Source organism: Pempheris klunzingeri, chromosome 9 (genome assembly GCF_042242105.1).
Source record: "Pempheris klunzingeri isolate RE-2024b chromosome 9, fPemKlu1.hap1, whole genome shotgun sequence".
Lineage (NCBI taxonomy): Eukaryota > Metazoa > Chordata > Actinopteri > Acropomatiformes > Pempheridae > Pempheris > Pempheris klunzingeri.
In genome coordinates, this window is record NC_092020.1 from 6,024,719 (window position 1) to 6,268,706 (window position 243,988).

General features: G+C 42.3%; 15 protein-coding genes across 17 annotated transcripts; 8 read left to right on the top strand and 7 right to left on the bottom strand.

Moving 5' to 3' along the window:
• Window positions 1–248: 248 nt before the first annotated feature.
• Window positions 249–28,372, bottom strand: LOC139206848 (gamma-aminobutyric acid receptor subunit alpha-2). The gene is made up of 9 exons (XM_070836442.1): window positions 28,302–28,372; window positions 25,732–25,847; window positions 17,427–17,494; window positions 13,594–13,814; window positions 12,510–12,592; window positions 11,432–11,575; window positions 2,211–2,363; window positions 1,481–1,683; window positions 249–557 (listed from the first exon to the last, which is right to left on the bottom strand). The coding sequence occupies exons 1-9, from the start codon at window positions 28,370–28,372 to the stop codon at window positions 249–251; spliced, it is 1,368 nt and encodes a 455-aa protein (XP_070692543.1).
• A 15,461-nt stretch (window positions 28,373–43,833) lies between these two features.
• Window positions 43,834–60,122, bottom strand: gabra4 (gamma-aminobutyric acid type A receptor subunit alpha4). Its single transcript, XM_070836376.1, has 10 exons — window positions 60,034–60,122; window positions 59,770–59,888; window positions 58,768–58,835; window positions 58,301–58,521; window positions 57,756–57,838; window positions 54,238–54,381; window positions 53,633–53,785; window positions 46,780–47,036; window positions 45,414–45,416; window positions 43,834–44,367 (listed from the first exon to the last, which is right to left on the bottom strand). Exons 1-10 carry the CDS (start codon window positions 60,120–60,122, stop codon window positions 43,834–43,836), a joined length of 1,671 nt encoding a protein of 556 aa, XP_070692477.1.
• Window positions 60,123–80,954: 20,832 nt separating this feature from the next.
• LOC139207510 (cilia- and flagella-associated protein 100-like) lies at window positions 80,955–85,354 on the top strand. Its single transcript, XM_070837246.1, has 13 exons — window positions 80,955–81,053; window positions 81,180–81,405; window positions 81,549–81,613; window positions 82,613–82,776; window positions 82,865–82,945; window positions 83,047–83,231; window positions 83,415–83,499; window positions 83,823–83,865; window positions 84,000–84,154; window positions 84,298–84,427; window positions 84,556–84,758; window positions 84,851–84,944; window positions 85,127–85,354. Exons 1-13 carry the CDS (start codon window positions 80,955–80,957, stop codon window positions 85,250–85,252), a joined length of 1,656 nt encoding a protein of 551 aa, XP_070693347.1. The 3' UTR covers window positions 85,253–85,354.
• A 377-nt stretch (window positions 85,355–85,731) lies between these two features.
• ap1ar (adaptor related protein complex 1 associated regulatory protein) lies at window positions 85,732–92,467 on the top strand. Its single transcript, XM_070836858.1, has 10 exons — window positions 85,732–85,930; window positions 87,663–87,711; window positions 87,810–87,836; window positions 88,215–88,240; window positions 88,346–88,442; window positions 88,607–88,705; window positions 89,604–89,665; window positions 90,088–90,161; window positions 90,270–90,392; window positions 91,020–92,467. Exons 1-10 carry the CDS (start codon window positions 85,860–85,862, stop codon window positions 91,289–91,291), a joined length of 900 nt encoding a protein of 299 aa, XP_070692959.1. The 5' UTR covers window positions 85,732–85,859; the 3' UTR covers window positions 91,292–92,467.
• Window positions 92,468–96,999: 4,532 nt separating this feature from the next.
• Window positions 97,000–107,687, top strand: smad5 (SMAD family member 5). Of its 2 annotated transcripts, none has more exons than XM_070836593.1 (7): window positions 97,000–97,244; window positions 100,661–101,592; window positions 103,028–103,318; window positions 104,481–104,588; window positions 105,913–106,134; window positions 106,241–106,497; window positions 106,615–107,687. In XM_070836593.1, the coding sequence occupies exons 2-7, from the start codon at window positions 101,190–101,192 to the stop codon at window positions 106,756–106,758; spliced, it is 1,425 nt and encodes a 474-aa protein (XP_070692694.1). In that variant the 5' UTR covers window positions 97,000–97,244; window positions 100,661–101,189; the 3' UTR covers window positions 106,759–107,687. The 2 variants fall into 2 exon arrangements, with proteins under 2 accessions (XP_070692694.1, XP_070692693.1); XM_070836592.1 differs by lacking the exon at window positions 97,000–97,244 and adding an exon at window positions 97,635–97,762.
• Window positions 107,688–109,269: 1,582 nt separating this feature from the next.
• Window positions 109,270–119,184, top strand: syvn1 (synovial apoptosis inhibitor 1, synoviolin). The gene is made up of 16 exons (XM_070837229.1): window positions 109,270–109,441; window positions 111,367–111,518; window positions 111,683–111,775; window positions 111,920–112,072; window positions 112,466–112,514; window positions 112,960–113,063; window positions 113,408–113,534; window positions 113,655–113,754; window positions 113,958–114,023; window positions 114,484–114,600; window positions 114,831–114,988; window positions 115,413–115,559; window positions 115,799–115,945; window positions 116,736–116,919; window positions 117,848–117,954; window positions 118,045–119,184. Exons 2-16 carry the CDS (start codon window positions 111,387–111,389, stop codon window positions 118,254–118,256), a joined length of 1,896 nt encoding a protein of 631 aa, XP_070693330.1. The 5' UTR covers window positions 109,270–109,441; window positions 111,367–111,386; the 3' UTR covers window positions 118,257–119,184.
• Window positions 119,185–119,904: 720 nt separating this feature from the next.
• On the bottom strand, window positions 119,905–124,943 carry gpr137 (G protein-coupled receptor 137). Its single transcript, XM_070837172.1, has 8 exons — window positions 124,852–124,943; window positions 123,361–123,831; window positions 123,075–123,124; window positions 122,746–122,986; window positions 122,133–122,282; window positions 121,901–122,026; window positions 121,692–121,807; window positions 119,905–120,912 (listed from the first exon to the last, which is right to left on the bottom strand). Exons 2-8 carry the CDS (start codon window positions 123,739–123,741, stop codon window positions 120,816–120,818), a joined length of 1,161 nt encoding a protein of 386 aa, XP_070693273.1. The 5' UTR covers window positions 123,742–123,831; window positions 124,852–124,943; the 3' UTR covers window positions 119,905–120,815.
• Window positions 124,944–125,195: 252 nt separating this feature from the next.
• pld7 (phospholipase D family, member 7) lies at window positions 125,196–133,832 on the top strand. The gene is made up of 12 exons (XM_070837171.1): window positions 125,196–125,385; window positions 125,897–126,001; window positions 128,244–129,218; window positions 129,398–129,585; window positions 129,871–130,051; window positions 130,159–130,273; window positions 130,529–130,656; window positions 131,323–131,526; window positions 131,729–131,868; window positions 131,952–132,117; window positions 132,221–132,320; window positions 132,412–133,832. The coding sequence occupies exons 1-12, from the start codon at window positions 125,266–125,268 to the stop codon at window positions 132,612–132,614; spliced, it is 2,625 nt and encodes an 874-aa protein (XP_070693272.1). The 5' UTR covers window positions 125,196–125,265; the 3' UTR covers window positions 132,615–133,832.
• A 14-nt stretch (window positions 133,833–133,846) lies between these two features.
• Window positions 133,847–136,114, bottom strand: smim19 (small integral membrane protein 19). Its single transcript, XM_070837173.1, has 3 exons — window positions 135,866–136,114; window positions 135,374–135,498; window positions 133,847–135,077 (listed from the first exon to the last, which is right to left on the bottom strand). The coding sequence occupies exons 1-3, from the start codon at window positions 135,982–135,984 to the stop codon at window positions 135,022–135,024; spliced, it is 300 nt and encodes a 99-aa protein (XP_070693274.1). The 5' UTR covers window positions 135,985–136,114; the 3' UTR covers window positions 133,847–135,021.
• Window positions 136,115–137,086: 972 nt separating this feature from the next.
• fam199x (family with sequence similarity 199, X-linked) lies at window positions 137,087–144,468 on the bottom strand. Its single transcript, XM_070836586.1, has 8 exons — window positions 144,401–144,468; window positions 142,610–142,788; window positions 141,730–141,949; window positions 141,365–141,523; window positions 140,652–140,813; window positions 140,197–140,380; window positions 139,928–140,031; window positions 137,087–139,618 (listed from the first exon to the last, which is right to left on the bottom strand). The coding sequence occupies exons 2-8, from the start codon at window positions 142,774–142,776 to the stop codon at window positions 139,445–139,447; spliced, it is 1,170 nt and encodes a 389-aa protein (XP_070692687.1). The 5' UTR covers window positions 142,777–142,788; window positions 144,401–144,468; the 3' UTR covers window positions 137,087–139,444.
• Window positions 144,469–144,559: 91 nt separating this feature from the next.
• Window positions 144,560–148,619, top strand: commd5 (COMM domain containing 5). The gene is made up of 7 exons (XM_070836897.1): window positions 144,560–144,761; window positions 144,884–145,044; window positions 145,710–145,738; window positions 145,851–145,901; window positions 146,194–146,289; window positions 146,487–146,562; window positions 147,841–148,619. Exons 1-7 carry the CDS (start codon window positions 144,641–144,643, stop codon window positions 147,940–147,942), a joined length of 636 nt encoding a protein of 211 aa, XP_070692998.1. The 5' UTR covers window positions 144,560–144,640; the 3' UTR covers window positions 147,943–148,619.
• Window positions 148,620–152,203: 3,584 nt separating this feature from the next.
• LOC139206966 (LON peptidase N-terminal domain and RING finger protein 3-like) lies at window positions 152,204–160,537 on the top strand. Its single transcript, XM_070836587.1, has 12 exons — window positions 152,204–153,064; window positions 155,834–155,952; window positions 156,080–156,202; window positions 156,640–156,756; window positions 156,851–157,049; window positions 157,201–157,285; window positions 157,667–157,781; window positions 158,327–158,448; window positions 158,898–159,056; window positions 159,147–159,309; window positions 159,441–159,590; window positions 159,898–160,537. Exons 1-12 carry the CDS (start codon window positions 152,344–152,346, stop codon window positions 160,054–160,056), a joined length of 2,232 nt encoding a protein of 743 aa, XP_070692688.1. The 5' UTR covers window positions 152,204–152,343; the 3' UTR covers window positions 160,057–160,537.
• A 10,914-nt stretch (window positions 160,538–171,451) lies between these two features.
• LOC139207451 (capping protein-inhibiting regulator of actin dynamics) lies at window positions 171,452–213,349 on the bottom strand. Its single transcript, XM_070837175.1, has 16 exons — window positions 213,229–213,349; window positions 190,413–190,495; window positions 186,538–186,712; window positions 185,416–185,542; window positions 183,371–183,511; window positions 183,227–183,286; window positions 180,399–180,554; window positions 180,114–180,213; window positions 179,084–179,360; window positions 178,389–178,923; window positions 176,410–177,787; window positions 176,233–176,315; window positions 175,618–175,780; window positions 175,324–175,445; window positions 174,739–174,811; window positions 171,452–173,184 (listed from the first exon to the last, which is right to left on the bottom strand). The coding sequence occupies exons 1-16, from the start codon at window positions 213,291–213,293 to the stop codon at window positions 172,700–172,702; spliced, it is 4,023 nt and encodes a 1,340-aa protein (XP_070693276.1). The 5' UTR covers window positions 213,294–213,349; the 3' UTR covers window positions 171,452–172,699.
• A 1,495-nt stretch (window positions 213,350–214,844) lies between these two features.
• Window positions 214,845–217,198, bottom strand: dcps (decapping enzyme, scavenger). Its single transcript, XM_070837006.1, has 6 exons — window positions 216,988–217,198; window positions 216,487–216,637; window positions 216,254–216,399; window positions 216,052–216,165; window positions 215,621–215,731; window positions 214,845–215,464 (listed from the first exon to the last, which is right to left on the bottom strand). Exons 1-6 carry the CDS (start codon window positions 217,186–217,188, stop codon window positions 215,198–215,200), a joined length of 990 nt encoding a protein of 329 aa, XP_070693107.1. The 5' UTR covers window positions 217,189–217,198; the 3' UTR covers window positions 214,845–215,197.
• Window positions 217,199–218,837: 1,639 nt separating this feature from the next.
• On the top strand, window positions 218,838–229,769 carry ids (iduronate 2-sulfatase). Of its 2 annotated transcripts, XR_011585044.1 has the most exons (14): window positions 218,838–218,971; window positions 219,569–219,705; window positions 219,784–219,961; window positions 220,227–220,315; window positions 221,367–221,567; window positions 224,163–224,333; window positions 224,441–224,567; window positions 225,134–225,304; window positions 225,686–225,792; window positions 226,663–226,779; window positions 227,205–227,315; window positions 227,498–227,623; window positions 227,732–228,338; window positions 228,389–229,769. XR_011585044.1 is itself a non-coding variant. In XM_070837456.1 (13 exons), exons 1-13 carry the CDS (start codon window positions 218,902–218,904, stop codon window positions 227,813–227,815), a joined length of 1,689 nt encoding a protein of 562 aa, XP_070693557.1. In that variant the 5' UTR covers window positions 218,838–218,901; the 3' UTR covers window positions 227,816–229,769. The 2 variants fall into 2 exon arrangements, 1 of the variants encoding a protein (XP_070693557.1); XM_070837456.1 differs by having other exon boundaries at window positions 227,732–229,769.
• The last annotated feature ends 14,219 nt before the right edge of the window (window positions 229,770–243,988 follow it).

A 243,988-nucleotide genomic window follows, 5' to 3' on the forward strand; every position in this document is an offset into this window, starting at 1 on the left:
TCAAGGAAATATCACTCTAATCGAAGTAATCACACAAAATGTCACCATGAAACCATGAATAGAAATATACATACACATTTACAAAAGCCAGGCTTTTCAAAAGTGCTGCAGACGGTGTAGAAAACAGGCTGAGATAGAGGATCACACTGCAATCCAGGACTTCACTCTGCAAAGGTATGTGTACACAGTTGCTGGAGGTATTTGGTTCGTCTCTTTGTCCCCAGTCCAGAACCCATTAAAAGTGGCCTCTAATTAGACGGGACCATGTCCTTTATGATGGGTTCTCTGTTTAAGTAGGTGGCCCAGTAGACCAGGTTGAAGGAGCCAAAGAGAACTGGAAACAAAATCCTTGACATCCTGTCAATTTTGCTGACGCTGTTGAACGTCTTCTTGCTGTCTGGGACTTTGCCGTCGGCTTTGGGCTTGTTAGGATCCGAAGCTCCACCTTTGGCGATAGTTGGAAGTGTGCTGGAGTCCTTGGTGATATTCGGCGCGTAGTTGGCCACTGCTACAGCGTAAGCGTTGTTCTTCTTGACCACAGATGCCCTCTCTTTTTTCTGTTGATTAGAAAGGATTAGAAAGCTAAAGAAGGGAGAGGCAACCCTGACACATCTGTGCATGGCTTTTAGATACATTACAGTGTATGTGACGGAGTGATTTGGCAATGATATGTGGTGGTAATGGATCAGCACAGACTTTGTTATTTCATGATGAAGGCCGGCAGGCATAAATATGTCAACCATTGACATGGATGCACTTTAATCTTTGACAGTTGTGTCCATTTTGTCAGCCTTCACACACTTTCAAGGATGCTTGAAACTCACGGCAGGGGTGGACTGATACTCTACAGCGAGCAGCAGGAGGAAATATAGAAGGCAGACAGGATGTAATATTTGTCAGGACATTTTATAAGACACCATATTGGTTCCATTTCTCTTGGAGGGGAGACACAGTGTGAGATGTGGGCCCCAGTTCCAGCAGGTCATAATGAATAATGATTTCACAGGCCTGTCATAGAGTTCAGCGATTCTCAGACTTAGAATAATGGCGGTGAATGATCAATTATTTCTTTCATGACATTTTAATGACTTTCTCTTTGATCCGAGGCTTCATTTTTTTGCTCTTTGTTAATAAATCCATCTGTGTGTGCCTGAAGCGACATTTTCTACAAGGATAGATGTTTGTAGCTTATTTTTGCCTTCTGACACCTGCGTTATCACAGTCACACAGTTTACCATTTTAAGTTAGACAGTTAGATGGACCTGTCAGCTAATTGGCTCTCAAAATGAGTTACAGCACTCTGGCACCCCTTGTGGAGGGTTAAAACTGCCTTTATCGCTGCCTCCCTCTGCCTCCTCCAAGAAATGCTTTTATAGCTCCAATCTGCAAGCACTGCCTTCTTCGGCATGCAGTTACAATGCTAATGAATTCTCTTTGAAAATGGAACCTGTCGAAAAAGACATGTTTTTCTCCTCATTACCTTGTCAGTCACAACGCTCTTTCCATCCCAAGCCCAGCCACGCTTGGTGAAGTAATTGACGGTGGCAAACTCAATCAAAGCGGAGAAGACGAAGGCGTAGCAGACGGCGATGAACCAGTCCATGGCAGTGGCGTAGGCGACCTTGGGAAGGGAGTTCCTTGCACTGATGCTCAGTGTTGTCATAGTGAGAACAGTGGTCACACCTGGAAACACACACAGAGAAAAGCAGCTAGTCAGGTCTTATTATTTAGGAAAGGGTTGCTTCATTAAACACACGTGTACAAAACACACAGTACTGCTGCCTCCATGTTCTCCTCAGTGAATGGGCTCAACTGGTAAACCCTTTTCAGAATAAGAGTCGGCCATTACTGTCCTCTATCTATACAGCGTGAGTTTACTCCGCCCAAATAGCCACTGACTTGGGTGGTTTGGCCAAAAGAGAGTTTATTCTTGACTTCTGTACCAGTTTTAGGTCACTGGTATTAGTTCCAGTTGGCTTAAAAACAAGCCCAACAGTAGCTTGTCCAACTGGACTGAAAAACAAAGCAAAACACTGAAGCCACTAAGAAATATTTTCTCTTCTCTCTTTACCTCGTTTTCTCCCGTACCCACCATCTTCAGCTTTCAGTCACTGTTTGACAAAACTAGAGTGAATTCCTTACGCCATCATGTGTGTGAAATCCAAACCTAGCTCAATGCCATTGGATCCCGCTGTAGGGCAGATACTTACCAAACACAGTCCGAGCTGGCACAGATTCTCTGTTCAACCAGAAGGACACTTGGGAGAGAATGACTGTCATGATACACGGGAGGTACGTCTGGATGACAAAGTAGCCAATCTTCCTCTTCAGATGGAAATGAGCCGTCATCACCGTGTATTCGCCTGTGGAGACAAGAATCGGGGTCACCTTAAAGCCCCACCTCTGCCACCTCTTCTGCCATTTATGATTTGACAGTTTACATTTATTCACCTGCATTTTCTTTTTTGCATGAATGCACTACTTAATGTCCCTGTTAATGTACTGTGCTGTATGCAGGCATCAGGTGACTTAAACTCCTGCTTGCTTGCAATCTTCCCCTCTGCATGAAAGTAACTGATGTTCACTGAGATTTTGAAGAAAGTCAAACAATTCGTGTGCAGCATTACAATTGCATGTCATTACATTATCACACATTTTTACAGCAAATCTGCTTTTATCTTTTCAACTTAAAAGGCTGTGACAATGGCTTAATTTAATTGAAAATGTACAATTATTATGAAAATACTACTAAACATAAGTTCTTTTCATTTTCATTTTATTTCCCCCCACGTTGGTGAGGCCAGCTCCCCTGTGATATGGTCCTTTCCACTGCTAACGATACTATTAAATGAAAAAGAATAGGACAAGGTACACACACACACACACACACACACACACACACACACATTTACTGCTCCACTGCTGTAACTAATAATATTTTAGTACAAGAAGAGTAAAAATGTACTGTGCTGGTCTTGTATTTATAAAATTAATGAGATGTTGCACATCTCTGATGAACCTTCCTGTTGTTCAATAAGCCTGTACCAGACTGATTTATCAAAATTAAAGCAGAGTTAAGCAGAATTAAAGCAAAACTCCTCTCTTCATACCAAAATTCTTGAATGCTGAATTGTTCTTAGACATAGCTTAGGCGTCCTACTTCAGCTGTTAGCAGCACATATTTGATCAAATAATCCGTCCGTACATAGAAAAGCAGGCAGCATGATTTCCTAGCCACCGAGCAAAGCCTAATAGCTGACAAGGCCGGGAAACAGTGCCAATGCTGCAGCAGCAGGCAGGCCTTCCAAATGGAAGATATCTCAAAGAGAAGCCAAGATTAGACATGAGAAGAAAAAGATGTGTTACCCATGGCAACAGAACAGAGAAACATAGCTCATTTGCTGCGATTCTGAAACGAAGGCCTTGATACACACTGCCATTTGGCAAGAGGGAAGTCCTTTTCAGCAGTGGGAAGGGGGGAGGGGGTGTCAATTCCAAGGACTAATCCCAAAAGATTTTTTATTCCCTCTTTTTTTATAGCACTGTAGTTGTATTGCCTGCGTTTCTTGCTGTTATATGAGGACTAAACACACACACACGCACAAACACTCACTCAGACAGTGGAATTTGGAGGAATTCAGTGCATTCTCAGTACCCTATGGAGCACTGTATCTTCTGTAATTTAATTTGCATGCCAACCCCGATGCCTGTGTTGTAGAGGGGGGAGGAGGATGTACAAGCAAGGAATTCACTGGATGTAGCTGAATTTTCTCTAGAGAAGCCTGTGATCGCTTCACTGAGAGGGAAGACAGTAATTAAAGCATGAAGATGATAATCGCGTCATGTTTCCAACAGATGTAGGATACAAGGCTCCTTTCTGACACCACAGGAATACCTCACTCGCTCAGGACACGCAGTACAGTTCCAGCCGTCCAGCAGGAGGCACCGACTCTCACAAAGGAGACAACAAACAGACTTCTTGAGGGTTTATCGCAAAGACATACCTGCTCATGCTTTAAGAAACCTGATGATAGATAAAGCATGATAAAAAACCTGACCCTCGTTTTTTATCATGCGAACACCACCATGTGAACTGAATGGGAAAATCCAGGCCTTTTCTGAGAGGTCAGATTAAAGGGACAGTCTGTGGATTTAGTATTCCATAAAGTTGGGGATTAATAAGACACATTTTTTTTTTAAGTGATCAAAATCTGAAGCTGAGGTACCCTGGCTTGGATTGGTGGAGTGGATCCTACACTTCCCATAATGCAACTCGATAGCATCTTACTCCCTGGCTGGTAAAAATACATGTTTTCACTCCTGCACTCAGTGTTTGTAACTTTCAGTGCAACGTGTGTAGTCTCCAAAGCCATGATGTGATTACTTAAATGGCATCTTCAGGGTCATTTTCTCAGAATCTAAAGCGCTGACCCCAGAGCCTCAGGCAACATTATACAACTGTTTTCACAGGCGGAGTAGTGCTCCCCATGATGAGTGAACTGACCTCAGTGTGGGAAATTGGTGGAATGCCCCTTAGACCGAATAGAGTTAAAGCTGCATTGCAATTTTTGGCCACTAATTGTTAGACACTAGAGGGCAAAGAAATATAAAAATAAGCTCACAGACAGGCCACCAACATTTAGCTGGCTTATAAAGGGTAATAATAGAGAGCAACACTTCCATCCCACCAAATTACAAGCAGACAAAGTTAGCAGGTGGAGACTTTAGCAGCTAAAGATGTTTTTCCCAGGAGCAAAAACAGGCGAGTGAATACTACACTTACAGTTAGTAGGTTGTCACAACATGACACAAAATAAATGCTAATGTTTCTTGTTAATACAAGGTCACCACATCAATTTTTGCAGGTTTTAAAATCAGATTTACATGTTGTATACTCAGTGTGTTAATGCTATAGAAAAAGCTACAACGGCATTACTGCTGGAACATCATATATTATACACTATGTGAAGTAAAACAATACTACAGTCAGTCGTGTGCAGTCATGGCTCTTTTGTGTAATGTGTGCATTTAAACAAAATGTTTTTAACAGCAAACAGAACAATTGAGATTAGTGGAATCTGCTACAATATTTGTAAGTGCTGTTAAGTAGCAAGTCGAACACGACTGTATGACAAATAAATGTATGGCTGAATAGTGGGATTTTTCTAACACTGTGTCGGTATGTTCAGAGGCTTATGCAAGATGTCCGTCCCTGTGAAGCCCGAGAGCACATTCATTCGTGCCAAATGACCTAGTTTGCAAGTACGCTACACCAAACACTGACACACTAGTAATGAATGATTAATTTAAAGTCAGCCAATCAGATAATGTGGAGTGACTCGTTAAACAAGAGAAACAGTCACTGGCAGGCATTCTGCCTCCTACCAAGGCATCACACACCACTTAACCTAGATAGGAGCATTTAGTGCATGAAAGGATATTCTTACTCAATGAAATTGAAGCAGGGATTCCCTTGATAGTGGAATGCAGTCACTGGGGAAATGCTCCATACTGGTAACTGACACCTATAGGGAGTAGTGGTGGAACACTTGGCATAGGGACACACTTATTCAGTCTGACGAAATACAAGAAGCCTCTTTACATTGTCTGCACTTGAATTCAAAAACGATTGAAGATCTGATGGTAATCTTTGGTTAAATTACCCTATTATCAGGATAAAGGTCCTATTAATGCTGCAGGAAGATCACGTGTCATTTCAATAAACGTCGTATTTGGTTATGATATAAAAAAAGCAGGTCAAGTTTTGACACTTTTTTCTGATGCTTTCACCAAAACCCTGAAATATCTAAAAACTTCAGCATAAAAAAGTTCCAAGAATGAAAATTGGAGCAGCTTGTGAGGAAGAACAGCACTCACTGTACACGCTCAGGCATATAAAGAAGACATCTAACTCCCCGGTGATGCTTTGCAAACCACCCACTCCTCCCTCAACTTTACAGCGAAAGGCTGGTAGCGATAACCCCAAGGTCAATATCCTCCACCAGGAACAAACTTGTCAAATTCTTTCACGATCTTAAAATATAACTCATTCTTTATATTCTCCTAAACCATAATTCACCTTCCCAACACAGAGCCAACTCCTTCCACTCTTATTAACCCTAGAACACTAACCTAACAGTCAGTAACACCATCACTAACGTCAGGTATATTTTACCTGATGTAATATACCCGATAAAACAATACTTCTCATCAAAATATATTAAAGTACAACAATACATGGCAAATTGAAGTTCTCTTCTTTTATTTCCCCCTATACAACGTCTCATGAAACCAAAAAAATCATGGGGGGGACCCTATAAAAAGGCTCTAAAATTAGTGAAAAATTAGGGAATCGTTAACAAAAAATTCCTTAAAAAAAAAAAAGACACAATGAAAATCCACAATCGCGTGGGTGAAAATCACCAGACGTTAGTGTTCTAGGGTTAAAGGTCCATACCTCTGGTTTCACATGTACAAATTATATATTCTTTGCATTTACCAAAGCAAATTTCAAGTTTCCACTAGCTAGTTTTCAGCCACTGCTGACACAAGCCGACAAAACTCTGCATTCAAAGCAGCAAAAACACACTAACTTGCAGATATGTTATACACACACCATTTAGACAAAATTGACTGATTCTGAAGAAAAACACACCTACACATTTCCCATCATCACTATGATCACTGCTGTCATCGTCCTGCAAGGACTGTATTCAAAAGCTTCTTCCATCATGTTTCTTCAACTAAGTAGTATCGCTAAAATTAGATCAGTGCTGTTGCGCGGTGAAACAGAGAGTAATAAATGCTTTAACATCTTCTCATCTACCACAACATTTAATGGTGCCATTGTTCTAGGCTGTGTAAAACACATTAATGTCATTATCTTTGGGGTATTAGTACCCAGGCATCTCAAGACCAAGCTTCCAGTCAGTTTTAGAAATTACTTCTTCGTACAAATTGTTTAAGGCTCATCAAGGCCTTCAGACTTTTTTACCCTTTATCAATTAAGCCACATGACACAGGACCCTAAAGACTAAGACTAAGATTCGAGAAAAGACTTGAAATTTGTGTGACAGAACCATATTTTCTCTTCCCACCCGTTCCTTTAATCATCTTGGGACCACTCAGATTCATCCTGTGACCTGCCCCCTGCTTTCACTTCTGACGCTCCTGCATTTCCCACATTTCTTTTTAAAGCTTGCTTGGTGACTTCTGTGTCTGAGAAATGCTATACAAGTACTCTATGATTAGTTTATGCTTATGTTACCAGGGAAACATGCATTGTTACCATGGCAACATGCAATGTGATAAATTGTGTCTGTTGAATTTGGCTCATCTGTCAGGTGTATTTTAACATGCTTTGGGGTTCAGTCTTACTCCTTACACTAACAACATTATTATTATCAATATTATTATCATTGTTGTCATCATTATTATTTACATGATGCAGTAACAATGATGACATTCCCTTTGCTTTGGCAAAGCAGTTATCTACATATCACATGATATTGCCAGGCATCACTCACTGCTGTGTCCACTGACTGTTAACTAACTCTAACCACAGAAATCACATCTCACTGCACTGATGTGGCGGCCTATTTAAAGACATTCACAGTCACTTTGTATGCTGACGTGTGCTCGCTGCTGTTACTGCTGCTCCACTCCACCCAGCCTCCACCTGCTTTTGTTCTGCTCTGTTTGTGCGCACCCTGGGGGGCGTTTATTTCTAAGTTAATAACCACTGGGGGATTATTTGCAATGGTCCCTGCATGCTATTTATCACTGTGCTAAGTATTTCACTCTGCTACAACGTATTGCCACAGCAGGGAGCGTTACTGAGACGAGAACCATGGTGCAGAGCCAATTTGTGTTTTCATTTTCATTTGATATGTGACAAGATAGTTCCCTATAGAATTAAACTCAAAACATGAGGAACTGGAAAAGTGCCCTCAGTAGAGTGTAAATCTCTGCCACACCAGCCATAACCAACCCTTAACCTAAACCCAACTACAGACGGCATTGGTGCGGCCAACGCTATCTGATGGGGAACAGACTTCGACACAACAGCTGTGAACACCGGCCCACTTACAGTCAAGATGGCGGCAAAAGAAACAGAACAGAAACTGAGATTTATTCATCTCGTAGCCTGCCTTACTTTAATGGATCGTGCACATATTGGGTACGGAATTAATCTGCAGATGGCAACGGTTCAAAATGAGACCACACTTTTCAGTTTTTGAGCTACAACAACAAAGGCCACAACGTGGAATACAACAGAGTAGGTAAGGCTTGTTCTGCCTTTGATTATTTTAAATGTTGTAGTCACCTCAAATGGTGCTGTCAAATGTTAATACATATCTTGTTATCTTGTTTTCCAACCCCTTCAACAATTACCCACACAGAAAACCAGTACATATCACGCTGCAGTCTGACCTTATGCTCTCTCTCTCTAGTGGCTCCCAGTAAACGCATGTGTTCATTACAAACTCTGATTATTTCCACAGCTTCACATCATCAGCCCTCATCAGTGATTTGCTTATTGCCATCATATAATCTCCAGTCAGTGGATGTAACATTCCTTGTACCTCCCAGCATGCAAACCAAAACATCTTCTAACCTTCATCTGTATTCATTTACCCGTATCCATTTTTTTTTTTTTTTTACCACAACTTATATCCGATTTTAAATCTCATCTTTCAAGCTATTTTTCCATAGCCTCTTCTTCCTGTCCCTTTCATCTCCTCACACACAGAAACACATACAGGCTTGTGTATACACCCTCTTTCTTGGCCTCTGCGTTAGTGTGTTTGCATGAAATGTGCTAGATCTATTTTTAGTCCTCATTATCTCTTTCTTTTATACTATAGCCTATTTTCTATGTATTTGCATTCTTTGTTTTCTGTATTCACTTTGTGAGCAATATGCTTGTCAGAAGTGTTTTATAAATAAATTAAACATGACAACTGATTGTCTTGGATACAACATATTTCTATTTCTGTACAGGCCCCTGACAGAGCGAGCAAGGCTTCAAGAAAAACAAGCTTGCGGATTTGGTTACTGACACAGTTCTCAGTGCATTAAAAACTAGCCTGAACATCGTTACTTTTACATGATTTCTAACAATAAAGAAGATTTAAAAAAAGAGATTTAAAAGAGGAAGAATTGACTGTTTGTGGGGTGAATTTGTTACATCATTTGTAGCTAGCTGGCTAATTAAGTTAATGTTAGCAGGAATGAGCAGGAGGAAAATTACGTTTTTAATGTTTCCTGCTGACTTGTTTAAAAACTAGAAGATTGCATCCTCACCAGCATTCTCACCAGCTGAATATTTTTTTAAAGAAAAAGCCATTATTCTCATTAGGCACAGTGCTACAATTATGATAAATGAAAATATAAGATCTGGCTGTTATTTTCTACGAACAAAACCCTTTTTAGCTGTTCAGCTTCCATACAAGAAAGAGAGATTAATGAATGTTTTACTTTTATCTACGAAGATAAGATAAAAGGTTTAAAGCAGTTTGTTTAGGGAACATAATGCTATCTGAGATAACAGCATCCAGAACCAGCTTCCACATGAGGGAATTGTGCTATTGTGAACATCAATGTATGTCTTTGGCCTTGGAAATTTTGCTGGGTTATTCAGGTTACTACTGTGAGAAGTCAAAGCAAGCTAGTTAGCCAGGCATGCAAACTTTTACGGCTCACACCAAAGCAGGAAGACTCACTGTTTTCATCAATTCCTTAAGGTCGATACATACTCCGCAAGAACAGAGAAATTTGTTCGTTTTCGAACAAGGTGACGCGAACACGAACAAAGTTCGTTCTGGCCAGGACATTTCATACTTCACGAGAAACTCAAGTGCAGAACTCCTGGGAAGTCCTCATAGGGAATGACAATATTTCCGCTTTTCCGCATTAACCACGCCCACTTCAGATTTCTGACCAATCACACAATAGATCTCGGACACCACACGAGAAAAAAGTTCTGCCCAGATGATGTGTCGACAACAAGCTGCAAGAACTCCCAAACCAGGGCTGCGAGAAAAGAATGAGCAGCTCTGGGAGAGAGAACAAATTTCTCTGTTCTTGCGGAGTATGCACAGGCCTTTACACTTTGGCTCTAGCTGTCAAACTCGTTTCTCCACAGCATGTTGTTCAATCCAAAGTTATGACGAGAGAGTCAGTGGTTCATAATAGCCCATTAAAAAAAAGAGGAAGAAGAAGTAAGTCAGCATCTTCAGCTCCCTTTAAACTTTTTTCTCCCCTGCTTTTTGCCACAAGTCCATATTTTCAAACTCTAGACTCAGCCAGAGTTAATTATCCTGTCCACTAATGAGCTTGTCACTGTTGGATTCACTTGCTAATGTCTCCTGCAGGTCCATTTGAATGAAATGCCACATTTTCAATGCACACCAAGTTATTATTCACCTTCTGGGCCCTGAACATAGATTTTCTTTGTCATTTCATGCATCAGTGCACTTTTGAGAGACATTGCTGTGTCTTTGGGCACCAACATAAGACACTTAAATCACTGAGCTCCTCTGTTAGTGTCTCTGACAGCTACAGCAGACAGATGTGCTCCCTTATGTCTAATTCTGCACCAGCATCTCTCATCTGTTGTTATTGACATCCATTTAATAGCCATCCAGAAAATCCCGAGAAAAAAAAAACACTCCATTGCATTTGAATGTTTGCTCATCTTTGTTCTCTGGTTTATAAAGTGGAAAAGCTTGTCGCAGCAGCAGCTCACCTGTCATGCTGCTTTTGGGTCTCCAGGCCATGCTAAATACAGATGAACAAAATACAGAACAAAGTAGCGAATTCAAGTTGCATGACTGCCAAATCCCTGTTTTGTCGAATCTTTGTCATGCACAGGAAGCCAGAACAAATGCTTCTCTGGGTTTTTGAAGCCAAATAAAGTGAGTAACAAAAAAAAAAAAAACTTAGCAAGCGTTTCACAGCAAGCTACGACCGCCTCCTGCAACATGTAGGAGGTGGACAAGTTCATCATCCACCCAAACAAGCACAAAATCTTCACAGTGTGATTTTCACACCGAAACAGTTTGGAGCTGAGATAATAAAGACGCAGGTCCCTGATTCTAACAAATAAACAAATAAAGCAGGTTAGTGCTGTGGTTTGCGCTGTTTGCACAGGTTGTGCAGCTGAAGGGTGTGTTAGAAGCACCTCTTAAACATCCACATTTTGCTGCACGCCAGCTGGTAACTGTCTCGCAAAAACCCATGCTATTTTAGGAGTGTGGCCTCCTAAGTATTCGAAAACACCAAATCCAAGGTTTCTTTTCTATTTCTGAGACATTTTCTGAGCTTGAGGAACATTTACTGCAGAGGAAGGAGGTCAGTAGGAGGCGGACGAGTCATGAGGTGGATTAAATTCCCTCTAGACTTCTACTAGACCTCCACAAAAGCGTACCTGTACTCGATTTGATGGTTTCCTGTCCGACCGTTTGTCCAAGCAGGTCATACTGGTTCAGGCGGGAGCTTTCTCCCTCCACCACCACAGAGTCGGAGGCATTCCGAGTCCAAGCATAAGTCACTTCTGAGATTGTGTAGGCATCTAAAAAAGAGAGAAGAGGATAAACCCATAGGGGATAAATCTGGGGCAGCCGCAGCTATTGATGATTTTTCTTTTTTTCTGAGAAATTATTTCAGTGACCCAAATGAAAAGCCCCTACTACATTGTGTTTGAAGTTGGGTTTCTAGAAAGAGAATGCTGCAGAGAGAAAGAGATCTCTCAGTGGTTGAAGATATAATTCATAAAATGCCAAGAAGCAATTGATGCAGAGTGACATTTGCCCTTTTCAATCAGTCACAGGATACACTGAAAATGAAATTTTAATGCTTGTTTGCTAACCTAAGAATCTCTGATGAAACAGAAAAATAGATTTTCCTTCCTCAATACAGTTACTGAAATATTCTATCAATCACGTTATGTTAAAGATTGTTGTATTGTTGCAACAGAGATTAACATGAAGTACTGAAGGTCACCACATAAATGCATTGAAAGCAAATGGAACGTTAAATTTATGTGAAAAGTCACAGCATTTCAGACATGACCCACCATGTGCTGATGCTCTGATACTTAATAATTCCCTGTTCTTGAACCGATATCTTAAAAGCAGCTTAAAGCAAAAAATCTTCATCCAAATGTAAAAAAAAAAACACATGGCAATATAACAGAGATAAAACAGATTGAAATTCACAAAATAAAATATTTGGATGAGTTTAGAGTCCTTTTCCCCATATCTCCCTGTGACATTTCCACTCCTTATCTCATGTATTTTATCTCAGTTAATCTCTATGTATCTGTTTAACTGCTGCATATTTGGTTAACTTGTTGGGCTACTGCCAGAAAACTCAGCCATGCATTCCAGCTTCACTCGGTTCTTAGGCTGCTCTCCTGCCAAAGAACCAGTGAGGAGAAAAAAATAAAGTAAAACAGCATTTTACTTAAAGGTCCCTCAGGCGCTATCATCATCAGAGTTACTCACAGCTGCCAAATTTTAGTGGACAGGAATGAAAGTCCATGGGGAAATCCTCCAGATGCATTGGGCACTCTGCATGCACAGTTAACCTGCATCCAATTCACAGAAAATTAAGGAGACTTTGCAAATGCATGAAAAGTAAACAGCACAGATTAGGCACGTCTCAAAAAAAAGAAAAAAAAGAAACAAACAAAAAAAAAAACTCACAAGCCTCATGCACTATTCAAGACGCTTCCCATCTGTAATGCCTTGAAACAAAAATAATTCATCCTAACTGTAATCAGCAGAGCAAAGTAAACAAGGTGCTGCAGAGACCAGCAGAAATCAAAAGACGAGTGTGTGTCTGTGCTGAGACTGTAGGTTAGCTCTTTGATAAGAAACTGCATCGTGTGCAACTCTACTATTATGAAACACTATTCAACCACTGTGAAAAGACCTTGTGAGGTTTGTCATTTAAATTGATTTCCTTGAAATGCATGTTGACAAAAGGATGCTAAGTAAAAAAAATTGGATGCGTGGAGAATACATTTGAACAAATGGGATTCTGTGTCGCTCCTGGACGTCCCTCTGTGAGGTTATCACATGCTGCTTAAGCAAGTGTTCTGTCCAAGTCATTCGTCTTCAAGGAGTAGTTCAACGTTCTGGGGTTATTGGGGGTTATATAAGTTATTTGCTTTTCTTGCAGAGTTAGCTAAGATTGATGTGACTCTCATGTTTGTACACTAAATGTGAAGCTACACCCTGTAGCAGCAGCCTGTCAGCTTAGCGTAGCACCAAAAACAGGAGCAAACAGCTGTCCCGGCCATAAAGTCCAAAAGTAACTAAATCAACCTACCAGCACCTCTAAAGCTCAATAATAGCTTTAAAGCCTTAATTATTTTAAGGCATTGTTTCTTGTTTAGTCTGTAAAAAAAAAAAAACTGTTAAAACATACAAACATCTCAGTCTCCTCATCTAAGTAACTGCAAAAAAAGCAAATAAGTGTGTTGCCCACAGTGTCGAACTATTCTCTTAAATCCATCTCAGCACTTTGAACACAAAAACAGCTTTGTGGCTTTTTCTTCAGACATGCTTCTGGGACTTGAATTACCTCATGGTGTACAGCAGCGTCCCGTCATCTTTGATCCTCAACAGTTTATTAGGCATGGTCATGTTATGAGCCACAGACTTTTTCCCATTGTGGAAGAAGGTGTCCGGAGTCCAGATTTTACTTGCCATCAGGTTGTTGAGGGGTAAAATATTCATTGGTCCATGAAATTTCAACCTCTCGTCCTTCCAGCTTTGGCGGAAGAAAACGTCTATGGTGTACTCCTGTGGGCAGAGGGAATGAGGGAAATAAATGAGGAAATTATTCAAAGTGTATTATTACATTTTAGACCTCAAATTTCCACTATATGGAAATGGTTCCCACTTCTGCTGAAAAATATGTAAAAATAAAACACAGGGCACTTTCCACTGCCATGTTTTATCAGGGCCAACAAGCAGCAGTTCTTCACGACTGACTTAACCTCGCCTTTAACACCTGGACGCTGTGTGGCTTTCTCTATTTGTCAAAGCTCCATCAAGGTGAGGACGGCGCTCTCCGTGTTCCTCTCAGCTCTCTGAGCCGGTGTTTTCCTAAGCTGGCTCTGAGGCCAAGACAAGCCCTTGACCTACAATCCTCCCTTGTCAAAAGAAACCACACACAAGGAGGGATTTAGGGCAGAAAGCACAGTGCTGTGAGATGTGTGTGCATGTGAGAGTGTGTGTGTGTGTGTGTGTGTGCTTGTGTGATTCACACACAGCGAGTGAGAGTGAGAGGAAGATAAAAGATAAAGGCCACTGACATTTAGATCTGGGGACACTGAAACAGTCTATTGTAGCCAAAACAACAGATTTTCTTTTAGTATAGCATCATTTGGGTTTATTACAATTAAAATGTGGGTCTTGTTTCCGTATTTGGGGTATACGGTTTTATAACATTTTACCCGTTACAGTCTTTTTTTTTTTTAACAAATAAAGGACAAATTGTGAATTGTGACAAATTCAAGTGAAAGTTAATGCACCTGAAATGTCAGTAATAATTCCTTTTTAAACAGTGAGGCAGGTCCAGGGCTAACAGGACGTTTGGGTATAATTTTTAAATTTCCTTTGTTTTCCCTTCCAAATGGTTCTGGATAACCTGAGGCTTATTTTGGTGATATTTCATATTTTTCTTATTGTCAACAAATCCGGGGAAAGGCCAACAATTAATTTATGCTTGTGTGGCTACAACCCGACAGTGATTATTAGTCGGCGCCACAGAGCTGTAACTTGGTCCAGAAATGGTTAAAAATGCATTAATCAGCCACACTGTTGCACTGGATGACACATTCCTTCCTTATGGTGATCTTGGGTGCTGTTGTTTATTTCGACATAAACCTAACCACTGCTTTTTGTTGCTTTTGTTTCAGCCACACTGCCAGCGCTACGAGGACAGCAGCGTCACCTCCGTTCCTCTTCTTAATGTTCAGATGATCCTTATATTCGTTTGCTTTTGTAAAATAAATACCTTCAGACCATCGATATGGTGCGTCTCCCACATTTTTCATGACCCAAGAGCCACGCTGGGATAAGAGACGCACACATCTCTGTTTTGTTGGCAATAAGAACAAATATATAACATTTCCAGATTTACTGTAGCCCGGATCATCTGACTGCTGGTGATTTTTGGCCCATCTGAGTTGTTTTTGGTGATATTGCAGCATCATGACTTACTGTATACTGCAATGACTGTAAGTATGATGTTATTATTACCAGTGGGAACAAAGGCTACAGCTATGAAACTAAAGGCCAAGTTGTAATAAAATGGAAAGATCCATTAAAGTATGACACTTGGTATGTTCCAATGGACAAAACTGCAGCTAAAGACCATCAGGTTTTATGCCGCTAATTTTAAAGATACCTTTGACCACATTCTTTGCTTAATGCTCTTTTGAAGCCACATACAGTATTTTTTCTTTCTTCTTCTGATTATTTTTCTTTCATTTTCCAGCTGTGGCTGTCAGCAGACCAATAAATCCTATTAAGCAGCCACTGAAGCAATCAGCTGAATTTCTCCACAGTATCTAAACAGATCAGTCAGGTCAGAGGAGATTATTTCAGGCTGTGTTGGACTAGGACCTAAAATAAATCATACATCTTCAGCCTTGCGCTCCATTTAGCGATACCATAATGCTCATTTTATTTATGGATAAGTAATATCATCATCATTTTTCAAGTTGGTATTATCTGCATTTTTTCTATCTGAATTTTATAAAATATTTTTTGCTCATTTTATATTCTATTTTATTGCTAGTATTCTTATAATGTGTAGCTATGATCATTTACATTATAGGTATTATTCTAACTGTGTCATAGATCGTACCTCAAAAAGCTACACACCCTACACACACCTTTCCCTGGGGCATTGGTTTTCTTCCAAAAAGTTGCAGGATGATATTGTGTTGCAACAGCACGCACACAGCACTCGGCAGCGCTTCAGTGCTGGAGGAGATGTCGGCTATCAGTGTCTTTTTCAAGCGTGTGAGAATGAAATAGATAAACACACTTAATTGCATTTGAGTAATACGGGCAGAGTTTGCTTTGCAAGGCAAGCATGAAAATCCTACGTTTGGCTTATATTGCTTCCTCTCTCTCTCTCTCTCTCTCTCTCTAGTTCTATCTGTGTGTGTGTAGGTGTGGTTACAGGTTATATGTGCTTAGGCTAGATGGATCTCTCAGGGGCTGAGCAGTTTGGATTACTTTGGTTATCAGCACAGCCTCACCTGTACTCATGCTGGCTTCTATACATTTGATTTGAAAAAACAGCTCCTACCATGTTGGCAGGTTCTTTACACCTGCGGCTTTATTAGCTATGTTCTCTGAATGAATTTGCATTATGGATATAGTCTTTTCATGGGAAGTTATGCTTCTTACATTTTTTGTAGTGAAGCTGACGAGAATTTGCCATCCTTCAAGAACAGTGGCAGCAGCGTATGATTATTTTCAGTAATCATAACAGCACAAATGATTGATATAAAAAATCTCTAAATGAAAATACAGTATCTACTCTAATCTAAAGTGGGAGATAACTGAGCTATAAAAATAGATTTTTTTCATAATTCTGACATATTAGGGGCGTACTTCTTGGGTCATACGCTCCAGTGCCAAGTGATGACCTCTGCCAGTGAAGTTGAAGGTGAAGATTTTTTCAGCCCTGTCAGCTGTTTGTCTGTCCGTCCATCTGTTTGTTTCAAAAGAGGCATCAGGAGTGATTTGGCTGGAATTTAGTGGACAGATCAGATGTGGGCGGTGATCTGGATCTGGGATTTCCGCCATGAGATCCTTTTCATTTTTCAGTCTTAACGATATATTATTCTGTGTCAGAGACCTGCTCCGCATAAGTGGTGGTTTCTGTTAAGCTGAGTGCCTTCTAGTTAACATATCTGTCAGAGGCCACTGCATTGAACTCCAACATCATAACTGCTAAATCAATAGATCAATCACTTGAAAAATGGGTCTTCAACAATAGAGGGGGACGCTGATGATATGATGTGAAGGTGGGCGCATGCTTCAGAATGATAAACAGGAAAGCCCTGGATAAACAAAGGAGTGACTTGCATAACAAGAGGACTTTCAATAATTTATAAGATGAAAATTGTCAGATGAATAGACATCGTGCTGTAGTGTGGAAAACTCGTCCCACTTCAGTATTGTGAGAGAGAGAGAGAGGGAGGGAGATGATGCAATTATGAAAGGAGTGAAAGCCACAATGACACTAAAAATAAAGCAAAGGAAGCGTCTTTTCATCCTTAAAGTTCATCCGTCATCTGGAGTGGCGTTTTTCTCCGACTGTTTATACAAAAGCAAAGATGTGGGTGAGTAATCAAACACAATAAATAAATGTCCGATATCTGCTCTCACCATGTCTGTGTCTGAAACTGGTCCAAAGCTGGTGACGTAGATGTTTGTCTTCACCTCAGTTATCCTGTCTGGATAAGAGACAACAAGTAGAGGCATTAAAACACCAACGGGGCGAAAAACAAAGAGCTCAAAGGCACTGAATGCAGGATTGTTCCTTCATAGTGTTCTTAGTTTCCCAGCTTTATGCACTGGCATGAACTCTGACTCGACTGACTAAAGTTAACGCTCTATTTCTAATAGTTTTAAGGAAGAAAAAAAGTTTTGATACTACATATGGTCACCATTGATTTCCACACTGTATTGTAATGAATAATGTCTTATTTAAGTCAATTTCAAGTATCCGGGTGCTTCTTTTAGTTTTAGCATTCATTTTATTATATTTTACTGGGATAAAATACATCATTTTCAAGAGTTTCACTTGAATGATTCTATATCGGATGCATTTTGATGTTATTGAGGTGTTCCATATTTTGGACAACAAAGATATATTCTGTTCTTTATTCTATTCTGTTCTATCATCTAGGTTACACTGTTCCTTTAGATCTCCGTATGAAACTATTTTCCTATCACTGACTATACTCCTACACTTCAGCTCTGCCACCTGGCACTGACTGATTGTTTGCCTCCTGTTAGAAATAAAGGATTGTGCCAAAAACGGCAAGGTGGAAAAGGGGTTCCCTTAATTTAAAGCCTTTTATGGACTAAATTAGCAATTCTGCAAGAGAAATCACAAATTGGATTATCAAGTTCTCCAGAAGGATTTGGATAAAACCACAAAGAAGCCAAAGGTACTTTGTCGTTAAGACCAGCAATATACACTATATATATAATATACACTGTCTGCTTGCTCTGCAGTCGACTCCTTTAGGTCAGGGGTCACAAATGAACTCACAGAGATGCTCCAGGTTGATTTTCCTAAATGTCCTATACTGTGTATATTAGGAGACAACATCGAGGGGTTATCTGTGAGGAAAATGAGATTTGTAACACTGGGGTGGCTCACTGCTAAAATTGTTATGAACAGGAAGATAAGAACTCCAAACAGTTTCAGCCTGATCAGTTGGCTGGAGGAGTTTATAGACTTATGAGGGATGGAAAGAGCTGTTGCCACATTATTGGACCTTGATCCAGGCCTACAAGGATTGTGGAATACAGTAAGTAATCATATCTACTCTTTACTAGACTACGTGTAATGCACAATTAAGTTAATATTGTAGCCAGTATTAAGTACTGTTAGTATTAAGTTAATTGTATGCTGTTTGTGTACGTATAGTGTATGCTATTGATTGATTGATTGTGATTGATCTGATTGGCTAAACACAGTGTGCTGACATGTTAGCTAGCTGCTCATTTAAGCTCAGCCACCTCCACGGCTGCATGTGACGTCACAGGTGAGAGCTGTGTCGAGGCCATGCCAGCCTGGACTCGTAACAGTGTCTGAGGCAGCACAGATGACGAGCTGTTTCCAGGCAAACTGGCCCACAGTCCACTGGGGTGAGCGCTTCCTGATTAAGTACAGACCCCCCGAATTCCACATTGACCACCAATTCTTGTCTCATTGGCTGGCTGTTCATCACTGTTTCTCACAGCATAAGCTTAAGCTACTGGAAACCACCACCATGTTGGGTGTGCACTGACTAGTGAAAATCACCACCATGTTGGCCTTAATATCAGATCAGAGATGGGACTTGGCTGCAAGCAACACCAGCCTTGTGGCTTTAAAGGAAGATGGCTACCAAATTACTTCAGCAGTGGGATGGCTTTCCAGACAAATCACCCCACAGATGGGCGTTTTTACATTAGCAGGTGTGCACAGCGACCTAAGCAAACTTTGCATCTGGGAGAACTAGAGGGTTGACAGTAGTGAGCGATTTCACATTTTCACAGCTTTTATTTTACACCCCCAAGTTTATAACGAATACAAAACACAATCTAAACACTTTTTCACAGTGTGAGTAAATACATCACATTCTGGATATGCACCAACAGTTCAGCACATCTAAACATGGGCTTTTTCTTAAAATTATACACTCTCCAACAATACAGATGTAACTGTTAGTGATGTTCTTCATAAATCAGCCTTCTTTCTTTCTTTCGAATAGCTTTTTTATGCCAGTCAGATGAAATCTGTACGAACTGCGTTCACCTGGACGTGACCTGTACTCTTGTAAGATTAAATTTGGCGAGCCGCAGCGACATGTAAGCTATGATTTTAAGCGTATATAATTTGTCCTAAATGTTCACACCAATGTGACAGATAGGAAGAGCAACGCCTTACATGTTTCCTATTCAAGCAATAATGCACTCCTGCATCAGTGCTGCTGCATCAGGTCCATTTGCTTTCTCTACACTCTGTCTTTCAATAATTACTGAGGCTCGACCTCTCATGTTCGGCCAATTCAAAAAGCTTTCACGTTTTACTCTACACTCTGTACTACACAGCAAACAGCATCTCACATACAATCTAAAGACATCATTATTCCTCAGTAAAGTGCTCTCATGCATGGCAAGGCGAGCTCCATTCACATCCCTCTAACAAGACATATTATGAAAATGCTTTCTTATTCATAAGGTAATGTAAATCAAGAGGAAGTGGCAGGTTGGCTGTAATAGGAGCAATCCATTTAGCAAGATATACAGTGGGATGCACTTATTTATGTAAACCAGGCCTTTGTATGTGAATCAGGCTGATTTACAATGATTAGGTTTTTACTGCGGCTCACAGAGGCCTCCTTTAGTTTGATTTATTTAAAGGGAAATGTTGTCTGTGGGGGCACACATGGACCACCATCTCAGTAAAAACCAAGCTTGATACTAAATGCAGTCATCCTATACCGCTTCTTCTTGAAGAAAGACACTATATTGCATTTTATCGCTGAGGTATCATGTACCTTAACGTGGTGAACTTGTCTGTGGCTGTGTTCACTATCATACTCATTAATAATGTGTGGTGGCCATTTTGTTGTGTTGTCTGGATGTCATAGTCATATATACTGGAGCCACGTTGTCCCACAATGCAATGAAAAAACTAGATATACTGACAATATCCAAGAGCTGACTGTTATAATATATTGTGAAGGTAGAAAAACACAGTACATTTAGATCACTACCACATTTCTTCCATCTGACACACTATTTAGTCATCTATATAGACTTCCATGTACTGTATAGTGAGTAGTGGCTAAGTGAGCAATTTCAGTGGCAGCTCGTACTTAATGTCATGAAACGTGAATGAAGAGATCAGCTATTGTTTCTACAGAGGCTCAGACGCCTATTTATTTTTTGTGCTAGCATTTGATAGGAATGTGCTTATTATCCAACCCAGAGCAAGTTTTCTCTTATTGTATTGTGGATGTTCACTAAATGATTGACCAACTTCGTCAGGAGAAGTGATGTTTTCTTTAAAAAATGTGTTTGCATTGTTTTACTATCTTGTTGATTGTTGATGTATTCTTGTATATTTGTGCTGTTTTCTACTTGTTCTGCATATTCCAATAAAAATTGACCTCTTTTACTTTTCTGAAGAGTCATTTGCTGTTTATGGATATTTATTGTTAATTGACGTCACACAGATAATTATACTCACACTTTCACTGTGTGTGTTGGAGAGAATTCACTTGAATTGCTCCTGGAAATATTTTCTGGCTTCCCTCGCCCCTTGCTTGCCCCCATGGATCAGTTGGTGTTCTTTTTAAGTATGTATATATACAGTATATCTATATGCATGCTTGTTGTGACTTGTTATGTGAAATGCATGACAAAGGTTGACGGACTGAGTCTACTCAGTCAATTTAGCATGACTGTTTTTGAAATTTGAAATATATATTTTTTTTATGTCACAGCTTTAAAAAGACACTCACACACAATGAACAGAAGTCTGTAGAAAATCCAATCCGCCACCACGTGACGGCTCCAGTCCATTTGCATTGCATGAGTGGAGCAAATTCACAAGCAAAACTAACCATATTTGTACAAATGATGCATCCTCACAGTAGCAAACCTAGAAAAGCACAGCCCTTGGGAAAAATACGTCTTTACTATTTAAAAACATCCAGAGTGCATTTAATGCCCGAAGACATTAGGACACTTATTTATAGGGACAATGACAATACCTAAAGTTCATTTATTCAGCTAGAGCAGTCATAAACATGTGCCTTTCATATAATCTGAATCATATGGTACAGATGGCCCAGCTGAACCATGTTTAATTGGTCAGACAAAACCTGCCTGTGTTCGGGGACAGTGCATCCCGCTGTGCGACTACCCAAATGTCAACTTAACTCTTGCCAGTTTGGACAGAGAAGAAGAGCATCAGCAAAAACCCGCATGAAGGGTCAGGAGGAGCGAACGACATCAGTCCAGAGAGCTGAAACCTTTATAACCCAATCCTGCTTTGATTATGTCGATCACACTCTCAGAAATTTTAATAGTATACTTAAATTAACAACCTGTAAAACTCCTCCTCCATCCTCTCCTACTGCTGATTACTGCAACACAGCAGTGATTAAAGACAGCTCATTACAGCTTTTCAATTTCGTATCTTTACACCTGATGTGACAGCAGATCCAACCGAGAGAAGTCATCATCATCATCCATTTAAACTGAGGAAATGTGTCCTTTCAGCCAGAACTCAGAAAACTAAACTAGATGTGTAACTATGATATCAAACTTTATGCAATGACAAAACTTTGCATCAGTTTAATGCTAAAGTGTTGTGGTTTTATTTTAATACTCCCAGGAGCACGGTATAGCTTTAAAACTGAATTAAAAGAATCAGCTTCATTTGCCAGGCAGGTGTACACATACAGGGATGCACGGATGGATGCTCTACATACCAACAACATGTAAGATCCTTAACTGTGTTTGAGAGTTTGTGTTTTCCTCCTAAATTTACATTTGTCACCTCATTTTGGAGCAGTAGCCAACAACTTATCCTTTTTATTTTGACAGCATCGGTTGGATTTGGACGTAATTATCTTGCTTTGAGCAGCTGTAAAGCTGGGACATAATGTATAGCTCTGAGCACGAAGTCGTACTTAGATGACAAATTTTTGGGGTGGAAAACAAATTAGTAGCAGAAGTGTGAATATGAACAGAAGTGAGCTGCCTCGCAGTCACAGTAATGATGATGATGTGGGAGCAACTGTGCTTTCTGCATTCACTCTCTGCAGCCGGGCTTGATTTCAGTGAAAGCGACAGAAAGAAATTGCTGCATTTTAAAGGAGCTTGGTATTGCTTCAACACTTGAAACGGGAACAAATATGAAAAATAAATGTGGGATTAAACCTGTTAGGGTTACAATTTAGTCCACAGTCGTTGCATTAGAGGATCTATATTAGAGAAAAAAATAGCTGTTTGTTTCTGAAAGCAATAGGCCTGTTGAGCCAACAAATGGCTGTGGTTATAATGTATTGCCTATAAATAAATAGAAAAGAAACGTGCAGCTTAAACCCACACAGTAATTCATTCATTGTTGAAACGATTACACTTGTTTTGTTTTGTTTTTCTCTCCCCCGAAACCCTCTAGTAGCCCCAAGGGGACACGTGGGTTCATCTTGAAAACCTCTGCCCTAGATTCATCTTTTCCATCTTTATCATTTGATTATCAGCGGAAGCTGTAAAATGTTTCAACTCGCATCTCTCGTTCACTGCAGTACGACACAGCAGAGTGCTCGTCTGGACAGATTTAAATCTCGCACAGTTTAAATGTCGGAAAAAACATCTTAACAGTAACTCAGCGCTCAACCTCGATGTAGGATCATATAGGAACGTTTCGTGTGCAATCTAATGCAATCTTCGGTAATCTTTAGTGTTATTTTTCTTTTTGGCTTATTTTTCTGGCTGTAGTTTGTGGTCTTGTTATAGTGGATTCATTGCATTACATTTACACAGGATTCTCCAAGGAGGGAACTGAATAAATATTTTTGGTGAGTAAAATGCTGAGACATGGGACAAGAAAGCCACTAAACTATGGAGCAGACTTTTGTTCTGTAATACACTCTGTATGCGTAATGATGCTGTAAATAATACACTGAATATTTAAGGATTCATACAGAGAGAGATGACGTACAGTAAATATATTAGATGCATTTGGATTCGGGTTCTTTCTTTTTTTTTGGTGGCACTCTACTTGAACCATGAAAACTGTCATAGAGACTCTGTATCCCTAAATATACTGTATGTATGAGTGAACACAGTCCTGCAGCTGTGATGAGGCTCTTTTTCAGCCATTATGAATGTGTTATAAACCAAGGCCCAGTGAAGCGTGAACACGTTTCTCCCACAGATGTGACATACAGATCTAATGTGTCTACAACACGGAAAATTCCATCTGATGTTGTTTTTCTGCCTTTAGAGTGAATTCAGCACCGCGATGTTGTTCCCTTGTACATTAATGGGTACAGTGTGCTACTACATCTTCAGTGTTGGGGGTTCGAATCCCACCGGGGCCACATCTGATAAAAATGTATGTGCTCATGGTACTGTAAGACACTTCAAATGAAAGTGCCTAATTTATGTTTTATTCAAGCATTTTATTTCAGATCGCTGATCTCCCCAACGTCTGTTGTTAACATGGCCGCCTCTTCAGGGCTGTCTGCTGGTGGAGAACCATTGGTGAATGTCATTTTGTCAGTCAAAATCAATGTAGCTTGATTGATTTAACCGTATGAATCTCAAATGGATGACAAAAGGGCCAAATCAAATTAAATGAAGTATACATTTTGGTGCATAAGCCATATTTGACAGAAACAAGACATGAAATATATTTATATCATTAAAGTTCTTAAAATATGATATGTACCTGAGCTACAGTGTAGCAATGGCCAAACATTTATGCTTTTCCTACACAGTAAATAAGCTAGCAGCACTATATATCTGTAGGTCCAGTTGTAAGGGCTGAGAGCTGCCAAGCTAAAGGAGGTCTGCTCCCCATATGGCAGCTCCTGGGCTGGGCTGATGGCCTCAGGAATTTGAATTTCAAATGGCACAAAATCCTGAGGGAGGAGCTCAGCTTTGGGGTGAGGGGCCAGCTGGAAATGAGATGCCAAACATGGCGGATGACGGGAGAGGTGAGGATGGAGAGGGAGGCACTATAGCATACTGAGGCCACAGGAGCAGGGTGGGATGTGAGAAATACTGTAGCCTGTCATGCTTATGTTGCTTCATTTATCAAACCTCTCAGAAGCCCGTTACATTTCACCCAAACATAAAAAAACATATGCTATATTTTATATTACGCACCATACATTACAATTATACACTCTATTATTAAATATTTTACTCTTAAATCCTCTTGTTGAACATTTCAAAGATTTACTCAGATCACAACACACTATACTTCAACTTCCATTGAGCAACCACACAAAAACCCAAGCAGGGTTCCAGGGAACATATGCTTCATGTTTTAATGCAAATTTTCATTTGAAGTAGGAGGTCATCGGACTTTAAAACATCTCCTAGATGACCTTTGGAGGGGTATTTAAGTTTTTCACTGTTGAGATATGCCATAACATTCTGTTACCATTTAGAGTGTAGTGCTGGCAAGGCAGAATTCCAGTGAATCAACGCTAACCATTGACAGACAGGTTTTCAGGCTGCGCACCCGAGAATGCAACCCTCTCCAAGATCTACTCCAAATACTGCACTTTATGGGTCTGCTCACAATTAAATCAATCATTTAATTCACATCACTGACTGCTCCTTTAAAATATGTGTACCTAATGCAAAACGGACCAGAGTGATGGAAAGAACCTGTGCATAAAATATAGAAATTCTAGGACCAATTTTACTTTATTATCACTTAAACTGCATCCCTACAGTCAAACTAGCATTACAACCATGCAGCATAAAACAACATCACTCATTTGCAGTGTAGTTCTGCACCTGCAGATTATTTCCTCCAATATGCGACAGATTCAGGGGCCAGTTTCCAGAAAAACTCAAGCGAGAGGGAATCTAGCCCTCTGCGGGGTTAAATGTGGCCATTTTGCCCGCTGTTACTTTCCAGGAAGTGGAGTGAGTGTTATATAACCTAAATGTTTTGTGCACAGAGTGTGTTTGTCAGTTTATTCTTGAGGGGATTGCTGCCAAAGGTTATCTGTCCCACAAAAGCTGATGTTAAATGAAGTGTTCTCACTCCAAATGAAGCATCAAGCGTTTAAAAATGGGACACGTGCGGTTTCATAATAAAAAGGAGTACAAAACAAACAAATGAGTGAGCTAGATAAGTGTAGTCTAAAAAAAAAAATGCACATATGAAATGATGAAGATCTGTACATCCTGTGATAAGAGATCATATCCTTACCTCCAAGACCAGGCCGCAGACGGTTGTCATATCCATCCAGCAGGCTGTCCAGGATCCGTGTGAACAGGGTGATGTTGGTTTTAAAGGCATCAGATGTGGCGTCGGCACTCACTGACCTAGTCGACAGATACACAATAATAATACCATGACCAGGTATGGGACACTTTGACTAACAGCAATCTGAGTACATTTCAAATGTATTTACACTCATAACTGTTTTCCTCAGAGGCCTATTTTTTCTGGGGAAAAGGGGTTATTATTATCTGGCAGACTTCATACATGACACACACACATATACACATTGTTTCTCAGCCACATGGATGACCCAGTTCAAGGCAGAACATTTGTGAGCCATCTGATCTTGGAGCCAAAACACAACTGAATATGCAAATGTAATCAGAGCCAGAGATTCATGGTAAATAAATTCAGATAAGGTCCTACATTAAAGCTCAAAATAATCACCACCGTCGACAGCTCTGGTGTAACAGCCTCAGGTTATGGGCATATTTTTCGTTTAAGCAGGGAAAGCGAATGTATATACAATATTAATCATGTTTCACATCTGGGTACTTTCTGTTTGGACCACATTCATCTAATTAGCAAAGTGCTGGATTAATGTAGCCTACTTACTGGTGTTATAACCTCATAGACCAGGAATACTTATTTCTTATTACTTATTTCTTATTTTCCAATATGTTTCCATGTATAGCAAGAGTACTTTTCCCCACACCTCCATATCAGAGCAGCCAACATGTTTAGTCTCTGTTAGCATGTTAGCATGTTGCATCAGGAAGACAACTGTCATCCAACCCGAGTTCGCATGTCTAGGAAAACCTTCAGAAGAGGAAAAAATTCAAACATTATCACTTTAACGTCGATAAATCGATACATATATCGATAAATCTATATTTTTACTATGTCATATTAAAAGTAGCCTGCTCATGCTAGCTGTCTAACTAGCTAGCTAGTCTTCTAGGCCTGCTTAGCCAGCGTTAGCTTAAAACAAGTGAGTTGCACTACTATAATTTTATGAGGCCTTTTTTCCTAACTGAATCAGCTCTTTCCTAACCATTACAGATACTAACATTTATTTTTGTAAGTGTAAATTACGTTGTGCTCATGATGTAGCCTGTTGTACAAACCTTTAGCCTCCCGGTTTTGAATTTGAAAATATAAGGAATTTCTGGTAGGTATAAAACAGTGTCTCACATTTGGTGAAAAGAACTACAGAAGTAGAAATATACACTTTTAACACCAATTTAATGAACAAAGCTAATTTGGGAACAGCAACATACGTGTTTTTTCATGTTAGCTGGAGATTTTCCTGTTCCTCTCATTCTGCTGACATGGTTTAAAAGGTCTCTCAGTCATGTTGATTTGTTATAGCAGTAAAGTGTTGCTGCTAACATTAACAAAGGCCCTATGCTATACATGAGTCCCTGTAAGACAATTAGCCAATATGTACAATATCAGGACCCTAAAACTGAGGCAGCTAAATGGAATTCAGCCACCTGTAATTTATTTATCTATTTATTTAATTTTACGTGGGTGTTTTTCCATCAGTGACATGTCAAACTGTCATTGAAAAGTCTTCTAGTCTACAGCAGGAGACAGAACGGCCGCCCCAGACAAGTTCTCAGAATCTGTGCGTTGGTGGGGATATAATGGGGGGAGGAGGGGGGAGGCGATTCAGTGGCCCCATTTAAATTGCCTCTCATGCTTCTGACTTTGGCTGCTTCTTTGGTCAGCTGCCCTCTAGTGTGAACAGCTGAGCGACCCGTCACTCTGGCCAATATCATAAGACACCTTTACACCTGATGTGATAATGTGAGATGTCCTCTGATAAAACAGCGTCTCGCTGGGCGCCTGGCCTGGCATGTCAGACACAGCTCCAGACATACCAATATTCATTTTGGTGTTTTATTTTATACTACATTTACATTATTTTCAATTCATATTTTTAAAAGACTATTTCTCAAATTTTATTTTATTGTAAATTATATATCTATGAGTTTAATTTTGCTTTTTTTAGGGCTTGTTTTTTCTTTTCTAATTACTATATTTTCCTACTGTTATGTACCAAAGAAGAAATCCCTAGTATTGGAAAACCTATTTGGCAAGAACCCCAACTCTGATTTAATGACATTCTCCTTGCAAGAAAGGTCACTTGGTCACAAAAATTGCATTTCAAGCTTGACACTGGCTGTAGCTATTAGAGTAAATTAGAACTGGCTGCTCAAACAGCAATTAATATCCTGTTACAGAGGCCTTCTTTTGTAGACGGAATAATAAAACCGGTCTGTGGTAAGTCAGACCACAGGGTGAATTGTTTAGGCCTATAGTAGAAATTGCATGAGGCTACATTTTCAGTGCTTCCTGGCTCCATAATTACCCACATGCCCTCCGGGTTATTCCTATGGTCAGACTGAGGATACTAAAGGCGGTTAAACGCCTCTCCTCCTGCGCGTCGTGCGTAATGAGTCCAGCGTAATAAAAAAAAAACGTGATAAACAGCCCCCGGAGACACGGCCAGTGTCTTCAAGGCGTCTCCCCCCATCCAGAGGACTCACCTGGTCTTCCAGAGAGCTATGAGCGCCAGCAGGCAGATGACGAGTAGAGGTGCGCTCTCTCTGCTCCACATGGCTGCTTCAACACCTACACACAGCAGGACAGATGAGGACAGGACAGGACAGCCGCTCTAATGAACGCCTGTGGATTTATATGTGACTCCACAGTCATTGTATCAAACCACTTATTTCTGGGGATTCCCTTTAACGCGCCATAAATAAAAATAGACCCAGAAGAAGAAGCAACTGACAGCAATTAGTATTCACTGGCACGTCCCACGCCTCCACTCATACTGAACGTTACTGATAGCAAAGAAATATTATATCAAGCCAGAACACCGAGGATCACCAATTTAGACGATTGGGGAGGGGAGAAAAAAAAAATCCTTAAGATGCAGAAAATGACCAGTGATATGAGGAGAATGTGTGGAGCAGAGACCAAGCTCCTCTCCCGCGATTTGCAGCATTTCCTCACATATCAAATAACAAAATAAACGTTTTTTTCTTTGTGTCTGAGGGGGCCGAAAAAACTGGAGAAAAAAAAAAAAAAAAACCCAAACAGACTCACCTCAAGTGCAGAAAGTACCTGCTGCAGCTGGAATCGTCGAAGATGCAAGAAAGTTAAAGACAAATCACCGCTCTCTCCTGTTTTGATGAGGCTGAATGAGTGCAAGTCTGTCATGAGAACAAAGCTGAAAAATCATAGTCCCAGTCAGCAGCAGGAATGCACCCGGAATGCATTGGCTTTCATGCTGTCCCAAATTAAATATGATAGTGATAATATAAATGATGACAATGAAATGGAAAGAAATAAAGGCTGTTTTTAAAAAAAAAAAAAAAAAAAATCAAAAACAAGCAGTTGTGGAAGGTGATCCTGGCTTCAAATTGATCTGTTCAGCAGCCCTCCTCAGCTGGTTAAAAAAAAAAAATCTCGATGTGAATCGTGATAAGCAAGAAGCACATCTCAGTCTCCCTCAGCTCCACACAAAAACTACAAAGGCTGAGGAGGAGACACTCTGGGTCCTAAAGATAGTGTGGTACAGTGTGCAGGGAGCCTCCTGCCTGCAGCCTGCAGCTCAGACCTCTGTGTGCGAGGATGCTAATGAATGTTGCTTCCACTCACAGTTAATACACTGATATTGATGTGATTGAAATGACATGTTTGGAAATGAAATGGTGTGGATGTGTTCAACCATTTTGGGTGAGATGGATTTGCTATGATATGTGCGTTAATACTCACCACAGGCTTCATTTCATTTTAAAGCTGATACACTATGGATGGAGTATTCAATGTGGACCTGTATAGTTGCTGGACTGGAAAAGCCTTTAGCACAGCTGTCAGACCATGGGACACTAACAATGTCCACTCAAATACTGATTAATGACTTTGTTTACTAAGCAGCACCGCAACTTTAATGGAAGATTAAACTCTGGAATACACGACTTGAAATCAAGGACTGATTAACTGATTAATTAAAAAAAAGTTTATGTTATTGGAACTTATTTTGTATATCTATGATCACTCTGCACACTGCTGTGAAGAAATGTCCAATGTGTATTATAATAAATTTAAATATCAGTCTAAACATAGGCATAGGATTGGATGTAATAAAAGGGGTTTTCTCTGTGTGTGTGTGTGTGTGTGTGTGTGTGTGTGTGTGTGTGTGTGTGTGTGTGTGTGCATGGGAGACAGAGAGAACGAATGGCCCTCTTGACGCTCTGCCGTTATGAGGACTGTGCATTGTCGTAAAAACTGCTAACCTTCTCAAACACTGGCTTTTTTTCTCTGGACCTCTTCAAATCAAATCAAACTAAAAATCATCATTATATTTCCAAATGATTTCCACAACACTGCTTCGCTTTTGACCGGCGCCACATCTTCTGCGCGGAGCTTTTTGGGAGCTGTTCTTTCAGCACCACATACTGTATGTACACAGATGGGCAAATGCAACTCATCAAATGTGTAACCACTTGTTCTTTTTTGTGCAACAAACACCTCTGAGTGCAACACTTAAAAAAAACAATGTGCAAATCATTGTAAGTGCACTGAAACCATGTGTCTAATTGTTTTATTTCCAATTAAAATGACCTAAACACAGCAAACCAGTGAAAAGAGGAAAAGAATAGGCACAAAAATGCTATGGTGGCAGATGTTATTCTGTGGTGTTTGGTTTATCTGAATTACTGTGATAAAGAGCTCAGTTTTGTGCAGTTTTGCCGTGTTTCATCAGATTATCTCTTATCCATTAATTTGACAAAAAGAAGCTGATGCTGAATTTTTTCACGACTGCACTATCAACCGGGCAAAATAACAGCTTCAGGGCCCCAGACTCACAGGGATCCCAAAAGCCCACATGTTCACTGCACGTCACTTGGTCTCAGGTAATTTGCTTTTTTGTAATCTGTAGAGGGGTCTTGTGTGAAAACATGGTTGTAAGACATCCATTATTTTGGTTCACATTGTGCTCAGACGGTGGGTATTTCTAAATGCTCTGTGTCAGGGGGATCAGCAGGGACCCATCAACAACCTAACAGGTAAACCTGATCAGGAATCCCTTGAATAGACATTTCAGTTTGTGTTTGAAGTGCTAATAAGCCACATATGAATGACATAGAAATGGAATGTTTGTGATCGTGCTGCATCGACACACGGCCTGTGTGCATCAGGTAACTGTGGCAAACACTCAGGTGACGGATAAAACGGATAAAAGAGAACTGGTGACTGATTAGCGAGCACATTCCCTAATTTAAGAAGCAGCAGTGAATGAGTGAGTGTGTGTGAGTGAGTACTCTCACTCACTCGCTCACTCACTCACACACACATAGAGATCAAAACAGACCACTGGACCTCAGGGTCGGACCATTATCAAGCAGTTGCTTTCTCCCTCTGCTATACTTCAGACTAGCAGGCTGTCCCATTGATCTCCACTCTAATCCATACCTGTGACGGGTGATTGATGAGGCAGGTCATCTCAATAACGGTGACCCTCGGGCCGTCATCATGTCCAACAAAGCAGGCGGGTAGGACACAGCCAGCTGAGGTAAACCAAGGGCATCGAGGACAAAGGACAGTCTTTCACCTTTTGGTCTATCAAGCTGTGTTTACACGTGTGCACGCGTTCGGTTTTTCACTAAACTTGGGTTTTCCTTGCGCTGCTAGCCTCTGTGTTACACACTCTTACAGCACATTGTTTATTGCAAGATGTTGCATCATACTCAGCCTACTGCCAGGCCTGAATGTGTCCCAGTTGGGCACAATGAGTGACAATGCATATTGATCAGGTCCACGTAGAGGAAGGTAAGCAAATCATTTCAGCTTGAAAGGTGGCTGTAAATATTTAATTAAAACAAAAATGCATCCCTTTTACATCACTGACGCCGCTGGCCTTATGTCATATTGGATCACGGCGTCAGAAAATGATGCGTTGAAGGAAAAGATCTTACAATCCTCCTGAATTGACACGATAAACGGTGTGTTTAAAACAGATACTCGTGCCAACAATACTGTGATTTATGTCACTTTGATTAAAGTCAGATACTAAATATGTATAGAGCAATCCAAATATGCAAAGTAATTCATCATTAGTGTGATTAATGTAGGGATGAGTAACTCCAATCTGTCCTTTCGTTGGAAACAGACTTACATTAACCTGTTGTTTGTTTTTTTACTGCCACTAGTTTCCAGTAGACAGATTACCTGTTAACAGCAACAACACCAAGGGTGCAATACAAATGCAGATTCAGACAGGCTGGAATTGACTGATGTGCTTTCAGTCAGTGGGGGAGCAGCTCAATAATGACCTGAAAAGTGTGCTGCTGCATTTAAACAAGCTGATAGAATTATTTTGCTCAACATATAACTATGAAATGAATGGGCGCATCTAAATATAGTCGATAACTCATAGCTGTTGTACTGAGAAACTATTTCTTTGTTGTAGAATTGAATCAAACACAATAGAATAAAATGCTTAACAGCCATGTGGGGTGATATGACTCACAAATATCCCTTGAAACACACATCTACCCATAGACACACATAGTCACACACACAGTGTCCTCTGCTGGAGGAACACGGTAACTCGCTCCACATAGATTCAGTAGGAGATGGAGTGGAAAGCGCCTGAATCAGCATACATGGATATTTCCATCACCAGGTGTGATTATTGCCATGCAGCTCAAAGCAGTATCATCACACACGTCTCAGCTTGCTGGAATTTGTCATCACGCCAAGCAGCTAAACATAATATCAAGTGTGGTGCCCTCGCTGTGATCCTGGTATAGGAGTATAGGGACAAGGCGTTGTTGACTCGGCTGACATTTTGGGGAGAAAATACCTGAGCCAGTCATGCAGCATGTTGTTGTCAGTTGCATGTCAGCATGAGTTGATTCACCAGGCAGCGCTGGAAATGCTAAACCATTCTCAGGCCTGTTACCTCGGCAACAAGCCATGCATGGCAGAAGAAAGATGTTGTGAGAGAAAAAGGATGAGGAGCCCATCGAGGGGCTCTGACACTCTTAAAGTGATAGGTCGCCCTCAAAAATCCTGTCAAATTGCATCGTCTCTACTCACAGCACACACTCAGACTTACATGGTAATATTAATCCAGCTGCCACACAGCGGCCCCCCTGCAGAGCAAACATTAACCATTATGTTCACCCTCATTTATCATTCTGCATACTAAAGGCTCTGTTGACTTATAGTACTGTCCCCCTGGGGTGCTGCTGTGCTCCTTCTAAGGTGACCTCAATTCAACATGTCAAATAAAATATTCATATTTTGAGTCCATCTGCTTAACCAACTCAATTAATACATCTAGAGAGGAGCAAACTAACAGCTAAATATCCCATCATAGCGGGAAAACACAGCTGGAGCCAATGACGCTCCTGTGCTTTTGAACTCAAACAACTAAAATAAATGCAGCAGTTAAAGGATAGGTTTACTATCCCTTCACTGCTGCTCAACAAGGAGCAGCGTCCAGAGAAACACCAAGAGGGAATTTTTTGCTAAAAAAGACTGAAACTCAGTGAAAATCAGATGGCTGAAACTTCATGTCAGCGTAAGTTAAACTTTTGAGTATGTTTTCATAGGGCTGTGGTTTTTGTCCTCCATCACTTACATTGAAAGTGCACCATGAAAGGATCTTTCATTGTCAAAAAATTCCCTATTCTCAGATTCTCTGTAACTTTGTTTCTAGTGGGTCATATAAAGCAAAGTGATTTCTTTTGGAATACTTCTCTTATGGAAACGTCTAGCTGTTCTTGTCCAATAATGACAAAGCTAAGGCTTTCTCGAAAAGCACTTTGGAGAATATATTGCAGATGTGTGTGTGCATGTCAGTACATTTGAGTCCATGAGTCGCTCTCTGAGCTAACCTGTAGCACAGTTAAATTAAGCTTAAAAGTCTGAGTCAGAGCTGCTGCCCAGCGACAGACTCAGCGACACTCACAATGGTCTGAGATGCTGAAATCCTGTTTAGAGAACCTGGAGTTAAGTACATACAGCAGTAAAAGGGTCAATCAAACAAGGTGCTTGCAAGTCTGTTGTTTGTTTTATTCTTATATGTTCATTCCCCCCAAAACAAATTCAGGAAAAAGGCGTTCAAATGCTTATACATGTTACCAAATGTGGTGTATTTTTTGTGCTGTGGATCAACAGACTACATAAAGACACCACATACAGGAACTTTAAATCCATCATGCTGAACATACACTTAGGTTTGATTGATAGGCGTAGTGCAGAAACACGTCAGCTGTGAGCTGTGAGCACCACAGATGGAGACAAATAAAAGTTCATGTGGAGTTCATGTTCACGGCTGCCAGGTGATCTCACTGTTACAAAACGCTAAAGCTGTTTCCTATTTTTTGCCTCTTCTTGGATCTTATATAACTCAATAGATGAATCACAGACACATTTAGCTTAGAAAAATTAAAAGGTCACTTTCATGACCTTGCCAACGCTATTTATGTGGCAGGGGTTTTCTCCACTCGCTGTGGTTAATTTCCCTCAGGTTACCACGGAAACTAAACACAGCGCAGTTCAGCAGTCCTCCGTGTTTTGCTGGTCATATGGCATCGGCCATCTTAAGCTCCAGAGTTTGTACAATAATTCCCTTTTTATCCACAGCTAAATTTAACTGCAGAGCCAGTGTACAAACATCAGAGAGCTAAACCGTGGGCTCTCACACCTGGTGTCTAAAGCACGCTGACACACGCTGGGAAACATCTCAATAATTGGCAGAACACTGAAAGATCTTTGCAGATTTGGGAGCTGTGAACAGTTTTATATTGTGTCATTAAAATAGTGCAAAGCTGCTAAAGCAGTAGCCTTTGGCGTGAACGCTCAAAACTGTTTATTGTACTTTTCTCTATGAATAGTACGAAAAGATGAGCGCCAGCACGTCTATCAGTGGCCCAAAGTGATTATGCACATACAAGTACAAGTTTGCCAATTACCAAATAAAATATATTGAGGAAAAGTAACCTTGGAGATAGTATTCTACAATTAAAAAGCCTTTTCCATTGTATTTAGATTTACCCAATATCTCACAAATATCCATAAAATTGACTTCTTTAGGCCAACAAAAAATAAATTAATAAAGAACTAGGCCCTTTGCACCAATATATGATGTTTGCTTATGTGGTCCTTATACTTTTGTGCATGTTTTGACCTCATTCTGATCAAAGAGGATCCAAATAATTATTGCACTGGGGGATCTGGACAAATCACAACCTTAGTGTCTCTAAAGCACCGGTGATCCTGAATTCTTCAGCATCTGCTGTTTATTCAGCGCTGAAACACTTCTATGTGGCAATGATGATGAATGAAGACGATGATTAGTAGTAGTGTTGCATATCTCTACTGTACTCTGTGTGTTTCTAGCTGCTGCTAGTTGCTACCAAACTGCCACTAGATGGCACAGACAGTTTAACCTGTTATCTTCTCTGATCATAAATCAGTGGGCAGAGCACATTTTCTGCACGAGTGTATCATGAACAACACGTTACAAATGTTTTCTCTTACTTTGTTCAGTTCATGAGTCATTCAACAGCCAATTGAACATTACTTTTACAGATATAGAGCCGTGATTAGGGTCTATATAACATATAACTCTGTATTTCAGATCTTTTTTTTTTTATCAGATGCTGCTTAAAGTTCTCTTGACTACCAAACACATTTTTAACTGCATGACGACATTCCATTGTAGTTTATTAAACATTATCAAAGTCGATCAGTCAGTCAAGGGCACTTAAGTTTCTACCTGTTTAGTTTCTAAACCTACAAGGCAACTGGAAGAGAAGCCAGCTGCATCTGCATCTCATTATGTATATGAGCCCCTGTGAAAATCGTGTGACTTTATTATTTTAAAATACTGCATGATTCATACTCAGTAGTAACCACAAACAAAAGCAAGCCAGTCAATTAAGCTCAAAGTTCTCTGTCTGCTTTTCTCATTAAGATAACTTCTAAAACTGCATCAATTTTAGACAAATTTAGTAAAGGTGTAAAGGTGAAATGAGTAACATTTTCATATATTTTTGACTGGATCTTATCGTCCATGTTGTGAAAAGGTCACTTACAGCAGCTTGGATGGTTATTTGGTCTCTCTCATACAGCAGAACAAGCTGTAAACACCTACATAGTTGTTGCTCTGGCTGATGTGTGAGCAAACAGTTGCCCCATTACCCGTTCAGCAGACAGAGAACAACATATCACTCATTCATTTGGAGCTGTGTTTCTGTCCTCCTACTGAATGTAAGCTCACTCTTCTTTTAGTTCCATTTTTTTCTCCATCAACTCCTGAAGCAGAAATATCTTACTCTTTATTTGCTAATTGTAATTGGAGTGATTGAAGAGAATCCAAACTGTGAAGCTGTGCGCCAAAACAAAGAGCTGAAAGACGCTAAAAGCTCTGTGGAGCTGAACTGATAACACTCAGCAACTTGTTCACATTAGACCTACATGTCGTAAGTAATAGAAATATATTGGTTAGTAGCACACAGCTGTAATTGTCTGTAACAAACAGAACTGTATCTACTTGTTGAGTCCATTTGCTGCCCATTTAAGGATTTATAATAAACATTAGACCAAACATAGATCACTTGTAAGGAAAAAGATACTTAAGTTTGGTACAGTTCTCATTATACAGGTTATTTTCCACTCTTCAGGGGCAGGGTACCAACAGTCGTCAGCAGCTTTACATACTGTATGATGAGCTTTGGCACAAAACCGGCGAGCCAACTTACAAGCTGTTGTTTTCCACGGACACAGGGAAGGGAAGGTGGAAGAGGAGTCTTTCAGCTTTGTCTTGTCTACTGGTCTTTGCTATCCACATTTTTCTCCACATTTTTATCTCTGTTTTGAATTTTGCTCTTTATCTTGACGTTTTCATACATAAAGAAAACTCTGACCACTATTGATTAGTTGAAGAAGAGGCAAAAGGCCCTATAAATTGTGAGTGGCCGCGTTAGCTGTGTGCACATACATGTAGCCCCTTTAATGTCCAACCGCCGAACGTTTGAATATGTCTTGCTCACAGGGTCAGGACTCGTGCCCTAACACAAACACCACCTGAGTCAGGCAATCTGTTTATTAAAATGTATTTCCTATTAAATGAGTCAACATCTGCACATGTTCTTCCCTACTCGAGCTCATCAGATTAGCCCTCTATCTAGCCTGCATGCTTTTAGCTAAATGCAGCAAACAGCTTATCTGACGGTTGTTCATGGTCAGCAGATACTTTAAAGCAATCACTAAATCATTCCAGCTGTCTCAGTAACGTCGCTGGTACATTTACAGATGGCATGGCTAGTTTTCTGCTGAGACACTTTTGCATGCAAGCCTGACATTCATATGGTGGATACTGTATTTCTGTCAGACCAGTTCATTTCTGGAGTTTTCCATGATGATGTGATATGACACAAACTCAAGTGTCACCTTTAAAGCTGAACTAATCAATGAATGTCTATAAACAAAAAGTCAAGCAACTATGACCACAACGCTGCAGTTTTCCTCAGCTACATGAACGATTTTGGCATCTTTCACTCGTAGTTTTGGTTTTACTGCCCACAACATCACTGTTTTGGTTCACTCTTACAGCTCTAATCAAACTTGTTTCATTGAACTTCATTCATTACACACATTCTAAATCACTGAACAAACCAGAGGGATGTTTGCAGTGATTTAGTGGTCAGAAACCAAGCTAAGTGTATGCTGCCAGCCCTGCACCAAAAAAGGTTGCATCGAGATGATAGCCATAGATTTGCGACTCTCGCAGGAGTTATTGTTTCTTCACGTCTGTCGCGTATTGTCACGTCATGTGACCTAACCTTAACCACAAACCCAAATCTTGTGAGAGTTTTGCAAATCTAGGGTTACAATCTAGACGTAAACCACCAAACAGAGGACAGTTAGCGACTTGCTTGCAAACTTAGTGACTAATTTAGCAGCCAAACAGCCAAAATTTTTCCCTCAGTAGTTGGTAGAGACCAAAACAGAGAAAAAAGTAGAGATACTGAACTAAAGTTAAACCGTGTCTGCTGGATGTGTAAATTAAGAGTTTGCTGTAGTGCTGGCCGGATCAGCTTAATAAAGTGATAATATAGTATACAGAACTATGTTTAATATTGTAGTGACACGCTGCTCTGCCGCCCCCAAGTAGCCAAAAACCAAATGGACACTGCTTTAAGAGCAAACACACAAGAGAACAACCTTCACGTACACAAAATTGATCTGTGTCTCCCGCGTGTGTCTTAGTGTGTTTAGCACAGTATTTCCTTACAGTTTACCAAATGAAGTTACAACATGAAGCAGGGATTTGTCTAACATGTTTAATTGTGTTTCTTCAAAACAGTGCATTGGATAAGGACTAATAAATGAAACATTAGTTCAAAAATATTTGTATCAGCGTATCGACCGTAACAACTTGAGAGGATGACAAACAGTTCAAGTTGGAATATTGCACAGTTAGTACCATGGTTTGTTGTCGCCTTTTAGATAAATTCAACGTGGCATCAACACTAAGTACACAATACACAATTGTCATTTTCACAAGTCAATTTCATCAAGCAAACGCTGCAGAAAAACACCTGCAAACCAGTGCATTCAAAGTTCTGCACTTGTGTTAAAATATTAGTACAAGTCGAGGGTCTGTTAGTGTTTGATTATGATTTGAATTAATTAAAGTGTTTATCTTAAATTCTTACATAATGGAAAAGCAAAGTAATGAGTCCTTTGGTGCAGCTTTAGTTTATGTAAGGAAGCAATTTAAGATTGTGTACATACTGTAAGTCATGTTCTATGCTTTTGTTTACATTATTGCTGTCTGTGTGGCTTATCTAATACTCTAAATACTGCTGTAATAGGTGCTCCTTCTATTGAGTATTATTACTGAGCATTTCATCCAGAAATCACTGTTCCACATCACCAGAGCAAACACACACCAGCAGAAAAGAGGTGTGTGTAATCTTTGAGATACAGGAATCACGCTGTCCTTCTGAACAGTAACCCCCCCGAAATGACTTGCATTTGTGCTAGAAAGTATAATACAAATTTGAGTGTATTATCTTATTACCTACCAAGGGCCTTCATTAATTATCTTGGCCTATGGCATTCTAAAACTGGGCCAAGTGAGGTCTTATTACACACGAAACCATTTAGATACACAAGCTGCATGAAAAGTATGCCAAACATATATTTAATCGGATCATGATGAAGTGAAACAAACGCCTCCAACTCTTTGTACATGTGACACCAAACATGGGTCCTTCATCGGTGAGCAAAATCTCTGATCAAAATATGCCCCTACGTGGATAAAGGCTCTGCTCATGGGAGGTCGGGTTCACTGGAAGCGTCTTTGAGTTTTCAGCAATCATATTTTCTGCTTCCATGTTTACATCAAGAAAATCCAAATACTCGCCTTAAATGACTGACCCCTCCTCCTAACTGGCTAACAAGATTAACCCTGATGAGAATAATGATATAGAACATAGACCTACATCGTTATTGCTAATCTCTTGAGAGTGGCACATGAAATTAAACCATTCCTCATTTTGCTGTTGACCCTGAATCCCCCATTGTGAGAGCATGAGTACACTTTAACAAAATAAAACACTATCCATAGATCTTAGATAGACACTCAAATAAGTGCAAATCGCCTTCTTTTGTTGCAGAGAAACCCGTCTGATCCTGATCATCTGAAGCCTCAGCATGTTGCTCCCTCTAGTGGTTCGTCCTCCTCAAGATTTAAGAAATCAAATTCTTTCTGTCAGACTGAAAGTGTGACTCTGTACATCATGTTTCAGGTTCACATATTCTTCTGTGATCAAACCTGACTGTGATGTAGATTTAAAAAGATTAACTACAAAGCAGAACTACTCTTGAGGCTTCAAACCATAACATATGATGTCTTTGCAGTTAATTAAGTTCAGTTCCTCTGACATTACAGGATTAGTACAGCACTGACTGGACAAAAAAGTGCATATATAGCCTTTAGCTATATACTAAATGAATGTCTTATCGTCACAGGCAATGTATTTAAAATGCTTTCTTGCCTCTGTATATAAAAATACGCAGGTTCCAAAGTCACTCTGTTATGAGGATGAGGAGTTTACTGTATATTTCCTAAAAACAAGGTGAGTCCAGTACATCCAGTGCATTTTGTGTCCTTAAATCCCTCATGGTGGTAATATAAGCCAGGCTTTGCTTTGTCAGCAGGACACAAAGAATTTAAACAACTCTAAAGTGAGACAAACTTTTGAGGCTCTAGTAAAAAAAAAACAACAGGAAAAACTGAAAATATTATCACACCCGTCTAATATTAAATTTTGAACATACTTTAGCCAGTGTGATTATTTCATTCAAATGAAAGAAGGAAACAGGGTCAGTGGTTAATGACAGTTGGAAGCCTCCCATTCTCTGCCTCATTTTTCTTCCACTGCTATAATCCGGTGGCTTTTCAACAGACTCAATCATGTGCAATGCAATGCAAAATGGAAAAAAGGGTCCTGAGCCCGTAGACTTCTTTTTTTTTAGTACCTCTGAGCCTGTTGAGAATCCACACTTCTGGTAGCCAGTCAGCTATACAAGAAAAGCCCATCCCGAATTAAACTCTCACCGCCGTGTTAATTAATATACCTGAATGGCAACAAACAGGATGGCTTTGTCCACTGTGGGGTGTCACTGCTGCCTGTTCAGAATTAACAGCACATCCTCATTATGTTCAAAATAAATAAAAAAAAAGGGGGTCAGTCGGGCCACTAGAGGGAGCGTGATGCCATGATTTACTTCAAAAGTGCTCTAAAACTGCAATGAATGCCCCATTTTACCCAGCCATCTGCACTCTGTCGTTTTGGGAAAAAAATGCTGTTTTGATGCTGCTGAACTATTTAACAGCTGAAGGGACCATGATTAATTGAGAGTTTGATCACTGGACGTGGTTGAACTTTCCACAAACCTGCAGCGTGTCAGCTTCCAAATGGCAGCGTGAGCGTGTGGAACATCTCTAACTAGCTGTCTATCATCTAGAGCAGCATGTTTGTTTAAAAAAAAAAAAAAAAGCCCCAAAAAAACCACAGAAAGCCCACAACCTGGCGTTGGCAGCTCCATCAATCATGCACACATTCAGAGCAAGAGAATCACAACACATCAACACTGAGCATCAATCTGTTGTTGACAGGATCCTCATTAGTGCACGCGTGTTCTGTGTTTTTATGATGAGATGTATTTTGTACACTGTTGTGAGAGACAGAGAGAGAGCGAGGAACAGCGAGGGCAACAGGGAGGTAATAACAGCAAAATCAATTTCACGCATGACTGCGTTTAGGAGAGGTGAGTGGCGGCGGGCATCTTGATCTGTCCATCAGACTGCGTGTTGCTCGCCGCTGTGGCAGCATCATAACTCCTGTTAGGCTAACCGATGGACGAGGGCCAACAGCCGTGGCTACATGGATGATACGGCTATCAGAGCAAGAAACGAGGCACCCACTACATGATGACTCCCTGCTCGCACCGTTTCCATGTGACATCTCTGTCTGCAGAGGTGTGCAGGAGGGCTGAGCTCATCCACTGAATGTTTAACCTTCTACGCCAACGATAAATACAGAAGAAAACTAGGCCGTGAGGAAATATAATCGATTAGTCAAGCATGATATTTGTCATTCCTGTGTCAGAATATACTAAGGATGTCCCAATCGCCCAGATTAGTCACCCAGATTGTAATATTGGGATGGTTCCTAGTCAGATGTCTTCCTTGCACCTTCAGCATATAGAGCAAGTGATCAATGTCACTTTGTCCAGAGAAAGGACTTAATGACAGCACACCCCCCACCTCACCTCTACCAGTTAGTATCCGAGCGGTTAACAGGGAGGACAACTTTCTGACGTCATGTGTGATATTTAGGTAATGACGTCCTTCACACACTCAAAGATTCAATTATCAGCAGCCTCCTTTAATACCTCTGAGGGTCGTCACACTGCAAACCTGCTCAAGGTCCTGATCACACAGGAGGCTATTTTCAGTGACTTTTCAGTTGTTTTCGATATGGTCGATGGTTTTCTGGGCTATTCTTTTTTACATTACTAGGTGGGGGCGGTACTGAGCTGGAAAAAACTTTGACTCACAGCAGAGATGAACAGGATTTTTAAGAATGAGTTAAACAAACAGTTTGGCATGTTGGGAAATATGCTTATTCACTTTCTTGCTAAAAGATAAAGATTTTTTTTAAAAAAACATAAAAAGATACCACTCTTATGTCTGTATGCCAAATATGAACTTACAGCCAGTTAGCTTAGCTTAGCATAATGCCAGAAAACAACTAGAAACAGTTAGCTGTTTCTTTTTAAGTGACCTCAGTCTGTTTCCAGTCTTTACGCTCAGCCAAGCATGGTATCTATTTTCTCCTCTAACTCTTAGCAAGAAAGCAAAAAACACTCATTTGCCAAAAGCTTAAAGGTTCATTTCTTAAACGGAAAGAGCGGGTTTAGAGGCAGTGCTGCGCTCAGACATTTATTCCATTTTTTTCTTGCTGGTAATACACTGTGGCTACAGTAAATCCCATTACCCTAACTGTGGCACAATTAAGAGAGGCTGACGCGAATGACTGACAGCTGCACATGAGCTCATCTGGGTGCCGCCTGAAAAGTAAAACTCAGCGAGCTCTTCTACTTTAGGCTTTTTAAAAGAAGGTGCCATTTCCTTTGTTCAACCTTCACAATGTGTCCGGTGTGATTGGGCTTCACTGCAGCTCTAATAACAGCGCTCCTTGGGCTCTGATCCATAGACTTAATCCAGTAGTTAAACACCATGAAATGCAGTGACATAATGTAATATGTGTTAGAAATGAAAGGCTATGAAAACACCTAAAGGTTGACTGTCAGTCACATCTGTTAGACATGATTTAAGGAGGTGGATGACAGCTCTTGTCCCCTGGAGAGGCTGTGGATCAATTCAGTCCCATTTCTTTATCATACATGGCAAAACTGTCCCTACACAATCCAACCCACTATGTTATTGCTGCAGTGATCTGCTGACAAATGGCTTCACTTTCTGTTCCCTCTATTTCTTCATGCTATGAATGTATTTTAATCACTTGCCCGCAATCTTCAACTACTATTTGGTAACCCACGATGGCAGGAAAGAAGCTTAAATCCTACTGTTACATGAATTAATAACTTGTCTTTACTACTTTCTGCCTGATCCCTAAATTTCATCTTCAGTATTTCCAGATTAGTTAATCCATCTCGCATAAGAAAGATGCTTTGCAAGTAGGTACTGTACAAGAGAGGCTTTTCAGAGCTGATCTGGTCCCGGCCAAAGCTGCATTCAGCCTGGTTTGAGGGCTTTCATCCTGACCAAAACCTATTTCATTGTAGTTTGACCATTATTTGGCCAGCATTCAGGAAGTGAAAGTCCCTGGAAACCACTACCTGAGTCCCTTTGTTCACTCGAACGGTTCAACTTTGCTCTATCTAACCTGCTGGCACCAAAGCAACAAGTCTTCATATTCGAATGGAAGTACAGTGTAATCATTAATTATAAATCGATTTATCCTAATAAATTCATATATTTACATAGCGTTGATGCAGTTCATTTCAGGACGGCGCACACATCCAAACATCTTGCCAGGTGCAGGGTACAAAAATAGGAAAATGAAAAAAATCCCATGCTTTATCTTGACTGCAGGCCAAAAGGGATCATGAGGCAGTTGAAGCCAGTGAAAACCTTCACAGTCAGACGTCGCACGATATAAAGAGGACAGTAGCATATTCCAGTTTGCAGGTGTTCTTTCTTGTGTTGACTCAGACATTTCTAATTTGGTTGATTTGTTCCCATGCTTGCTGTTCGAGGACCTTAAGAAGAAAAAAATAAATGTATTCTGAGTGTGTTCTCCAGTATATGAAAGTGCTTGGTGAGCACATTTCACCTGTGTCTGTTTGGCAAGAACAATAGTTTCCTCTTATTGTTTGCAAACTTCCATAATCCTGACTTGCTTCCCCGTTAAAAGAAATGCATCTCCCCTCTTGTTGCCAGAGCAAAGTCTAGCCACCTTTAGCCACCATCGTGTCCTTTGATAAGTACACCACCCAGTAGACCATATTAAAAGCCCCGAAGGACACTGGGAACAGGATCCGTGCATACTTGTCAATTTTGCTCGTTCCGCCCATACCAGCAGTGGTGGGCTGGGAGCACGGCGTCTGCTTTAGCTCCAGTTTGTTCCCCATCATCTGGATGCGCTCCAGCTTGGGCCCCAGCAGCTGCTGCAGGGACGAGGTGCCGGTGTTCTGCCTGCACGGCGTCCCCGCCATCACGTCTGGCGTGGAGGCCGCTGCCTGGGGCGTACTCTTCACCAGCTGGGCGGAGGAGGAGGCCACGCTGAGCAGGCTCTCAGATTTGGGGCTGCAGCGGGAGAGGGTGGAGGAGCTGCCGTTGGGTCCGCCGGCTAACGGTCGCAGAGGCCTCGATCTTCCCACTCCCGAAATGTTGGTGGTGGACTGGGCTTTCTGGTGACAACTGGGCTCTTGGTGGGAAATATAATTCATCCGCTTCCTCAGGTTACCGTTGGTGTCAGGATTCTGAAAAAACAAAGCAGACCAATGCATAAGAGTTTACCAATATTGGTATTTTCTCACTTAATGGAAGCTCCTTGTGCTTAAGTTCATTAATATCTGTTAGGTGTGAATGTTCTACAGTAGAGCCTGACCAATGAATGCACCGGCCAGTAATATCTGCCAATACATTGTTGATTTTTGTCACGTGTTTATGTGTTCATGTGTAAATGAATATTAGTCAATATATAATTATCAGACCTTTAAAGTCAAGTATCAATATTAGTATCATTCTTTCTGCTCTGTTTTATAATCCACCCATCTGATCCTCTCTGAAGGGGGTCTCAGACAATTTTATACCCTGCGAAAATATTTGCCCAAAGTATTTAACAACCCTGATACATATTCCTGTTTACTAAGTGATCATATTAATCGCATCAAGTTCTGGTCTAAATCATAAAATAAGCTGGTTCAGTAAAATGTGGGTCCACATTTGAGAGAAAACAACGTGGGGATTTGGAAGGTGAATAATGTTCCCGTTCCTCCTGTCTGCTTCACATTTGAAGGCGTTCGCAGGCAAGGTAAAGCTCACTTGCTTTCCCATTCGGAAAAGCGGGCCGGGCAACATAAACCTTGTCATATTGATCTGATTACAGTCCCCCTGACACAGATGGCCTTCATCTGGAAGCAAACGATAGAGTGTGTGCAATACAGATGTCACTTACCAGGGATTTCACTCATTTCACACAAGCTTAAGACAGAAAGTAGGTAGCACTTCATCGGGGCGGTAATGCAGTGTAGCGTCAAAAGAGCTTATCCTTTGAGAGTTGATGTTTTCAAGCAGGGAGAGTGTGATGCTGGTACTAAGGCATTTGCAGGAATAATCCACCCCCCCGAAACTGAAAGGATCCAGTGTTATTGTGTCCCATGTGCAGCAGAGGAAGTGTGTGTGTGTGTGTGTGTGTGTGGATAGCAGGCTTTTGCTTTTTCATCCTGGGTGAGTTTAAAGGAGCTTGAACCATCAAAACACCCTGACCCCCATGCCAAGTCCCCCTTGGTAGCGCCAACAGGACCTGCTCTCGAGGAAAAGAGTATTAATTTTTCCCCTCAGCGCCAGAGCCTCTCTGAAACCTATACAGATGTACCCGGGCTGCGTTGCCGTGGCAACCTACTAATCCACTGAAGTGCCGTTGTCACTATACTGCATTCAGGCATGATTACGCCACACTGGGATTTCGACAAGGAGGGGGCAACTTAAAGTAGTTAGTGTAAAACTGGCATATGCATTGCTGGGTTGTGTCAGCTTCAATGATCAGTTAACAGTAGACGAAATATTGAACATTATCTCTTTTAGTAACAAAAAGTCTAAGAAATGTGCACTTCTTCCTTCTTTTCCCAGGCCTCCCATCAGTAACAGTGTTTATACAGCACCATAAGTACATTACTGCAGTTACATGAAAGGTAACACATTTATCATATCTGACAAAGAGCTCTAAAATAGCTTCATGGCATATTCATGAATTCTCATCCAATCCATATGTCAGCTGTCATGGTGTCAATGTAATTTGTCTCTACTGCCGATACAGAAATAGGAGATTATGTCAATTTATTCTTGTAGAATTTCAAAATAAAGGTTCCACAGCAAACACAGCGTGATTAGCTCTCAAACATCTGTGCTGCGAAGCTGTTTTCAGACCCTGTTTTTTTCTCACTTTTTTTTCTGTCTTCTTTAAACCAGAGTCAACAAATCAGGAGCTAAATTTATGGCTGAACAAAAGCTAAATGTATCCAAGCTGATTTGGGGCTCGCAGGTGTGAAATATTTTAAGTGTGTAATTTTATTGTCCGCCTCATTTACCACATTTAACAAGCAGTTGTTGCAACATGTCGAGGTTGACAGAGCATTTATCTGCGTAATCGGGTGAAAGAAACAGGTAGAATCAATGTTTTGACCTTTCTCAGGAACAGTGACAGTCCGCAGGAACTTTTTCCACACAATCAAACATCATTTGTAGGTGACATAAGAAAAGTAAAATACTGTGAATGACCATAAAATAGTGGTTGAGAGTGTCACCGCCAAGTCCAGTGCCCTGTTTGTGGTTTTAAGTATAGTATATTCACATTTGTGGTGCTAAAACGTAGACAACTTTCATAATATTTCTTTTCAATTCAACAGCCAGATAGAAGCACTTTCTGGTGGTATAAGGAAAAATAACCTCATATCCTGGGATTAGATATATCCTATTTTCCCTACATTTTGGATCCTCTTAGGTCTTATGAGCAGGAGCACAGCTGATGGTCCTCTGGCAGGCCCACTCCTGGCCATTCAAAAGTCTAGGCTAAAGGCCAGATACAGTAAGCACATAATAAGGGACATGCTGTGTAAGTACTCCTTGAAGTTAAATGCTATCAGACGTTTTGCCACAGCCACAAAAATCACCTGCAGCACTTCCTCCGTGTCCTTGACCTTGACAGGCGTGGTTTGGGGCACCGGGGGACATTTGGCTGGCTTCTTCTTGGCCCGCTCGATCTGTGCGTTGGTGAAGTAGTTTACAGCGGCAAACTCAATGAGGGCAGAGAAGACAAAGGCGAAGCAGACAGCGATGAACCAGTCCATCGCAGTGGCGTATGAGACCTTTGGAAGGGAGTGGCGGGCGCTGATACTGAGCGTCGTCATGGTCAGTACGGTGGTGATGCCTTCAATGGTATCAAAAAGAGAACAACATCAAACATATGAGCCTGTACTGTGAGTGGAAACATGGTTTTTCATATTTATGCTGAAGGTCACTGCAGTTTCACTTGAGTAAAAAAATCAAACATATCTGATTTGTTATAAAATGATTTACAATTAAGACTAAATGTTTATCTGTCTGTGAAACTGCTGTTCCTCCCACAGTTAAGCATGTATCAAACACCATCTCATTGTAGATCAGAGTGAAACACCCTGATTTTCATGTAATTGCCAGATGCATGGTGATAAAGATCATTTGCACAGTGTTCAATAACCCATGTACATTAGGTTGTTCTCCATCAGCATATTTCATTAACTGAATGCAGGGGGATAATGAAGCAAATATATTTGGCTCTCTGAAATGGTAGACATGGACAAAAAGAACCACGGTATTTACACCTGCATTAACTGTTTCTTCAGCCACTTGTGGGCAGCACAACAAGCTGCAACACTGACATACTGTCACCTTATATAACACCTTTTTAGCTCTGGTTTTCATCTCCACCGACTCACAAGGAAAATCTTTAGCCCTTCTGCTACTAAATGCTCCCCTTTGTTCACTAGCTTATCTCTGACTTATTCTGACTGTTGTTTACGATGGCTAAGAGTTGCCGAACAAACTGCACATTCAAAATACTTTGCAAACTAGAAAAACACAAGCTTATTAACAAAAAACACAAATGCAACAATCATTGCAAAAAGAAGAGAAGAGGAAATTTCTTGCAAGTAAGTGAAATGTGGCGCGCTAGCTGACTATGATTATTATCAGTGTGTTGTTGTCACGAACCGGCAATGTTGTTCACTGTCGTAATATTTTCATAATTATGCACGGACAGCATTTGGTCAAGTCAAGTCAAGTCTGTGTTTTTCTGTAAGAGCTTTAAGCCGTATTTTCTTTTGTACTTTGTGTTTTTTGGATCTTTGCTCTGATTTTTTTATGTGTTTTCTCCTCCCAAGACTGATTTTCTGTTATATTTTTCTAACAAGACCTAGCTGAAGCTGCACGCTTGTATGGAGACAGAGCGAGTGGTGGTGGTGGGTCGTGGAGGATGTGCACCCATTTCTAAATCCCTCACGATTACATTGTCTCAGGGAATTATAGCGTTAGGTAACTGCATATATATGGACAAAAGTAGAGTAACAGAGAGAGAGAGTAAACCAAAACAGTTGCGCCATGACAGGAAGGGCAGCGTCAGATCATAGTTTCTGTGGGTTCATCACTACAAGCGAGTCTATCATATATAATAATTATATATAATAATTCATATATAACAATTCAATCCATTCTTAATCCAAAAAGCATTGATCAGCACAGCTTTAAATAACTTCTACATGGCTGAAAAAAGCTAATTAGGCTAACTAGCCAACCTATACAGCTTTCCTTCAATGTAAGGGTTGTTTTCACATATTCTTCACTGAGAAAATAGCTAACTCAAGTTAAGTTGAGGTTTAACTCAACCAACAGGATCATTTCTGCCTGCAAACAAAAGCTCTGCCTCCAAATAATGTTTAATAGTCTGATGTATATCAAAAGATGTAGTAGAGTCCATCTCTAGGCTGAATGTCACATGTTCTTCCTTCAATCTTCGCTGGACCAAGAGAGATACCATAAAAATAGAACAAGACAGCGATCTGGCCAGCACGCTAGGTCACATGTGGCTCCTACAATAACAGACGGTTACCATATAAGCCCGTAGCTCATCACTCGTCCTTGGTATTATTAACCAATAGCAATAATGTGATTTGGAGAAAATCCCCTTTACATTGGAGACCTGGGACAATCTGTGCTGCAGAGTCCTTGCCCAACATAAATTCATCCCCTGTGCCCGGACGTGACCGCTATATAATTACCTGTCAATCAACAGCAGCTGGATGACATTGATAGGTGAACTTGAGGCTTGAGGCCACAGTTTGAGGATATTAACCTCTAATATAAAGCTGTTCTCAACATAAGCAAAAAATGAGATGGTTGACAGATATACTGAACCTGCATCTGAAGCTGAAAGCTTCCATGTGTTTTTTTCTTGTTCCCAGTCATCTAAATAAAATTCCACTTACTGTGGAACTTCTGGTATATACATGTAAACAGCGCTGTGCTGTGCTGTGCTGTGCTGTGCTGTGCTGTGCTGTGCTGTGCTGTGCTGTGCTGTGCTGTGCTGTACGCATTGATTAAACAGAGAGTTTAAACGGACTTCAAAGTGATTCATTTCACTTTCATTTCACCCTTCCCTCAATTATATCTTTTTTACTTCTCACAAACAACAGGAATACAGCCTGCAGGGGATATTTTGGTCCTATAGTTACTCCTGCAAATAGAAAAACAGATGCTGCATACTCGTGCCAGTTTAAAGGATACACACAAATCAGATTTCTCCAAAGTCCTAAAATAAATAGTTCCGTATTTTGCTCCTGGTCTGTGTCTATAACACACAGCCTTGAGAATGGTATCAGTCTTCTCACCTAAGTTTCACAAGGAAAGCAAAAGTTATTGTAAAGTAAAATGTTAAATTCCTATTCCTATTCCTATAAAGTGCCGTGAGCTCACACGTTTCCAACATGGCAGAGCAGGAATTACTTTGTGACCTCCTCACCTTCACGCTCTCATTCCACACAAACATTGCAGTGAACAACAATCACATTGTGTCAAAGGCATAAAAACCAATCACTTAAGGCTTTGAATGAGCTTGTCGAAAATCTGCTTTTTACTCTGACCCCTATACTGTATCCGAAGCCAAGACGCTCCAGCGCTAATCCTCCCTCCACTCCTGTTTGTCTTCCTGACAAACTGCCTCTTCCTTCTCATAGCAGGACACCGTGGTTGAGTCACCGAGGCAGGATGTCAAAACAGAGCGGGGCTGCGGGGGAGAAAGAGGAGACATCCAAACACCGACCACCCTCCTCCCTTCCCATCCACACACACACACACACAGTTAAACACAGCGGATAACAGCAGAAATCCACTGCCAAGAAGCTCAACAATAGTTGTGCTGCTGTGATGCCTGGGTTATGCTGGACAGCTTGGGGTGGGGGGGGGCAGGGGAATGCGCAGCTGGATTGTCATATACATCGGTCACTGCGGGAGAGCCGCATTGATCCCCCAGTGCTTTGTTACACTGCAAAACACAGTACTACAGGAAACAGCAGAAACACTGCACACTGGATGGGTACAGGTGACGCTGCAGTGTGTGTGTGTGTGTGTGTATGTGTGTGTGTGTGTCACCAGCATCAGTTTATTAGGGAGGTTTGTTGTTTGGCTTCAGTCTGCTGTCACAGTTTGACTGAATGCAGCTGCCAGCCAACAACAGGCCTGTTATTATGATTAAAGGGGAAGTCCTCCAATTTTAACCACCAAAGTCTGTTTATAGGTGTTTGTGAAAAACATACAACGCCTTTGTGTGGAGCTGGATGAAGTCTAATGAACTGGTTTATGGGGCTGAAAACTGTTTTAAGAGTTTTAAGCACCACATTGGAAATCAACTTATTTTGATATCCATGATAGGGGATTAATATCAAAGCACAATTTATAAATGGTTTATGAATTGTAACTAACATTTAGCAACTTATTTGTTTATGCTTTACAAGTGAGTTGTAAACCATTAATAAGAACACATCTTGGGTTGTTGTGTTGTGAAAAATCCCTTAGATTGTTTTCAATGTTGTTTTGTCAAAGAGATTTTTCACAACCTAGAAACCCAAACGCTGTCCATTACTAATTGCTTATGATCTCTGAAGCTAATGATTTGCAGTATGAACCATTAACTAAGCCATTATAATGATCAAATCCCTTCATAAAGGGTGTCTTATTGATAAATTCAAAAACTCACTTTGTAGCTCCACACACTTTGCAGGCAACATGTCACATAGCTGTTCTGAGAATGATCGATTGTCACTGACTATCATTTTTCTTTCTCACTCATCTCTCATGGTGACAAGTTAAAATTACCTCTTGAAAATGATGCTCCAGAACATAATCTATCAGAACGACTCTCAAAATGGAGGACAAGTGTCAGTGCCATTGTCACTGAATGATTTTCTATCACCGTAAATGGAGGATTGTGGTTGACAAACCAGCAGAGTGAGCTGCGCCTTACCCATGAAACAACAAGAACCCGCAACACTGGTCTAGTTTTAGCGGCTCTATCTGTCTCTCTATCGAAACACACTAGTCAGTCTGATGTAGGACAGGGACCCAAACACTGTACCAGGGGAGCCAGGGGGAGCGCAAGTAGGTCACAGGCCAAAAACTGAACGCAACAGACAAAGCAGAAGTGATGGATAATACAACGACGCTGGAAAATGTGATAAAATGCCAGATAATGTAATGAGATCACACTCTTCATAAGCAATGTAACACTGCAACAACCATAAAGAATATAAGGAGTTCAATGCCTCAAGTTAGATTATTATTATATCGTCAATTGGAAACTTGTTTTGAGGAAAAGTGTAACTAATGAAAATGGGGGTAAGATGCCTACACCTTCATCTAACTTAACTTGTACCTGACAAACGCAAGCAAAGATAATGCCTACGAGTTGCCTACAGGCAGGCTATCATTAGTCTTTGTTTTGTTGTGTACAACAGATTTTGAGGTAACTTGATCAAAGTCTACAGCCCCTAAAATATAATTTTGGTCATCCAGCGAGGAAATATGTGCAAGGAATAATTCATTAGTTTGGAGCAATATATAGAATAGTATTGTGAAAGATCTGGGGCAAGACAGCCCCTAGTGGTTTGGAGTAAAACTCTCTTGGGGCACTTTCCATCTTCTTTATATTTTTTTCTTTCTGAGTCCTCGTTTGATGGCTTTTTTCTTTAATAAAAATGAATAACAAGACACATACCATGGTCTCCGAAAGAAATAAGACGTTATATTTGTCCACGAAAGTAAAGAAATCAACTCATAGTCTGAAAATGCTGCTAGCTTGTTTGCTTGTAGCAAATTCCAACTGCAAACCAGTGTCGGGCAAATAGTTACATTACTTTATTAGCTTAATTTTGTAGAATGAAGTTATGACGTGTTTTTGACATTTCCTGGAACAAAGAGCACCATGGAAGTTAATTATTGTGTAATTGTATTTGTATGGAGTTCTTCTTGGTATTTTGTCTAAGGAAAATGTTGATATTCCCAACAGCCTCACATTTTGTGTGTTAACGTGAAGTTACATATTGCCAAGTTATATCAGACTCTCTGGTTAAATTGTTAGCCTCGGTGGCGTCTATACACCGACAGCGACGCGTCTTTTGCCGTCCATGTTGCCGAGCAGCATTGCCTAGCAACTGTGTTCTCACAATGTAACCACTTGAACGCCAAACATACATGTCACAACTATGGCACCACGAGGCAGCAAGGCAGCAATAGAAAACAAGACGCTGACTTAACAAGCAGACATCCCAAGCTAACATTATCTTAGCTTAGCTTAGCTTAGTTTAGCCTCGGTTACTGTGCACAAGTTCCGACCTCTACTCCCCCTAAACTCTGAGCAAACCTCCTAATTAGCTAACCGTAGCAAGCTAGCTAAGAACACACAACATGTGAATAACACAACTACAAAATGACCAGTGGTCACATTTCTCCTTGTTTGGCAGAGGCTAACCATGCTAAGCTAACACGTCCAGTATCTTCACTGAACACACTGAAGCGAGAAACTAAGCTGATATCAACCCTCCTTCAAACTCAAATAATATCTCTGTCATTCCTAACTGTAATTAAATTACGGACTTTCAAATTGTAATCCTTAACACCTCATTTAATATTCATATGAAAAAGCATTAGAGAATAAACCAGGGGTGTCAAACATACGGCCCGCGGGCCAAAACCGGCCAGCCAGAGGCCCTAATCCGGCCTGCTGGATGACTTTGAAAAGTATGAAAATTACAGGTCTTTCATAATATTTTGTAAAAAGATAGTTCATTAAATGTGAACATTTTCAGAATGTACTTGTACTTTTTTGCACTAAAACAAAGGGAAAACTTTGGAGTTGTTGTTATCTTATTGTGCTGTGATTTTACTGCCAACTTGAGATCAAATTGGGCTGTTTGTGGCCCCTGAACTAAAATGAGTTTGACACCCCTGGAATCATAGACTTCATAGACTTCAGTTTAAAATGAAGAAATAGTGACAGGATTGAGATATTGTTCCGTTTAAGCCTCATTAAAGTAGTACAGGCATTTTTTAACTTAGTTTGATCTTATTATAATCTGCGTAAATGAGAAGTCGGTTAAAAACTGCTCTTGATTAGATTTGATTTGATTTGAAGCCTGTAGATACCTAAAATCAAAATTACCTCCTGGGGCTTCTTGTCAGTAACGAGTTTTCAGATTATTTTCCCTGCTGATTTTGAAAAGTAATGCTGGTGAGCTTGTATTTCACGTATCAATCTTAAGATAAAAACAGCAGCTCTTTACATGTCCCATAATCACCTCACAGTGTAACATAACGTCATTGTTGTGCCGAGCGGAGAGTCACTCCAGCTCTGAATGCTCTGTTGGCGTGCAGGCATCACATAAATAAACAGAGAGCAGAGAGGCTGTGCAGGATGAGGGATGTGCGAGGTCTACATACCAAAGACTGTGCGTGCCGGGACCGATTCTTTATTTATCCAGAAGGACACTTGGGAGAGGATTACTGTCATTATGCAGGGGATATACGTCTGAATCATGAAATAGCCCATTTTACGTTTCAAGTGGAAGTAGACCGTCATCACCACATATTCACCTGAAGGATCAACAGAAATGAATTAGTTTGATTAACAAAGAATTTAAAGGTGCAGGCTGACAGATTTCAATTAATGCAGCTTTAGACAGACGTCACATTTGATTCCTTTTTATGGTTTTTCCACTCTCTGTTTTTTAGTGATACCATCCATTTTTACCCAAATGGACAAATGCCACCTGTGGCAACTTTATGGCAGTACAGTATTTACATGAAGAAAAAGCCATCTGAAGTGCCTCAACGCATAATATTCAGTGTTTGATTTCGAGGCAAACACAAACATCTTTTCTTTCAGTAAAAGAGAGCACATTTTATAATATATATAATACATTTTTTAACAATTATTTTGTAAAAGCAGCCAGGTTAATCAAAACAAGCCCTGCAGCCATTTTGCTTGTAAGCCTCCGGTGTAATCCCGTTGAAAACCCAAACTGATGAAAGGATAATAGTCTCACCTGTGATGGACTTAATTGTTTCAGTGGAGACCGTCTGGCCGATGAGATCATACTGAACGAGGCTGGAGGACTCGGGAGGGACCTCCACTGAATGCTGGGGCCCTTTGGTCCAAGTATAGATCATCTCTGTTTTCGGATAGGCATCTGTGGGCAGACAGCAAAGCCCCCCCTTATGAGTCACTGACTGTGAGTTGTGAACAGGATATAAAATAAGACAAAAAATTCTTTGTGTGACGTGTTTGTCAGAACTTTAAACTGTTCCATATGTACATATTGATACCTTTTCACATGTATGTGGCTATTTTTTGCAAGTGTGTGTATACATATACATGTTATTCATATTCACATACATTTGTAAGCCCTCCTGACAACACACACCTAGTTGATGAGCTCTGCCTCTTACCACCTTTCTCACTGATAGTTCAAAAGCCTTTCTTTTCGAATCTCTTGAATTACCTTCTGTATGAGTTGTGCTGATGATGACTAAAACTTTTTTTCACCTTTAGTCTGCATGTTTTCTCACTTTTTGTATATGAATCTGCATACATTGATTCTTTGGATACTTTGAGCTGCACAACGAGCTGCAAAGTTGAGATTTTACAAACTTTTAAATTGCTTGTGATTGTTGCATATTTAGACACGGTGTAGCCATGGAGCAATATTAGCATTCATCAGGAGTTTTACTTGCGGCAATCTCCTGAACATAAGCCCAGTATTCGTTCTCTTTTAGCTCCGTTTTGATCTGCACAAATCACTGATGAAAATGTCTGGCTCTTTAGCTGCTGAACAGATTGTCTAAAGCTTTTTCACCGAAGACAGCTGCCTGCTGCTGCTGGATTTGAGGTTGATGAGAGCTGCTAGGGCAAATCAGAAAATTAGAACTGCGAGCGAAACAATGAGCTGAAAGGCGTTAAAATGCTCTGTAAAGCTGCGGGCAGCTGCAGAGTCCGGTGGTTATTATCTGTGGGTTCATCACCACGAGTGACATTTTTGACAACAGACATTCAGTCATTTTATCAATTGTTATATGAATATTGATTAGTGCTGCTTTAAATGTAATTAAATGAGGTCATGTATTCAAATGCTGACACAGTATTATGTATTCATGGCTAGAAGCCTCTGAAGCAGCATCACAGGATACTAAAACTCTCCACTAACTAATTAATTTTTTAGGGCTACGAGCCCTGAGAGGCAGATTGACCCCTCGCTTCTGTTCAAAGCTAGAAAACTAAGTAATTCATCCACTGGAAAGATAAAAAATAAGGAGGGTCTTTCGTCATATGGAAATGAATTGGCACTGATTTGCTTATAGGTGATGTTTGCTAATAAGAATACATGACAGCATCCAGTCCACTCTGTCAGATCCACAGAAGCCTATGCAATGTGGTCAGGGTCAAAGTACGCAGAGGTCCCATCTGTCATAGTTCACAAACTAAGCAAAAGTTGCAAAGTTCCCTTTGACTTAGAGATACTTTAAATCACAAGAGGTCCATTTGCCTCCCAGTACTGCGTCCTCGGAGTGTTTTGTTGCATGTATCCTGGTGAGGTTGGTCAGTCTGTGGATGCACAACAAAATGCCAGTTGTCTGTGCCTGCCACTCCCTATGGGACTCCACATCGGCAGGATACCAACTGTGCTGCCAAAATGAAATGACTCTGGTGTGTCATGGAGTGGAACGCAATGCCTGTGCACACAAGTCCAGATGGAGGAACAGAAAAGGAGACGAGGAGAGAGGGATAGAGAAAAAGAGATGGAGAAAAAAATGAAGGCACAGCAGACAGAGTGAAAATTAGCACACACACACACACACACACACACACACACACCAGCTATGGAAAATAGCTGCATAGGTCTGTGCTATCCTGAGGCAGAGGAAGGGATTCTGACCTTTCCTTCGCTTCAGGCCACATCAGATCCATGGTCGCTTCCTCCTGACTGGAGGCTAGCAGCAGCAGAGCAGGATGGTGAGAGGAGGGGGGGGGGGACGACAATAACTGAAAAATGGGAATTTGTCCTCTGCAATGTCACCACACTGGGTAATTGACGGCAGATTGGGCGAGTGTAAAGGCGAACTCGTTCTCTGTTCCCTCTCCTTTCTCTTGCAGATGTAATCTTCAAATTGCTGCTTTTCTCCGATAAGACGGAGCTGCTCTATTTGAGAATCTCCTTTATTTGAGATAAGTCATTTCTGCTGACCAGTAGGCTCAGTATAAACACTGATGCTGAGCTAGGGCTTCATTGTTCACCATGAAGAATGAAATACTTCATTATTGTGTCTCTCAAAGTGCTCGGCTCCTCAGCACAGAATCCAGCTCCAAGCAGAGAACAATCATGTGACCGAGTTTCTGTAAAAAACGCTTTTTTAAAAAAAAACTTTCCAGACCATGCCAGGATAAAATTTGGATTTGTGACACCATGACTGAATAATCATTGTCAGCTGTGTTAAAGGGATAGTTCCACAATCGCTTTATAATCGAGAATTCGATGAGAAGCTGGATGCAACTCTTATGACCATCCGTTAAATATGAAGCTAACTAGCAGCTGTTTAGACTGGGAAACAGCTTTTTACACTTCAGCCTGTGTCCAAATCAAACAAACAAGACTTAACGCGCTAATTAGTGAGTTTTACAGGTGCTTGGATGCAGATTCTGCCACCTTCGGACAGAGCAGGTTTGGTGGTGTCGATCTTCTCATCGAAACTCTCAGCAACAAAGCAAATAAGTTGACTAATTTAAGAATCCTGCTTTTTCGTCCTTGCTACCTCTCACTGAAGACGCTTCATTTGCAATGAGATGGATAGAAGATGATAACAGCAGAGAACAACAATAAAAGAAAAACCTGAGTACGCTAAAATAAAGTCAAAACTCTGCTGAAAATACCTGCCTTGTGCTACTTGCAAATTGCCTCCTGTTTAGCGATGTAAAGTCATCCATTGGGTCTCCAGTGAAATGACACTGGAGGGCACAAAATGTAAAATGCAGTGTGGAGGCCAGTCGAGGCAGCCAGTATGCTCAGCAATGGCTTTGTTTGTTTGCAGCTACTATAATAATGACTCAGTGGAAAAGGGGAAAGGGGAAACTACAGTACTGATTTGCTGATAAAAAATATTACACGTAACACTAATTGGATCCAAAATCATGTTACACTCTGTGAATGACAACTTTTGCTTGTCTCCTCTATATTCGTGGGATTCTGCAGAGGAACACTTTGTCCTCTTGGGCCTATCTGGGCTTTACTTCCCTGCAGCAGTATTTAAGGCAGCAGACTGCTGATGTGTTACTGACCACCAGTTAGTGCACAGCTGGTTTGTTTTAGAGTGTTTGAGCACATCAGCAAACATCTGGTTGTTGGTTGCTTCTTCACCTGCCGTGCAGAGAGCCAGTTACTCTCTGCAGTGGTCTAAAACTGTGTGCAGACCACAGCACCCTCCATGTCTGTTTCCACCTCCTTATCTGTCTATGTCACCTACACTCCCTCACTTTCTCACTCTTACACACACACACACACACAGGACTTACAGCTTCCAAACTTGAGGGGGCAAGCATGTCCATCCATGGGGAAGTCCACGAGCTTCATGGGACACTCAGCACTAATAGTCAACCTGTTGCAGCACAGAGAGATGTAGCTCAATACAGGATCGCTTGGACACACTCACACATCAAGAACTTGACCACGGTGTGCTCCCTGTCAGCATTGGCATGCAGTGTTGTGAACTAGCACAGTGGAGGAATCGCAGAGATACGGTTGATTCTTGTGATATAAACACATATCGGTGAAGTGATAGCAGTAGGCCGACACATGAGAAGGTCAGTGATTTACTTGTACCAAACTCTCCCTGCTGAAAAGGCAGCCTCTGCACTGCCTCCACACAGCTCAGCTCTGTTCACACACTGTGAGCCTCCAGCTTTGATTTCACAGGAAATCTGCTTGATTGCTTTAAATCTTAGTCCAACTTCTTTTTCTCAATTAGCACAGACACCAAAATATAGAATTATGTGAGTAGGAAGCAGATGCACCGAAGGTTAATAGAGATGTTTAGTAAATAGACGGCATGCTAGAGTACCTCATAGTGTACAGAATGGTGCCATTCTTCATGATGCGGAAAAGCTTGTTGGGGGCCGTCATGTTGTGAGCGACTGACTTCTTGCCGTTCCTGAAGAAGGTGTCTGGTGTCCACACTTTAGTCACCATCAGGTTGTTCAGCCTCAAAATCTCTATCGGGCCCTCGTACATCAACCTCCGGTCCACCCACGTCTGTCGAAAGAACACGTCCATGGTGTACTCCTAGGACAGGGAAAATGGACAAAAGACAGAAAAACATATGAGTTTAGTGTGTGGGTTGGTGATCTGCATTCATCTGGAGGTAGAACACCTTGTTTTCCACACGAATAAAAAGTAGCAAGGGTCATTGAATTCAAATTCTTGTTCTGTATCTTCTGCAATGACCAGACTTGGAGCAAAGTTATGTGCAACAGCACGAATAGGACAAATCAACACGCGTTAAACTGCATTTGAAGCGTGGGTACATACCATTTCAACATCTGAGACAGGCCCAAAACTTGTCACGTAAATGTCTGTCTTGACCTCAGTCACAGGACCTATTGAGCCAATGAAACAGACAACAAGTGTCACATTTAATGACGGTTCCCTGGTTCTAAATGCCTCCATGTCACAGAGCAGCCCCCAGTCTTATTCACACTTGTGTGCAACAGTCTTTAAAGGCCTGAGACCTCAGTAGCTGATCTCACCCATAGAATTCACTTAATGGAAGTGAAACAAAGATACTTTAAAAGACCTAAAAAGACAATCCTGTTTGTTCTCTGTGAATGAACGTGGAGGCTGCTGGTGCACAGCAAAGCCATCTCTTACAGAAACACGTCGTGGACTCAGACACGATGCACAGAAAACCAAATCCCTACTTTTACCACTTGGACTGTGCATTAAGCGTCTGTCCAGCAACGCACACGCGGTTATATAAGTGATTTCGCTTAAACGTGCGAGCTTACAGGATCAAGTCTGAAACAGCAGCTCACATCGCGTGTGCTGGGTGACAACACTTGACCATGAGGCAACACCGTCCAATGCAGAGCACGTCTCCAGCACAGGGGGAGGTGTGTGTGCATTGTGATTTGTGATTTTGGGGCCATGCAAAGAAACCTGACTGGTGCTATAGGATGCATGTGGCGCTCATTAGTGAGTTTGCAGTCATTTTCAAGCTCTTTTGTAGTCCCTTGTGGTGTGAAAGAAAAGTGAAATTAAAAATAAAGTTCCCACTTTCCCTTTTATTTGGTGTTTCAGAGGGTGATATATAATCACTGACTTGACTTGCATGGTGTGTTTGGTGCTTGATGATGTGTTTACAGCTACCTTATTATTGCACTTAATGGTGTGTTTAATCTCTTATGATAAAAAAAAAAAAAGAAGTAAAATAACAGATCAAATGTGTCAGGGCTGTCGTGTGATTATAATCGGTAGTTTTCATATAGAAAAGACTTATTTTATTCTAAATACTTGTATTTTTTCCCTACATACCCCCGAATCCAGGTCGCAGCCTGTTGTCATAGCCGTCCAGAAGTCGGTCTAAAATGCGAGTAAAATTCTCCGGATAGATCCTTTCATCCTTCTTTGTCTGTGCAGAGGTTTTCTTTACACTAAAAAGAAGAAGAAGAAGAAAAAAAAGAATCAGGACACTATAAGTTAAAGTGAGAGAGGGGCTTCATTAGAGTCGGGGAGGGGGGTGGGGGGATGCGAGCAGGAGGTTTTCAGCACCGCGGACAGAGACACTGAAGGACTCACCAAGTGGCCAAACAGAAAAAGTAGAAGAGGGTCCGAATAAAAGCGGGGCGCATCGCTGTCACCGTCTCCTTCTTCTTGGCAGAAACCATGTTTGCATGCCATACTTCAAGCCTCTTCACATGTCACCACGCCAGATGTCTGTGTCCCGGGGAAAAGGGGGGGAGAGGGACGCGGCGACACAGCAGAGGGCAGAGCGGCGCAGAGAGGGAGCAAGTTGAGCCTCCTGCGGTCTCTCCGCCAGACGCGCAACACTCACACACACACATATACACACACACACACACAAACACACACACACACACACACATTCACACACACACACTCACACATACACCTTCACCCCCAGCCCCGGTCACCTCTCGTCCAGATCCGAGCTGCTGCTGCTGATGGTGGTGCTGCTGCTGGTGGTGCTGCTGGTGGTGCTGCTGGTGGCATCCAGAGAAAGAAACAATCCTCCCTCTCTCTCCCTCTCTCTCTCTCTCCTCCGCTCTCTCTGTTTGCTTCTCTGTCTCACCCTCTTTCTCTCCCTCCCCTCTCCCGCCCTGTCCCTCCTCTCTTCTCTCTCTCTCTCTGTTTGCTTTCTCCTTCTCCCCTCTCTCCACACACACACACACACACACACACACACACACACACACACACACACACCTGCTTTGGTCAGGACACAGATTAGACGTGCACTGGTTTGAAATGACTTCACCAGAGTCACACACTCTGACTTCCCCCCCCTCTGTCAAAACCTGGGATAGGGGAAAGCAGGATGTGCAGGCCTGTTCATCTCCTCAACACCCGTCTGGGCATGTGGTGATTCCTGACAGCGTGACCTCCCCCCCGCCTTTCAAACTCAACCATAAAACACCATTTCCCCCCCCCCCTATTTAACCCTTTGCTTTAAAGACTTTTATCTCCTAGACCTGATCCCTGCGTGCCCTTTGACCCCGAGCATCAGTCGGCGTCCATCGCTCCCTCTGCTCTGTGACCACGTTACACGCAGCCTAGCCTACATGTTGAACTAGTTTCAGGAATGCATTGGTGAGCGCCTGTGTTAAGATTCAAATGGGTCAGTCTTGTCGCAATACGCAAGTACACACTCTTATACGCACACGCACGCACAAAAGCGCACAGGTACTGTAGAGGAACTGGGACAAGCCACATGCTGCTTCACAGATTTCTCTGCACCTGGGACAAGCACAAGACCTTCACAGTGTGAGTGTGTAAAGTGAGTGTGTGTGTATGTGTGTGTGTGTGTGTGTGGCTCTGAAGGTGAAGTGCGGGTAAATCTCGCCGGATAAACAAGATGTCTGGGTTCCACCACACTGGCTTTCCTGATTAGTTTTGAAGTGCATACAGTATACACACACACACACACACACACACACAAACACTGAAACAGAAGCCACTTAGTGTGAAGGGAAGGTGAGGAAACATTACGCTGATACGTAACATGCTAACTGAAGTCCTGTAGTGTGTAGTCTTAGAACGCAGCTCCCAATCCCCAGCACAGCCGCCCACCCCGGTCCTCCCACAATACACTAGAGCAAGGCGGCTCTGTGGGGGATGAGTAATATGCATGCTCTTTGTGGGGGCAGGCTTTAGTCGAAGTGATTTTTTTTTTCTTTTCTTTTTTAGACATTTGATTACAATTTGCTCTTTAAATGGAAGCACTTTGGGCATACTGTACAACAAGGTTGGAATGATATTCATTCAGCAGCAGTCAAATGCCTGGAAAAGTCAGATGTACAGTTCTAGGGAAAGTCACGTTGGCCTTATTATGCCACGCTGACCTTTCCCTGTAAGTCTGTCCTGGGTTTAAATTACAGTACGTAATGTATTACTGTGTTAACATTTGTGGCCTACAGACACTCACTGTGCATGGAGCACTAAAGATTGTTAGAGCTTTCTAATTAAGTGTCTGTTATTTTACTCTTTTATGGCTTTAGCATCTGTGTGTGTGTGTGTGTGTGTGTGTGTGTGTGTGTGTGTGTGTGTGTGTTTGTCCTGAGATGCCTTGAAACAGGTTCTACTGCTTTGTAAGCTATATGCCCTGCAGCAGAAATAACTGCTATGATAACCTAGTTTTTTATCAGTGTGAGCACATGAGTGTCCGTGTGTGTGTGTGTGTGTGAAGGAGGAAGGTAGAGGTGAGGCATAGCTCTGTGACGGCTGGTGTGAGTGTTGTGAGGGGTTGAGGGCCATGGCAGCGGAGGGTCATTACATTACCTCCTGTAAGATCCACGCGGGGCCTGATGACAGCATTCAGACAGTCCTAACCTGATGACACACACACCTACAGCTGCTGCAGCGCAGCTTGTTAGCTTGAGCTCAGCACACATGAAAGACTGCTGTCTTTCCTGTGTGGCAGTCACAGCCAGATCCCATTAACTTTGCAGAGGCTGATTTAGAGAGCGGAAGTCAAATAAGCCTCGTTATCACTCTTTTGTTGACAGAAAACAGTGAAAAATACCATTTAGTCAAGTGCAATTGTAAGGCACTCATACTGTTACAAGATAGTAACATCTTTTTTTACCTCACAACAATGTGACTGTAATGCAAATTAATCAAAGATTTGGCATGTCAAATCTGTAATGACTTCAATTGTGATCCATGTATGCAGAAGGTACATCAACTGTGCCATCTACAGCAGTTCAATACCATTCACATATTAATGCATCAATGACAAAATGTTTAACTGTTAATGCTGTTTTTTCAGGGTTTACTTCTTTTACTAAAGTAAGTAGTATTTGAAATATTTTTACCAGTGTTATTTAAATTAAGTTATTTTAGAATACTTTATGTAATATTGGTTGAAATTCAAAAACACAAAATAAAATCATAGGACTTTCGTAAAACTAGTCCAGCCATTTCATTCGGACCTAAAGAAATGATCGGACTGCCAACCTGCCTGTCTAGCTGTGTACCTGCACATGCTGCAAGTGCACTCATGGAACATGACTGGAGTTTTCCATGAAGCTAAAGCTCGCAAGCTGGTGGCAAGAAAGTGTGGCCAAAATCTGAATTACAGCTCAGCAACAGACTGCCATGAGTTACCAGCACGAAGCACACACACCCACTGAGCCGAAGAATGAGACAGAAGAGCTGTTGGCCACGACAGAGGTAATACTACATTTGTGACGGCTGTTTGGCTCGTGTTTATATGACTGTGGCGTTTTAGCAGACTGACAGCTGAGAGAGGCTGTCAGTCAGCGGTTGTGTACAGAACAAAGTAGGGACAGCCAGTCTTTTCATTACTGTCGTGAACTGGTCTTCCAGTCAGGCAGTGAGTTCATGTGTTATGGGGAAGTGACTTCAAGTGAAAGCCTGAGGGGAAGGGGTGGGATACTTTTGGTTAGATACTTTCAAAATCTGGCTACTCTTGCTAGTTTCTCCAACGTTGCAGACCCTGCCTTTAAGTTAAGCTCTGCAGACTAATGTTTGCATTAACAGTTATTTTGGTAACCAGGGGTGGGGGAACAAGCTGTAAAGACAATAATGACATATTCTCACATTATAAAGTTGATGTTGTTGGAAAGTAGTTGCCTATTTACACAGTTAGCAGACACAGCAAGAAGGCATCAGTATACGATTGGTCGACTGAGCAGAGGTTAGAAAAATGCCAGGTCATTCTTGACCCAACTATTCACTCTCAATTTGCCTGTTTTCCATCACGTTGTGCTAACGAGTACACTGTGTGTACACTAAGCCACACATGTGCAGCTTCCACAGTCATTTCGTGATGCACACTGGCCCAAAAAGTTTTTTCCCCACACACAAACACTGGAAAAGGAGCAGCTGTAAAACGCTGTATGCAGCTCTCCTTAATGCGTTTCTGTTATTGTGGTCTGCACAGCCTGTGTAGCTCGAGCAGCATCAGTCCTCCATCTGTGTCCACACAGGGTGCAGGGTCAGGCACAGTATTTCGTGTTGGTCATCTGCATTTTGGCAGTGCTCACAGCCCAACATACGATCGCTGTAGATACAAGAAGAAAACAGACTTATAGTGAGTGAAGGGAGAGTGAATTAGAAGCTGTTATATGGCCCGAGCTCTTTTGATTAAAATAGAAGCTTCTCTGTTTCAACAGACGAAATATATATATTTAGATTTATATATTTATATATTTAGAATCAGGGTTGATAGGGTTTGTATTCCCATACAATTAGGTGTTAGAACATGTAGTCATTAACCTAATCCAAGCATCACAGTATTAAAGTAATGCAACCTGACTACTCTCCGTTAGTTCTGGATTACCTCAATACTAAAAATGCAAATAAAGACAAGAGAAAAGATCATGTAACTGCCAGGCCCTCAGAGCGGGCCACGAGGCCCGTAGCACAGCTGGAGGGAGGAGGTGAGGACAGAGGATTCTGGTCTGGACCAGACTAAGGGGACTCCACCATCTCCTGATGAAGTTTTTAGTTCTTCAGCAGCTAAATGCTCCACTAAGATCACCAGTGAGTTGTTAACTGTGTTATCATACAGTTGGCAAATCAAACCTTTCTGTTGGGAAAAAGGATGAGATGTTGGTCCAATAGATCGCTTTACACAGCTGCTGTGTATTGTGATCTGGACTAACCCTTAAAACAACAGTGGCAGAACAGTAAATTCTGTGTTCTGCAAGAAAAAATCTTTGTTTTTGTCAATAGAGCCTGGTGCCTATGAGGAAAATGATGTAACAGCTGCTTCTGGTTAAACAAAAAGGATCTTAGAACAACTATCTGAGCCTGTCAGTTGCAAAAGCAGGCACTTTTATGGACAAACTTTGACCATCTGAGTTGCCCTGAAGGATTTCATTACAGCCATTTCAGCCTGTTTTGTGGCTGCCAGTTGATGCAATCTTCTACACCATTTCCAAAACCTTTTTGTGCCTACAAGTTATTTCAAATCCAAAATATGCAAAAAAAAAAGTGGGCCCATGTTTAGAAATACTGAAAATACCCTTTAAGTTCTGGCAAAGGGGGAAGAGGCTTTTCGAAGTTTCGATATTTCAGCCAATTAAAAGTAAGTCTTGTTGGTGCAGGGAAGTCAAACTCTAAGGTGAGCACTGTCCCATTTCCTATGTACTCAGTACCACAATAAAAGCCTCTGGCCACTGATCAGCAGGTCACTGCAACTCTCGTCTTCATGTGTTGGATCTTAGTAAAACCACCAAATCTGCAGCCCACGCTGTTTGTGCAACATGTGCCTACATGAGGCACCAGAGTTTGATATAGCCTGAATAGCATGAATGAGTGAATCGCTGTCAAAATACACTCACATTTGACAGCAATTGTAGAGATGTTTGTGTTATTTATTTCCCAGCAAAAAGCGCAGCAGCACTGTTTCCAGGCTGTGTTATTGAGCAAAGAGAGCCATAATGGTCAGGTAGGGAGAAGGCAGCTCTTTTGCGCTGGGGGTTACGATTGATGAGGCTCATTGTAGCAGTGCAGAAAGCTAATGAGTCAGAACCACGAGTCAAGCTGTCGGGAAATCACACCACCCAAAAAAAGCCCAATGTGACATCTTCATCACCAAACAAAGGGGGAGGGAGAGACACACAGATTGAATATAAGAGCGGAGCTTATGCCGCTGGTTTATTTTAACAGTAATTTATTTCTTTAACATGCATTTCAGCTTAACCACGCACAAATTACAAACTAAAAGTGAATGTCAGCACATATACACGTAGACAATAGGAATGTGTAGCTTTTAAAATAGAACAGTTGCACCAGGAAAGAACACCTGATGGCAAAAGATGCAGACAAAAGCACAAAAAGAGTAAAACGTCTCTCTTTTTTAATTTGCTTCAACAGTTGAGGCAGAAAGAATCCACATCCTCTTCAAACTTCCTCCTTTCTACTTCAAATGGCCAAAAGTTCTTAACACATCAGGGACCAGACTAATGGACTTCCCTTTTCAGTGCCACATTAGACCACCTTTGGTCACCTACTACTAAACATGCTATTAAGTCAAAATGTAGACCTGTAGCAGCCCCAGGGGCATAGCATTGGTTTTGAAAAGCAGGGAAGAGCATTTCTGCATGCTTTTATGATCTCCCCAGCTCCACAAAGCAACACATTATGATTAAAATGGCCACCATGCTTGACTTAATCATTAAAAAGACACCAGCAACTCCCATTTTTGTGAGGTAAAATTATAGTTTTTCTGAGTGGAGTCTGGTTGCTTTGAAGCTAGCAAAGAAAAAGAGGGAACGGCTTCCTCATCATGCCCCTCCTGTCACTAGTGAATATTCCAGTGGTTATTACATGGTTAAAGCTGAGGATATAATAGATATTTGATTGGTATATGTTCCAGGTTTGAAGTAGCAGTAATTGTTTTGAGGCCACTTGGGGCAGTGGAACAGTTCTAAACATGCTTTTGACTCATTTTCACATTCAAAGTTATTTATGGTGAATTTGCCAATTAACACGTATTTTGGTCTCCAGCGACTAGTTCACCAGCTAGTTGCTAACCTTGTCTATCTGCTGTTTGGTGCTGCGTGGGTAGTGTACGGTGGGTTAATCAGAGCGTTTCTACGAACAGCAGCTGGTTAGAAGTAAAGTTGATGACAGTAGCGTCAGTCACCAGAAACTGTAAGGCTGTGGGCCGTAAAACCAAAACACTGAGCTGAAAGACGTGAGAACACAGCATGAGGGAAACTGCAGGGTCGGATGGTAATTTCCTGCCGGGTTGTTACTATGAGTAACACCTTTCACACTACACACCATTTGATCTATTTTTAACAGAAAGTTTAGAATAACCATGTGCATCAAGGCCTGTTTTAGTAAGAGCTTTGTTCCTTTATCCAAACCAGCCTCAAATAAGGGACCTCTTTTCAAGTTACAAGAAATCCAGTGCATCCACGGTGCGTTTGAGGGTTTGAGTGTCAATCCATGTTGGTGTGTGTGTGTGTGTGTGTGACTCCCGTGTGTGTGTCCCTGTTAATCCCACATTGTGTATAATTTGTTGTCTCATTTATATGTATGCACCTACTGTGGAAAGGAGGGCAAATAAACTATCTATAGGGCAACTTCTGTTGTGTAACGTCGTCTTAATGTTCCTTGAATAATTATCTCTTTGGAAGAGGCTCAAGTACAACCTCACCGAGATGCTAGCATGGCTGCAGATTCTCGTTCAGTCATCAACAGCTTCATGCTCACATGTTTAGCCCACTGAAAAGTCCTTCAACAGTCTACAATGAAGAGAGGTACCCTGTGTGGTCATCTGCTGCTCTGTCCCATGCAGATGGAGTCTGGTGTATTGTGTGTTGTGTGTTTTAAAGGTGGTTGTTGTATTCAACATGACCTTTTCCATCGTTTGAGGGCCAAATGGAAACATTTTAATGAAGTGTCTTGCTTCCTTTGAGAATGCCACGCTGGTGCATTCATCTCTTAATTTACCCATATATACTGTATTTAGCTATAAGGCATCCATGTATGCAAATAAAGGATGGTATTCTTCTTCAGAGGCATGGTTTCTATTTTTCTGCAATTAGTCACAACTTGCCCTTCATACTCAGACTGGGTTTGAATAATCCTAATGCTGTTGTGAGGAATGAAATATAATTTCTTACTGTACCTACTGCAGTTTTACTCATCCAATTAGATCATTTCTGCCTTTAGTGCAGTTCTGCCTCTGAAAAGTGTTTGTCAAACCAAGCCTCCAAATTGCTAGTTAATCCATTTGCCCCATGTTAGACTTTGGCTCACATTCATCAAGGGTGCATTTATCCACCGAGGCAGCACTTTCGTGCCTCACTCAGCCGTTGGAGAACCCAGCTTGATATTATACGTGCTCAGGCAAATATGAGCAGGAAGACCGTCCTTCAGCTGGAAGACAGGCATGTTGTTTTGTAGCCGACCATGACTTCTGACCTTCCTGTAGAGGCGTAGGTGGAGCCAAAAGCAGAATCTCCCCTCAGGGTTCAAACGGCATAAGAAAATACACCTTCACTGACATGCTAGTCTATAAAAATAACACCAAATTCCACTCATCCATGCTCAGAAGAAAAAATATTGACATAAATCCTTTCCTTCAGGGTTCTAGTTACCACCTCACAGCCCACATCACAGTTGGCCAGTTCCTACCTTTATTAAGACTTTGTGGCAACAGTGATGAAAGTCTTGACACCAAGGCTATGACCAGAATATGGTATGAACACTTGACTTGGGTCCTATTCTAAATTTGTCCATGGTCTGATGGCTCTCCATTTGCCAAAATGATTACAAGTGCGACGTTAAGGCACTGATGAGCCCACCAGGAACATGGAATTTTCAGAGAGGCATTCAGAAAATAGTGGTGTAAGACCTTAAATCTTATAAAATACCTTTTCTTCAGTGCTATTGCTGCTCACAATCATGGAAAATGAAGTCATTCCATCAAAAGGTAAAAGGGGCATCATCTTGCACCATTATCCACTTGTGAATCTGATTGGGAGTCATTTATGCTCTGCAGTGCCCTTGTGGTCTCTCATCCACTCCGGTGAGCCTGCCCACCCATTACATGCAAGTGCTTGAAAACACTTGAGTGCCCTATAATGTACAGATGGTAAATTTCCCTCTTTCTAGACAATTCTGTCACTCTTATATGATGTTAAGGTCTACTGAGCAACTGGAAACCAGCCGCAGAGGTGGGCAGTGAGCTCATCTTCATTTTGAAGTGCATCGCATCAATCGCTTCAAAATTGCCTCATGAAAGGTAGAAATTCATCTTTGTTTTATTTCGTTTTCCTTTCTGTCTTCAGGTAAAATCAATAAAGCATCCATAATAAGAGATGTCCACTAGATTACCCTAATGTCCCACAGCCCTGTTTTGTCTGACGTCCCAGCTTCTAAGTATAGGCACTTGCCCTAATTTAAAGGGACAGTTTGGTTTTTGGGGGAACTGTGCTATTTTTTCCATCTGGGGTGAAGCTCATGCATGTCTCTTTTATGTGTCTGTGTGAAGGTACAGTATGCTGAGCAGTAAGATCAGTCTGTTTCAGCTGAATTATTGGATGAATGTGAATACACATTCTCTCAAAGCATAGGGTTTAATGGGGTTTTTCTCAAATAGAGGGTGACAGTATGTAAACACAACATTTTATATAATCAGATTTCTTTGTTAGTTGTGGGACTTTTAAACCAACAACACTACCTGTGTATTCAGAGAGAACCCAAGGCAAAGATGTAATGAGATGTGAATTTGCCCAGGGCAGCACTACCTGAGACATCCAGTCAAGCTCAAAATGAACCTTTGAACTAACATTAACAAATAATTTGCACTCATTCTGTTATGTTAAGAGTCTGTTTCATAGACATGCAAAGATGAGAAGGAAAAAGAGAGACTGGAGGGAAATAACAGAAAGAAGTGGAGGTTCTGGGATCAGTCAGAGGCTGAGCCGTCAAACACATGTACACAGACTTACTCCCATATACACGGTGCGTCCATTCCTAGCTAGCTTACATCTATACCATACACTGTATATAAGAAGTGGGTGTAGTCACCATGATGTCACCATGAAGTCTTGAGTGTGGCGTTTTGGCTGTTGCCATGTTGGTTTTGGAGCCAGTGACGCTCATTCTGGGAAGACTCCGCCTCTGACTGGTTAGGTTTGTGCATGACCTGCCTCTAATTGGTTAGTCACAAGGAAGTCCCGCCCAAAAGTATACCCTGCTTCATCATCTATTTTACTCTAAACGGGACATATTGGACATATGGGACGTAATTTACAAAATGAACATCATGCTGTGTTGAAGAAGATTTAACACTAGCAATTGAGACCATAAACTCATTTGGAAAATGTTTACTGAGGTAGATTAGAAGCAGGGCCATGGTCAGTTTTGGGTTTGGTCCTGCACAGGCACAAAGCTTCTGGCAAGTCACTGCACCTGGCTGGCTGTTGTTCAGCAACAGTTACTGCACGTAACTCTCCCCAAAACCACGACTAGACTATGTGAGTGTATGTGGATTACATGAACCAGATCCAACTTGTCAATTGGTGAGATTCATACACACTGGGAAGCATATTCTTTCCACATAGGGCAGATCCTGGCAAGCTATTTCACCTGACCTCCAGTTTTTATGCTAAGCTAGGCTAATTAGTTCCTGGCTAGAGCCAAACCAAACAAATGTCCAATCATTCAAACTACAAAATAATATCAGAATCTGAACTGAAAGGTTGATGGTTACGTTTGAGCAAAGATAAGCAAGTGTTTCATACAGCTCCTTATCTGAGCAGGTGTACGTATCTCAACACTCTCTCCTTTTCGGCTACAGCTGTGTCTGTATGTTTTAATGTTCCCGTATGTTTTGTCCAAGTATCTGTTTGACTGAGTGACTAACAAAACTGTTTGTCAGCGTGAGAGATTCTTCAGATCTAAATATAAACCTGAAAGGGATCTAATTTCTTTGAACGTCATACATTTGGATTTAGGTAGAGTAAAAGGGCTCCAAATTTTTTATGTGAAATATGTTTAATCATTCTTTTCTGAAATTTAGTCAATCTTAGCACCAAAACAGACACGTTAACATACACTATCCTGCGTGCAGAGGAGCACAGCTGTTGTAGGCGGCGTTTTTTTTTTTTCTTTTCTTTTTTTCTTAAACACAGGAGGAAATGAGGCATTCACACATTTATAGATCATTTCTGGTGATGGTTTTGAATCCGTCTTTAGGGGACAAGGCCGGTGGGAGATGCAAGAAGAGGCGGAAGTGTTGGTGGGAGAATGTTTGCCCTGCAGCAAATGGCGTGTGAGTACATGTGTTGCTGTATATAATTGTATATGTAAGTGGGGTTGTCGTGAATAAATGAATGCATTGGAAACAGTCTTTGCATCAAGTTTTTAAGGAAGGAAACACATCTTTTTTTTGTTGTTAATGTTTGCTGAAAATCAAATGCTTCTTGTTTAAATCCCTTTAATGACTCAGTGCAGCCAAAAATGAGCAAATCCTGCCCTTAGGATGAGGCTCACAGCGTTCCCTGGTGGAGGACATGTTGGAAACCCGGTCCCAGTTTGCTCCTGCTCCACTGCTTCTTCAGTCTTCTCCACAGCAGCCAGGCCCCCCACCAGCAGCAGCAGATGCAACCATAACACTTTACTAAGCCATTTTGCTGAGCCATGACAATTGAGACAGAAACAGGATGACACCAGATAACCTTGGAATCACTGACACACAACACGCACGCACACTCGCACAAGGACAAACTTGGCATGTCACAAATGTATCATCCTTTTAATCTCTGCAGGCAACATGAAGTGCTGTTGCCGAGTTCGGATGCCAATTTTGGGGTGTGTTTCGTTAGCTTCATAGTACCTTTATGGGCCCTTCCAAGTGTAAGAGGAAATACGAGCAAGTGAGAGACCAGAGAGAAGTGCTATTATGTGCAAATGGTGTCAATAGCATTGTTAAAGCCTTCATATTCCGACTATATTAGACCATTACATAATGTGCCGTGTCCTTGCAGAAAGTCCCTTTGAAAGGACATTTATACCTGAGCAGATCTTGTGATAAGCAACACAAAGCAGACTGTTCCAGTGCCCGCCAGGCATTGTAGCAGCAGTAGCCTGGAGCAGTCATATCACCCAGCTGTGTGAGACTTCAACAGGAGGAAAAACAGAGTGCTCCCAACCCAGCTCATTAGGCTAATATTTTCAGTCGCTGTGACGGCATCATCACACTAATGTGCACGTTTCAACTTTAAGCCAGCACCTTTTTGAATGATGTGGCAGAAGTCAACGTGATTCAGTATCTTCGTAAAACCCTTCTGTATGAGAGATTTTAACAGCCACATATTCCCCTTTGATTGTGAAAAAATCAGCTGGGGTTCCTGGGGTTTACTCCATCTGTCTAGACATGAATGGTAAATCATTGATAAGAAAATGATGTCATTTAATGCTTCTGTTGTTAATGGCCTTTAAAGCTGCACAAGTCAATATTTCTATCTTAACAGTCTATCAAATGACAACGTGTTATGTAAAAGGAGCCACTCATGCTGACAAACCCACAGAGAATTAACGGCCATCTCAATGCCCGTCAGCTCAACTGAGCATTTTAGCATCTTTCAGCTCATTGTTTTGGTCTATGACCTGCAGTTTACTTTAAGTTTACAGGAGCAGAATAAAAGTTCAGATACACTCTCTGTATGCTACTTGCACCAAACAGGTCAACACAGAGGGCCATTAAGCAGCTAAAGAGTCAAGTATTTCCCTCGGGAGTCGGTGGAGACAAAAACAGAGCTAAAAGGAAGGTGAGTGTTGGCCTGGCATTCATCAGGTTGCGAGAAACACAACTCAGATGCTGATGTTACTCTGTGTGTCTCCTAAATGTGAAAATAGATCTGCTGTCAGCTAACACTTTAGCCATAGCAACTTTGTAAGGCGATAATATGTCGGTGTTGTGTTAAGACCTTGTTGCACAGCCCCAAATGACTAAGAAGTGCGTTTATTCTCTAACAAACACCATTTCCACCATTTCAGGTTTAATGTCACCAGATTGGCTGACTGTGGCCACTCTAGTAGTAAACAACGTGAATGAGATTTATAAACTTGTCATTCTCCCTACAGACATGGCTGTAACAATAGCAGGCTAGGATGTTTTCAGACAGCAGAAAAGTATATTGGATATGGGAGAGACAATACAATATTATTTAATATTGCCCACAATACTGTACACTACTCGAGCACAGGAGCTGCAGTTTGTTTCAGTTCGAACAAATGAATCATTTCACTTTGACAAATGATTCAATTTTGCTTGTTTGACTTATCCATCTTGAATAGTTAACCCCGGGAATGGGTTTCACCTGTCAGAGAGACACAAACCCCCAGTAGGAGATTTAATTACTGAAGCCTGAAGTCTGCAATTGTATGGGACACGTCTATACTTTATTGTTGCCCTAACTGGTCTCTTATGCTTCCCAGATGTTCTGGCAAAACATTCACATTCAGTCTGTGCATGCCGCTGTCACCGAGACTGTTCTCATGGCACACCTCCTATATAGCATAAAATATTCAGGATGTAGTTTTCACATGATACATGTTATGATTTATCATAGTGTCTGTATATTCTGGTCACGATGAAGAAGCTTTAAAATGAAAGACCTGAGGACTCCTACTATTAGGTGTTCATGTTAACAAGCAGAGTCACTGCTGAATACATCAATAATACCATTTACAGTCTGGTGCCAAGCCAGAGGGTTTGATTGTTACACAGTATTTTACCCACCACATGCTTCCATACCCAAGATGTGATGTTACATTGATTGTATTGATTTTGAAAAGTGTTGCAATGATGGGAAACGTTTACGCCTTACAGTGAAAATGGGATTGTGATCCATCGAAGCCCTCGGTTTCCTGGCCTGATTGCTGGGAAGATCTTGCTTCATTTCGCCTCTCTATTGAGGCAGGCACTGTATAAATAGGCACACTGGAAATAGACCTTCACTCTCAGAGGAGCCTCTCAGGAGAGGGCCTGGACCAATAGCCAGATTTCCAACACTAAGATATAGGCCAGAGCGTTACAGACATCTGGACTGTAATGATGTTTTGTGGAATCCCTTTGCATTTCAAGAAGAAAAAGCTGTAAACAGAAGTTGGATAATGTCGATATAACTGTAGTCTTTCATATTGGAAACTTCGATTGCACTGAAGTTCTTTCAAAAGTAATTTTACCTCCTGCAGCAAAAACATTTATTCATTTACTATCCATTTACTCCTCTATGCCTCATTTACTGTGTGCCATGATGTCCAAAGCAGTTTTCTCAGCAGTGTGTGCAGGTCTCTCTACTTCTTCTCCATCCCTGTTCTGAATAATATTGTCGCAATTATGTTGTACATGAATAGACACGTTCTCCCCGAAGGCTTCCGTGTTCCTCACTAGGCGCTAATGAATGATGATCTCACAATATCTTTCCATGTCTGTCAGATATCTGATGACTATGCAACTCCTGGGAATAACTTGTGAAAAATGAAACTCGTCCCTTGCTGTTGGTCTGATTTTTTCATTTTTTGATTCAGCCAGAGAAACTTCACTTTCAGAGTGATGTGAAGTGAAGACTTAACCTATTTACATCATAGTCAGTGATTCATTAAGAAATGTTCACCAAATCATAAATCTAAAATTGAAACAGACAGATAGTGTTAAGTACACTGTTTGAAACAATTCCGATTTCTAGCAAAATTTATTTTTTTTTGCCGCTTGGGGGCAGTGGAACAAGCTGTAAACACGACATATTATGATTTCATAAAGTGAATGGAGAGAAAAGACAGGATTTAGCTTCAATTTGGAGTCACGTAGTTGAATTTGCACTCCTGTTTTTACTCTATTTTTGTTCTCCACTAACTCTTAGGGTAATTATTCTGCTAATAAATACTCTAAATAAATACTAAATACTATGTTCACTGGTTCACTAGTTGCTTCGTTGCTGGGGGTATCATGCATGAGAGCATGAAAAGAGCTGAGTCCTGCTGCTGGAAAAGTGCTAATGAGAGCGGTGAGGGGCAGCCAAAGTAGTAAAGTTGTAGGTCGTCAAAAAATACAAGACAGAAAGCTAAAAGATGCTAAAACACTCTGTAGAGCTGAGGGGAACTGCAGAGTCGGATGATAATTCTCTGCAAATAAGTCGTTTCATATTACACTTTGATCCATTTTGGCAGCATCAGACTTTTTATGGATCAAGGAGAAAAAAAATCTAGTAATCAGTAACAGATTTTCACAACGAGATATTTCATTTATTGCCAGATTGTCAATCATTTTGATTCATCATGTTCCTCCCAGATGTATGGGTATTTAAAATGCATTGGCAGATGTATTTAGAAGTTCAGGTATCCAAACCATGATGAAACACTGACAGGGTGACCATGTCTGCCATGAATGTCACTATGTCATTATTAGCCCCAGTACTTTTGCCACGTTTAGATGACGACATGGGAACTGACCATCAGGGTTAGGGTGCTGAAAAAAAGATACAGGTAGAGAGCCTTTCCATTAGATTCAATTCAATTTGATTATATGTGATTTAAAATGGTTGTTTTACGCAGCATTTGCCAAATGACAAGATTGTTTTTAATAATGAATGGTGTAGGTTTCACGGGCAGAAAGAGTGTGTGAGAGAGGGAGAAACACAGGAAAGTCTCACAGGAGTAAAATGGCTGCCGAAAGGAATCTAACCCAAATCTCCTTCATTTTCTGTCCCTTGAGTGGCACAGCACTTCAAGGGAAACTGATTTGCATGCAATTGTCTTCTGATTAAATCCTAATCTATTTTTACACCTCTGTGATGAGACAGTCTTTGTTGTAAGTCCTCTTTTAAAGTGAGCACCGGTCCATACATCCGGACGTCACCATAGATGCTCGCCAACCGTTCAGCCATTACAACCTGGAGGTCAGCACACGTGCTTTGATTGTGAGATTGGGGGTGGCCTTAGCTCAGGTGGGAGACTGGGCTGGTTATTAGTTCTACGGTTGGTGGTTTGATCCTCAACTCCACACGTCAAAGTGTCCTTGAGCAAGACGTTGAACCCCAAATTTCTTCCCAAATTTCCATCAGAGCACCTGCTTTTTACTGTCCTGCTGTGACAGAACTTAACTCCAGACACATGAGCAATGGACACAGTGGGTGGTAAATGAAATTAGATGTCCAGAGGACTGCTATTTACAACACCACATCATCAACGTCAATCACATTGTCTCTTTAATCCCACTGGAAGAAAAACAAATATCAAAGTGTTGAGGAAAGCAATAAAGACTATTAATATCCTCCCAGAGTAAACGATTCCAGATTTGGGACGATTACTGGGTTTAAATGAAGTAAAATTGTGGGCCAAGGTGAAAGAGCTCATTATCCTTCGTCATTAGTGGTTTAGTCCAAGAGGTGGATCCCATAATTCTCAGCAGTCTCAATGGCAATTAACTTTCCCGGGGTACAATCCATGTACTCATGCGAAAGGTTTGTATTTAAAGTTTTTCCTACCATGTCAAACTCAAGAAGCTCTCAGAGAGGAACTGTTCATCAGCCAACAGTACAGACTGCAGGAATCCTGTAGGTCAGAGAATGAAAGATCTTTACATATGCCTCAAACAGAGTAGTTTACACAATACTGCCAGATGGAGGACAAAAAAACTTCCATTTCACCCGTTAAATCTTTTTTCCCTTAAGATGTCCTTTTTCCTGCCAAATTGTCACCCGAGTATCCAAACACAGACTATATTTTCTCCAGACAAGGCCAGGCGTCTGTCTTCTAACAAGTTTTTAATTATATGAGGATTAAGTCTGCTGGGATCAAAGCCGACAGGCATGGACGTATCCCTCAAATATTCAGTTGTACGTTCCCACAGCCGGAGAACACTTCTTCCACAAGAAACTAACTTTGCAAAAGCAAATGTAAACAGGAAAGTATCAATTAATTTGTTAGGGTTTACAAGACTAACAAGGCATGAAATATTCATAGATGGATTAAAACAGGTTGAAGGTGTCCTGATTGCAGACCTGCAGATTAAGGTGACACTCACTTGATTGATTTTGATATAGAGAAAACCTTGATTGATAGAAGAGGAGGATGATGATGAACATACAGTGACCGTATGTGGTTTAAGAACAGAATCCATACACAGACACCAAAATGAACGTGATTACTTCTCTGTTCACTTTGTGTCAGACTCGTCTGAGGGAATTTGTCTGTGTTAACTGTGTTGTTCTTTGCTCAGCTGGATTCTTCTCTGCTTTTTTCATTCCTGCCTCCACCAATCACCAGTACAGCACCCAACAAAGTGGTTTGATTTATAATGCCACATAGTGGCCTGGAGAGAATCTGTTGTGTTGGCAAGTTTTCAATTTAATTTCCCCATCCAGGTTTAGTGCAATGAGCATGTGTCTTTAAACAGGGCATAGTCCTAATTTAAACTAATATGAACAACATTCATCTTAGTTTAAATTTAGACTATGCCCTGTTTAAAGACTCCTCATCAAATAGAGTACAGGAAAATTAAAATGTTAATACTCTTAGACCTTTCACGGGACCTTCTTTGCATGAAAAACAAGTATAAACTGAGCTGGCTCTGCAGATAGACAGACATTTAGAGGATTTGAATAATGTCTCAATTTCTGTGCTTTATGTCAGGCTGAAGATTCACTCATTTCCCGGTAAATAATTATTCAGTGTAAACTGGCATTAGACATGCTGCTGAGTGTCCTATATTTAGAAAATGTCTTTCCAAATTCCCAATTCACAGTACAATAATTCATTCAATTAAACAGATTGTCTTTTTGAGCAGGAGCGGATCATCATTATACCAAATATAATCAATTGAGCGTATTCATTAAATTCTGAGGCTTTGCCAATCACAGCCCTCCAATGTTTTTAAAATATTTATTTAACTGACATGATTATTATTTGAAATACGTGACAAAAATACACGAAAGAGTCTAAAGGTGAAGACAAAGACTTTTCCTCTTTTCATTGATAATGATGATACTGGATGTGCCTCTGCTGGCTGTGTGGAGAAATGGCAGGTTGTCACGGGTCACACAGCTTTAAAAGCAGAGGATGATTCAGTTTACACAGTATTCTATTCTGAATGAAGTGCTATTGGTTTGCTGACCTGTTGGCATTCAATAGGACTGTGACAGCACGACAGCAGCTCATATTTACATTTTAATTAGTCTTCCTCTCCCCCAGACACTTGTTTAACTTAAAATAATACAACCAGAACCTTAACTAATCAGCATATCAGACCACATCATTTCCTCCTCACCACCTCTGTCACCAAAACAATCCCCTCAGCTGCTGCCCGCCATCAAAAAGATAATAGCCTGCAGCTTTCACTCCAATGCGCTTCCCTGTCACTTCCTGCAACAATTTATGGCAAAGATCAGCAAGTCAAACTGATGAAAAAGGCAAAAACAAAAGGAAAAAGTACAGGACAGGAGAGACTGACCACTTATATGTTTAATCCCGAAGGAAGGGAAGAGCTTGTCTGTCATGGGCATAGATGTGTCTACTGTTTGTGGAATGTCTTCATGCCTGCTTAGTTTCAGTGATTACTATTCATTACATTTGAGCTGATTACATGTAACAGCCCTTGGTGTCCACAAAGATGACCTTTGTGAAGACTAAGGTTAGAACTAACATAATAATACATGCTTTGTTAGCACCATCAACAAATTCTTGACAATATGTGATAAATTCTCATACAAATCTCAGCTGTTACCTACTAGGTTCACTGTGGTCCATGGCCTTCCTCAGCAAATGGTGTCATCATGTGAGTGTGGAACATCAATCACATGAATGATTACAAGCAAAGCACTTTTCCATACTTAGGCCACTCAATATCCTAACTACCACTGTCAATTATTAATGTACCCTCAATTAATATATTTACATTTACAGCACCCCATAATGGAATGTCTTGTCTTGAATTCACTAAGTCAGTAAGATCACTTGTAATAAAAAAAAACGATCAATTTAATTTGGATTTTTCTTTTCTTGCCGTATCCACTTTACAAATAAACTTTAGTTCATAATCTGTGGCTGCGTTTGTTACTTTTCAAGGTGCTGTAATTAATGCCTTTTGATTCTGGGAAGAGAGTAATGTAGTTATGTGAGCAAAGTTCCAGCATACGTGTAATGTTTGCGTTCCTTGAAGGTGGCGGCGTTAATTAAGAAAAGCTGATCTCGTTATGCATAGAAGGCTGAATGTTCACCTCTTATATAAGACCAAATATCCACTGTCTTTGGGCTACAAAGTGGAGGAGGCGGAGGCAATCTGTAATGCTCAAATAATCCATGCAACGCTGCAAGAAACCAGCTGCCTTTACAACATCTCACTACTGCTACCAGTGTTATCTACACTGTAAGACAGTGCTGCTGAGTGCGGAACAACTTTGTAGGAAAGTGTACTCAAAGATGGCTGCACAATGTTTCTATCTATCTTTCTATCTGGAAACATGGTTTTAATCAAACTTAAGAGCAGTCATATCACAAATTTTGTGAAAAAGTGACAAAGATTTATGGAAAGCTGGAAATGTCTCTGTGATTGTGCGCCCTCCTCTCCAAGCATCAAGCCTGTTCCTTCAAATCCGAATAAAACACCATTCCTCTTTCCCGACACCAACGTGCCCTTTTCTGTAGCGGGAGCCAACACTCCCCCATGTGTTTGCATTGCTTTAACCTGACAATCTGACACTGGGATTTCCTACAAGCAAGTGTAGTGTGTGGGCTGCTTTGTGGAGCTGAGATGTGCAGGGTCACCAGTGGATGAGTGGGAGGAAATGCACAGTATCAGGTTCTAAGTATATTCACTGGTACACACAATGAACTAAAAGAAGAGTTGGCAGCCAAGTCAGCTTAAGTTGGGAAGAAATGACCACTGACACAGATGCACTATTCACTCATACAAACCATGCACTGGATATGATGCAAAGGTGACTTTCAACAGGATCTCTTATAGTCTTGAACACAGTTGGGAAATATTGACCTCTGCTATTAACAGATTGTGTGATCTGTCTATGCCATCTAGTGGAGAATCAATGGACTCTCCCACTGAACTGATGATGAAATTTCTACTCAGAAAAACTATGGAGACACCATCCCATGGTGAGAATAGTGACAGCAGGGCCAGCTGTCATGAAACATATAAATGATAATGCAAAGACTCAATAGTTACAGTTAGTTTTAGGGTGTACAAGCTATGACATTCACAGCATTACAAGGAGACCGTGAAGGCAACAGTTACCATGTTACCATGACAACAGTACACATGCGGCGGGGCCGAGCCGGAGGAGTGAAAACATGTAGCTGTGGCTAACTAACTACTGTTGTGGGAATGAACAGCATTCAGACGGTAGGCTGAGCTCATTATTAACATCAAACTGTGTCAAACACTTAGCTCTATGCTAACCTGTGCAGTAGCTCCAGCCAGTTTGTTTTTAATGAGACACACACCAAAAGGGCTAACCTGTAGCTAGTGATGCTAACAGTTCAGTGTAGTTCTGCCAGGATTAAAATGTCTGTGATTCCAGTCTTCGTGTGTTGCTAAAACGCACAGAAATGAATGTGAAGGAGTTAAAAGAGAATATTAAGTAAAATATTTCTTTCTAAACTGATGTTGCAGCTCATCAAACACAGCTACATTTTGTCAATCACTTGAAACTGGCTTTCAAAACGGAATTTGCGTAGAAAACAGCTACTTTAGAGGAAGAAATCCAGCTAAACTATCCAAATCTACAGTGTACCTCATCAACATGGCAAGATTCAAAGTGTCAACCTCCATTTTTTCCTCTCTCTGTACATTAAGTGTGTAACATGTTGCCTTCATGGACCCACCACCATACACCCACAGCAAATGAGATGTGGCAGCTTCATTATATTTTGTCTAAAAGCCCAAACAAACAATATAAAATGTTCTCTGTAGAAATATGTCTTGAAGTTGATGCTGAAGCAAAAGGAGTCCCAAAGTTGAGGAACCTTGACATGAGAGAGCCCCGAGGTGGGAACAGCCAGGATCCTTCTGGAGTTTCAAAAAGGTTTAAAAGTGTAGCAGTGTAGTTCTAAGCTAGACACAGTTTTACCTTGACCGACTTCTATAAAATCGATCATCTGTCTTAACGCTGTTTGTCATCCACATGAAGGCTTCTTTCTCTAACCTGCAGCTGCATTAAACGCTGAGCCAGATGCCAGACGTAACCGCGGAGATGCCTCCACCACAGCCCAGTAAATTTTAGCTACTTTGCCGTGCTTCACACACAGGACACCATATAAATACAGCCAGTGACTGAGGATGAATTTGTATCATCATTAACAATATGTTTTCAACAGAAGGACCAGAGACTTCCTCAGGCACCACTGTTGTTTCAGATGCCAAATCACATAAACCAGGTACAGTGGACACAGTGACAGATCCGTGAATTAGAAAAACTATATGGACTGTTGTTTTTTTTAAACATATTTCTTTGATTACAATGTGTGTAGACATGAGGAGGAGGAGGGAGACTGGACAGAGCCCATTCAAAGTACCAGACAGTCGGAGCATTTTTCTACTGAGTGCAAATGAAAGAGGGGACAGAAAAGAGGTTGGTGTGTGTGTTTGACTACAACTGTGCTTGTACAAGTCCTTTTGCACACACTGCATGATAATTGTGCCTGCAAATAGAGAAAAATCGACCGCCATGTTCAAGTCCAGCTGCTGTTCTGCACAGGAGATGCGCAAGTTCCTGGCTTTGCCAATTGATGAGAAGACAACCTACGCCGCACGAATGACAGCCAAGATGAAGAAAGAGCTGGTGGAGCAAGAAGAGGAGGAGGAGGAAAAGGAGGAAGAAGAGAAGGAGAAGAAGATGATTCAAAAACAAATCAAGAGCAGGACAGCTTTCCCGAAACAAACACCCAGCAGACATGAGCTGAAGATGGCCATGATGAAACGAGGTGAGTGGAGGGAGAGTAGAGAGTCAAAGCATGTCAGAATTAGTGATGGTAATGTTTGAAGCTTTTCAAACACCTTGTGTGTGTCGCACACGACCAACTTGTGTTATTTTAAATGTTGTGTGTTGTGCATGGTCTGCCCCCAGAAAATGTCACGAAAGACAGCAAGCATGACTTAATCTACATGGAGCGGCAGAAGGCGGTGTTGGAGGTAAATGATTTCAGGAGTTACTCAGATCCTAATGAAGGCAGAGTCTGGATTCCTCTCAGTTTCTCAGTCTAATGTGATTGACGCTCTTCTGAATGTTTACTTTCCGTCGACCATTTTGAGAGAAAAAAAAAACTTTTTGTCTTAATTGTGTTTTGAATGAGTGCAAGAAGCCTCTTTCTTTAAGAGCACATGCTATGCAGTACTGATGTCATTCAGATATTGGTGATATTTTTCTACTTCCTGTAGAGAAACAGGTGTGACCTTACCAGATCTGCACCCTGTCTACCGGCTAAATTAAAGTAGTATTCCACATATTTTGGATTGCACTTCCACAAAGTTGGGGGCTGAAATTAGACTTCTTATGAAATCTTACTTTTTTTCAACATTCACTGATTTGTAATAAATTGAAACTCCACTGGTTTTACACATTAAAGTGTGTTTACAGGTCTTGGGGAGTATCACATACTGCATGTATGAAAAGTTGTATAAAGCATTGTGTGGCTCCAGAGCGAGCTGTGTGAAGTCTGATAAACTGCGTCTTTTGAGTCAGAAGACTAGTTTAAAAATGAAAAACTGAGGCTAAATCAGCCCCTGCTAGCACAACTCATGTATCTTTGACCAAACTGTCGACAGTGGTGGTCTACCATGTTGCTTTAATTTGTCCACTTGGGGTTTAATCCAGCAAAAAGGACTTCAAGCTCACATTCACACTTAGGATTTGCACCAGTTATACTGAGTGCTGTCAGTAAATTAGAATAGATGAATACTGGTGAAAGAAATGATCCAGCTCTGTGAAGTAAAAAGCTACAAGAAGTGAGGATCAGGCATGATCCTGACATGTTATGACCCAAAACAGAAAACGAAAGAGGGATTTGTATGTTTTAAACATTAGACAGGAACTGCATTGTGGTTGTTTTGCTCAATCAGTATCTTTCCACTGCAAAAACCTGCCTGGCTTTGCCCTCATGGCATCATTTACCCTCATCCTCCCCTCCTCAGTTGTCTCTGATGACGAAGAGGTCTGAGATCTTGAGGATGGACAGGGCCATTGCGAAGGAGGAGGCGCAGCTGAAACGGCTCGAAAACATCATTGAGAGAGACAACCTCAACTTTGAGGAGTTCCTCAGGGAGAACGAGAAGAAGTCTGTGGAGGCCAGAACATTGTAAGAGATATCAAGGCGCTACATGTTGGCTGCACGCTGGACGTTTAAAAAGTCACGCTGCAAACACTTGTCCTGTCTCTATTGTCAGTTTTGAGCGCGAGGCCAAATCCAAACAGGAGAAGAACGCTGAGATCAAGAAACTGACTGCTGAAATAGGGACCATAAAAAGGTACTGTTAGTAGGAGTGAACATTGTCAAAGTGTTAACCCAAAGGAATTATAAATGAGGGGAACATCCTGTGGATTTTAATCTAGTTTTTCGTTTTCACAGTGAACTCATCAAGTTTGAAGAGATTCTGATAGACTACAAGAGGTACAAGGATCTCCTGTTTGATTTGTCTCCTCCAGAGTGGCAGGAGGCCCAGAAGACCAAGACTCTGACGGCTAAAGTCCTGTCAGACGGAGACGCTCGGGACAAGCAGAGCAGTGAGCCTGAGCAGTCAGCTGTCAGGAACGGCAAGTACTCAAGTTTAAAACCAATCCAATGAGCATCAAGTAGACCATGGGGACCAGGTTAACACTGGTAAATGGTCTGATGCTGCTGTTTGTTATTCAAACTCAAACGTGGTCCAAGAAGCGCTTTGCTACATCGAGCATGGAGAGTGCCTGTAGTGTGATTTGAATGATGATGGTGTGCAGGTTTGGAGGGCGAGGTTTCCAGTCCGGGTAGAGAGCTGCCGTCCATCAGAGAGAGCAGGCTGTCCTCAGGCCACAGCGATACACTGTAAGGAAACACCAGCACTTACACTTCACATTTATACACACACATGTGGTGGTAAACACAAACTTACATTAAGACTTCCATCAGGTGTTGGGTATCATTTATAATGACTAAGCTGCAAAAATTACTTTGACCTATTTACCACCTGCATTTTGTCCTTACACACAGTGAATCATTTGTTCATGTGGACGCTCCTCACATTTATATGGTCACTTTCTCTGCATGCTTGTATCACTTTGACCATCTTGCAGTTGATTCATTTGAAGCCCTGTTTACTTGTGCTGCAAACACTTTCCCCTGACTCCAGCTTTTTTTTGGCCTTTCAGGGTCACACATCCTAAACTGGACAGTGACAGCTCAGAGTATGAGGTCAGTTTTGCCAAACTGAAACTCTAGTTTTATGATTAAACACCCCTTGTCATGTTGAATACATGTATATGTGTGCATACACTGCAGTACTTACTGTGCTACGATCTTGCCCACCTTGCTTGGCGCCTCCGCAGGACGAGCCAGAGCTGTACTTCACAGATCCCCAGCAGCTGCTGGATCTAATAACAGAGCTGACAGAGCAGAACTTGTCCCTGATTCAGAACTCCACAAGGGTGGAGGAGACGCTGGAGGAGCTCCGACAGTCCATGGAGACAACCAGGAAGAAGATGTAAGCATCACAGGTTAAGGGTCGAGGCTCTCTCAGGCACCTCACTGAAAATATGCTCCTTCCATCAGCTTTTTCCGTCTATACTATTTACTGCCTAATCCCTTCTTCTTTCCCATACATTTTCAAATCCTTTCTGCCTGAAGTGAAAAGGATGAAGAGCAGCTAACACTGCAGATAGACGACATGAACCAGAGAATCAACATGGAGAAGGCAAGAGGTGCCAAGCTCAATCAGAAGGTTCAGCTCCACGTCTCACTGAACACAGAAGACCAGGTAAGGAAGCAAGAATGTGATCTGAGGGTTAACAAGACCGAGGCATCACGTAAAGTGGCGTCAGGAGTTTCAAGCAGCAGATATCTGGTGCCATCATCTCATGACTGACTTCCTCCTCTGACTGGCAGGATGTCATGTTGGACGTTCTGGGCGAGAAGGTGGCGGAGGTCCATCGCTGCTGCGTGGACAACAGGATGACCAACCTGAACACGTTGGAGAAGCTGGCCAGCATTGAGAACCGTATGTCTTTACTGCTGCAGGGTCTTGAGAGCATCCCCGAAGAGAGCTTAGAGATGATGAAGAAGATCAAGGACAGTGAGAGGAGGAGCAGGTACAGCTCAGCGAACACACAATATACTCTTTCCAAACGCGATGAAAATACAGCAGCAGGTTGTTGAAAAACCGTCCTACTTCATGTCGCAGGCAGCGTGAAGAAAAGCTGAGGGAGCAGAGAGAGAAACAGAAGGAGAGGATGAGGAGGTACTTGGAGAGATCGCTGGCTGACTCCAAGAAAATAGTAAGTCATCAGAAAATAATATGCTACAATAACTTTTATACATTATCTCTTATGCATTCACCTGGACATCACAGAAGCTCACAGTGTGTCCTGAGTCAATATCACACTTTGAAATGAATCCAAAAGTTAAAAACAAGCAAACCTGGGAGGAATGCTTAAGCTCTCCGAACACTTTCTTTCAGAGTGGGAGAAAGCTCATGCCCAGGTGCATGCCTGCCGCCCAGAAAGTCAGAGTCACCAAAGTGGACAGCACCCCTGCTGAGGATGAGATCCACGCCTACCTCTTCACCTCTGAGGACATGGAGTGAATCATCATGTAAAGAAAGAGTGCTGTCATGCCTTCAACACAACAGATGAGGAGGGAAAATGTGTTATATTTTGATATTTTCATGACAAAAATCATTCAAATCAAATCAATGATCAGCTGAAATGTTAACACAAGAAAAACATTTTGTATGTATTCTGTAAGAGAACTATGTAAAGTTAAATAAAGCTCTGAATAACTGAGTCCAGTAAATAATAGTTGAGTATTAGCACTCAGAAACATTAGGATTATTAAGGTCACGTGGTTATTCCTTTATCAAACACATGTTCCTGCTACAGCTCTGTTGATATCTCTGTCGCTGTCTGTGCAGGTGTCATTTCTTCCACTGAATATGCTGACATGTGCCTCCATCCGTGCGGTGCATGAAGTAAATGATCCCAAAACGCTCTCTTGTGACAGTAACATGACAAGAAAGCGACAGTAGGTGGTGCTGTTGAGCCTCAGTGGGTGCTGTCAGAGGAAGGAGGATGAGGAAGTGGTCGGAGCAGGACTGGACTTGGAGATGTAGCTAGCTACCTCCCCCAGAGCGGAGCAGCTGTCAGGAGGGCGACTAGCTAGGCGGCTAGATAAAGGGACTATTTGACAATGCGATGGGTAACTGCTGGGCATATTGTGTCGGGCTGTTCAGGAGAGAGGCCAGCAGGATCCACAGAGGAGGCGGGTAAGTCAAGACATGGCACTGGCTAACCAGCTGAGCTAACTAGCTTAACAGCATCATCGGAGGCAGCGTATCCGGTTGCTGCTAATGTTAGCGAAAAGTTGGTTAGCCGATAGCTGATACCACTGTGTGTGTGTGTGTGTATGTGAGAGAGAGCGAGAGAGTGTGTGTGTGAGAGAGAGAGAGAGAGAGAGAGAGTGTGTGTGTGTGTGTCTGTGTGTGTGTGAGTGAAAGAGAGAGAGAGGGGGGGGGAGAGGGAGAGCTCTGTTAGTTAGCCCGTCAGTGATGTTTAAACCCACAGATGCAGGCCGGTCAATTAGCTGCTAGTTATGCTATGACATGGTCTCTGGGGGGTCTAACCTGGACCCCACCCCTATTGTCCACAGCCCGGACATGCAGTTCAGTGAGGACTCATTAAATGACAGCACGAGCATAAAAGACAGGCTTGTCTACGGCTCGTAGACAACAGTGGAGACTCATTTTGGGCACCTGTAGTTCAGCCTGTTTTAAATCTCATTCCTGGTCCTTGAACGCGGTCTCTTCTTCTCCTGTCTGTTTGCAGCCTTATTTGCAGGCCGCGTCACCAAATCTGATGTTAATAATTGATGTTTTTTAGTCTGACTTGAGCCTTCAAGCTGCTTCACACTCATTCATGCCTTCCTCATGGTTCCACGTGACAGCAAACAGATATAGTATTAGTCTGAGACTGGCTATTTGGAAACCTTATTATTCATTTGTAAATGTCAAGTTCGCCTGCTCCAATTAACTCGTGACAGTCACCTTCCCTGGAGAAGTGCAGCCTAAGAAACCGTAGCCATTGTTGTGCCACCCCAGTGGAAAGAAGAGAAGATTATACAGGTACATTTGCTGTAGGAAAATACTCATCTTGGGATCACGATTATGGCGTGAACATTTTAAAACTTAAAATCAAATTGAACTTAATCAGGGACATCATGAGTAAAGGAGTTAATATGTTATTTATGCCATAAAAGCTGCCCCATCACACGTCTAAAGCAAAACAGCAGCTGTGAAGTCACTGTGAGGTCAGCACACCCCAAGGATCCAGCTACACACTACCGATGAACCCATTTCACTGCAGGTGTTATGTCATCGCATGCAGCCACCGGTGTAATCAATAACGTTCATTATGTCCACAGTTAATTGGGTGCTGGTATTGTGCATGTTGGCATCGCCCAGTGGGACATTTGCATTGAATTGAACCACTGCTAATATTCGTGGTCACGTCTGTGTTTTTCTTGATTTCACAAGTCAGACTATCTGTCCTGAAAATGCTCTTTTGGAGCAGCCCTATAAGATTCAGTGTACATTCATACATTGTTTCATAACGTGGGTCTTCAGAGATTCAGTGCTTATTTATCACAACCTGAATTACACAAAAAAAAACACTTTGCATGTAAATTTATTATAACATAATCTAAACAATAAGAAACCCTTTAAACACATTTTTGTCCTTTTCTCCCCAAACCTCTTTAGATTCCAGACTCTGTGATGACTTTCTGTATGATGTGCATATACATGTGTTGCACAGACTGTGTTACAGTAACTGCTCAGTGACTGGTACTTACCAAACAGGATTAGTCAGAGCACTGTGTCTACAACAGATCACTGGCATTTGGCATTTGGGTTTGATTGCCTAGGTTTTAGCAATATGTGACCCTGTGTGCCAGAACCACTGATTAATCAGTAATTATTATCATTATTATTATTCACACAGGTCAAAATACTTCCGAAGCAGCACCGCAGGGGAACATTATACAATAGAGGTATGAGTCCTACATTTACTGCTGTTGTTTTCTTTTCTTTTTAATGATGAGTATTCAGTATCATGTTACATGTCTAATCGTAACTTTTCATTTTGCAGTTTGAAAATCTGGTAGAGAGCGATGAGGTAAGTCTGAGAGCTTCCAGTACCTGAATAACATTGTTAGCGAGGGGGTCTGTCAACTCATATTGCTCTACTGCTTCAGCATTTACATTGTGAGTGAGCGTTTCATAAGACGTGTAGTCTAATTAAAAGTTGCATTATGCTCGTAGTCCCAGGATACGTTTTACTTTCAGAGTCCCATCAGACTTATTTCAGACTCTCCTCTATCAGCCTCCCTCCCAGTGATGGATAGAAAAGGATGGGTGCACCCACAGTGCAGTCAGGGAGTAACTCGATTACTGTCTGCAGGGTCCCAGACTAGTAGCACTTGAGTCAAACGGTGCAGCAGGAAAGATGCATTTCACATTGCTGTATGGTAAAATGTTGTTTGTTGCATTGCAGGCCGAGAGCCCACAGCCGTGCCCGAGGTAAGAGATCTGCTGTGGATCTAAAACGAATAATCATGAGTACCGATGGGAAAAAAAAATGTAAAAGAACAGTTTACATCCTGGTATGTTTTGTTCTGTCATCAGGCCCATCAGTGATGATGAGATCAAGCACCTCAAAGACCACCGCTACACTGCGATCTCAGACAAGCAGATCCTCATTGACCAGAAGCTGCAAGTGGAGGTGAGACACTGATATCTGCCGTTATGACATGAACAGCCCCGTTATTTCATTTTATTGTTTGAGATCTGTTTTGGATTATTTTTGATTTGCTGCATTGTTTTTTCTGTTTTGTAATTTTCTGTTCTGTGTTTTGTGTTTGTTTCATTTCGTTATTTCTGCTTCAGTTAGAGGCACAAGAGGAGAAGTTAAGGCTAGAAGAGGAGGCTAGAAATGCCGCCCAGCGTGAGGCCGCCAGGCTGGCACGTGAACGCAAAATGAAGGAGGTGAGGCGGCACTGAGCGCTCCCTTCTGCCAGTTTGACTTACTACTTGGCTAAAACAACTTCTCCTCTGACCTGCTGGCCGTGTGCAGAGGCTCGCCAGCATTTTGAGTCCTCAGCCTTCTGCGTTTTAAAGGGACATTTTCTCTGTTCAGTGTGTTTGTCCTCATTAACCTGTCCTAGTTATCCAGTCAGGGACACTGTTGTCGCTTTAAGTGTCTTATTCACCTGACAAACAACTGTTAGCGTTCTTAATCATCCTTCAGACAAAATAATCAAAAAGTAGCTGCAGTGGTACTTTATTGCACAGAGGCAAAAAGATGGCACCTTTATCTCAGTTGGGCAGCTCAGGATAGAATAACAGCCAGTAAATGATGTATAATATACAACATGAACTCAAGTGCCAATAGACATTAAACTGGAAATGAACCTCATTCATAAGTGCAAGCAGTGAAATGAGGAAAAAGACAAATCCCATGCTGCAAATAATACCAATTATTTTTCCCTGACTTTTACAGCCTCCACATCCTGAAGAGAGAAATGTGGATCATTGGAATATGATAGTCTCCGGTCATATCGTAGCTTTGTATTTCCACTACTGTTCTCAGGGAAAGGCCTGCCGCAGGACAATGGCTTCTCATAGTATGTGATATGATGAGGCGGGGACTGTTTTTCAAAAACAATTAAAAAATCAGTTGGGTTTAAGGTTTCTTTGCTTTTCATGCCACATTCCTCTGCTTCTCCGCCGTTGCTTTGTTTTGTTGAAGTTACTTGCTGACATTTCCCTGATAGCACCGAAACTGTTTTAAAATGACTGATTAACACAGTCTGTATTTTATCCATGGGAAGACATGACTTCTTACTTGGTCTGTGGGGTTTTTTTTTTTTTTTTTTGTCTGCAGCTGTCTGCCCAGAGGAAACGGGGGAAGGTAGATGGCTCCAGCAGTGAAACCCAGCAAAGAAAGTGAGTCACTTCATTCATTAGACAGTAGGATTGTTGTGTAGCTGAGGACGAACTGCAGTCATGAGGTGTCACCGGATGTATTTAAAGAGATGTTGCATATTTTTTTAAGCTCTCAACAAAAACATTGATTTAATGATGTGAGCACACGGTTCGCTCCGGCAGTTTGTAGCCGACAAAGCTGATATTAAAGCATTCCAAGGTATCCAGAGTCAGAATTGAATGCTGAAGTCGTTTGCACTGTGTCTGAGGGGAGCTACGAGCGAACAGAGCTGAGCGCCATATCAGCTCTCGTCTCATCCACATGTAAAGAAGGTATCATGAAAAACCTTAGCAGGAGGTGTGATTCAGGCCGGCTGACTTTAGTGCCAGAGCTGTGAGTGTTCTGTTTCAGCTTTGTTGATTGTTATCATGTCATGTTCCAGACAAAACTCTGGGGAGGATTTTGACGCCTACCTCCAGAATATAAAAGCCCAGTCGGAGGCTTTCAGGAGCAACAGTGAGTGAACCATCTAGTCTCCATTCTATGGGCTCTAATGATATATAGGGATTCGTCAGTTCAGAGTAAACTGCTGCCTGTTTGTAGTAATTGACTCTTTGCATCCAGGACTTCCTTCTGACACGAATGTGGTGACTCCCAACACCGAGTACAGCTGGGACTTCACCACCAAGACCCGCTCCACCAACGATGACGGGACCTCACTGGATCTGGAGTGGGAAGACGAGGAAGGTGAGGGCCAAAATGTTAGCTCAAGTTGGAAAGCTTTACTGCAAAGATGAAACAACGTTTGGTCTGTCACAGGTCGCTGATCCATTAAAGAACCTTGGAACATCCCAACGTTTAACGTTTAATAACACGGGAGACCAAGTCTGAGCTTTCTCTGCCTCCAGACCAGAGATCCGCTTTTTCTCAGCCAAGATTGATTCTGTTTTTCAGTGACACTGCAGCAAAGAGGAGACGGAGGAGTCAGAGCAGGCTGTTTGTACACTGTGCATACATTACATCACATCCTCTTCAAACGTCTCATAATAATATATAAATAACAAGTATGAAACAAGTCAGTATGTAAGGACTCTTAGCAGAAACACACTTCTAATTGTGGGCACATTCAGAACTGTAGTTATTGGCTAATATAGACACATAAAGTCAGTTCAGCTCTGACCTTAAACGATCCTATATATACATATTTAGAATCTAAGTTCCATAAAAGACATAAAAATACAATTAACGACTGTATGTTAAGCTCAGAAAGTCTGAAGAACAGGCTGCTGTGAGTCTCCAGATTACTGCCGGCAGCTCTTTTTGACTTCACTGACTTCTGCTGTCAGAATAAAAGCTCGTGTCCTTGCATCACAGGAATCAATCGTGCACTTCCAGCCTGGGAGAGGTCTCGGACGGAGGAGGACATCCTGCGTGCAGCCCTGAGGCCCGGCAGCAAGCCCGTGACCAGCGGCCCGACCTCGGCCTCCGAGGACTCCAACGCACTGGAGTGGGAGAATGATTTTGTGAGTACCCTTCCAGAGGACACTGCAGACACTGAGTTTGAAGGGTTTGTCAATCCCGTCCTAGACACTCCCTCTGAGGACGCCTCGGACTGTGGCCTCAGGTTGGACAACCAGGACAGATAGTGTCCAGCACCAAAGGAGACGTTCGCTGTGTCCTCGTCACGTCAAAGCTCACCAGCTTCTCGCCTCTTGAAATGGAAATGTACTTACGTGCTCTTCATATTGTCTGATATGAGATGCTGCGGGGACATATTGTGTACATGCTGCGTATCTCTACACTACAGTACGGTGTAGTGGTGTTTTTATCAAACACTCATTTTTTTCAGTGCCTTCATTTGCCAAATTCGCCGACCATTTTATGCATTGTAACTTAAACAGATCAGTTACCATCCATTACCATTTGGCACAATGTTAAGTAAGTGCTTGTGTTCACTGCACAGTGCCCAGGTGATCATACTGAGGCTCCTCAGGAACCTTTACTGTCTATCAGACAGCTGCTGTAGGAGCTCTGTGTTCTACTCACTGGTGAAAGTGGACATATTTCACTGGTTGTGGAGAGAGTGGTGGGTCATGGAGTCTAACTTGTGACGTTTTCTTGTGCTTTTTAAATTTCAGTAGGGAAATTCGTCCTCTTTGACCTATTCTAAGTATTTAGCAGCAGCAGGCAGCCACAGTGAAGTGCCTGGGGACCAACTGCAGTTCAAAGCCAAGATGATTCCTGCATGTCTGGAAAAAAAAAAAAACACACAATCACAGAAAAAAACCCTCCAAACTACAGAAAAAGTCCTCACTCAGGCCTCAGTCTGTTTCCTTAGTTCGAGCAGTGCCCTTTGGCTTTATAAAGTTGTTGCATGACGGCAAAAAAAAAAGGTGAAACATTAGACTGAACCATGTTGATGAATTGGTATAATAGCAAGGTTTCCTCATTCGAGCCGGGAATCTTGGATTAATTGCACAACATTGAGCTGCGGTCATTGCAGTGGGATGTATTTTTTTTTTTTTTTTTTTTCTACTGGAAGGCCCAACATGACGATTCTGTGTGACTGCAATGTTACTGCAATGTTTTCCTCATATTTTAATAGATCAACAAATGTTTATTTAATTAAATTAATTTAAACCCATCCAAACTCAAAACAGCCTTCACATGTGATTAAATGGGTCCACGTCTCAGGGCTTATTATATAAGAATAATAATAAAGAAGCCCGAGCATGAAAGCATTGTCATTGTCCTTTTGGAGTGATATGCTCAGTAATACCATGTTTCTAAATTTAAATATGTCAATTAGTGAACATCTGACAACAAGATATATTTAAAAAAATAAATAAATAAATAAAAACATAATTAAGCTCATAGTACGTTGCATACAGTACGCAGGACATCTGTCTTTTTGACGGTCCTTTTTCATTCTTGACTTTTAAATTTTATCATTAAGATCAGTCGAAAAAACAAAAGCACAGAACAGCAACATCAGTGCCAGGAACCATGACAACCACAACATCCACATCACAAACATCATTATTATTATAATTATTACTATACAGGTATCCATTATTAGTAAAGCATGGAGCAGCTGTTTTCATTATTCCATCAAATATATGGTCTAAACGGACCTTTTTCAAGGATCGTCTTCATTTTCAGTTCTGGTTCATTGAAAGTACGGAGCGATGTGGAGATAGTGGAGGTACTACTAATTCTGGCCTTTACAAATACATGTTATATGCCACAAATCTAAACCGCTGGGGTAAATCAAAATGAGTAAGCCATTGTGATTCAAAGGTGCAGTGTGTAGGATTTAGGGGGATCTGTTAGCAAAAATGGAAAATAACAATCATACGTTTTCGGTATCTTATAACTACCCCTTAACTAGAAATCATGTTTTTGTTAGCTTAGAATGAGCTCTTTGTGTCTACATACAGAGCGGGTCCTCCTTCAAGGAGTCCACCATATTTCTACAGCAGCCCAGAACGGACAAATGGGGCCTTTTTACGGTTTTATGTTGAAGCTGCAGATAGAATTGAAGGCAAAGAAGAAGAAAGGAGAGGGAAATCATTTTGTGCCGTGATAAATGAGGATCATACTTGTTATTTGGCACAAGAAAAAGCAAAAGCAGGGAGTGTGAATTCAGATTCAGATGGCCGCCTGCGGCCTCACCCAGAGATGCCACTATATTCTACACACTGGGCCTTCCAATGTCAATAACTGTAGAATATACAAGACAGGTAGAATATAAGAGGAGAAACAAAAATCACTCCATTTACCAGCCACAAAAAAAGACGGTACTGATTTCTGATTGGTTGCTGGCCCTCAGGAGACAAATCATGTTAAGACTTCTTGTCTAATCAAATGAAAAACAAGTTCACGAATCATAATGTGGTTGTTGTTCACTGCTAATAATGAAAGCAATATATTGTGCAGATTGTTTGAATCTGGATGAAAAAAAGGAAAGGTACCACACATGCAAGCAGGCGTACACTTCTATGATTGATCTGTACGCATTATTCTACACATTATCATGCATTACATTTCTATATGCTGATGTTTTGACCTATTACTTTCAGTCAAGTATGAGTTGAGACATTATTACACTTTAATTATTGAATCTGTCGAAATCAAACGTAGTTTACTGACTGCGCTCCAGCGTGTGGATTTTTAATGTGGTGTTATCAGCTCTTAGACGACATTCACTGAAGTTATTCACTTGTGTGAAGAGGAAAATGTGCACTACTGTAGAGGCGTGTAGACGAGACGGGGGGTTGATTTGCGGAGATTTTACTTGTTAATATTTGAGTGTGTGATTTTGCAAATAGTTTTGAGCACATGTCAATATTCTGTTTTGCTGTGATTACATGATCTCTGATTAATCACTGTAATTTTCTGTAAAGAAAACTGTAACTTTACATTCCTTGTCACACTGAGCCTAAGAGAAGAAATAAAAAAAAAACAGAGAAATGGGCATCACATACACTCACTGTGATGACCAAGTGTACAGAGGGTATCAAGAGCACCGTCACCGTCTCCTTAATCAGTCTTGTTCGCTGTTGCTGGGAGTAAATATGTGTTTTCTAGACGCTATTTCACAACTGGCAGGATGTTTGAATTTTTCTACAGACTCAAGGTCGACAAACCAAAGTAACCGGTGACGTCAGAGAACCACAGGCGGCGCCGGAACCGAGTCACAGTCGTACTTGCATCTCAAAGCAAATTCAATCTAAAGATCTAAGCTCTCTGTTAAGAGCTCGGGGCGTTCTGTGAAGGCGAAATACCCCTTTAACTGGGGGGGACCGTGCAGATGTGTCACAAGACAAGAGATGGGGCTACCTCTGAGCTTTACGCTGCACTGTGTGCTTCTTTTAGATTTGTTACAGCGCAGTGTAACACTGTGGTGCAGGGGTCCCTTTTTAGGAGCTGTTGATAAATATTGTCCACTAAAGCCTATTTACACTGTACAGCTAATCATTTTTATACAAGTTGATACTCATTCATGATGTTTGCTCATTTCTGACTCTCAAAATCAACCAGAAAACCTCTTCGGTTTATGTTGAATGTATTTATCTCCTCCACACTGCGCAGTTGAACCTTAGCTCCGGGGAAATGATGCAAAGAGCAGATGGAAGAAACTACTGAGAAGTAACAAGCCTTCTCAGCTCACAAGACACAGTGGACATGTAGCGTATAAAGAGTTGGTTGAAGAGTCTTATGAGGGTCGTCACAGCACCCAGGTCACTGTTCATGCAGCACGGACTCATTCTAAAAGCTTTTTTGCTGTTAACAGCGACACACAACCAGCAGCGGGCAGTGTTTTCCACTCCGGGTGGACGACTGAGTAGTTCATCCACAGTGGTCCTCCATCTGACTCGGTTTTTGGAGCGTCACTTTCTCTGATTGCTTCAACATATAGAAATAGGCTGTTTATAATCTGTAATATTTCACACAACTAAATGTCCTTTTTCCTGCTCTGTGTTTAAAATGCTACGGTGATTGGAAGTGTTACTCAGCTGCTGTTGTGCTGCCACTCTGTGCCGGGTGTAGCTCTGCTGCGAACAGGAAGTTATGCATTCCATATTTCTGGTGTTTGTGAGTAAATAAGTAGAGGATATAACTTGTGTAGTTAACGGGCCGTGACGGAGACCGCAGCTGAAGGAAATCGTGCTTTTTTTCGCAGGAAGCCTTTTTGTTGAAAATGTGTCCCAGTCACCCACTGACACTGAAAATGAGCGTCCATCAAAGCAGGCGATCTCTGGGAGAAAATACCACACTGATAACAGACAACAAAAATGACCCAAAACCTACCAAATATGTTTGAGTGTTTATTACTTTTGCAAAATGTGTAACAACACTGACTGTAATAATGTAACAGCTTAGTAATGTGCCAACTCAAGTTGTTAGATTAATCAGTATGTTCGATACAACAGTCAAAGAAGCAGTAAGTGAGGCCCGTTAATGCAACAGTGTGATGTAGTTTAGTACTGTACCATTTAATGGCAGCAAGATGTTTGGCAGTTGGTTGACAGTTACAGTTTCTTTGCATTACACAAAAATATTTCCACTGTAATCACTCATCTGTCCCTCTGTGGTGGTGACTAGAAAAAGGGGTTTACCACAGAACTAGACCAGACTGTGCACACGTGTGACATGACACGTAAGGTGGTGGGTTTTAACAGGAACATGAACTCTGTTGAGGTAGATTTATTTTTATTTTTATTTCTTTGCACCTTTAGAGACTGAAGAGCTTTACAAGATGACGTGTGCTTGATTTGCAGCCTGGACTTCTCTGTAAATAAAAAGTTGTCTTTGCATATTTGTGTTGTCGTGGCGTATTTTTCTATTACAACAGAAGAGCTGGCGACTTGATTTGTGCGCATAAATGAGTAAAATATTTGAATACTTAAGAGCTGTGAGTATACATGAGTGCATTTTGTTACCAGAATGGGCTCACGGTCACGTCACTGTTGTGAATATTTAATTAGATCAGTGTAAACTGTGAGCTGCATTGCGGCAACACTGTGGCACCGGGGATGTCACAACCTCTTCTGTCATGTTATAAAAATAGCATCTAATCAATTTTTCTACTGGTAATATTTGAGCATCTCATACTTTCAGGGGATACTTTAATGGGGATTGGTTGTGGGAAGAGTTTCTGAGGATGTAATGTTTCTTGAAGCGTGAGGCCACTTTGGGGTTTTTCTTTCTTGATTTCAATGAGTCAAGTTTCAAAATAAAATGATCCCCGAGTCATCTGGCGATGTCTTTTACTGGAATAATTGATATCATAGGTATGACACACTAGTGCTGACCTCGGCCTGTGTCATCCACGCTCACCCACTAAAGTTCACAGATGCTCAGAGTTTATAATTATGAACAGATGCATAAACCGAAGCACCGGCTCTTTCCATTAAAATTCAGCCAGACACAGAAAACAGTAAAACTACCTCAGTTTGTGCAGACGCCTTTATATCGGCAGCATAGAGTGCATCCACCTATAAACAATAATATATCTTTATAAGGACAATTTTACTGGGCTGGACTCCTACACAGGTTTTGAGAGCATGGGAATAAAACTGTGAATTCCAGGTCTTGAAAAAGTTTTTAAATTTCATAAATATACAGATTGTAGACCCAGATTGTTCACTGTCACTTAAGAGTTGATTTTATTGGCGATCAATCAATAAATGGGGGTCTGTTTTAGCCACATTACCGCTAGATCAGGAGAATAAAGTTTTATTAACTGTACATTTGTATGCTGGAAACGTCCTGTAGCAGCCCCAAGCTGTGTGCAAGGGTGCCCGCTAGTGGCTGAACATGGACACTGCGCTTCATTCGGACTGGGAAGCATGAGTGAAGAATCCGCACTCCCCGCGTTATCCTGCCTGAGAGTGGCGGCTCGTCTGCGGAAATGGGAGTGAAATAGCGATATTCAGTGTGTTTAATTAAGGTAAAGGGGATTAAAGAGCGCCGGGACTGCTGAAGGCTCGACCAGCGGACTACAAAAGACAACAATACACATCAGACCGCAGCGCTCCAGACTGAGTGGAGCCAGCAACTTGCGAGACGTCCCAGAGCCGCAGCACGACCACCGTAAGAATTCCTACTATATACACCGAAACATCAAATGCTGACTGGAAAAGGCCAAGAGTCGTGTTTGTTTTGTTACCGTTCAGCCGCGGGTGTTATATTTGACATGTGTGAGCGTGATAATCTCGCTACAACTATCAAAGGTGGGAAAAGTTTGTTCACTCGGACCATTATCATGTATATGCGCAAGGAAAGCTAGTTAACGTTTTTAATAGTTAGCTATTTAATGCGTCGCTATTAAAACAAAATATAAATCAGTTGCTATAGTAGCATGTTTCTGGCTAGAAATCTCTAAATTGTCCTCCGCTGTAGTACCGAAGCGAGCACTAGTTTGTTCGGAGAGCGGAGTGATATGCACCCCGCCTCTCCAGCCTACTTGTGTCCAGGGTCTGGAGGACATGGCACGGGGAGACGGAGCGGAGAAGCGGTGGAAAAACGGGAGAAAGCTCTAAGAAAGTTGGAGCCACCGTTTAAGCGTCACAAGGAAACTCGTTGTCATGGCTTGTGCGCGTTGGTAGAAGGTATGTGACTTTTAATTGTTCAAGCAAAAAAAGAAAGTCGAGCTCAACTCCAGCGAGCTACATCAGCAGGGTGCGCTGGGCAGAGGCTCGCCACTTTCCCTCGGAGGGCTGGGCTAACGGCTAACGGCTAGCTTAGCTTAGCCTCAGTGGTGAGGAGTTCAAAAAGTTTCTGGAATGGAGGAAGAAGAGGAAGAGTGAAGTAACTCAGGCTAGTCGCGAAGAGATAGAAAACTATGGCTACGGTAAAGTTCATTTTTAAAGGGGAAACTGTGTCCAGAATCGGTACACTCTTCGACTACACAGTGATGGTTGTTTTCAAGTGTGTGACTGTAAGTTAAAGCTAAACACTTTGATCTGTTAGCTAAGCTAGTTAGCGAATTGTCGAGGTTACTTACATTAGCTTGCTGCATACCAGGATTAGCCAGTGCCACTGAATACATTATGACTGTGCCAGTTTTTGTGCTAAAGTTGCTTTAGAGCAGCATTAAACGCTGTTTTTCCCACTGTTTTGGGGTTTGTGTGCCGCTAGATGCGTCTATTTGATTCCCTTTTCTCTCTCCCTCTCTGGGTGGGGGGTGCTCACTCCTCACCGACTCGTTCTTCCATATTGTCTGTTCCCTGTACTTCATACTTGTCAAGTCATTTCAGACAGGTTTCACACTGTATACACAGAATATTATTCTTGAGTTTTTACATCTTTTGATCCTGTTAAAGGGAGAATAACGGCACTATCGTTGGCCTCACTGAGGGGACACCTAGCTGTGATAAACAGTTACTTGTGAGGGCCTGAATAACAGTGATTTCAGATGATTTGTGTCGCTTAGCACTTCCACTTTGACTCTTTCCCTATATATATGGAGTGGTTTGGGCTTTTGGAAAGAACTTCAGATCAGTGTTATCATGAATTATATCTCATGGTTTCCAAAACGTTTCCTGGCATGTTATCGTAGGTTGAAGGTATCCTGTGACTCTTAACTGTAAATTGTGCATGGAAAACCAAAGGAAATTTCCTCTCTTTTGGACAGCAGTCATACATCATTAGTACGGTAGTGACTCTTCAATGTCTCACTTTGGAGAGTTCTTAGGATTTATTACTCAACACAGAAAATATGTAGATCACACTCTTAGTTGTAGATTTATATCAACCATGTGCTCAAGAATGCTGAGGTGGAACCACTAATGATTTTTGTAAGACTGACCACAAACCATCTTTAATCATGATTACAGTTAATTAAGGCAATGGTCAGTAAATCAACCCCCCCCCCCAACTCCCGTTCCAAATGTTGAGTTGTAAAAAGCATGGTTGGTCAAGATTGATTTGACTTTCGGTGTCAGCTTTGATGGTGAAAACAAAGAGTTAACAGTGTTAGCTGTAGAGTTCATCACCTTTTTATGAGAAGGGGTTAGTCATTCAGATGCAAATCAGGTTTTTTTTTTTCAGTTGTCCATTCAGGAAAGTTATATCCACCACATGTCATCCAACAATATGTTTCTACTTGTTTCAGGAAGATTGGACATGTCCTGTTGTTGGACTCTGTCACTTGCCGTTGCTCACCCTCGACAATGAAGTGATGAATCACTGCTGATCCAGTCTAAAAGAGGCTTAGCTGCATCCAGATCTCTGACTGATCAGGCAGTGTGGAAACAGCTGCTGGAGCACAGTCTGGTGCATGTCAGAAAAACTCACTATATTTACAGGCTAATGAGTTTTGTGTATGCCTACATGTTCTACTTGAGGAGGTTTCCCTCCGCTTTCATGTGCATGTAGAACAATGAGCAGTGGAAGTGGGTGCAGTGCTGTTGGACAGCTGTGTGCTGGAAGGGAGGGATCGGGGCAGAGATGGGATGAGGGAGGAAGCAGCTCTTTGTGGTCACATCCTTTTAGACTAAGGCCGGTTTCACAAGCCCCCAAACAGCTGCTCCTGCTGCAGGCTACATGTGTTTGACTGTCTGGGGCTACATGAGATGAGAAGTGTTACATATCAACATATGATTTGTTTCATAAGTGTTGTAAGTAAGATGGTTGGAGACTTGGAGGCAAATTTTCAAGATGATGATTCACTACCGTGCTTTTTTTGTTATTCGTGGTTGTGCAATCAGAAATGGCTACTTACTACAAATGACCATAAATTGTCAATAATGCATAAATCACTTATCAAAGTATAGTTAATAGGAGGAGCAAATATTCTTGAAACATTGTCTTTAAATGTTTTTTTTGTTTTGTAATTTGATTTTAAATGTTATTTAAGGTCATATTAGTAATTTTATTTTCCTGTGTGGTGGCAGACAAACCAGGCAATAGGTTGCCTGCTTTGCCTGAGCAGCATTTACAAACAGCTGTACATCTTTTCTTCATTTTCTGCCCGTGTACATACTCAAACAAAAGAAGGGAATATGTTATTCCAGCATGCACTTTAAAATTCAGCATTTTTGAATATAAGTTAAAAATAACTAGTTGATACCCTAAATATGCTGATCAAAAATATGGATTGTGGTCATGATGGCATCATTAGTATGTTAGAGCATGCTTTTGGGGCCATTTGTTTGGCGGAAAGAGTGTTTCTCCCTGTGTTTCTTTTCATATGCATGATTGTCTGAGATTTCCACATACAGCACCTATCAGATAATTGCGTCATCCAAGTTTCAGCAAGACTGAGTCTCTTTATGGAAATGATGTGTCCGATCAAAAAAGGGACAAAGGGCTTTTTGATCATTTAGTCGAGGGAGAAGTCGTGCGTCACATGATGTGCTGATGTTCAGACTTAAATTATGATTTGAGTTTAAAGAATACTTTATTATTTACAAATGTTAAGAATGCCTTTGTTTATCTTTTTGTGTAATGCTAAACAAATGGGTATGGGTGTAATGGGTGTATCTGTTCTCTTTTCTGTTTTGCAGAATGCCGGTGGAGTAGAGCAGTGACCGTGCATTGGTTGGAGACATTGTCCAGAGAGGAGCTGGGAGTTGTTTTTGTTGTTGAAGTAGTCTCTTCTTTAGTTGTCAGCCTGTCAAGCTGCACCGGTGAGACCTGCTGCAGTGTGTCAGTTCGACAGAGGTCCTGCACCCCCCCCCCCCCCCCCCTCTCCATCAGTGGTGACCCAAGTCCGGACAGCTTGCTGCAGGGCCCTTCCTGAGCAGCAGCAGCTGCGTCCTGCTTGCTGACTCCCCTCCCTCCCCTGCTTCCTGTCCTTGGTCAGACAAGGCTAAAGCCTCCTCTCCCCTACCCCACCCCTCATCTCTGTTGGCCTCTCATACGCTCACACATTCTCACATTCACACACTCAAGTGGTTTTCCTTGTTGACCACACGTTCGCACAGCATTTTAGGCTACTAACGCTAGTTGGAGATCATCAGCAAGGGACTCGCAGACCTTGTTGGTTCCCCCCTGGAGTGAGTCCTCCCTTGTACCTACACTACAGCCTTCAGCATGACCTCCATGTCTAGTCTCTTCTCCTTCACAAGCCCAGCAGTCAAGCGCCTGCTCGGCTGGAAGCAGGGAGACGAGGAGGAGAAATGGGCCGAAAAGGCAGTGGATGCACTTGTAAAAAAGTTGAAGAAGAAAAAGGGCGCCATGGAGGACCTGGAGAAAGCATTGAGCTGCCCCGGGCAGCCCAGCAAGTGTGTTACCATTCCAAGATCACTGGACGGCCGGCTACAGGTTTCCCACAGGAAAGGTCTGCCTCACGTAATCTACTGCCGAGTGTGGCGCTGGCCAGACCTTCAGTCCCACCATGAGCTCAAGCCCCTGGAGGTGTGCGAGTACCCATTTGGATCCAAACAGAAGGAGGTCTGCATCAACCCATATCACTACAAGCGAGTGGAGAGTCCTGGTAGGTACTCATACCGTCCCTTGATAGAGTAGTCAAAGGGTATTGACTTGAGTTTTTTTTTTTTTTTTTTTTTTTTTTTTTTCTCATACTGGAAGGTTAATGTTTGACACACACTCTTAACTACATTGTCTGTCCTATCTCAACTAAGCATCTCTAGATATGTAATTTTAATGGCATAATGTTTTGGTTTTTCAAATTTGCTTCTTCACACTTCACAAAATGATTAGTAAAGGTTTTGTGCCAGGCGTAGTCAGCACCCTATATGAAATGTCTGCAATGCATACAACTGAAAAACGGCATAGGATACAGATCAGACCAGTGTGGAGTTGTGTGCATCCCTTAGCTAGAGCTCTCAGTAAACTGGAGCTGGTAAACAAATCCACAAAGGTCAGGAGGCTGTCATCACACGGGCCGGTTCTGCCCACCCCCTCCATTTCACAGAAAATCAATATCACTAGCTCTTTTGGAGTCTTATTAGATTATATGCCTCAGGCACTCCAGATGGGGTGTGGCATCACAGAGTAGCTTACTAAATGCATAAACCACTCAGACTAAACTCCCAGCACTTTCTCATCCCTCTCTCGCTCACTTACACACCACATCACATGCACTCATGGATGACCCTGAGGGGTCAGTCTTTCCGACACTACGCTAGTTTGGGATTGCGTTTTCTGTATTGACCAGTTAAAGGATATGGCTCACATGTCAGGCAGGAGAGACGGCGCGTCATATCATGTAAAGCCAAGCTCTCTGTAGTAGTTTGGAGGGACGGCCTTGGGTCCATGACGCTTAAACTCAGTCAGGAATGAAAATCAAGGCTGGGGAAATGCACTCTTGACAAAGTTGAAAATGAAAATAAATATGGATGACCTCAGTTTGTATATCTTTACCAAGGTCTAAAGTGGCTTTTGAGGAATGCAGGATTGTTGAGCAGTGTTTTGTACTTTGTTTTAAGATGTTGACTGTGTATAAAATGCCTTGGTATTGGATGAAAATAGAACTGTCTCTGCTATCATAAATAAGACCACCACATCAAAAAAGGCCTTACAATGATTTGTGTATATAGGAGCTGAAACAACTGACCATCAGTAGAACGACTAATTAGAACTTAGTTTGATGATTTATTTCCACTAGTTTCGTACATTTCACAGGTCAAATAATGGACAATTTAACAGGTAGCTGCCCTAGGCTTACACATCTACGTACACACTACTAAGCTACTTTTTTCAAGAGCATGCCCATCAAGGGCTTTCTTTCCAACACTGGTTGCATTATTAACAATGAAAGCCAAACTTCAAACATGTTTTCTGGTGGTAGATATGGACTTCTAACGTATAGTATAGTCATCAAGAAGGAATCTAACTTCCCCCTAACTGTATCTTTCATTAACTCCCAACTCGACTTCCTCCTCTGCCTTCTTTGTCCCACCATCCAGTGCTCCCTCCTGTCCTGGTACCACGGCACAGTGAATTCAACCCACAGCACAGCTTGCTGGTACAGTTCCGCAATCTGACCCACAATGAGCCACACATGCCCCTGAACGCCACCTTTCCAGAGTCCTTCCAGCAGCCTCACAGCGGGGGCGGCAGCAGCAGCGGCGGAGGAGGTGGAAGTGGTTCTTTTCCCATCTCTCCCAACTCTCCGTACCCTCCTTCTCCAGCCAGCAGTGGTACTTATCCAAATTCTCCTGCCAGCTCGGGGCCCTCCAGTCCATTCCAGCTCCCAGGTACGCCAAATATACTCATGCCCTGGCCAACTATTGTTTTTTCTGGATTGTTGCTGTCATGTAGCCCAAAGGCTAACTGTTGCTAAACACTAATCTATGGTGATTTTGGTTTAGTTTTGTAATGTAAGGGAAATGGTTTTATAATGTTTATAAAATCTAGTCACAACAGACATTTACCAAAGGAAAATAAATAATATAAGTAATATCTATTTCATTTACAACTCCCATCTTGGACATTTTGGTTGCGACATGTTGAAGCACTGATTTGTGAATTGAATTTGTTCATGAAAATATGCAATTCCATCTTTATACTCCCTAATAGTTAAAACCCATGCATGATACACTTGATTACTATTCAGTGGAAAAGTTTCTTCTTAACAATACTCTAACCAGGCTAAGTTATTATATTCATCCAAATCAAGCTACACCCCTAAATGAGAACAAAGGAAATGCCAACTAAGCAGTGTCCTCCAGAGCCAGAGCTGCTGGCTGCTGTCAAGGCACTAACCCAGTGGACCAGCCTTTCTGTCTCATTACTACTGACTGGATACAAAACAGATACGTCTGACATGAAGAAATATCACTCAGCTGAGACATTCCTGTCTGTCCTGTTCAGTAGTCTGGGTTTACTGGAGAAATAACTTTGACTATTCAGATTATGCTTTTATTGGAGTGTGTATGTGCATGTGACTGCTACTGTGTGTGTGTGTGTGTGTGTATGTGTTGTCCTCTATTCTCATCCAGTCCAGATCTGCTGACACATCCGGTGGATGCAGGCAGTCAGGCAGAAAAAGTTTTTAATGGCAATTTAGGATTTGAGCTTATTAGTGCTGAAAAGCCCCGGTCATCATTGTCTACACTCACAAGCATGACAATCGGCCAGATGTCACTGCAATCTAAGTGGAGGTTTTTCTGCATTGTTTTTCCTATGTGCCTCAAGCTGGGCTAGGAAAGCTCAAATTGCATCTCTGTCGGGAATGGGTTAGCATGTGGCTTAGCAAGTGAGGGATATGTGAAATCTGACACCATTTCCGGGATACAGATCCTGTCATGATTGTTCGAGTTAGGGAGGTGTGTTTGTGAGAGAGAGAGCGAGACTATTTGCCAGCAGCAGCAGCAGCAACTGGTCCCATCCTCACTAACTGCTCTCTAAATGTCTCAGCTGACACCCCACCCCCAGCGTACATGCCCCCTGATGAGCAGCTGGGCCAGGAGAGCCAGTCCATGGAAACAAGCAGCAGCCTGGTGCCACCAAACATGGCCAGAGGAGGTGAGGAGAGCACACGTTTAATATGACAATGGCACTACACTAAACAAGTACCTAACAATGAGAGAGGGTGGAATGCCAACCAGGAAGTCCAGTTCGAACACTTCTGAAAAGCCACAATTTGACCACTGTGGAGAATAGCAGAAAGAAGCTGCATGAACTAAGGCCTGGACCAGCATATTTGTTGGACTGCCCTGTCTTGGGTTTTCTTGTACTACATTTGCCTTTTTAGGTGGAACAAAAATCCATTTCCATGTCTAAAAGTTTGTCGGCACAAGAATGACTATAATAATAATAATAATTTGCCAAGTCTGATCCAATATTGATTGTATTTTTAGTCGTTACGCCAACACTGGCAGAGCAGGTTAAATGGGTTTGATGAAAATAATAATCAAGAAGAGTGGTGGAGTTGATGTTCTGTGCACTTCCTGTGATTCAATTAAGTTACTACAAAAGTCAAAATAAAAGAACTACAAATTGCAAATCCTGTACAACATTTTTTAAGGGTTTGATTGTCTTTAATTACATTATCTTTGCGCTGAATGAAATGCTTTCCATAACAATGAGTGCAATTAACGAACCGCTTCACTCTTGTGGCTCACACATGGGCCGTATAAAAGAAGTGGAAGTTGCTTCCAGGTTTGAGAAGTGAAGCCAGCACAGAGGTGTTTTAAACCTGCATTCTCTCTAACAGCCTGCGAGGGGGCGACTGCTGGCTCCAAAAAGATGTCTGATTGTATGGAAGTCTGAAAAATGGCCCTACTTCTCACTTAATTTATTACCTTAGTAAACGCTTTTGTAATGAGTTTATGGTCTCGATCGCTAGTTTCAAATCTTCAACACACCACGATGTTCGTTTTGTAAACTATGGTTCCATTTAGAGCAAATTAGACCGTAAAGCAGAGTATATTTAAAGCCAGGACTACCTCGGAATTAACCAATCAGAGGCGGTCTTGGGGAATGAACGTCACTTCTTGCTGCCAAAACCAAGATGGCAACGTCCATAAAGCCAGACTCGAGGCTTCAAAACAGCAATCCACGTCGCAGTGGCTTTGTCCACTTCTTATGTTCAGTCTGTGTGCTCATGTGAACTGCACTCTTTCACTTTAACCCTGTTAACTATTGAATTATTGAATCCTAATGGTATTAACAAGGCTTTCGGTGTGCTAATATACTGGCATACTCTGATTTAATGTTTTAAATGTTTTCACACTGCCAAGTTTGTGAGATGCATCTTACCCAAGGTCTTATGCCTTCTAGAAGATTTCTGTGTGTGGGAAGATGTTGTCTGAGTTTAGGACTCACTTGTTTGTATGTTATTTTCCAGACGTGCAGCCAGTGGAGTACGAGGAGCCGAGTCACTGGTGCTCCATTGTCTACTATGAACTCAACAATCGTGTAGGTGAGGCTTACCACGCCTCGTCAACCAGTGTGCTGGTGGATGGCTTCACCGACCCTTCAAACAACAAGAACCGCTTCTGCCTCGGACTGCTGTCCAACGTCAACCGCAACTCAACAATCGAAAACACCCGCAGGCACATCGGCAAAGGTACGGCAAAGGGTCGCACACAGCACAAGTGTGAGGTGCACAATTTGTCCTTGCAGAGCTGTGTGTTGAGTGTCCTGACAGTTGGTTGTCTGTCTCTGTTGACCAGGAGTGCACCTGTACTATGTGGGAGGGGAGGTGTACGCAGAGTGCCTCAGTGACACCAGCATTTTTGTCCAGAGTCGTAACTGTAATTACCACCACGGCTTCCACCCCACCACCGTCTGCAAGATCCCCAGTGGATGTAGCCTCAAGATTTTCAACAACCAGGAGTTTGCTCAGCTTCTGGCCCAGTCAGTCAACCACGGCTTTGAGGCCGTCTATGAGCTAACCAAGATGTGTACCATTAGGATGAGCTTCGTCAAGGTGAGGCCTTCATGAGCTAAACCGAAGACGGGAGAACAGATTAGGCAGGAACAGTTCTACACATATTTTTACTTAACAACAGCTTTATCATCGTTTATTTGTTCTGCCTCCTCACAGGGCTGGGGAGCGGAGTATCACCGACAGGACGTCACCAGCACCCCCTGCTGGATCGAGGTGCACCTGCATGGGCCCCTCCAGTGGCTGGACAAGGTGCTGACACAGATGGGTTCACCTCTCAATCCAATCTCCTCTGTGTCCTAATGATGGACTTATGGGAGCTCCTGAGATCCTGTCTACTTTTTTTTTTTTTTTTTTTTTTTTTACTTTTCTTTTCTCCCCCTTGGTGATTTATAATTTAAGGTGGTCTTAATGGCTAAACTGTTTACACTTAACTTTGGGAAGGGATATTGAACTCTGGCTGGGAATTCGGCAGCAGCAGCAGCCGGAATCAGTTGTTGAAACAGAGTAATACTACAAATACCTGAAGAGAGAGGGAGGATAAAGGAATGCCCAAGTAGCAGTAACGACACGGACACACTACTGCTTGACAACGCTACAACACCTGCAAGGGCTCCATTGTCAAGCTTGAATCTGTCAGTTGTTAATTTTTGCATCAAGTTTTATTGTTTTCCCAAATGTTTTTATTTCTCTGTGTAGTTTTTAATGAAGCAGAACCCTTTTCACTACTCTGCCTTATGTCCGACAGACAAATTGGAATTTTATTGAACACTTTTCTTACATTGTTGTCTCAATGCCAGATATTTTACAATTAAGATATAGACACGATTACGTTTACCATTAGGCTCAGACATAACAAATGCTTTCTTTTTATAGTCTCTACTGCTAGAAATGAACACTGAGCTACTGCCTCTGAGAGAAGGTTATGTATGCCAACCTGATAGTTTTTGATATGGGAGATCAATCACTGAACAAGTTTAACATGCCATAAGCTAACAACATTGTGAATGTTACATCTATTGCAATAGAAGTAGTCAATTATGATATAATCAGACAGTGGACATTGATTCTTGTTTGTACTCTCCAGTTCACGTGAGAGCGACTGTATTTTCCATACTCACTGTATTAACAATATTGTGCACTCATGGATTTTGTGGAGGCATATTAAATTTTGGCGTGGGTACCAAGGCATTATGTTGATAGATAATTGACTTCATTAGCTCAATGAAATAAACAGGTTATTTGGTAACAATGGTTGTTTATTTTGTCTATCTGTCAGTTTTTCAAGGAGTTTGTGACATTTGGCCAAATATTTGGCAGAAAATGCATCAGACACTGTTGAACTGTGCTAAATCAGGATGGATCAACAGTAACAGGCGTGCGACTCATCCTGTTAATCACAGACTGCTGATGGACTTCTAACACATCACCACCCAATGCCCTCCAAGCTGACCTGCCTGTGATTATCTCTGTTTGAATAGCTGGTATTCGATGTAGTTACATTTACAATCAAACAACACTGTTGACAGTTTTAAAATGTCTTAAGGCAAATCCATAAAAGCAGCACGGCAAACACCGACATCCATAGAGGATCAATAAATCTATCAAGGCTCACAATTACACTGTAGTGTTCTTTATGATTTTTAATTAAAAACTTATTGGTTGCAATGGAAAACTCACATGAGTTATAATACTGCTTGTCAGCACTGACTTTAGTTGCAGCCCCTCTTTGATTTTACTGTGTGGACAACTTAAAATTCTGTAATAAACCAGATTGCCCTTTAAGTAATGAGAAACGGATCCAATGTTTGATATTATTCTGCAAACAAAGGGCAGATGTGCATCATACAGTAGATCAGAATAACTGCATGATGCCTTCATTTTGTGTTCTGATGTTTAAACTCTAAAAGTGTGGCTGTCATATTGTCCTTTGACTAGTCAGCGTCGGGCTGATTACCACCTGATGCTTATTTTTTTTTATTTAACAGAGGGTGTGTGTTTGTTGTCGCAATCTGAAACTAACTCTTTTTTCACATATTTTTCTATTATTTCACGCCACATTTGGAGCTTGGGTTGCAAGAATAACCGAAGAACAGAAGAAGCTTGTGGACGAGAGGTAAAACATCTTTTAGAGCCCAGACATGTCACTTCTGAATATGCTATTATTGCTGGTTTAATAAATAGCCTCACCCTTTATTTACAGTGTGGATGACCAACGCTCTCTGGTGGAAAGACCAGACCTTAATCCAGTAGATATAAATAAATTAATTCTAATATTCTTATTTCTTATTTTTGGATAAAAGAGGAAGGACTGATATCAGACTTAAAACAGTATTCTCTTCAGACACTTTTCAAGACTGATTAGCACCCATAATCAATGTAGCACTATATATTATACAGTATTTATTATATTTAAACTTCTACATGTTGCATGTCAGTAAAACATGCAGTTCCATGTGTCTGTCTGTCTGTCTGTCTGTCTGTCTGTGAGTCCAGCTGCTCTCAGGCTCTGCAGTGCTGCCACTCTCTCTCAGTGCAACGTTGCTGTGACAACTTCCCATTGGACCACGTTGGTATTTACCGTAAATCTCCCAAAAGACGCATCACCTAACAACATTTACCTTTACATTCACAAATACAGGGTAGAAAATCGGCGATTGAACGCAAATATCAAGTATTCGCTGAATGTTGAAGAGTAAGTGGTATTTAAACCAAGTATTAGACAGAAAAAAGGTAAGACGGCAGTGATTCGTGAAAATGCTCGTGCGTGAAATTACCACAGTAGCCGGAAGTGAGGTGGCTCCCGAAGAGCAAGCCAAAGATAAACACGTAGCCAGACGAGTAGGGGCGAGGATAATAAATATAACAGAGAGGCTGTTGTGAAAACATCGAAATGGAGTAGCTGGTAAGAAAGCAGGGATTTTAGCAGGCAAGGAGACGTCCGTCAAAGTAACCAAGGAGCAAGTCTTCTGCAGACAACGAGTCGGTAAGTCCCGCAGTGCACTGACAGCTGTAACGTTGCTAGCTTGCTAGCTAACGTTAGCTAACACTAGCTAACTAACCTAATTATGTTACCTGTCTTTGGCAGTAGTCTCTGGAGTACAATAACGTTACTAATACAAAGCAATATACTCCTCTTTTTGAGAAGTATGTAACCAGCTTAGTAGACTAAGTTTCTCCTTGTCTTGGAAAGCTCTAACTAGGTTAACAACGCTAGTCGGAGACTTAATTTTACCATATTTGCTAGCTTTAATGTTAGCGAGCTGATTTCGCTAAAAGAGTCGCCTATTCTTCAGGAAAGTACATGCCGGTGTTCACTTTAGTGCAAGCGGTAATATAGATCAGCTAGTTTATTGTGTTGCTTTTATTGTGAGAAATGTAGCATGATGGTGATGCAGGAGCTGCAGTGGTGGGAGTGTACAAAGTGCTAACAAAGTGCACTAGGATGCAAAGCATCTATGTTAGCGAAAGAAACAGGCTTTCTTTAGTTTGGTTATGAAAATTTTACCTGCATTCATACATGATCTGTTGTCTTGATAAAGCACATCCACCTCATAATCCATCTATGATTTCCTTTACATTCATCAGTGCATTGTATTATAATAGTTGTAACCTTTTGAAAATCAGTTATTTTAGCAAAAGTGGAAACAGAATAATGTGCAAAGTTCAGTTTTTCCTGGAAGTCCTGCTACTGGATCATTAATTTAAAGGCTTATTAGTTGTAAGGAGTTAGGATCCAGTCACAAACTCAGCACTTTTGTTCACCTGGGTGGTTCACAGTCCTTAAGGTTTTCTGTTAGCTGTCCACATGAAGTTAACAATGAAGACCAACTGTGGATGAATGTAAATCCCTTACGCTGTGTGTGACAAACATGTAAACGTGTTGACCTCCACAAATATGCTTCCTCAGTCCATAAGTATTATATCACCTTTTTTGACCCCCATGGGAGCTAATCATCTGTTAGCTCTGAAAACACCACATGTCATTAGTGAAAGTTCTACATGTTCAGTCAAAATGACATCAGCGCTGTCTGAGATGTGGAACACATGGACTAAGAAAGGCAGCTCTGGTCATGGGCTGAAAAGTGCGATTTTTGAAAATGCCAATTTGTTTCAGTGAGTTGCACAATTTCTCCAGGCTTTGTCAAAGTGTGGCCATTAGTGTCAGAGACATTCACTAATGATGAAAATATGACGAGACCAATCTATTATCTTTACCTGCAATTCATTATCCGATCATTTTGACCATTTTGCTACATACTAAGTTGCACTGATCAACAAAATGACCAGTAATTGGTACAGTAATGACCTTATTGATTTAAAAATTATATATATATATATACATATATATATATATATATATAAGACTGGCATCTGTACATTGAGAAAGATGTGGTGCATATATTTGACTAATTGTCTGGAAGTTACCTGAAGGATGTGTCACCATTGATTGTGCAAGTTGCTGCTGGTTGTCATGGATAGTAATTTGAATGCCTTTAACACTGTTAATGCGTAACCTTCTATTCAGAAAGCAGCAACTTGACTGTTAAAAAGAAGAAACTTGAGCCTTTAACCAGTTGTATTTTAAATTGATGATAACCCTGAAATTGATTTGTCAGTTAAAGTGTCAGCCCGTTTGACACAAATTGTTCATTGTGAGCCCCGTTACAGCAAACAGACACTCCTCTTAAAACAGTAATTACAAGCTAACGCTGAACAAGAGACACAGAGGTTTTCTTGCTTTACATGTCTGCATGAGCGAAATGGACGTAGCGGAGAGATGCCCACAATGATCAACTTCCAGCAAAGGGCTTCTATTTATTTGCATGTTGTTCCGCTACACCAGTCAACTTTCACATGCAGCAACCCCCTCCTTCTTCTTTTCTCCATTCGTCTGTTTCCACTCCACAGTATCTGTAGCGGAGTCCAAAATGGTGCGAGCAGCCTTGGTGACTGCCACCAGTCTGGCGTTGACTGGGGCTGTGGTGGCACATGCTTACCTCCTCAAACATCAGTTCTACCCGACTGTGGTCTACCTCACCAAGAGCAGCCCCAGCATGGCGGTAAGAGCAGTGCTGGAGTGAAGTCAAATCTTGAGTTTGGTCAAAATAATTTGAATATTATACCCGTGGCGATATCTTTTAATTTTGACATTATTTCTTCAGAGGCCATAACAGTGACAGTGCGACAAATGAGTGTTTGGTTTCTGTTTTGTTTCTGCTTTCAGGTGTTGTACATTCAGGCCTTTGTGTTGGTGTTTCTGCTGGGCAAGTTCATGAGGAAGGTCTTTTTTGGACAACTAAGGGCTGCAGAAATGGAGGTAGAATCCTGTTTAGATTTGTGATTCCCCTGACTTACCATAACCTACTTTCAGTTTTAGAATTAACACACGGTCTCTGTTGTATTTGACAACAAAGCGTCTAAGCAGCCTCTTGTTTCACATGTCCCTCCTCTCCACCCTCAGCATCTCATTGAGCGCTCCTGGTACGCAGTGACCGAGACGTGCCTGGCATTCACTGTGTTCAGGGACGACTTCTCCCCTCGCTTTGTTGCCCTCTTCACCCTCTTGCTCTTCCTTAAGTGCTTCCACTGGCTGGCTGAGGACCGGGTGGACTTTGTGAGTGATGAGAGACAAACAACTTCCTCATCTTACACAGCACACAGTACAGTTTACCCGCTAGATCCCCATACAGTACATTGTTTAAAGGTAGTAAGGAAACGTTTGACAGATGGTGTGTGGCTAAGGCTGCAGACCAGAGTTGAACAAATAGTGTTATTTGACAATCTGATAACTAACAATTAGAATTAAAGCAGTCACAGATTTCATGTAAAGAGCTCTTACCATGAAATACTGCGAGTTACAGTTAAAAGTATGATGGTGTTAGCAATCATCTATACAATGATCATTCAGATTGAATAGATAAATGTTTTACGTAACATGTCAATAATAATAATATAACAATACTAATACAATAATTTATTTCTGTGTTTTGAATCTTTTTTCTGTCAGATGGAACGGAGTCCAAACATATCCTGGGTTTTTCACATGAGAGTATTATGTAAGTACGTGGCGTCAGACACGTCAGAGACCATTCTTCCCGCCCTTTTTTCTAATCTTTGACTTCTGTCTCTTTCATTTTCCGTTCTATTGCCTCTGCTTATGATACAAGTATTTAGGCTAAATGAAACTGTATGCAAATCCTTCTGTTTGCACATGAGGCCAGGTGCACCCCAGCTTAATGGAGCACCACATGAGGACACCAGAATGGCTGACATTTACAGACAAACTACAAGTTTCTAAACACAACTACAAAAGCCATTCCTTCAATTATCTTGCCATATTAGCTGCAACCTAAGTGGCCCACCAGGTAGCTCTATCAGGACACCAGGGTCATTTATTTTCAAGTTATATGTATTGTTCTCTGCGTTTCTATGGAGCGTCTACATGTAGGTACTACATCTCCTCCCGGGCGTGTTATTCAACGTAGTCCTTTTTTCCTGCAGCTCTCATGGGACTGCTGGCTGTCCTGGACTTCCTGTTTGTCAACCATGCCTGTCACAGCATCATCACCCGAGGAGCCTCAGTCCAGCTTGTGTTTGGATTTGAGGTTTGTCTTGCATTAGTTGAAGCTGAATTGGAGCTCTCCACTTTAACTGTAAAAAAGGGCTATTTAACCCATATTCCATTATTTACTGGAGGTCATTTTTATAAAACTATGGACGTATCAGTTTGATATACATGACGTACGTTGATTTGTCCATAAAATGTAGAGAAAAACAATAATTTCCGCATATTATATTTTTCCTTTTTGTGGTTTAAGTTTCTTTTATGTACAAATTAATGAAAATACTTTTTTCTGTCAAAGTTCCAGAAATAACAGATTGCCCTTTAATCTCTATTCGCTACACAAACAGTTGGATTTCAGTAGGATTTCCTCTCTGTGCTCCTCAGTATGCCATCCTGCTGACCATGGTGCTGACCACCTTCATCAAGTACGTTCTGCACACTATTGACCTGCAGAGCGAGAATCCCTGGGACAACAAGGCCGTCTACATGCTCTACACCGAGCTCTTCACAGGTACTGGGCTCAGCTGTGGTTCAACATGTGTAATACAATATTTCTGTTCTCTGCTGTTTTCCGCGTGTGTGGTCCAAGATGAAATGATGTCAGCCAAACTCAAATTATGTTTTATTCCAGGTTTCATCAAAGTGCTCCTGTACATCGCCTTCATGACCATCATGATAAAGGTCCACACCTTCCCCCTGTTTGCCATCCGCCCCATGTATCTGGCTATGAGGTGAGCTGTTCAGTCAGGCTGTCACTCAGGTCTAAATATTGTTAAAATGAAAACAGTTTGGTCCAAATCTAGATGATGTCAACTCATATTACATTCTCACACTTTGAGTTTTACTCAAAGACTGAACGTCATTTGTGGATATTTTGACTTCATATTTAAGGGCATGTTCTGACTTTGGTGTTGTTCTTCATTTCTTCTCTCAGGCAGTTCAAGAAAGCTGTAACAGATGCCATCATGTCTCGGAGAGCCATCCGCAACATGAATACACTGTGAGTAATTCTGAGCCTCTCTTCATCGCACCGTTCTGCATTTGTAAAAATCTTTATTTTCCAGAGCATTTTTCTTAAATAATTTAATTATCATTTAGTTAGTAGACAAAATGTGGTCATGTGGGATTTGAATTCTCTGACACAGACTGTGGCCGGTCTGCAAATGAATGTTGATTCTCTGTTCAGTGTGAATGTCATTGAGAAGGTGCAGGAAAACATGCACACTGGCAGATCCATATAATTGACCTGATACACCAGTATATTCGAGGAGTTGGGCTGTATGTACGTGTTTTGTTTGGTTAGTTTTTGTTGTCTGTAAGCACCTCCTCCAGGATAATCTTTAGCTGGGATATGTGCAGGCAAGCAATACATATAAGACGAGCCTGAATAATATCTTGGCTAGTAAATTCTCTGGCAAGAATGGCTGTTCATTGCTCTACTTGTCTTTACCTATGTTCAGATACCCCGATGCTACTCCTGAAGATCTGCAGGCCTCCGACAATGTCTGCATCATCTGTCGAGAGGAAATGGTCACTGGAGCCAAGAAACTACCCTGTAATCACATTTTCCACTCCAGGTAAGTCCTGCTGTAAACGGCCTGACTCAGCAGGCGTTTGTAGACAAATAAGACAAGGCGCATGTAAGATGTGGGCAGCATCTACTGATGTTACACACAGTCCCTGCATTTAAACAGTGACCAGTTCAGGGTGGCAAATTAAACGTGATTTTAAAACAAGAACAGCTGGTACTGCATCATTTTTTGCTCTTGTACTTCAAATAATGCATTCCCCTCTTTTGTCCCCACAGCTGCCTGCGCTCCTGGTTCCAGAGGCAGCAGACCTGCCCTACCTGCCGCATGGACGTCCTCCGTGCGTCTAATAACAATCAGACTCCAGCTCCAGCCCAGGCCCCACCCCCTGCTCCTGCAGCCCCAGCCAACGCCCCCGCAGCCCCGCCAGCCAACGGTGAGGGTCCAACCTAGCACACAACCCCGTCCTCCTGCGTCCATCGGCGCCACGTGAAGCTTTCCCGCACCCAAATCATTTTCAGTCCAGCATGCGTGTTTCAGCAGTGAAACAGCCACTGAGCAAGAGGAAACCAGAGCGGAAAAATGTGTCTGAAACAACTTGTGTAATCCCACACATTCCAAAACCTGAGAGTAATATTTCACATGGTTACATTAACCTGTTTCACAGACCTGCGTACTGCTGTCAGGACTGTCTCACCGAAAAGACGGGGCTAAAAGCAACTCCGTGTAGAAAGTGGAATGGAATTAACTTTTCCTGCTTAATGAACAAGTGATCTTGCTGGTCCTGTCTCACTTTGTGGAGCATCCTCTGGTAAATACTTTTCCAGGGTTGGTAAGGATCTCCCTTGTTTCCTTTCCAGTGGCCCCAGGCATGTTGCCAGGCTTCCCCCCTGGCGTTTTCCCCTTCTGGGGTCCCTTCCCTGCAGTGCCTCCCCCTGCTGCAGCAGCTGCAGCTCCTGGTGCCACGGATGCTCCACAAGCCAGCACAGAGGCTACACAGGCAGCTGGTAAGGATACTTCATGCTCTCCTGCAACAAATTAGCATCCCTAGTTTTCCACGCCAGAAATGAGGAAAATAAATCAAACCCAAAGTATCTTAAAACAGTTTGTCAATACATGTTAAATCTACTGTCTCTTCACTTGCACCAGTGTTTCAGATCAGTATCGGTGCACCTCAGTGTTTCATTTCATTTTCCACTCTCTAATAGCCTTACAGCCATCTAAAATGTTGTCTTTGTTTCATCAGGTACCAGCCAGCCCACCTCGTCGACTGCAGACAGTGCTGCTGCAGCAGCTGCTCCAGGATCAGCCATCCCTGGCTTTCCCTTCTCCTTCCCCCCTCCCCCCTTCCCCACAGCACCATGGCTGCCCATGCCACCACCTCCTCCCTTTGGTAAGCACAAACACAGCTTACTCTCCTGCAGACTGCAATGACTTTACACTTTGGGCGTTGACACTCACTGTTGTCCAAAGATGACAGCTTCTGGGAAGGGGGGGGGACCACACGGTCAACCCCTTCCACCAAGCTGGTTTGGGCTAGACGAGCTGTCGCATCACTGTTCTGTAAGAATAGAAATAATAATAAATGTTTACATGTATGTGGATGACTCATTTAAGGGGATGATATTGTCTTACTTCCTCTACCAGCCTCTGTTTAAGGAAGTGCTGGGCATTGCCATAGCAACATACTATCCGGTCACACTGTGTGGCATTTTCTGTCAGAACCCACCATTGTCAAACAAACAATGAGTAAACCTTAAACCTTGAGTTTAGGTCACCTGATGTGATCTTTAATACCGTACCTCAGCCCTCATGGTTTACTCATGGTTTGTTCACTGTGGCCACACTTGCATAGTGTGCAGTGATTCTGGCTACTGGCAGTTTAGTTTAAGATTAAATAAACACAATTAAATATAATGACCACATTCGGCTGCAGCAGCTCCACTCAGATTAATGATGATAAAGATGAACTGAGTGTTTTTTAAAGATCAGGGTACAAAATGCTTCACACAAGGCAACACACACACACTAGTGACATTTTAAGTTCCACTGGCTATACTCTCTATAAACATGAGTGCACCGTAGTCAGTTATAAAGAGTTGCTCAGGCCCATGTCGGTGGTGTTGCAGCTGAGTTGAAGTTTGTTTCACCTGGGCCGCTTTGTGTCTATGGCTCTCCTCCAGTGTCGTCAATGCCTCCCCCTCCTCCGTCTCTGTCCCGGCTGTCAGAGGAAGAGCTGCGGGAGCTGGAGGCGGAGGGCCGACGGGGCCTCGAGGCCAGGCTCCAGTGTCTCCAGAACATCCACACTCTGCTGGATGCCGCCATGCTGAACATCCACCACTACCTCAGCACCGTCGCCACACTCACGTAACTGAGCTCTTCCTAGCTGAACAAATTCAGCTTGAGTTTTCATGCTAATTATTAAAGCACATCTCAGATATTTTTAACCTGGGCCCTATTTTTTTTTAAACATATTTTGAGTTTGAAATGACTGGTAGGTACTGAAACCTTTAGTCCAGTAGATCACTTCTGCCAGCAGCCAAGAACAGACAGCAAATGAGCCATAATATCTGCAATACAATCCTGTAGGGCAAGAGCACACTGTCAGTGTACATCCCTTTTTTTGCCCATCAAATTGTTATTATTGTTAAGTGTTTGACAACATTACAGAAAGAATCCCTACAGAGATGAACCTGTGAAACCCCTTTTGTTTAGCCAGAAACAGCTGTTACATTATGCTGATGAATCCCACCAGACTCCATTGGAAAAAAACAGTAATTTTACGTGGCAGAACACGGGCATATTTGTCTACTGCTGCCTTGATTGGTTAGTTTGTTTATGTTATTATGTGTTAGATGGATATTGTGTTGGATCCAAACTAATCCTTTAAAACAACAAACTTTCATAATACACAAATAAACTAACAGACTGACAGTGGAAGATCAGCAGCAAAATTACCCTTCTTCACAGTGGAATGTGGTGGCTTTTAACTGAGTGATCTAACGACTGTTTCTGGTCAAACAAAAAGGACAAGCACTTTTAGTGGATGCACATTTGGTCTGGCCCTGAATGATTACATTGCAGCTTTAGGTGGAGGCGATCCACTTTTTTGCCCACCACTCATTTTCAACCCAAGATATGTAAAAATAGGTCAAAGGTAATACTAAATTTACTAAACTAAACTAAAAATACTAAAGTTATCCTTTAAGCTACTTTTCCAGACTTTTTAAAATCTTGGAGTTGACCTATTTTGTTTTTAAAATGCTTCATTGTGCTGCTGCTGTGTTCTCCACAGTCCTCCGCGGGCTGAGGGCAGCACTGGAGAGGCCAGTGGGACAAACGGTGCTGCTGCAGCTGGCAGTAGCACAGAGCGTCCCAGCCAGGAGAAGGACCCTCTCAGCTGTAAGTAAAGTGGCAGTTCACAGCGACTCTGAATCACAAAGATAAAGACGTTGGACCCTGATTCAGTGGGGTTTTTTTGTCCGTTACCAGCTGAGCAGGTGGACGGAGCCACAGTCGCCTCTCAGCCAGCCGACTCTACTTCTGCCGCCTCTGACGCGGAAAGAAAAGAAAACACGGAGGATGGAGAGGGAGGGGAGGAGGACGGAGAGCCCAACGCTGCTGAGCTGAGGCGCCGCCGCCTTCGTAAGCTAGAGACGGCGACATCATCATCATCTTCCTCGCCACCCCCTCCAGAGAACTGATCCGCGTGTTGTGACTCAGGCGTGCCGCTGCGGACCGACAGGGACTCTGAGCCGGTTGGTCGTTGCTTTGGTTCTTCATTGCTTCTCTTCCTCGTGGCTCTCACCTTTCACAGGCTCCGGTTTCTAGCTGTGTCGAGTTGGACTCAGGCCACTGAGGGACGCAATGATCTTTACTGCTTATCTGGACTGTTTCCATGTCAGAAAGCAATAGCACGACTTTTTTTTTTTTTTTTTTTTTGTTCCCTTCCCAGAATGACTACTGCAATAAGAGTACTGCAGGTGTTTGTATGTTTAATCAGGTGGAAGAGGAATTCTCACTTCCAGCCCAGTTATTTGGTCAGTGTGAGAGAGACGGTGTTTGGATTTGTGTTTGGTAGCTTTACTGTCGCCGAGGTCTTTGCCTGCACTCTGATTTCTGTTTGATTTGGCTTTCTTCAGTATAAACGCGGTCCCTTTCACCACATCAACATGTTACACTGCATCCGCATCCGCATCAGATCAGGTCAGATCCAGTGAATTCGAATCAAGGGAAGTTGATCAGCTCCTCTGGCTTTGGCTCTTTTTCTTTAACATCCATCACTCTTCTGTTGCCACTGCTGACGTTGTAACTTACTGATTTATTTGACTGTACATACTGTATAAAGAGTTTTAATAGGATGATCTGTACATAATGCAGAATAAACTGTTCAGCTGAGATGGCAGTGGCACAACGTGCTTATTGGTTTATATGTGCATAAACTGATGACATGGAGGTGTGTGAGGAGAAGTTACATCTTAGTAACAATTGTTTTTTAAAATTATCATTATATTTTTAACTATTTTTATTTAGGTTTTTTCCTCGTTAGGCCTCTTAACACCATTCTAATGATGAGCAGTATGTGATAGAAAAATTGGTTAATTTAAAGCATTAATGTGTGTTTAAGATTCAGCCTCTGGTTTCCACTAATTTCACAACATCTTGCATCTTGTTTTGCACATACATGACAGACTATCAGTCTCAGTACTAAGTCTAATTTTACTGTTGGAATTGGAAGCGTTGTTGAATAATGCAGCAATGCTTTATCTTACAGGTCTGATTACAGAGTAATTTTCCAGCACGTTTTCTGGAGAGAAGTCTGTGTTTTGGTACTAATTGCAAGGAAAATAGGAATTTCCCTGAAAGAAAAACTCTATTTAGATCCAAATAAATTTTCATTCAATATTAATTTATGGATTTATTGATTTTAGGATTATATTTTCTTTTCTTTTCTACATTTTCAAATGTAGTTTGTTTTATGTCCAGCTGACCTGTGTCTACCAATCCAATATGTTTTCCATATAATTGGCACCAAATTACATCATTCTCATCGAGACACCTCCTTGGAAATGATGTGAAACTCACAGACCTCGAAAATAAGCCATCCAGTAGTGCAGCTGAAAGAGTCCTTTAAATTGTGTTTAATCATTCAATTATAACAAAGACAAAAGCAGACTTGATGTTTACCAATGGATCGAACATTTAAAAATCTAAAACACTGGTGTGCCTTGGAAAATGGTTGGCATTAACTATGTACACATTCTTCATAGTGAATGGTTTAATAACTCCACATAAAACACATGGATCTCTTTTCCTCACATAGCTTTTGCACATAGCAACAGGCTGAACAAGCTCATTACAAGGTTTTTTTTTATTGGCTGGTTGTTTACGTTGTAAATATCAGTGATGTGGTGAAGTCAGAGTCGCTATGAGGAAGCCTCATTGCAGCGAAGACATGCGGGAGATTTTGTAGTTGCAATTAAAGGTGGAACCGTGGTTATAAAATAAGTTAAACTTCAATCAAATTACAATTATACAGGAAGGGAATGAGAATAAAAATCAACTTCAGATTGTAAAATGATAAAAACTCAAAAAGTGACATAAAAACCAAAAGACCAGGAGACACTGGCGCTAAAGGAAACATTCAAAAACAGAGAAGAAGAACTCAGCAATGTGAATACCTGCAGCCAGCCTGCTGATTACGATGGAATTATTTCTTAAAAAGGTGTCAAAAGACATGTCTGGTCTAAAAGAAACAGTGCACCAAACGTCTACGTTTGCTTTTTGGTCAGTTTCCTACGCTCCAGAAGTGGTGTGAGAGTTACCTTCTTCACTAACTGTGCACAGGTATCATCAGAGGCTGTTACCAGGGGGTTATCACATGCTGTCAGCTTATGAGCTACATTACATCACGAGTATTCATGTATTCAGGAATGCTAACGAAGCTAAATGTGCCATTTTTAGGGCTTGCCATGTTTAATCAACAATGGGAGAATGACTCATTTATCACTATGCGACTGCATCTCAGCTTAACCTTTACAAGGAGGTCGCAGAGCACAATGTTTGGCCCTTCACATCTGTCAGGGCTTTCCCCAAGTTTGTTCCCTTTGAGCTAAGAAACATTTAAATAGATTCTATGTTATAAAAACTACAAGGTGCATTTTCACTGTTTGGTGGTGATGTCCTGAGGTGTTCAGTGCAAAAACTGCTGGCTGGTGACTGTGTGGTTTGTCTTTGACATGAAAGCCAGCGAGCAGTCGAGCTCAGTTCTGGGGGGTGGAGTAGAACGAGTGGTGCTGGTGGCTTTGGTCTGGAGGATTGCTGGCAAACAGGAGAGGAGCCGTCTCTGATCCGTACCAGCTGAAACGGAGCGAGAAGAAGAGCAACAGATGACAGCCGTGCCTGCTGTGCAGCGTTTGAGGATTCTGACACGGTTTCACCTCACAAAACGGCAACAGTGCACCACAAAGTACTTTTATATACTACAAAATTATTTTTGCCACTGACAGGCTCAGATTGTCAAGAGTGTGTGATAATATTATGGAACGGATCCCTACAGAGATAAACCTGGAAGACCCTTTTTCTTACTAACAACTAACAGACATTATATCGCTCTACTCAAACCCTCCACAGACAAAACCTTTACATTTTCCTCACAGAACATAGGAGTGACCGATCTACCTCCACATCGCTCGGTTTGTGTGCTTGTTCTGGATCTGAACTGCTTCTTTAAAACACCAAAGTCACACAATAACACACACAAACTAACTGATCAGCAACTACCTTGTAAAATTACTGTTTTTTTCAATGGAATTTGGTAGATTTAAACCAAGCGATGTAACGGCTGATTCTGGTTAAACAAACGGGATCCTTTCCATAAAGACACTAAAAATCTGAGCCTGTCAGTGGCAAAAACAAGTACTTTTAGTGGACGTGCTTTGATTTGGAACAATTGTCTTAAAAGATTACATTACCACCCGTTCTCAGCTGCTGGCACAGGCCAGCTCATTTAAACATGCCAGTTTCAGCTCTAAGAGACAGTCTTTTGACAAAATGGTATTTAGAAATAAAGAAAAGCAGCCTCTTAAAACTGATTCAACTGACTGATCATGGTTTGATCGTGGTTTTAATGACGGTACCTGTGCCGATTTGAACTCCGTGCCCACGGAATGGGTGCATCCTCATCGCTGCCCTGAGGGTCATCAAAGAAGTATGGACGAGGTAGGACCCTATTGTGAACAGCCATGCTGCTGCTCTGTGAGAATCCAGACAAAACACGGCTTGAAATGACTTCCGAGCTTCAGCAATACAGATCGTGTGCCGGGTTTCTGTCAGGTGTACTATCTACCTCTTGTGCAGGCCGGCGAACTCTGAAGATGAGGATGAGCAGACCGGTTGGAAGCAGCTCCCAAATGAAGAGGATTGTGCCAAAGGCCAAGTAGCCCCTGTCGCCCAGTTCATTTCGCAGGTCAGCCTACACACACACACAGACAGACAGACATCTAAATATTGACAGCTGTTCCTCACAGGCTGAGCAGTACGTCACACTGGCTCCCACTCAGACACTGGTTAATGATTACCTGGTCAGAGACGTTGTACCAGTCAAAGTTGAACGACTCCACGCGGTGGCTCTGAGAAAGGATGAGGACAGCCAGGTTGTAGCAGCCTCGACTGGCAAACAAGAAGATCACTGCTGCTCCCAGTGCTGCTGTGCGGCACACTGTGGTCCCCTGTCAGGGAGAAAAGGCATAGTCAGTACCAACTACAGTAGTCAGTACCAACTACAGTAGAGTAGTACTCCACTGATTTGTATTCAACTTCTCTAAATCTGAGTGGCTCACATGAGTTGCATTAATACAAGAATGGTAAAATAGATGAAGCAGATGCTGAGATACTCTGACTTTTAGCCTCAAGTATGGGTGAAAAAATGATGGATCTCCGAGCTCAGGCTCAGATAACCCTGACGATGTCATAGTGATGTCATTGGGTTAATTTTCTGAGACTTGACAAAGCTCCTTCAAAGCCACAGAGGACATCATACAACTGTTTTCACAGGACTAATCGTGTGGAGAGAGCTAATCTTGACGTGTCAAACTGCTGGAGTGCCCCTTTAACTTCATATTTTACTCAAAGTAAAATCACTGCTACGTCAGGTCATTGGACTGGGACTCCCATGAATGATGCTTAGCACACCTTGCTCATCAGGTAGGGGCTGGTGGAGCGCGAGTATCTGGTCAGGAGCAAGAGCAAGGCGGCCAGTAACACCGCATCCAGGATGAAGAGCGAGTCATTGACTAGAACTCGCACTAGGACCAGATTCCAGGTCCGCTCCTCTGACCCACTTCCAGCACCTCTGTCTGCAAGGGCGGCACAAACCACGTTGACGGAGAGGAAGACGGCACTCAGTGCACCATACGTGCACCGCGCCAGCCACCTGAAGAAGAAGAAGAAGAAGTGTTTCAGGGACTTAATCCGGACATATACGGCTTTTTTCTTAGTCTTTACTGAAAAGTGGAACTTACAGTCCTCTGTCCACGTCTGAGCTATAAGTCTCTCTCACTTTGAGAAGCACCTATGGTACAAGAGAGGAATAAGCAACAGGGTAAACACAAACATCAGGCATTAAGAATGAAACTGAAAGTAAAAGAAAGGTCTCTAATGCTATCACTAACTTTAGTAGCCGTTTGGCAGACAAAGGAATTCCCCTGCTCAAAGATTACATAAAGACCTTGATACTCTAAAACCTTTCAAGCAGCAGGTGTACCCTAACCTAGAGAATAACCCCTGTCCCGTTCCCCCCAGTCTTACCTGAGTGAAATACAGGTTAATAAGGCTGAGAGTGAAGAACTGCAGACAGACAGGGAAGCAGTACAGCAGCCAGTAGACTGCAACAGGTAGGTGGTTGGCCTCCACAGCGTTCCGAAAGTAAAAGGAGAACAGGGTGGTGCGGAGGGCAGCCCAGAGCAGGCAGAGGAACAGAAAGACACTCTGGTAGCTCCATCTTTTGTGTCTGTAGAGGTAGAGAAGCCAGAGCTGGACGTACACCACCAGGAACAGTCCGGCGTACAGAGCCGTGTACAGGATAGTGAAGCCAAGCTGGACCGAGGGAGCGACGGCCGGGAGCAGGGGCACCGGGGGAGGCAGGGTGGAGGAGTTGGAGGGAGGGGCAGCCGTGACCGGAGCTTCCATTGGAGCACTAGCCGGACTGACTAACTGTCCATCATCACAGAGAAACTGCCAGACCTTCTCCTCTCAGCCTGAGGGGTTTACATGGAACGCCTGAGGGCAGAAATACAATAAAAAATGATAGCACTAGTATGGTTGGACAGTATATATGCACCACAGGACCATATTAATCTGCAAACAATTTTTTTTTTTTTAATTTTTGCATCATCATGATTAAATATTGGCTGTGAAATCTGCTCATAGTGTGGCTTTGGATCTGGATCTGGATCTGGATCATCCCGTGTGGAGCCGTCTGGCTGCTCGTCTTCACACAACACTAACTTCCACTTACAGGAGCATTCTTCAGTACTTCAGAGCCAATTCAAGGAGAAATCTCCATGATATAAGTATTATGTTATACATGCATTCCTCATCTGTGTCAACCTTTACATTGATTAAAACTACAGACAGGGTGACCTAATTATATAACAATACATCAGTCACATTATGGTGGCTGGCTGTCCCACCACAGTTTATTGATCAGTGAATGTTAAATAAACTCTTATTTAAAAAAAACACACGTGTATTGTGGCTGATTGATCCAAGTACATATCTATGTTGCACTTTCTGCTTATTCGCACAGATCCATGTCATTCACATATTTTTATTATAGTATTTAGTATTTATTATCCTCCTGTTCACACTGACTGAAGGTGCTGCGGGCCCTGCTGCTCTCTACTGTCTACTTTACTGTATGTGGATGAAATACCCATAAAGCTGTGCGAGCTACTGGATTCGGTTTCGACAGAAGCATCAACATTTCAAACGTCAGCTGTGTCACATTGATAGAAGTATGTGACTGTAACATATTGTAGATTGTTCGTGTGTCTGCTGGGTATTCCTCAGTGACCTTTGAGCCTCGGTGACCCCGCTAGCTGCATGTCTGTACTCAGTCTTTGGAACATAAACAACCAGAGGCGTTCAGGAACGGCTAAGCTAACTGAAACTAGCCTCAGCTCTCTTGGCTACACTGAATGTCAGCTAACACGCTCCGTCGCTCACTTTCGCGTTGCCTTGCTCACAAAACCATGACATGTTTACGCTGTCGGTGATAACTGGACGGTAATAACAGACCTTATTTGAAGTGAACGCCGGGTTTCGGGGTATCTGACGCAGCAGCCGACTGTAATCCTTGTTGTGTCCGTGTGGCGTGACCTACGTAACGTCTGGGGGCGGAGCCAGCGTTTTGATTCCAACCGCCAATCAGAGATGACAGGAAATCGCGGTTTCTTCAATTTATTGTTTACTTGTCTTATCGCGGAAGGCGCATCGATCCAGAATACACGTTCAGGTTGTTTACAGGCCACGTAGGATGCTGTTTTCAGATATCTAGCAGCTGTTCGATGCGAGTCTTGTTTACCATTAGCCGTCTGCTAACAGATGCAGCCAGCGGTCTCTCACCGCTGAACCAAAGTGACCGCTCTTTACGCTCCGTCCCGTCCGTTAATCTCGTGTGAGGAAGGTGCTGCATTATTAAAGTGCTCCAAGATGCCGATGGTCCTGCGGTCCCGGAAATCCATCCACCACAGCCAGGCGAGCGAGGACGAGTTAGGTGACCCGGCACCAAGGAGGAGGTCGGCCCGCCTGCACGGGAGGACCGTGAACGAGGTGGGTTTTTCTATTACTCAGCTTTTCCGCCTCCTCTTCCTCCGCTGCTGAATACTTCACTGGCGGCCACGTAGCTGGCTCGTTAGCGTCGACGGCGACGACGTTAGCTGGCTAACCGGAGAGAAAGACTCACAGAAGGGTTGTAAAGACACCAGCCTGCCTCAAACGGCCGTACATTTACTGCCAGGACAACTTTAGAAGGTGATATTCGCTTAGCCGGCTAGCATAACTGTGAGGAGCTAAGCTGCCCAGCTAAAACTTGACTACTACCTGGCAAGTTAACGTCACAGCATCATGGTGAGTTTTTCTGTGTTAATGAGCCGATAAAACGGTTATCTTGACATTATATTGTCTTGACTTTTACCATTAGCACGGTGGAGAATATGGTAGAGCTGGTATTTCTGTCTGTAAGGCGTGCGTTGTGTCGGTAAAAGAGGCTTTATAACGGTGCTGTTTCCTCCATACAATCTGTGAGTGAGTGAAAACGTTCTGTGCTGTGTTGCCCTGCCAGGAGTCAGATGAGTCAGACTCTGAGTCCGTCCAGAGTGCAGTGATGGAGACCCACGAGAGCCCCCCGGAGCTGGAGGAGGAAGCTGCTGAGGAGGCTGACGTAACGGTATCATCCGCACACACACACACACACACACAGAGAGACACACACCTCTGGGTGTATGATAGTTTGTATTGGCCTGAACTAGATCACTGCTGTCTGGGATGTCTGGGTGTGGCACAAGCGTGTTTTTTTTACACAGTCATGTGGTGAGAGAAATAATACTGTGTGCAGCAGCCAGTAATCATCACCAGGAAATGCTCTCAGGCTGCTGCGGAAGTGTCTTAATCTCCTTTAGCCTGCTTGAAGAGAAGTAAAGCTGCTTTATAAATTAAGGCTATGAGCTACTTATTTACACATAAGCAGGAGAGTGTTGCGTGTTCGTTTTTTTCGATGAAGGACAGGCAACTTCTCTCATTTAAGGTGTTTTATTTTCTGTGTGAATAAGTATTGAGCTTGGCCAAGGACTCAGTCTGAGCTCTGAAAACCACAGTCAGCAAGCTGTTAGTCTGTAGCCAACAGGTCCCAGAGTGAGCCCCGAAGCACATATGCAGTAACAGTATATACATTCCACCAAGAATCCAATTATTTTTGATTGGTCGGCTAGTTGGGGAGTAACCGCGATTTAGACTTGGCCCTCCCTTCGTTGGTGCACAGGCTGGTCCCAGCCTCTTGGCATCACGACCTTCCATCCAGCAGCCGCACCTGTAAACAAAGTATCCTCCCTGGTGACCTTTCCCTATCCTGTGTGTGCATCTTAAAATGGAGTCTTTCTGAGAGCATCCCTCCCCTGCAGTTATCTCATCCTGCTGTTACAATGACGGCCTCCCACCAACCTCATCCTTGGAGCTCCCAGTACTGGGTGTGAAATGTAGTTTATGAGGTGTGTAGTAGTGCATGTAAGCGTGCTTGTGCTTTCTTGCCATAAACATCCCACTTAATCATCATGTGTCTGCCCCTTCAGAACCTGGGGCCAGTGCTTGTTCCCCTCTTTATCAACTTTGGGGTATGGCTCTTCCCTGTGGCGGTGCATTGCATTAATATGTCTCTCCCTGCAGATTAAAAACAGTGCATACAGTTTATTATTAATATAATGTTAGTCATACAGTTATTATTGCTAATTCAAATCCAGTGCTCTGTAATTAGTTTTACATATAGTGTTGTTAGTACAAATTTAAGGCACACAGTATTGTATATTTGGCCTTTTTATAAGTAGTATTAAAATTCCCCACAAGAGCTAGAGCTAAAAGTCAATCATTTATCATTGTCACACGATGGAAACCTCAAGAATCGCTTACGTTTGGTTATTATTTACATATCATGTTTCAGCTGGACAATAAACCTTTGTTACCAAATATGACTGTAAGAGAGAAAACGGCTGTTTGATCAAATGTAGTTTTTCACAGCCAGATTGACATCAGCTGATCGTAGCTCATTGCTGATGTATCGGGATCAGTAGGAAAAGCACAGGAGTTACTAATAGCATTAACGATGACTCTTTTCTATTCAAGTGTGCCAGTAAGTCGAGACAGTGTGACAGTGAGCCAGCATGCAAAATACCAATACCCTGAAACCAGTCAGCAATTAATGATGGCTCGATTCCCAGCCACTTTAATTTTATTTATTTTTTGACACCCTGGGGTTTTCCTACTGTACCATAACAACAATGTTGTCTGTGAAAAAAGCCTATGTCATTAGACAGTTAAATACAAAACAGCTACTAATATTGGAGAAAAAAGGGAACGAATTGCTTATTGAAACTAGTGATAGACATTTAGCTGCATTCATATACAATATAAATATATTGCACACTGTTTGGACATGTTCATTCATTGTTTATGAGAGGACGACACTACGTCCTGTTGTAAAAGCAATGCAGCATCCCCAGATATGTGACCAGTAGACTGGCCACTCCCTGGTGGTTGCCATGGAATATCAGTGTATTTATGAAAATTAGTATTTTGGAATGACACTGTAGCCATGGTAACGGTCATGTCATGGTAATAAACAAATACTGACACATTTTAAACAGCCTGTGGCGGGCATGCTGACAGACAGGAGAGCCACTTTGAAAAGGTGTGGCTATTCTAGCCATTGCATTGCTGCAGAGGCCTCTCAAGGTAAAGATGACACAGTGTCATAGTATCAAGACAAGGAACAAATGATTGCAGGATATTGACTTTAAAATTGTTTGTTGATGTTTAACTTTTAGCTTTTTAAAGGTGTTTCAGGTGTAATGTGCAACCGAAGGTGTTGTCGTGTAGCTTTTCAGAGTCACTGGGTTTAAAAAAAGCTGTGTCTTCCTCAGGAACTGAAGCATTGTAGCGTTGTGCTGGACCGCCTCCAGCCCGACGACAAGGCTGCAACAAAAGAGCTTGAGGAGAAAGACGACATGAACCGCAAAGGTGGGAAAGCCGTCTCCCGAATCCCTACCTTCCAAAAACGGCCTACAGCGGTCAGCCAGAGCACGGAGCTTCCCAAAAAAGACACCCCTGTGCACGTGGTTGAGCCTCCTGAGAAAGCAGGAAGTGGAAGTGTTGGGGTTTTGAAGTCCAAGCCGCCCGATGTCAGAGAAACAGCGCTGCCCCTGCCATCGATCCGCACCCCCAAAATCGGCTTTGACGCCCCACCTCCGTTCATCGGCACAGAGCAAACTACTGCAACAGCCCATAGTTTCCTAATTACTGCACCCAAGAGCTGGGGACTGTCTGAGTCAGTGCAGTGCCCTCCTATGACTGTAAGCCCCAGGCCCGCCCTCAGACCAGAACAAGCATCAGCGCGACATTTTCCCGAGCAAGACAAGAGCAAAAGGTTTGAAATGGAAGCGGACACCCTCCCGGACGGCCCCATGTCTCACCTTCCACATGAGGGATCCATCGTGCAAAAGCCTCAGGAACACACAGAGGAGAAGAGCAACGTTGAGGCTAAAAGCAGAATCCCCCTCACCGCCTCTGGAGATACTGAAAAGTCAGAGTCCGCAGAGATCCTCCACATAACCGAGGTCAGCCAAGAGGAGGCCATTATGGACGAAGAGCCACCGTGGGAGACGGCGCCAATGAACGCGCTTGAAATAAAGGACAGCAGATCTTCGTCAGACGTCGACGGTGAGGATGACTTGGCAGGTGAAATGTCCGAGAGCTATGAATCAGAGGAGCACCATGAACCACCTGTCGGCCAGTTGGATTCTTCAAAACTTGCAAAGCAAAGAGCCGATGTTGACGAGTCAGCCTCTACTGTAGTACCGGAGAAGATTCCTACAGCGACATCAACCAAGTCAGCTGAGGTGAGTTCTGTTCTGCTTGCCTGACAGATTCCTCTTATACCCGTCATACTGTTTTCTTGGCGGTCACAACAGAGTCATATAAAGGAATTGCACTAACAGTTCTGGTATGCAACACAATCTTGTCAAAGCCACAATCGCATTTGTTCATAAGTTAAAACTGTACCTCTCTCCCTTTCTAGAGCTCCAGATACTCCAGTTTTACCCTCTTCTGCCTCCTGCCCACCATCTTGCTGCTTCTCGGGGGGTTTGGCCAGCATGTTTGGCACTACGGGCTTCCTGTGTCTGTGGCTCAGCTCACAGCTCATCTGGAACTGCACTTCCTGGAGGGCTTCGGCTTGGTGCACGAGCCGTGCAGCACTGATTGTCGGTAAGAACTTGTCAACCAAGTGTTGATCCCTGCGTTCAGTTTTTGCTTCTTTGAGCGGTTCTTTTTTCACATTTATTTACAGAGTTAGCTGAGCATGAGTGCACTAAACTTTATGCCGACTTTGCTTTTTTTGAAGCCGACATATGAGCAGCTAAAGAAATGTCATGCAAGCTCTGCTAAATCATTATAATGCAGTCGAATTTTAGCCCCTCTAATCTGAGACGATGGCTGGAGCTTGTTTGGTGTCTAAGTGGCTGTGGCTTTAGTTCTCCTCTCCCTTTTCAGAGTGCATCTGGTGGAGAGCATCCCAGAGGGTCTCTACCAGTCCTCTCCCTCGTCCAGACGGAGCATCTCAGACAGCTGGTTACACCTGCTGGATGAGGCCAACAGCTCGGTCCACATCGCGGCTTTCTACTTCACTCTACGAGCCAGCGATGTGGAGTCGGCAGGCTCCTCTGACGCTCAGGTCAGTTCAGCAGCACGCCCTGGGCTCATGATGCAGCATGTCAAGTCATGAGACCTGAATCCTCTGAACCTCTACCGTCTGTGATATTGTCTCCACATGTTTTGCAGGGAAGAATGGTCTTTGAGCAGCTTAAACGGCTTGAATCCAAAGGTGTTAAACTCCAGATTGCCGTCAACGCCCCCCAGACCTCAATTCGGGATACAGGAGAATTGGCTGCAGTAGGTACGTCAACACCTGTCAGCGTGGAGCGCATCTGTTGTGTGCGCTGTAAATTAAAGCCGGACTAGGCAGGACCAGCATCGGCATCGTTCCACATTAATTTTGGTATTTCCCTGGTTGAATTTTGCCATGAAGCATTAACCAATTAGTCGGTTTTTCAAACTAAGTGGAAAAACATTCTTTTGAGATTCTTTGGTGGAATCTTATAACTCGGCAGTGATTTCTCATCCTGTGTGATTTTGTGTTGTTGATTTTCAGGTGCAGAAGTCCGAGAGGTGGACCTCAAGGCCGTGACTGGAGGCATCGTCCACACCAAGCTGTGGGTGGTGGATCAGAAGCACTTCTACCTGGGTAGTGCTAACATGGACTGGCGCTCTCTAAGTCAGGTAAAACAGAGAGATGTGTCTGCCCCCCACATCGCCCTTCGCATGAGCCAGAAGGACACTCATTGCTGTCCGCTCAGAGATTACATTACTGCGCAGCAGGTTTTAGGAGTGATGTCTCAGCCTGTTTGAAGACATAAGTGAAACTAAGTGGGCTACAGTGACACAGCAGTGTTTAGATTAGCCTCAGACTGATGGTGAAACCACTCAGTGTAGCAGACTTTTGAAGTAAACAAACTCCAGGGAGTGATTTTAATGTCTAGACGTCAGAGTCCCCAGCTGTTACTGATGTGTACAATAGAAGCAAAGCAAAGATTTATACTGTAGACTAGTTTCACCTTAAAGTAGCTTATTATCAGTGGTTGAAAATTTGCCTTCACTTTTACTCAATAAAAACAATGTTCAAATGCATTCAAGCAATGTTGGATAAATCGACACGATGCATTGTCCCGATCTGCTGTATATAGTAAGTAAAATAATCAGGGCCTTAATAGTGCAACACATTGGTGCTGCTCCCAGATCAGACAGGGGTCCAGGTTATACTCAGGAAATTCACTCAGATGAGTCATTAAATCTGCTGCAACAGGCCCCAAACGATCCCACCGCCACAGTCGTTGCCGTCGTGGCTGTGACAGGATTAATGCGTCCCGTGTCCTCCGTTGAATCAAGGTGAAGGAGGTCGGCCTGTCAGTGGAGGACTGCAGCTGCCTGGCTCAGGACGCCTTTCGGATCTTCGGGACCTACTGGACCATCGGCGGCGCGAATAACGGCTCCCTTCCACTGTACTGGCCCGCTCGCCTCTCGGCCCTGTCCAGCTCCCAGAATCCCATGCGCCTGAAGTTCAATGGCGTGCCCGCTCAAGTCTACCTGTCTGTGAGTTCAAAGCTACTTCCTGTAAGCTTCCTTTTAAGAGGAGTGCTCCAAAAATGTGGCTTTTAAAATTGTGTGTATTTAAAGGGTCATACCAGTGTTTTTATACAAGATGTATCAAAACCACTAGACAGAGACGGAGAGTCCACTTCCTCTCTTCCTCTCCCATGATTCCTACCTCCTGTGTTACATCTGTTTCCTGCAGAGCGCCCCCCCTCAGATCTCAGCCCGCGGCCGCTCTGACGACCTCGCCACCATCCTGTCCGTCATTGACGACGCCCACAAATTCATTTACATCTCCGTCATGGACTACCTTCCTCTGTCTGAGTTCACAGAGCCACTCAGGTGATGACCACTCAGCTCGCACACCGTCACAGTCCTTAATAAACTCCTCTGAAGTGCTCAAACTGAGTGTCGGTCTCCCTCAGGTTCTGGCCCGCCATCGACTCGGCCCTGCGTGCCGCAGCATGCACCAGAGAGGTCCAGGTTAGACTCCTGGTCAGCTGCTGGAAGCACTCGCGCGCCTCCATGTTCACCTTCCTGCAGTCCCTGCTGGTGCTCAACAGGCCCCCACTGGACTGTGACATTAGCATAGTACGTCAAGAGATTCTAATTCCTGCACAGTGACTAAGACACAGTAACCTTATCAGACTGCTGATACATCCTAAACTCCTGTTGTTCTTTTGTTTCTGTGCAGAAAATCTTTAGAGTGCCTTCAACAGCGCAGCAGATGAAGATCCCCTTTGCACGAGTCAATCATGCCAAGTACATGGTTACAGACAGAGTGGTCTATATAGGTACGGTATCACCTCTTATTACCACGTGAAATCTCACCAACATAGTTTAGATGTGAGTCTTATTAGGTTCTATGACTGTCTGCGCTCACAGGGACGTCCAACTGGTCGGAGAACTACTTCACCCAGACAGCTGGGGTGGGCTTGGTGGTGAACCAGACCGGCTCGGAGGTTAAAAAAGGCCAAGAGACTCTGCAGAGCCAAGCAAAGGAGCTCTTCCTCAGAGACTGGACGTCTGAGTACGCCGGCGCTCTCCCTCTGGACGCCGTGGATGTCTGCCCTCGTGGCCCACACTGAGGGTTAGTCGCTCAATAAAGCCGATTGCATTGTAGATGAGCATTTTGCTTGCTCCTGCCACTTGAACCTTATTTCATGCGGAATCCGCTTGCTGAACTCGGTGAATTAATTTTATTGCCGACTGGCTGCCTTTTCTTTTGTACATAATTGCGTTTTTATATTTGGTTTCAAAACGTGTTATTTTTTATACTCTTGGTTGCTCTGACAGTCGTCTTACATGAGTTGAGGCGTAAGGGAACTCGCTTTGTACAATTTGTTTTATGCCTGGAGCGTTTTGTATATTTTCTTGGTGCTCAGCTTTACTAGTGTTATGCAGGAAGTCAAATATTTCCAAAGATTGCGCCTCCACCGCTGCCTTGTTTACACGCCAGACGCTGTCAGCTGTTAACGTCTGTCCAACAGTACAAGATTCTACTAAATGCTACCACTTTTCCACTCATAACTGACCGCTGGCTCACAGAGAAATCCAGTTTGAATGTGCATCACTACAGAAAATAACTCGCTAAAGTAAGAGAGTTCTTGTTTGTCCTGCATTCGGGGGGGAAAAAACATTTTACTGTATTAAATACTGGAAATGCCTGTGCTGTTTCCCATCAGGTTATCTGTTGTGTTTGAGATCCTTTCTATTACCAGTGGACACTCTTCACACTGTTCACCCTCCCAGCTTTGGGTGAAGCAGGGATCACTTCTGTCAGTCCCTGACTACTAGAGCAGGTTACTGGATGTTGTACTGTAATAATAAAACCTGCTCCCTGGGGTGTGATCTTACTATGAAGGGAGGGAGACACTGCTCCACTCATGAAGTATTGATAATTGTTTTAAGCTTTGTCGGCTCAACCTAATTACCAAACCTTTTCTTTCTCACCTCTCCTGGTATCTGGCCACGCAGTTTTGATGTAATTGTGCAGGTTTTAAGATCTCTGTCTCTGAAGTGGCACAAGTACAATGGTGAGCAGGATTTTGTTTATGGTACTCAAAAAAAAAGCCACGGCAGCAGCTCTGTGAGCCTGTTCTTGGACACATTGGTGCTTTGAGCCACATGCTGACATGCTAATGTTTAGCAGGTATACTATTTACCATGTTCACCATCTCAGTTTAGCTTGTTAGCATGCAGCACTAGCACTACATAAAGTACAGCTGAGGCTGATGGCAATGTCATAAACCAAACTGTCCGGACATGTTTTAAGACAAATAAAAATACTCTGCTTGGAATAATCATTTTGTGTGCGACATGATTTTTTTATTTGAACACAAGTTACTTAGAAACTTTCAAAATTACAGCTATTCTGTCATCAAAAAAAATCCATAATCTATGAATATACAAATACATTTATTACTAAAGTTTAACAGCTGGACACACACTGTCTCTTACTTCACTGAGATCTAACGTGAACACAGAAAAACGTTTCCCATGCCAGCAGACGAAGGTGAAATGTGAAAACCTTTTTTTTTAGGTCAAACTGCACAAACAACATTCTGTACAGATACACTTGAACATTTCAGTGAAGTAACCGTAAGCAAAACTCACTTTTGAGCGAGGAAAGACTTTTTGACCAGTTGGTGGTGAAGATTTTTTACAGATCATCTCAACCGGATAGAAGTGTCTGAGCAAAACATGACGGCCATTCAGCAGTTTAATTACTTCAGTCTTTCAGATAGATATTACCATATCTGCAGCCATGCTGCTAGTGTGGCAGGTTCAACAGCATCGTGTGTTTTACAGAAACTACGTCCCCATTTAGAACTAGAACTACAATATGAAGTGAGATTACATTTTTTGTGCCACAAAGTCAAATAAAGATGAAGCATAATTATACTTTTAAGTTAACCCAGATATGATAATCAAGACATTTGCTAACTCAGTTACTTTAGGTTCACGTGCCTTTATTTTCACATTTAAGAATTTTAATTTAATGCCCAGCTGACACAAAACACTGAACAAACAATTAAAAAAAACTAATGGAAACCAACTAACAGCTTCTATTAAATTTTAAGGATCGTGTCGTATGTGCAAGAAATTCTTCATTTTTTAAATCTCACTCCATACTGACAGTATCTCAGTGACATCTGCTGCAGTTACAGGTGTATCATTGCTCAAACCAAGTTAGAGTCACTGCTGGAAGCCACACAGCAGCCCTGCAAGACGCCACCCTCCCCCGAGCTGTCGGCCTCGCCGCCCCTCCAGCCGGATCTACTCCATGCATAACAGACGAAGAAGAGATGACAGAAGGTGAAAGAAGATGATTCTCACTTTGAGCCAAAAAAAGAAACAACCAGGATAGGAGTAGCGTCTTCTGAACGATCTCTCATCGTAGCAGCCGTCCGAGTCCCTCTCTACCCACGTACAGACAGCTAGAGGACGCAGGAGTGTGGGATCTGACAGAAGAGGACGAGTCCCTTCCTGCTCTCATTCCATGGAGAGCTGCACGCTCTCTGTCTGGCCCTGCTGCTCAAACTTCCTGGCTGAAAGACAAGACAGAAGAGACACACCCATAATGTCCACATGAAACACAGCTGCCTCTTTAGCCCGGTCAAGGTCTAGGCCATCCGATCAAAAACATGGAAAGCACTTGTCAGTTATGAGGTGTTTACATGAGCTATTATATCCCTTTTCTCAAGAGGATGAAGGACAGATTTTTAAAGTCTCTGAATTGGGGAAGCTATACAATGACCATATCACCATACGTGTGTGAACCAAAACATTGTGAGTGTCTGTGTATTGTGAAGCAGCCCAGATCCAGAGCTCCACTGAGGCTCACCCAGGGAGTACATCTCCAGCTGCTGCCGCAGGCGGACCTTCTGCAGGCTGTCATAGAAGTTGGGCTCCGGGCTGCTGCCGACGGTGGGGGGCAGAGTGAAGATACGCATGATCTTCCTCTTATTTCTAAGTTATACGTAAACAGAGAGAGATTTAAAAGGGAGACAACCAGAGCACATTTATCTGAAGTTTACACTAAGAATTAAAAATTGTCATCATGTTGAAATACATTACATTTGAAGGATTATATGAATGCCGAATCTACCAGATGACCCTAAAAACAGTTTTACTAATAGAATAATGCCACATAGGGTGCGCCCATTTCTCTGTAACAAATGAAACATTAACATACACGATTTACCAATGGAGTTCGGCGTGAATTTGAATTTAGTGAATTTAATTCGACTGAGCCACACGCCCGTGCTGTACCTCTATCTATTCTCAAGCTAAGTGATGGAGTGAAGAGTTGACTGCCAGTGTAAACTGTCCTTACTTTCTGGCGTACATCAGCAGGCCGAAGCTGACCAGGATAACCAGCAGGTAGACATTGGTGGCCTCATTCCAGGCTTCGTGCACCGAGTAGTCGATGGACTCGGGCTCGTGAGCACCCATTGAAATAGGACCACTGCGCTCAAACTCTGCGGCTAAACATGTGAATGCGAAGACAGTTGCTGCTAAAAAACCAATTTCTTAGCTTAGTGTCTGCAGCGACAAACCTGGCCGTTGTAAACACAAGACTACATCCGCCTTTTTCTTCTTCGTCGTCTCCTTTTCTGTTTCCGGTGAGCCGACACGCTCAGAGGCGCGTTGCTGCCCCCTACAGGCCTGAATTTGAGCTTCTGCAAAGCTCCTGAACAGTCTTCCTTTACTCTGCTAAAGCAGAGGAAGCATTCTGTTGTCAAATATCAGCAAATCCAAGAACGATGGAGGCAGGAACAGCCTTGTTTGCAGCTATTTTTAATGCTGATTATCTCAAGTTATCACGATTTAATTAGGCCTCACACAAGTCTGCTGCTTCTGACTCACTACATTCTGATGATCCCAACTCCTTAATGGAGTATTTTTACATTGTAGCACTGCCACTTAAAAAGGCTGCGTGTGAGGTGTTAGGACACACCATCCAAGGAGGAAGAGATCTAGAGACTTAAAAAGTCCCTCCAGAGGCTCTGTTGAAGGCCGGGGCAGACTGGGGGAGCAGTCTGCCCCGGTAGCACTGCGATAATAACGTGAAAATACAACAAACACGCACAGAAACACTACACATACAACATGTCTGGATGTAACATTTGCTTCTTTCATGTTACACTTAGTACATCATTTGAGCATTAAATGGCTGCTATGCAAAATCTTATAATGTAGCATTTATTTGTCAGTTATTTTCATAGTTTTATGCTATTAATTTATAATACATATTTAATACTAGGCTACACAGTAACCAAGGTAATACCAGTGTGTGTGTGTGTGTGTGTGTGACTGTTAAATGAAGGCCTGTAAACACTAGTTAGGCCCATCTGAGAGAGGCAGTGACTACAGTGATGAGCAGTGTGTACTGATCCATGTGGCCTGTGATTTCTAACAGGAGTCTTCAGCCCTGGTCAGCCCTTTGACTTGTCTGTTACTGGTTGCTGAGCAACAGACCCCCAAAGGCTCTGGGCTCACTGTGTTATGTTCTTGTAAATGAGACAGAATAACACACCATCACAGACAGGAGCGATAGGATGCAACAATGTGAGTTTATTTGTCAAGTTAACGGTGAATCCGAACCACACAGCCCAGCCTGAAGCAGCCACACGGCATCTGTGGAGTTCAGTCCACTTCAGCCAGAGATAACAGAGTGTCTGCAGGGAACGCTGCTCCACGGTGGTCTGTGAGGACCGAATACATGTAAAAACACTGTAGCTGAGGGTTCCAACGTCCTGTTAATCCTAACAATGACACTGACGGCCTATTCCCACACAAAAAGTTCAGTTTACACCAAAACCTTTTAATCCATATTTAATCAGTTCAGTCATTTTCAGCAATTACATGATACCTTATATACACAAATAAATTTGTTGCATCACACTGGATTATTTTTAATTTTTTTTCTCAAAATTCTCTTATTTTTCAAAATAGAGTTTTACTAATTCAGAACTACAGAATACATAAAGCTGCATTTAACATAATTGCTGTAATTAATAACTTTATACATGAGACAGAGACAGAGCCGAGGCTCGGTACACACACAGTATTAGAAATGACAGCCGGCTTTAACGCCGATAACTGCAGTGGTTTGTAACGTTACATCTGAGGAGCAGTGGGAAAAGGGTTTCTTATACAAGGTAGACGGGAAAATAAAAAGACAAAACAAACGATATCTCAGGTTGCTACTTCTAGCAAACATGACGACGTGGTAGCTTCACATCCACAAAAAGCCGTTTCTGAGGTGTCAGATTGTAAATACTGTAAGAGAGCGGAGTGGACACACTTCTGAGGGCTGAGTTAATGGCTCCACGTCAGATGCGTGTGCTTAAGAAGCCAGCCGTACAGTACATGGACAGACACGACGTGATCTGTTAAAACTTCTAGTGACACTTCACCAGCGCTCAATGGCTTCAAACTTATCATGGAGGTCAAGTCATTGAAAAGTGTAAATGATGGAGAATCTGATTCTTTAGGTCCGTCTCAGACAAAATACACAGTAGGAGTGCTGCAGAGAAACAAAGAGTCCAACAGACGTCTGAGACAACGACCAAACTCAAGTACTTGTGACAGAACTGCCGTACGCTTGAAAAGAAGACTTAAAATATAGCAGAGAACCGGTGGCAATTTACAGCATTGAAGCTATGATAACCAAGGAGTTCACTACCTTGTCATAGTATACACACACAGAGGGAAAAAAACTTAATATCAAACCTTCATCACCAAGGAAAACCTGAAAACAAGCAGTAAATATGCTGTTATTTCTCATATATTTACAACACATAGGCTATTTTTTAAACAGGTGTACGCAAATAATGACGCGAGTTGTTAGTTGTTGGACCACACGGGGACTCGGTGTGGGTGCGATTTAAACATGCACGGTTTCAGTGCTCCCTCTAAGCCTTGGGGGTGAAATGGGTCCACGACACTCAGCAGATAGAAAGACAGACCAGCGCACGTCCTCTCCACATCAGGACCCTCGGACCCCTTCTGATGTATCGGTTAGTTTTGGAGGATGAACTTCGCAGTTATTTTCCCCTGTAATTTATCTTCGGCTCTGAATTTGGCTTCTGACGTTCACCGTTTAGAGAAACTGTTCATTGATGTGACGTTTCAATCTGAAGATTTTGTGTCGTTTTCCCCAGATGTGTCTCTATGACTGCAAATCGACGGTCACGCTGAAACTGACAGTGATACAGTCATGCTGTAACATTACCTGCAGCAGTTTAAACTAGAGCTGCAGATGAACAGAGTTTGGCCTGTGCAGGTACAGCCCTGTAGAGTATGGATGGATGTGTAGATAGATGAAGGAAAACTAGACTAACTAAACTCAAACTGCCCTAAATACTGCCAACTTCCATGTAGTTCCTCTTGTATGTTATAAGAAATTAACTTGTTTCCATCACCTGGCTTGTCACGGGGCAGCGTCTGTATAATGAGGCCAAACTCTGCTCTTCTAGCCTGATCTGTCCTTCTGCCGGAGGTGGCTGTGTTAGTAGCAGTGGGTATACGCCGTTACAGCATCTATAAGCGATCCTCTTGTTTACTGCGTTATTAGTAGTGTTTATGCATGTGAGCCTCTAGAAGCCAGAAGCAGGCTGGACTGGGGTCAGTATCGAATCAAAGCGTTAGCAGTATTTTAGCATTATTGCTGTAGCTAGCTTAGTGGTAATTCAGTTTTAACACTAGCGGCACTACACTAGTATGAACAAGCAATATGACAAGATTTGTTGGAGGCTACTAGAAGCGATCGCTGCCTATCAGATATCATGTTTGCCTACTCAAAGCTGATGCATGCAGTGATCTGGATAGGCGTGGTCTATGAGCTCTATGGTAGTGGCTGGGTGGTGGCAGAGCAGGCGTAGAGGGAGCACTGATTGAATCACTGGTGTCACATCAGTATGTCCAGGTCGTCGCCGTGGTCGTCCTCCTCCGTCACCCGCAGCGACAGCACCTCCTCGTTCAGAAACAGTCCGCTCAGGCGCTCCTTGCGGGCCTGACGCTGCTCTTTGAGCTGCCGCTTCCGGAGGGCTTTCTGCTGAAGCTTCCGCTGCTTGGAGCGTTTCTGAAAGACAGCGTGGCAAAAAGGAGAGAGGTGAGAGAGATGATAGCTAGAGGAGGACCAAGGTAAAAGAAGGGCTCAGGTATTGTAACATAATGCATATTAATATGAAGTAGAATGGATTAGTCACAGTGAAGACAACATACCCGTATGTACCCTAAAGAGGTTAAAAGGTTAAAGGTCAGCCTGCTAAAAATACCTGTCGCCCATTCGAGAGTCTTTCCTGTGTGTGATGAAAATTGAATGGTGTATGTCTAGAGCCATAATAACATCCTCTGTTGTCACACATACATACACATTCATGGTTCTTACTTTAGAGTCTCGTATGCGTTCTGCAGCACTGGAAAGGTTGCCGTCGCTGTGAGCTCTGCTAATGTTGGCAACACTGCTTCCACTACAGGCTGATGCTGTCCCACCTGGAACACAATAAAGTTTGAACAGTGTTACAACCAGGAAGACAGAAAAATGATTGAAACTGAGCTGAAAATTGAACTTCAAGTTACAATGTCTCCACTGCAGCCTCCTTTGGCGGTGGCATCATTACTGCAACTGAACTGCTCACCAGCCAGGTCGCCTCTTACCTGCTACGGAGTTGGAGGCTGTGGAGCCGGTGGAGGAGCTGGCGGAGCTGACCATGCTGGCGTTACTGCTGCTGGCTCCACTGACGCCGCCGGTGCTGGCGCTGCTGTGGCTGCTCCTCTTCCAGCCCTCTCTGGTGCTGCTGGCCCGCTGCCTGGGGCTGTGCTCTCTGATGTAGTTACGCACCTGATGACGTCACAAAGGTCAAAAAATGTACTTTTCACAGACTGCATGACTCTGGGTTACCGTCTTTCTGGTCCCAGTTTACTGATGTGTTAGCTATGAGTGATTCTCTACAATACACAACAACCAACTAACAACTGAATCACAAAGGCAACTCAGTATGTCCTTCAAACTCCATGCTCCACGATAATGGACATGCAGGTGGAACAGCTGATGTTATATCACATACAGTTTCACACAAATTGGAAGTTTAGAAAACCGGCTTGTTGCCCACCTGTTTGAGTTTCTCGTCAGTCAGACAGTTGAGCTCTATGATGAACTCGCTGTCGGTGGGAGAGATCTGAGCACAGGGGTCGATGATCTTGATGATGTCCAGCTGCTCTCTCAGGCCCATCTCTGTGCTGACCTTGCGACTCAGGTACTCAATGTACTCCACCTGGAAGTCCAAGCACAGAAACGTACGTTTGTTTCTCCTGTCCAGGCCTCTCTGCCTATGCTGAGGACTTAAAGTGGATACGAAGTTTTACACTGTGCGTAATGGGGTATTTTGACTGCTGGGGTCATTGAGACAAACATGCAGTGGACTGGACATGGCTGCTGCTTTACATTGCTGATACAGGCTCAAGCCTCTAGGTGAGCTCAGGACATTACTACCTACAATACAGTTTAATGTAAATGATGCAACTTGCTAATAATCCCGACTGGTAGAAAGTTTCCAGAAATTATTCACAATGTTTCTGTTTCTCAGAGTTTATGTGCAGGTGTACAGATAGGAAAAATGACTTCCCTAGTAAGATGTTAGCTTGTAAGCACGATGCCATTATACTGCTGGACACAAAAACCATTAACTAGTAGCTGAGTCAGCAAGCTTGTCAGTGGTACTGTTGCTATTCTAATTAACTCTATATAATAATTCTAACACTCTGACAGCACAGAGAGGTTGCTAATTTAAAATATTAATCAGAGCGGTGTGGTGGCTTTGTTTACTTGCTCATCGTTGGTCATGGCGCTCCATGGCAACTCATCCAAGTTGCGATGAGGGTGGGGCTTAGGCTTCCTCTTGGAAAACAGACAGGGTGAACTTGGCACACTCGGGATGATGTCAGAGAGGACATCGCTGCCACTGGCAATGTCGCTTCCTGGCAACTGTGAGGACAGCAGTAAGACAGACAAACAATGAGGAGCAGAGAAAAACAACAAAGGAGACAGATCGTTTGGAATGGGCAAACTAGCTTGTTAATCACTACAACACCACATCCTCCAGTTCTCACAGCTTCTGTCCTTCAGCTCCTCAATTACAATCGGCAGGTATTTATCTGATTAGTAACATAACAGGCCAGCTAACAACCAACCTGCCACTCAAACTCGCTGTCGGACCAGTCCCAGTAGGTGCTGATGGATGAGGAGACGTCACTGCAAACACTGCCCTCTGGAAACAGGTCCAGAGATGTTAGTTCCTGGTCGTCCAGAAGGGAGTAGCAGTCATCCTGGTCCCCCACAGACACGGAGGAGAAGAGCTCCTCGCTGCACTCTGAGCTGGCAACACTGGTCCCACAGGAAGTAAGGTTCCACCTGCGGAGAAAAATGAGTGGACGTCAAAGTACATTTTATGAGTAACTTCTGGAAATTGTTTGGATCGTTTTCCTAAGAAAACGCTGTGTGCATACATGGATGTACATTTCAACTGTGTAAATACAAATATCAGCTGAGTTCAACAAGGAATATAGAAAAATATAGAGGCAAGAGCTGAGAACAACATGTAGACAAACAGTCTTCAGTGCCATCGCCTTGTAACAATACAAACATTATGCACAGTTATAGGTTATAATCTGTTCGCTACCATTTTTAAACTGGCCAAAAGTATGGAGGAGGTTTTGGACATCTGTGTTTCTTTTGCAAAACATGAACATTTCTAGCCTTGTGTTATAGATTTGGATTTGAGACAATTCAAACATACCAACGTGGTGTGTCTGTTGTTAACAGACTGCAACATTTGTCATTAGTGACTGTCATTAGCGATGGCACATCCAGCAACAGTAGGTGGTCGGTGCAGCCTTTGTGCCCTAAGACGCTCTGCCACGATGGTGGATATGTTAAATCAATTTCCAAAACAATCATGCCCTTTTTTCACAAATGAATTTAAATTACATTCTGAAAGTCAGTTTCCCTCACAGGCAGCTAACTTGCACGTGTGAAAACACACACACAAACCCACTGTCCCTCCCTACTTGCCTGTTACTGTGGAAGCGGTGCAGAGGATCTGTTCTGTGACAAGATGAGAGTTGACAGCCAAAGTCACTGACGTCCAGGGTTCCCACATCACTGAGATTGGCTCTTTGGGAGAGGAGAGGGAACGGCTCCTCCGGCGCCAAAAACTTCTCATAGAGAGATTCAGACATGGCCAAATGAACCTGGCACAGAAACAGAGGAAAGCATAAGGCAAACATCACAGGGAACCAATACAGCCACAGTCTAAAAAACTACCACCAGACTGAATGAACACATCTGACACACACACATCTTTACAAAGGTAGTATACATTAACTGCTCTGGGTTGTGAAGGTTTTCATTTTATTGTTATTTAATTTTGGTAAAGGAAATGTTGGAAATATTCAGACAAATTATAGACAGTGCTCGCAATTTTTGTAAATAAGAGAATTTTCTTTTTACTGCTTACATCTGTTTGGTTCCTGCTAAATTATACATTTTTAATTTCTACCCAAATGATTTTGTCACTTCAAACAATGTAAGGTCCCTGCTCAGTGTTTGTTTTTGGAAGCTGAATGGTGCGTCGCCTGCTCGTGGAAGAAACAAACAATTAATCTGTGGAGCTTCCCAGTAGACTGACTTCTCACTTTGCTCTTGAAAAGATGAGCTATTTCACAAAAAACAAACCTACTAGGCTACTAGGAGCACAATGACACACAAAACGATGGAAGGAATGATGAACTGATCTGACGTCTGGGCTGTGTTTTATTTATTTTTTCCCTTTCTTTCTCTCTCTAGCATGTAATATGTATAGTGTAAGTATATGTGTTTACATGTTGGGTGCCATGCTTTGTGTTTGGCTGTTCGATTGCATTTGTTTGCCGTTGTTGTTGCCTTTGTCTCCCTGTCTGTTTGTTGTAAAAGAAAACACAATAAAGATGTTTATTCTTCTGTTCTTGATTTGGTTACATTTGCTGAGATTTATTATAATTCAGAAAATGGTAGTTCTGTGCAGACTAGATGTATTCAATGTGACATTGTACCTTGTGTTCGTGTGGTGGCTGTGAATATTTCCTGCATAACTCAGTTGATGATCATTTTGGGTTACTTACAAATGTTTTTTGTTTAATTTACAGATATTATGAAGTGGAATTTAGTTAAATCTAAACATAAAAGGACTTCAATGGACTCATCTTGATAGTACAAAGCTGTCACCATCTTTTGGTCTTTGCTGTAAATAAAAACCAGCTGGAGAAAAGATGAGACAAAAATCGTTCACATAGCAAAGCTTATTTCCAACTAATTCACAGCAGGTAGGAACATTAAGTCACTCGGGCTTACATTTGACTCATGCTGTCCTTGGGTCTTTTTGGTAACATAAGAGACGGAATATCCAAAGTTGGTTAAGCTAGCTACTCATAATATTTTCTTTTACCAACTAAAGTCTGTTCGGCTAATGTTAACTGTTGACACTAGATGTCATCCACGTTTGGCATCCAGCTCCAATGTTGTTTTTATTGACAACTAACTGAGAAGCTTCACTGTAAACATACCGAAAATGCACGGCAGGAGGAGAGTTCAGCATTCCCCACTTTATATTAAACGTTATCGTCTTTGGTAGACGCGAACATCCTGTGACTGGACCACAACACAAGCTAACATCGTTAGCTGGTTGCTAATGCTCTAAATGTACACGTAGCGTTTTCTACGCCAAAAACGACACCAAACAAACCCTTCCCCCACAGAAACAAGCCCGAGCGGCTTATACACATGTCAAAGTTGTAATTAAGATGCTGTCTACATTAAAACACCAACCTTTTGTCGTTCAAATAATGACCATTTCTGCCACCTCCATTTGCAAATCCTTTCTTTTCCAAAGATGATCTAAGTCGACGTCGCGAGACTCTCGGGAGCGCGGCGAGCGTCATGTGACCCGAAGGCGGAAGCTGTCACGTAAACAGAAAACTAGCTTACAAGAAAGCACAGGCGGCGGTGCTTAAATCTATCTAAGCTATCTTTTATCCGTGCATTCAGCATATTAGTGCACGGTGAGTCATGTCTCTAAGCCATACAAAGGACTCCAGCTTCTTGGGAGGCAGGATACCGCCAGAAATCGAGTCACTGTCGAAAAACCTGAAGGATGTGGACCAAGAGTTGTTCAGAAAAATACTGAAAGGTAATGTCAGTCTCTCTAAAAACAGCTGTTTTGAGATTTAAATATTGGTAACTTCACTAAATGCAGACCAACTGAGCACTGGCACTTGAGTCAAATGTGTGTGTGAATCACTGTGTGTCCAGCTGTGGTCGGCGCCCTGGAGGGGAAGGACTGCACAGAGGTGATGAAGTCGATAGCAGAGAGCAGTCCCATCCCCCAGGAGAGGCTCAGTCACATCGTAGCTGGGATGTACAGGCTGCTGTCTGAGGCCATCCGCATCCCCACGTCGTCACTTAAACAGGAGGTACGCTGCTCTTAAACACTGGGAATGAAATGTTGGCTCGTGTGTCAGTGACTCTGCTGCCTACTGGTGGAGCTCTTCCGCAGCAGACATTGCACAGGTGTTACTAAAAGTATTAACAGTTGCTGCATCTGATTCAGGTGGACCCTGGGACCGTGCTCGCTCCCCTGCTGTCATTTCTCACCAACACACCTAAATAGAACAGAGCAAACATTAATGTTGCTCACTTGACGCGTCATTTCCTTGCCATTACAACATTAGGTGTGGATGTGGCTGAATTCCATTTTATATTTTAATTCTAAGCAGACACTGGAAAAGTGATGAAATGTAATGTACTGGAAAACATTATTATGCCTGCTTTAAAAAAAACACTTGATTTTTAAGCATTTTCTTGATGGACATCATATCCCTTTTTCACAGAAGACATTATGAAGTGTCACAGTAGGAAAAGCACAGGTGTAAATTATACAGCGAACGATGGCTGAATTCCATTTAGCTGCTTCAGTTTCAGGGTCCTGGTATCACATCTAATATCCTATTAAATAATATCTAATGTAAACAATTAGTATGCAGTATGGAATGCTGTAAAAAAGGTTTATTATGGTTCGTATGATTCACTGCATTTTTAATCTCATAGAAAAATACTTTTTGTTTGTGTCCCCGTTTAGGTCTTCAAAGAAGATCTTCGAGAACTGAGGCAAGGGTCATCGTTTAATTACATCCTTGTTGGGTTGTTGTTATGCATTATCACAAAATTATAATTTAAAAAATATCTGAATTTGTTGTTTTTGTTGTGTTTTGTCAATTAGGGTACCTGATGACTTTATCACAGATTTCTCCAGCGTGGTTTTCGGCAATCGGTATGTTGAATTTACAGCCTCCAAATTTTACCGTTCAGTCTCTGTTTTTGTGTTGTTTCATGAGGGCGCAGAGCTTCCTTTACCATGACGAAACACAGTGAAGAAAACTAGCCTTTTTTATATCGTCACCTAAACTGGGGTCAAAATTCAGTACCATTTTACCTCAAGAGGATAGTTGGCGTCTGATTCAAGACTCTCTCTGAGATTTGTCTGTGAATTTCAGGACAGTGCTGCTGCTGCTGTGGATGGAGACGTTATCATTGCTGTGTCACACCTTTCTCTGTATTTGCAGGCGCGCAGCTCTGGAGGCAGCGACCTCCCAGAATGATCCTCACCTCCCCACAGTGGAAGACTTTAAATGGAGGGTGGATGTTGCCATTTCCACAAGGTAATGCTCTGAGGGAGAGAAGATGAGCTTTTTGTCTTCAGCCAGGAGGTGTTTTACGTTTCTACCAGACAAAGCAGACACCTACTAAAGAAAAGTCCATCAAACGTAGAAAGATGTGACAATGTTTGACACATTTCTTAAAGAAATGGAATTGCTAATTCAGCCCACATCATTGTGTGTCTCCTCTGACTCCACAGCTCTTTAGCCAGGGCCCTGCAGCCTTCTGTTCTGATGCAGATGAAACTGTCAGACGGGACCTCTCAGCGCTTTGAGGTACTTAAACAACTGACTTGTTCCTGATTGTGCAGGCTGCTTTCTTTCTGAGTATATGTGCCTAAGTCTAATCCTTCCATTGTGAAACCAGTACTAAGGCACACAGACGAATGTGCCTAAATGCTGTATTTGAAAATCATAGAGAGGACAGCATTTGTAGTTGGCATTAGCCCCTCAGCATTTTCACTGCTGCAGTGTTGGGAGTTATCTTCTTGGAGTAAAGCGACTTACTGAGAAGAACAATAACTCTACTTGGTGTTAAATGAGAGGAGAGTGATTTCACTCCCTGTTCTCACCCAGATACAGCTGTTGGGCAACGCTTAAAAGTTGCACAATATATCTAAATATCAGCTACAGAACATTCAGGTTTTGCAAACTTTTGCATTTAATTTAGTGTTAAAAAAGAATTCAGATTAAATTCTAAAGGTCTTGGTTTGATGTGAAAGGTTTTCCTGTCAGACGTTTCAGAGATGTCCTATGGACGATCATTGTGTCCTCTGTCTGTTCATACAAGCCTATTAGTTCAAACTACAGTAGAAAACACCCGACCCTTAGTTCACAAAGTAGCAAAAGTTTTACTGTGGCAGCAATAGCAACCTGCATAACCCAGAAACAACCGTTATGTTATTATTAATTCAAGTTGTAGTAGAAGGTTATGACTGCATTTATAGGAAACAATTGTAATTTGTGCTACATGGTTCAGAAAGCTCTTAATTTAAAAAAAAATTGTGAACAGACAAAGTTTATCAGCAAACTGAATCAGATTCTCAACAAGTCAGTAAGATGCTCCGGTCAACAGGGGGCGCCACACTCCATACCTGCCTTATAGCTGCAGAGACAGACAGCACTCTCAAAGTAGGCTACTAATGTGGACAGAGGCGGGAGGAGGGACGGCCACCGCGGCTGTCGTTGTACCTCATGCTGCAGTTACGTACCCAGATTACAGCAGAATTAGAAGATTAGTAGCATCAACATCCGGTGTGCAGATTCTATTGATGGAGATGGATGTACCTTATCTCCGCCTGATGTGGGGGTAAGGGACATCTGTTCCAGCCCAGGCATGGTATGTGGCTTTGTTTGCACTTTTAAAAATGTATTCACCCATCATTTGCAGATATCTCAGTGGCCATGCTTCTATCACTATAGTATGCTGTACGTCCTGATGGCAACATTGTGCCTTGTCAACATTTTAATTCCCCTGTAGCTATAAAGTAGTTTTCATACTGGACACTTTGCCTGTGACACACTGACTGAATTAATTGTTGTTTTCTGTTCCAGGTGCCTGTGTCTAAGTTCCAGGAGCTCCGTTACAACGTGGCTCTGATTCTCAAAGAGATGAACGATCTGGAGAAGAGGAGCATTCTTCAAATCCAAGACTGATGCACTTAAACTGTCCCGTCTGATTTAGTGGAAGTTTGGAAAATTGCACAAAATGCCGGTAGTTTTAATAATTCCAAATATCAGCTTATGGAAGGTGATGATAATCTGCCTGTCATCATGTTGTGACGTTGGTGCTGGCATCCAACAGACCTGACTGTTGACAGAATACAAAATGATAAGAATAGTTACCCAGCCGGCTGCACCACTGGAAAACTCAGTGGCCACACTGAGACAAAAGGACAAGGACTCCAGGAAGTTTCCTGTGCCACAGTCTACGTTCAAAAACAAACCTATACAATTGGACCGTATCACTCGTACTCTTGCCCTGTAAACGGTAGACATTAGCATTACCCGGTTCAGCGGCTGTTGGGAGATTTGAGACGGCTGCAAAGCCTTCATTGTGCCAAAATACAAATGGAGTCAAGTGAGCACTCAGACGCTCTCTGAATAAGTGGCCACTTAAACAGGTGTCATGTGATCTGCTCTGTTGTTTCTGATAGAACGTTCTGTTCACATGCCTCTGAAACATGAGGATGTGCAAGTTAAGGGATGTTTCAGTGACAGAACAGAAGATTTACTTGTGTTGTAATGTTTTTTTTATGGGGTTTTTTCCATCACAACATGAGGAATTTTGACCTCTTGAACCATATTTCTCCAATAAAATCTGTCCATTCCTGTATTTGCAAATATTTGTTTTTAGATTATAACACTATCTAGAGAGGTGATAATTCATATGACATTTTTTTAAAGTTGTTGAAACACACTGTGGCAATGAGTCAACGCATAAACAACTGAAGTAGCAGCTTCAACAGATGTGAAGAATAGCTGATCCATCATATTATGCTGTTGTTTCTAAAGCTCTTAATCAACACAGCGTTCACTCGTGCTGTGAACAAAAAGAGAGTGTCTCTAAGCGCCCACATCTAAGGATTAATTTAACACCATCATAAAAGTTTGGAACAGCTGCTCCAGATCACTTTTATGATTGAACCAACGACGCCTTAATCTAAAATTCTCTTAAATCTCAGTTAATAAAGTCTGAACATATGGTTCGTCAACTTCTGCAACCACCTTTAAAGTAGAGCTTGAAAAAGTTTAGGCAGCTTTGGCGCTAAGCCGTGCCACCAGAATGACTCGGGGGGCAGCAGCTATGATGGCCTGTAGGTCAGTTAGCACATCACTTCAGTCCAGGCTGAAATATCTAATAAATTTTTGGATGGATAGTCATGACTTTTTGTTCAGACATTCGTGGTGCCCAGAGGATGAATAATAAAAAAAAATATGCAAAATATTGGATTTCCCACATTCATGTCCCCTTCGGGATTGGCTGTAATAACGTTGATGATCACTGGACTTTTAACCCAGCGCCATCATCAGGCCAAATTCTGAATGTATCCGATACTTTGGTTTATGAAGTTGATCAGACATTCCCAACAGCCTCAGCTGAGCTTTGTGTTTACCACCAATTAGCAAATGTTAGCATGCTAAGACGCTAAACTAAGACAGTGATCACGATTAAGATTACATGTTAGAGTCATGGCTGTGGTTAGCACACTTTAGTCTTAAGTTGAACTCTCAGTTGATCCTGTCAAGTTTCAAGATAAGATAAATAAACAAATGCTTTCTTAGAGGCTCGAGTCCAGGAGAAAACTCTCTAAAACAAAAATTCAGTACTGTGTTAATGACAACAATTCACATTTAATTGTCTAGAAATTGCAGTAACATTCACAATCTGTTACATGTTAAGTACATGTAAAAAGACCAAGAAAGGAAAAGGAGAAAATGTAAGGCTCAAAAACTATTTCATCAGTATTTTAGTGGTGTAATTGATTTGGTTGAAATTAAAGATAAGAATTGTCTTTGCACAGAAGTTTGATGTGAAAGCTAGAAGAACTTTGATCTTTAATGATAATGTCATTCAACTACAGTCATGCAGTGACTATTATCCTTCACCGGCCATAATCAGACCAACTGATGCCACATTTTACACAAAACATCTGTTTGATATTATTTTAAATAACCGAGCGTATCCTGGCTTGTTTCACCAATCAGGGACCAACAGAAATCTGATTCTGTCTTGACTGAAGCAATAAAAAAAATTATTCTGTTCCACGAAGTGATAAAACTATATTCTGAGCTAAGACACTTGTCACTCATTTGTAACCTTGATTTATTCATTCCAACATGTTTATGCTGTCTTTCCTCAGTGAATGCCCTGAAAAATACCTCTGGTGTTCCAGACAAGCACAAGTGCATCCATCACATGGATATTCATCTTTATTTGCAGCCGAATGAGACCTTGTATAACAGTTTGTGAGGTGACTCTGAGGATAACTGAGTCTCAACCCAGTATACAATGTTCAGACAGTTTGTGCTGGGAACTGGCTGGATTGCCTCGTTGGCCTATTTAGAAATACACATAAATAAATCTCAAGGTGTAAAGGGACACAAGGATTTCTGACTATTGTGTGTGTGTGTGTGTGTGTGTGTGTGTGTGTCTGACTGGATGCGTATATGGTCAGCGTGCTTGCATAATGCTCTGTCAGTGTCCTCATTTGCATAAATGTCAGTCTGTCTCTTTCCACATGTGTGTCAGTCTGTCTCTGTCTGCTGCGGTGTATATGCCAGTCAGCGTTTGTGTCTGTGTGTGGGATTGAGTTCACAGGCTAGACTGGCCGACCTATATTACCAGCACCACTACTACAGACATGGACACTGATCAACTGACCAGCCTGTAATCCCCGCTCACACACACTCACAGCAAGCCCCTGCAGCAAACAGGTTTTATTCGGAGGACTGCGGGACATACTAATTCAGGTAATGCTAATAACACCGTGCAGTGCAAGAACTGTGTGATCCAGTCCTTTACTGGAGTCATTAAACTGTGACCTCTGCCTACTTCCACTGATGCTGGACACCAGCCTGTGTGCCCACAAGTCACAATTACAGGATAATGGCAAATGTTAAAGTGGAGTAGAAAGTAGCACATGTACAGAGGAGAAAAGACACCAAAGTCTGAGTCAGTCACCAAGTCAGTGTCTGTTTAATCTGTTGAAGTGAGAAAGGCGGTGATTTATTGCTTGTTATCTACGATAATAATATATATGCTCATCATCCTCAAATAATTACATGCTGGCTTGTGTAAAAGCTGAACAGGTTTACCTGTGCTGCACCCAGCCTGTCAGTTAATAAGGAGGGGTGAGCGAGAGGTAAGACGGTGGTTTACTAACCTGTATGGACAGCGAGGACTTATCCTAACTCTGTGCCAGCTGTCAGTTTGAGAATGAACTTATGTAAAGCGGTTCTGTGACAGTCACATAACTGCATTCCCTGTCAAATAACAAGTGACTCTGGCCACATATTAACAGGTCACATATTTGCTATTATTCTCATAGGATTATATGACCAGAAACAGGAGGGGAGAGCCCACACATATGGGTTAATTATTGTGCTATATAATTATTGACCAGTTGCCCTAGATCAGTTTTCCCACTAATAAATTCCAAATGACAAACAAAGAGAAGTAACTTAGTACATCTTGGTGGATTTACTCTGATCTCTGGGTGATAGCTTTGTGCATTGCCTCAAAATATTTTGCCTAATGACAACTTTTGTAGCTCAAAATGTTCAATGCACACATTTTTTGGCAGCTTGCAAAGTCCAGTATGTGGACAGCCATGTTCATTTCCTCTATAGACACCTAAAAACATTCGTATCTTACTTGATGGTGCTGAGGGGTCCATCACTGTGTCAGTGGTCCTGAAATACAGATTGGTGACAGACCACACCCCAGAACATCTAATGTGAGATTTTCTGGACTGTAAGTGAGACTTTATTGTATGGGTGTGTCCCTGTTGTTGATGGGGTGTGTGCCAGTATACAAAGGCAAAATGTAAAGTCATGAAATAAAATTAAAAAATCAGTATTAAACATGAAATGCATGGAATAACATCTTGAAATGTGATACTTAGGAGATTCATTAGTTGTTGGGGAACCCTCCAGCTCTGCCTTCAGTGACCCCCCCCCCCCTCCCACCTGGGCTCCCACAGTGACCCGCCACTGTTAACTAATGTCCCGCATGCATGCAGGTCAGACTGGCTCCTGTCCCCTGCCCCGACACTGAAACTGTTACATGGCAGATTGTTTTGTAACAGTTTCTTCAACTCGTCCAATGAGAACAGCTGGCCGGCATCACGTGACACAACTTTTACATAAGAGTTTTTTTTTTTCTCTCAGCTGCTCCATTGAGAATAATATCGGAGCTTCCTGGAGTGGACCATGAACGCGCAGTGTGGTCACTTCTCCTCGGCAGCAGCAGACGCACGCATGAATGGCAGCGGGGGTCTGGACCCGGTTTGCCTCACATAGGTGAGGGGCGACGCTTGACGCCGGGTGCTGAGCATGGGGACAGAGAGTGAGAGCATGCTGCAGCTCGCAGCGGAGGCTTTCCGCTCGAAAAACTTCGACCTGGCAGCAGATATCTACGAGTGCCAGCTAGCGGGGCTCGGAGACCCGGGGAGCCGGCAGGAGCTGATGGTGAAGCGGGCCGACGCGCTCGCCTTCGGGGGCAAATTCACCGAAGCTTTCGATGTGTACCGACAAGCCTCGGAGATAGAGAGGCTGAGACCCGTTCACCTGGCCAACCTCGTGGAGTACCTGTCCGCCAGCATCAGGAGGCAGGACGCCGGGGACGGTCAAAGCAGGAGCCCGCGGAGAGGAGAGGAGGCGGCCGTGGCGGCGGCGACGGCGGCGGCGACAGCGGCGGCCGGATGCCCGGGAGCTGCTGCCACAGGTCGCGGGTACGAAGACTTCTCCTGCGGGATCTGCCTGAGCTTCCTCTTCGAGCCCGTGACTCTGCCGTGCGGACACTGCTTCTGCAAGAAGTGTCTGGAGAGGGAGAGGAAGGAGAGGGAGCGGCCGGTCATGTGCAGGGAGTGCAGGGACAGCTCCAGGGTGGCCGACGTCCAGAGTTACAGGGTCAATGTGGTCCTGAGCAACCTGCTGGCCAAGTGGTTCCCCTCCGTGTACCGGGCCGGCCGGCTGAGGCGGGAGGGCAACGGACTGTACGCCGAGAAGAAGATGGAAGCAGCGCTGGAGAAATACGACCAAGCCGTACTGATAGGTAGGACATTTATTTCAGTTAGTCTGATGAGAAACTTGAGTCATTTCTCACAGACTTTACAGAACATGTGTGTGTGTGTGTGTGTGTGTGTGTGTGTGTGTGTGTGTGTGTGTGTGTGTGTGATGTGTGTGAGGGCTTCATTCTCCTGCTGCTGTAACTTCACGTCCTGTGTTGAACTCTTCTGTGTGTTAAGGTTGTGGCTGCAGGATAACAAGTGTCATGGAGGCATAAGGAAAGGATGGCACACTGATAATATGATCCATGACTTAGTTTCATAAGTGTGCCGGGCAGAGACACAGTGTGCCGCTGCCATCACAGCTCCGTATGACCATGTGTTGGATAACAGCGTTATGTAGGCTGGGCTAGTGGACCAAACATTGCGTAAACACGTAACCCGCCCTCCTCAGCACCCTCATTGTGTAACGTCAAACAATGATTCAGGCAAATGTGGGTCAAGGGTATTATTGCAGGTCACCGCTAGGGACACCGATGCTTGTTGCAGTGCTACAGGTTATGCATGCAGAGGTGGTGTGGTGGAGGCCAGTTGTTGATTAGGACCCATAGTTTTTGGGTTTTTTTTGGATTAAAGTGAAGTTTTCCCGTTATCTCTGCCCAGCATACATGCATTGCGCTCTGCTGTCTGTGACTGATGTTAAAACAGAAATGCATTCTGCAGACAGGCTGGGTCCATTTATGTGAGTCAGTGGCGCTCTGTTAGTTAAGTGGCGTACTGAAATGGAGAATCTCCTCCAAAACCCATGCACAAGTCCTTCACGACAGAGACGCTTGACCTGACCTCGTTTGACTCGCCGCAGCTCAGTCACTTTACAGGCCGGCTGCGTGAGTTTTAAAGTGACTAGTTTCACAGATAGTTTGTAGAAGCACCAGCTTGAACTGTGTACGGGCTTTCTCAGCTACACCAACATCTCTGTAGACGTTCCCTCCCAGCAGCTGCAGTGGGGCTGCTCAGACACCAACAAATGACTGCTGCTGAGCTGCACAGCTCCTGCAGTGGCAGAGTGGGACTGCCCTGCCACTTCCAGGTCTTAATGTGCACCAGGATGTTATTCAGACTAGTCTGCATGGTTGGCAAAGATGTTTTGATAAAGAATGATTGACAAAGAATGGCACAAGTGTCTAAATTTGGAAGGAACTCAAACTGCAGTGACTTGCAGAACTGGCTTGTAGCAGATATTGATCTTTGTTCTGGGTGGATGGATGACCGCCCCAATAACTGTATAATTCAGAGTTATTTTTGGTCATTAATTAAAGGTCCAACATTCCTAATGGGACACTTGCTTAACTAAATCATTTGTGCAAATTAGTCTGTGAGCTGACTCTCAGCAAGGCAGAAAAGGGAGAGCACTTGTTGTACTTGCAGAATCAGTTGTATACATGAATCAATATATTTTTAGGAAATGTATTCTATGCCCCATTGCTTGCATAGTGTTTGTGCAGAGCTGTGTGTGTGTGTGTGTGTGTGTGTGTGTGTGTGTGTGTGTGTGTGTGTGTGTGTGTGTGTGTGTGTGTGTGTGTGTGTGTGTGTGTGTGTGTGTGTGTGTGTGTGTGTGTGTGTGTGTGTGTGTGTGTGTGTGTGTGTGTGTGTGTGTGTGTGTGTGTGTGTGTGTGCTGTGCATTCATCATATCGTGGAAAACAAAACTCTGCTGTAGCCTTCAGATGTGGGGATTCACCTCTGGACTGGTGCTGCAGGGTCGCCCTCCTATTTTAGGGTTAGGAAACAGTTTTAGAGTTAAATTTAGAGCTGGATCTAGGTTAAGATTAGGCTAAGGGTTGTGTTTAGGCATGCGGCAGTTATGGTTTAGGTCCAGGGAATTCAAGCAAGCCAGTACAATGTCCCCAGAGTTATATTTAGCTCAGGGGTGTGTGTGTGTGTGTGCATGCATGTTCGTGTGTAACAAAGGAGCTTTGCAGAAAAAGTCCTGTGCAGTTAGTACTGTAAAATTAGCTGTTAGTAACATAATACCTTTTGCTTGGGTTACTGCTCTGCCTCCATTGGTGTTTTTATTGATTCATCAGTTCACCAGCTGTGCATGCACTAAAGCCAAGGAAATCCTTCCGATTCCCACTGGGCTAACTGCGACATTTGCATACGTTTTTATAGTTATGAAACCTGGTATGTGGGTGACCTTGATAGTGGTGCATGGTTTTGTAAGGCAGTCCTTTTTTTTTTTTTTTTTTTTTTTTTTTTTTTCATAACACGTTTTGTAATATGGAAATTGTTCCACTTTAATCATTCAGTCCTTCATGTAACATGAAACTTTATATCACAGAGTAAATGCAGCTTTTTAAGACATAAACAAGTGGTGACCGTGTGTATATATATATATATTTTTTTTTTAAATTCCTGCAGCATGTTGTGTAACAGTTGCCTCATAGGGGTCATGAAGCTTACTGAGTATGTAAAGGTTTGACACTGAATAACAGAGGGATAAAACAATTCCAATCATTTATTAGTTAATCGACAGGTTGCTTATTTACAACTATTTTGGTTATAGATTAATTGCTAAAGTGAAATGAATTCAACAATTGAGAAAAAATATTTTACAGCTGCTAAGATGTTTAACATCACTGTAAATTCATCATCTTTTGGTCATATCTTTAGGTTTAGACCCTGGAGTCTTGTTTTTCCGGACACATTCTATTGTAACACCAACAATTTAACTATGGCTGTTAGCAACAACTACCAAACTGCCTTACTAAGTGTCTCTCCTCTCCTCTCCTCTCCTCCTCTCTCCTCTCCTCCTCAGCACCCTTGGACCACATACTGTTCAGTAATCGCTCCCAGATCCACTCCAGTCTGAAACACTATGAAAAGTCTCTGAGTGATGCTGAGATGGCCTGCAGACTCATGCCTCTCTGGTCCAAGGTACGGCAGACAGCCTGTGGTCTTCCTCAGCATCATAAAATATATTTGATAATCACTTTATTTTAGCAAAATGCAAACAGCTCCCATGTGGATGTCGGATAAGTGATGCATCTTCCCCGGTCTGCAGGGTCATGTTCGTAAGGCCCAGGCCCTGGTGTTGCTGGGCAGGACGGAGGAGGCTCTGAGGGAGTACCTGGTCTCTCTGTCCATAGAGCCAGACTGTAGACTGGCCAAGACTGAGGTACATAAGGTAAATTAGTTTTGCAGTGGGCACCCACAGATTTATTTTGAAATAAGTTTATTCACCACTCAAAAGCTCTTCATACAAACCTTTCACTTCTTATTTGTTATTTACATTCTAAAGCCTTAAGTGTAGCACCTTTATGCATATTTCAATGGTGGCAGCCTGCACATTAGACATGCATTATACACACTGTATATTATAAAAGCAATAAGCTTTTATAGTAAGCAAGAGAGCATTTTTTACAGGAATAGTAGGTTTAATAGTGGTTAAATATATCAATGGGGTATTAATCAGTTTGTCATTTCTTTGTTTTGCCCAGTCGTGTGTAGCCTATTGTAGAGATGAGACACCCTGCATTAGCACCAGGAATTGTTATATCATCATCATAAATGCATTATAATAAAAACTGAATAATCGCATCTCTGTGTGTCGTCCTCTTGCAGCTCCTCAGTGATCTCCTGGCTCCATTTACAGATCAGGTCCCTGAACACATCTCGGACTCCTTCAATGTCCTGTCTTTCAGAGCACACATCAAAAACAGCATTAACACGGCTTCCCAGGTAAGAGCTGCTCAGCACTTTAAAACAAAAGCATGACGTGGAGGAGACGTAAGGTTTTCATGATAGTCTCCCTCCGTCCTTTTCCTTGTCTCAGGCTTTCAGTCCCGGCTCGTTGTCTCCTCCTGCGCCTGAGAGGGCGGAGGGCGGTGAGGTCAAAGGTCAGGAAAAGCCGAAAGTCAGGAGGGTGGACCACTGCTTCCTCCTCAAACGGAAACGGAGGAGCGCGGAGGAGGAGGAGGAGGTGGAGGAAGGAGGACAGGAGAGGAGCGACAATCCCAAGAGATCCAAGTCTGGTGAGGTTCTGCACAAACATGCTCGTGGCCAAACAACACACACACACACACACACACACACCATCTCTATTTACATTACATTACATATTTACATTTTCTCTATTTTCTACTTTATTTGATCATTGACATCATTTGACATATTTTGATTCAGAGCCGGCAGAGGTGACTGACTCATTGGGTTTTGGGGTCGTCGAGGTCTTGGACGCTGCAGATCTGGAGTGTTCTCTCTGTATGAGGTGAGATGATGTGCTTGTACCAGCTGTGTAGCATCTGGCAAATTGCCGCTGACAGTTATAGAGCCTCTAATGTAATTATGTGACATGCAATAGCTTTTAGGGCATGAAGGGACAGAAATACAGCCTGAAAGAAGGGAATAAAAACAAGTGTTTGTCTTGACTAGTAGCCTGTGTGGGACCAGACTGCACAGACACATTAATAGACAACCTCAACTTTGCATTTGCAATCATGTCCGTTAATCAGTTAATCTTTCCAGTAAATTCTCAGGGATTAATAGTAAAACAAAATGCTAAACAGTTGATTTCTCACATGTGAGGATCTTCTCTGTCACATATTGTAACCTGAGTGTGTGTGTGTGTGTGTGTGTGTCTCCCACCCAGGCTGTTCTATGAGCCCGTGACGCCGCCATGCGGTCACACTTTCTGTCTTCAGTGTTTGGAGAGGTGTCTGGACCACAACCCAAAGTGTCCGCTCTGTAAAGAGGAGCTGTCTGAGGTACGATGTGCAACTCTCCCCCACAGTGTTCTGACATTCATCAACACATGGGGCACAGCTCCAAACTGAATTCAGTAGGGATGCACCGCAACTTTTTCTCTCCCTGCATCACAACTCTATCTGATGAGTATCTGATGCAGAGTACCCATCCAGTACCAGTGCTTAAAATCGAAAATCTGTATGCCTCATTTGGGTCATCTTTATGTAAGGTAACATGACTCTAGGGACTGCTTTGAAACTAAAAACAGATTTGGTGGCCTGCCATGACTGAATGAATGTAACTGATAGTGGAAATGCACAATTGTATAACGACATTGACACAGAAAGTGTGTTTAAATTGGATCGGTTATGTTATGGCTGATACCCGATCGCTCAGGAAGGTCACTATCGCGGCCGGATCGTATCAGTTTGGTGCATCCCCAGTATCCAGAGTCTAGCACAGAATAAGATGGTGTTAGAAAATGTCCATTAAAACCTCTCTGTCTACTTGCTTTTGCCGCTGTGAACATGTTTCTAATGTAATCTCTGTCTGTATCTCTCTCCAGTACCTGGTCCAGAGGCAATACTGTAAGACAGTGTTAATGGAGAACCTGATATCTAAGTATCTTCCTTCTGAGCTCATAGAAAGACAGAAAATCCACCTGGAAGAGATGGCTGAGCTCTCAAAGTAAGTGTGTGTCCTCCACTGTCTCATTATCAGCCTTTATTTTCTCTTGCCGACTGTTATCTGCTGGAGTATCAGTGACGGACACACGGCGTTCTCTGTGACTGTGACTCTGTGAATATCCCCTCTGTTCTTTGACCCACTGACCTGCAATAGATAACGCACATGTGGCCCACTGACCTCCTAACGTACGTCACGCCAGTCATCAAGTATCAGATTACCAGGAGGCTGGAACATAGTAGTCTTTCAGATAAAATAACCTCCCTTAGCCTTATTCCTCTCTCCACACAACACTAAGCTTTTTAAGGACTTTCTGTTCACGTTGACGTTGAAGGTTCATTCTTGATGTTGAAATGAGACGTGAGAAAACAGATGTTATATATTTCTTTGTAAGATGACTCTGCTGCTCACCATCATTAAGCACACTCTCCTTTATTCTTATCTCCCTTCAGTCTTAACAAGAATGTGCCTATATTTGTGTGCACCATGGCCTTCCCCACTGTGCCGTGTCCTCTCCATATCTTCGAGCCGTGCTACAGGCTGATGATTCGCCGATGCATGGAGACGGGAACCAACTGCTTCGGCATGTGTCTGGGAGACGACCTCAAAGGGTGAGTGCCAGGATCGCTCGTGTATGTGTTCGATAGACAAATGTCGGAGGACATATCAGGAAGTGTAACCTTCCCCCTCCTGTCCTGTAGGTTCGCAGACTACGGGTGCTTGTTGGAGATCCGCGACATGAAATTCTTCTCCGACGGACGATCGGTTGTGGACACCATCGGCAGACGGAGGTTTAAAGTCATTCAGCACAGCGAGAGAGATGGATACAACACAGCGGATATAGAGTACCTGGAGGATGTTAAGGTATGAGGGGGTGCGTGGTGGGAGAGACACTGACGTAGAGTCGGCCAGAGAGGGATAGCCTGATGGAGAATTAACCAGAAGATGTCATAACTAAAAGGTGTGTGTTATTGTGCTTGTGTATGTGTGTATAGGTGGAGGGTGTGGCAGAGCGTGAGCTGCAGTCTCTGCATGACACTGTGTACGACCAGGCACTGGTGTGGGTCAACTCCCTGAAGGCTGAGCAGAAGGAACGCATCGAAGGTCACTTTGGGCCCATGCCTGGGAAAGACTCTGTGCTTCAGGTACACATACACACACACACACACACATGCATTTTACAAGTCACAGTTTTTCTTTTGAAATAGCATTTTCTTATTATGGTAATATGGGGCAACTTTCAGAAATTAAAGATTTTACTAGTTCAACTGCAGGAGGGGCAGACTGATTAAAATAAAAGACGACCGAGGCGACTCGTGTGGTGTTGCATATAAATGCACGAGGACTGAAAAAATATGTAATCTTAAAGGAAGATGTAGGTATTTTTCCACTTGACAGTCACGATTACGGCCACTTCTCACCTTGTCTCCCCCTTTTGTCTCCCCCCTCCAGGCCAGTCCTAACGGCCCCTCATGGTGCTGGTGGTTATTAGCTGTTCTTCCGTTGGACGGCCGAGCCCAGCTGCCCTTCTTGGCCCTCACCTCTCTGAAAGATCGCCTCAGCGGTATCCGCAAGGTGCTACTCTTCATGGCCCACAGCAGGCACCGGTGACATGCTCTCGACAGGAATGCTCCCACCCAGAAAATGCAGTAAACCACCCGCCCCGCACACGCCCTCCTCCTCCAAAGCAGCAGTTGACCTGCTGTTCTTCCTTTTGATGCACAAAGAACTTAAAAGACGTTGATGTTGTTGCACCTTCCCTGTCGTAGCGCCGTCCCAATCAGAAAGCAGCGTCGGACTCCAGCTCCACATCAACAGCAAACCTTAACTCAAAGAAAGAAAAAATAGATTTGAAGAAATCTTCCGTGCATAATATCCTCTGCACCCCATACAGAAAACTAAGCTACATCCAGGCAGGAGGGAAATCTGATTTAAGAGGGATCACAATTTGGGTTTAAACACAATCCGCAGCTTCATGTAACATCCAATGTCACTGCAACAAAGCTAGTGTCCACGCGCTTTGCACGTGTTTATGTCTAACATCTCCATCACCTGCCCAGGCCCCACTGTTGTCCCTCTTCCGTTTTTGTAATTCCAATTCTTGCATACATGTATGCATGTTGCGTGTGGAGTAGCACACCACAAAAAAAAACAAAAAACAAAAAAAAAAGAACATTGCAGTCTGATCTGAGTGATATCTCCAAAGAACTGCCTGTCTGAACATAGCTTTAAAGGAAAGACAAAGCAAATTCCCCAGTTCTGAATCATACAATCTGTCCTCTGCAAGTGGCGACCGCCATTAATGCAACCAATCAGAGTCCAATCATTTTACGTCTTTAAATGTGCATATAAATTATGCATGAGACCAAACAATGAACTTTTTGTGTAAGTGCACTCAGTACAGCTGAGCGAATAATGATAATACTGATTAGATATGATTAAAGTACGCCCATTACTGTGTGTAGACATTTACAGATAAACCTCTGTTAATAGTTTGACTGCTCTCCCATAACTTTAACACTACACAGCTACTCTGTCTTCCTTCCTTCCTTGCTTCCTTTCATTTCTGCCTCTGTGTAACTCCACATCCTGCAGCTGAATTATGACGGACTAAACCTTTACATTGGCGTGCTTTAAGTCGTTCTTGTATTTTTATTCATTCTTTTTTTTTTTTTGAACGTTTTTTTTCTCCATTATTTATTTTGTCATTATTTATGCATGCAGTGACATTGTTTACATTTCACAGAAAGAGATGCTGAGCTGCTCACTTTCCAAAGGCTGTTTTTTTTTTTTTCTTCTTTTTTTTTAACTTAATATTTGACCCCAAACATCAGCAATAATGAATCCGTTCAGATCACACATGAAGAAAAAAGAAACGTTTACACAACGAACAGAGGGTAACAACATGGCTGCCCTTGAAAACACCACACAACACCTATTTTCAGGTCCCCGGTGACCCAAATGTATGCAGTATTTTTATTGGCCGCCATGTTGACTTAAATTTATTTGGATTCCCTCGCCGTCAGCAGCCTCCGAATCGCTGATGCTTCCAGACATAAACAGAGTCTGTCAGTAATGCAGAGAGCAACATCTGGGTTTGTGATACCATTATGTCCTAAGTGTATTTATTCAATATTTATTCTGACTTATTTTGCACTTCCACTTTAAGTAAGGGAAAGAATGGGCGCAGACAGGCCTCAGGATATGAATTTCTTCTACTGAAAGTCAGAATAAGTTTGACCACAGAAAAAATGAAAATCTTCTGGTGGTTTAATTGATAAACGCTCCCTAAGTGTGTCCATCCGTATGAGTTTGATTGATGTGTGCTATGAGTAAAGGCCAGTGCCTTCTATCCACAGAATAACATGGTGTGGAACAACTTTTACATGTGAACTAGTTCATTGCAGGTTGACTTTTAAGGCTCTTTTTTTTTTCCCCTTTAGGGAAACGTGTCCATTCAAAGCATGATTCTCACAGAAAGGAGAGAAGCAATAATGGGAATAAAACAAGAGAAACTCATTTTGAAAAGAGCCACAAACGCAGTTCTGAGAAAATCTGAAAAATCTAGAGGCCTTGCTGATCTGTCTGTGACATGACTGTTTTTACATGGCAAAAGCAAATCTCTGGAAAATACAAGAGATTGTTTGGCTTTGCCTTCAGAATCTTTTATTTTATATACATGTGTTTTGATTTTACATGTTTTAATGTCAATCGGGTTCTCTGTATTTTATAATTTTCTTCACTTGCTGGTGTGTTTGTCTCTCCTAATTTCATGTGTAATAGTGCAGAGTGTCATGTCAAATCATCTACATTTATTATTTTGTATTGAAAGGGCCAAAGCCATGCGACGCTGACAAATGGAGAAATGGATAAAGTGTAATACCTCAGTATTGTAGTCGCTCTCCCAGAATAATGTTGTATTGATGCAGTTATTTGAGTTTTTGTTAAAATTCACTTTGAAGAAGTTCGTCTGAAGAGGCATTTGTACAAAAATAACTGGTTTCAGCTTCGTCCCTGCCGTCTTTAGATTAACGGTGATGTTTGAGACGCTATGACGAGTGAGCTCCGACTGGGCAGGAAAGGGAAAAGCCACGAGTCAAACAAAGTCACACGTCCAGTGTAGAAGCATATCACACAGATCTTTCAGATTCAAACACAAATGTGTTTCCTCATGGACAAGAAGACGAAGTAGCAGTAAAGGGAAAATCCACCTAAAATGAAACCACATATGCTACTCGGTTTAAAAAAAAAGTCCTGTTTCATGAGTTCATCACTGACAGAAACGCCTCTTCATGTTTTGTCTGTAGATGCCGTCACATTTCTAATTTAGAATTCTGGCTGATATCTGTGAATTATTGTTCATGTGTGACAGCAGTTATAGTGCCTTAAATTGGACTTCTTCTATTTTCACTTCCATGTATAAACTATGTTCATGTTTTGTGGGATAACCTGGAGTTCCCTAAATAACACCTGTAGAAAATCCTGTTTTTTTTTTTGGTCCCATTTATTTATTTGAAACAGCTCCCACCCCGACCACTGAAGTAATATCCTCCAAAACTGCTTTCGTATCCGATGCTCAGCTCTGCCAGCAGCAGTCATCAGATCCATCCAGTGTTACTGACAGTGTTTGATTTAAGGAGTTTAGTGTTGGCTACTCCGCCCAAAAGCCCCTTTTGATTGTCACTTTAATTTATGGTGTTTAATTGTAAAAATCTGTGATCTCAAATTATTCTGCATATTTGACTTTTGTTGGTCAAAGCCCCCAAAAAACGATCTAAAATCTCTCTCTCTCTCTCTCTCTCTCTCTCTGTCTAAGGGATGGTTAAAATGCACTGGTATCACGTTTCTAATAATGCTTATCACTTATCTTGGCAACAACACCTCCACCATAGGCTGCGCTATTAACTCTCTCGCGCCTCATCCCCTGCCATCCTGGGCCACTCTTATTAATAACCGTAACTGCAGCAACTGCAATCACTTATATTGTTTAGTGCGTTATATGGAAATGGAAGAATAACGGCTTCACCGATGAGACTCCACGTGTTTGAATTATCACAGAGATGCTTGCAGGAAGCACGGCTGTTAATTAGGAAACATCAGGTTATAAGATGCGACCCAGTTGGGATGTGAACACATTTTGTCATGTACTGAATTCTGAAAGTTCATGACGGGCCCGAGTGATGGTATCGTTTTGACATTTTGCAGCACTCGAAACTCACGATAACTTCAACCATGCTGACAAACTGGCAGTGACACCAGTCTTTCCTCTGGGCTCTGTAGTGTCCGTTCCAGGCACGCTTCCTGTGAGCTGTTGGCTTGTGTTGGGAAATGGTTTGTGATTCCGACACCTCCGGTTTGTTCAGTGGCCGCAGCAGAGTAACGACAGCACACGTGTGGGAGAAGTTGGATCTTTTTGAACTTTGGTTATCCAGCTATGCAAAAACAGCAGGATGGTGGATCGCTGCCAGTTTATATCTTGACCTTTCAGAATTCACCCGCTGACCTTTTACTGAAGTGCAACTATCTCTGGCATCCTCCTAGAGCGCTTCCACAAAGAGAGAGGGAAAAAATATGCTTCCTGAGTCTGTTGTTTTCCTGTCATTGTTGTCCAGTCTGTGTTGAAAGTGTAATTTGAGAGTCTAAACAAATAACGTGTATCATCCCTGTCCCATCAGTGCTCCCAAATGTACTTTTTTTTTTTTTTTTTCTCAGATGTGCGCCCATGCACCACCTCCATCTACCCTACGGAGGGATTATGTCACTTGTCATCTAAAAGTGCAAAGCTCTAAAGGTTTATGTGTAATGTATTTGATACTGATCCCAAATATTTGAACTATTTGAAGGAGCACTTGATTTATCCTTTCTGGCAAACTGAACAGCTTCTTTTTGGACAAAGTGTGCGACGTCTGTTTAAGTGAATCAACTAAAAACACGTCCGGTTGTCACAACGACTGAAACGGGCAAATGTCACATAACATCCTTGCTTTGCTGCCTCTAAAAAATCTTCATGTCTTAAAACAAGCTACGCCAAGCGCTCCTCATATTTTCAAATATTTGCACTGACTCCAGTGGCGACATTGCCTGCTTCTCTCTGAGGCTGTTAATCTCCTGTAGAACTCCATGGCCTCTAAACGTGTCCGGGTGAATTCGCACAAGATGAATGTATGTGTGTCTCGACATCTCTCTGATGTTTTCTGTACATGCCTGTTTTTTGATAGTAAAACCTTTAGTATGCGTTGCATTTGCAGAAGTACAGTCTGAAGCTACAGCTTGTGAATAAACCAAAAGGTTTGTGTTCTGGATCCTGCAGCGGATTGTGAACACACTGGACTGGACCAGAGTCTGATGTCTCCTTTGTTTGTGTTCTTCAGGGCTGGCTGGGTTTCTTAGAGAGTAACGGGTCAGGTTGCTGGTTACATCACAGAGTTTGTCTTTAATAATTCATAAGATGAATCGCACACTTCAGGGTAATCTGAATCCTTATCAAAGCACAATAGTCTATAGAGGTGAGAGACGAGGGACGTACTCAGCAATTCCATCAGCATTCTGTTTTTAAAACCTTCTAACTCTTTGTGTCTTTTAGGAGATTTAAAAAAAAGTAACATGAATGAAGTCAAATAGATTTTTCAAAAAAGTCTTAACAATCGATTGATACCACTCTCATGATTATATGATGAATATGAAGCCGAAGCCAATTAGCCTAGCTTAGCATAATGACTGGAAACAGAGGATAACAGTTAGCTTGGCCTTGTCCAAATAAGAATAAGAATATAATAAATATAAATAATATAATAAGAATGATCTTATTCTTATTCTTATTTGGACAAATGTAAGAAAATCCAGCTAGCATTGTCTCTAAATCTAATTAACATGTCATATCTTGTTCAAAAACCAGCTGTTGTTCTAAGCTGAGCTAACTGTTCAACCCTTTGTATCTAATGACTCAACTAACGCTTAGCAAGAAAGCAAATAATCTTATTTGCAGGACTATTTCTTTGAAACAGTGTTAGTATTTTTCTGCATCTGCACACTGGTAAATTTTTACTATCTAAAAGTATTCCTTACTCTTAATTCCACTTAAATTGCTTTAAATTTTAAAAAAATTACACTAATTGCACTTAATCTGACACTATTTTCATGTATGGTATTTACACTGGCTCCATGTTTTTATGGTTGCACCATTTCATCAGATGGAAATGTGCATCATTGTGCATATGCCTGACATATTTGGTGTCTCTGGAATCTCTGCTATCATCTCAGACGAAGCTCTGTGGGTTTGGACAATGTTAAGCTGCACAGTGTTTGCTACTGTTGACTGTGCTGCCAGTTTATAATGGGATTAGAGAGGTTAAAAAATGTAGTTGCAGAACGGAGGCGGACAGGAAAGTAGGATAACATTTCCAGTCAAGCAAGATTAAGTTAGATAAATGCAACCGTGGATCTTGTAGGGAATGTGACCACAGTTACTGCATTGCGTAAGTTCTGTTACATACCAAGTCAGTAAGAACTATATGAAGTGTTTCAGAGTGCAGTTACATCTCAACTTATAGTATTAGCTAAGCAGTCAGCAGAAAGTAGGTTGAATAAAACGCTCTCGGTTTAGAGGTTACAACCACAACCTACAGTTGATACAGAAAACTACCACTACTACTCTTAAAATCAATTTGGGTCAAGAAAACATTCCTCTGAAGAAGAGGGTCTCTGGAGAAAAGTCTGCAAACCACTGATGGACACAGATTGAAGCAGAATAGCTTGTAGGAGGAGGGTGGTGGTGGTTTGTGTGTGTGTGTGTGTGTGTGTGTGTGTGCGCGTGCACGAGTGTGGTGGGATAAACACAGCAGAATAAACAAGTGTGCGACGCCAAGAAACGACTATTGAACAGAGCAAAACTGACACTTTGAGAGAGAAAACAAGCAAGAGAGAGACGGTGTGAAAGAAATCTTACATGTGGATGTGGAGACAGAGAGAGACACGTTCAAACTTTTGCATTTTGGGTACAAAACTGGGGAGAGTAACAGCTTTTTTTTCCCACACTTCGATATGTTTGAGGTGCAGCCTCGCAGAAAAGCACACACGGGCCACTAATGTGCAGCTGAATGACAGAGACATACAAGGAGAGAGAGGGGGGAGAGGGAGCTGGACAGACAGGAAGACAGTTTATGCAAGCAATGCAAATGTAGGTCACTCAGTCAGAGTTAGAAGGAAGAGACAGAAAAGGAGACAAGTAGCAAATGTAACGACACGCACAGGAAAGAACGGTGGCTCCTGCCCCTCCAGGCTCTCTCTTTATTTGTTGCTCTTCAGTATAATTACACTGCAGATTAGTAAATTTAGCTCACTGCCGTCTCATAAGGACTCTTAGAGGTTTGAAGGCCTACTTATGCCAATCCGAGGGCATCCAAATATAGAACCATAGAAGCTTTAATGAGACCAGCATATGTACACTGTAGATGTCGGCCATCAAAACCTCTACTTGGTGTCGAGGATCTATCCTGTTTATCCAAATCAGCGCTCACCATGAACCGGACTCACACAAGTGCACTGCTCCATCCTCATGGATTTTGCTGGATCCATGGATTCTCAGCCACAAACCTGTATAAACATGAGACATCCAGCCAAATGTTCATTATGTGTTGTTAAGCATCACAGTGAAGAACAGCAACAAGTTGTTTCTCCATGACCACACAAGAGCTTAAACAGCTCTTTTAATACTGGCAATATGGCCTCATAATAACAGTCAAGATTCAAGATTCAAGACGCACCTTTAGTCATCCCCCAAAGGGGAAATTAGCATGCTAACACACAAAACCGAAATGGTAAATGTGATAAACATTACCTGCTAAGCATTAGGATGTTAGCACTGGGGTTAGCATTTAGCCCAAAGCACCACTGTATTCAAGTGCATCTTACATCATAAAGGGACTGATATACACAGGTTTGTGGCAAAAGGCCACACCCAAAACTTAATTTCAGTGTGTTTTATTAATTTCATACTAGGTAAGTATCAAACCTATTTTATGAATAAGTGCCTTTACCATCAATTATTCATGATGAATGTGAATTAATGTATGCATTGTGTCTACAATAAGGTATAAAGGTAATTTTACACCACAGGGTCACAATCAAATGAAAATTGTAGTCCCCTCGTGCTACTTGTAGAGCATACATATAAATATTTAAATTCAGAATAGAATAACATAAAATGAAAAATAAACATAATAAAACAATATGCTGTAAAGAGTTATTTATATATATACATCATATCTGTCCACAGTGCCACCCATCAGCTTTAGCGAGGAACAAGAGCAATGTTCTCACTTTCTCACAGATGAGGATGTGCATCACCCCAACATGCCAGCCGTCCTGTCATATCTCAATACAGTAAAGCAGTTTGTACAAAAAGCAGGGATTAGGAATAAATGACAGCTACTACAGTTGTATGTGTGATGAAATGAGCAGGAAAGACTTCATTATCATATGTGCAGCCTTCAGCTGTAAATATGATAATGCCCTCGTGGACTGCACCGGCCAGGTCAGTTTTCCCTGCAGATTTAAACCAGCCAGTGGTGTCGTTGCTGCATTAACTGAAGTTCAGTGTCACAGCAGTGATTAAGTGGTAAACTATAATTTCCCCGGACAAAATTACAGTTCCAGAATCCGACCTCACCCAGTTTGTACACAGAGGTCAGTCTGACCAAACCCTGAAGCATGTGGAGAGTGTGTCTGTTCTGCTGCTGCGTTTCCTGTGGACGTCCAGATCGTCCTCTGCTGTCACAGAGATGTTGTGTTGTCTCATGTCACAAGAAAAAACACTATCAACACAGTGAAGCTTTAAAAAAACTGACAGCAAATGCACCTTGTGTCTACTTCAGAACAGCCAGTACTTTCAACTATTTTGCTGTTTGTATGAGACTCACAAAGCTGCACTAATCAATATTTTTATATAAGCAATGGATCACGTGACTCATTGTAAGTGCTAGTAGTGACTCTGCAGTACCCTTCAGTTCTATGGAGCTTTTATTGAAAGCTACAGAGAGTTTCAGCACCTTTCAGCTGATTGTTTTGGTTTTACAGCCAGCAACTGTAGACTACTCTTTTGGGTTCAGTCTCTCCGTTCTCAGCGTCATTTCCAGCAGCAGTGAGCGTCTGTTTTCATTGAACTAAAGCCCTGAAGAAAAACCCCTATGCTACCTATTCAGCACGAAACAGCAGACAGTCATAGGTAGTGATAAGCTGGTGGACGAAGTGGATCATTTAGCTTCTAAATAACCAAGATATTCACAGGACACCAACATGGCAGTTGGTGGAGAAAAAAGACTGTATAACTTCCAGGTATGAGAAGTGAAGTGCCTTAAAACTTTCTGATTTGTTACCTCAGTAAACACTTTCCTAATGAGTTTATGGTCTCAATCACTAATTTACAGTTTTCTTCAGTACAGCATGATGCTCATTTAGTAAATTATGGCCCCATTTAGAGTACAATAGTGCCTGAAACTCAGTAAAGCAGTGTATGCTTAAGGATGGGGCTACCTTGTGACCGACCTATCAGAGGTGGGTCATGCCTAAACCGAACCAAACCGAGTCCCCAGGGAGTGTGCTTGGCTTTGAGGCCAATTTTAAATAGTGGCTAAACTGTGTAATTACAACAATGGCATCCATCATGTGATGACTTTGGGCCCAAAAAGACTTTTCTCTACAGACTTACATTGTGACAGAGACGTCTGTAAATCAGCAAATACATTCACAGTCCCCATGAAATGATTCTTTTCACCATCAGAGTTTCATCCATTCGGTCCCATAACATTTTGAAAGTCTAAAAGAGCCCAACGATTAAATCATTTTATTATTATTTAGCAGGGCTAACCAGCTCAGCACGCCTGTGCACATGCTCTATGGTCCAGATGATCTGGGTACTGTAACACCTGGGAAATCAAACTTTTTTGGCTTCATGAGCCACTGAGCAACTTTCATTGGAATGAACAGAGCCCTGCCTCCAAAGCTGTATCCAGTTCTCTTTCTACATCCATGAACCAAACAAAGGCAGGCGGAAAAAAAATCATGCCTCACTCCTGGTTCCAAAAAAACCAAGATGGCAACGGCCAAACTCCAGACTTCAGAATGGCAGTCAATGGGTGATGTGACAGTGGCTACTACCACTTCTTATATACAGTCAATGGTGGAGGCCAAAAGTAAAGCTAGGTAAGCAGAGCGGGCCAGAAACATAACTGCAAACAAGTGCTAGCATGGCTCTACTTCTGCTGAATGTGTCAACACTGTGTGCCAAAAGCACATCAGCCAACTTTTAAAGGTGATAATATGACAGTGTTGTGTTTGTGTGTTTGCAGCTTGCTGTCGTTGTCCAAAAATGCAGGTTAGTGAGGATTTAAATATTTTGCTTCATATTACCTGATGTTCCCTGATGCTACTTAAAACTAAGGAATGAACTGAGCAAATGAGATAAAGTGATATGTGTATATACTGTTCAACTGTGGGGGAGAATTAAGCCTACTCTTTAAGTTTTATTTATTAGTTTTTTATTTGTTTAATTGTCATGTCACATACTGTCTGATACAAATACTACCACACAGAATTATCAGAACTCTAACTACTATTAGCATTCACTGCTTTTTCACAGCAGGATTATTACGTTTTTCTTGATGCAAGTTTGTCTTCAAAAAGTTTTTCTTACATATCGAAGTGCCCTAAGTGGACATTAATACCACCCCCTCTCCTTGTCTCACCTCTGTGCCTGTGATTCCTGCCAAGTTGGTTGGTTATATAACCTGTAAATGAGAAGGTCAGCACACAGCAGTCATCGCTATGGATACTTGGCATGGACGCTCACACATCGTACATCTTGGTTGGTCCAGTTCAGAGCTGTATGTGTGTGTGTGTGTGTGTGTGATAGTGTATCAGAAGTAGGGCAGCAGCGGCGTTACCTAACTCACCCAGAAAAGACATCTGGGGAGTTTAAACAGCCCTCTCACTGATTACAGCTTCCTGTACATGCGCACACACACACACACACACACACACACACACACATCTGGCTCACATTGTGGCCACAGAAGAGGAGAAAGAAAGCCACATAACACACACTACTGAAAGATGTTATCAAGGTGCACTGTGGGAAATGTAGGATCCAGTGTTTTTGGATCTTGAGCCCACATTTAGTGCCACATCTCTACAGTACTTCTTTAAAAGCACTTAAATAGGACATTAGGCTGCTTCCAAAAAGAGTCTTAGTGGTTTTTTTTATTCATTTGGATTTTTTCCCAGTAAACTGTGGAATTATAATGTTGTTGCAAAGGTCTCATTAAACTTCCAGAGATGAAATTCTGGTTGGGAAACGAGTTAATGACCCTTTACTTATGTATTTGCCCAACAGTAGTTAAGTGCTAGTTTGCATAATGCACTTAAATTCTTTTCAACCCAGATATGTGCCCCTGGTGTACGTACAGACTGCCAAACTATGAGGAAAGACCATCCTCTCTCTCTTTCAGTCAATGTGTGTGAAAACACAGAGCTGACTCCCTTTATGATGTCATAAGGGGATCTGTGACCTCCTACAGCTCCACAGCAAACCGACTCACTGAATCCACCTCGCTGCCCACCAATGTTCTGTCCTCACCAACACCAGCTCCCGGTAACACGAACATCCCAAAAGCAAAAGCACAGATTGTTCTGTTCTTCAGAACCGGAGCGCTGACGGAGGCTGAAAACGTGTAAACCATGTAAACCTGTCCTGGGAGGACCTCCGATTTGTGTCCAACTCGTCACAACAGTGACCCAGTTGGACATGAGCGTCTATGCTGGAAAGAATGAACAGAATTACTGATATTATCACTATGGTTTATTTTCTTGTGGCGTAGAAGAAAAAAACAAACCTCAGACATTCATCTAATTTAAAAAAAGAAAACGGTTTCACTTGGAAAAGGCATTTCAACCGTCATACTTCCACTGCAGAGTCTGTGCATGGACAGATTAAGTAGAAACACAGAAAAACTGATTTCATTAGTTCTTTACTGCACATTTTATGTACAAGACAAGTTCTCAAAAGGCAATACAAAATAAAACAAAATGCATAAAACATATATAGTTACTGTGAGATACATAGATTTAATAGATACAAAGGAATCTGTCAGCTGTGAAACTTGCTTTTCTTTAGCGATGCTTTACATCCTGCAGCAGACCAGTCTCCAAGTGGCTAATTAGCTGTATTTTCATTTCAGATTCATTTACATTGGAGACTGTTTCATAACCTGTAACGCCCCGCCAACATAACGATGCACTGAAAAGTGTTAAAAACACACGAAAGTGACAACGGTTCTTCTCGACTCAGATGAGGTTTTGGAGATAATGTGTTTCTGTAGGACGCTGAAGGATGATCTGTAGTTATGTATTCAAAATATCAAAAGAGACAAATTAAAAAATATAATTTACACGGACAACCTGGAACATGTTTGACACACTCAGCACTCGCTAACACGACAATCATCGTTAGTTTAGTGTCTGTGGATCATGATACAACAAATACTTTTGTCTACAGAACCTGATACGCAGAGGACAGTAAATAACTGATGTGGCCAAAACTCCAGCTGCAGTTATTCCAGCCCAGCTTGGATGTTATCCCCGTTACCCTGTGGTCACAATATATCCCACATTTCATAGACACACACACACACACGCTCACACACACTCACACAGAAACTGACAAGATTTGCTTTGTGTCTTTATCATTTTTAACCAACTGCCTGTGAATAAAGTATCTTCTTTATAAAATAATGTCTCCTTCTTCCCTTCCCTGAAATGTTTAGTGACATCAAATGGAATCATCTGTGTTACTTTGCGATAAAAATTAATATTTACTGCTGCGAGACTGCAGCTTCTTTCTCTCATTCAGGCACCTTATAAACACACTAGGACTGGTGAAAAAAAAAATACGGATCCACTTCAAGTAAGACGCGTTAACTTTTGGGGTCCTACCCTGTCATTTAGCGAACATGAATGTACGACATGAGGATGTAAAGAAAGAGTTATGCTGTTTTTAGCTGTGATTGGAGGGTTTGTACCAATCTAAAGCCTTAAGCCAGGAAGTAAGAAAACAAGAGAAAACAAAAACTCTTTGTGTGCAAATGCATTATGGTCCATCCAGACTCAGGGTCCATTCAATCCCCTTTCAGATCTGACCCACTTGAGCCTCCTGTGAGCCAGCTTGGGCCCGCTTACTAGACCTTGGTGGAACCTGGGACCGTTACTGGACAATCTGGGGCATCTCGCTCCAGGCTTTGGCCTTCTTCTTGGCCAAGGCCATCCAGGGCGGCTCGTCCTGAGGCAACGCCGGGGGAGGCAGGCCTCGCTGGGAGGACGGGCTCTGGCTGGAGAGCCCCGGAGTTTTTGAACCAGGCTTCTCTGGGGCGGTTCTCGATGAAAAAGGAGGGGAGGTAAGTGTCGTGGTCTGGGGATGGGCTGCTTTGGGTGAGGTGACAGTTTTGCAGAGAGCCGGAGGGCTCGTACAGGAGGGAGATTTCTGTGGGACAGGAACCGGAGTAGGAGGTGACAGGGATCTTTGGGGCAGGTGTTTGGCGGTGGCAGGGGGAACCTGGGGTTTTGGAGGGACAGGACAGGGGAGCGACTGGGATTTAGGAGGGTGAGATGGCACTGGAGCTGGAGGAGAGAGAGCCCTCCCGACCTCCTTTTCTGCAGACGCTGAAGGCTTACTGATCTCCAGCGGACTCACTGAAAGAAATAAAAATCAGAAACATAAATCAGACAAACAAGGCGAGAGAAGCATTGTGTAAAGGGAATGTGAGTGATTGCTGTGTGCTGATGGAGGTTGTCAGGACTATTAGATGACTTTATAATCAAATGAAAACGCAGTGACATTAATGTCCTTGCAGTGGGACTGAATGGAGGCTTCTGCTTACAGCTTTAATGCATCAGGTTATATAACCCATCAGTACTGTCTCTGGGTAATGACTTATATAATGTACACAGTGAAGCTGAACGGGCCCCTATAGACTTTCAACATTTATGTAAAAACATATCATCACGCAGCTTTGCTCAATACTCCGGTCTACGGTCTTTATTATTTCTGATTAGCAGATGATTGACATGTATAACAGGTGGTTGCTGTGCACGCAGTTATGATAGCAGAAGCATTAAAATCATATTTAAACCAACAATTGTTTTTATGTCAGTCAGTTTTGTGTCAAATTGTTAATTTCTTCTGTGTAATAAGCGGGAAAATGTACAGCTAGCAGCAGAATCCTGCTTCGCCCTGCCGGGGCTCCATTTGCCATAATGACCTGCTCACTGTACGTTATCCCTCACAAAATTAATTTGCCGTATATATTAGCTCAGCATAATGTGCTAAAACATAGTTGCTCAGTGTGCAATACTGAGCACTTTCAACATGTGAATGGAGTCTGTACTGTATACAATGGTATACAATGGCTGATGTCTAGGAGATTATTTAAAAGAAATAATAACTATCAGTTAGAAAAGTCCCAGCAGCTATCAGCAGCTGCTATCTACGAACGATTTGACATCATGTCATCATTAATTAATTAAATAATTAATTAATGTATTTAATAAAAATACAGGTAAATCCATATGTGCAGTATCATGATCGGTTTTTGAGTTACAGGTGAGCAAAAGAGGCACAGCTGTATGACAGGCAATCACACCTGAGTGAAGAGTAGCCATACGTTGTGAAACAGCACGATCCTTTAGCTTTAGGTGATTTATTTTCTAGAAACAGGTGGGTTTTTCCTTGCCACTGTCGCCTGGTGTGTGCTCATGGGGACATTCTTGAACCCTTAACTTTGAATTCTTGGGTCTCTTTTAACCAAAGATTTGGTCATGACCTGCCCTATATGATAATGTTTGTATGTTCCTCTTTTTACTCGTTGATCTTTTTTTAATCACTAACTTGATCAGTACTGCCTTTGTGAGCGAGCTGTCTTGTGTAATCGGTTCAAACATCAAGCACCTCTGACAGCATTTGGTAGGAATGTTAAATGTGGGGTGAAGTGAAGTCTGTTGTAGTTGCAGTGGCCCAGTTTGCCCACATGAGGGCAGCAGTGCGCCAGTCTGCGCTAACGTGCAACAAGTTTGAGGTGCAGAACAAACAGTGGGGCAGTGTAGTGCACTCAGACCATACCTGAGGTCATTACAGCGATTCAGCGTGAAAATTATTTTATAATGATTAATTTAAACGAACATACGTATGTGTGTGCGTGTGTGTGTGTGTGTGTGTGTGTGTGTGTGTGAGTGTGTGTGTGTTCTGACCTTTCCCGGTGGACTCCTTGCTTGCCGCTGAGCTGACATACATTGGCAGTGAACTCTTCCTCTCTGGCTCCTCCTGATGACAGAGACACAGTCAGTTATATATTGGCCGACATGGCTGGAAATGTGCGGTGATGCACTGTAAACACACGGAGGCATTGAAGTACAGGGGAGACAATCATCCCTTCCAGTGCACTTCCATCTAAACCATGTATTTTTGGACCGAACCAAACCTAAACATTTGCATTTCTTTTGCCGCCATGTCTCCACCAGCGTCTTCAGTAACTAAAGTCAACTTGTAACCAGTGACTTTCCTGGTTTGTTGTGATAATCATACTGACATGTGACTTCTATGTTGAGCTGGAGACGATTCCTATAATAAAATACGCAAAATAAACTGAATATTAGACTTCCACATTCTCTCTCCTCTCAGTTTAGAGCTTGCTCCATTACTGGTCACGTTTACTTCTGTACACTTCAGTTAATTTATTCTAAGTCACTTCACACTTTTGTGTCCACATGAAATATATATGATGACAAAGATAGACACATAACACAAACCCCCCCCCACACACACACACACGTTACCTTTTTGACAGTAATCTCATCCAGTGAGTTTTCTTTATAGATCCTCTGTTTCTGTTTGGCCACAGAGATCCAGCTGGGAGACTCCGATCCCCCAGAAACTCCACGAGCTGCTGCAGCTGGCTCTGAATCAATAACACAGCAGATACACTGTTAGACCGCAGGCTCCATCAGGGTCATTCACTCTTTTACTTTTCTGATTTAGTCTGATTAAGCTCCAGTTTTGGACTCCATGCTGTAAGCGTAACGTCAGTGTGTGAGAAAATGGTGTGTGTTTTAATGAGTATACATACACACCTGAGACGCGCTTGTTTTTCCCCCCACTGTCTGCATGTACATCTGGTTTTCTAGGGAGGGCGGGCTTGCTGCTGGCTGGCTGATTTATGGCAGGCTTCACACTGATTGGCTGCGGTGAGTCAACTCTACTGCTGGTTGGCTGAGGTGGTGTCTCCATGGTGGGCTGAATAATATTTTTTTTTTAAAAAAGCAGATAATAAATACAAAATTCTTCAAAAAAAACAGCATTAACTGAGTTTTTCAGCCCTAAAACCAAAACAACGAGCTGAAAGATGCTAAAATACTCTGTAGAGTTGAAGGAAATTGCAAAATGTGGTGATAATTCTTTGTGAGTTCTTTACTAAGAGCGCCGCTTTTCACATACAAGCACTCATTTGATCTATTGTTAAATGTTGGTTATTGCTGCTTTAATGCACTTAAATACCTCAGATGGGTGAAATAAGTGAAGTCTCAGTTTCTCTGCTTTATGTTCCAAAGGTGAGAGAACTTCACGTTGGTGCAGAAACCCACAAAGTTTAAAGAGAAACAGTTTTTCCTCCACTGTGCAGGTAACATTAAACATGAGAAATCCTCTTAAACACTATCAACAGCCACAACAAAAATCTGGGTAATCACCTCTGGGTTTTCCTCCTCCAAGCTGAAGCGGTGCGACGTCTTCCTCAGCCGCACCCCGAACGGACTGCTGGGGTTTCCCTCCGCTATGAGGTGGGAGGAAGGAAAAGTTGGTCTGTGGTTTTACTCAGAAACTTAGGATAATAATCAAAATGTTTTGAGCTGGCCAGCAGTCCTTACCTTCTGTGCTTGCAGCAGCTGAGGCCTGAGGTTTAACGGCGGATGGAGGCGGAGCTTCGTTGCTGTGTGGTTTGGCCGCGTTGGTCCCTGAACTCCTCACTCTACCAGGACTCAACACCAGCTCAACCTTAGCTGAACCCGCTGGCTCCGCGCTCACGTCGGGGTCCTTCTTAGTTGCGGCCTCCAGCTCCACACCTCCAGGGCCTGCGACGGCGGTAGATGAAGAGGAGCTGCAGGGGGCTGGGGAGGAAGGGGGAGTCACACTCTCTTTGGTATCCTCTACAGAGAGTGACCTCTGCCAGGCGGGGGTGATGGTGAAGAGGACTTTGCTCTGATCTGAACGGCTGGACGGCCGGTCGACCGTTTCCTCCGCAGAGGCAGGAGCTTCTTTGACCAGCTTTTCTTCTTCTTCTTCTTCTTCTTCTCTTGTTTCTACGCCGTCAGCTGGCTCTTCTTCTTCTGTGGCTGCAACAGCAAGAGAAGGTGCCTCACTGTCTTCGGGAGATGTGGCAGTGGGGGACTGCTGAAAGAAGGACGTGACTCTCTCTGAGCTCGGAGAGATCAGGTTGATGTGGACAGTGGTAGTGCTGGTCTTACTGGGGGAGCTGGGACTTCCACTTTCTTGTGACGGAGTCTCATGACGGGACTCTGGGAGAGACAAAGAAGACGGCTTGGAAGAAACAGTTTCTTCGGTTCGATCTTCCTCCACTTGTCTCGTGTCCAGGTGGGATGTTCCTACACCTTCCAGCTGTGGATGTGGTTCAGGCTGATCTTCCTCATCGTCTTCCTCCTGCTCCGATGTTCGTTCCATGGGGTCGATCTCTGCGCCTTCCTCCAATCCCTCCTCTCCAAAGCTTTGGCTCTGGTGCACTGTGGCTGATGCCTGATCTCCCGTCTCTGTGGAGACTTCGCCATCATTTGTGTATTGTGGAGTGCGCACAGTGTCATCCTCACCCTCACCCTCACCCTCACCCTCATCCTCACCCTCACCCTCACCCCCACCCACCTCCTGCGCTGCCGTCGAGCTCTTAACTTCTTCATCTCCTGAGTCGGGAAACTCTTTCACAGTCTCTTCTGCGTCGTCCCTCTCTTCTTCTATCGCTTCCTCTGCCTCCTCCACTCTCTCCTTTGCTTCCTTCGCCTCCACCTGCATCTCTTCATCGCTGTCTTCTCTCTTCTCCCGTCCCACCTCCTCCTCCTCCACCTGTGGGTCCTTCTCCAGATCTGTCGGCTCCTCCTCCTCCTCCTCCTCACTCTCTTCTCCTCCTCCTCCTCTCCTCTCTTCCTCTGCCTGGTTCACAGTGTTTCCTGTAAGCACGTCGTTTTGCTCCTCGAGTTTGACTTCCTCTGCTTCCTCTTTCTCTCCTTCCTCTTCTTGCTGGAAGATAAAGGAAAATAAGATACGTAGAGATTCATGTAGAGACACTTGACTTAAAGCGGCTATAATTAATATTTCTGTTTCAACAGTGGATCACGTGACTACTTGTTATGTGGAAGGGCTCGCTTGCAGTGATGAATCCAACCCTGCAGGAACTTTCAGCTCATTATTCTAACCTGCGATTTTACTGTTTACTTCGGTCTCAGAGCTCTCGTAATGCTGCTTTTGGAGCAGGCAGCTGTTTTCATTGAGAAAACAAGTGTGCACTACCAGCGCAGCTCTGAGCGGCAGACAGACGCAGTCAGTGACTAGCTTGTGAACCTAGTAGAGCATTTAGAAGCTAAAGAGACACACATTTACCTCAGTGGTCGGTGGGGACCAAAACGGAGGTAAAAGAAGAGTGACTTACATTACATTAATTAGGTGGGAAAAACGTGAATCTAAATTCATTCTAGTGTTTGCTGCTTATGTACACAGGCAGCTGTTTGCTAGCACACTCACTATATCAACTTTATAAAGGGAAAATAAAGCATGTCAGTGTTTTTGCTGCTTTTTAAAGCTACTTCAATAATTATATTACAAATTAGTCAAAAATACGTACACAATGTTGACTGAAATGTTCCACCACTAGCTCCTCCTCCTCCTCCTCCTCCTCCTCCTCCTCTGCTGTCTCTTCTTCTTCCTTATCTCCAACTTTCTCCTCTTCTTCAACAACTTGACAAGGAGGAGTGCTCAGAGTGGAAACCTCCTCCTCTTCCTCAGTGGTCTGATCTGAGAGGGAGCCAGCGGGAGCAGCCTGATAACCAATGGGCTCGTCCACCTCGGCTTCCTCTTCCTCAACCTCCGCTCCTTTTTCTATCACTAGATCTTCTCTTTCTTTTTCCTTCTCCTCCTCCTCTATCTCCAGGACGACGCCCTCAGTCTCCGCGCCCAGCGAGCAAGATGCAAGGGGAGTCTTCAAGGAGCTGAGCACCTCCTCTAAGAAGGAGCTTTCCTCCTCCATGTTTCCCTGGACTCCATCTGCTTCTCCTCTCAGCGCCAAGTCACTTTCAGCCCTGTCCTCCTTGGCTCCGTAGGCGATGCCTGGAGGGTCCAGCAAGTCCTCTCTCTGATCAGCAGGGGGCTCCGGCATGGCTCTAGAGGCAGATATAGAGGGGTCAGATTTATAGGAGAAAAGAAGGGGTCCTATCTATAGGAGAAAAGAGGGGGTCCTATCTATAGGAGAAAAGAGGGGGTCAGATTTATAGAACAAGACTGAGAAGAGGAAAAAACAAGGAGGAAATGGCGTCTATTCACCTGGGACTGTCTAGAGAGGAGGCTCTCGAGCTGGACTTGGAGGAGGGCAGGGGCTGGGCGTCTGGGGTTTCCTCCTCTGAGAGACACAGCTCAGGAGAGGAAGCGTCCGGGCTGCGAGAAGCATCCTGTTCTCCGTCCGACTCGTCCTCTCCCTCCTCCCTATCTCTCAAGAGGGATCGCCTGGAGTGCTGCGGCTGCTCAGCCTCCTCCTCCTCCTCTTTCTCCTCATCGTCCTCTTCCTCCCTCTCCACTTTTGGTTTCTGCTCATCACCACTAACTGGATCACAGACAAAAGCAAAGAAGTCAAAGATCAACCTGATATTATACAGAGGCAGCAAGCATATGGAAGCCTGTGACTGCCAATATTAAATTAAAATCATTCAACTAGAACTTTCATTATCAATGTGTGATGATAACAGAGCTAAAAAGTCAACTTTTCATGTTAGAAAATGCAGAATTTGCCAAAAGTGGAACTATGATGCGTAATCATCATGATGATAATGAACTTAAATGGTGAAATGTCCCGATTTTAGCTAATTTCTAATAATGTCAGTAGTCTCCAAGGCCTGTTTTTAAAATCTCTCTCAAAGTTAACCACTGTAAAATAACCATGAAAAATGTCAGTTTCATCATAAATGAGCTCATTTTAGGACACAGGTTAATCAGAGCAATCTCATTTTGAGGTTTAGGTTGCAATTTGTCTGCGAATTTAAAAGACTCACTTCAGATTAAATGTCTGTGTCGTTATTGCAGCTTTATGTTTAAGAGTAAACTGAAGTGAACTAATTATTTGTCCATGGACTTTATTTCAAGTGGAAGTTTCGGAGTATTTAAGTATTCTAAAAGCTGACACAACACAAATGGAGAATAGAATTTGAATTTGATGAAATTATTACATTTTAATATTGGGCACTCAGAGACTTCCATACGTGAAGAGTCATTGAAGTAAATAAAATCAAAAGAGTAGAATATAATAGAGTTATAGAGTTAGAGTTATAATAGAGTTGAGCAGAACAGAAAGTATGCTGACCCTCAGATGTCTTCTGTTCTCCCTCCTCCAAAGCTTCGGTTATGGAAGTGTTCACCATCTCCTCCCCCACGGAGTCTCTCTCTGCTTTCACCTCCAGCCTCTGCATGGACAGAGGACATTAGCCACGACATTCTCAGTCACCACTCTGGTGGTCATGGTGACGCAGTGAAAAATAGTAGTAGCGAGAAGTAGAAAAGCAGTAATAAACCAGAGTGATCATTTAAAGCGTATGTATTTGAATGTAGGTACTGATTTGACGTGTTTGCATGTGTGTGGATGTCTTACACCGACAGGTTTCCTCTTGTTGCAGGCTTTGTGTCTCAGGCCCAGCTTGTGTTTGGCAGCCGAGTTATCCAGACAGCCGAAGGGACTGGCCGGCTGACTGAAGTCTCCTGGAACCACCAGGGGGCTCACTGCCCTACTGGAGGTAGCATAGGACAGCTTGGGGGGGGGGACAGGGACAGGGACAGAGACAAAGACACAAGGCTTCCTTAGTTTCACAAATAACAACCAAGCGGTGTTGATTAAAATAAAAGGTAGATTTTCACAAAAATGATGAAGGCATCAGATGAAGAAACCAGGGGAAACCAGCAAAGACAGAGAATGAGTTCAGCTATGTAAATAGTAGCTTCCTCTGTCATCACTGGAGAGGAATTCCTCTCTCTCCTCTGACAAACTCATATTTTCACTTACTTCAACATATAATCTGTTAATCCATCAAAAAACTGAAATGAGTCCAACACATGCTTGGGCTAACTAAAGGAGTACGGTGACAGTTCCAGGTGGCAAAAATCCTCCAAATTGAGCTCCAAATACTACTTCTACTACTTCTACTACTGCTTTGAGCACTGCTCTTTGCTCCTATCAGCTCCCCTGTATTGGGTTTGTGGCAGAGATGAATGTCTCTAAACATTAGCACATGAAACCAAAACTATGTGCATGGCTGGATACCACTAGCGGTCATTTGGAAAATGTGGCATGTTTTTATGATGTGGGTGAATTGCCTCTTTAAGCCTCATATTATTACACTCATAAGTAGACCGAGAGATTGTGTGACATTTACAGGAATAAGATACGATAGATGTTTGTTTATGGAGTTTTCAGGTCTGTGTGGGCATGAGTTTAGGTGTGTGTGTGTGTGTGTATGTGCATGTAGGGAGGAAGAGAGAGAAAGATGGAGAGGCGGGCTGAGGCAGAATTTAAATGCTATAACTACAAGCAGACATGCTGACTGCCAGAGAAACCATTGGAATGCACACACGCACACACACGAAGAGGACGAAGGGGTTCATGAAGCAGACTTCATGTAAGGTTTGAAGAGCAGTGTGACAGTCAAATATGACCACACCTATCGACATAAACACACACACGCACGCACGCACGCACACACACACACACACACACACACACACACACACACTCTGAGGTCCATCTTCAAGCATCACACAGAAAGCACATGACAGCTGTTTTTTTGAGTGAATGTAAAAGCTCAAAAAAGTGCAACTGCAATTCCTAAGTCACTGCAGTCCGCCTTGACCACATTCCTGTGTGTGGAATGCACTTTAAAAAGGGATATTTTCAGGTTTTTGTGTGCCTGTCTTTGTAGAAGACCATTTGTGGTTCTTTTCAGTGGGAAAATGAGCCAAGAGCCCTCTGAAAATGCTAAAACGGCACTGATGCTCATTTGTCATACTTTGCTGACTGTGCTGCCTTTATCCCACATTATAGCCAGCAAGACTAAATGGATAGTTGAGGTTTTTAGAACAGTCGTCTTATCACGAATAGGCATTGCTTTCTGTTCATCTATCTATCCATCTGACCAGCACTCGCCATTAGGGAGCAAATGACGTGGTCATTTGAAGTCACATGGGCTGAGCCATAAACACTTAAACAGAATGTCAGGAGACAATAAGAGGATACAGAGGGAGAAAGACTAAGACAATTAGAAAGAATGGGGATTAAGGGGCTGATAAAAGTGGGGAGGGGTCACAAAAATAGAGAAAGCGTTCAAATTACATGAAGGGGGCTTTTATTTAGAGCCAAGAGTAGTGTTTCACTGATTAGATTGGATCATGAGATGTTTTTACCATCGTAGTCACATGAGGAGAAACCACACAAAGCTCCACACTCACACAGCCCGAAGGTTCCTCCTGGCCTTCAATGACTGTTTGAAACTTGACTAAGGGATTCACTCACACTTACACTCCACGTACTGGAGTTTAGAAGCTGTGGATTCAGCCTGGTCATGAGGGCAGTGATTGAGAGTTATAATGTGGAGGTGGCATTGTCGGTAAATTCATCACTTGTAGCAGATATAATTAAATTCTTCATGGCAGTAATTTCTAAATGCAAGGCTGTGGAAGAATGAAGTGTTTGTAAAACAGAAAATGGTAAATGGTCTGTGTTTGTCTAGTGGCACTCAAAGCGCTTTTACATTATATCCTCATTCACACATCATTCGTCATTCAGAAAACTGTGCTAAATGAGAGGCCCCTGGGAATGTCACATTGTGTTTAGTGCTGATTAGCAAATGTTAGCAAGCTAACACGCTTAACATCACCACCATCATCATTGTAATCAAAAGATTACATGTAATGTCAGAGCAGAAACCAAAACCAAACTAAAAGAAGAACGAATACTGGACTTACATCACTAACATGTTGGCAAGGTCAACTTTGTGAGCTGACAATATGTTAAGGCTGTTTGTAGACTTTGGAGTTCTTTGTACCCATGTGACAAAAAAAGCCCAAATCATTAATTAAAGGGGAGTTGTGTGAAATCTGATTGCCTCAAGTGATGTCACTTGAGTCCACATCAGTTACAGCTGAAGACAGCGAGCGTGAAAATGACTGCTTATGGTCTCAGTTAGAGGGAAATGAGCTGTAGGCCGCTCCTCATCTCTGCTGCAGGCTAAGGCCTAACTCACCTAAAACCTTGAAAAACACTCTCACTTCCTGCTGTGGGGAATGTAGGCAGCAAGTTTTGACAACGAAGAGGGATGCATGGAATAATTAAATACAATACCTCCTGTCCTGCTGCACTGAATTAGATTTTTTTATAACAGGCCATTGTGACCAATGTTAAACTGGTGGAATACTCCTTTAAGTTTTTACCTGGTCGTCATCACTGTCTATTCCCTCCAGGCTGATTGAGCTGTTCCTTTGAGTCTGATTCTGAAAGGGGGGGGAAGAACAACAGTGTTAGCAGCAGCGAACAGCATTCAGAGCGGGATGTTATTCAATCATCTGTTGAGCTACCATGACTGTGGGAAGTGTCGTGTATTCAGGTGGACTACAGGGCAGGCCGTCATCCTCAGACATGGTTCCAGCATCTTCGGTTTTCTTCACACACATGAGGGACGGAGGAGAGCCCAGTCTGATGGCCTGTTTCAGCTGCATCTGCAGAAACATGTGGTGAACAACTTAACCTTACGCATGTGTGCGCAAAAACCTGAACAAACCTGAATAAGAACCAAACACTGGGGAAAATGACACAGCAGGAAGTGAGAGTGTTTTTCAAGGTTTTGTGTGCGTAGGTGCACAGAGGTGGAGAGGAGCCAAATCTGTCAGCTTTATAAAAAGATAACAACGGTGTGTTTGAGTGTAAGTATTGTGTCTACAAGGTTTCACTGCTTTTACGGGCTGATAATCCTCACCAGTGTAGAGTATGATTAACAGAGAATGACTTGTGAGGACAGTCAGCTGGCACTCAGGAGAGAAAGTGTGTATTTTAGACCTTACTGTGTGTGTGTGTGTGTGTGTGTGTGTGTGTGGTACAGTACTGTATCACAGAAACTCAAACTAACAGACTTGTTATCTGTCTCTTACGTGTTGCCCTGTAACAGTCACTCAAAGACTGATTTACTCAGGTGCAAAGCAAACACTGGACAATACAGCTTTTCTTCAGCCGGGGCTGGACGCTGGCACACACCCAGTCCTTGTTCGACCGCTGCAGCTTTCCATGTTAGTCTGCCAATATATAGCACTAACTCTCAAACATAGAGGCTCAACCTGAAATAAGGACAAAGGAACAGCTGACGTCATCATCAGCGGTTGTGTGTTGGGAAGCTCGACCTGTTAGTACCTGAAATTCAGCTTGTTGCTGATTTTCAGTTTAAATGAGAATATCACAGCTCTAAATGTACTTTTAAAGACACGTATCTGTGCATTTCTGTTGTGAGACAACTGCACATCAAGATGACTTGATTTGAGATTTTAAAAATTACTAATAATGATGCTATGTGGCATGTTTTTTTGTTTTAGAATCGGCATTAAATGTGCTAAAGGGACTTGATGTTCCTCCATCAGAATTATGTCCTGACGCTGTGATGAGTACTATGAAGTAGCACTTAGGTTATTTTGTAGGGAGACAAAATGGACGAAAATATCATTTAACAGTCAAATTAATGTAAAAAAGTGATGTTTTGGGGTAAACCAAACCTTTCTTTAAGCGAAGGGGTTTGCTTTGTGGGCATTTGGACTAATGACCTAATAACTATGCACCTCCTAACTTATTGATCCTTACATAGTGTGTTTATTTTTGGCTCTGGAACAACCTCATTCTGCTCATCAAACGGACAGTTCGGCTCAGAGTGGGGGATTAAGGTCAGGAAATCTCCATCGGATTGTTTCCTACAGTAAATTCACTTCATGCAAATCAGTGTTTTACTTAACTTCTCTCTAATCTACATACTTATTACCATATGCATTTTTACCCATTTCAGACAAAAGCTAAACTCTTTCTCTGGATTTCAGCATCAGGAGAAAGTTTTCCTTTGTATTACGATGTTATTTCATTCCCGCTCCCGTTCAGGTAGCTTAGTGGAGCAGTTTAACTGGAGGTCAGTTCAGCTGTCTGGGCCTCATGTCTTCCTGTTTTCGCCCGCTGCTGTGATAGACGTTTGCTCTGTCTGTCCGTCAGATTTGCTTTTTGTCCTTCGTTTTGCTTCGACAGATGCTTCAGTTTTAACCTCTCTGTGATGCACATCAGCTCTGCCCATCTGGCTAAATATAAACGTACTAAATATACAGCAGATCAGCTGCTACTGCTCTGCCATCTCCTTTATTGATCAACACTGTTTCTGACAGCTGAGAGCAGCACAGGGTCACCGACTGTCACACAGATTGTGATTCTTCATTTGTCTTTTAAGCCTTATTAAAGCTGCAGTCTTTTCTCTCCAAGGGCAGGTCAGAGGTCAGGGTCACTACGGCATCCTCGATCCGTCTCGAGGAATTGACTCAGATGCTTGTTGACGCCGGAGCTCAAACTAAAATAACCAGGTATGCTTTGGGCGTGTATTTACCTGTAGTGATTTCACTTTCCCATGAATGCTGTCCTGAGATGCCCCCAGAGCCTCGTTGGCCTCCGATGAGTCGGAGACAAAGACAGAGTCATGTGACAGGGCCTTGCTGCCCAGGCTGATCTTTGACCTTCGGGGACCAGGAAGAAATAAACAAAGCAGAAAGTGATGCTTCACAGATTCAAAAACATGATAAACTAAATAAAGAGAAGTGGATGCTGGGAGGTCCTGGTGGGTCAGAGGAAGGTTCAGTGTTGCAGGTTGTTCAGTATTATCTCTCTCTTTCATTTGTCTTCTTTTATCAAATCAAACCAAGGAGCACAGAATGCGTGTAATAAAGGTGGAGCAGATATATCCTGTGACACAGAGGAAAAGTCAAGAGTAGAGCGGGCAGGAAGTGGCACGGCTTAGAAAAACAAAGGAAATTAGGACTAGATCCACAGGAAGACGCATTCTCCTCTACGTGTCAGGAAAACAGGAAGCCATGTGCTTCAGCTGAGGAAGAGCAGGAGATGGATATTAAAACACCATCTTCCTTTCTTAAATTATCTGTGTCTTAAGTCGCACGAGGAGATATTTATTTAAATGGACGGAGGAAAACTGCAGGAAAATGAGCAGCTGTAATTGGTATCTACTACCAGCGGCTGTGTTTGGGCGGTGAAGCACTTCAAATTCTTGAGGTGTACAGTAACTGGTGGTTTATTCAGCCACTGCTGGAGGGTTTGGGGAAAAAAACAAGGTGATATTGCCAATACATTACTGTATTCATATTTAACAGTGGTGGGTCACATCACCTTAGAGATCTGCCAGCCCACCAAAAATGATTTAATTAGCTTTTGTTTAAGTGGCCCATAATGGGCTAAATGCCCTTTCGAAGGCTCTTCTAACCTGACAGGAGTACAGTTATGAGGGAAACACTAATAGATCTGTACACAAGTGAAAAAAACAGTTCAGATAATTCTGCGTGTGTTTAAGTTCTTTGGCAGAAATGTTTAAGGTTAATCTGTAACGGTCTCTGATAGATATAAAGCTCTGTGCAGAGATATGTGGTGTCATAAAAAAGAGTCATAAAAAAACTCTCATCTATTAACATGTGTGTTTCTGTGTGTGTGTGTCAGACCTTACCCAGAGCCTTTGTCCTTCTCTGACCGAGTGAGCGTGTTATTTTCGGATGTTTTGCTGACATTGTCGCTTGATTGGCTGCCTTTAAGCGCTGCGTCTGCTCCTGCGGCTGGCGGCTCCTTCCTCTTCTTCCTGGCAAAGAATTTTTTAAACGTCTGGAACTTGGACTTCTTCTTCCCTGTGAGGACGAAAGAGATAAGAGAGAAATAATTAAAGAAACTGCACAGTGATGTACTAATGAGAAAATTACACACACAGCATATTTACACACAGCCTTCATGTGAACTCTAGTTTGAGCAATTAGCCTGTGTTGGCTGTAAAGTCTCTAAAACTGATGTGTGTGTACTCACAGACATACATAAAGACAGATATACACACACACACACACACACACACACACATGATCTTGTGCTTGTAAACCCCCCCCCCCCCCCCCCACCTGCTGAGTCCACCTCCATTAGCACCGCAGTGGAAAAACTCAACAACTCTTTTATAACTCCTTAAACAGCGACACACTGCTTTCACTGCTTTTAGCCAGCAAGGCGCTGATCCACAACATGAGACCTTCAGTTTTTATAGTGCACATCATCCAAAGTATACTTTACAAGTCAAAAACAGCACAAAACACACAATATTACATGTACAAATACACACACACACACACACACACACACACACACACACACAAGTATTAATGTTAATATGACAACAAGCTTGAGGTCTTGGGTGCACAGTGGGAGATTATTCCAGAGAAGTGGAGCTCAGTGGGCAAAGGCTTGACCACCAAAGGAGCTCTTTTTAAACTAACAGAATGTTAAGTAATGTGCATTAAGGGAAAGTAGAGAACGTGTATATAGAGTACATGTAATGTACTCTATCCAGTCATCTACCTACATCTACATCTAGTACAGCCTCATAGCACCAAGCATCAATGATGTTGGACTCCATGACCTCTGACCTGACTGTGGAGTGTAAAATAAACATTGATACAGCCAAAAGTCAGAGACATGCATTGTTACAAAAATTTATCTGGAGCATCTCCTGTGGAAAAATGATCAGATACACAATCCTAACATATGGATGTAATAGCCCCCAGAGACAGGATGGTGTTGAGACGCAAAACAGAGGGAAACATGGGAAAAAGGACCTGCGAACAAAGAAGGAGCCAGGAATAAAAACAAAACAAATCAGCTATTTGGAGAATTCACATCCCTGGGCCCCTAAAAATATTTTGGAAGACTTAAAAAAGGCACATTCTTTTTATACCAGCTGTGTCATTTTTGTCCGTCACCCTGTGGGGAATCCTTGAGCATTCACTCCTTTGTCTAAAAATACACGTTCTGTTGGAGCAGCTGAAAAATGTCTGGAATCTAAACCTGCTGGCGGGGCCAAGACGCTTAACATTTCTGAGTCATTTGCTAAAGAGCACATCACTAAATGTTTGAGCTTATTTATCTTCATGTTATAGTTTTTACATTTTATATCATAAATACACACAAACAGCTTTCTTTCTCTGAGATCTTGTGTATGCTATTGACAAATATCACGTGAAAAAACATGAACTGCAAGTCAAAATCAAACCATCTTTTCTGCCTGGCGTGCTAAATATAACATCTTTATAGCACACTGTTTTGATGAGTTGCCATCAAACCACACGCCAGTTTCTGTGAAGAAACATTGGCAAAACAAAACAAAAAAAAACATTGCAAATTCTCCTCTCCTCTCCTCTGCCTGGACCTTAAAAGTGATTTGCCATATTTACTTGAGGAGCTTCCAACTTGCTTTTGATGACGCTTCAGAGGCCTTTCTGCGCTGCCGAGATGAAAAATCGGGGGGAAACACGAGGCCACGGTGCCATTTATTGGGCTATTTTAGGCACAATACACTATTAAGTTAAAGGTCTGCACTCAGAGAGCTGAAAAAGGCCACTGCTTCAATGGAAGGTCAGTGGAGCTCTGTGGTCATTGTGGGTCTAAGATGTAGCTATTTCCTAATATATATTCTTTTAGCTCCAAACACGTATTAAAAATAGCATCATGGAGATTTCAAGGCGGTCTGATATCAGGTCACTCTGAGCGGGGAACGGACCTCAGCCTACACAGTGAGAGGATGGTGACCTTTGAGAGGGAAACAATGTCGTGGACGGTGTGAGGCAGAGGAGGAGGAGGAGGAGGAAGAGGATGAGGAAGAGGAGGAGGAGGAAAGGGAACCTAAAACAAAATGTAGAAAATAAATCCGACCTTGTTTTTGGATGTGGTCATTGTGAGGACAGCTGGAGTCAAACTTTGTCATTTTGTCCCCAAAAGTGATGCATTTCATTTTCTATTCAATACAAGGAGAGGAAGATGAAGAGGTGGGGAGAGGATGGGGAGCTTATGTATAACTGGGGGGAGCAGGTTGATGTCATTATAATATCTGAGCTCTATTATTGCCAGTATGTGGGAGAGTTTAAACACTATCATATGTGATCACACATTTCTTTACTTACAATATCATGTCATGAACGTTATTTCTGATCTGAGACGTTTCCAGGTGTTTTCAAACACCAAAGAGCAGAATTAAATGTAGAAGGAAACAGGCCCTCCCTTGTATTGTTTCTATTTAAAGGCTCAGCCCTCTCAAAGTGCAGATCCAATTTAAACGCGGCACATTCTGCCGGGCGTCAATCAGACTAAAGCTGCCTGTCTGGCACCATGACGGCGTTAACACCAGCAGATTGAGATGGACATGACTGGCGGGCTCCATGATCTGTGGAGTCACGGCTGACGCTCAAGCTCTCCCATGGGAGTCAAACAGAAGCGACACACCACACACACTTACCTCTAATTATCTATTTCCTGCAACAAAGTGCGCTACAGAGATTTAGACTTGAAAGGGAGAGTTCAGTTCAGTTCTAGTTCAGACGTGGACTAAAGTTCGGGCATGAAGGACTGTTTCCCCTGTGCTGGACTGTGGACACTCACAACAACACTGAGGCTTCACCTACACAGACATCTCTGTGACCCCCCCAAAGCACTTCTTCCTTGTCCCAATTATATCAGCAGCGTATGTGCCATCCATCTGTATAGACAGTGTGCATCTGTGTGTGTGTGTGTGGTGATAGCTTTCTCTGCTCCTTCATTTCCTGCCAACAGCAGCGAGGGGCTGTAGATGGTAGAAGCCAACCTGATCCTCCCTGCTGTGTGTGTGTGTGCACAAAATCCCACTGCTGATACGATACAGACTTCCCTACACTACAACCCCCCCTGTCCTGCAGCTAGCGTGGTTTGTTATCTCCCTATGCAGCAGCTCATGAGAAATCATTTGGAGTTTAGTTTGATGCATTTTTGTATGTAGATGACTTTCATGTAGGACGCCGCTGGAATACTTCAAACTTTTCCTTGAATATACAAACTTGCTTGTGCGTCATAAGCGGATAGATCCATGTCACCGGTTCTTGGGTGTCCCAAATGGTGAAATTCAAACAAGTATTCATTTTTCGTGAATGAATTTAGTGAGCGGTTTCATTTTCATGACGGAATAAATAAACCTTTCATGGCTGCGGTCACTCTGGCCAGAGCGTTTGTGAATATATGAATGAAAAGCTGGGGAGTGTAACGCCGCTCGTGGTTCTGAAGATGATCCAAATTAGCTGGCTTCAGTGTCAATTAATCAAGCCATTTTTTAAAATGAAATTAGTTGATAATTATATAAACTATCCCTAAAAAGACCACTTAGACACACTGTGCACACTAGTGGACCTTGCAAACTCCCAATTCAAGCAGAAAGGAAAGGCTGAAAATAAGTAAAACGAAGACTATGCTTGATTGGATGTCTAATTTTACTCATTGTGACATATTTATATATTTTCATATTTTAGCATTTAATCAAACAGTTACCTGAGCACTCTTCCACAGCCTCAGCCGGCTCCTGATTGGCCATCACATCCGGAGGTGCTGATGCCATGGCAGCGTTGTCACTGCTGAGAGACAGACAGACAGAGAGAGAGACCGATGAGCCGGAGTCTTCCTCAGGAGCTCAACATTTATTCGATCGTTTAATGATAACATAACAGTATGGCAGGAGGCTCACGCTTCCCTGACAATAATGCATACATCCAGTTTTCTTTAGGAATCTGGGAAATTGCAAATTTATGAATTTATGTACAATTTTGTAAAACTGAAAGTCTCATTCTGAGCATGACTGGTTTATTTAGATTGACTTGACTGTATAAACTTGGAAACACATTCTGGCACCAGTAAGTAGTTTAAGAGCACGAAATGCTTTTTTTTCTCCCCCATGATGCCTTGGGCTCTGTAATTTTGTGTCTCAATGTTGTGTCTGTGTTTATCTTAACCTGCTCGGTCTGCTTACATCGCTCAGATGCCAGCCTGACCACTTGCACTGTGATCAGCCTCGCTGGATTACAATGTGATTAAAGCCCCATTTGGGAGTGTCGTGGCTGCCAGTGAAAGTGGCTTGGCATGGGCGGGTGGCAAAGTCTGAAATCACAAAGGACTGCACGGACAGAACAAGTCCACTTGATGGATTACACAGCCGTCTGTAACAAGCCGCCGCCTTATAAAATCATTCCAAAACCTGCTGGATAAACATTGATCTGCTTTTTAACTCCTTAAAAAGCTCAACAAGCGTTGAGCTGTTTGTTGCACTTCAGTCTGATCTGAAACCGATCTCCAGTCTAGTACACTACAATCCAAACAGTCTCAACAGAGGCATCTCAGCTATGTTTCCAGGGCTCTGCTCTGCCATCCACCTCTGTCAGCTGAGGAGTTCACATCTTCACAGCCGCAGATGCCCAGAAACCCCGAACAGAGACACAAACAGACATGCAGTCACCTCTGATACCTTGTTATTGCTCTCACTGTGCAGCAGCAGGGAGGTCAATACACTCTGGCTGCCAAAAGAAGCTTTACTGTATTAAAATCATTATTCAAAACTATAATACATCACAACACCCCCCCCCACTTTCTTTTTTCAGGCTTTACTCACTCACTCCACATCATTTCACAGGACTGCTAATGCGCCTCGTCCAGTTACAGGAAGTTGGAGGCCATGTGAGAGTTCAGCATGTTGAACCAGTTAGCTGCTTTCTCATACACAAGTTTTACATGACTCCCCATTCTACTCTCAAATCTAATTAGCTATGCACTTTATGCACCAGATTTCCTGGGCAGTTTGGCAGGAAGCAGAGTCCTTACTGATACGGTTTTCAGTAAAGCGATATCTCAGAATAATTGTTGCTATGTCACCATTAGCATTTTCACTGAATCTATGGAAGCGATGGGAAACTGGATCGAGGGGGGGGGGGCATGGGAATGTTTTCTGAAGCCGAACCCTTCATTTAAACCAGCTGACAGTGAGTTTTAAACCATGGAGGATTCAAAGCAGCTGTGATGGGCTACTACAGATGTGCAATCCCACAGAGTGGAAACAGCTAAAGCCAAACCTGCCTGCCTCACTTGATCTGAGTGACAGAATTTCATGTCTTATTCTTATGTTGGTTGATCTGTCTGCCACTCTGGAAATATCTCTTTTGTACGTACATTCGTGGTTCCCAGAGGATGAATACTAATGATTTTGGCAATTGATCTCATTTTCCTCAGATGTCTATGGCAACAGTGACATGTCCTGTTGATGATGAAACAATATGGTAAACCTCCCAAAAAGTAAAAGGCTTCTCAAAGAAACTTTAAACACAATTCTTGACACCAAAGTTGAGTAACAGATTGACTTACAGGGTAACTTTCATAAGGGCCGTGACAAATCTATACAGTACAGCTAGTTATTACATCTACTGGTCAATCTATTGGATGCTCTATGCACTGGATAATCTATTGTTTTCTTACTTGTGCAAAGGCAGACTAAGTCTCATTCTCTGCACATCCAGAACCTCATTATTAAACTCTATATTCAAAACTCAACCTAATCCGGGACAGAATTTGAGGAAATGCAACCATTTGACAGAAATAAATTAAGTGCTACAGACTTGTCAGGAAAATAAATGCAAATAACACAATAACTAGATGGATGAAAGAGTTCAAATAGCCTTGTGGTATGCAAAACTGCCCATAAATTAGGTAAAATTATCAAATTTATTCCATTATCCCTTCTATAATAAAGAGAAACGAGACTCTCTGAGCAGAAAACCTATCAAGAGATTGAGTCAGATTACCATTAATATAATTTTATGCCTTGTATGTCACATTAATAAATGACCCTGATATCAAGTCAGACGGGTAAAAGAGTTGCACTCAAATATGTTTTAATATGATGGATGTCCTCAGTTCTTTTAAAGTTTATAGGACAGCCATGTTTTCCACGTCAGCTGTTAGTGTGAACAGGCTCTTCCTCTCCATTAAAGAAGCGACTGGAGAGCCTCTTGTCAACTGTGTTTACAGTGAGTTTGTATTATAGAAACAAATGGAAAATTCCAGAGGGTTTGTTGACGTGCTGAGGGGCTTTCGTCAGTGTTACCATTCCATAACCATTAGCTATCATCATCATCATCATCGTCATCATCGTCGTCGTCATCTTCAATCCTCATTACAGCATTGAGAATCATCATCTTCGCTCCCTCCTTTATCTTTTTCATCATCTTCTTCAATAAACCATAAACTATGATATTTACATTATTTTGACATTTTCACATTATTGCATGGCCATAAACAAAGACTCATGCTGACGTTGTTGTTATGAGCTGATGGTGCTGGACTGATCCATTTCCTGTCTGATGCCACAGGAAGACACTGCAGCCAATCATTGACCACACACACACACACATAACATCTCTAGGAAACAGACACACAGACACAAACAGATAACGCAGGCACTCATATAGCATGTAGTCTATGATATGATCTCAGGAAACAACGTGCCAGGGTCAGGGAGAGAGGGGAAACCACCCAGTAACACCACCACAGGACTACATGTTCTACTAACATGTGAGACAGCTGAACACACCACAGTAGCTGAAGGTTAAAGTACTGACATTTTTAAAAATGGGAACTAAAAGAAATCCACTTGTACAAAAATCTATGACAAAGTTCAGAAGTTTTCTTTTTTAGTGAAATGCTACAACATGATTTGACTGACAAATGTCACAGTATAGAAAATGTCACAGCTGATACAGCCACAGAACAGTTCACTTGTGGAATATAGTCACAAGGGGATGAAAAGATCAATACCCCTTAAATGTCTGTGTGGAGTGTGTGGAGCTGAAACCAGGAGCCAGTTAGCTTAGCTTAGCATAACGAATGGAAGTAGAGGGAAATGGCTAGCCTGGCTCTGTCTAGAGGTAACAAAATCCATCTACCAGCAGCTTTAACCCTTTAACCTTCTGCTCAACCATATGGTAGAGCACATTTTGACTCACTATATCTTATTGAAAACATTTTTTACTTACAACATCTCAACCGTTTGGTAGAGGCCAATATTTCAAAAAATGTGGGGTCTGTTCATAAAAAAACATAGATTTTTGTAATTAGTGCCCCAAGGAAATAAAATATATAAAGAATAAATTTTTCCATCACTTTTTTCTTGGTGCGGACCTTAAAGGGTTAAAGCTCATTAATTAACACAACTTATCCACATTTGTTTTTTTGTTATAAATACAAGTGTAAGAATGACAAGTTGTTGTTTTATGAGCAGATTTAACGCTGGCTATGAATGAAATGATCTCTTTCTTGGAAGGGCAGAGAAACGATGTATTTCCCAAAGAGAATTAGTTCTTCCTCAAGTCTGGGTTAAGTTTGAACTTTAGTGTTGGATTCATGGTCAGATGGTCAGTGGTCAAAATGACTGACCTGCGGCCACTTCCAAAGCCAGCTCCCCATGGTGACATCCTCCGCTTCATCTATGAGAAGGATGGAGGGATGACAGGGGGGAGGAGGGAAAACAGGAAGACAGGCGGAAAGACAGATTTGAAAGAACAAGAGAGAAATAGACGGGTTGAAGATCATAAATGAAAGGATGAGTAGGGGACACAGAAATAAAGAGCGAGTTGGGGGGGGGGGGGGGGGGGGGTGGCAGAAGGCTGGAGTGAAGGGAGACAGTGAGAAAACAGAGGAGACAGGGACCAATACAAGACAGAGGGAGGGAAGGGGTCAGGGAGAGGGGTTGTGGGAAAGAGCAGCGTGAAAGGAGAGAAGAGTCGGTTAGATAAACAGATGAATATTAGGAAGAAGAGAGACTAAAGGAGAAAACGGACTTACAGTAAACACAGAGGCCTTCCTGTGTAAAGCACTGCAGCACTTTCCAACCAAAGATGGTAAGAAAGGCTTAGAGAAATGATTTCAGCACTCACAAATAATAGCAAGCAAATGGCTTGAAAAAGGTTCAGCGACAACAAACAGAGAAGAGAAGTGAAATCTATTATGTCTGGATTGGGGTGCGATCGCCACACTGAGCAAACGCTTTATTTAATACTGTACAATCTCATTTCACCCAATACAGCCAGGGTGTGATGAGTTTTTGTTGAAAGCTCATTTAGTTAGTAGTGGTGTATAATTGTTCCTTATTTTGAGAGGAGCTTTGCCAGGTAGTGATAGCCAACTACTAAAGTATCATCATATATTAGCACAAACCGTTTAAATCCACATTGCTATGCAGCCAGACTGAGTTTATACTGTACAGGATGTTGCTGCAGTTCACAATACACACTCCTTCACCCACACCTCAGTATTTACTGTGCAGGCTACAGCACACACTATTCACCACAGCATGTCATGTAAGTAAACAGGTTACATGTTGCATTTCTGTACCAGAAAGGAGGAGGATAACCACACACACAGCAGTTTGACACTTGAGCAAAGGTTGTTAAATAGACTTTGAGAGTGTAAAAATGATCATTTCCTCGTCGCTCATCTTACAAAAGGGCCACATTATGTACAATAAGTACATCACTGACTGATGTTTAACTCAGAACAATGCTCTCTGCTCCCTCTTGTGCACCAGGTGCCAAATATCTTGCAAGAAAGCATCTCTTTGTGTGAATGTGCTTTCATGTCCGAATGAAGCCGTGAGGATCTTCACTTTGACACAATGGTACTTATTCCATGTCTGAAAAGGGCTGATAGCAGATGTTACACACGCAGTCACGCAGTAACACATAATATTACAGTTTAACATGTTAGAGAGGGTGTGGAAACCTTATAAAGTCTTTTCTCATAACACCGAAACTATACGTCACATGCACAACAGAACATTTAACAAGCTGGAGCCCCTTTAACTTTATATTCTCACATGCAAGAGCAAGTTACATGGTTTGTAGGTCTGAACTTGTTATTTCATACAATTCAAAACCACCACAGCAGTTTTGAGGCTTTAATTACCACTTCATTTTAATGATTGCTTTATTTCAGACCACTTTTACAGTTTCTACCTTTTAAATTTCCTGTTTTTAATGACATTTTTGTGGCAGCTGTTTATTAATTTGGTATCATTTAAGAAACTGTTCCTTCAGCAATGTGAACACACTCGGGCACATCATTAGCGTTACTTGGAAGCAACCAAGAGAGACTAAGAGAGAAAGAGTGTGTGTGTGCGTGTGTGTGTGTGTGTGTCAGCCCCATTACATAAGAATGGATTAGCACATGGAGGCATTGGGACCAGTAGGGGGTCTGCCTTTATTAGACTGATGAAATAACCTCATTAACACCCACAGACAGTCAGCACGCACACATAGAGTAAAGATAAACATGGCCATATTTGCCCATGACCTTAAGTGTGTGCTAAAATGAGGCTCACACACACACACACACACACACACACACACACACACACACACTTACACTTACACTTCAGTACCATGCCAAACCCATGACTGAACAGTGTCCAGGTCTACACAGTGAAAACAACCCTCATCTAGGACCCCAAACTGGTTGGGGGGGGGGGGGGGGGGGGGGGGGGGGGGAGACAATCATGTAAATGCAAGTGAAAGAGAATTTAGGATAAATATGGCAGTGAATGACGGGTAGGAATGAAGGCTGAGCCCTGTTTGTCCACAGGGTCCCTGTCCCTCTGACGCAAAGAAAATCCAATCGAGTTCGGCCTTAATCCCTCGATGGAACCAACGTGACCGGACTCGTCATTGCACCACGCGCTGATGGTGCTAACTAACTGGCATGGAGATGTCTGACCTGATGTAAGAGCTGAAGATCCCCCAACGGTACAGATTCTTGACTCAAAAACAAGCTTTTCATAAACGCTAAACCCCTAAAATGATTTCTTCGTATACAGCCACATGAGTCTTCCTGCCTATCTAAAAGGATAATCTAATTTAGTAACACAGAGGCTTCTGTAGTGGGTACTATATTGGACTTTGAGCTTTCACAACACAAATCCACTCCATTCCAGTCCTAATCCTTCTGCACCACCAGCACTAAACTGGGCTAATTTGGACCTGATTACATTGCTACAGCAATTAGAGACCACAGAGTAAGAGATTTACAATCAATCAGCCGCAGACACAGGGGCTTAGAGAAAAGTACAAATGTACTGTGTTAGCTTAGATGGTTTGAGTAAAATACCATATGGACCGAAATATGACGTCTATTGCTGCAGATTTTCAGTGTAAATAGCTCAAGAAACCTTGAAATGCTTCCTCCCTTTAGGTAACATGATTAAATCAGAACAGACCCCTCAGCTGTGCGGCTGTACACGGGAAAAGCTAAACCTAAGTCATGTGATAGCTGTTAGAGAAGAATGAGCCAACACTCTTCATGAATGAAATTCTGTTTTCGATCATACAATCCATCCCCTGTAGTAGTCTACTCATTCACATACTACCAGTGTGGGTTTTTTTTTTCATTTTTATACATTACACCTTGAGAACAATACACATTAAAGAGCCTAAGAAGGTGGAGATGTTTCAGGTGATAATGTTTCCATGTGTGGGATGGACTAATCCGGACAAATTAAAACTTTGACTACAATATTCCTTATCTAACTTGGCTGTATCGTAACACTGTGTGGAATCCATGTGGGAAGACCCGTCAAAGACCTATTTTTCAGTGTTTGACCACAGAAGACTATTCTCCCGTGTTTGAGATGCAAAAACTGGGCCTAAACTTGAGTCCCAACTTAGTGAGACGAGATGGCTGAGCGGAGGGAGCACAGACGAACTGGCCTCTGTAATATGATGTTTGTGGGTCTATGATGAGCCGCAAGCCTTCAATTTCCAGAGAGAAAGAGCGCAATGCAGGAATGAATCAAGAAAAAGTATGCGAGGGAGGAGAGGGACTTTTCCAGTCAGCTGAAATAATAAACTTAGTTGAGCTAACTTGGATGAGCGGCTGTGTACGGATATAGGCCACACTATTTACAGACAGAATCAGCGTGCATGCCAACTTCAAAGTATTTAGACAACATAAAGTATGTACCATGAGGAGGTGTATTTAAACAATGGCACGCCATTATCATGTGTTTAGTACAACCTGTGATTCTGTTGACTTGCTGGGTTAACACAGATGCAGAGTTAAGACATTTTAGGTTCAAATCAGCCTTAGACCTCATATCATTCACTTTCCTCTACTGCACGCATGCTATGAATCATGCTAGGATTAGCATGCTGATGACATCCACTTTGACAAGTAAAACAGTAAAGTTCTATTCAGCACGACTCCATTAGCCAACCGCCTTTGTGTAAATGAAGCACAATTATCCCGTCAAATCAGACATGGACCAAAGCTGTTTTAAGAACAGCTGGAATGAATTTCAACAAAAAAACAACACATTGAAAACATTTAATTTGATTGACATATAATTAAGGACGGATAATAAAATGTTATTGGTTATTATACAGTAGGAACACCTATCGTAATCTGACAATGAACAAGGTGAGACATGAACTAAACAGATCAACCCTCGGCGAAAACCCCCAAGATGTGTTTTTCAGAAGCAAAATCAGAATCAGATCCAGAATGAGAACTGTCATGTTGAGCTGATGAGGTGACATCAGCTGTTTTTTCATCTTTGTGCAGATTTTTACTCATCGGAATAGTTCAACATCTTGGGAAATTACTGATTAACAAATATACTGATTAACATGTTATACCTTGTTTGATTTAAGATTTCTGTTTTTGCACAGATTAAACAGTGGTTTTATGGATGGTTATGTGCAATAACTATTTGGCCGGTGAAGTGACTTCCTAAAATCAATCCTGCCCATAGACTGTATATTACTCTGCTGCACATTACAAAGGATGCAGGTTTAAGAAATTTCTGCTTTGGCTTCACTTTTGTGACCCAGAAGCTACATCCACATCTTTTTATACAGCCTATGGTCCACCGTTTGTGCTAAGCTAAGCTAAACAGATGATCAGTTTACACCATAGATGAATTCAGGCAGCTTTTCCTGGATCTAGTTTGTTCTGTGATGGACTCTCGACCAGGTCCAGCCTGGCTATTTCCTTCTACATTCTTGTCAGATGTCTCTCTGCATGTTATCTAATAAAACATTAATGGGGAACAGCACGTAAAAAAGGCAGCGTCCTCCCAGGATAAACATTTTTTACTCTCCTGTTACTCTCCCTGCAGATGTTAAAAAGCTTTACCATGAGTTTTGTTATTGTCGAACCCATCTCTGTTACTTGAAGGAGCTCAATTTGAGCCAAAGGACCATAAAAGGATATGAGAGCTATATAAAGAATGTGGCCAGATAACAGCTCTACACCAACATTTCTTTATTCCCTCCTCCCTTTTTGTCTTTTTATACCTTATACCTCCTGTCTCATTATCTCACCATCCTCTCTCTCTCTCTCTCTTTGTCTGTTCCTCAGTCTCTCGTCCAACCGCACATACCTAACTGGGAACATGGCCTTTAAAACTGTGGTATTTCCTCTTGACCCATTCAACCATTGAACGCCTGCATGGTCAGCAGCAAGGGACGTGACTAAGAAGGAAATTATTCATTAAATTTCAGCCCTGAACTCTAAAGTATGTCATTGTTACTTTGACTTTCCCATGACTTCAAAAGCAAAAAAGTGAGAAAGTGCTCAGTCGATTTAGTTGAATTTCCTTCAGTGGTGATTTAAAGGTGACGAAATGCATCTACAATGAGCTACTTTAAGCGGGTATTAAGAACCGTCTACATTCTGGGCATTTCTTCCCTGTACTGGAAAGTGCACAGTACAGAACTGACAGGTAACAAGAGCAGCCAGCTGGCCAAGACGTCCCAGGTGTGTTATTTCTACTAAAGTCATAATGGATTACACTGCTCATACCATGGCCATTACACTAAGATCAAAACCGAGCATCTGTAAATTCATATTTTGGTTTAATAAACTCTTTACACTTCAACTTTGTGTCTCCACCATCTTCCTAAACATAGTAAATGTTCCTACACTGGACCTTGATGTTCCTGCTACCAAAAAAAAAAAAAAATCATCGTTATTTTCTTATCTGTGGAGCTGAAATGTTCTCATTAACAATGTGCCAATAGATGGGTTTCCAGGCAATGACATTACTGACACTGACATTATTCATATACCCAGAACGAGGGAGGTTCTTATCTTCTTTACTTACAGCAGGGAAACAGCAGGAGTTTCAGTGTATGCTAATGTTACTTTTTTTAAAAATGTGTACTTTACTTTTTTAAAACGCTAAAGTTACTTGCGCTGGAGGCTTCTTTGCTTTGAACCCATGCTGTCATCCTGTAAGCTTGGCAGAGCTGACGGGCCAAGACGGTAACAGAGTGCGGAACACAAAATGTATCTTAAAACAGCACTTTGACTGGTTTCCAGACTGGTTGCTTTATTTCTACATACTGAAAATGTCAATGATGGAGCGATGAAGCGTCACTGTGGTAATGCGTTCTCTATCCCCCTGCTGCACGTGCACCTTGGGCTGTTTTGTCTATACGTAAAACACACAACTTGCTTTGCCCTGATACATGAACCTTGAAATTCCCAGCAATGTATTTAGCCTTGAAGCAGTCGTGACTTAATCCCATCAAGCATCATAATGTGCCAGTGAACTAACGACCTTTAACATATAGTATAATGCAGCACGTCTGTTCTTGTCCAAATCCCAGCATGATGCATCACTGCCAACCACAACATCTGCCTTAGTGATCAGGTAGGAATAACATTTGCCTTTTAAAATTGCAATGTCCTTAATCTACTTTTGACTGGAAGACTTTGGTGCTTGAAAAATATGACTTGCTGGGATTTAGAATCCAAATTGTGGGCAATATCAGTGCTGGTGATTTAAAATGGCAATCAAGGGAAATCACAGAGTTGTGCTTTGATTTGAGTCCAACGCATGCCAAGTCTATGTGGATCATATGAACCTGCAATTATGAAGAGGAAAATGGGAAACAAAACAAACACTGTAACAGGGCATGCTGCACGTAACAACAGTAATACACCATGACTGAAACGAAACCAGACTGTCTGTTGGAGAGAAGAGTCGTAGTTAGAAAAGGGAGCTTAGCATCTAAGTCCAGCATGCCTGACTGTATTAATCTGGACTAGTACTGTAGTAATCCAGCAGGAACAAGGTAAACCAACATGGTGAGTAATTGGCCACAGCCAGGGTCTTAGTAAAGTAGTCAAAGCTTGAGTAGTTTCAGGGAAAATCACTCTTCACTGCTTCAGAAGGCATGGACTCACTAAAAACAATTACATTTCTGATCCTCACTCCTTTTTCCCCCTTTGTCTCTGAACTGAAAAGGACCTGAACTCTGGAAGAGTGTTGAACCGAGCTGAAATGCTCAGTCAGCAGTCAGATTTTAAATTATTGTTATAATCAACACTAAAAGCTTTTCATGCCTGAGGTTTAGTTACAATTTAGAAACTATTCTTTTGGGTTTGGGGTTTCTCTTGTCTTCCAGCTGTCCTTCCTTTGCCTCTCCTCCATCTCCTCTCCCCTCCTCTTTGAGACGGGGCTGTGCTCTTAGCAGCGAGCCTTACATGGACTCAAGACAGAAACTGACCAAACAATCTCATCAGTCACTCTGCACAGTCTACATTCATTTACAGCTGCATCACCATTCCTGCCGAGCAAACTCAGCCTACTGTGGTTACATAATGCCTGCTGGGGCAGGGGAAGGATGGGGCCTGGTGACAAAGTGAGAGCACACACACTTGTCTTCACCTTTAAGACCTACTGACTCTATGGAGGCCTGTACCACTGGTGGGCCCAATCTAAAACCAGTCTGATTTTGCCTGTCAAGCTTTCTACTCTCACACAGTTTGTAGTGATGACAGGAGCAGATTTAACACTCAGCATAATTAATGATCTTTTTAACAGTGGATTTAACACAGAGGTTGGCCAAAGCAATGCATCTCTTTTTTTTTAGCTGGCAACCGTCACCTTTTTCTGCTGAAATCACAACTGCGGCTGGGAAATGTTATCAGCTGTAGCTAGTTAACAGTAACTTACAAACGGAAACAGTGTGTTGGCTGAAAATGTCTCCACTTGACTGGTTTTATCAGATTTAAGCTTCAGTGTTTGATTCACTTGAAATGATACAAGAAGGCTTTGAGAGTGATGCCTCACTAACGCATAATAATGCTATCGAGTGTGACTGGAATTTACCCAAATCCAATAAAGAGCTGGACAGAGCTGCTACTGTTTGCTATGATTTGATACAGTAAAAATCAACAAAGTAAGAACACGCTTTGTATTCTACAATAAAGGTCTATACATACTCCGCAAGAACCGAGAAATGCGTTCGTTTTCTCGAGGTGGCAAGAACAAGAACAAAGTTCGTTCTGGCCAGGACGTTTCATACTTCACGAGAAACTCAAGCGCAGAACTCCTGGGAAGTCCGCGTTAGTGGAAAAGTGGGAATGACAACATTTCCGCTTTTCACACAATAGTTCTCGGACACCACACAAGAAAAAAGTTCTGCCCAGATGATGTGTCGAGAACAAGAATGACTCGCAGCCCTGGGAGAGAGAACACATTTCTCTGTTCTTGAGGAGTACGTACAGACCTTAAGCCTTTTTCACAGCAGACATTTTGACTCATCCTAGTAGGAAAAGCAAAGGTGCGGTTAATGACATTAACGATGGCTCTGTCCCAGTAAGGTGTGACAGTGAGCCAGCCCGCACAGGGCCAGCGCCTTGAAACTGAAGCAGCTAAATGGAATTCGGCCATCGTTCATTTGATTATCTACACCTGTGCTTATCCTACTGTGACAAAGCAGAATGTCCTCTGTGAAAACTGTAACTAGGTATGCTAGCATTTGCTGCTTTCACGAGAACAGATAAACACACCGTTGAATCAATGTTTTTTGGGGTTTGGAAAGGCTAAATAAATGGACACCACCCTCCAAACTCTTTGTGCACAGATTATTGCTCTTATTTGAGCCCCGCTACAGCTATTTGTGAAATCCAAAGGCCTGCTCTACCCTGCTTAATGTGGCTTAACGTGGTGAAGATGTTTAGTGATTGTCGAGTTTCAGCGTGCTTGAAAGTTTTAGCCGATGGGCAGCAGTGCAGCGGTTTTGTGAACGACTCTAGAGGTGAAACAGCTCACAGGCTGTCACACAGGTTGTTTTGTTAAAACATGGCTTTTAACAAAAAAATGGGTTTTAACCAAAAAAATCTTGAAACCCATATTTTTTGTCATTGTCTGCCAGCATGTTGTTGAAATAAAGGAAGGAAATCATTTTCAAGTTTTGGAAAAATATAATAATTTGTGACAGCTGCCTAACAACAGTGTTCGGATGACTTTAAACCACTTCAGCACCAAGCATATGTTGTACTCAACTTCCTGTGCTCAAAGTCCAACTTAAATCATTAAAAGTGAAGGCACCATCAGTCTTGAGTTTGTCTGCAGTTTTCAGTGGTAGTGATTTAAGTTAATCGTGGTTTCAGTATGAACCAACTCCAGGAGAGAACAATAGTTAGTCTTTACTTGCCTCTGTGTGTAGCTCTCTTACAGCTCAATCCATCTCCTGACTCATTTTCTATTCTCTGTCACTCTCACAAGCAAAATGTTTGTCTAAGTCAACTCTGCTGAGTGGACCATAAAAGTGTGTATTGTTGTCATGTCATGAGACTGAAAGGCCCAAGACAAAGAAAGTGGAAGGGGGTATCAGCGCGCTAAACACCACATCTCCACAGCTCTGGTACAGAAAAAGACACTTTACTGTAGTCAGAAAGCTAAAGGCACTCATTATCCTAACCCTCTGTGGTCCAAACACACTGCCAAGCCCACAGTCCTATATTTAGCTAATTCAAAGCATCAAAATCACTGAGGACTTCCATCAGCAAGAACAGAAAGCACGCACTCAAATTTAAATGAGCAAAAACTCTTATTTACTCACACCTATCAAGCATCAGGCCATCGGTTGAGCAATAATATCACTTGATTGTGCATCATAGTGCATTTACGGGAAATCACATTGATCTACCTGTTTTTCCTGTATAAAAACTGAAACAAAAGAAGTTTAGTTCTGGGGATTTCTGAGTACTCATGCGCTTCCAATGTAAAATCTCTTCAGTCAATCAGCTCTGAGTCATACAGCTGACTGTCAGCGCCAATTACAAGCCATCAATTGTCTCACTGAACAAAGAGAAACAAAAGTTCGATTAGAGCGCTGCAACAACAGACAGAGTCAACTCTGGGAAAACCCCCAACACACAAATGAAAATCAGGGAACTGGGAAGAAAAGATTCATAATTTCTGTCAGCTTTTGGATTTGTGATGTGGTCACCATGTTTTGCTCCTCAGTGGAAGATGTGGCCAATTGAGAAATAAGTACTTCCAGTAGTAAAGTGTACAACCGTTAACACATGCTGTGTTGTAAAGTATTACAAGTAGCCAACAGCCTCCATGAAGATATAATTGTGTGTTAAAAATGACAAATCCCTTTAAAGAGCCAAATACCACCCACATCCTGTGACACAGAGATTTAAAGATCATGTTAATAATGACATGAATGGGCAGGTTGATGAAGCAGCACATAGATGAGTAATATGATGCCGTCAGGTGAGATTTTGCAATCTGTTTACGGCTGATTTTGTAACAGACTGTGAATACGTTTTGAGTAATACATCAGAATAATAAATGGATTTAAATTTTACAAGAAAACTTACTTCCTGCTCTTGAAGCATCCATACATCCCGGACATGTTGTAAAACTGAAGAAACTTCAAGGTTCTTCTCCGAATCAAAACACTTCTTTCGCTTTGCAAAATAAATTGTGTTTTTCCCTCAAAACCAGCACCTTGTGGCGCTGTCCCACATCAGACTCCCTTTTTCTTCCTGAAAAACCGACGACTTCCCTCTCCCTTTGCGACAGAGACGATGCCACTCTTCCACTTCAGACCATCTTCTGAGGTTCCTCCCCCCTGTGAGCTCCACTAAAGTCAAATTTCATACAGAGCTGCCTTCTCCAAAAATCTGGCAGCAGAGGCACAACAGCAAGCCAATCTTAACCACTCCAGAACTCACAATCAATGGCAGCCAAAGTGGGATTACAGCAGGATCACAATATCACACAGGGAGTGCAGAATTATGGGAAGAAAGTTTGAAAAACAGGAATCTCTCTTTCAAATGAAATAGGATTTTGAGTGTCTCCGAAAAACAGGAGGAGAGCTTTTCCTGTAGAATCGCGTCTCATAGAAGAAGTATAACACAAATCCTTGGAGTGGTACAATACAGTAGTGAGCTAAAGGGAAAACAATTGACTAAATGAGTGAGTGAGTGAGTGCCTGCTGCATGCCTCGCTCCTCACCTCCCGGTCTCCACGCTACGTTATGCAGCAGAGGGAGGGCTGGAGGAGGGAAGAGAATAAAGAGGGTGGAGTGAGGGAGGAGGCCAGTGTGGACAAGAGACTGCCCCCCATGACCTTATCCTCTCTATTGGAAGACCACAGCTCTTGGCAGCACTAGGTAATTATCAGATCACGACAACAAAAAAAAAGCAGGATAGACAACAGTGGATTACAGTGAAAGCTGAGCTCCAAGCTGCTCATTATAACAGATTAAAATATAAATAGTTATTTTCTTTCTTACTGAAGCATTAGATCTTCTAGTAGATAATGTCAACCTGGAGCTAACTAGTTCTGGTGATCTGACAATCACTGTCCTGATAAACAGTTAGAATAGAGTGTATGCATAAAACAGTGAGACAGGAAAAGGCTAGCAACTAGCTGGCAAAAATAGATTAACATGTAGTTGCTAAAAAGCCAGATATTTCCCCCAGGACATGGTGGAGACCAAAAGTGAGCTAAAAGGAGAGTGAATATTGGACTTATATTCGTCAGGTGGATACAAACACGACTGCAAACTAACGTTGCTAATGTCTGCTGGGTGTGTAAAGAAGCCACTGTTTGCTCAGCCTGCACCCACACAATGACCATTCTTTTAATACTTTAATACCTTGGCCGACATTTACTCTAAAGCAAGACTAGTATTTACCTATAGCAAAGTATTTATGTAGCATGTGTTGTGTTGCATGTATCAATCGAGGAACATTAAATGCTTTATATTGATGACCCTTAAGAACATGTTGACAGATGTGTTTGACAGTTTAAGCCGAGGCCATATAATATATATATATATTACATATATTACAAAAGCCAACTTGAATTGTGTCTGGTTTTCAGGCAAAAAGGAAACATTTTGGCTTTAGTATCCATTATAAGTACTCGGGGCTTCATTCAAGATAGACTATCCTGGTTCTCTCTGTTGTTCTACTTTGCTATAATGAATTTGCATTTTCAAGATGAATCAATATACAGCACTTAGTGATGACAGCATGGATTTTCTCAGCTGACAGCTGCTTGTGACGGTACCACCGTAATAGAGGTGGTAGTTTGATTTTTAAATGCAACTGCAAAGTATGAAGCCAACCGTATGCATCGCCACCATCACTGCTGTAGGAAAGTGGAAACATATCAGATTTCACCAAGCCTTACTCTATATTAAACTATAAGCTTGCTTGAGTTCATTTAACACTGAATTGGCCAACTCCTGCACGTCTCTGTCCATCCAGTGCTCGCACAGAAACAGAGCCTCATAGTAATCATTCTACCGGTCTCTGCAGGGGGCCGAGTGGTCGCACAACAGCCTGTTGCAGCTAATCACTATAAGTAGGGAGCTTATCTAGCTACAGCCACCACAGCTCCCAGCGCTCATGTGTGTGTGGCATAAGGGTTGATCCTGAGATTCCCTGCTGCTCGATCCCCTCAGACACACACAATCATGAGAAAGAGTCAATTTGAGCTGACTGCCCAGTTCACTTAAATGATCACTGCAGCTTCATTGTGGTTAAAAGCTTACTTTTTTTTAAAACGATGATATACGACAGGCCACGTTTTTACATGTCTCAACAGTCCAAGGATTAGTGAGATTTCAAGTGAAAGATTAACGTCTCGGAAAAATGCTTTGACACCCAATAGAATCTCTGAAATGAACCCTATTACACAATAACGGAGTGTCCTGTCAGCGCCGAGACGACTGCGGGAAAAGTGGCAAAAACATCCAAATCACATTCGTCATCAGACCAGTCACAGAGGAGTGGTGATAGTGGAATGGATTTCTCAATGCTAACATGTCCAGGCTGAATGTATGATTCACTTTTCCTTTCAAACATGCTGCAATTAATCTAAGCTGTCCAAGTCACTAGAGCGTGTGTGTGTGTGTGTGTGTGTGTGTGTGTAAACAAAGGCAGAGTCAGTCTGTATCAGTTCCAGAGCTCAGCAGCTCCATTTCAACAGCATAATACACAGACACACAGTCGCTAAGATCAGTTTTGGCACACCAGGACTGAGAAATTCCTTCACACAAACACACGCAGCTCACTATAGAAACGACTACCACATGTCATTGCCAAGAAACAATCAGGAAGGACCCTCTCAGGGTGAAGTAGTGTTGACAGAGGATTTCCACTATTTTAATATATATGTGCTAATCAGTGTTGCCACCAGAGCATTCGGTGTTGCCTCGGCTTTGCCTGAGATTATTTCCAGGAACGAGGATCCTGGGATTTCCCATCCTGAAGCCCTCCGTCTTTGCTCTAGCAGGGATGTCGGACACTCAGGAAATTCAGTAAATCAGTCACATAAATCTACATGGAGTACATGCAGATTCTCTTTTTTTTCTTCGTTTCATTTCTTGTGTTTCTTGAGCCTGGAACCTGGAGGCTGTTTCAGTGTTGTAGTCACTACTGATTTTTTTTTTTTTATAACAACAGGCTGACATCACAGAGTTGAGAGCGAAAGTTATGATAAGAAGTCAAAAATATTCTGACAACAAAAATCGTCAAAATTAAAGATACATAAAAGCCATCCAGTCTGGGTCCGCTTACATAAAACTGGGTCAAACCAAGTAGACAGGCGATGTTGGAGTTCTGCTGCCAGACAGTGGAGAAAGGCAGTGACGCACAGGTTTGATTGAGCAACACAGCAGAGACAAGCGTTATTGACAATAGAGTGGTTTCACTGAATTTTACATTTTGGGTGTGTAACTCCAGATGATCACTCATTCTGGATCAGGAATCTGTGAGGCCCTCAAAAGTATAGCATGTAAAATATCAGGATCTACAGCTTTGTCGTATATAGAGGCCATTAAACACAGCAACACTTGACATGACACATGACGGATGCATCAACTCAAACAGTGTGCTATTATCAGATTAGATTACTTTTGGTTGTAGGATTTGGGCTGTTGGTCAGAGAAAACAAGCTATTTAAAAAAGATACCATCGTGGCTTCTAGGAAATTGCGATGGCCATTAATCATTGTTTTCTGACAGTATTTAGATTAAATGACAATTCGATCCACAGCATGCATGCATCGTTTGTCCAAGTTTACATTGAGAGGTTGGACATTGTGACCTCGACAGCGGTCCAGTTAGAACAATCGATGCAAAGCTTTTAGCAGCAGACAACAATAGTATAGTGCATCGAGTCTCACATCCTGTTTTGTTGACAGAACAAAAACTTAAAACTGCATTGATTGATTTTTTAGCCACTGGGAGGCATCACAATGGGCTGCAAACACAGTACTGACTTATCTAATTTATGTATTTATGTAATGACACTAATGAGAGCGGTGAGAGTGAACCAAAACATTCAAGTTGAGTAAAAGTTGTCGCTGTTTCACCAATCAAAGAAACAAAAAAACATTATAGTTGCGGGCCATAAAACCAAAACAATGAGCTGAAAGAGGCTAAAAAACTGTCGACTACTGAGGGGGCCTGCACAGTCGGGTGATAATTATCTGTGGGTCTGTCATCAGGAGCGATGCCTCCACATTACACATGGTTATCTGACCCACCGCTGGCATCAAATTCTTGATTGGTGCAGCTTTAATCATCCGAGGGGAGTTTGCCTCTATCCAGGTATCAGTCACACCCAAACCAGGCATGTGTTTTTCTTTTTAAGTGGGAAAATGAACTCGACTCCAAGTCTTTTGCGAAGGAATCTAAACACACCCCTGTGGAGGGAGATTTATGGCCTCCATTTGAGTATATGAAACACCTGGTCCGTCTCTGGTGTTACCTCCCAAAAATCAACAGGAGGAGTTTATCAAAACACAGCTATCCAGTGTCTCTGTGTATGTGTATGAATTTCTCAATGTTGACATGTCACAACAGATTCAGCAGCACTGGGCACAATTCTTCAGCGGATCTGTAAATGTGCACGAGTGAGTGTGTATATGTGTGTATCAATCATTCAGCTTTCTGTTTATAGAGCCAAGAGGAATGTCGGTCAGTTTCCCTTCGAAGAAAAAAAAAAAAAAAAGTGGATGTTGGTATTTCCTGAAACGGCCCGTCGGTCTGGACCCACCGAAAACTAAAGGGAGAGAGAGAGAGAGAGAGAGAGAGAGACCAGCCCCTCTCACAACTCTCCCCCTGTGTACTGTATCATGGCTTTACTCTCCAAACATGTTGCCTTCATCAGTTCAGTGGAGGGGGCCGTATCTGATTGCTTGATGTGCAGTTTACAAATCAGTCATGTGACTGACAAATGACCGTAAATCCAAGAAATCCAAAACACACTTACAATCATCTCTTCAGTTTTCACTGAATACAACACATGCTCTTAAAGGCTCTGGTAGAGAACGTGTCTCAGAAATAATAAATCCTTCAGGGCCGCTTTTCAAACTAAAGTCTGACTTATTTTAAGTCTAAAAAGTTGCACACCCTACCTACCCCCAGGCTGGTGTTTCCATGGTAACAGTCTCTAACACCAGCTGGCCAGTGGTCCCAAATGACAAAACATAGGTGCTTTGTGGTTTGCTAATAATATTGTGGAGCGAGTAATGAGAAGGGAAACAGGTTTTGTGCATCGCCAAGTTGATGCAGTACTTATAATAATAACAATACATCCAAGGCACCAAAAAAAAACAGCTTCAGATAACAGCATGAGAGCTCCAGACACTGGGGGGTGAAGTTCTGTATTTTGGAAAACAATTCTATAAAGTGTTTAATCTTGGTGGATTGTTTCGACCACCGATACTAAAACAGCCTCCACAGACTGAGTTTTCCCCGGTTAGATTTCTGCGCTTGTGGTCGACCATGAGGCCCCCGCTTTTCCTCCGTCTCCTCATTCTTCTTTATTCTTTCCATCCCGTTCTTCATCTCCATCACTTCTGTTCCCTCTGCTGGCTCGGGTTGCTCTCACTCATGCCTGCATTGCAACGCCTTCTCCCTCTCCTCTGTTTGGTGGTTTCTCTCTGTCTCCTATTCTCTCCATTACAACATGCACAGGCCGATCCAGATCTCTCTCTGCACAGAGGAGGGGGAGGAGGGGGAGGAGGGGGAGGAGGAGGAGGAGGAGGGCAGTCGCTCTGTAGCTCTCTGAATTCCACCTCACATCTGGAAACCATCTTCTCTTTCTCTCCCTTTGCCAATCTCTCGCCCCCTTTCTCTGCCGCTCTATGTTGTAATGTAAATAGCCCTGTAATCATACTCCTGCCCTGAGCCTGGGTGGTGTGTGTGTGTGTGTGTGTGTGTGAGTGTGTGAGTGAGAGAGATCTTTCACTACATGAACTGCTCCAACAAGGTGAGATCTCCTCTTCTTTCTCTCCATCTCAGGTCCCAGCTGAGGTTTATGGGGCGATGAAAACAAAACAGCCATGTTTAACTCTGCTCACTCATTCTGAGCGAGTGTGTATCAGTGTGTGTGTGAAGCAACAGGAGGCACACGGGCAGCTAATTCAAGGTGTTTAAGTGAATGACAACGACCTCATAACCTGAACCTGAGGCTGTAATTGGGTGTCAACACATGAGTGATGCATGTCCTTGCTGTGGATGGTCCGGGAGCTTATCATTGTCATGGTAATGTCCTGACAACAGCTTTCTCATTTATCTGCACATGTGAACTGGTTTCTGGAGCTAGATTTGATCACCCATAAACTAGAGAGTGTTAACTTTGTGAGCAAAGCTGTATCTGCAGCTCCGTGTTTAACTGCACTGATGGCGTCCTATAGAGGGACTTTTGATCACAGATGGAGCAAATAAAATATTGCAAAAATGCATGGATCTGTATGCACTGTAAAAACACCTTATCAGCCTAAATCATCAGCTGGGGACTCAAAGAGGGAGAAGCTTCCCAACACAGGAAGTTACAAATAAAACTCGTAGTGACAGAGGCTTTCATCCACAAAAATCTGGACTCTTCATCAAAAATGGGACTTCCTCATCACCTCGATACCCACCCCTCGCAAACTAAACGTATGGGACAATTACACTTCTGTCCTGTGAATATTTCCTTCGTCTCCCATTCACTTCAATAGAAGCTCACATGACAGACATATCCCAGCAAGCAGCCGGCCAATTGAAACATGGATGCGCTGTGTTTGGAAATGATGAAGTTATTATTCGAGCGTGTTTCACTACAATGTTACAGCACCAGGTTTACAGCGATCACATAATCTAACACCCATATAAGCAATGTGCCATCACATCCTCCTCTGGGACGAGTATATGACAAACTAATGTGAGCGTACCTTTAGACAGGGACGTTTACTTTTCCTGACACAACTAACGTTGAGATCGACATGTGCAAACACCGACACTCAACACGCCATCCCGTCATTAAAGGGGCTCTCCGGTGATTTAGTGCTGCATTAAAAGTCAAGCTTCCCACAATGTTACCAACAGCATCACTTTGTTTGACTCTCCCCACCTCATGGAGACACACAGGAAGTAGGCACGTGGGGCTACGCCTGCCATTGGCCGACTATTTTACTCAGAATTCTCCCTCCCTTTCCGCTTTTTCCTGATGCAGGAAAAACACAGTCTCAGATCAGAGTTTTGGAAATTCAGTTACACACTGGGCAGGACACAGCCACATGTCTAACTGTCTAATGATCCATCAGTGAATTATCATGATAGGATTTCCTCACGGAGAGGAACAGTAAACAGGACGTTTCCGTAAACCCTCAGAGGCTCTGTTCAATGACCCAGTGACAGATGACCTGATCAGCCCTCTAATCAGGAAGTCTGTGACAGTTGACAGGCTACACACACACACACACACGCTTCCCAGTCAGATTACCTCCGCTGATGCCCTAACACTCATGTATTCTCGTCCAGTGTGATAATACTGACTCCATTTCCTGCAAAAGACCAGTCTGACTGCATCATTTACCAGGTTTGTGGAGGATTCAAACTGAGCCGCCTTAATTGTCATTTACAGCACGAGCAACTGCTGCAATCAGATGTCCACATTGTTCTACAGCACATCATCATGAGGATCAGAGCAGCGGAGCACAGATCAATAGAGCCTTTCATCCTCTCACGCTGACAGACAACATGACTCTATTCTGAATCAGTCAGTGTCTGTGTTCAGGATTACAGTGGTTCCCACACAGTGAAAGATAACTGTTTAATCTGGACCGTCCTTGACCTGCCTCCAGCAAACACTGAGCCCACACACACACACACACACACACTGTCACGCTGAGGCAGTGTGTGTGTGATCCCACAGTAGTGCAGTGTTGTGAAGAACGGCTGACCATAAAGAAAAAGGCAGACTTCAAATTTCACCCTAAAATAATAGTAATAATAACAAATTATCAAGCAGGGACAGTTTGCATGAGTTGGTGCCCACTTTTATTTTACTCTTATTAGGAAAGTGGAAGTGCTACAGGAGAAAATAATGAAATGTAAGAACAGCTGTGGATTATAACCAAATCCCTATTGACAAATTAGCCAATTTAAGACAGCTAACCCCAAACCTAGTGGAATAGATATCAGCCTAAAATAAATCATGATGGCCCCAATTCATAGAGAATAAATCACAATCATTAGCAACACTGGGGTTGAAAAACATAATGAAAAAGTCTCAGCAGACTTCATTATTTAGCTGGCAAAGTTTTGTCTAATTAGCAACAGCCAAACTTAGCCAGCCAACTGTTTTCAAACAGAACATTTTTGGAAAGTTAATAAATATTCATCGCGGGAAACTAAATTCTAAGTGGGAATATCACTGAGATGTGCTGAATAAAACTCTTAAAACTGACAGGCGGACCTCGAGAACTCTTTCAGAATAATCAGAGCCGAGATCAGCCCACCTACATCGGCCCAGCTGCCATTAAAACTGTGATCCGAGCAGAAAACGCGCTCCAAACAACAAAGCAATGCGTTGCGGGATCATGGATCGACCGCATGTATCGATCAGACATCAGAAGTCCCCGCAGCCCAACAGCTGATCTCCGCCTGAGCGGGCTGGAGCTGCTCCCAACAGAGCTGAAGCCAGACTGATGAAGAGGAAGCTGAAGGCTACTCACTGTGTCTGCTGGAGCTCAAACGGTCTCAGGGTGAAGTCATCCCTCAGAGACCGAAACCAAGACATGAGCGCTCTCACTGCTCTGATGATTGGATTATTTGTCTCAGTCCTGTCGGGCTCCTCTGCGCTCCGGCGCTGCCTTCACTGCCGGCTCGGAAGCCCCTGAAAACATCAAACCTGCAGCTGCCGATGTAGATGGAGTGGGAGAAAAGCATTATTTTAAGTTCCACTGTAGCTTTAGTCTCATAAACAAGGTGCATGTTAGCAGAAAACGGTGTAAACTGCAAGTGTATAAAAGGCAAATCCAGTAAATCTGCATCCCTATTCAGAAAAAAATCTTTTTCTGAGCCAAAATATTTAATCTAAAGTTTGCTGATTCAGTTGTGACCTTGACGTAATAAAATGTTACATGACAGACTGAGTGTTTATTTCTGATGCATTCGATTTGTCAAATGAAATGAAATGATTATGAGACAATACTTATTCAAGACAAGACAAGCATGTACAAAAAAAGACCAGATTAATAGGAGGTTGGATCCATAAATTCAATCATCATTCCTTCTCAAGAGCTCACTGATACTTTTGAACAATTTCAAAGGTCCGTGTTTAATAGCTGACATGTAGTGGTTTTAAATATTCGTGCTCCCTCCACCAAAATGATCTTATTGCAACTTTTAAACCTGGAACATCCCTCGACACCTCTGTGAAGCAGTATGTGAAGAACCTGCAGCTTCTTAACTTCTCAACAGACCACTGAAAGGTCCTGGACACGCGGTCTGGATATAATGATCAATAGTTCAATCATTTCATTCACTTGCCGGTTTGGAGCCTGTTAATTAATTTACATTTTTACGAGGAGCCCCTGAATGCATCACGAGCACAAAGCCGAGCACCGCCCAAGTGACTTGAGACGAGATAAGAAACTGATGTCCGCTGCAAGAAATGTCCTCAACAAAAGATTTTATCATGTATCAAGTCTGTGAGCCTGATAGGGTGAAGTGAAAACACACCGTCTGTAAACTGAACTATCCAAACTACTGACAAGCAGCTCAATCACAATGTGTTGGTCTCTGTGACTGTACACTGGTATATTCAGTGGGAGGAAGAGGAGGAGGAGGAGGAGTGCTTCTGCATGTTGCTGTGACCTCTGGCATTGTGGGTATCAATCCAACTAAACATGGTACTTCAGCTCCAGAAGTATGTAAACAGACTCAGGTTAAATATAGTGTGGTGGGAAATGACAGCCTTGTGTTTACATGACCTGCAAAACTTCACCAATGAACGTATTGTTTGCTCTCTTTTTCTAAAGGTGCACAAAGAGAAGCCACAGCTCATTCCTGGAGTCCACAGACTGGAGCTGTTTGTGCTTTAATATAGTTTCACAGTAAAAAAAAAAAAAAAGTTGGATCCTTTCAGGACTAATGTTGCCATCTAGTGTTGTGGCCGAGTTATTGTGAACACTTTCTGAATCCTGTAAACACGAGACTGTGCTCAGGTATCGGCCTCATTAAGTCACCACGACGACACGCTGTGAAACTGCCAATTAGATTCTGTCTCAAACAAGTGACGACATTAACAGGCAGAGTAGAAAAAATGAAAAATTTAATTAAGTCAGCATTCAGTCAACGTATTGAAAACATTTGAAAAACATTAAAACAGAGTTTTGTCACAACCACCCCCATGTTCACTTCTTTTTGAAAGCTGCAATTATATGAATATGATTATAAACACACAGTGAGGAGGAGTTAGACTCAAACAAGTCCAAATTGTGTCCAAATATGAATAAAATGTTGGTGATTATTAACTGGATGATGTGAGAAACAGTCCAGTAATTCATCTGTATCTTTCTGGAGCAGAATACACTTGGTTGGGAAGTGGTGCTGATAGAAAAATCGAGACTGATAAAAAAATCCCAAAAAAGATGGGCAGGATTTGGTCTGGCACAGTTAGGGTGGGGGTCTGCCGGGGCGTTACAGCCTCCCTGCCTCCTTGAACTTGCTGAGCAGCCCGTCGTCCGCCCTCAGGGGGAAGAACAGGGTCCTGGTTTTGTAGTAGTGGGGGTCAGACTGGAGGTTTTGGATGACGTCTGCGAGGAAGTGGGCCCGCTCCACGCCGCAGCCCGGCGCCTCGTAGCCCAGCTTGGTGAAGTGGACGTGGAGGTGGTAGTAGGACGGCTGGTAGTGCAGGTAGACTCTCAGCTTACTGGCTGGAAGCTTGTAGCGCTGCAGGATGGCCTCCTACGGCACAGTCACACAGGTGTTGTCACTCTCTCTCTATGTCTCCTATGTGTCTGATCACTACGTGCTATGTCTTGACCTGGCTCTCTAAGACAGAAAGCATCAACGGCATAACTGGTTTATAACACTTCATATCATATAACCGTGTGAGCTCACCTTTCCTTTCTGGAAGATGTTCTGCAGCAGTGGGAGGTGCTCCGATGTCAGGTCTCTGAGACTCCTGATGTCTCTCTGATGTACTATGGCAATCAGGTACAAATCATCAACCTGAGAGAAGAAGACAGATGTTGTCAAACTGTATACTTAAAGTGTAGGTTTGCATTCAGTGTTTTTGAGAAGAGCTCAGATTTGGAGCCGTCACCTATTTCCACAGGACATTTCATCAAGTTGTCACAGAAAAAACAGAAACTTGTGTACATTTGATAATCAGGAAGAAAACATTCATCTGCTCAGCTTCGCAGCAGAGCTCGACATGAAGTTCTTTGTTGTACGAGGACAGAAATGTTTGAAATCCAACGCTCACACACGCTTCATGCCAAGCCACGCCTTTCCTGTCTCTGTTTGCACTGAGGTCAAAGGTCTCTCACCTGTTTCTGGTCCCATTTGAAATCTGGAAGGAGGACAAAGCCAACCTCTGGGTCCGGATCTTCATAAACAATCCTGTCAGCCTCTGCCTTCTTCTCCAGGATGTTGTACACCCACTGGGGAGGGGGGGGAAGGGGTGACAGTGATGTCAAGTTAACCCACAGATAATCTAGTACATTCACAAGATATGATGTTAACAGATACCTGTATGCTGAAACTCTGCTTCTGAATGTAGGGCAGAGTGATGGACTGATAGTCCTCCCCCGTCTCCTCCACCAGGAAACTCTCCTGACGCTGGTATTTCTTTACATGCTTCTCTGTGGCAGGACACACCACTGTGGTCTTGATCTCTGCAGAACAGAAATACACGGGCTGTCTAACTTTCCTCTGGCCAAGGTTGCTACTGGATTCACAATATCCTTTTTTTCTGAGCGTACCGTTAAGGTGAGGGGGAGCCTGTAACCGATATGTGCTGTAGATGTCGTTTCTCATCTCCAGCCTCAGCCTGGACCCACTGAAGAGCTCAGCCAGGGCGTCTTCTCTGATGGGAGTCTTCTCCAGGATAACCACAGCATCCTGATCGGCAAGCTGGTGGTGACATGCTCACATGTTCATTTCCTGCCTGTGCTGATAATGAGAGGGTTATACCCCAAAAAGAAGTACTACGATCCCAATAAGCATAACGTTGTCATATTCATTTTTATGAAATCCGTTTTTACAATAAGGCACAACTAAAAACACAGACTATTATTTTGAAATATCAAACCGGAAGTCGATGTTACATCTTTCCTTCGCCAACCTCACAGTTTGAATGAACAGAACAATGAAAACTGTTCCCTTTATCGATAATTTATCTGAACCAATATAACCACACCTGGCTAAATACCCTCTAACAGCTCAGTTAAGTTAGCTAGCTAACTCACTCACTACAAGCGTACCTTTCCACGGACGAAGATGTTTTTCTCCCGGGCAGAATCACTCAGGACGCTGGATGTTTTAAACCCTGACAGAACATTTTCAGACTCTTTTCCAACTTCACCTTGTCCGTTCTCGCTGTCTCCTTTCGCCTTTTTGACTTTGTGGGACAACTCATCAGATCCAACACTGTCAATTTCACGTTTGGCCGCGCTGTCCGCCATGTTTGGTGTTGCTGCTTTGGTGGCCAAAGATCGTCTATACTGAGGGTGATAACTCACTCAACGAGCACCTCAAATCCGCTCAGCAGACGCCAGAAATCACGTGGGATTGATCAAAGTGAACTTTGTGCATAGTGAGACCTCACTCTATTTAACCAGCTCTCAGCTACAGCATCGTCAAGTTAGACTAAACGTCCCGTAGAACCGTTTAGTTCGGTTCAGATCAGCAGTGGAGAGTAAATCAGTAGACTGATGTTTACTCAGCTACTGCAGGCCTGCTTTGGTACTAATACTTATACTTTACTGGAGTGTTTCCACTGTATGCAACTTTATACTGCTGCTCCACGGCATCCCAGAGGAAGAGACTGTCCTGTGTACTGCACTAACTACATGTATTTGACTTATTTTCAAATAAATGACATAACATAACTTCTAATTGCTTTTTCATTTTACACTCTATATACCCTTTCTGTCCAGTAAAAACGATGTATCTCCAAATCTGGTAATGTTTAATCAGATTGTTTCTGATAAACTGAAGGATTAGGTGTTACTTTATGGGTTGAGAAAAAAAATCCTTCTTATGCTAAAGACAGTATTGAAAACCAAGTGGGGTCTGCTGGAGAGTGCATAATCACAAAGCTGGAAACAGGAGTGTTTTTCTGAGTCCATGAAAAGGAACTTTTTTAGAGATATATGGATCTCACAGGACAGCAAAGCTACAAACATATGATGATCTTAATGCACATGATGCATTGCTGTAGACAAAACATTCCAGCAGTATATAGTAGTTAAAGTTAGCACAACCTTAAAATGCAACATTCACATCAATGCATCAGTGATATTAATCCAAAGATACTGTCAGAGACAACAAGTATTTTTTTCTTTTGATACTTTAACTTTAATAACAAAACGTACATATTTCTACTCAAGTAAAGGACCTGAATACTTCTTCTGCTCTTCTTTTACAAATACTTTTAGGTCAATTTACCTCTGAAACCTCTGAAATAATAGTGTGAGGTGTTTTTCTCCATTTTTTCGACGTATTGTACAACTTGAACTACATGTTCTCTTTAGACTTTAGACTTTAGACTTCTTTATTTTATCCCCCATAGGGGGAAATTTTCTTGTTACAGCAGCAACAATATAAACAGGGACAGTGAAAGAAACAAAGCAATAGAAAAGACAAAAAATAGCAAATATAAATATAAATATAAATATAGATATAAATATATGGATTGTGATGAAATGAAATAAATATTTACACCATAGGATATTTACACTTTAGGACTCAGAACTGCAGAGACATTGTACATAGATGCGTATAAATGTAGTTTCTTTTCTTTTTTTCTCTTTGCAATATTCTAAATACTAAAGCCAGTGACCATACAATGCTTTGAGAATACATTAGCATCAGCAATTAGCCTAACTTTATATATTCAGTTGTCATTAAACCGACCCCGACAGTCACCTACGCAGGTATAAAAATGATTGACACATCATTCAACTAATATGATTAGCGTTTGGGGCGGGGCGACTGATGAGTGGACCAATGAAAACACTTAACTCGGCTGACGCGTTAATCAGGAAGTTATTTAATGACGACAGCGACACGCTCGTTTGTTGTGATACCAGACTGAGACGGTGGAGGAGATGCGACATTAACTTCTGAAGTTAACTTTATGTTGTCGTGTTGTTACTCCTCTCCGTTAGGCCATAATGCACATATGTGTCCGAATATGCCTTCTCCTCCTGGGTCTTCACACAAGAGCTGTAGTAGCAAGAAAAGGTAGAGTTTGTACTTCTTGAGTAGCTAGCTAGCAGAACCTGTGGAAGTGTCATTGTTTCTGAAGGCTACACGGGCATTAGAATAAATGGGATGGTTGTCTAATTGTCTCTTTGGCTTGTAGATTTATTTGACGGATCAGTGTAAGGCTCTCAGCTCAGTCTGAATGGGACCTTTCACTAACTAGCCGACATTAGCGGCTAATGAGTGCTTATTATGTTTATCTCGAGGCTGCGACCAGAGTTAGCTGAAGTTGATTCATGTAATTTCCTCTCTGAATGGTGCTTTGTAAGATGTCTTGTGGGCTTATTATGCTGACTTTGATCTGATTTGAAGTGAAATCTGCTACTTTCTGCTCAGCTCTTGAATGTGGTGTTTGTTATCCAGTGTCCCTCTGACTGCAACACTCCCTATTACTGTACTTGTTACTGTACTTTTGTCTTTAACAGCAGCCAGTTTGAGGTTTAGCTTTCTTACTAATGTTACCCTCACCTGCTAGTGATCTTTCTTTAGCAGCAACCTGGAAGCTCAGTCTGAACTTGTTACACCTTTTTAAACAGTGGAAAAACCTGAATTAACTGTGGCTGTCTTCGCTTTCAGAGAAGAGAAACGTCCTCTTCATCATGGCAGATGACTTGCGGACATCACTCGGCTGCTATGGGGACTCTTTGGTAAAATCGCCAAACATCGACCAACTGGCATCCAAAGGCCAAGTTTTTCTCAATGCATACGCACAGGTCAGTCGGTGTCGCACAGATTCATTGTCTGCCGCATAACCTCGTGGAAATCATTCAAGGTGTGTTTTCTTCTCTCAGCAAGCCGTGTGTGCTCCCAGTCGTACGTCCATGTTAACCAGTCGCAGACCGGACACGACCAGGCTCTATGACTTCAAGTCCTACTGGAGGGTCCACTCTGGAAACTACACGACCCTGCCACAGTACTTTAAATCCAGAGGCTACTTCACCATGTCTGTGGGGAAGATATTTCATCCAGGTAAGATTAATGATAAGATCAAAGGCAAGGAATGAAGCGCAGTTTTCAGATATGCTGACACGGCAGCAAATTTAGGAAGTAATTCATAGATCCCTGATGGATGTTTATTTCTAGAACTCCAGTAAGACCCAGATTTAGTCTATGATGAGCCTGTGCTGCGTCTTTGAGAAGAACCCAATCTGCATGAATTTGTTGTTTACATAGAAAAAGTCTTGACATTTTTGTGTCTGTCCAATTGTATCGTAACAGTGTTTTCTTTGTTTAGGTATTGCCTCTAACCACACTGATGACTACCCCTACAGCTGGTCCATCCCTGCCTACCACCCATCCTCGTTTAGATATGAGAAAGAAAAGGTAAGAATAGGAAAGAGAATCTCTTGCACACCTACAGTATTAATTCAGGCGCGTGTGTGACTTTATACATGTTAAAAGGCGAACAGAGCTTGGAGTGATGCCTCACTACTCCTCACAATGGTGACAATCGAATGTCGGGGTACAATACCAGTGTCCTGTCAGTCAGCTTCATGTTAGCTGGAGGGCTTTTCTCAGCTGTCTCCGAGGAGTTTCCATGTATGCTGAGCACGTGTTGGCTGCTGTTCCTTTACCAAGTCACGCCAAACCATTTCAGCGGGTTTAGGTTTTGTGATTATGGAGGCCAGGCCATGTGATGCAATACTCCAGTACTCAAATAGCCCTTACATACTATCATTTGTTTTTTCCAACAGCACAATGATCCCAGACACACCTCCACGCTAAGTGCAGACTAGATGGAATGGCATGTCGCTGCAGAATGCTGTGGTAGATGGGATGGATGGATAATTTGTATTTTTAACCTTTTGGCATTCAAGGATTGTAAAACTGATCAAGACTTAACTTAATGCAAATGTTGGGATATGCAAATGAATGATTTGAATTTGACTAACTGACTTAACAATGCAACTACAGTTATTTTACTTTGAAATCAGTGGTTCAGTCAAACGCTGGCCATAGAGAGAATAGAGAATAGCCATAGAGCGTTTCTAGATGCCCCACAGACGCTGAGAGCAGGAAGCTCGTGGTGCAGGACATTTGTATATACTAACAACAATGTCGATGATAAAAATCTGGCTGAAAATCAGCAAATTGTTAATTTAAGTACACACTTTATCTACTTTGTATCAGGTAGCTTTGTTTTTGCACATTGTGTTGGTGAATGGACCACAAACTGACAATTAACTTGAATGATTCCTCCTGTCATTCAAAAGTAGTCACCAAATCATCCTGTTTTCAGGTCTGAGTAGAAACACGCTCTGCTTGAACTTCCATGTGGCATCAGTTTATTAGACCGGCCCCCTGAAAGGTAGATCTCAGCAGGGACTGGCATAGATGTGATTTCTAATAATTTCGATAAAACTCTTGTTTCCAGATGTGCAAAGGAGAGGATGGTAAACTCCACGCCAACTTACTGTGTGCGGTGAACGTGAAGGAGCAGCCCGGGGGAACCCTCCCTGACCTGGAGAGCACAGACGAGGCAGTGAGACTCCTGAAGAGTCGGGCCAACCACGATGATCCTTTCTTCTTGGCTGTGGGCTTTCACAAACCACACATACCCTTCAGGATACCACAGGTACACAGCTTGACCCTGGTGTGTTCATTTGTCGTGTCTACTGGAGGGGATTGTTTGTGTGTCTGTCTGTGACTGATCTTGAATGAAAACCCAGTCACTGAGTGTTTTATACCGTCATTGACTGACTACTCAGCCCTCTTGACTCGCTAGTAGGGGTCACAAGTCATCAGCAAGTGCTTCAGTTTGAAATCACAGAGCAGAAGTCATTTCTCTTCCTTTACCCAGTCTGTTGCAGGCCACGTTTTAGCCGTTATGGCTCAAAAACTGACATTTCGTTGTGAACTGGAGAATCCGCAGATCAATTCCATACACCAGATATGTCACGATTCCTAATGTTATGCATGATACAACGTGAATAAATCCCAGTGCCGTGTAGATTGTATTTTTTAAAACAACTTTATTGACACATTTACAGTGTACAGTGAGTACACAATTACAACCACAGCAGGAAGACCAAAGGTTACATGTCTTGTTAAGGCTTAGAGTGGTTATAGGTTTGGTTTAGGTTATGGTTGGGTGTAGAGGGGATCTTTTCTATTCAACGTTATTCAACACTTTTTCTTGGGGATATCTGCATCAGCCCTCTACATCGGAGCCACAGGTCTGAACCACTGTGCTCAGTGGTGTCCTCTTTGCAGCGCAAAACAACAAAGCGTCACAATATTGTGACTCTGACAATGTCCGGATAAACTTTAATTGACTGAATGAGCTGTTGATTAGCATCAGTGGTCATGCATATATTGAATGTGTGCTTTGAAGAGTTGAGTGAGCTGCAGACTAAAGCCAGTCTGCTACTAGATTTTTGAGGTGGGTACCAGTGTTGATATTTGAATGACAACGATGCTTTGGCTCATATGCTGGCACACTGTTTCTAAATATTATCTTTGGCACTCTGATACTAAAATGTCTTGTGTCTTATCGGCTGACACATGCACTGAGATATCTGGTAATAATCTAATAACTGCTGACTTGTCAGTCTAAATCTATTGAAAACCTGTGGATTGAACATCCCACTCTAACTCTCACTGGCTGTACTTAACTCTCAGATAATCTTGTGGTGGAATTTGTGTAATGCTGATTCATGAAGATGGACATTTACTCACTGGGGTGCATTACACAATTCACTCAGAAAAGGTACTCACAGGCACAAACATAGCGGGTCATGAGGAGTGGAAAAGTGAGTCATTGTCCTGCTGCAAGAGGCAGTTTTGCTTGCTTGGCAGTGTTGTTGTGGACCAAAACAGAGCCATGATTGTCAGGACACCAAGAACTGAGCAATGAGAAAGAATGGTGGTGTTAACATGGAGGAGGGAGCATGTGGGGACCAGGACAGAAGAGGAAGGACCAAGTGCCATAGTGAACACTGTTGTAAGGCTTTGGTGATTAAGGGAAGGACCATTAAATCCCTGGAGAATCCAGTGCTCCTGAACCAGCAGATAAAATGAGCACTAATGTGTTAAAAAAAATACAATCAAGACAAATAACCTGTTAAAGCTAGAATGAGGGATGCACACTGTATGCCAAGTGATTTTAATGAGGGCCGACTGAGATATATGGGAGAGGCAAGTCAACATGAAGGAGGATGAGAGGGTGATGAAGTGGAAGCCGAATGAGAGCAGAGACGGACGGAACAGAGACGAATGTCAGCGTGCAGAAGAGGTTTCCCACAAAGCAGAAGTTGAAAAGAAGGAAAAGGTCGGCAGTTGATGTGTGTGTGATCTCCGATGTCTTTGGCTTTATTGACTCTCGTCATTCAAAACCTGCATTTTCTGCCTAACTTCCCACACGTTGTTGGTCAGGAAAGAGGGAATTCCTGTATGCTATAAACTGACAGTAACCACCGGGGGAACAGTTTATCTCTATGAAAAAAAGAGCACTATGTTAGTACTGATGTGTCACAGCTTGTTGCTTAGAGTTAGTTAATATCTTAGTCATAAGAATCTTTGCAGTTAATGATGCTTGAGTAATAAGGTGGAGTCATTTTAATGGAAGGTGGTACTAATAAGGTGATGTGACGGTACGCTACTACACTCAAATAAGCTAATGTCGGATCGGTTGTACTATATTATTTTCTGGTTATTACAGACAACGGTTTCTGACGTGTAGTTGCAAATAATACAGAATCCATCCTCCTTAAACGGTGCCAAAGAAAACCTGGGTTTTAGATGCTTGTGTAAAGATGTTGGCCTCTGAGAAAATGCTGGAGGCGACAACAGACAAAGCTTTGTCACCTTTTTGTTGTCAGCAGCACCACAGGTCCCTGCTGTGAAGACCTGGGGCTCCCTCTAGAGGTCAGAGGGCACAACAGAGGAACCTGACCATGTGCTGCTTAAATCAATCCTAAAAGTGGCCAATGGAGAAAAACCAAAACTGAGCTTCTGTGTGATCTCCATTTAGTCTTTGATAAAAGCTTCATTATGGAGTTGTGGGCCAGTTAGAGTTCAGATGAGACTTAAAATAATTACAATATCTGGGCCAAATACAACAAGTTCTATGTTGTCACATTATAAATGGAAATAACAGGTGGATTTGCTTTATGTGTGCCAGGTTTTATTTCCTCCTCTTTTTGAAATGTGTTGCTTGTGTATACAACAGGAGTACCTGAGTCTATATCCCATTGAGCAAATGACTCTGGCCCCTGACCCTGATGTCCCTAAACTCCTTCCACCTGTGGCCTACAACCCCTGGACAGATGTGAGGAAGAGAGACGATGTCCAAAGGCTCAACATGAGCTTCCCCTATGGACCAGTTCCTAAAGACTTCCAGGTATGAACTGACTGCTCTCAACACTTGTAACCACCATGTATGATTTGGTCTCCATGTCACCTCCACCTGAAATACACACCAACAGTGCTCTGCGTCATGTCTTCCAGCTGCGTATCCGTCAGCACTATTACGCTTCAGTGTCTTACATGGACGCTCAGGTCGGGCGGCTCCTCGGTGCTCTGGGTGATCTGGGGCTGTCTGACAGCACTGTGGTGGTGTTCACCTCCGATCACGGTGAGTAGACACCTGCTTCAGACCAGCTGGGAATGGCTCATTATACCAGTGTTTGATTTCTAGGCAAATCACCGACACGACTGTTTCTCTTTCAAACATGTAGTAAAATTAATAACTTGGATGTCGGTACTAAATATTTAGTACAGTATAGTCTTTCACCACCAGATGGCAGTGTTGTAGCAGCATAATGTGCCACTACCTCTTTCCACAGTTTGCCTTTTTTCTTTTTGGCACTACTTTTTTTTTTTTTTTCAAACTTTGTGACTTGGAAACTCAATTTCTTTTAATGTCTCCTTCAGTGGAGGATGCTGGAAGTGGCTCCCTTCCATGAATGTGTGATATATATATATATATATATATTTACACACCGAGTAAAGCTCAATCAAATGCCATCACTTTCAAAGATAAGGTGACTGGGAAGAACATCAGGATTCCCTCAAACCTTCTTTTATCTAAAATGTAATTTGTATGATATAGATTCACAGTTTGATCTCTTTATTTCTCCCATCTGCCTCGGTCTCTCTGATCTGACATCTATCCTAATCTCTTTCTCCCTCTTGCTGCAGGTTGGTCGTTAGGAGAACACGGAGAATGGGCTAAATATTCAAATTTTGATGTGGCAACGCGTGTCCCTCTTATCTTCTACGTTCCTGGCGTCACCACACCCCATCACGGGATGGGAGAGTCCACCTTTCCCTTTATCGACGTCCTCACCCAATCAGAGCTCGGCTTTAAGAGTAAGGCCCCTTCAACTCGCTGTTGATGAACATGGAACGTGGACATCATCATTTAAAAGCACCGCGCATAACAAGTCACAGAAAGGAACTTGAGTTTAATTGAAAATGTTTGGTCCTAATTGCTCATATAAGCCTCGTTAAAACGTGTATAATTATGCCAACTTGACTTATTGAAGTCTTTGATGTACAGGGAGAGCTCCCAAAAGTATTTACACACTTTGATATTTCGCCTCGGACAGTTTTTACTTCAAGTGCAAATGGTGCAATGGTGATGAAATGTATGAGCAGGGCGTCTAGTAAATTTTAGAGGATATCTTGACTATATTGCTCTCAGTGGTTATGTAAAACTTTCTCTAATTGGCTGACTCCTCTCTCCTCCAGATGATAAAGTTATAAGGAACATGGTGGAGCTGGTGGATGTTTTTCCTACCGTCTCCTACCTCGCTGGCCTCAGAGCTCCGAAGCCTTGTCCTGATGTTTCTTTGCAGGTATGACTGAATGAAAATTAATCAATCTATTCAACCAGTAGGATTTTTTTTTTTTTACACTCAAGCAGTGCACTTAAAGCTATACTTAATACTTTATTTTTGTGACAAAGTCTACTCTGAATTTTTCATTTTGCGACACTGGTGGCATGGCTCTTGGGAAGGCAATGAAATACTTTAACAACATGAAATGTAGATCTGAAACCCACGGTGCCCAGGGGAATAATTTGTTTTATGACCCAACACCTGCAAAACAAATTCCCATCAGCCTCAGCTGTACTTTGTGTTTTGTGCTAATTAGCAAATGTTTCCATGCTAACATGCTAAACCAATATGGTGAACTTTTGCAACATTACTCTTGCTAAGCATCAACACGTTAGAATTTGCCATTGTGAGCATATTAGCATGCTGGTGTTAGCATTTAGCTCTAAGCACCGCTGGGCCTGATGCCGCGTTCATGCCATATCGATCCCACTGTAGTTACACATGGTGACCCGAGCGTATTAGATTTATGAGTCGGAGATATCTGGAGCATGTGACAGCTATGATGTCCTCCATTAAGTAAAAAAATATTACACAAGTCCCATCAAATTAGCGGCAACTTGGCTGCAAAGCCACCATAGATGGAAATGAAAATAAAATTAAGTGAAGTAAAATCCAATATTAACGTTTAAAGAATCAGTTCAGCTCAATTAAAAAAGGAGCTTGACAGCATTTATTTGGTTTTTCTTGTTATCAAACTGCTGCAAATGCTGCCTGTGACACAAAGTAATTTAGGTACTGTTTGGTAGATGGTTATCTGGTGTGACTACGTGTCTCATATCAATGGGATTTAATGGACTCTGACATCTGTGTCCTGTACTCTTCGGTCAGGAGGAGCTGTGTACAGAGGGAGACAACCTGGCCTACACCTTCCGACACAGAGAGAGAGGCGAGGACGAGGAAGCCATATCTTTTAGCCAGTATCCTCGACCCGCTGATGCACCACAGGTACCAAAGACGAGAGTTCAGAAAAGCTTTCATGAGCTGCTGTCGGTCAGCTAGCACGCATATTTTTAACTAAATATGCCACGTGGTTACTTTGAAAATTTCAAAATAAGAAAACCAAAGTCAAGTTGAATGTCCGCTTGCTCGACTGCCGTCACGCCGTGGTTCACTGACCCCTCTGCATTGTGTGCCTGCTCGTACTTCACCTGCCAGCTACAAGCGTGAGATCTCTGAATGAACATATCCAGATGAGAGCTGCACCTGCTGCAGGTTAATCTCTGTGCTGAACAGTTTGGCAGCCCGACATCAGCTCTGCGGCTGGCTCGCAAGACGAGCTGGCAGCTGCAGATCTGACGGCACCGCAGACGGGTTTCTGCACTTTTTTTTGAAAAGGAGCTTTTATAGGTATAGCTACATCTTGTCTTTAGGTGAACTCTGACCTCCCTGACCTTAAAGACATCAAGGTCATGGGCTACTCTCTGCGCTCCTGGGACTACAGATACACTCTCTGGCTGGGATTCAACCCAAAAACATTTCAGGTGGGTGTGCCACATACTCATCTGTCTACTTCTGTTACTCTATTCTTTGTGTGGATTAAGGTCGTGTGGGTGGGTGTGTGTGTGTTCCATCCATCTTGTCTGGCACAATATGTTGGAGACGTTTTCCATTGATGGTAACAAATGATATGAGTCTATCATCCCTCTGCCTCTCCTCCATCCAGGTGAATGTATCCGATGTCCACGCCGGAGAGTTGTACATGTTAGCAGGCGACCCTGGTCAGGACAACAACGTCTACAGTGACTCCGACCACAGCGCCATCATGAGGAAGATGACCAGCCTGCCTCATGTAATGTCTGACTTAATTTGAGAAATCGCCCCATTATCCACTCACTCATTCATTTAGTCATTCATTCACTCCTTTGTTTACTTCCTCTCTGGCTTGCGGTCGCTGCAGACGGTGAGTGTGCAGATGAGAATGAGGCTGCAGCTCCTCTACCTCACAGCGGGGATGAAGACGAGTGGAAGGAAGGCGCGATGACGAGAATAAAACCCAGCAGATGGATGGACGACGGAGACGAAGAGCACAAAGGAGGGATGGATGAGAAACTTGAGATATCTTTGAACATGATGCATACTTGATCCAGTATTATCTGGTATGACTGTCTGTCTTTTATGCTCAGTTCTTCAGGCTCATGCGTCTTGTGGAGAACTCTTTGGGAGGCAGACCTGGTTTCAACACACGAGCAAAGTGAATTATAAAGCACTCGTGCTGCGTTTCAGGCGTTTTTTCTCTATAAAGAAGGAAGTAGTTTTGATTTTGACAAAGGGAAACATCCATGTGAAACTTGTGATTGTCACTGATGTCTGTGTGAACTTGATCATTCACATGTGACAAGGAAGTTTCATTCTAATTTGACTTGACTCCAATTTTAGCTGCCAGATTTCTAATAATCTACAGCAGTTAAAAGCAGACGTCAACATTTTGGGAAATTAGCTAATTGGCTTTGGTAGATGAGATCAGCACCAGTGTCATGTCTGTGCTATGAGAAGGCATGAAGCCAGTCTCGCTAGCTAGCTAGCTAGCTAGACTCTTCATTTGCTAGCTAGCTAGCTAGCAGGCTATTAGCTTAGCTTAAAGACTTGAAGCAGCTGGCCCCTTTTTTTAAAGCCAGTGTGTTAATATGTTTTATCTTGTTTGATGTGACCACAAACAGAAATGTAAGAAATGTACATTCCTCCTCTGTACAAACCAGACAATCGAGATAAAACTTGTGAAAGTCAAATGTAGGGATTCTGTATGGTGATTATTTTGTTTTTTTTTATTCAAGAACCAAGCTAGCCCCCTGCTTCCAGGCTTTATGCTAAGCTAAGTGCCAGCTGGCTCATATTGATCTTAAATGAGTGATGCAGAAACACATTGAACTATTCCTTTAACTCCTCCTAATACCAACTGTTCTCAGCCAAACCTTTTTCTAGGGAGCACGAACTCCTGACTGACAAGTCTGATCAGCCAAACGACACCGCTGCCTCCTCCTCCGTGAAAATGATCACGTCACATTTTACAAACCAGAACATGCTGAGAAGTCTTTTCATCTGAAGGAAGGTCGAGCAAACCTGCAGAATTAGCCCTTTTTGATTAACAGCAGCACCAGCTTCTCTATTTGGAACAAGAGTTCTTGAGTGTACTATTGATCATGCCGTCTGCTTCAGGTGTTTTCTCTTCACTTTGAAGTACAGCAGCTAAAAGGGACTCGCACAGTTTCGTACTGTAGTGTTAAACAATATGACATTTCTATTTGCACTTGATGTCACTCGCAGCTATTTGCCTCCCTTCTTGTAAACAGTCAGCGCAGATCAATTTGTGGACCCAAAACGAAGTGAGCGAAAGCCACACATAATAATTCAATGCAAATGAAAGAGTGCAGCTACGTCTTACTGCTGTTCCGATGCATGAACATTTTGTGCTGTGGCAATTTAGAAGAAAGCAATTACAGCTTGAATTTAAAGTCCAACAATGAATCGAGGGGATTTGGTCTGTCAGCTTTTACTGTAGGCTGCCGTGGCGTCATGTCAGCGGGATGGAAATTAATCATGTAATCAGTGAGGTTCTATCGCATGTCAGCATGTTGACGGATTCTTAACACGGAATTTAATTAGCTCAGTTTTCATTTTTTGTATTTCCTCTCCTGTTGACCTCATTGCATTTGTGACTGTTTACTTTGTCCCCTGCGTCCTGTAACATCCTTAACATCTGGAACGGTGGATGCAACCAGTAATACATACTGTACATGCAGATACTGACAACGGGGAAAAAATGAGATTATCCTTGAGTTTGCTTGTGTCAGAGATGCCTCAAGAAGCCGGAGCTCTAGCTGTCTGAAGGGAAAATAAAAAATAAATGCTGCAGAAATAATTCAAATCTCAAGCTTGGCAAGGACGCACTGTTAACATATTTATGTCTGTTTCGATTGGTTTGTGGAAAAAAAAAAAAAGAATAATAAAAAAATAAATAAATCTGCAAAAGTTGACTGTGCTTCTTAAAAACTTATGATCACAACCTCCTGCAGTGTGTTTGTGTCTGTACTCCTGTGTGTCCTGCAGAAACACTGCGCGCACACACACACAAACGCACACACACACACACACACACACCACTCTGTTGTAATGCATTTTGTGCTCACACACACAGCCGATGTGTAAAGCTGCAGAGTAGTGAGGGAGCTCCTCAGGGACCTCTCTAGTCTACTCTGTTTTCTCTCCCTCCTCCCTCTGTCGCCTCTCTCCTCTGGAGCAGAGAATGTCTGCTCTTTGCTCTCTGGCGCTGGAAGAATTTGGACTGAACGGAGTGTTCCTTAATTTGTGCATCATTCCACAGAGTCAGTCTGCCCGGGCAACACAAACGGTTAAACACCTTGTAATTGCATTTTGAAATATAGTATGAATTCAGTCTCATGCCTTTTGACTTTTTACCATTTTCAATTTCCAGGCAATCATGCAGAACCATGTGCTGGACTCTGCTTGAAGTAAAGTCAAAAATTTTTGCAAAGACCAGAGAAGCAGTTGACATTCCTCCCCTGCCAATTTCACCTCTTCTAATCATTTCTTCTCTTTTCACTCCATTTACTTCACTCTTGTCCTTTGAACACCAAACATTCATGTTTGCCTCACAGGCTACAGCTGTTTCTGTATGATCTGTGTGCTATAGTGGACCATATGATACAAAAATGTTTGTAAAACACCAAGATGATTTTATTGGCCAAAACTTAAACCTACCTTGGCCACTGGGAGTCAGTGGAAATGAGCTGTCAACACGAATTATCATCTTTAAAGGTACTCTGTGGAGTTCTTGACCACTATGGGGCCGTATTTCAACGAGTTGGTTTCCGATTAGTTAAATATTTGCACAAAAAAACACCTACAGGGAAGTAAAGGTGCATGTAAACAATATGCTGTTTAAAATGTGGATTAGATAAATCGACTTTGTGGAAGCATTCAAAAAGTTGGCACACACAGTTAATTTTGGTAAGAAATGCTGAATGTTAGCTTTCAAGAAAACTGCACCTCTGAGTGGACATTTTGAACTTGGACATCCAGCAGATAGTTCCTTATTTACACCAGAGGAGCAACACGAGCGTGTATTTGGACTCTTTTTGTTTCTGGCCACCTGATGATTCCAACAGTCGCGTTACTTTTAGCTCTGTTTTCGGTCTCCACAACTCCTGAGGGAAATATGTGGCTCCTCAGCTGCTAAATGCTCCACTATGTTCACCAGCTAGTCGCAAACTTAACAGACTGTCTGCTGTGTGGTGCTTGGCAGGTGGTGTATAGTGGGTTTATCAGAGCCTTTTTCAGCCCGGTGGTCATGGTCATGTTTTGAAATGGAGGTCTGAGTGGGTGCAGCTGTTACTGCTCTCCTCTGCTCTGCCTGTATTCATGTCAGCCCATATTTCTGCCTCGGTGGTTTTATCAGATCAATATTTATCATCACAAGCAGTGATCTCTGACCACGATCAAATTGATCTAATAGCAATTACATTACTGTTTACCTGCTGCTCTTCCCCGGCTGCTACTGCCCTTTCTTTTTGCCACTCTCTCCCACCTGCTCCTTCTCTCCAATCCACTCCATCTTTGTCTCAATCTCATCGTCTATCATTATGTTTCATACACTGGTAATCGCATTACCGCCATGGGCTCATACTCCGGCAGGTCACACCGCCTTTCTGTTAACGTTGCCGACATTCACAATTACATTAGGGAGAGGGAGAGTATGTGTATGTGTGCAAAAACCGCTTAGCTCAGCTGCATCATGACTAGGGTTCGTCTCAAGGGTGTGTGTGTGTTTGCATGTGTGTGAGTGAATCCAGGAATGGTAAACATACTGTAGTGTACTCTGCCTCCCAAGGACTTGAAGAAGAGGTTCCAGAGTCTTTTCCTCAGAGGAGCTGTTTTTCACCAGACGCGCTCTTCACCAGCCAAATTAATTTTGTGGACTCAGCTGTCTCCTTCTTTTGAGGCTGCTAAGCTGCTTACAGTATTTTATCAGGCCAATTTTACATCGTACGGAGAGACATTGTAGGAAAGTTATAGTTGTAGTTATAGTATGCCATAGCCGGTGGCTTCATGTGGAATTTTACAGTCAATACTCTTATACTTTTTTTTTTTTTTTTAATCACGGTAATGGACTGACACACCATCATGATCCGCATTTGAATGTGATGTGACCTGCACCACAACGTCAGGGCTGATATGTGGAGGGTTTTTGTGTGTGTGTGTGTGCTGAAAACCTGCTGTTGTTCAAATTTCCATTCTTGTTAGTAAAGGCGTTTGGTGACCTCCCAGCAAAACTCGGCCAGCCTCAACATGATTCGTGGTCTAATCAGCCTTGAATTGAAAAACGCCTGTGTTAGTGCTCACAGACACTCCATGTGTCTCACTGTGTCTTGGACAGTCTGACAGTGGGGACATAATGGAAATCCACCAGCACGAAAATCAAGATGTCATCACCTTTATTAGTTGGACACTGTGTGCGTTTTTCGTCCTCTGCAGTGAGCCAGCGTGCTCTCTCTGCTCCACTCTCTTCTCTGACCCCACAATGTAGACATCTGTTTCTCCAGAGCACGCGGAGCATCAAGGAAGCAGCCAATTAGAAGTCAGACAAGATGGGGTATGTTGGCTGCCGATGTGAAACCAGTTTAATCAGGAGTCATTCAATTAGAGCTGACGAGCTCTTCCCTCGTTAACGCCTCTGGAGCCGGGAACCACAGAGCTGAACAGAAAGCCAGTTTTAACGAAATCACTTTGCAGCGGTTAGCACTGTAGCCTGGGCCTCTGTGCAAAGTAGGCCAGTTGAACGGATGGCTCTAAACAGCCTGTAGGTGAGAATGTGGGAGTGAATGGTTGTCTATCAGCCCAGTGATCGGTGACCTGTCCAGAGCGTAGCCCACCTCTCACCCACTGTCAGCTGGGATTGGCTCCAGCCCCCCCCACCCCTTCTTCTACCTAATGGATGATGGACTTTCAAACATGTGGCAGAGAATGCGGAGCAATCTATTACATTTGGCACGCTGCACAATGAGACAGAGAATTAATTTTCTGATTGGCTTTCTTTTAATGAAGTTGAATAGCTGTAATCAACTCTTTGGTGGTAGCTGGTGAGGAAAACCTGTGGTTTTGAAAATGAGGTAAAATGCATTTTTAGTGAAATGTCAATTATAGCAATAACAGGCTAGCATTTGGAGAGTGAGATTAAAACACCATCAAAAGAAAAATCATTATTAGAAACACCAGTGAATTGAATACAAAAGTATTGCCTTCATCAGTACTTTGTCAGTGCTCACTATAAAAATGTGTTTTATCTCTAGAACAGACGAGTGTCAGACTGCAAACCTGCAAGGACGCGTTTAGACATTTATTCTTCTTTTATTTAAGGCTTTTGTAACAAGGCTGCAAAATTGTGACATAAAAATGAACTGTTTACACACATTACTACAGCACTCCAAAACGGCACCAAAAAGTCTGACCTGGACTACAGGCCGAACGGTGGATAATAAAAACTACGTGCCAAAATTTTCCTCCTTTTAGGTCAAGACTGCTGTGGTGATCTGAAGAGCTAACAGACTCTGAGGTGAAGGAGAACTAAGCCTGCAACACTGTAGATATGCAGGGCGTCTTCAACACGTTTTTAGATTGGAGTAATTACGCTGGTTTCAATGAATGCTCTCAGCAACAATATCTGTGCAGAGCCTCAAGCTACTGTCATTGTCAGGGACATCATTTGTTGAAATAGGACAGTTTTATATTCTGTATCATTTGTGCAAGCCAGAGAAAACTGTTTAGCATCAGGCTACTTTGTACCATCACAAGAGCAAGTCCTCAGTTTGCTTATTATAACAACATTTTGCTTGTTTTAACAAGATCCTTTTGCATATGTTACATCAAAATATCTTACATGATATAAAGAGCGTTTGTTCTCGATCTTACCACACACATACCACATCGTTCAGGCTCAAATAGGAACTTTAGTAAGTGATCATTCTTTGTTGGCTTTTGTCATATTAACATCACCCAGGGGGCATCTTAGTGCATACCACATATTGGTATCTAAACCTGCAGCCTACACTGGCAAAAAATGAACAGTGGTTTGGATGATGTGATTAAGCCATCTATCTTATTATCCATACTTTCTTTGCGGGGTTTTGTGGAGGTGGGCATGGAGCCCAATGTAGCTCACACTGGGCCAGGGGCAGGATACACCTGGCAGCACACATTCCACATTACAATCATACTTACATTATACTATGATGTAGCAATGCTCAAAGGATAACATTGTCTTGTTATAATGAGAATCTGAGCAAAATTCTTTTTCCCCACCATAATATTTGCTATTTGCTTGCATTTGATATATTCTGAGTTGCCAGAGAGAAAAAAGGTAGCAGAGAAGTTCTGAGCAAAACTCTCATATATTCATTTCAAGATGTCCTCAGAGCTGAAGCCATGTGCCTTATATTTATTGAACGCTAAGAGTAACTCTGAAGACACTGGGGTGTTAGAGAGTAGGAATAGTCAAGATCACCGCAGCCTCAGGTTGAACTTTGAGGGAGCTCTGCCAAAGACAGGAGATCTGTAGGAGACAGCAAATCCCCAGAAGTTCAGAGAGGTTTGTGATATGTGCAAAGTACCTGAATGTGTAAATAGAGGAAAGGATACTCAAAACCTCCCAAAGCCAGAGAAGAGATAAGGTTGGGTTTGTAGTGAGATTCAAGCCCTCGGTTTACTTTGAATTTGCACTTCATACTCAGTAAATCTATATGCATTGTACTCGTCTTGAATCAGTCTGTTACTTTTAAGTGTGGTAAAGCGTTTTGGAAGACCTGAACGCATCTTGGCCCAACTTAAGGTTTACACCGACTCAAATGCCCTTAATGGTGAGAAGAAGCTGAGACCAGAAGAAAGCTTTGTGGCGGCAAACATGAAGCACCTGATTACAGGAAACTCTGCAGGCAATGTGGGTGGATCCTGGGCAACCTGGGTTCTATCAAAGATCTATATCCGATTGACAAGAGCTGTGACACTGTTTACAGAAAAAAAAGTTCGTAAACTTTTCAAGTAAAGGTGTATTTGTCAGTCTTTACAGCTTGAGCACTTGGAGTGGAAGTTAGTATGCACACAGGCTATTCTCAGTGGACTTAACTCTTTTCAGTGCAGTACAGTGCATGTGTCACACGGACGTGGAAGGCCACCAATGAGAGGAGGTCCAGGGCCAACAGGAGCTGGAAGAGCTAGACCACAATCTGCCCCCGATGAAGAACCATCGTACGGGCAACGTGTGATTGCGTTGGGGCGCGGCTGTGGCTCAGAGGTAGAATGGGTCGTCACTGAACCCCAACTTGCTCCTGAAGCAGCTTCAGTGTGTGAATGTGTGTGAAAAAATAATCTCCTCCAATTTAGATTCCTCCTGTATGAATGATGTGTGAATGGGTGGATGGAAATGACTCGAAAGGCGCTTTACAAATACAGAACATTTACCATTTACATGTGCAGAGAATCATCTCTGGGCATCCTAATAATGAACCTACTATGGCAGTAACCATAGAAGACAGGCAGCATGACTCTGTGTATGATGAGGACAGACCACGACCCCAGAGAGGGTTACAGGATCACGATGATTCTGACTAAAAGGACTGTGCACACTGACGGCTAGTAAACTCTTTGCACAGTGTGTCCTCTACTGTATGCAAAGTATATGAGTCAGATATGGAACACAGACGCTTGGCTGTGTTCCATTATATTCATCTCAGTACCTTTGTTGAATGCTCGCTGCTGTCACCTGTCATCAGACCATAATAATAGCATATTCTGCATTAGCTGCATCCACAGAATACTCATTTGATGAACACAATCAGCATCTAATCCTCTAAAATTATAATAAGTCAGCATTTAATTGACAAAATGAATAATGGCCATGAGCCTAATCTTTTTTTTTTTTAAAGCTAATAGCAACTATAAAAATATCTCAGGAGGTGGGAACAGTCAAGGTTGCCATCACACAACGGTGGGAAAATACCCTGGTGTGTAAGTAGAGGAGGGAACACTGCAGTCCAGGTGAAAGATAAGGATGGGAGTACAGTCATGTGTCCTTCAGTGCACTTTTAAACCCTCGCTCTGCTTTGTATTTGCACTCAGTAAATCTTGACGTATTGAACTCTTCCTGATTCAGTGTGTTGTTTTAATTTTAAGTGAGGTAAAGTGTTTTGGATGAGCTGAAGACATTTTGGCCCAGATGAAGTTGTTTTTTTTTCCACAACAGCAGTGTGCAGGAGGTTCCAATGTTCCTGCTGCATTAGCTGTGTTTAGATCCAGCTGTCTAAACACACTTTGGAAGCGTCACGAAGAATAAATCCTGTGCGTTTCAGCCGAGCTGTTGAGTGCACGTGGAAACACAATTATTGACCACTTATAGCACTTTAAATAGTAGACAGTGGTGATGTGTTAAATTCATCTTCATCTTTAGTAAGCCGTGATTTCGACCTCTGTGTGAGAATCCACCCAGGTCAGACTTCCCACTGGGGATAATTGACACTTATTCCTGCAGTACATGTGTTTCCATACAGTTTGGTCTCTGTGGATGTGCACATGTGTGTTTTGTTTGTGTGTGATGCTAAACCATATCTCTGAGAGCTTATTTGACTGCATGGTTACCTATGGCAATTAAACCTATAAATCTAAGCTGTCAGTGTGTTAGCTCTACACCAAGGACACACACACACACACACACACACACCTAATATGTCTCAGGGTCTGCGAATAGGCTTTCCACCTCCTTACTCATTTAAGGAACTACTTAATTAGGTGGGATTTATGTCTCCCAGAAAATGCACTCTTTAATTTTAACACAAGACTCTTGTCTTTCCTCCGTCTTTATTCTTCTCATTTCTCTGACACACTCTGAAGTCCAGCTCTGTTCCACCGCCTCTCTTACTTTCCTAAGACGCACGGCCTTCCTCTCTCCTCTTGAATTCTAATGTGCGGCTATATTCAATGAATTAATCATGCATGGTGAAGTAGGCTAATAGTTGTTATGATGTAGAAATAAGAGTCCATTAGCACTAATAAGAAGACTAGCTTAGTTCTGATAATGTAATACATCAAGGTCACTCTAAAGCTACGGTCTTATTTATGAAAGAATCTTTTTGAGAGCAAAATCGATGAGATTTTAATTAATTAAGAAAACTATCTTAGTGTAAGAGTGCATATTATAGAGTTTTTATATTATGATTTTAATACATTGGAAACTTTCTTTTAGCTTTCTCAGGTTACCTTTACTGAATAAGAAACCTCATAATGCGATCTGAAAGAGTGAATTTGAAAACACGACGGGCTCACTGTGAGTGCAAATATTTATAAAAGCCACATCCAGCCCTGCAAAAACATGACGTTTTAAAAAGGCACAAATGAGACGATGAGAACAGCCTGACCACTGCGTCAAACAGATTTAATCCATATTTTAGAGACATTAAATATTTAAAAACAATGGAACTGCATCACAACTTCTGATCATCACATAGAACAACTTCATTATAAAAAGAACCATATAAAAGGCCAAAAGATAGCACTGATAGAAACAGAAGAAGAGCTAAAGTTGTGCAACACATTTAAAAATACAATGCAATCCATGTTGGACAGATGCGTTCTCGGGTGTTATTTTGTAGACGTCTTGAACAATGTTGCGTTTAGCCAGCGATGTACGTCAGAACCACAGACAGATTTATCAGGCCGAATCAGCTGCCCGTCTCAAAACCGCCAATGTCTGGCTTGAAATTTGCTAATTTCACCATACAGGGATGTCCAACACTTTAAAGGTGCAATGCAGCATTTTAACATCAATTACTGACACATGAATTTTGATTCCATCGCATAGTTGCAATAACCAAAGTCGTGACCAATAATGCTGTCTACAAAGCTATAGGAAGGGCATCAACAAGGTTTATGATTAAGGACGTCTTTGTTTTGAGAAAATCAGGCCCCAACAACCGTGTAAGATCCGCTACATTTTGCACCTTTAAAGACCAAGTTTGGAGTTGTGGAGTTAACTGGCCTGGGCCTATTCTTCATCACCACTGGGGGCAGAATGACTGAAAACACAAAAGTACTCAGAGTCAAGACAGTTTTTTAACGTCCTGTTTAATGGCTTGTTATCACCTGGGCTGTTCTGAATCCACGCATGGTTTAACACTGCTGAGTCCCTGGAGAGATACAATAATGGCCATTACAAAATAACTGCACAGTGAGGCAGTGAAACCATCAAAGCAACCTTGGCAGAGGTTAACGTGGTTTCAAAGGAAATATTACTGGTTGACTGGTTAAAATTATACTGCTGTTTTTTTGAAGTAAAATCGATCTGGAACGGGCTGTCTAATTGTTAGTTTACAAATAAACTTTGATTAACCTACTGATAAGTTTTCAATTGGATGATTTCTACATTACCATAATTACCCTGATAAAATAGCTTTGTTTCAACTACAACACAAAGTGCCTATGAAAGGAAATGCATGACTTTTTGGGAAACGCACTCATTGGCTTTCTTTCCAAGAGTAAGATGTGAAGTTTGCTTTCGCCTTGAGGAAATTAGCCTAGCTTAGCATAACGTCTGTCAGCAGGGGGAGAGAATAAATAGGGTTCTGTCAAAAGTCCAAAATCCAACCACCAGAATCCCCGAGCTGTGGGGATTCTGGTTCATTAACACGTTGCCTCTCGTTTATTTCTTTCATCCACAAACAGAAATGTTAAAATGACAAATTGTGGTTTTAGTTAGCTGCTGGAGCTATCCCTCTGTCTTTTTTAGTGTCTGGATGAAACAAATGAAGTACAACATGTAAAAAGTGAGCTTTACAGGTGCAATGCAGATTTTTGAACTTCACTAAGAGGCATTTCCCCCTGCTTCCAGTCCTTATGCTAAGGTAGGCTAATGGCCTCCCTGTTCTAAGTGCTATTAGTTCTCTTATCTAACTCTCGGGAAGATATTGCATAAACATATTTCCCAAAATGTCGAACTATTCATATAAGTGTATTTTACTGTGCAGTGAATAAAAACAGATATACAGTAAATTGGTAAATTGGTTAAGCAGACATTAGAAAAACATGATGGCTCATGTTATTTTCTAAAGCTGACGTGTGCAGTATTAAGAGCGTATTAATGTCTCCCTCAAGTGACCTCAACAAATGATTATTTATTGGATAAATAGAGATTAATCTCTTTCAAATATATGTTTCTAAAACTGTTGCATGACTCTGACAATACAACTGAGAACAATCAAATGGAAAAATAAACAAACAGAAGAGCAGCTCTCTGATAGATTACAAGAATTTGAGAGGAAAAAACCCTTTATTTTCCTTATAAATACTGCTAGTTCACTTACTGTATGAGGCAGTTTTGGCAATTTCCTAAGCAATCAAAGTGTATCTGTGATTTTCTGAGATGCAAACAAATATTAGAGACTCTCATCACTACTGCAGAGATTATCAATGTATTATCGGCTTGCAACCATCTGTTGTCAAAAAATAAATCAATCTGTTTAGCTCTCTATTGTAGTCACAACAGCAGCGACGTTGTTTTGTCACTGCTGCTTTTCATGAAGTTGACAACTGTGATAATGTAACAGGAGCTAATGAGATATTTAATAAGATGTCACAGAATAAAAGGCCATGCTGAGGCAGTCTGTCTCCGAAATGTTTCAGAATATACTGACATATTGACATTGCATATAGTCAAATGAACTGTTGCATGAATTCAACATTTACCATAACCATCATGTGACATGTAGCATAATGGGATGAAACTGATGTTTCCCATGATGTCACCAGTGCAATGGTTTTGACATTTTACAGCATATTATTGTATAAGTATATTGTACCGCTGCATATAATCAAAATAAGGACCATTGTGTGAAATCAACAATAACCATATAGTAACATCACTGTTTCACCATAAAAACAAAACAACATCGAACATCATTGAATTGGACTGAGCAACACTGTGGATCAACTATTGACTTGTAACGACTGAGGTCTGACAGAAACAGTTTGTGGGTTTTGTTTGTTGGCTGTTGCAGACGTTCATTGGCTCAATGGGACAATCCTAATTTGGTTTCATGACCTCAAATATTAAAAAAAAAAGGCATTTTCATTAAACAACAGGGAGTAAAGTTTAGACTGTTATCCAAAATGTTCACTAGTAAACATTTTCAGGCTTTCAGATGAAGAACCACGAGTCCATTTTAAAGGAATAGTTTGACATTTGGGAAATACATGTGTTCGCTTTCTCGCAGTTACTCTCATGTCTGTGTGCCAATCGTGAAGCTAAAGTCAGCAACCAGTTAGCTTAGCTTAGCACGAAGACTGACAGTGGGGAAATTGCTAGCTTGTTGGAAGGTTACAAAGACTTCCTGTCAGAAATTCATAGGCCCACTGACACGTTACGCTGAAATTTGCTAATTGTTTATGTGTCGGACCTTCTCGTACCGGTTGTTACTGTGTACTATGAAGTAAGAGAGGGTCCTACACATAACCGTCAGTTAAACTGCAACACATTGCTTTTCTGCTTTGGCTTTTCTATGTTTTCAACAAACACAAGTGGGTAAAAAAAGACTAAAACATAACTTAAACATCATATTGCTGATTACTCTTAGTAAGAGTAATACATAACCTGCTCTGCCTGCAACCATATTCAAAAAAAGTTTCACAATGTAGACATGTTACATAATGTACAAAAACTGAAATTCTAATTGATCCAATTAAAAACAAACTAGATAAAATGTGCTAATTAGTCAGTTTAGAGTTGCTGGTGCAGATTTAGTTAACTTTGGACAAAAGCATGCTGGCTGTTTCCCTCTGTTTGCAGTCTTTATGCTAAGCTAAGCTAACATCCTGGTTGCTTCATATTTATTGTACAAAAATTAGAATGGTATCAGGTTTTTGTCTAACTTTCTACCACAGGGCGAATCATATTTCCTAAAATGTTGAACTTTTCCTGTTAAGTGGCTTAACGTTCTTGAATGTTATTACCTCCATTAGACTGGTAACTTTAGTGTTGTGCATTAAAAGCGGCTCTGTGTTTTCAGGTGATGTAGAACATTCACACTGTAAATGACTATCTGACAAGAAATACACTGACTGTTTTTTTTTTCTTTTTCAAAATGGACACAAGTAGTTCTTGGTCTGAAGCTATCATTATTGCATGCGATGGTTTAATTTTTCAGGCATTTCAGACAAACCCATACTTGCTCAAATGATCAAGAAAAGAAAACAGCAACTGATGCAAATTTGACACGTCAAATCACACATTTTTCTTAAAGCCAAACCCTGGTGTCGTCATAAACGCCAGTAAAAAGCTTGTGGAAACATTTGATTTTACGAAAAACAATCTCATATTTATACCAATATGGTATGGAAAATCATTTAGATTAATTCTTTGTTCTTAAATAAATAGAGCAATTCCCACTGGACACAAATAGAGGCACTTGAGTTTCTTTTTTTTGTCAAAGTGAAAATTACTTTTCACATCCACATTGTCTTCCATACACATTCAGCGATGGTCAAATGATCCAAAACTTAAAAACTCATGCTTGATGTGCTGGATTTACAGAGACCGTGGAAAACAATCCAGATTTTAAGTCTTTACAGCACATGTGAAAACAGTTTGACTTGAGGAGGAACCACAGGATCACAACAGTCTCCTTTTGTTTTTATGTGCCACAAAGGGTAAAAATCAGATTATGTTTGGTGCTGTGTAAATGCAGCCATAGCCTGTGCAAGGACACAAACATACACACACACACACACACACACACACACACACACGCACACACGCACGCACGCACACACACACGCACACACACACACACTCATATATAGATACCCTATTTTCTTGTTTCACTTCCTCATTCATTCACATTGAATCATTCACAAGACACTAAAAAACAAAAAACAAACACTGTTGTCAGGAGTCACAGTCTGTACATTATGGTACACAAACATCATTATTGTCCAGTCAGGTAATGATTCAAATAGACTTGACAATCAGCTGTACACTTACACACACCAACAACACAACACGACAAATGTAGGGAAACAACTTCAAGACATGGTTTGATCTCATTAAGCGCTGTACAAAGTCGCTGCTGCTGCACAGATCAGGGCAGAAAAGCCGATGTGAGATTTTCACCCTGTTTACTTGATCTGCACGTGGGTGGGCGCTTAATTAGAGCCATCATACCGAATCTTGTAGTTTTTCCCCCTCTAAGTGTTTGACACTTCAGTGGGTGGGTTACTATGGGAAATAGAACTGAGTGGAATTTCACATAAACCCATAACCAGTAAGAGAAGAACCAGACAAATGCTTTTTCTGATAGAAGAAAGCCCTCATCTGCAGGACCAGTGCACTGCATGTTTGTTCCGCTGGGCAGTTAACTCCCCAGATTGCAACTGGACCAGGCCCTGTAATCCTAAAATCTAGCTAGAAACATTTTTGATTGTACTGAGAGACTCCACATCTGAGATCTTACAGCTTATAGTTAAACAAGCCACTGATCCAGGACACACGAGAGCTGCTGGACAAAACAGAGCCTATCCTGATAATGTTAGAGGCCACTTTGGTAAGTGATAGAGTAGCATGTCAAACCTCGAAAGCTTCTTTCTGGCAAATTCAGTATCTTGTTTATTTATTCTTTGATGAGATTCTTAATTTCAATTCTCATTTTAAGACATTTTTTGTTTAGACATCAAAATCCTTGCAGACTGCTTGTGTTTAGACAGCATTTAAAATCTTTGTCTTCTTTTCTAAATGAAAACTGAAAAGGGGTTTGTAAAAAGAAAAAAAACATGTATGTTTCTTCATATATTGTTTTGGTATTTGGCATCAAAACTCAGAAATCACATCGTCATAGTATAGAAAGCTTTCAAACAGTAATTTGAGGTAGGTGTGGGCATTTGAATAAACTTAGATAATCAGATTTCTTGTGGTTAACCAGAAGATTAACCAGAATTAAGAAGCAAATTTAAAGTCACAAGCCTTAAAGGTCCCATATCACATAAAATGCATGTTTTAATGTCTTTTCAACACAAACATGTGTCTCCAGTGTGCCTAACAACTGCCAAACTTTGAGAAAAGAACGTTGTTACACACCTGGGGACTCACGGGACCTGACCACACAGCCAGCTCAGCAGCACTGGAAAGTGACTACGCCCGTAACAAACATCCTCTCTATTTTTCTCCTGCTCCATTTTTCAGTAAATGTGTTTGAAAACGCACTGGTTAGATTTTGCTTCTCTTATGATGTCCTACGGGGATCTGTTGAACATGTGACCTCCTCCAGCCCTTCAGCAGGCTGACTGTCCTCAGTCCACCACACTGCCCACTATTGTTTTTCCTCACTAACACCAGCTCCTGGCAACACAGAGACGTTGAAGGCAGGAGCAAAAGCTCACAGATCGTTTTGTTGTTCTAAAACAGAGCGTTCAGGCAGAGGCTGAAAACAGCTGCTGCAGCCGTGTCTGATATGAGGGAAAAAAAGTGTGACCATTAAACCATGTAAACGTGTTCTAATAGGAGCTCCAAATGCAAGTATGAACTTCAGAAAGGGCATGATGAAGTTTTCACTATTGGTGGTATGAATGTTTTACTAATAGTCTTAGAGTTTGGTTTGAAATTACATGTTTGTTGATCACTGGGACAGTTTAGAGGTCTGAGCAGCTACACTATCTGAAGTACAACATAAGATCCTGTGCATGCGAAGACCAGCACAGGAATGGCGGACTCCGCCACTAACATACATTTATAATGGCTATAGCAGAATGAATGCAAGCCATAAATAGTATCAAAAATTGAGGTCTGTCAAAATTCTTAAGGATTATAACGTTATAAGGTGAATCACAAAGTGTGACTTTATTAGCACATATTCTTCAGAGGCCATTTTGTATCTCAGTGCCTAATTACTGTATGCTGTTAAATTACTGACAGAATTGACAACACAAGCAGGATCTGACTGAAATAGAAGCAGAGGACTAACTTCAGCCCTCATTAATTCAGCTCTAGAGGTTGTAGCTGAGCCTCTTTCCTTTACCAGCGTGGTCCTTATCTAATGGATTGGACCGGTACTCCACTTGGATCAATATCAGCCTGAGGCTTTAATTCTAGTCCCAATCACAGACACATTTC

Excerpts from the sequence above, each read along its gene's own strand:
- LOC139206848 (XM_070836442.1), bottom strand. The coding sequence starts at position 28,372 with ATGTGGAGCAGAGAGAGCGCACCTCTACTCGTCATCTGCCTGCTGGCG. Across the intron at positions 13,815-17,426 it reads CAGTTTCAGACACAGACATG|GAGTACACCATAGACGTTTT; the intron begins GTGAGAGCAGAT and ends CTCTGCCCACAG. Across the intron at positions 2,364-11,431 it reads AACCATCAAATCGAGTACAG|GCGAATACACGGTGATGACG; the intron begins GTACGCTTTTGT and ends TTGTCTCCACAG.
- gabra4 (XM_070836376.1), bottom strand. The coding sequence starts at position 60,122 with ATGGTTTCTGCCAAGAAGAAGGAGACGGTGACAGCGATGCGCCCCGCT. Across the intron at positions 58,836-59,769 it reads GCTGCGACCTGGATTCGGGG|GTCCTGTGACTGAGGTCAAG; the intron begins GTATGTAGGGAA and ends TTGGCTCAATAG. Across the intron at positions 53,786-54,237 it reads AACAATTAAGTCCATCACAG|GTGAATATGTGGTGATGACG; the intron begins GTGAGACTATTA and ends TTGATCCTTCAG.
- LOC139207510 (XM_070837246.1), top strand. The coding sequence starts at position 80,955 with ATGAGGAGGAGGAGGGAGACTGGACAGAGCCCATTCAAAGTACCAGAC. Across the intron at positions 81,406-81,548 it reads GATGGCCATGATGAAACGAG|AAAATGTCACGAAAGACAGC; the intron begins GTGAGTGGAGGG and ends GTCTGCCCCCAG. Across the intron at positions 84,945-85,126 it reads TGGCTGACTCCAAGAAAATA|AGTGGGAGAAAGCTCATGCC; the intron begins GTAAGTCATCAG and ends ACTTTCTTTCAG.
- ap1ar (XM_070836858.1), top strand. The coding sequence starts at position 85,860 with ATGGGTAACTGCTGGGCATATTGTGTCGGGCTGTTCAGGAGAGAGGCC. Across the intron at positions 87,712-87,809 it reads GGGAACATTATACAATAGAG|TTTGAAAATCTGGTAGAGAG; the intron begins GTATGAGTCCTA and ends TTCATTTTGCAG. Across the intron at positions 90,162-90,269 it reads GGAGGCTTTCAGGAGCAACA|GACTTCCTTCTGACACGAAT; the intron begins GTGAGTGAACCA and ends CTTTGCATCCAG.
- smad5 (XM_070836593.1), top strand. The coding sequence starts at position 101,190 with ATGACCTCCATGTCTAGTCTCTTCTCCTTCACAAGCCCAGCAGTCAAG. Across the intron at positions 101,593-103,027 it reads CAAGCGAGTGGAGAGTCCTG|TGCTCCCTCCTGTCCTGGTA; the intron begins GTAGGTACTCAT and ends CCCACCATCCAG. Across the intron at positions 104,589-105,912 it reads ACCAAACATGGCCAGAGGAG|ACGTGCAGCCAGTGGAGTAC; the intron begins GTGAGGAGAGCA and ends GTTATTTTCCAG.
- syvn1 (XM_070837229.1), top strand. The coding sequence starts at position 111,387 with ATGGTGCGAGCAGCCTTGGTGACTGCCACCAGTCTGGCGTTGACTGGG. Across the intron at positions 111,776-111,919 it reads TAAGGGCTGCAGAAATGGAG|CATCTCATTGAGCGCTCCTG; the intron begins GTAGAATCCTGT and ends CTCCACCCTCAG. Across the intron at positions 113,064-113,407 it reads AGCTTGTGTTTGGATTTGAG|TATGCCATCCTGCTGACCAT; the intron begins GTTTGTCTTGCA and ends TGTGCTCCTCAG.
- gpr137 (XM_070837172.1), bottom strand. The coding sequence starts at position 123,741 with ATGGAAGCTCCGGTCACGGCTGCCCCTCCCTCCAACTCCTCCACCCTG. Across the intron at positions 122,987-123,074 it reads TCAGACGTGGACAGAGGACT|GTGGCTGGCGCGGTGCACGT; the intron begins GTAAGTTCCACT and ends CTTCTTCTTCAG. Across the intron at positions 121,808-121,900 it reads TTCGCCGGCCTGCACAAGAG|AGCAGCAGCATGGCTGTTCA; the intron begins GTAGATAGTACA and ends GGATTCTCACAG.
- pld7 (XM_070837171.1), top strand. The coding sequence starts at position 125,266 with ATGCCGATGGTCCTGCGGTCCCGGAAATCCATCCACCACAGCCAGGCG. Across the intron at positions 131,527-131,728 it reads CCGCTCAAGTCTACCTGTCT|AGCGCCCCCCCTCAGATCTC; the intron begins GTGAGTTCAAAG and ends TGTTTCCTGCAG. Across the intron at positions 131,869-131,951 it reads GAGTTCACAGAGCCACTCAG|GTTCTGGCCCGCCATCGACT; the intron begins GTGATGACCACT and ends GGTCTCCCTCAG.
- smim19 (XM_070837173.1), bottom strand. The coding sequence starts at position 135,984 with ATGGGTGCTCACGAGCCCGAGTCCATCGACTACTCGGTGCACGAAGCC. Across the intron at positions 135,499-135,865 it reads CTGCTGATGTACGCCAGAAA|AAATAAGAGGAAGATCATGC; the intron begins GTAAGGACAGTT and ends CGTATAACTTAG. Across the intron at positions 135,078-135,373 it reads GCTGGAGATGTACTCCCTGG|CCAGGAAGTTTGAGCAGCAG; the intron begins GTGAGCCTCAGT and ends CTTGTCTTTCAG.
- fam199x (XM_070836586.1), bottom strand. The coding sequence starts at position 142,776 with ATGTCTGAATCTCTCTATGAGAAGTTTTTGGCGCCGGAGGAGCCGTTC. Across the intron at positions 140,381-140,651 it reads CTGACGAGAAACTCAAACAG|GTGCGTAACTACATCAGAGA; the intron begins GTGGGCAACAAG and ends TGACGTCATCAG. Across the intron at positions 139,619-139,927 it reads AACGCATACGAGACTCTAAA|AAACGCTCCAAGCAGCGGAA; the intron begins GTAAGAACCATG and ends GCTGTCTTTCAG.
- commd5 (XM_070836897.1), top strand. The coding sequence starts at position 144,641 with ATGTCTCTAAGCCATACAAAGGACTCCAGCTTCTTGGGAGGCAGGATA. Across the intron at positions 145,045-145,709 it reads CGTCGTCACTTAAACAGGAG|GTCTTCAAAGAAGATCTTCG; the intron begins GTACGCTGCTCT and ends GTCCCCGTTTAG. Across the intron at positions 146,563-147,840 it reads GGACCTCTCAGCGCTTTGAG|GTGCCTGTGTCTAAGTTCCA; the intron begins GTACTTAAACAA and ends TTTCTGTTCCAG.
- LOC139206966 (XM_070836587.1), top strand. The coding sequence starts at position 152,344 with ATGGGGACAGAGAGTGAGAGCATGCTGCAGCTCGCAGCGGAGGCTTTC. Across the intron at positions 157,050-157,200 it reads TCCCAAGAGATCCAAGTCTG|AGCCGGCAGAGGTGACTGAC; the intron begins GTGAGGTTCTGC and ends ATTTTGATTCAG. Across the intron at positions 159,057-159,146 it reads CTGGGAGACGACCTCAAAGG|GTTCGCAGACTACGGGTGCT; the intron begins GTGAGTGCCAGG and ends CCTGTCCTGTAG.
- LOC139207451 (XM_070837175.1), bottom strand. The coding sequence starts at position 213,293 with ATGTCTTGGTTTCGGTCTCTGAGGGATGACTTCACCCTGAGACCGTTT. Across the intron at positions 180,214-180,398 it reads ACAAGAGGAAACCTGTCGGT|AGGCTGGAGGTGAAAGCAGA; the intron begins GTAAGACATCCA and ends CTGTCCATGCAG. Across the intron at positions 176,316-176,409 it reads AGCTGCTGCAAGCACAGAAG|CGGAGGGAAACCCCAGCAGT; the intron begins GTAAGGACTGCT and ends CCCACCTCATAG.
- dcps (XM_070837006.1), bottom strand. The coding sequence starts at position 217,188 with ATGGCGGACAGCGCGGCCAAACGTGAAATTGACAGTGTTGGATCTGAT. Across the intron at positions 216,638-216,987 it reads ACATCTTCGTCCGTGGAAAG|CTTGCCGATCAGGATGCTGT; the intron begins GTACGCTTGTAG and ends TGTCACCACCAG. Across the intron at positions 215,732-216,051 it reads TCAAATGGGACCAGAAACAG|GTTGATGATTTGTACCTGAT; the intron begins GTGAGAGACCTT and ends TTCTTCTCTCAG.
- ids (XM_070837456.1), top strand. The coding sequence starts at position 218,902 with ATGCACATATGTGTCCGAATATGCCTTCTCCTCCTGGGTCTTCACACA. Across the intron at positions 218,972-219,568 it reads AGCTGTAGTAGCAAGAAAAG|AGAAGAGAAACGTCCTCTTC; the intron begins GTAGAGTTTGTA and ends CTTCGCTTTCAG. Across the intron at positions 224,334-224,440 it reads CAGTTCCTAAAGACTTCCAG|CTGCGTATCCGTCAGCACTA; the intron begins GTATGAACTGAC and ends CATGTCTTCCAG.